We start from the raw sequence: 288,358 nt of genomic DNA, 5'->3' as shown, positions 1-288,358 counted from the left end.
ACAATCCTGAATGAAATTTAATTTAAAAAGAAGGAATGTAATTTTAGGAGGCTTAAGTGTGTTTTGTTGTTCTTGCCATTTTTGTTGTGATTGTTTACCATTATACCTCTTAATACTGGTCTCTAGAGCTCTGTATACGCTTGACAAGTGCTCTACAGATGTTCAACAATGTCATTTCAATAATTCAAGGAATTTTTAACAAAATATTCCCCTATCATTTATACCATCCTGTTCCAATACACAGCAGTCATATTTTTCATAACTTCAGTTGACAGATTAGATTAATATTTGTTTGAAACAACAGTTCAATTGTTTCATATCAGGCTTTACAAAAGTAGCACAACTTTCTGATGCTCTCATCCTGAGATAAGTTTTGAAATAGAGTAATATGATTATCTTCCTTTCCTGAAGTAGTATTGTATTTTGTAGATTCACATGTTCCCATATAAATTTCTTTGTTAATTTGTCAATCATTCCTAACATTATTGCCAAATATCATCAGGGATTTCCTTTCCTTGTGTCATAACATGGAAGCTTTATGCAGTGACTGCATCTACCGTCCTCTATGACAGGAGCTGGCCTTTCACACTGAGGATAGACACTATGTCATGAATCTTCTGTGACATGTGATTTATTGTCATGGGAATATATTCCTCATCACATTAAAAGTAACAATGAGACAATGAAATAAACTTGGCCTTGAGACTTGGAGTGAGCAAAACAACTGATTCTTACTCCAATCTTCACTTCTCAAACCAGAATCTGTAACTGCTTGTTTAGAAAGTGTAATTTTATAACATTCTTACCCTTCCAGGCTAACACTTCACTTGTTGAGAAAATACTAGCTTATGTTAAATCTTTTGATTCTGCATAAAATGAAGCTATAGTGATTGAAAATGAACTAGGTAATTCTGGTAGAACTTCAGGCCTCTCCCCCATTTCAGAATTCCATGGACACTTAAAATCAAGGTTTCAGTGACTCCTGTGCTCACAGTTCCACCTACCATCCAACAAAATAAAAGAGCTTAGGGAAAGGTCATTTAAAATTATGAAAAAAATATGCTGTCTAAGGAAAAATTACTGTGTTCAGTAGAGAAGAAGTTTTCAATTTTTATTTCAGTATTAAATATAATAGGTAATTGCTAGAGTAGAGGGATCCTATTCAGGCTTCCTTATAAAGAAAGAAGGTATACTTGACAATGTCATCTTTTCCTGCCATTCCTACACATACCGTGAATGCTAAACCTCAAATGAATAAGTCTGATCAAGGATACGCTATGTTTCGATAAATTTCATTTATCTCTTCAGTTGCTCTATGGTCCACAAGACTAAGAGAAATCTGTTATGTTAAAGCTTTCATGGATTTTCTAATGTGATGGATGTCACAGAGTGGTCTGAATATTCAGTGACGTCTCCTGGCCACTGATACCCTTTTTAAATCTGCACTAGATAACTGCAGAGGCAGGAAGCATCATTTTCAATGTTTACACTGTCCAGGTAGAAAACTGAAGGTTCTGGGAAGTGGTGGGGAGGAGGTGAAGATGGACAGAAGGTTCAATCTTTGTTTTTCCACTGTGAGGCATGATGAGAAGAGTAATGGTGACCCTCTCCATCTGATTTCCTTTGGCTCATCTTGAGTCTATTTAAACAAGCATCTGGAAAATTCCCACAGGTCTCAAACATACTTACAAGTCTTTCAACATGCAACCCACTGTGAAAGTGTTCACAACTTTTTCTTCCTGGAAGTTTCAATCTTTTGTTACTTAATATTTTCTGAATTTCATATTGGTAACATATTTTCCCCTGAAAAGAAAATACAGTATTTGGTGGGTAAAGCACTACTAATTTCTGTAGAATTATAACATAATAAGGTAATTTTCTATCCTACTTCTTCAATATTGAAGATTTTCAACTATGTATATTGTAGTAATCTAAAAACTTTAAACATCTTGGATAATATTGATGTTTTTTTTAGATGCTGTATTGTGGTTCTTTTTCTTAAGAATTTTTTTATTTCTTTTACATACCAACCAAGGTCCCTGTCTTGTCTCTCCCTTCTTCTGCCTCCTAGCCTTCCCCCACCCCAACCCACGCAGTATTGTGCTTTGTTATTCTTCTTTTGTTTATCAACTGTATATTTTTATTTGTAACTTTCCAACAAACTAGTTCAATATGAGATTTTTTCATTCAATGTCAAACATTCCCATTGTCTCAAACACTCGGTATAAAACAACATTTAAAAATTATCCTAGTTTTAAAGAACTTTCTCCCTTTTTGGAAACAATTATTGAAGGAACACAGCTGCATATCCTGATTTAATGTAGTCTATCCCTTTGAAATTTTTCTGAATCTTGGTCCCTAATTAGCTCTTTCATTTTCCAATTCAATTGCAATAAATGGTTTGAATTTTTTCTTGTCTTAGAAATGTACGAAATAAACATCATCATTTGAAGTTCAACATGTTTTTAGTTACAAATTGTCACCTGGTAAGTAGTTAAATCATGTGGGACATCAGTCTTTGTGAGGTAGATGAGGAAAACAATGATAGATAACAGCTAAATGGAGCAGTCACAGAAAGGCTGAATGATTCCCCTTTAAAGTGTCATTTACCAATATAGGCATTGAAGACAGAAGTTAATACTTAATCTTGCTGAAACACAAACATAGAAAACAAATGGTAGAATATATAACCACAAAGTAATGGCTGTTGTAATATTTTTAAGAGCTTTTATTTTACCTCAAATCTCTGATTTAGGAAGGAAATGTTACAGTATTGGAGAAGGCAAGATAAAAGATCAGAAGTTAAGAAATGAATCATTAATACCTACTAACCTGATTATCTGATCTATCATTTATCTATAAATTTTTAAATGTTTATCCATGTAAACTATCCTTTCATAGGAGAAAAATGAGCTAATGATGACTGAAAAGAGAGATAGGCAGAAAGACAGTAATAGAAACCCTCTCTGTGTCTATGATTCTTAACATTCAACAGCTAGTGCATTTCTCACAAAAGATTTCTGCTGGTTTCTATTCATAAGCATGTTAGTATTATGGTGTACCATTGTGTTTTGTTCTATGAGTGCTATATTTTTCTACTTTATTAAAATTCTGGGTTTATTTACTTGGATATTTGTCAGTATTTCCATATCTGACCACAGTTATTACTGTGTGCTGAATAGCATTCTAAATAAATATGTAAATAAGGAAAGGTAAAGGGTAGAGCTCCACTTTTAAAAACAAAGCAGGAATTTTAGAGACCACATTCATGGAAATGAATATAAACAGATTTACCAAACACAGATTGGGAAGACTACACTCATAAGACAAAAAAAAATAATCAGAATAAGATTTTAGATAAGAAAATTCGTGAAGTAAAAATACTTTGTCTTCCTTCATTTCTTCAACAGTGGGTAATTAGTTGTTCTTTCTATAATACAAAATGCCCACAGCAAGAAAGTCTAAATGGAGCAGAAAGATAGAAGATTCTCACAGTTTCTGGAGTCAGTTTACTCAAGGAATAATTTCCTTTCATTCCACTTACCTGATTTTAAATTTCTTCTTGGTGAAACAGAAAATGAGTGTTTGGATTTTTTTCAAATCTTCTGGTGTCTTACTTAGGGTTTCTATTGCTATGAAAAGACACCATGACCATAGTACCTTTTTTGAGGAAAGGATTTAATTGCAGTGGCTTACTGAACACCAACTGCACAAACTCCAAACTCTGCTTCTCCATGTCTGATCTGAAAACCCTCTTCAGATCTGCAACTCCATTCAGCTTTGTTTATTACAACACATTTCATTCTCTTGGGCTGGTTCCATTCCCTTTTATCAGTGTTTCTCACTTGGTATCCATGACTCTGGTATCTCTAACACCTTGGGTTTTCCAAGGCATTATAGGCTTCAACTTCACAGCTTCACCAAATGCTCCTTCTTGGCCTTCATTCAGGGACACCCACTGCCTGGCCTCAGTATTTTCTTATGTGAGCAGGCAAACTCCATAACCACTTTCATCTAGGCTTAATGCTAAACCCAGGACCACATTGCCAAAGCTGCCAACTTATGCTGTTAGTTGATGATGGAACATGGTCTTTTTGCGCAATTACATCTTCACTAGCTCTCTGTTTTCCATAGTTTTCTTTACTGCCTAAGCTTGGATGTACTGTAACATGCTCTACAGACCAGGGAGGCCTCAGACTAAGCAATCCACCAGCCACTGCATTCCAGGTGCTAGGATAAAAGGTGTAAACTTATTGACCTGGCTCTAAGCTTTTCTTATTTCCTTTTTAAAACTAGGAAAGTTAGATGGGCAGGACCTTGCCTGGAGGTCATCACTACCTGTATTCCATTTCTTTTTATTCTTTTTCCCATATTAAGAAATTTTTTATTCATTTTACATGACAACCATAAATCTCCCTCACTTCCCACCTCCTGCTTCATCCCCCTCTTCTCCCAACCCACCTCCATCCCCTCCTCCAAAAAGGGTAGGGTCTCCCATGGGGAGTCAGCAAAGCCTGGTACATTCAGTGGAGGTAGGTTCAAAACCCTCCCCCTGCATCAAAGCTGTGCAAGGTGTCCCACCAGACATAATGAGCTCCAAATAGCCAGCTCATGCATCAGAGATAGATTCTGATCTTACTGCCAGAGGCCCCTTAAGCACACCAAGCTATATAATTGTCTCAATTTCTCAGAGGGCCTAGTACAGTCCCATGCAGACTTCACAGCTGTTGGTCTAAAGTTCATGAGTTCTCAATAGATTGATTCAGTTGTCTCTGTAGATATCCACATCATGCTCTGTGCTCATAGAACCGTTCTCCACTCTCTTTGACTGGACTCCTGGAGCTGGGCCTGGTACTTGGCTGTAGTTTTCTACATTTTCTTCTATCAGTTACTGGATAAAGGATCTATGATGACAGTGTATTTACCAATCTGATTACCATGGTCAGCCACCTCAGCCATCCTCTCCACTGTTGCTAGTAATCTAAGATGGAATATATCTAAAAGGTATATTTCATTTCTTAATCCATTTATCTCCTTGACACAGGATTTAGCTCCATTCCACTTCCTGGTACTCTTTTTCACCTCAAAATTTACAGTTTGTAATTTACCTTCCTCAGCTTGCTCGTTTTCATTATAAAACCTCATTAGAGTTACAACTAACAACCACACTATAGTGTCTATATTAGGCTGTTTTGAGATTTCCTCTGCCAACAGAATTAATCCAAAACCCTTTACTTTAGCCTCAGGCAGAGTCTTTAAACAAGGGAAAAGCAGACACTTCTTTCTCCAAAATATCACAAGACCAGTCTCTAAGACATACTAACATTCTTCCCTTCCAAAACCTCTTGGTCCTTCGAGTTCATCAAAGCAAGTTCCGTACCACTGTCTTCCCTGATCATACTAGGACAGTCCATTATGCAGCACTGAAATCATTCCACTGCTTTCCTAACCCAAACTTCCAAAGTGCACATTACCCTAAAACAAAGCATGGTTAGGATTTCTACAGCAATACTCCAGTCCCGGGTAGCAACATTTATCATAGTAGGTTTTCTATTGCTGTGAAGAGACACTATAACCACAGCAACTCTTTTAAGAAAAACACTTACTTGTGGAGGCTAGCTTATAGTATCAGAGGTTCAATCCATTATCATCATGCTGGGGACCATGGTGGCATGCTGGCAAAGTAGGTGAAAGTTATATTTCTTGTAGGCAACAGGAAGTCAACTGACACACTGGGCAGTAACTTGAGCATAGGAAACCGCACAGCCCACCCCCACAATGACACATACTTTCTCTAACAAGGCTATAGCCACTCCAATAAAGCTACACCTCCTAATAGTGCAACACCCTAGGAGATTATTCAGGCCAATTACATTCAAACAACCACATCTAAGAAATGTGACTATTGATAATTGTACCTCTCAGCCTTCAAAATCTTCTTTATACACCAAACAGAGGCTATCACAGTTTTCCATAGTTCTTCAAAATGAAAAGATGTGCCCAAACCTAATCAGTGCATTAAGAATATGATGGCTATACAAAATACTCAAGGCTCTGCTGCAAGATTTCATGATTTCTAAGCATATCAGGAAAGGTGCACCCATTAAATCTCAACAATACTTTTTCCTAAATAAGGTCTCTACTCTGACTCTACCATTAGACATGTCAAGATGGATGGGGTAATTTCACAAGGCCTATTTCATATGTTGCTATGGGAATACAATGACTGCAAAGACAGCGTAAATGAGTTTGCACCAGGGCTAAGGCCCTGGTCATTAGCCATAAACACAAAAATATATTATTCTATATATTATGTTACATGACATTATATTATATATACACATTACATTATAATTTAAAAATTGAATTTAAAATTTTAAATGTCAATTATAAAATAACAACATGTTAAACATTCACAACTTCATTAATTTATATATATTTCATGAAATTAAAGGGAAACTTGTTGGAAATATGGGTTTCAAGAGTAAAAGTTATAAAGATTCAAGTGAGTAATGGTGATGTAAGTGACTAAAATGGATTATGTGCATGCATGAAAGTGTAAAAGAATAAAAAATATAGACTAATGAAATGGCTCAGCAGATAAAGTTATTGGTGTTAAACCTTGACAATTTGAATGTGATCCTTGGAACACATATAAAAGTGGATGTAGGGGCTAGAGAGAGGGTTCAGACGTTAAGAGCACTGACTGCTCTTCCAGAGGTCCTGAGTTTAATTCCCAGCAACCACATGGTGGCTAACAGCCATCTGTAATGAGATCTGGTTCCCTCTTCTGGCCTGCAGTCATACATGCTGTATACATAATAAATGAATAAATATTTTCAAAATGTGGATGTAGAAAACTAAGTCTACAAAATTCTCCTCTGAACTTTATATATGTTCAAAATATGAACACACACACATTCACACAGTATAAAAATTAACTCTTAACTGTGTCAAATTCACTGGTGGATGGCAAACACACAGGAGCTCTATCATTGAAGAGAGCAGACTCTCCAGTACAAATAAACCTGCAAAGATCATAGTTGACATAGATAACTAATGAGGTCTTGTGGTAAACTGGTTTTTATTTATGGAGAAACTGACACACTAACTTCCAAAGTGGTTGTACAAATCTTTCACTCCAACCAGCAGTGGAGGATTGTTTCCCTTACCCCACATCCTCTCCACTGTGAGATGTTGCTTGTGTTTTGATCTAGCCATTCTGACAGGTATAAGATGGATGTCAGAGTCATTATGATTTGCATTTCACTAATGGCTAAGGATGTTGAACATCTTCTTAAGTGTTTCTCAGCTATTTGAGATTCTTGATTGTTGAGAATTATCTGCTTAGATGCGTGCCCCATTTTTAGTTTGTTTGTTGATCTAGTTTGCTGAATTCTTTATAAACGTTAGAAATCAGAGCTCTGTCAGATGTAGAGTTGGTGAGGATCTTCCCCCTTTCCCTAGGCTTCTGTTTGATTCTATTAGTGGTGATCTTTGACTTACAGAAAATTTTCAATTTCATGAAAATTTATTAATTGTCCATTATAGTGCCAGTGCTATTAATGTTCTGTTCAGCAAGTTGTCTTCTATGCAAATGTGTTCCTAAAAGAAATGGAGAGGGAGGAGTGGATTGGTGTGTAGAAACAGAGGGGGATGGGGGAAACAATAGCAGGGGAAGAGTGATGGGAAACTGCAGCCTGGATGGAAAAAATTAATTTATTTAAGTACTATATTCAATAAATATGGGGAGAATGGATGGTCTTGTCTTGTTCCTGATTTTAGTGGAATGACTTTGAGTTTCTCCCTATTTAATTTGATGTTGGCTGTGGTTTCTATGGACAGGGCAGTGATGGCACACGCCTTTAATTCTAGCACTCAGGAGGCAGAAGCAGGTGGAACTCTGTGAGTTCGAGGCCAGCTTGGGCTACAGAGTAAATCCCAGGAAAAGGCGCAAAGCTACACGGTGAAACCCTGTCTCAAAAAACAAAGCAAACAAACAAAATAGTCCTTCCACTCTGTCTTTGGTAAAGGGCCCTGAAACTTGAGGGAGTAAGTATGCTAAAGATATCTCCTTTAGAATGTAACATTCAGTAATGTCTTAATCTCTGCTAATAGACCCGGTGTGGGCATCTTTGTTAAGCACTTTGTGTGTCAAAAGGACCTGCTCTGATGAGGATTGATAGACACACTAATCTATGGGTATAACAATGAGACATTGGAGCTTATATAACACTCTGCCCACTTACTAGGGTAATAACAGTACACTGTCCTTTAGAGGCTATTATCTCTCTATTAATGTATATCTTCAAGAAATGATACTGGTAAAACTGAATATTCACATGTCACATGCTGGAAAAGGATATTAGATATTCGTCTATCAGGATGTACAAAAATAAATTCCCGATTGATTACTGATTTAAAAGTGGGACCTGAAACACTGAAATATCTACCAGACAACATAGTTATTGCCATGTATTTTATACTTGGGGGAAATAATTTTCTGGATAAGATTCCATTTTCCAAGTATCAAGTCCAATAATTGACATGTGGGATTACATAAAACTAAAAAGCTTCTGTACAATTAAAAAAAAACAATCAGCCAGGTGAAGCACAGGGTCACAGAATAGGAAAGTGCCATGGCCATCTATATATATGATAAACAATTAATATCCAGAGTATATAAAGCATTCAGAAATTTAATGAATCAAAAAAAGAACAATTTTTAAAAAATGGGGCTGAGGCTTAAACAAAGAAGACAGTTCTCAAGAGAAGAAAACACGGGATAAGAATTATCTGGAAAATATCCATTGTCAGTAGTAAGTAAAGAAATGCAAATCAAAACATCTCTGAGACTTCTTACCCCAGACACTATGGAAAATATCACCAAAAATGGGACAACAAACCCTGTTAGGGGATGGAGAAAAGTGAATTCCATTGGTGTACAGTGGAACTGAGAGCTCATGTTACCACTACAGAAGTCAGCGTGGAGAATTTGAAAAATCTAGGAATAAATCTACCTTATGACCTGTGATCCAGCTATAACATTTCTTTGTATATGCCCAAATCTTTCACCATACTACTTCACAGACAAATGCTCACACATTTTCATTACTGATCTATTCACTATACCCAGGATTGGAAATAAACTAAACATATTTCAACTGATGAATGCAAGATGAAAATATGGACTGCATACATTATAAAATAATACTCAGATATAAGTGCAGAAACCATGGAAGTAAAATAGAGACATTGTTATGGATGGGGGTGTGGAGAAAGAAGAACAGTAGGGTCTGAGGGATATGAATGGGGACGTTGGAGAGGGGATCCATAAGTAGGATATGGAAGGGAGACAAATACAGAAAAAGAAGCTAAGAGAGTAAAAGATAAGGAAGGGTGTCTAGAAAAATATGAGGAAAGATATTATTAACTAGATTCCCAATTATAAATAACTATACTCCCTGTATTAATGGGTAGTGATATGCATATATAGTTTAAATGAAATTTTGTTATTTGCCCTGGCAATGTTCCTTTCAATAGCCAAATATCACCTAGTGGAAATTCCAACAGTCAAGAGGAGATCTATTTTGAATTGGTGTTCAAGGTTGCCCAGTTGACTCACAAAACAAACTGCCCAGGGCTAGTGAAGTCATGATTCTGAGGAGAACCCACAAATACCCTCTAATAGGCCTGCATAATCCCTTACTACATTGTATATATTTGTCTTTCTACCTGCTGAAAAGTGTAGTACTTACCCTCTTCAAGGAAAATTTCTTTGTAAAAGACAGAGACAGTTACAGAAAACCACAAGCAGGCAATGACTGGTTGCAGACAAGATCCAGGATAGGCATCAAAACTACACAGAGAAACACTGTCTTGAAAACAAAACAAACAAACAATAAAAAAATACCAGCTGTGATTAACAAGCAATCCAAACTACAAAAGTGAACCCTTTGCTTTGCTGGATAATGGATGCTGGCCACCTGGGCTTAAACAAACCAGCAGTTTTAATGAATGAGTAATCTGCAGCACCATGGAGGTGAAGACTTCTGAGAAGTATTTCCTCCTGGTCAGCAAACAGAAATGTCCTTTAGGAATAGACAAGTTTGAACCTCCTGTTGGCTATTGATTTTACTAATTTAAGAGTCACCCAAGTGGTTTTGAATGCCTGGAGGAGTCATGGAGAGCAGCTGAGGCTTGGCACTGTATGGTAGTGGTGCAGGCCTTGAAGAAAGCCCAGTTTTATAACAATGAACATGTGTTACCAGGCCAGTCATCATTGTAGCTTGAAGAGTTCATGGCTGTGATAGAGGGAAGATTGCTTTTCTCCTCTGGTTGCACACCTGCCATTTCTTAGGACTGTGATGGTCAGTCAGTAAGAACAAAGGTTCTATTAGATACCAGATTGTTTCTCCATGATCTCTGATGCAAGTATGTGGTATGTTAAGCACTATGGTCTGAAATCAACATTAAAGGATATTCTTAAACAATCAAAAAGCCATCTGTGGTTCTTTGGAATTAAATTTGCTGACAAAACCAAAAAGGTTCACCATTCCTTGAACAGGTTCTATTTGCTCTGCTTGGTATCTAAATGGGGTTTGGGGACCCATTATGTCAAAAAAAAACATTTAAACTATTGTCTTATTTTAATTCAATATTTTTGTTTAAATTTTTTTTTAGTTTTCAGTACACACCCATTCCAATTTCCCCTCCATCCACACCTCCCAGGCTCCCCTCAATTTGCCCATATCCACTCCTCCTTTGTTTCACTTCAGGAAAAAGAAGGCCTCACAGGTACATGAAGAGAATGCTGTACTACAAGATACAGTAAGACTAAGCACAAACCATCAACCATCTTATGAAGGTTCTGTGAGGACATTCAGTAGGACCAACATAGTAAAAATGTTCATCCTACAAAAAGCAATCTAAAGATTCACTGTATTTCCAATCAAAATTTTAACACAATTCTTTACAGACAGTAAAAGGAAAATATTTAACTTCAATGAAAAACAAAATGGAGGATACCTGAAACAATGCTAAACAATGAAAGAACTGCCATAGGTATCACTATACATGATTTCAGGCTGTGCTACAGAGTCATAGTAATTAAAACTGCATTGTTTTGGCATTGAAAACAGACATGTTGATCAATTTAAACTCTTTATATTTGTGTGTGTGTATATATATATATATATATATATATATATATATATATATATATATATATATATATATATGGAAGCTCTGCTAGAGTAGTTTTTTTAAAGATTTTTCAAAAGGTCTTTATGACTATTTATCACCCCATATATTTCTTCCTGTAACATGTTCCCCCATCCACCACCACATGTAATAATTTCTTATCCATGATTCTTCTTTCTTTCTTCACTATTCTGATCCCTATGTTCTTTCTTCCTTCCCTTGGAAGTTATCCATGGTCTGTTATTTAAGATCTGTCTTTATATAATACAGACTTTCAGGGACTCATCTTTATTAATTGTTTTCCTGATTTCATTGGAGGTAGCTTTACCATGCTTTCTTCAGAAAACTTGGTTCTCAAATATAATGAAATTAAAGTATCTTTATTATTTCCTTGGTTATAGCTGACATTTATAGGGCAAAACCTTTATGCATCATTGATCTTTCAAAAAGTTCATGATATTTCAAGTTAGCTCTCTCTGCTTCCTCTCTGCGGTTAGAAACATAGCTTCCTGGTCTAGCCACCTGCCATTCCCACTCATACAATGGAAAAAGCAGAAATTATATTTTGATTCTATTATTTCAATTTTATTTATTATTTATTTACTTTTGTTTTTGTTGAGACAGGGTCTCAATATGTAATCCTAGATGGGCTGGAGTGTACTATGTAGATATGTCTGGTGTTAAACTCCAAATGAACTATCTGCTTCCACCTCTAAAGTGTTGGAATTAAATGCATGTGCCACCATGCCTGGAATTTGATAAGAAAATTTTAATTGTGAAAATAATTCATGATAAAAGTGAAAAGTACATTTAAAATGCACACATGTAGTTCTATCATTAAAGAGAGAGAAGCCAAAGATTACTACAAGTTGGAAGATACCCTAGGGTACAGAATAAGACACTTTATGTCTGTTTGAAGTAGTCAACATTACTGATGATAAATATAAATTTCCTTTCAAAGCCACATTTTTATTTTTACAAATCTTTCTCTTCCATGATTTCATAGTGCACAGTCGAGATTTTCCAATTTCAAAATTTGGAAAATTTTGCATTTCCTTATACAATACTTTTTCCCATGTAGTCTTTGATCATGTATTATTAGGTCAATATCATGTTACATTTATTTTTTAAAAAAATGAATGTATGCATATTTAACATTCAGGAGTTTATCTAAATTTTTTTTGTTTGTTTGCATTTTCAGTAGGGATCTAAATTACAGCCTTTCCTAAGCAGAACTAAAGTGGGATATAAATTAAAATTATGTAGTCTATATTTCCCACAAAAACATCTTGAATTTGATCCTGATCAATTTATACAGATGTTTATGAAGACCCTCCTTTTCCATAATAGCAAAAGGAAAGCTTAAAGCACATGGATGCCTGCCTTACGTCATTAGTTTCAGAAAAGATTATTGAGACCCTGCAGCCTGGCAAATATGCACACATGTGTGATTGCAGGGAGCTGCTGGCTCACTAGCACAGGCTGGGGTTGGGAATGTGATGAGTTAAGTCAGTGCAGCAGCTGGTCCTGCTCAGAGGAGAAGGAGCCAAAGGTGCCTGTCACATCCACCTGAGGAATGATCAGCAAGACAATGCAGCCACCAAGGTCATCTCTCTTGGTCCCTGTTGTGTGTTTCATAGACAGACATCCTTTTTGCCCATTAATTATTGCAAATCTGTATGGATTAGCACATTGTTATATGGGTCTACAGTCTTTGGCTCTGAGGAATCAGATCAGAAAGCTATCAGATCAAGCCCTTCCTTCCTTTGTTCTACCATATAGTGTCTGGGGCACACAGTGCCCCTCCCATTCATTGCTCCCTCAATCTGTCCTGTCACTTTATCTCTGTACTCTTCCAGGGTGAACATTAACACTTCAAATCCCAGGCAGAATTGTGGATTATTGGTGTGTGGGAGTATGGGTTATTGACAACACAAAAATGAGTATTTGTTCTGGTATATGGATGTTGCACAATGTCAGCATTCTGAAGAGGAATTAAATTTGGTGTCTGCCATGCAGTGAAGGATGTAAGGGATGAAAGTACATGAGTGTTACCATACACAATAGCAGCAGAGTGGCAACATCACTGACCATAGTGGTTTGAACCTGCAAGTTTCAACAGCCAGTGTGTGGAAAGGCAGTGTGTCTTTTGCATAACGAGCTAAAATCTACAGTGGTACCAAATAATACTTTTCTATGATCTTATCAGGTGAGCTACTTTAAACATTGTGAACATGCTTCGGTGTTAAGTATTTCTCGTTTGTTAGTATATTCAGTTTTGAAATGTTGTCCTTATATGATAATAGACTGATGGTTTGTGAAATATGTAGTTTTGATATTTCTTCTATTTTATGTTTATAAGATATGCAAATGGTATGGTGAATTTGTCTTTAGGTACCCTCTGACAGAGAAATCCACCTGAGTGTGTCACTTTTCTGTTTGTTTGTTGGGGGGTTGTGATTTTTTTTTTTTTTTTGGTTTTTTGAGACAGGGTTTCTCTGTGTAGCTTTGTGCCTTTCCTGGAACTCACTTGGTAGCCCAGGCTGGCCTCGAACACACAGAGATCCGCCTGCCTCTGCCTCCCTAGTGCTGGGATTAAAGGCATATGCCACCATCGCCAGGTGGGATATATTTTGCAATTATATTTTGTTTTTCATTTCTAATTGTGTTGGTGTTTATTTCTTTTCCTTTTATTGATAATTGATCCTTTTCTAATATAATATATCAGGATAACATTTTTCCTTCCGTTTACTCCTCCCAGTTCGTTCCCACCTCCTCATGTCTGGGTCCATGTTCATTCTGTAATTGGAGTCTGTGTTGACATCCATGGCCCCACTTTCCACAGGGCATCATAGGAACCATAGATGTTGAAACCTGAGGGCAATGCTGAGACAGCCCTACTATTCACTGGCCTGACATGGTGTGCCCATCACCTGACGAGGCTCTGCCGCAGAAGAACTGGCCCCATCCCTCATAGGAAAGCCTGACCCAACACTCAGGACATCTGTTCTCACTCCACATTATGGGCATGTGAGACCCTGCTCCAACACTCACCTGAGGGGGCAGTCCCAGTGGCAGTTTAAATACTACCCAGGCCTTGAGTTGTCCCACCCTAACATCTACCCCATCCACATCCCAGGCCTTGGGTTGGCCTACCCTAACATTTACCTCATCCACCTCCCAGGCTTTGGGTGGCCTACCCTAACTTCTACCTTGATTATGACCTGATAGAGCATATGAAGGGACTGGTCCTGCAGAATGATAGCTGCAGAGTCTCCATGGCACTGTGCAACAGCATATCCAAGAGGAGTTTTGGTGAGGAGGGTCCAGTGATGATTGTGTACCAGAGGCCAGAAGCCTTGAAGCAGACCAATGACTCATTGCAATGAAAAAGTGGATATTGTGTGATACACCACAGCTCCCAAAGTCGCTCAGATGAATGAAGAGGTTGTGGAGAGACAGGCAGTATAGAGTAGGAGGTGGGTTTCTTTCTTCTTTTTTTTTGTTTGTTTGTTTTTTAGTTTGTTTTTTAATGAATTATGGGGGATCTTTTGGGGAATATGCTTCAAGGATGAGGCACAGGTATGTAGGGACTGGGAAGTAAGTGGGATTGGGCTGCATGTTTTGAAATTCCCAAAGAATCAAGAATTTTGTTATATTCTTAAGAAAGAAAAAATCATTAACTTTTCTCTTCATATAGCCTTAATAGAATTTTCTAGCCCTCTGAAGGCTAGCCACCAAGGACAGTTTCCTGCTTAATTCAAGGTTGCTTTCTCCATATCCAGCAAATAAAATGTGTTATGTATTCAACAACTTGGAGTTACCATGAAGTTTTGAGGGGAAACCAAGAACATTTGCAATAATCAGTATAGTTGTAGATGATCTCTGAACTTCTCGACCAATAACTCCTGGGAAAGTATCACTGTCTCTCACTAAGATTTTCATTTAATAGCTCATGTCTTCTGAGAGTAACATTTTCACTAATGGTAGGTATTTCTGTTTAAACCCCATTAAAATATATATATATAGGCTATATATTACAGTTTCATAAGGATTCTTCATACATTCTTAGTTTTACTGAACAGCCAACTAGCTTTCAGGGAACCACATAGCCCCAATTCCTGCTTAAATATTTAGCTTCTAGTATTCCTTTCATATTCTTTTATATCATGTATGCTCTAATATTCTCACTATTGTTTGGACTAGTATATAACCAAGTATATAATTTCTCATGTGTCATCTTCATGGACACTTCATTTCAATTAAACATTGCTGTGCTTCCTCATTTTCCATACCCGATCACACTGCTATACACATAACCCTTCTGCCTCAGAAATTCCCTCTCTAATTAATTTCCCAAGTATTATACTACTGCTCCTCAGGAAACGCATCCCTCTATGACAATGACCAGCGTATAGTTTCCTATTATTCATTTGGGTTCCATATGAACATACATAACAAAAGACATTAAGAAGAACTCTGTTGTGAGATAAAACTTGGAGCATTAGTCTTTTGAGATTTGGGTTCCAACACTGTCTTTGTTTTTGTTTTTGTTTTTCACTACCATCCATTCACCTGCAAATTTCATGATTTATTTTTATTTTATTTTGCTACTGAATATTATTTCATTGTGTATTTACACCACATATCTTTAAAATTAATGTATGAAAAGCAATACTAGGTAGTGTGTGTGTGTGTGTGTGTGTGTGTGTGTGTGTGTGTGTGTGGTGACATGCACCCACAACACCCAGGTAAAGACAGTGGACAAACCTTCTCAAATCTATTTTCCCCTTTAACTGTTTGGGTTCAAAGGTTTTCACACTTATACTACACAGGCATCTTTCTGGAGAGAGAGGACAGAAAAGGAGATCTTATTTTTATATACAACTTATGCATATGTGTTGGAACCATATTGTGATCATACCTGTGTTTGATGAATTGTTATCTAGGCAGCATAGTGAGCAGTTATATTTTCTGTAACATTTGTATTATCTTTGTGTTGTTGAACCTCAGTCACTCCCCAGTCACAATGGCTGGTATATGACACTGAAATCTCAAATCTTCAAATACCATCAGGAAGAAGAGAGAACAGATGATAAAAAGTAAACATTGAGAAGAAATAAGGCTGCATAAGACTTTTCATCTTAAAACCCACCACCTGTGATGTACTTCCTCTAGTAATGCTACACCACCTAAACCTCACCAAACAGATCCACCACCTGGGAACCAAGTATTCAAACACCAGAATTTGAGGGGAGTATTTCCTTTTTTTAAAAAGATTTATTTCTTTATTATGTATACAGAAGAGGGTGCCAGATCTCATTAGAGATGGTTGTGAGCCACCATGTGGGTGCTGGGAATTGAAATCAGGACCTCTGGAAGAGCAGTCGGTGCTCTTAACCTCTGAGCCATCTATCCAGCCCAAATATTAATTCTTTTTTTGTTTGTTTGGGTTTTTTGTTGTTGTTGTTGCTTTTGAGACAGGGTTTGTGTAGCTTTGTGCCTTTCCTGGAACTCACTATGTACTGCTGCAACTGGGTGTGGTGATGCATGCCTTTTATCCCAGCACTGGGGAGGCAGAGGCAGGCAGATCTCTATGAGTTCCAGGCTGGCCTGGTCTACAGAGTGAGAAATCCTGTCTTGGGGGGGGGGAAGGAGGTGGGGATTGCGTGGGACTGTGAGAGAGGATGAGGGAAATTTTTCTTATACACACTTTCTCAACTCCTCCCTAACCTGCACCACCAGCCAATCCAGTTCAACCCCTCTAATAGGCTCCACGCAAAACAAATTTTTGCTCAATTTCAACAAATAATGTTCTCATTATGTAGTCATGACTGATCTGGGCTCAGTATATAGACCTGACTGGTCTTTACTTCATAGATACTCCTCTGTCTACCCTATTTTGGGATTAAAACCATATGCCCCACACTGAACCTCAAACTTTACCTTTATCATCTGCATCATTTAGCATTTATGTCTTCAATAAAATGCTGCTTAAGCTTAAAACTTTCCCAGAAGCTTAGTAGTACAGAATTTGGCTTTTTCATAACATTTTCCCAGGCATTCAATGTTCAGTACAAATCTCACTTTTATCTGTGCGTGAACCCAGAGAGACACTTTGTCTGCTTGGCCCTTTCCCTGGAGCCATATTGGTTGATTCGTCACTTTATGAACTGAATCCTCATGTTAGTCTAAACCCTTTGAACATACTCATATGTATCTACAGTACACTCAGTAATAATTGTTCTTCCTCCATTGTCTTATGTTCCCTCGATATTCATAGGGACATCTAATACCAACTTCCATATGCTCAGTTACTGCAGGAATACTTGTTTTGCTGTTGCATTCCACTAACGGATACTTATGGGTGTGGTGATATTGTGTTCCCCAATATATTGTGTATCCTAATCAACTTATCTGGGGTCAGAGGACAGAACCGCCACTAGATACAGGGGCCAGAAAAATGGTGGCATTCACACCATTAATATTAGCATTCCAGATGCAGAGATCCATCTGGATCTTTGTGAGTTCAAAGCCACACTGGAAACAGTCAGCCACGGTGACTGGTGCCTTTAATCCCAGAAAGTGATGGCAGAAAACAGAAAGGTATATAAGGTGTGAGGACCAGGAACTAGGCTGGTTAAGCTTTTAGGCTTTGAGCAACAGTTCAGCTGAGATCTGTTTGGATGAGGACTCAGAGGCTTCCAGTCTGAGGAAACAGGATCGGCTGAGGAATTGGTGAGGTGAGGAAGCTGTGGCTTGTTTTGCTTCTCTGATCCTTCAGCATTCACCTCAATACCTTTGTTTTTCTTAATAAGAACTTTTAAGATTTGTGCAACACATGGGGACTTTGTATTACAATAACTAAATGTATCTAATATTTCCTGTGATTGAGCAATTTATTTAAAATAAGTTGTATATCTTTTGTGTCAAAGAGGGATACTTAGTATATTACTTGGTTTCCTAATTTCCACAGAATTAAGAATGACTTTATCCAGTCCCATGACACCTAGCATCAGGAGGCCAGGTTTAAGAAACTCTTTCATTCAATATTTATAAGTTCCCGACATTTGGTGGTATGATCATTCAAACCTTTAATCATATCACTTGAGTAACAGAGTCAGGTGGCTCTCTGTGACTAAAATGCCACCCTGGTTTGCCTTGCAAGTTACAGACCAGCCAGATCTACACAATGACTTCCTGTCTAAAAACAGCAACAAAAACAGTATCAACACACACAAAAATATCTTCATCAATTTAAGCAATTCTGATGCAGAAAGTTCCCTAACTAACATAGTTTCCTCTACTGGGCATCTTTAGGGCCCCTGGATATGGAAAGAATCATATATTTTCCCTTTCTGTTTATTAACTGTTGAACCTGAGTAAAATATTTTATCATTTCTAACTCACTTTATCCCTTTTCACTGTATGATTCTTTGTATGGGTTGCAAGTCTTTGGCCCCAAGAAAGTGATCTTTAGTAAAATTAGAATGTTATTCTCTTTTCCCTGTACACTTAAGCCTATTAAAAATGACCCATTATGGTCAGATACACACCTTTATTCCCAGGATTCAAAGAGACAAGCAGGAAGATCTCTGCATTTGAGGCCAGCATAAACTACATACCTACACAGTGTCTACACTCAGAAAGGACTACATAGTAAGAACCTGTTAAAAAGGAAAACAAAACCAGGCAAGTCAACATCCCATCCCACCCTTCATTTTTACATGCTTTTGCCAAATCACAGGATGAATGCATATTCGTTTCTTTTCCTCACAGTAACTCATCTCTTGCAGAGCAAATGCTTTCTTTTCTTTCTTTCTCTCTCTCTCTCTCTCTCTCTCTCTCTCTCTCTCTCTCTCTCTCTCTCTCTTTCTTTTCTTTCCTTCCTTCCTTCCTTCCTTCCTTCCTTCCTTCCTTCCTTCCTTCCTTCCTTCCTTCCTTCTTTCCTCCCTCCCTCCCTCCCTCCCTCCCTCCCTCCCTCCCTCCCTCCCTCTCTCTCTCTCTCTCTCTCTCTCTCTCTCTTTCTTTCTTTCTTTCTTTCTTTCTTTCTTTCTTTCCTTCTTTTTTTTCAGGCCATGTGTCTCTGTGTAGCTTTGTGACTTTCCTGGAACTCACTCTGTAGCCCGGGCAGGCCGAAAACTCATAGATATCTGCTTGCCTCTGCCTCCTGAGTGCTGAGATTAAAGATGTACAACACAAGCCAGGCGGTGGTGGTGCACGCCTTTAATCCCAGCACTCGGGAGGCAGAGGCAGGCGGATCTTTGTGAGTTCGAGGCCAGCCTGGGCTACCAAGTGAGTTCCAGGAAAGGCACAAGCTACCCAGAGAACCCCAATCTCAAAAAACCAAAAAAAAAAGATGTACAGCTCAGCATAGCTAGATATCTTAATGTCCTAGAAAAAAGGCCACTCAACAGCTTACAAAACTTGAATATAATCATAAACAATATTCACTTTTATGGATGGTGTTATGAAATTTAGTTCATCAATAATTTTAGGGATATCTCCATCCTTACCAGGTGGATCCTATTCATTATGGAGGCATACCTTCCAATACAATATATGGGCAGATATCCACACTGGGATTGTCCCTAGGAACATTCCATTCTCAGATGTCTTAAACATAATGGCATGTCATGACACCCATGAGAAGGAACATACACTCGCCAATATAGCAAAAAGGCAAATCATCTCATGGCACTTGGGGGTAGGCATCTATCAGAAATTGTCCCATGGACATGCCATCCTCAATTATATCAGCACTGCTTGCATGTTTGGTTTCCCATATAGAGGATATGGAATCACTTATCTTTGATAACAGTCACTGTTCATGCTCCAATTTTGTTGCATGAATTGCTGTGTGCAATAATTTATGCCTGAATTTCCTCACTACATTCTCAATGAGTGTTATTTTATACATTTTAGATTTATTCATATTGTTGCAAATATCAGGGAATTTTTTCTTTTCTACTGTGAAAAGAGGGAGGAGAAACATGAAATTAGGTGGGTAGGAAGATGGAGAGGATCTAGAAGTTTTTGAGGAGGATAAAAATAATATCACAATATTTTGTATGACTTGAAAAATGTGCTGAACAAGGGTGATACCAGTGAATGTGCCAAATTGGATAGGCAACTATGGATACCTGGGCATAGGAGCAGTGATCTCCCCAGGAAAAACACATCAATTCATTGTGCAATGCCAAATGGTCAGCCATGAAATAATTCATACACGTAACATTATACAGACTGAGGAGGTTTTATATATATGAATATGTATGTTTATAAATATATGTATATATAAACATACATGCAGTAACTTATGTAGGGAATAAAGAGCTCATTAATTTGATGGAGAGAGTGGAGGGTTATGAAGGAGAATTTGGAGAAAAGGAATGAAAAAATGATTTTACTGCATGAACTAAAAATACTTAAAATATGTGTTTTTACAAAAAAATACTTATTCATCAAAAGAGTAATGAGTATTTAAGGCCTTGGGTCAGCTAGTAAAAGTTTTTGCTGCATATTTAGTCAACTTGAATTTAATACCAGGGATCCATGTGATGGAAGGAGAGAAATGCCTATTTTAATTAGCCCTTTGAACTCCACACATGAAACATAAAATGTGTGTGTTCATCTAACCCTCTCTCCCTCTGTCTCTCTCTCTGTCTCTGTCTCTGTGTGTGTGTGTGCTAATGTACACATAACAAATGTATAATTTTAAAATTAAATAATTTGATGTTTGTCAAATTGTGTTGCTGTGTGTGCATACAATATGCAATAAGTCTTTGACTGGTATATCAACATTGATTTTATTTAGTTGGGCGGTTTGATCTTTCAATCAGGGTTTCTTTGGGTTGGCCTGGCTGTCCTGAACCTCTCTCTTTCGACCAGGCTGGCCTCAAACTCATGTAGATCCACCTGACTCTGCCTCTCTGGTGCTGAGTATTAACAACATTTGTCACCACACTCAGCTGAAATTGATTTTAAGTCTGTTAAATATTTTGCTTTATTTCTTCTTCCTTCTTTTCTTTCTTTTTTATTTAAACAGAGACATATGACACAGGCTGGCCTGGAAATTATGTTGTACCAAGAATGGTCTTGTACTCCTGATCCGTGTGCTTCCACCACTTGAATGCTTGCATTAGAGGTGTGCATCACTCCTGTTTATGCAGTGTTAACATAAAACCCAGGGTTTTGTGCATGCTAAGCAAGAACTCTTCCAGCTATAATCTGGCATCCCACTGGGTATTTTAACCACATTTAAGTCTACAAACCATGCCTAGCAGTGGATGGAAAACACAAAGCAAACTCAATGTATTTCTGTAGATTTTTGTCTACTATTGCTTTGCCTGGGATTTTATTGGTATTGGTGGTCTTTTGCATGTGTATTATGGTGTTTTATTTTGTGTTTTCATGGGCTCTGTTGTTTTTGTGGTTCTCCTTTTTTTTAAATATTCATGTAATTTTATTCATTTGATTTTTTGTTTTTAGAATAGCTCCTCACTTCGGCAGCACATATACTAAAATTGGAATGATACAGAGAAGATTAGCATGGCCCCTGAGCAAGGAAGTCACGCAAATTTGTGAAGCATTCCATATTAAAAAAAAAGAATAGAAAAAAAATGGTATGAAGTTAGGTAGGAAGACATTTGGGGAAAATCTAGTAGGACTTTCAAAAGAGGAAATTCTGCTCTGAATATATTGGTGAAAGATTATTTTCAATAGTAAATTTATATACATATATACATATATATACAGATACACACACACACACACACACACACACACATATATATATATATATATATATATATATATACACACATATGTATGTATATGTAGTATCTGACTTCCTTCTTGCCTGGAATATAAAAGGTGCTTCTATCTGTCTGCTCTTATGACTCACAAGATCAAAGGAAAATATCTTTAGATTTATATTTTTATATTTCAATCTTTTATCACCTTCTGAGAACATACCCATTACTCAACATCAACTACAAATACAACTGAGTTGTCCTAGAAACAGCACACAGTACTCTGACAATGTTTCTAATACACATCACTTTTTGTAGCATTGTTTCTTTAATTTATATTGAGGTATTGTTCATTCTCAAAAATATTTTGAAATGAGCCTGTATACTTTTTTAAATAATAAAAATAATCCTAATCTACAAATAGGGGTATTATTGCCTCTCATTAAACATCTTTCTCTTCTGAATGCCTGCAGAGAAGATCTCCTAATTTACTTAGATGAACTCTTCATGTATTACAAGAGTCAAATTTATTCACTACCTTCATAAAAGTATAGTTTTTCAAATTATAAAAAGTTGCAGTTTTTTAAATCAGCAGAGACTCATTTATTATATTCCCAAAGAAATCCATTTGTCAGTACCTGCATTTTAAACCAAAACTTCAGGCAACAAAACAATAAAATATTTAAGAAATTAAAAGATTCAAAACATAAATAATTTACTGAGTTCAACAAATTATATAACTTGTTGCCATTGACAGTAATATGTTAAGATAGAATTTATTTTTTTGTGAATCTTTATGGTATACTCAAAATTGTGCATACTTTAGAGTAATATTGACACTCTTTAGAATTATTCATTTTATTCTGTGTGTATGAGTGTGTTGTTGGCATGTATCGTGTGTACCATATATATGCCAGGTTAACACCGAGTTCCTTTTTATCACTTTTTTTTTTAATTTTTCTTTTTGTCTTTCACTTCATGCATCCCAATCCCACAAATCTCCTATCTCCTCTCATCAGCCTTCTGCCATGCAACCTCTCCCCTCCAAAATAAGACAAGAAATAATTTAAGATAAAAAAAGAAAAAAAGGGAAGAAAGGGAAACTCCCATCGTGGAAGCTGCAGTGTGACACAGAGAGTGACACAGTAAACCCCTTTATCCATCTGTGTTTACATGCAATACTTCATCACAAAGAATCATTAGTTTAGATCAAGGCCCCTAGTCTCTGCTACTCTGTCAACACTGGGCTGTCACTGGGCATCCTGTTGCTATGCTGTGTGATGGTGATCTTTAGCCTTGGGTTGGCAGGACTATCCCACCAGCCAATCACCAATGGGACGCATGTTAGGGTGGCCCAACAATTAACCCTGAATCTGGGATTGGGTAGTTCAGGGTTGGTCAGGCTGCCAGCTCTCTCTTGTCTTCACCACCAAGGTGAGTTCTCCAGCATTGCACTGGCTAGTTCACTCCTTGCAGTGATGAGCAAGGGGTGGGTTCAGTTCTCCCACTTTCACATCCTCAGGTTAGGTTCTCCCACACCTACACATACCTTCAGCAACAGCTCTACTATGTTGCCCAGTCAAGGTGTAGGCACCACTCTCTGGAGTGCTGCAGCTGATTGGGGGCAGAAACCCCTCTCCTCTTCTGATGACCTTAGTGCCAGCTATTCCACCTGAGGCAGAAGATGGTGGTTTTTTTGGGGGGGCGGGGAATGAGTGGTACATCTCCCCCATCCATACCACCACACGACAGATGAGTAATGTGGACAGTTCTCCCATCTGCCTCACACATTGATTGGGGCAGGGGGTAGTGCGAGGTATCTTCCCTACCCATGCTGCCAAATGACAGATGAGTAATGGGGACAGTTCTTCATTATTCACAAGGTAAGGGCTGGCTCACCCACACCTCTGACCAACCGGATTGTCTCTGGTGTCACACACAGGGGTTTTTTTGTTTGTTTGTTTGTTTGTTTGTTTGTTTTTGTTGTTGTTGTTGTTTTGGTTTTTTGAGATAGGGTTTTTTTTATGTAATTCTGGTGCCTGTACTGGATCTCACTCTGTAGATCAGGCTGGCCTCAAACTCACAGAGCCCCACTTGGCTCTGTCTCCCAAGTGCTGGGATTAAATGCATGCACCACCATCTCCTGGTTGTCACACAGAGTTTTTAAGACGCATCAGGTCCTCTGGAACTGATGCACTGAAAACCTTTACCGAAGTGCTAAAAACCAAAGCTGGGACCTCTATAAGAGAAACAAATACTCCGAACTATCAAGCCATCTCTCCATACAGAGCAACCTATATATTCTTGATTCCTGCTGAAAATACACAAAATTTGCGGAATATACATATTACAACAAAATGATGCAAAAACAGACAGTAGAGCTCATACCAAAACTAAAATAATAATACATGATTTTGAATGCCCTGAACATCTATTATTTCATAAATACGAATTCCTATATAAAATGAAAAGACTATAGTAAGTTTGGCTAAGAAGTGTTATGTGACACAGCATGATAATTTTGATTGGTTAGGGTGTTTGTTTCTTCAACCAGCCATTTTTACTCCTCTAGTCCACACAAATTTCTTTTTTAAAATAACCCAGTGCCTGTTTCCCCTGTGTCCTCTCCTCTCAGTTCCTCACCAGAGTGTTCCCACTCCACAATCCACTCCTCCTTTTCTGTCCAGGAAAGGGCATGATGTTTCTCATCAATATCAACTAAACATGGCATATCAAATTGCAGTAAGACTAAGATTCTCCCCTGTATTAAGGCTGGACTAGATGACCCAGTGTGAGGAATAGGGTTCCAAAAGAAAACAAACAAACAAACAAAAAAAAAAAAACACCAGACAGGCTCCCACTGTTAGGAATCCCACAAGAGGACCACACTGCTCAACTCTAATGTATGTGCAGAGTACATAGCTTAGTCCCATGCAAGCTCCTTGGTTGTGGGATCAGTCTCTGTGAGCTACTATAAGCTTAGGTTAGTTGATACTGTGGGTTTTAATTGTGTTGTTCTTGACCCCTCTGCCTCCTACAATCCTTTCTCCCCTCTCTTCTGCAGGATTCCACAAGCTCTGCCTAGTATTTGACTATGAGTCTGTATCAGTTTCTATCAGTTAATGGATGAAGCCTCTCTGATGACTAATAGACTAGGCACCAATCTATGAGCATAGCAGAATATCGTTGGCATGATTACACTGACTTTTCTTTTCTTCCAGTCTTCTTTGATTCTATCCTAGGTCTCTGAGTCATCCTGTCTGTAGTTCCTGGTTCTCCTTGCAGTGTCAGGGGTGACCTTACTCTCCTAGTATGGGTTGTAGACCTGACCAGTCATTTGTTGGCCACTCCCTCAAACTCTAGGCCAGCCTTACCACAACACATCCCATAGACAGAACAGACTGTAGGTTAAAGGTTATGTGGATGGGTTGGAGTTCCACTCCCTCCACTGGCCTGGTCACAGGAGATGTCCCTTTCTTACTACCTATCTGTTATTGCTCAGAGTTTTAAATGGGTCATCCTTGTAGATTTATCGGAGATTCCCTTTCCAGGTTTTTTTTCTTTAATTATTGTGGGTGAATACTAGGATTTTAAAGGACTTTAAAAGTAGAGAATAATACCAAAGTCCTGAAAACCATTTGAATGCAGAGGCATGCAGCCCAGAGGCAGAGAACTTGCTAAATATATATGATGGCCTATGTTAAATCCCTTGGAGCAGGAAATAAAATAAAGACTCCTGAAATTTTTAGGAATAACCTACTAATACCATTCCTATTGTTATGTACACACACACACACACACACACACACAAATCCACATGCAAACACACAAAATTTATTTAATTCTGGTTGTCTTGAGTATACAGGCTAATTTTTCTGAAAAATAATTCATGAAAAATGCTTTCCAACATTTCTCATATGTGTATTTAATATGTAACCACGTACCCATTAGTGTCTTTTCATTCAAATTTAAACTTTAAAATGTACATGTTTTTGGAAGTATATTTCAGGAGCAGACCAATGGCCTCTCTTGAATGAAGACATGACTATACATTACACGACAAAGGAATTTTTTTCCTTTATAAAATTCATTTTATTTTCTGTATGAATTATGTAGAATGTGTAATTGTAAAGAATTAAATCATGCAGCCATGCAGCAGTATTCGTTAAAGGGGAAAGTATTAGAAAATATTGGAATAATTGTTTAGAATATTCATGGTCTCTGTTAAGTTGAAATATCAAAATTAGTAAACATTCTTTAAAACTTGTTACATTTTATATGTCAATTTTTTTTTTTTAATCCACCGGTGATTTTTAAAGAAATTTAAAATTCATTTTACATGCCAATCACACATCCCCTCTTCCCTCCTCTGGTGCCTGGCCTCCAGGATCCCTCTCGCCCCCCGCCCCAATTACACCACCCATTACCTCCTCCAAAAGGGTAAGACCTCTCTTGGGGAGTCAGCAGAGCATGGTACATTCTGTTGAGGTAGGTCCAAGCCCCTCCCCCTGTAATTTAATTGTTTCTGGATGAACTATTTCTTGAAAGGGTACTTGACGGTAGCTGGCATGTTTAACAATTATTTTTAAATTTCTGATGACTAGATTTAGAAATCCAGCAAATCGCAAAAGATTCTTCCTAGGCAATATCGACGGGGAAACACCAACTTTAAAGCGGAGCACAACCTGTTCCCTTCAGTTCTCTCTACTGTCCTTAAAAGCCTATCACGGTTTCAAGCTCCCTAGCAAAGATCGGCGACAGGAAATACGTCACTCATCCTGGCTGCAGACCAGCCTCTGATGTAAGGAAACCTAACAAAACTACAAGGACCAAAGTTCTTTTCGGTTGGCAACTTCCTCTAACGCCAAACACCGGCTTGCATTAAATTTCTCTATTTGCAGGAGAGTAACTTTGATCGCATTTCTTCTTTGTGTTTTCAAGGAATTCATTGTCTTAATCATGAATTTGCAGTTATACGGATTTTATGACCTCCTTGTTCTGTTAAGCGTGTTTTCTTTAGCTATAGATTGAAAATTCGTCCTAAAGTTATGATTTTTTAAGTAATGAAACGAAGCATTCAATGTTAATTCAGGGGTTAGAGAGCTCATCCTATATGTCAGTCGGCCTTCTAGCTTTAATATAAAATTGTTGCATGGAATTTTCAGCAATTTTGTGAACTTCTTCTTTCCTTCCTTCCCTCCTTCCCTCCTTCATTCCTTCATATCTTTCTTATTCTTTCTATTCTTAATTTTACATTAATTAAGATGTGATTCCTTAAATACAATGTGGATGTCTAACACACAAATTGATTTTAATTCTACTGTTCTGTAATAATTCTACCAGTATATCTCTAAATAAAAAAGTGTGAGACAGTTTTACAGGAGATATTTTCTTCAGTTTCACATTATTCATATTCACGTTTAACCCTTTGAGTGTGTGTGTGTGTGTGTGTGTGTGTGGGTGTGTGTGTGTAGTCTCAGTTACTTTAAGTAATTGTTTTATTTTTAAACAAATAATACTTTTTAAACTCTTTAAAAATGTTCATTGTGGTAGGAAAAGAAACTTCAACATAGTCTTCTAATTATGGAGACAGAGGTTATATCAGAGTACATCTGAAGTTTTTGAAATACATTTATAGCCAAAAAGCAGATCAAGGACCAGTGGATGGAAAAGTATTAAGTACTGAGGAAGACTCTGGCTCAGGAAGGATCAGAGTGATAAAACATCATCTTGAAATGGGGAGGGATGAGAAACTTACTAGGCTGTAGAGGCTGGTAGATTCTTGAGAATGAAAAATGTCTCTTGTTAAGATAGAATTTTTTGTGAAAGTGTACAGATATTCTAAAACAAGTTACTACAATCCTGAATGAAATTTAACTAAGGGAAGAAAGAATGCCTTTTTTAGGAGGCTGAAGTGGTTTGTTGTTGTTTTTGCAGGTTTTGTTGTGGTTGTTTCCCCTTATACTTTCAGGTACTGGTCTCCAGAGCTGTATACATGCCTGCCAAGTGCTCTACTGGTGTTTGACAATGTCATTCCAATAATTCAAGTAATTTTTATCAAAATGATCCCCTATCACCTATATGACCCTGTTCTAATAATCAGCAGTCATATTTTTCATAACTTCATTTGTCAAGTTTGATTAATATTTGTATGAAAAAAACATACTCAATTGTTTCATATCAGTCTTTACACAACTAGCACAACTTTGTGATGCTCTCATGCTGAGATAAATTTTGAAATCGAGTAATATGAATATCTTCCTTTACTCAAGATGGTTTTATGCCTTGTAGATTCACATATTCCCATATAAATTTATTTGTTAATTTGTGAATCACTCCTAACTTTATTACCGAATATCATCAGGGATTTCCTTTCCTTGTTTCATAAAATGGAAGCTTTATGCAGTGCCTACATCTACCATCCTCTATGACAGGAGATGGCCTTTCACACTGAGGATAAACACTATGTCATGAATCTTCTGTGACATGTGATTAGTGTAATGGGAATATATTTATCATCACATTAAAAGTAACAATGAGACAATGAAATAAGCTTGGTCTTGACACCTGGAGTGAGCAAAATAACTGATTCTTACTCCAATCTTCACTTCTCAAACAAGAATCTGTAAGTGTTTGTTTCGCATGTATAATTATATACCATTCTTACCCTTCCAGGCTAACACTTCACTTGTTGAGAAAATACTAGCTTATGTTAAATCTTTCAATTCTGCATAAAATAAAGCTATAGTGATTGAAAATGGACTAGGTAATTCTGGTAGAACTTCAGGCCTCTTCCACATTTCAGAATTCCATGGCCCATTAAATTCTTTCAGTGACACCTGTGCTCACATTTCCACCTAACATCCAAAGAAATGAAGAAGATTAGGGAAAGGCCATTTGAAAAGGTGAATAAGGAAAAAATTACTGTCTTCAGTAGAGAAGAAATTTTCAATTTTCATTTTAGTATGACATGTAATAGGTAATTGCTAGAGTAGAAGGATCCTATTCAGGCTTCCTTATAAAGAAAGAAGTAATACTTGACAATGTCATTTTTTCCTGTCTTTTCCTACACATACAGGAAGTGCTAAAACTCAAATGAATACTATTAGACTGTGTTTATTTTATTTACAAATATGGAGGAACAAAAGCACATATATGGTTCATAATTGTCAGTGAAATATATTCAGATGACCTTGCACTGTCATATTTATTCTTGATCAAGTATATGCTATGTTTCTATAAATATCATTTATCTCTTCAGTTGCTCTATGGTTCACAAGACTAAGAAAATCTCTTAAGTTAAAGCTTTCATGCATTTTCAAGTATGATGGATGTCACAGAGTGGTCTGAATATTCAGGGAAGTCTCCTGGCCCCTGTTCCCCTGTTGAAATCTGCACTGGATAGCTACAGAGGTGGAAAGCACCATTTTCAATGTTTCTGCCATCCTGCCAGAAAACTGAAGGTTTGGGGGCCTGGTGGTCAGGTGGTAAAGCTGGACAGAAAGTTCAATCTTTGGTTTTCCACTGTGAGGGCATGATGAGAAGAGTAGTGGTGACCTGCTCCATCTGATTTCCTTTGGCTCATCTTGAGTCTATTTAAACAAGCTTCTGGAAATTTCCTATAGGTCTCAAATATACTACCAAGTCTTTCAACATGTAACCCACAGTGAAAATGTTCACAGCTTTTTCTTCCTGGCAGTTTAAATCTTTTGTTTCTTAATTTATTCTCAATTTCATATTGGTTACATTTTTCCCTGAAAAAAATATGTAGTATTTGGTGGGTAAAGCACTACTAATTTCTGTAAAATTATAACATAATGAGGTAATTTCCTATCCTACATCTTCAATAATGAAGATTTTCATGTATCTATATTTTCTTAATCTGAAAACCCTAAACATTATAACATTGTGAGTAATATCAGTATTCTTTTCTTAGATACTATATTGTGCTTTTTAAAATTCTTTTATTTAGCAATTGTATCTTTTAATTGGTAATTTTTTAAAATTTATTTATTTTTGTTGCACATACATTGGTGTTTTACCAAGGGTGTTGGGGTGTCAGGAACTCAGGAACTGGAGTTACAGACAGTTGTGAGCTGCCATGTGGGTGCTGGGAATTGAAACAGGGTCCTCTGAAAGAGCATTCAGAGCTCTTAACCACTGAGCCATCTCTCCAGCCCCTTAATTAGTGATTTTTAAAGAAACTAATTCTATGTAAGATTTGTTTGTTCAACGTCAAACATTTCCATGGTCTCAATTATTCGTTATAAAACATTAGATGGTATCCTAGTTTTAATGGACTTTTTCCCTTTTTCTGAAGCAATTACTGAAGGATCAGAGGTTCATATCCTGACTTAATGTAGCCTATCCCTTTGAAATTTTTCTGTATCTTGACCCCTAATCAGTTATTTCATTTTCCAATTCTGTTAAAATAAATGCTCTGGAATTCTTTTCTTATCTTTTAAATGTACAAACTAAACATTATCATCTGGAGTTCAACGAGTTTTAGTTACAAAGGTCACTTAGTAAGTAGTTAAGTCAATGTGAGAAATCGGTCTTTATGAGCTAGATCAGGAAAACAATTGTGAGATAACTCCTGCCTGGAGCAGTCAGAGAAAGGCTGCATGATTCTGATTATACTGTTATTTACCAATGAAGGAATTGAAGACACAAGTTAATATTTAATCTTGCAGAACCTTTCACATAGAAAACAGATGGTAGAATATGTAACTACAAAGTAATCAATGATCTAATATTTTTAAGAGCTTTTATTTTACCTCAAATTCTGATTTAGGAAGGAAATGTTACAGTATTGGAGAAGCCAAGATAAAAGATCAGAAGTTAAGAAATGAATCATTAAGACCTGATACCCTGATTATCTGATCTATCATTTCTATATAAATTATTAAATGTTTATCCATGTAAACTATCCAATCTTTATAGGAGAAAAATGAGCTAATGATGACAGAAAGAAAGATAGGCAGAAAGACAGTAATAGAACTCTCTGTGTGTCTATGATTCTTAACATGGGAAAGCCAGTGCATTATTTCCCACATTAGATTCCTGCTGCTTTCTTCTCATAAGAATGTGTGTATTATGGTGTACCATTGTGTTTTGTTCTACTAGTGCTATATTTTTTTTACTTTATTAAAATTCTGAGTTTATTTACTTGGATATTTGTCAGTATTTCCATATCTGACCACAGTTACTACTATGTGCTGAATAGTATTCTATACATATGTAAAAAAAGAAAAAGAAAAAGGTAGAGCTCCACTTTTAAAAACAAAGCAGGGATTTTATGGACCACATTCTTGGTAATGAATGTAAACAGATTTACCAAACACAGATAGGGAAGATTACACTCATGAGACAAAGTAAATTAATCTGAATAAAATTTTAGATAAAATTGGTGAGGTAAAAATACTTTGTCTTCCTTCGTTTCTTCAACAGTGGGTAATTGGTTGTCCTTTCTATAATACAAGATGCCCACAGCAAGTAAGTCTAAATGGAGAGGAAAGATATAAAATTCTGCCAGCTGCTGGAGTCAGTTTACTCAAGGAACAATTTCCTTTCATTCCACTTACCTGATTTTAAATTTCTTCTTAGTGAAACAGAAAAGGAGTATTTGGATTTTTTTAAATCTTCTGGTGTCTTCGATAGGGTTTCTATTGCTATAAGAAGACATCATGAACATGGTAACTCTTATAAGGAAAATATTTAATTGAGGTGGCTCACTGAAAGTCATCTGAACAAATTCCAAACTCTGCTTCTCCATGTTTGATGTCAAAACCCTCTTCAGATCTGCACCTCCATTCAGCTTTGTTGACTGCAACACTCTTGTTCTTAGGGCAGGTTCCATTCCCAGTTATCAGTGTTTTTCAGCAGGTATCTTATAACTCTGACATTTCTAACATTATGTGTTTTCCAAGGCTTCTCCAAATGATATTTCTTGGCCTCCATTCAGGGACACCCCTGACACATGCCTGACCTCAGTATTTTCTTATGTGTGCAGGCACTCTCCATAACCACTTTCATCTATGCTTAACTCTAAACACAGAAACACATGCCCAAAGATGCCAAGTTATGCTGCTTGTTGAGGATAGAACATAGCCCTCTCATTCAATTACATCTTCACCAGATCTCTGTTTTCCATTGTTTTCTTCATCACCTAAGTTTGGCTGTCCTGAAACTTGCTCTGTAGACCTGGATGGCCTCAAACTCAGAGATCCACAAGCCTCTGCATTCGCTGTGCTAGGATAAAAGGTATGAATTTCCTCACCTGTCTCTAAGCTTTTCTTTAGTTCCTTTTCACAATTAGGAGACTTACCTCACTGAGATGTTGCTCTGAGGTCATCACTATCTATATTCCATTTCTTTTCTTTCTTTATTAAGAAATTTTTATTCATTTTACATATCAACCACAGATCTGTCACTCTTCACTCTTCTGGCCTCCCTCCACCAGCATTCCCCCTCCAACTTACCCTCCATCGCTCCTCCAAAAAGGTAAGGCCTCCCATGAGGAGTTAGCAAAGTTAGCTCAGTTGAGGCAGGTCCAAGCCTTCCCCCACCCCATATCAAAGCTATATAAGATATCCCATCATAGGTAATTGACTGCAAAAAGCGAGTTCATATATCAAGGGTAGATCCTGATCATACTGCCAGGGGCCCCTTAAGCACACCAAGCTACACAAATGTCTCACTTATGAAGAGGGCCTTGTCCAGTCTCATGCAGGCTCTACAGCTGTTGGTCTAAAGTTCATGAGTTCCCACTAGCTTGGTTTGGTTTCCTCTGTAGGTTTCTACATCATGACCTTGATGCCCCTTGCTTATAGAATTCCTCTTATCTAGCTTTGAATATACTACCTTTTGCTTGTCTATAGAACTCTACATCTGTTCCATTGGGTACTGGATGAAGGCTCTATGATGACAGTTAGGGTATTCACCAATCTGATTACCAGGGTATGCCAGCTCAGTCACCCTCTCCACTATTTTGAGTAGTCTAAGATCAAATATATCTAAGAGGCGTATTCCATTCCTTAATCCATTTATCTCCTAGGACATGGGATTTAAAACCATTTCACTTTCTGGTGCTCTTTTTCACCTCAAAATTTACTTTTTGTAATTTACCTTGCTCAGTTTGCTCCTTTTTGTTATAAATCTTCATTAAATTTATCAATAATAACCACACTATTGTGTCTATAGTAGGCTGTTTTGAGATTTACTCTGTCAACAGAGTTAATACAAAGAATTTTCCTTTAGCCTCAAGCACATTCTTTGAACAAGGGCAAAGACAGACACTTTCTTCACCAAAATATTACAAGACCAGTCTCTAAGACATACTAACATTCTTCTCCTCCAAAACCTCTTGGTCCTTGAAGTTCATCAAAGCACATTCAGCACCACTGTCTTCTATGCTCCTACAATGATGGCCCTTTATGCAGCACTGAAAGCATTCAACTGCTTTCCTTACCCAAATTCAAAGTCTATATTACCCTAAACAAAAGCATGGTCAGGCCTGTAGACAAAATTCTAAATGGTCTTATGAAATAAGAAACACAGAGCCAAATACAGAGTTAAAGCCTAGAGATCAGAGCAAGAGCCATTACTATCTTATCTGACCACCTTTTACCATAGCTTCCCCCAGACAGATAGACCTTCTTCCTGTGTGATTATCTTTTTCTGCCTTTCTGTTCTGCCTTCTCATTGGCGCTAACCCAGCCACATAACTTCCTCGTCACTGCCTGTCTATACAGACCTCCCGTTTTCACTGGGATTAAAAGTTCAGGTCACCTTGCTTTACTATGTCCTTGACCTCACAGAGACTCTGCCTGACAAGTGAGCTTGTTAACGGCCTGTCCTACCAATGCTGGACTTCTGCTTAATGGCTATGACCTCTGATCTCCAGGCAAGTTTATTAACATACAAATAAAATCACATTATCACCATACAGGCCTATTTTAACAATACGCCAGTCCCTGGTAGCAATGCTTATCCTAATTAGACTTTCTATTGCTATGAAGAGACACTACGACTACAGCAAATCTTCTAAGGAAAACACTTAAGTCTGTGAAGCTGGATATCTCAGCTTGTCTTCAGTATATGTATGAATCTCACAATAGTAGGCTCTAGTGCCAGTAAAGGAATAAACTTGCCATTAAGGGCAAGCAGGCAAAGAACAAGAGCTTCATTATTCCATGTCATTTAGGTAAGCTGCCACCAGCAGTTATTTCCTGTTCTTATTGTTGATACACCATCTCAAAAATTTTAGATTTAAGTTGGGTTTTCTGGCTTCAAATGACTCAAACAAGAAAATAAGCCTTCACAAGTGTGTCACACAATTAAGTTTTAGTTAATTGCAGACAGAGTCAAGTTTACACCCCAAATAGGTGATGCTTAAACTGAGTTCAAAAACCCCAATGGATCAAAGACCTCAATGAATGTCTTACCTGAAATGCCAAAGCTGTTTGTAGAAAATATACTTAATACTCTAAAAGACATAGCTGTTGAGATTAACTTTTTGAATAAGACTCCATTAGCTTAGGAGTAAAGACCAGCAATGAACAAATGGCACCACATATAATGTTCAACAGCAAAGAAACAAATATCTATTGAAGGGGAAGCACAAAGAGGAGAGAAAACCTTTGTCAACAAGACATTAAATCTGATAGAAAATTACATAGAGGAAAATGCTGGGTTCCAAGAAATGATTTCTGACTACCCTCTCAATCATTATCTTATCTATTGTAATTTTCAGAGCCAGATTGTCCTGGAACTCATAGAGTCAATTCTGCCCCTGCCTGTTGATTGCTAGGATTAAGACCTATCTTTGTGGACAGTAGGATGATCCAGTGTATAAAGTACTTCTTGTAGAAGCTTGACCACCTCAGTTTGGTTTCAGGACTTGTGTAGCTCATAAAAGAAAAACTAATTCCACAAGGTTTCCTCTGTCATCCATATTCACATTGTGACATGTGCATACCCACACTTGTACTGCACTACATCACGCATACAGAATAATCATAAAGAATTTTTTCCTTTGAAAGGGCTAATATGTATTTTTATCAAATTATTGAGAATTACATTCTTTGCTGGATAGACTCAGGTCAACATCACAAAACCTAAAGTCATCATGAGGAAAAAATCTGTATTTTAAAGAAATGTCACCATGATTGGGCTATAGGCTATAACCTAACTATGACAAGTTTGTACCAGGATAGTGTGCTAATGCTGTGACAGACCAGACCATGTTGTTTGGGGAAGCGTTTAGAAAGATTTTCTAACTTGGCTATAAAAGATATTGGTTTTAAGAGCTCAGTGAACTATTCTATTGGAGTTTGGGATATAAGAATAATGAGAGCAGTGAAGACAATGATGTCCTGGCTTGTAAAGTGTCAGATGGAAACAAAGATGATACCCAGTCATTTGCTTGAAGAATTAGTTGGGGATGAAGAATCAGCTGTGATTAATGAGATATCAGAAATACTAAAGTGAACCCTTTGCTTTGTTGGATAATGGATGCTGGCCACATGGGGCTAAACAAGAGGTTTTGATCAATGAGTGATCTGCAGCATCATAAAAGTGAAGTCTTCTGGAAAGTGTTTCCTCCTGTTCAGCAGACAAAAGCTGTGCTCCATTGAACACGTTTGAATCTCCTGTTGGCTACTGATCTTACTAATTTAAGAGTCACCTAAGTGGCACTGATTTTGGAGGCATGTAGGAGTCATGGGGAGTATCTGAGACTTGGCACTGTATGGCTGTGCTGGAGGCTCTGAAGAGAGCCCAGGAGAGGCTATTAGTGAAAGTGTAGCCCAGTTTCAGCAAGGCTCCCCAGTGTTTTTCAGATAGGAATACCAGGTGATGACCAACAAGGTCAGAAGCAGCAGTGGAGTAGACCCAGACAGAACCTAGAAGACAAACTGTGTGTACGTTACAGAGAGCAGAGCTGAAGAAGTGACCCAGACTCTAGGACCCCTGAAGATAGTGAGTTGATTCCAGACATCATATTTTGAGTTTTTACACATGGGAGTTTGGCTTTGCTTTTTTCAGATTGTTCCTTGACTCTTCCCTCTTGAAGAAAGAAATTTTTTTTTTTAATTTTACAGGATCCCACACTAGAGATATTTTATAATTTTTTTAAAAATGAAATTTGGGAGCCTCATAGAGAATTTTGATTTTAAAAGACACTGGATATTTTTTTAAATACTGAATTTATAAGGCATGGGCCTTTAAGGTTTTTAAATGATTTATATTTTGAAATGTTTATTAATGTGGGATTATGGGGAAGACCTAAAAAGAAAAAGTAGTGGCTTTCAAGTGATGTATTTATGTGTCAACTTGACAAGGGTTAAAATGTATGGGATAGTGTTCTGTCAACTTCACACAAACTGAAGATATCTAAGAGGAATAACCCCAATTTTAAAATAAATGCCTCCATAAATCAGGCTGTAGGCAAGCAGGTGAAGCATTTTCTTAATTGCTGATTGTTTGGGGAGGGAACATGCAATTGTGGGTGTTCCCATTCTAGGTCTAAGGTCCTAGGCTCTGTGAGAAAGCTGGCTGAGCAAAATAGCAGTGACAAACCAATAAACAACACTCATCCAGTATATTAAATCAGAAAGAGGCTTCTTATTCCCATTAAAGTTATGCCAATTTTACAACACTGAACATGTGTTACCAGGCCAGTCATCACTGTAGTTTGCAAAGTTCATAGCTGTGTTCGAGTGATGAACGCTTTTCTCCTCTGGTAGCATGCATAGCATCTTTTATCATTAAGAATGCCAGCCACTGAGGACAAAGGTCTCAATTAGGTACAAATTGTTTCTCCTGGATCTCTGACTCAGGTATGTGGTATTTTATGCACTGGGGTCAGTGACTAATATTAAAGGATAATCATAAACAATGAAAAAGCCATGTGTGGTTCTTTGGAATTTCATTAGCTGACAACACCAAAAAGGATCATCATTCCTTGAACTAAACTCTGTTTGCTCTACTGTGGTATGTAAATGAGACTTGGGGACCCATTATATGGAAATGTCATTTAAACTTTTTTCTTTTTTAAATTCAATTTTTTTTTTTTGGTTTTTTCGAGACAGGGTTTCTCTGTGTAGCTTTGCACCTTTCCTGGGACTCACTTGGTAGTCCAGGCTGGCCTTGAACTCACAGAGATCGGCCTACCTCTGCCTCCCAAGTGCTGGGATTAAAAGCGTGCACCACCACCGGCCGGCTAAATTCAATATTTTTTTTTGTATTTTTTTTTTTTGCTTTTAGTTTTCAATACACACTAACACAATTTCCCCTCCCTCCACTCCTCCCAGAGGAAAAAAAGCAGGCTTCCCCAGTATATTAGCTGAACACAGCATTACAAGATATAATAAGACTAGGTACAAATCATCATACTAAAATGCTTAGTGAGGACACCTAGTATGATCAACATAGTAAAATGGTCATCCTATCAAAAGCAATCTAAAGATTCACTGCATTTCCAATCAAAATTACAACACAATTCTTTTTTTTTTTTTTTTCGAGACAGGGTTTCTCTGTGTAGCTTTGCGCCTTTCCTGGGACTCACTTGGTAGCCCAGGCTGGCCTCGTACTCACAGAGATCCGCCTGGCTCTGCCTCCCGGGTGCTGGGATTAAAGGCGTGCGCCACCACCGCCCGGCCCAACACAATTCTTTAGAGACATTAAAAGGACAATACCTAACTTCAATGGAAAAAAATGGAGGATTGCTGAAACAATGCTAAACAATAAAAGAACTGCTGTACCTGATTTCAGGCTGTGCTACAGAGCTATAGTAATAAAAACTGCATGGTATTAGCATAAGAACTGACATGTTGATCCATTTAAACTCTTTACATTTGTGTGTGTGAATTTGTATATTATTATTATTATCATCATCATCATTATTATTATTATTATAATTATTATTAGGGAGCTCTGCAAAAGTACTTTTTCAGAAGCTTTTTATTACAATTAATCACTCCACATGTTTCCTCCTCTGACTTACTCTCCCATCCTCCTCAACAAGAAATAATTTCTGATCCACAATTCCTCTTTCACACTTCTTATCACCCTGTTCTTTCTCCCCTCCCTTGTAAGTTATCCATGGTTCCTTGTTTAAGATCTACCCTTATATTGTATAGACTTTTAAGGACTCATCTTTAGTAATCTTTTCTCTGATTTCATGGGATATAGTTTTACCAGGCTTTCTTTAGAAAACATTGTTCTCAAATACAATGACATTGAAGTTTCTTTATTATTTCCTTGGTTGTAGCTGACAATTATAAGGCAAAACCTTTATGTGTCATTGACCTTTCAAAAAGCTCATATTTCAAGTTAGCTCTCTCTGCTTTGTAGCTAGAGTTTCCTGCCTTGCCCACAGTCAGGACAAATCTTTGTCACCCGCCAGTCCCACAGCCGCTCAGACCCAACCAAGTAAACACAGAGACTTATATTGCTTACAAACTGTATGGCCGTGGCAGGCTTCTTGCTAACTGTCCTTATAGCTTAAATTAATCCATTTCCATAAATCTATACCTTGCCATGTGGCTGGTGGCTTACCGGCGTCTTCACATGCTGCTGGTCATGGCGGCAGCTGGCAGTGTCTCTCCGCCTCAGCCTTCTGCTTCCCAAAATTCTCCTCTCTCCTTGTCCCACCTACTTCCTGCCTGGCCACTGGCCAATCAGTGTTTTATTTATTGACCAATCAGAGCAATTTGACATACAGACCGTCCCAGAGCACTGCTTCTTTTCTGTAGTTTGAGATATAAGCTGCTGCACCAGGCACCTGCTGTTTCCACTCAATATGTTGAAAGACCAAAAATTATATTTTGATAATATTATTTTAATTTTGTTTATTTACTTTTGTTATTGTCAAGACAGCTCTCAATATGTAATCCTAGATGACCTGAAATGTATTACTTAGACCTGGCTGGAGTTAAACTAAAATTTTAATTGTAAAAGTAATCAATGATAAAAGCAAAAAGCACACTTAAAATGGGGGGTAATATTCTGGGCATATTAGCTCATACACGTAGTCCTGTCATTCAAGAGATAGAAGCCAAAGATTGATACAAGTTTAAGGACACCCTACATTACAGAATAAGACTCTTTCTCAAAGTTCCAAAATAAAGAAAGGATGGAGGACTGAAGAAATTATAAATAGGAGAAAATAAAGAATAGAAGGACTCCAATATTCAAAACCAAGGATAACACAAGAGGTATGCATAAAATAACTGTCACATGTAAACTATAATTATGTGCAATAAAACCAGGGATTTTGAAGAAAATGAGTGTAAAAAAACATGATTTCTATCAGGAATGACAAAAGCAATAACTATGCATTTCTTTATATTCCCAGATGTATACCGTGTATCCTTTGGTTGAATTATAAAATCTGTTAAGTCCATACTGCAAGGACTATTCTAAATATCTATGTTAACTAACAAATGAATTAGGTCAGCATAAACACTCTTCATTATACAGGTGTGATAAGCAATACACAGAAATTTAAGTAACTCACTGAGCTAAAACTATTGACAATGGTAGAACTGAAATCACAGGCACACATAAAAAGGCATGGTTTTTACAAATAGAGTTTCACATAATAGATTCATTTGCACACCTCATACAGTTAATTTTATTCTTTGATACTATTGACATGGTTATTCTCTATTTCCAACTTGATGAGATCTAGAATTACCTGGAAGACAAGCCTATGCCATGCTTGAGCAGGATTATCTGAATTAATTTAGTTGAGGTGGAAAGACCTATCCAAGACTCTGCAATAGTGGAAAATAGTAGCTGAGCTCTATCCTTCATTGTTTTCTGCTTCTTGATCAGGACTGACCACCAGCCTCAAGTTTCTGTCACTGTGACTTTTTCCCCAAATAGGATCTGTGAACCAAACTTAACCCTCCCTACCTAAAGGGTAGGGTATTTTATCATAGAACAGGAAATGTAACTAAGACAGATGTTTACTTACAAGATAAGAAAAATGTTCCCAGACATGTAGTGTTGGAAAATTCCTTCAATCCCAGCACTCCAGAGGCAAAGGCAGGTGGATCTTTCTGAGTTAAAGGCCAACCTGGTCTGTAGAGTTAGTACCAGGACAGCTGAGGCTACCCAGCGAAACCATGTTTCAAATAAAATACAACATCAAACAAAAAAGAATCATGTTTGGATTATATTTCATAGATATGTATAAAAACAAATTATTATACTTTGAAAAAATACTGTAAAATCAAGCTGCTATATTCTAGAACTTTTTTTTTTACCAAGATGGGGATCCTTACTAAAAGCCTTTACACTAAACAATTGACTTTCTTTGTCCTAGTCAGGAACTCTACAACAGAGTGCCTCCAAAATCGACATATTTACAATTTTACATTTATATCCACAATTAGTCATAACTTGTAGGATTGAAACTGTATTTTATTTTAAAATACAGGGATTTCATTAGGTGTTTTCAGAGTCCTAATGCCACCTTCACTTACAATATATAAGTAGATGCAAAGGAAAATTGTTCGGTTTTCTGTTTTGCTAGCTTCTAGCTAATCCTTGACTTTTGTGACTACTGTACAAAATCTGGAAATCAGATTAGTCATAATAGAACAACTTTTAATGTCAGTGGTAGGAGGCAGATGCAGGTGGAATGCTATAAATTCAAGGCTAGCCTATTCTACAAAGCCACTTCCTGGTCTGGTAGTGCTATTGAAGGCAACACTGTCTTTAGTGAAAACTTGCTGCCAGGCATCCTCTCAAATTTTAAAAAAAGAAAGCTCTACTGCATTGTAGTTTACCTGGATTTTCTCACGTTAGGAATCAATATTTGAAAGCTATATTGACAATGCAAGGTGACAGGAGTATCTTTTCAGCATACTTTAAATTTCTCAAATTTGGCACCAGCTGCAGAGTGACTGACTGTCCAGAGCATGGTGGTTTCAGTGTAGCCATCCCCTCCTCTCTGTAAAGATGCAAACATCCTTATCTGTTCATTACTATATTGCATCAAATTCAGCCACACCAGGAGAACTCCTGAAAGTGTTGCCATGGGACTGGATGCAGGGTATGTATGCACAGGAGTTGAGACAGCTGTTCTTCCTATTGTAAGAGTAGATGTAAGAGACTGTGCACCTCTGACCTAGGAGAATGACAGCTGTTCTTCACCTGCCTGCTGCAGCAGCTGCTCTTTGTCTATTTCCCCTATTTCCAAAGGCACAACTTAATTAGGTTCTTAAAGGCACTCTCCCTACAATGACTACGTGGAGGAGGGAGCTGAATAAGGCAAACACTAGGGCTCTGTTTACCCATGTATCAGCAATGAAAGATTCTCTAGAAGAATCCGTGTTCTTTTGTCTTCCTCTTCAAACTGGAGTGGAAAACCTTAACAGGGACAGTACTTCCAAAGGAGTACCTTATGTCTATTTGGAGTAGCCAAATTTACTGGTGGAAAACATAAATTTCCTTTCAAAGCCACATTTGTATTTTTTGCTGATCTTTCCCTTTCAATATTTAATAGTGCACAGTTCAGGTTTTCCAAGTTCAAAGGCCATTCAATATATCTCTATGATATATTTCTTTTTCCCATGTAGTCTTTGATCATGTAGTATTAGGTCAATATCACATTACATTTATTTAAAAATGGAATGTATACATATTTGTCTAGATTTTGTTCATTTTTTTGTTTGCATTTTCAGAAGGGATCTGGTTTACCAAGGCATAAAAGTGAATAGGAGAGCTGAAGAGATGATTCAGCTGTTAAAAGTAGCTCTTACTCTGAAAGAGGACTAGAGTACAGTCCCAGCCCCATGTCAGGAGCTTCATAATAACTCAAACTCTGGGAGCATACAGAGCCACTGCACTCCATTAACACCTCTACATGTGTGTTTCCTTCACAGAGAGAGACAGAGAGAGAGAGAGAGAGAGAGAGAGAGAGAGAGAGAGAGAGGGAGATACAGAGACAGAGAGAGACAGAGACAGAGAACACATATATAATTAAAAATAATACAATCCAGCTAATCCTGATGGCACATGTCTTTACTTTCAGGCCTCAAGAGGCAGAGGCTGGTCGATGTCTTTGAGTGTAACCGCAGCTTGGTCTACAAACTGAATCCCCGGACCAGCAAGCTCTAACCAGTGAGACTGCCTCAAAAAATAAATAATTAACATAAAAATCTACATCACAGCAAGGATTTTTTTAAAAGTGAGTAAAGAAATTTCATCATTGCATGGTAACTCAACAGTTTCATGAAAACAACAATTATTATGTCCATGGTAAGGATTTCACTTTACCTGAACAAATTAAAACCTTAAAAATTAAAAAAAAAAAGTTGAACCTGACTAATGCAGAATGTTTTAAATGTAGCATCTTTTAATTGTTAGTGATTTCTCCTGCCAGTGTGTCAAGTTTCTAGCATTTTGTACCTTCTCTAATTTGGGTTACATTTTGTCTAAGCACCATTTCCTAAGCAGATCTAAAGTGGGATATAAATTAAGATTATGTAGTCCATCTTGCCCAGAAAACATCTTGAATTTGATCCTGATCAATTTATACAGGTGTTTATGAAGACCCTCCTTTTCCATACTAGCAAAAGGAAAGCTTAAAACTCATGGATGCCTGCCTTACATCATTAGGGTCAGAAAATCTTATTGAGACCCTGCAGCCTGGCAAACGTGCACGCATGCGTGATTGCAGGGAGCTCTGGCTCACAAGCACAGGCTGGGGGTTGGGAATGTGATGAGTCAAGTCAGTGCAGCAGCAGGTCTTGCTCAGAGGAGAAGGAGCCAAAGATGCCTGTCACATCCACCTGAGGAATGGTCAGCAGGACAATGAAGCAACCAAGGTCAGCTCCCTCTGGGCCCTGTTGTGTGTTTCATAGACAGACACCATTTTTGCCCATTAATTATTGCAAATCTGTATGGATTAGAACATTGTTTTATAGATCTATAGTCGTTGGCTCTGAGAAATCAAATCAGAAAGCTATCAGAAAAGACCATCCTTTTTTTTTCTACTCTGTATTGTCCTGGCCACACAGTGCCTCTCCTTTGTTCCCTCAGTCTGTCCTGCCACTTTATCTCTGTACTCTTCCAGTGTGAACAATAGCACTTCAAAGCCCAGACCGTGTTGTGTATTGTTGCTGTGTGGGAGCACCGGTTATAGACAAAACAAAAATGAATATTTATTCTGGTACAGGGATATTGAACAAAGTCAGCATTCTGAAGAAGAATTAAATTTGGTGTCTGTCATGCAATGAAGGATGTGAAGGGATGAAATACTTGAGATTTAAAAATACACTTTAACAGCAGAGTGGCAACACCAGAGACCATGGTGATTTCCAACTGCAAGTTTCTGAATGGTTAGAAGGATGAAATAAGTAGGATTTCTGATGATCGCATGGTTATAATAAAGGAAAGGGGTTTCCAAAGTTATTGGAAATTAGAGTGGTGGACAGAGTGAATTGAGGTGTGTGCCCCGGTCTGTATGTCTGTCTGTCTGTGTGTTACACTTGAGGATCACAAGTGAGGTTTGGACATGTCAGCAAAATGGCCATTGTGAGAAAAAGAAGAGTGTCTTTTGCATACAGAGCTACAGTCTACAGTGGTACAAAATAATAATTTTCTCCATGATCTTGTCCGGTGATGTAGTTTAAACATTGGGAACATGCTTTGGTATATTTATGTATTTTTTTAATTATTGGTATATTCATTCTTTTGAAATGATGTCCTGATATGACAATAGACTGATGCTTTGAGAAATACATGGTTTTTATATGTCATCTATTTCATGTTTATAAGATATGCAAATGGTATGGAGAATTTGTCTTTAGGCACTCCCTGACAGAGAAGTCCACAGGGATATGTACCTTTTTTGTTTGTTTGTTGGAGGTTTGGGGTATTTTTTGGAATTGTGGAATTTTTTTTTTTTCATTTCAAAATGGTATTTGTATTTATTTTTTCCTTTTAATGATAATTGATTCTTTTCTAGTACAATATATCGTGATAACAATTTTCCTTCCTTCTACTCCTTCAAGTTCTTTCCCACCTCTCCATGTCTGGGTCCATGTTATTGCTGTAATTGCAATATCTGTTGATATCCATGGCCCAAATTACTACAGGGGCTCATAGGATTCATGGGTGTTGAAATCTGAGGGCTGTGCTGAGAGACAGGCCCATTATTCATTGACCCTGAGATATCTGGCCCTGCCCTTGACTAGGCTCTACAGCAGAAGAGTTGGCCCCATCTTTCATGGGAAAGCTGGCCCCCACAATCAGGAGATATGTTTCTACCCCTCACTTGTAGGGGGCAGTCCCAGTGTTCAAGGCTAACCAGCTCAGATATCACCCAGGCCTTGGGTTGTCCTACCCTAACATCTACCTCATCCACAACCCAGGCCTTGGGTTGGCCCACCCTAATATCTACCTCATCTATGACCTGATGGAGCATGTGAAGGTGTGGTGATATTCTAAGGGTACTGAAATGTGATTTTGATTGTATGTTAATAAATAAAGTTGCCTGGGTTCAGAGCTATTAGAGCCATAGACAGAGTGTGGCGGTGGTGGCACACACCTTTAATCCCATAGATCTCTGTGTGTTCAGGGATACAGCCAGCATTGGAGACAAATGCCTTTAAGACCTAGGGGGCTGTACATTCAGACAGTGAGGAGGCAGTCACATGTTTGGGTTTACAACCAATGAAAAGGCAAAATGACTGGAAAATCGACTTACACACAGGAAATAGCTCTCTTTTAGAGAAGCTGGGACACAGCAGGAAGAAGGGTGAGATTTTAGCTATGAGTTCTGAACTCTCGGCTTTCTCTTTTACATTGTTTCTGTGTTTCTTATTTAATAAGATGGTTGGTTACATCTACATGAAGGTCCTGCAGTATGATAGCCACAGAGTCTCCACGGCACTGTGCGACAGCATATCCAAGAGGAATTTTGGCAAAGTGGGTCCAGTGATGATGGTGTGCCAGAGGCCAGAAGCCTTAAAACCCGACCATTGATCTCCATGACTTTTAAGACACCCTGGTCTGCATTGAAAATTACAGACCAGCCAGATCTACATAATGATTTCCTGTCTCAAAACAACAATAAAAACAATATCAACAAAAAAATTGGCATTTTAAGCAATTCTGATGCAGAATGTTCACTAATTATTATACTTTCCTCTATTGGGCCATCATTAGGGTCCCTGACTGTGTAATGAATCCTATATTTTCCCTTTCTGTATATTAACAGTTAAACCTGAGTAAAATATTTTATCATTTCTAACTCACTGTATCCCTCTTAACTCTATGATTCTTTGTATAGGTTGTAAGCATTTGGCTCCAAGAAAGTTATCTTTAGTAAAATCAGAATGTTCTTCTCTTTTCCCTGTATACTTAAGGCTATTAAAAATGACCCATTGTGGTCGCATACACACCTTTATTCCCAGGATTCAAAGAGACAAGCAGGTTGATATCTCTGCATTTGAGGCCAGCCTGAAATCCATTCAAATAATGATTGCTTACCCCAACAACATTTGTGCCAGTTTTACAACAATGTATCATGTAGGCAAGACCATATTTTGCTTCAAAGGGTTGGGAGGTGGTTTGTTTTTTAAATGTCTCCTCAGACGCATTCATGATACCTTGCAGTATTAGAAACACATTTAGCAGCAGTGAAGAAACAAACACGAATTGTCCCTGTTCTGTGAGAAATATAGGTACTGGCCCTTAGAAATAGAACCTTACCACTTGTATAAAACAAGCAATAGCCTGGAAAATGGTATTCCTTGTTCAATGGATCCCATGTAACACATGATCAACAAATGTATTAAATATAATCCATACTGGCTCTGGAGGTTTCATTTTGTAGCAAGGGATATCTAGGTAGAGCTTTCTCCTCCTGTTATGGTGATTTCATTTACATTTCTTTTTTATTTAATATTTTTATTATATAAGTAACTTAATTTCACATATCAGCCATGGATTCTCCCAACCTCCCTCCTCCCATGCTCCAGCCCTCCCCCTCAATCCACCCCCCATTCCCAACTCCTCCAAGAAAGGTCTCCCCTGGGGAGTCAGCCCAGCCTGGTAGACTCAGACTAAGCAGGTCCAGTCTCCTCCTCCCTACACCAAGGCTGAGTAAAGTGTCCCAGCATAGGCCCCAAGCTCCAAAAACCCAGCCTGTGCACCAAGGACAGATCCCAGCTCCACTGCCTTGGGTGACTCCCAAACAGTTCAAGCTAATCAACATTTCTTTTATTGATATATTATACATTAAGAAGTCTACTGGTATAGGTTTCTGTAAGGCCTTGCATATGGTCCATAGTTTTAGCAATCTCTCTTTCAATGTTATACCTTCCACACTCTTCTCTCCCCATCTATATTTAATATTACATTCTAGTATCACTCCATTCTTTGTCTCCAGAATTACTTATACTATTTCCATTTCCTCGAGGAAACATTACCTAACTCCTAGTCTCTTACTCCACACCTTATCTCTGTGGATTTTAAGATTCTTACATAAACAGACATTTCCTGTCTGACCACTCAGTCCCAAATAATCATACAGAAAATTATATTAATTACAAATATTCAGTCAATAGCTCAGGCTTATTATTAACTAGCTCTTATATTTTAAATTAACCTATATTCCTTATTTATGCTCTGTCACATGTAATTACTTTTATTAGCATGGCACATTCATCTCCTGATCCCTCTGTATTTGGCTAGCAACCCCTCTGACTCCACCCTTCCTCATGCCATCATTTTCAAATGGCTTTCCCACCTAACTTTATTCTGTTCAGCTGTTGGCCAGTCAGCTTGTTTGTTAAGCCAATCATAGAGAAACATATTCACAGAGTGTACACAAGGATTATTACACAGCATTCTTATATGCTTTTATAAAACTCAAATGTTAAATTTGGATAAATTTAAGTGATTACATACTATATTTGTCTTTAGGGTACTGGTTTCCCCACTAAGCATCATGCTTTTCTAGTTCCATCTATTTAAATATGAGTTCCCCGACTTCATGTTCTTTTTAAAATCTGAGTTATTGTGTAAATATAGTACATGTTCATTACCCATTTTATGGACATATAGGTTATTTCATATTTCTGACTAATAGGAAACAGGTGTCTATGTAATAGAATATAGAATTTTTTTGGTATTTGTGCAAGAGTGGTACACCTAGATATTGAAGTAGATCTATTCCCAGCTACCTAGAGACCCCCAAAACTGATTTCTACACTGGTTATATGTTTGTATTCTACCAGCAATGCAAAAGTATTTCATTTACTCCATATACTCACCAGCATGTGTTGTCAATTTTCTTATTGCTCTTGGCCATCTTGATTGTGGAAAATGAAATCTCAATTTTTTTGATATGCATATACCTAATGACTAGGGATGTGAACTTTTCTTTAAATAAAACCAGCATTTCATGGCCACAAATGAGTCATTAGATGAAGCAAATTATTACTGAAAAACAAAGATACATAGGCGGAAACCATGGAAATTACTGGTAAGGAAGGCAATGGAAGGATTAGTATTCAGATAGAAAACATAACAAGTAGGGCAGCCAAAATATTTCAGTCATACATCACAAAGGGATACTAAAAAATTTACTTGCTGTCAGTATATAAATATAATACAATTTGGAGGTTTCATAATCAAAAATGAAGTCAAATAGCTTAAGAATTCACCTTTATTAGGAATCTAAAGAACCTCTATAATTGGGGGATGGGAATCCATGGAATTTAGGATCAGATTTTAGACTGGGAAAGTAAAAATGGAGGCAGGAAAGGCAAATTGCCTACAACAAAGGTAAAGATCAGTAAATCCATTAATCCTCATAGTCCTTAAAATAATATTGTAATGTGACAAGTCATCATAAACACATATTTCATTCTTGCCCTTAAAACTACGTGCCAAGCTATGCTTGAAAGAATAATTACCTCTGTGCTCACAGTACCATCTAACTTTTGACAAAATGGGAAGGTTGATAGAAACCACAAAAAAAGTTCTAAAAATATTGTAGAGGGACCCAAGAATATGTAATGATTGCTCATTTCAAAAGGATTTAAACAGTCATCTCAAAGCCAAAACCTATCTCCTGACTTCTACAGGAATATCTATTTTATGTTCCCCTTCAGGGACACAGGAAGGACTGCTTCAGGACCCTGTTAGCTGAAACATATTCCCTGACAAAAAAAAAATCTCTTGGAGAAAGATACTGAAATTTTCTCCTGGACACCATGTATTATGTTACTCAAAAATTCTATTCTGCACCAGGTGCCTATACCAGTTCTCTTGAACCCTCCCTTTTCCTCTCTTTTCTTTTGTGATATATATATAGTAAAATTTTATCTTCTTTAGGGATTGTTCCTTTAATGAGTATGCAATTAAATTCTTTGTCTTTTCTCATTAATTTTGGTCTGATATCTGTTTTGAACAGAAAGAATTGCTTGTTTCATTGGTCCATTTCCATTGGGTACCATTTTGCATTCCAGCATTTAAAGCAGTGTCTGGTTTGTGTGTGTGTGTGTGTGTGTGTGTGTGTGTGTGTGTGTGTGTGTGTGTGTGTGATTAGCTTCATTTCTTGGAGAAAAAAATGATTGATCCACTCCACTAGCTGATCATTTCCATTACTGTGGGTCTTACTATTGGCAAGTAAGATCATCAATATTTCCAGTTATTATTGAATGTGGGTATCAATTGATTCCTTTCATTTTGTTGACCTTGCAGTGTTACGGTTCTGGCTTTAGATTCATGGATAGAAAAAGCTGGTTATGGATTTTGCCTCCATGCCTAAGGAAAAATTGCCAGACATGTGTCAGGGTTGTCCCCGAATGGAGGCCTAGAGCAATCATTTTGTGAAGCTGTAAAGGTGAAGCCTGAATTTCCTTGCAGACCCCAAGATGTTAGAGATGGCAGATACGTGGAATACTGGCTTGGAGAGCTATTAACAGAGAGTGGAACAAGCCTAGGAAAAGAAGTGTGTTTTAGTCAACAAAGCTGCAAAGAGTTGGAGATCTGAAGACATTAACTTCAGACATGGAAATACAGAGTTTAGTGTTTGTTCAACTTGTTTTCCATTTTGCTTTTGTCCAGTATTTCCTCATTATGCTCTCTTTCCTAAATTTTGAAATGGTAATGTATATCCTCTGCCACTATATGCTGGATATATGTTATCTGTATGCTTATAGGGAATTACAGCTTAGAGATTGCATGAATATCAGAAGAGATTTTGAACTTTGGGCTTTAAACATTGGTAAGATTGTGGTCCAGGAAGTAGAATGTGTTACTTTGAAAGAAATGTCCTCCAAAGTGCATGGCACTATTATAAGGTGTGGCATTGTTGGAGTAGTTATGATCTTCTTAGAGAAAGAATGTCACTGTGGAGGAGGACTTTGGGGTCTCATATATGCTCAAGATATTGCCCAGTGTCTAAAACTAATTTCTGTTGCCTATAAGGTACAGGAATCTCAGGTAATCCTCCAGTACCATGTCTGCTTTCATACCTCCATGTCCTACCATGATGATAATGGACTGAAACTCTGAACTGCAAGCAATCCACCCTATTAAATATTTTCCTAATAAGAGTTGCTATGGTGATGGTATCTCTTCATGGCACAGAAACCCTATCTAAGAGAGTTACCATTGACTTAACTGCACATATATACATATAAGAAAATACATGTCATTTCTGTCTTTTGGCATCTGAGTTACTGAATTTAGTATGATTTTTTTCTAGTTATTTTCATTTACCTGTGATTTTTTTGTCTTTCATGATTTCTTTACTTTTAGGGTTGAATTTTTCAAACTAGGGAAGCTGAAGGAAGGTAACTTGGGGGCTCTTATCTATAAGATCACACTGGGAGAGCTGAACTGGGAAGACCAATGTATTAGATAGATAGAGGTAGACATTATGAGGTTAGAAAGAAATCTGGTCCTAGGGAAATTCCCAGGAACCTACAAGGACATCATGTAGATGTAACCAACCATGTTATTAAATAAGAAACACAGAACTAATGCAAAGAAGAAAGCCAAGAGATCAGAGCTAAGAGCCTTACCCATCTGCTGCAGCTAGTCTACTCAGCCAAGAGAGCTACTTCCTGTGTTTTTGTCTTTATATAGACTTATGTTCTGCCTTCTCATTGGTTGTAAATCCAACCACATTACTGCCTCATCACTGCCTCTCTGTACAGACCTCCAGGTCTTCCATGGTTGGTTTTGAGATTAAAGGCATGTGTCTCCAATGCTGCCTGTATCCTTGAACACACAGAGATCTACCTAGCTCTGCCTACCAAGTGCTGGGATTAAAGGCATGTACCACCACTGCCCAGCTTTTGCTATGGCTCTATTTTCTCTGACCCCCGGAGCAATTTTATTTATTAACATACAAATTACATTTTAAGTACAAATAAAATATCACTATCTTAACTGTCATCTTGGAGCCTTCATCCAGTAATGATGGAAATAGCACCAAGAATCAGAATTCCAGGCTAAGTAACAGGGAGTCCAGACAAAGAGAGGAAAGAGGTATTATATGAGAAAGTGGGGTCAAGATCACAGTGGGGAAATCTACAGAGACAACTGATCCAAGCTCATAGAAACTCACAAACCTTAGAGTAAAAGCTATCGAACCTACATGGGACCAGACTAGACACTGTGCATATGGGAGACAGTTGTGTAGCTGTGTCTGTTTAAAGGCCCCCTGGCAGCATGATTAGAATCTATCCCTGGTGCATGACTTGACTTTCTGGATCTCATTATCTCTGGTTGGAAACACTGCTCACCCTTGATGCAGGGGGGAGGGGTTTGGTCTTGCCTCAACTGAATATACCAGGCTTAGCTGTACCACCATGGGAGAACTCACACTGTTGGAGGAGGGAACTAGGGAGGGAAAGGAGGTAGAGTGGTGAGCGGGAGGAGGGATGAGAGGGAGATCTGTGGTTGATATGTTAAATGAATTAAAAAATTAAAAGTAACAAAGTGTTTATGTTCTCATAACAAATAATTTAATTAACTAATTAATTAATATAAATGCATAAATACATACATACATACATACATAAATACATAAATAAATTCTGGTGTTATATTTTATATCAATTTTATAATCCACAGGTGATTTTTTATTTAAGAAATTTTGTATTCATTTTACATAGCAATCACAGATGCCCCTCTGGTGAAAGAAAACATAACCTAACTACAAGGACTAAAGCTCTTTTCCATTTGCAACATCCTCTAACGTCAAACATGGAAGCAACACTGGCTTGAGTTAATTTTTTCTGTTTGCTGGAGAGTATCCTTGAGCATGTTGTACTGAGTCTCCCAAAGACAACCAAGAAACAACCCGAATGCAAACGCAAAGAGTCTTTTTATTTGTGAGTTTAAACCTGGATCTCTCCAGCAGGAGAGACCCTGTTTAGCAAACAAGCAGGGTTTTTATCAGCAGGTGTCTGGGTGAATTCCAATTCTATATAGTTACAAGCTTACTTTAGGTTAGAGATGCTTGGTTTGAACTGGTTAGAGAGTTGCAGTTGCAAGGAAATGACAATATCCTCCAGCAATCTATATCATCAGCAGACCCATTATCTCTGATAATAAGACATCCCATTTCTTATTTGCAGGAAACTTGTTACCTCTGACAGCTATGGTATATAATCTATCATATCCTTTTGTTTATGGCAGGAAATATCTGGAATTCATTTTTTATGTGACTCTTAATTGTCTGGAATTAGGGGGAGCACATCCTCTGGTGGGCTTCCCAGGGCCTGCTTCCCCCAGTCTAATCCTTTGGTGAGTTTCCCAGGGCTTGGGGTGGAGGAGAACCCCATCCTCTGGTGAGTTTCCAGGGCTTGGGGTAGAGGGGCGGTACATCCTCTGGTGGGTTTCCCAAAGCTTACGGTGGAGGGGCAGCCCATCCCCTGGTGGGTTTCCCAAAGTCTGCTGCCCCAGTCTGACCTTCCCTAAGATAGCTGCAACCCTCTCAAGTGCATTGCTTCTTCAGTTTCAAGTTTAGGAACTCATTTTCTTAATCATAAATTTGTAGTTACACAGAATTTACAAATCTCTCCCTGTTCTGTTAAGTGTGTTTTCTTTTTTTTTTTTTTTTTTTTTTTTTTTTGGTTTTTCGAGACAGCGTTTCTCTGTATTGCTTTGCGCCTTTCCTGGAGCTCACTTGGTAGCCCAGGCTGGCCTCGAACTCACAGAGATCCGCCTGGCTCTGCCTCCCGAGTGCTGGGATTAAAGGCGTGTGCCACCACCGCCCGGCTAAGTGTGTTTTCTTTAGCTATAGATTTACAAATATGTCCTAAAGAAAGTTTTTGTTTTATAAGTAATGACACAAAGCATTCAGTGTTAATTTCGGGTTAGAGAGGTCATCATATGTGTCAGTCGGCTTTCTAGTTTTAATATTTTTAGACCCCGAAGTTTAGGTTCTCAAGTAGGTGCCCCAAGAACCCAGACTCCAGTCCAGTTGATGCAAAAGCATGAGGTTTTTATTGAAGCAACTGTACAGACGGGCTACTCTTGTCCTGAGAGCAAGAGTCACACATTACTGCAGCCACATGGGGGCTTTTAAAGGAAAAACCTGCAAAAGCCGTAAGATTACAATTCCCATACAATTTCATTTCACAAGATCATGGTTTGATAACAGAGTGGGTACAGTCACGTCCACGTGTACATTCTTCCTGAAACCTCAAGGGGGGTATCAGGGTGGGAGTGGAGTTTACAAAAAGGTCACAGTGGTCCTTCCTGGAACACTTGCAATACCCAATCACAGATGAGCACATCTCTTAGCAGAAATCTTTTTACATTGTTACAGGGGTGGTTGAATAATGACTGAGTCAGTTTGCCCTTGGAACTAGATTTTTAGTTTCTCATTTCCTGGGGCTCGGGGGTGTAAGCCTGAAGGTTCAGGGTCTTTCAAATATGAAATGGTTACATGGAATTTTTAACAACTGTGTGGGCTTCTTCTTTTCCTTCCTTCCTTCCTTCCTTCCTTCCTTCCTTCCTTCCTTCTTTCTTTCCTTCTTTCCATCCTTTCTACCTTCCTTCTTTCCTTCCTTCCACTCTTCCGTCTTTCCTTCCTTCCTTTTTTTCTTTCTTTTCCATTAATTTACATGTGATTCCTTAAATACAATGTGGATATCTAACACATGAATTTGTAGCTGGAGTTTTCTCTCCAGTTCCCACCAAGCCCCGAGAGTCCAACAGCCCACTTATAAAATAAAAACACAGATGCTTATATTATTTAAACTGTTTGGCCTAATGGCTCAGGCTTCTTCCCAGCTGTTCTGATATCTTAAATTAACCCATTTCTATAAATCTATAAGTTGCCATGAGGCTCGTGGCTTACCAGTACCTTACATCTTGCTTGTCATGGCAGCAGTTGGCAGCGTCTCTCTGCCTCAGCCTTCCACTTCCCAGAATTCTCCTCTCTGCTTGTCCCTCCTACACTTCCTGCCTGGCTACTGGCCAACCAGCATTATATTTATACAGAGCGATATCCACAGCATGAATTGATTTTAATTCTACTGTTACATGATAATTCTATCAATATATCTCAAAATAGAAAAATAAGAGACAAAGTTTCATAGGAGATATATTCTTCAGTGCCACATAATTTATCTTCAAGAATCAAGACACTGTGTGTATCTGTGTGTGTGTGTGTGTGTGTGTGTGTGTGTGTGTGTGTGTGTAGTCTCAGTTATTTTGAGCAATTGTGCGTTAGTTTTTAAAAAAACAATATTAATTTTAAGCTGTCTGTAAAACTGTCCATTATGATAGGAAAAGAAACTTCAAAATTGTCTTCTTGTTAGGGAGATGGAGGCTATATCAGAGTATATTAGAGGTTCTTGGAAATTCATTATAGCCAAGAAACAGTTGATGGACCAACAGATGGAAAACTATTAAGTACTGAGGAAGACTCTGGCTGAAGAAAGATCAGAGTGATAAGACATCATTTTGAAAATGGGAAGGGATGAGAAGTATATTCCAATGTGCAGGCTGGTGCATTCTTGCATGATAAAAATATCTCCTGTTAAGATATAATTTTATGTGAAAGTGCACAGATATCCTAAAATAAGTATCTACAATCTTGAATGAAATCTAATTTAAAAAGAAGGAATGTAATTTTAGGAGGCTTAAGTGTGTTTTGTTGTTCTTGCCACTTTTGTTGTGATTGTTTTCTCTTATACATCTGGATACTGGTCTCTAGAGCTGTGTATACGTTTAACAAGTGCTCTACAGATGTTCAACAATGTCATTTCAATAATTCAAGGAGTTTTTAACAAAATATTTCCCTATCACCTATACCATCCTGTTCCAATAAACTGCAGTCATATTTTTCATAACTTCAGTTGACAGATTAGATTAATATTTGTTTGAAACAACAGTTCAATTGTTTCATATCAGTCTTTACACAAGTAGCACAACTTTCTGATGCTCTCATCCTGATATAAATTTTGAAATAGAGTAATATGAATATCTTCCTTTCCTCAAGATAGTTTTGTGTTTTGTAGATTCTCATATTCCCATATAAATTTCTTAGTTAATTTGTCAATCATTCCTAACTTTATTGCTAAATATCATCAGGGATTTCCTTTCCTTGTGTCATAACATGGAAGGTTTATGCAGTGACTACATCTACCGTCCTATATGACATGAGATGGCCTTTCACACTGAGGATAGACACTATGTCATGAATCTTCTGTGACATGTGATTTACTGTTATGGGAATATATTCCTCATCACAATAAAAGTAACAATGAGACAATGAAATAAGCTTGTTCTTGACACCTGGAGTGAGTAAAACAACTGATTCTTACTCCAATCTTCACTTCTCAAACCAGAATCTGTAACTGCTTGTTTAGCATGTGTAATTTTATACCATTCTTTCCGTTCCAGGCTAACACTTCACTTGTTGAGAAAATTCTAGCTTATGTTAAACCTTTTGATTCTGCATAAAATAAAGCTATAGTGATTGAAAATGAACTAGGTAATTCTGGTAGAACTACAGGCCTCTCCCCCATTTCAAAATTCCATGGACACTTAAAATCAAGGTTTCAGTGACTCCTTTGCTCACAGTTCCACCTACCATCCAACAAAATAAAAGAGCTTAGGGAAAGGTCATTTAAAAATTATGAAGAGAAATGTGCTGTCTAAGGAAAAATTACTGTGTTCAGTAGAGAAGAAGTTTTCAATTTTTATTTCAGTATTAAATATAATAGGTAATTGCTAGAGTAGAGGGATCCTATTCAGGTTTCCTTATAAAGAAAGAAGGTATACTTGACAATGTCATCTTTTCCTGCCATTCCTACACATACTGTGAATGCTAAACCTCAAATGAATAAGTCTGATCAAGGATATGCTATGTTTCTATACATATCATTTATCTCTTCAGTTGCTCTATGCTTCACAAGACTAAGAGAAATCTCTTATGTTAAAGCTTTCACGGATTTTCAAGTGTGATGGATGTCACAGAGTGACCTGAATATTCAGTGAAGTCTCCTGATCCCTGATACCCTGTTGAAATCTGCACTGGATAACTGTAGAGGCAGGAAGCACCATTTTCAAGGTTTACACTGTCCAGCTAGAAAACTGAAGGTTCTGGGAAGTGGTGGGGAGGAGGTAAAGCTGGACAGAAGTTTCAGTCTTTGGTTTTCCACTGTGAGGCATGATGAGAAGAGTAGTGGTGACCTGCTCCATCTGATTTCCTTTGGCTCATCTTCAGTCTATTTAAACAAGCTTCTGGAAAATTCCCACAGGTCTAAATATTACTACCAATTCTTTCAAAATGCAACCCACTGTGAAAGTGTTCACAACTTTTTCTTCCTTGAAGTTTCAATCTTTTGTTACTTAATATTTTCTGAATTTCATATTGGTAACATTTTTCCCCTGAAAAAAATATACAGTATTTGGTGGGTAAAGCACTACCAATTTCTGTAGAATTATAACATAATAAGGTAATTTTCTATCCTACTTCTTCAATATTGAAGATTTTCAACTATGTATATTGTAGTAATCTAAAAACTTGAAACGTTTTGGGTAATATTGATGTTCTTTTTTTTTTTGATGCTGTATTGTGGTTCTTTTTCTTAAGAAATTTTTTATTTCTTTTACATACCAACCACACGTCCCTGTCTTGTCTCTCCCTTCTTCTGCCTCCTAGCCTTCCCCCACCTCAAACCACCCAGTATTGTGCTTTGTTATTCTTCTTGTGTTTATCAACTGTATCTTTTTATTTGTAATTTTCAAACAAACTAGTTCAATATGAGATTTTTTTTTCATTCAAAGTCAAACATTCCCATTGTCTCAAACACTCGTTATAAAACAACATTTAAAAATTTTCCTAGTTTTAAAGAAATTTCTCCCTTTTTGGAAAAAAATTACTGAAGGAACACAGCTGCATGTCCTAATTTAATGTAGTCTATCCCTTTGAATTTTTTCTGAATCTTGGCCCCTTATTAGTTGTTTCATTTTCCAATTCAATTGCAATAAATGGTTTGAATTTTTTCTTGTCTTAGAAATGTATGAAATAAACATTATCATTTGAAGTTCAACATGTTTTTAGTTACAAATTGTCACCTGGTAAGTAGTTAAATCATGTGGAACATCAGTCTTTGTGAGCTACATCAGGAAAACAATGAGAGATAACAGCTAAGTGGAGCAGTCACAGAAAGGTTGAATGATTCCCCTTTAAAGTGTCATTTACCAATATAGGCATTGAAGACAGAAGTTAATACTTAATCTTCCTGAAACTCATACATAGAAAACAAATGGTAGAATATGTAACCACAAAGTAATGACTGTTGTAATATTTTTAAGAGCTTTTATTTTACCTCAAATCTCTGATTTAGGAAGGAAATGTTACAGTATTGGAGAAGGCAAGATAAAAGAGCAGAAGTTAAGAAATGAATCATTAAGAGCTACTACCCTGCTTATCTGATCTATCATTTATCTATAAATTTTTAAATGTTTATCCATGTAAACTATCCTATCTTCATAGGGGAAAAATGAGCTAATGATGACTGAAAAGAGAGATAGGCAGAAAGACAGTAATAGAAACCCTCTCTGTGTCTATGATTCTTAACATTCAACAGGCAGTGCATTTCTCACATAATATTTCTACAGCTTTGAAATCATAAGCATGTTTGCATTATGGTGTACCATTGTGTTTTGTTCTACTAGTGCTATATTTTTTTTACTTTATTAAAATTCTGGATTTATTAACTTGGATATTTGTCAGTATTTCCATATCTGACCACAGTTATTACTGTGTGCTGAATAGCATTCTAAATAAATATGTAAATAAGGAAAGGTAAAGGGTAGAGCTACACTTTTAAAAATAAAGCAGGAATTTTAGAGACCACCTTCATGGTAATGAATATAAACAGATTTACCAAACACTGATAGGGAAGACTACACTCATAAGACAAAAAAAAAATAATCAGAATAAGATTTTAGATAAGAAAATTTGTGAAGTAAAAATACTTTGTCTTCCTTCATTACCTCAATAATGGGTAATTAGTTGTTCTTTCTATAATACAAAATGCCCACAGCAAGAAAGTCTAAATGGAGCAGAAAGATAGAAGATTCTCACAGTTTCTGGGGTCAGTTTACTCAAGGAACAATTTCCTTTCATTCCACTTACCTGATTTTAAATTTCTTCTTGGTGAAACAGAAAATGAGTGTTTGGATTTTTTTCAAATCTTCTGGTGTCTTACTTAGGGTTTCTATTGCTCTGCAAAGACACCATGACCATGGTAACTTTTTTGAGGAAAGGATTTAATTGCAGTGGCTTACTGAAAACCAACTGCACAAACTCCAAACTCTGCTTCTCCATGTCTGATCTGAAAACCCTCTTCAGATCTGCAACTCCATTCAGCTTTGTTTATTACAACACATTTCATTCTCTTGGGCTGGTTCCATTCCCTTTTATCAGTGTTCCTCACTGGGTATCCATGACTCTGGTATCTCTAACATCTTGGGTTTTCCAAGGCATTACAGGCTTCAACTTCACAGCTTCGCCTAATGCTCTTTCTTGGCCTTCATTCACGGACACCCACTGCCTGGCCTCAGTATTTTCTTATGTGAGCAGGCAAACTCCATAACCACTTTCATCTAGGCTTAATGCTAAACCCAGAACCACATTCCCAAAGCTGCCAGGTTATGCTGCTTGTTGATGATGGAACATGGCCTTTTCGTTCAATTACATCTTCACTAGCTCTCTATTTTCCATAGTTTTCTTTACTGCCGAAGCTTGGCTGTCCTGAAACTTGCTTTGCAGACCAAGGAGGCCTCAGACTAAGCAATCCAACAGCCACTGCATTCCAGGTGCTAGGATAAAAGGTGTGAACTTACTGACCTGGCTCTAAGCTTTTCTTATTTCCTTTTCACAACTAGGAGAGTTAGCTGGGCAGGACCTTGCCTGGAGGTCATCACTACCTGTATTCCATTTCTTTTTATTCTTTTTCCCATATTAAGAAATTTTTATTCATTTTACTTGACAACCATAAATTTCCCTCACTTCCCACCTCCTACTTCGTCCCCCTCTCCCCCCAACCCACCTCCATTCCCTCCTCCAAAAAGGTAAGGTCTCCCATGGGGAGTCAGCAAAGCCTGGTACATTCAGTTGAGGTAGGTTCAAACCCCTACCCCTGCATCAAGGCTGTGCAAGGTGTCCCACCAGAGGTAATGAGCTCCAAATAGCCAGCTCATGCATCAGAGATAGATTCTGATCTTGCTGCCAGAGGCCCCTTAAGCACACCAAGCTATATAATTGTCTCAATTTCTCAGAGGGCCTAGTACAGTCCCATGCAGACTTCACAGCTGTTGGTCTAAAGTTCATGAGTTCTCACTAGATTGATTCAGTTGTCTCTTGTAGGTATCCACCTCATGCTCTGTGCTCATGGAACCCCTCTCCCCTCTCTTTGAATGGACACCTGGAGCTGGGCCTAATACTTTGCTGTAGTTTTCTACATCTTCTTCCATCAGTTACTGGATAAAGGCTCTATGATGACAGTGTATTTACCAATCTGATTACCAGGGTAAGCCAGCTCAGCCATCCTCTCCACTGTAGCTAGTACTCTAAGATGGAATATATCTAAAAGGTATATTTCATTTCTTAATCCATTTATCTCCTTGACACAGGATTTAGCTCCATTCCACGTCCTGGTACTCTTTTTCACCTCAAAATTTGCAGTTTGTAATTTACCTTTCTCAGCTTGCTCCTTTTCATTATAAATCCTCATTAGAGTTACCACTAACAACCACACTATAGTGTCTATATTAGGCTGTTTTGAGATTTCCTCTGCCTACAGAATTAATCCAAAACCCTTTACTTTAGCCTCAGGCAGAGTCTTTAAACAAGGGAAAAGCAGACACTTCTTTCTCCAAAATATCACAAGACCAGTCTCTAAGACATACTAACATTCTTCCCTTCCAAAACCTCTTGGTCCTCTGAGTTCATCAAACAAGTTCCGTACCACTGTCTTCACTGATAGTACTAGGACAGCCCATTATGCAGCACTGAAATCATTCCACTGCTTTCCTAACCCAAACATCCAAAGTGCACATTACCCTAAACCAAAGCATGGTTAGGATTACTACAGCAATACTCCAGTCCCAGGTAGCAACATTTATCATAATAGGTTTTCTATTGCTGTGAAGAGACACTATAACCACAGCAACTCTTTTAAGAAAAACACTTACTTGTGGGGGCTGGTTTACTGTATCAGAGGTTCAATCCATTATCATCATGGTGGGGACCATGGTGGCATGCTGGCAAAGTAGGTGAAAGTTATATTTCTTGTAGGCAACAGGAAGTCAACTGAGACACTGGGCAGTAACCTGAGCATAGGAAACCTCAAAGCCCACCCCCACAATGACACATACTTTCTCTAACAATGCTATAGCCACTCCAATAAAGCTACACCTCATAATAGTGCAACACCCTAGGAGATTATTCAGGCCAATTACATTCAAACAACCACATCTAGGAAATGTGACTATTGATAATTGTACCTCTCAGCCCTCAAACAGAGGCTATCACAGTTTTCCATAGTTGTTCAAAATGAAAAGATGTGCCCAAACCTAATCAGTGCATTAAGAATATGATGGCTATACAAAATGCTCAAGGCTCTGCTGCAAGATTTCATGATTTCTAAGCATAACAGGAAAAGTGCACCCATTAAATCTCAACAATACAGTTTCCTAAATAAACTCTCTACTCTGACTCTACCATTAGACATGTCAAGATGGATGGGGAAATTTCACAAGGCCTATTTCATATGTAGCTATGGGAAATCAATGACTGCTAAGACAGCATAAATGAGTTTGTACCAGGGCTGAGGCCCTGGTCATTAGCCATAAAAACAAAAATATATTATTCTATATATTATATTACATGATATTATATTATATACACACATTACATTATACTTTAAAAATTGAATTTAAAATTTTAAATGTCAATTATAAAATAACAACATGTTAAACATTCACAACTTAATGAATTTATATATATTTCATGAAATTAAAAGGGAAACTTGTTGGAAATAAGAGTTTCAAGAGTAAAAGTTATAAAGATTCAAGTGAGTAATGGTGATGTAAGTGACTAAAATGGATTATGTACATGCATGAAACTGTAAAAGAATAAAAAATAAAGACTAATGAAATGGCTCAGCAGATAAAGTTATTGGTGTTAAACCTTGACAATTTGAATGTGATCCCTGGAACACATATAAAAAAGTGGATGTAGGGGCTAGAGAGAGGGCTCAGAAGTTAAGAGCACTGACTGCTCTTCCAGAGGTCCTGAGTTCAATTCCCAGCAACCACATGGTGGCTCACAACCATCTGTAATGAGATCTGATTCCCTCTTCTGGCCTCCAGTCATTCATGCTGTATACATAATAAATAAATAAATATTTTCAAAATGTGAATGTAGAAAACTAAGTCTACAAAATTCTCCTCTGAACTTTATATATGTTCAAAGTATGAACACACACACATTAGCACAGTATAAAAATTAACTCTTAACTGTGTCAAATTCACTGGTGGATGGCAAACACACAGGAGCTCTATCATTGAAGAGAGCAGACTATTACAAATAAACCTGCAAAGAACATAGTTGAGATAGATAACTAATGAGGTCTTGTGGTAAACTGGTTTTTAGTTTTCTGAGAAACTGCCACACTAACTTCCAAAGTGGCTGTACAAATTTTTCACTCCCACCAGCAGTGGAGGAGTGTTTCCCTTACCCCAAATCCTCTCCACTGTGAGATGTTGCTTGTGTTTTGATCTAGCCATTCTGACAGGTATAAGATGGATGTCAGAGTCATTATGATTTGCATTTCACTAATGGCTAAGGATGTAAAACATCTTCTTAAGTGTTTCTCAGATATTTGAGATTCTTGATTGTTGAGAATTATCTGCTTAGATCTGTGCCCCATTTTTAGTTTGTGTGTTGATCTAGTTTGCTGAATTCTTTATAAACGTTAGAAATCAGAGCTCTGTCAGATGTAGAGTTGGTGAGGATCTTCCCCCTTTCCCTAGGCTTCTGTTTGATTCTATTAGTGGTAATCTTTGCCTTACAGAAAAATTTTCAATTTCATGAAAATTTATTAATTGTCCATTATAGTGCCAATGCTATTAATGTTCTGTTCAGCAAGTTGTCTTCTATACAAATGTGTTCCTAAAGGAAATGGAGAGGGAGTAGTGGATTGGTGTGTAGAAACAGTGGGGAATGGGCGAAGCAATAGCAGGGGAGGAGTGATGGGAAGCTGCAGCCTGGATGGAAAAAAATAAATTTATTTAAGTACTATATTGAATAAATATGGGGAGAATGGACGGCCTTGTCTTGTTCCTGATTTTAGTGGAATCACTCTGAGTTTCTCCCTATTTAATTTGATGTTGGCTGTGGTACCTATGGACCGGGCAGTGGTGGCACACGCCTTTAATTCTAGTACTCAGGAGGCAGAAGCAGGTGGAACTCTGTGAGTTCGAGGCCAGCTTGGGCTACAGAATAAATCCCAGGAAAAGGCACAAAGCTACACAGTGAAACCCTGTTTCGAAAAACAAAACAAACAAACAAAAAAATCCTTCCACTCTGTCTTTGGTAATGAGCCCTGAAACTTGAGGGAGTAAGTATGCTAAAGATATCTCCTTTAGAATGTAACATTCAGTAATGTCTTAATCTCTGATAATTTACCAGATGTGGGCATCTTTGTTAAGCACTTTGTGTGTCAAAAGGACCTGCTCTGATGAGGATTGATAGACACACTAATCTATGGGTATAGCAATGGGACATTGGAGTTTATATAACACTCTGCCCACTTACTAGGGTAATAACAGTACACTGTCCTTTAGAGTCTATTATCTCTCTATTAACATATATCTTCAACAAATGATACTGGAAAACTGAATATTCACATGTCACATACTGGAAAAGGATATTAGATATTCATCTATCAGGTTGTATAAAAATTAATTCCCGATTGATCACTGATTTAATAGTGGGACCTGAAACACTGAAATATCTATCAGACAACATAGTTATTGCATATATTATATAGTTGGGGGAAATAATTTTCTGGATAAGATTCCATTTTCCAAGTATCAAGTCCAATAATTGACATGTGGGATTTCATAAAACTAAAAAGCTTCCGTACAGTTAAAAAAACAATCAGCCAGGTGAAGCACAGGGTCACAGAATAGGAAAGCGCCATAGCCAACTATATATATGATAAACAATTAATATCCAGAGTATATAAAACATATAGAAATATAATGAATCAAAAAAAGAACAATTTTTAAAAAATGGGGCTGAGGCCTAAACAAAGAAGAGAGGAAGAGAGTTCTCAAGAGAAGAAAACAAGGGATAAGAATTATCTGGAAAATATTCCTTGTCAGTAGTAAGTAAAGAAATGCAAATCAAAACATCTCTGAGACTTCTTACCCTAGACACTATGGAAAATATCACCAAAATGGAACAACAAACCCTGTTAGGGGCTGGAGAAAAGTGAATTCACATAGGTGTACAGTGGAACTGGGAGCTCGTGTTACCACTACAGAAATCAGTGTGGAGAATTCGAAAAATCTTATAATAAATCTACCTTATGACCTGTAATCCAGCTATAACATTTCTTTGTATATGCCCAAATCATTCACTATACTACTTCACAGACAAATGCTCACACATTTTCATTACTGATCTATTCACTATACCCAGGATTGGAAATAAACTAAACATATTTCAACTGATGAATGCAAGGTGAAAATATGGACTGCATACATTATAAAATAATACTCAGATATAAGTGCAGAAACCATGGAAGTAAAATAGAGACATTGTTATGGATGGGGGTGTGAAGAAAGAAGAACAGTAAGGTCTGAGTGATATGAATGGGGAAATTGGAGAGGGGATCCATAAGTAGGATATGGAAGGGAGACAAATACAGAAAAAGAAGCTAAGAGAGTAAAAGATAAGGAAGGGTGTCTAGAAAAATATGAGGAAGCATACTATTAACTAGATTCCCAATTATAAATAACTATACTGCCTGTATTTATGGGTAGTGATATGCATATATAGTTTAAATGAAATTTGCCCTGGCAATGTTCCTTTCAATAGCCAAATATCACCTAGCGGAAATTCCAACAGTCAAGAGGAGATCTATTTTGAATTGGTGTTCAAGGTTGCCCAGTTGACTCACAAAACAAAACTGCCCAGGGCTAGCGAAGTCATGATTCTAAGGAGAACCCACAAATACCCCTCTAACAGGCTTGCATAATCCCTTAATACATTGTATATATTTGTCTTTCTACCTGCTGAAAAGTGTAGTACTTACCCTCTTCAAGGAAAATTTCTTTGTAAAAGACAGAGATAGTTACAGAAAACCACAAGCAGGCAATGACTGGTTGCAGACAAGATCCAGGATAGGCATCAAAACTACACAGAGAAAACAAAACAAAACAAACAAACAAGAAAAAAAGACCCACCTGTGATTAACAAGCAATCCAAACTACAAAAGTGAACCCTTTGCTTTGCTGGATAATGGATGCTGGTCACCTGGGGCTAAACAAATCAGCAGTTTTAATGAATGAGTAATCTGCAGCACCATGGAGGTGAAGACCTCTAAGAAGTATTTCCTCCTGGGCAGCAAACAGAAATGTCCTCTAGAAATAGACAAGTTTGAACCTCCTGTTGGCTATTGATTTTACTAATTTAAGAGTCACCCAAGTGGTTTTGAATGCCTGGAGGAGTCATGGAGAGCAGCTGAAGCTTGGCACTGTATGGTAGTGGTGCAGGCCTTGAAGAAAGCCCAGTTTTATAACAATGAACATGTGTTACCAGGCCAGTCATCATTGTAGCTTGAAGAGTTCATGGCTGTGATAGAGGGACGATTGCTTTTCTCCTTTGGTTGCATACCTGGCATTTCTTAGGACTGTGATGGTCAGCCAGTAAAGACAAAGTTTCTATTAGATACCAGATTGTTTCTCCATGATCTCTGATGCAAGTATGTGGTATGTTAAGCACTATGGTCTGAAATCAACATTAAAGGATATTCTTAATCAAAAAGCCATCTGTGGTTCTTTGGAATTTCATTTGCTAACAACACCAAAAAGGTTCACCATTCCTTGAACAGGCTCTATTTGTTCTGCTTTGTATCTAAATGGGGTTTGGGGACCCATTATGTCAAAAAAAACATTTAAACTATTGTCTTATTTTAATTCAATATTTTTGTTTAAAAAATTTTATTTTAGTTTTCAGTACACCCCCATTGCAATTTCCCCTCCTTCCACACCTCCTAGGCTCCCCTCAATTTGCCCATATCCACTCCTCCTTTGTTCCACTTCAGGAAAAAGCAGGCCTCACAGGTACATGAAGAGAATGCTGTACTACAAGATACAGTAAGACTAAGCACAAATCAACCATCTTATAAAGGTTCTGTGAGGACATTCAGTAGGACCAACATAGTAAAAATGGTCATCCTACCAAAAGCAATCTAAAGATTCACTGTATTTCCAATCAAAATTTTAACATAATTCTTTACAGACAGTAAAAGGAAAATATTTAACTTCAATGAAAAAAAAATGGAGGATACCTGAAACAATACTAAACAATAAAAGAACTGCCGTAGGTATCACTATACCTGATTTCAGGCTGTGCTACAGAGTCATAGTAATTAAAACTGCATGGTATTGGCATAAAAACAGACATGTTGATCAATTTAAACTCTTTATATTTGTGCGTGTGTGTATCAATCTACCTATCCATCCATATATATATGGAAGCTCTGCTAGAGTAGTTTTTTTTTAAGATTTTTCAAAAGTCTTTATGACTATTTATCCCCCCATATATTTCTTCTTGTAACATGTTCCCCCATCTACCACCACATGTAATAATTTCTTATCCATGATTCTTCTTTCACTATTCTGATCCCTATGTTCTTTCTCCCTTCCCTTGGAAGTTATCCATGGTCTGTTATTTAAGATCTGTCTTTATGTAGTACAGACTTTCAAGGACTCATCTGTATTAATTGTTTTCCTGATTTCATTGGAGGTAGCTTTACCATGCTTTCTTCAGAAAACTTGGTTCTCAAATATAATGAAATTAAAGTATCTTTATTATTTCCTTGGTTATAGCTGACATTTATAGGGCAAAACATTTATGCATCATTGATCTTTCAAAAAGCTCATGATATTTCAGGTTCTCTGTTTCCTCTCTGCAGTTAGAAACATAACTTCCTGGTCTAGCCACCTGCCATTCCCATTCATACAATGGAAAAAGCAGAAATTATATTTTGATTCTATTATTTCAGTTTTATTTATTATTTATTTACTTTTGTTTTTGTTGAGACAGGGTCTCAATATGTAATCCTAGATGGGCTGGAGTGTACTATGTAGATATGGCTGGAGTTAAACTCCAAATGAACTATCTGCTTCCACCACTAAAGTGTTGGAATTAAATGCATGTGCCACCATGCCTGGAATTTGATAAGAAAATTTTAATTGTGAAAATAATTCATGATAAAATCGAAAAGTACATTTAAAATGTACACATGTAGTTCTATCATTAAAGAGATAGAAGCCAAAGGATTACTACAAGTTGGAAGATATCCTAGGGTACAGAATAAGACACTTTATGTCTGTTTGAAGTAGTTAACATTACTGATGATAAATATAAATTTCCTTTCAAAGACATATTTTTATTTTTACAAATTTTTCTCTTCCATGATTTCATAGTGCACAGTCCAGATTTTCCAATTTCAAAATTTGGAAAATTTTGCAATTTCTTATAAAATACTTTTTCCCATGTAGTCTTTGATCATGTATTATTAGGTCAATATCATGTTACATGTATTTTTTAAAAAATTGAACATATTGCCGGGCGTTGGTGGCGCACGCCTTTAATCCCAGCACTCGGGAGGCAGAGGCAGGCGGATCTCTGTGAGTTCGAGGCCAGCCTGGGCTACCAAGTGAGCTCCAGGAAAGGCGCAAAGCTACACAGAGAAACCCTGTCTCGAAAAACCAAAAAAAAAAAAAAAAAAAAAAATTGAACATATGCATATTTAACATTCAGGAGCTTATCTAGATTTCTGTTTGTTTGTTTGCATTTTCAGCAGGGATCTAAATTACAGCCTTTCCTAAGCAGAACTAAAGTGGGATATAAATTAAAATTATGTAGTCTATATTTCCTACAAAAACATCTTGAATTTGATCCTGATCAATTTATATAGGTGTTTATGAAGACCCTCCTTGTCCATACTAGCAAAAGGAAAGCTTAAAGCTCATGGATGCCTGCCTTACGTCATTAGGTTCAGAAAAGATTATTGAGACCCTGCAGCCTGGCAAACATGCACGCATGCGTGATTGCAGCGAGCTGCTGGCTCACTAGCACAGGCTGGGGGTTGGGAATGTGATGAGTCAAGTCAGTGCAGCAGCAGGTCCTGCTCAGAGGAGAAGGAGCCAAAGATGCCTGTCACATCCACCTGAGGAATGGTCAGCAAGACAATGCAGCAACCAAGGTCAGCTTCCTCTGGGCCCTGTTGTGTGTTTCATAGACAGACATCATCTTTGCCCATTAATTATAGCAAATCTGTATGGATTAGCACATTGTTATATGGGTCTAAAGTCTTTGACTCTGAGGAATCAGATCAGAAAGCTATCAGATCAAGACCTTCCTTCCTTTGTTTTTGCTCCCTTAATCTGTCCTGTCACTTTATCTCTGTACTCTTCCAGGATGAACATTAACACTTCAAAGCCCAGGCAGTATTGTGGATTATTGGTGTGTGGGAGTACGGGTTACTGACAAAAGAGAAATGAGTATTTGTTCTGGTATATGGATGTTGCACAATGTCAGCATTCTGAAGAGGAATTAAATTTGGTGTCTGCCATGCAATGAAGGATGTAAGGGATGAAAGTACTTGAGAGTCAGCATACACATTAGCATCAGAGAGGCAACACCACAGACCGTGGTGGTTTGCACCTGCAAGTTTTTGAATGGTTAGAAGGATCAAGTAATTATGATTTCTGATGCTAGGATAGTTATAATAAAGGAAAAGGATTTCCAAAAAAGTGACTATAGAGTTGTGCACAGAGCGAATTGAGGTGTGTGTCTGTGTGTGTGTGTGTGTCTGTCTGATTGTCTGTCTGTCTCTGTCTGTCTGTCTGTTTGTGTGTTACACTTGAGAATCACAAGTGAGGAGTGGGCATGTCAGCAAAGTGTCCAGTGTGTGGAAAGGCAGAGTGTCTTTTGCATAAAGAGCTACAATGTACAGTGGTACAAAATAATACTTTTCTATGATCTTATCAGGTGATCTACTTTAAACATTGGGAACATGCTTCGGTGTTATGTATTTCTTGTTTATTAGTATATTTATTTTTGAAATGTTGTCCTTATATGATAATAGACTGATGGTTTGTGAAGTACGTAGTTTTGATATTTCATCAATTTTATGTTAATAAGATATGCAAATGGTATGGAGAATTTGTCTTTAGGTACACTCTGACAGAGAAATCCACCTGGGTGTGTTCCTTTTCTGTTTGTTTGTTGGGGGTTTGGGATATTTTTTGTAATTATATTTTGCTTTTCATTTCAAAATAGTGTTGGTACTTTTTTTCCCTTTTATTGATAATTAATCCTTTTCTAATATAATATATCAGGATAACATTTTTCCTTCCATTTACTCCTCCCAGTTCTTTCCCACCTCCCCATGTCTGGGTCCATGTTCATTCTGTAATTGGAGTCTGTGTTGACATCCATGGTCCCACTTTCCACAGGAGGTCATAGGACCTATAGATGTTGAAATCTGAAGGCTGTGCTGAGACAGCCCTACTATTCACTGGCCTTGAGATGGCCAGCCCTGCACCTGACTAGGCTCTGCAGCAGAAGAGCTGGCCCCATCCCTCATAGGAAAGCCTGACCCAACACTCAAGAGATATGTTTTCACTCCACACGATGCGCATGTGAGACCCGGCTCCATAACTCACCTGAGGGGGGCAGTCCCAGTGGCAGCTTAAATACCACCCAGGCCTTGAGTAGTCCCACCCTAACATCTACCCCATCCATATCCCAGGCCTTGGGTTGGCCCACCCTAAAATTTACCTTGTCTATGACCTGATGGAGCATGTGAAGGGACTGGTCCTACAGAATGATAGCCGCAGAGTCTCCATGGCACTGCAACAGCATCACCAAAAGAGTTTTGGCGATGTGGGTTCAGTGATGATTCTGTGCCAGGGGACAGAAGCCTTGAAGCAGACCAATGACTCACTGCAATGAAAAAGGGGATATTGTGTTACACACCACAGCTCCCAGTGTCACTCAGATGAACGAAGAGTTGTTGGAGAGACAGGCAGTATGGAGGAGGAGGTGGGGTTTTTTTTCTTTATTTTGTTTTTAATGAATTATGGGGGATCTTTTGGGGAACATGCTGCAAGGATAGGGCACAGATATGTAGGGACTGGGAAGTAAGTGGGATTGGGCTGCATGTTGTGAAATTCCCAAAGAATCAAGAATTTTGTTATATTTTTCAAAAAAGAAAAATCATTATCTTTTCACATAGCCTTAATAGAATTTTCTAGCACTCTGAAGGCTAGCCACCAAGGACAGTTTCCTGCTTAATTCAAGGTTGATTTCTCCATGGCTGGCAAGTAAAATGTGTTATGTATTCAACAACATGGACTTACCATGAAGTTTTGAGGGGAAACCAAGAACATTTGCAATAACCGGTATAGTTTTAGATGATTTGTGAACTTCTAGACCCATAACTGCTGGGAAAGTAGCCCTTGTTCTCACTAAGATTTTCATTTAATAACTCATGTCTTCTGAGAGTAACATTTTCACTAACAGTAGACATTTCTGTTTAAACCCAAAGAGTTTCATAAGGATTCTTCATACATTCTTAGTTTTACTGAACAGTCTACTAGCTTTCAGCGAACCACATGGCCCCCATTCTGATTAAACATTTAGCTTCTAGTATTCCTTTCATATTCTTTTATATCACATATGCTCTAATATTCTCACTATTGTTTGGACTAGTATATAACCAAGTATATAATTTCTCATGTGTACTCTTCATGGACACTTCATTTCAATTAAACATTGCTGTGGTCCCTCATTTCCATACCCGATCACACCACTATACCCATAACCCTTCTGCCTCAGAAATTCCCTTTCTAATTAATTTCCCAAGTATTATATTACTCCTCCTCAGGAAATGCATCCCTCTATGACAATGACCAGTGTATAGTTTCCTATTATTCATTTGGGTTCCATATGAACATACGTAACAAAAGACATTAAGAAGAACTCTGTTGTGAGATAAAACTTGGAGCATTAGTATTTGAGGTACGGGTTCCAACACTAACTGTCTTTGTTTTTGGTTTTGTTTTTCACTTCCATCCATTCACCTGCAAATTTCATGATTTATTTTGTTGCTACTGAATATTATTTCATTGTGTTGTACACCACATATCTTTTTTAAAATTAATACATGAAAAGCAATACTTGGTAGTGTGTGTGTGTGTGTGTGTGTGTGTGTGTGTGTGTGTGTGTGTGTGAGCGTGCATACACAGACACACACACACACACACACACACACACACACACACACACACGCATCCACAACACCCAGGTAAAGTGAGTGGACAAACCTTCACAAATCTATTTTCCCCTTTAACTGTTTGGATTCCAAGGTTTTAACACTTACACTACTCAGGCATCTTTCTGGAGAGAGAGGACAGAAAACGAGATATTATTTTCATATACAACTTATGCATATGTGTTGGAACCATATTGTGATCATACCTGTGTATGATGAATTCTTATCTAGACAGCATTGTGAGCAGGTATATTTTCTGAAGCATTTGTAATATCTTTGTGTTGTTGAACCTCAGTTACTCCCCAGTCACAATGGCTGGTATATGACACTGAAATCTCAAATCTTCAAATACAATCAGGCAGAAGAGAGAATAGATGATACACAGTAAACACTGAGAAGAAATAAGGTTGCATAAGACTTTTCATCTTAAAACCCACCGCCTGTGATGTACTTCCTCTAGCAAGGCTACACCACCTGAACCTCACCAAACAGGTCCACCACCTGGGAACCAAGTATTCAAACACCAGTCTCTGAGGGAAGTATTTATTTATTTTTTTAAGATTTCTTTATTTACAATGTATACAGAAGAGTGCCAGATCTTACTATGGATGGTTGTGAGTCACCATGTGGGTGCTGGGAATAGAAATCAGGACCTATGGAAAACCAGTCGGTGGTCTTAATCTCTGAAACATCTCTCCAGCCCAAATATTAATTCTTTTTTGTTTGTTTGATTTTGTTTTTTGTTTTTTGTTTTTGTTGTTGTTGTTGTTTGAGACAGGGTTGGTGTACTTTGTTCCTTTTCTGGAACTCACTCTGTAGCCCAGGCTGCCATGCTGGCCTTGAACTCACAGAGATTTGCCTGCCACTGCCTCCCGAGTGCTGGGATTAAAGGCATGCACCACTGCTCGGGCTGGGTGTAGTGATGCATGCCTTTAATCCCAGGACTCGGGAGGCAGAGTAAGGCAGATCTCTATGAGTACCAGGGTGGCCTGGTCTACAGAGTGAGAAACCCTGTCTGGTGGGGGGCAGGGATTGTTTGAGCCTGTGAGAGAGGATGAGGTAAATATTTCTTATACAAACTTTCTCAACTCCTCCCTATCCTGCCACACCTGCCAATCCAGTTCAACCCCTCTAATAGGTTCCAGGCAAAATCATGGTCCTTGCATTTCCATGGACCAAACTAACAGCTGAAAAGGCCTAGGACTGGGCAAATAATATTTGCCCTCAGCTTGACTTTTTACAAGTGATAAGTGAACATTGAACATTCTATGGGAGATAATTGACTACCCATAGAAAAACTTAAGTTTTAAAAACAAATTTTCAACAAATAATGTTCTCGTTATATAGTGATGACTGATCTGGGCTCAGTACATAGAACTAATGGGTCTTCACTTCATAGAGACTTTCCTCAGTCTTCTCTATGTTGGGATTGAAACCATATGCCCCCACACTGAACCTCAAACTTTACCTTGATCATCTGCATCATTTAGCATTTATGTCGTCTATAAAATGCTGCTTAAGCTTAAAAGTTTCCCAGAAGCTTAGTAGTACAGAATTTGGCTTTTTCATAACACACCTCAGGCATTCAATGTTCAGTGCAAATCTCACATTTACCTGTGCATAAACCCAGAGAGACCATTTGTCTGCTTGAGCCAGTCCCTGGTGCCATATTTGTTGATTCGTCATTTTATGAACTGAATGCCCATTGTAGTCTAAACCCTTTGAACATGCTCATATGTATCTACAGTCCACTCAGTAATACTTGTTCTTCCTCCATTGTCTTATATTCCCTCGGTATTCATAGAGACATCTAATACCACCTTCCATATGCTCAGTTACTGCAGGAATACTTGTTTTTCTGTTGCATTCCACTAACTGATACTCATGGGTGTGGTGATATTGTGTTCCCCAATATATTGTACATTCTAATAAACTTATCTGGGGTCAGAGAACAGACCAGCCACTAGATACAGGGGCCAGAAAATGGTGGCGTTCACACCCTTAATCTTAGCATTCCAGAGGCAGAGATCCATCTGAATCTCTGTGAGTTCAAAGCCATACTAGAAACAGCCAGGCACGGTGACTCATGCCTTTAATCCCAGAAAGTGATGGCAGAAAACAGAAAGGTATATAAGGTGTGAGGACTAGGAACTAGGCTTGTTAAGCTTTTAGGCTTTGAGCAACAGTTCAGCTGAGATCTGTTTGGATGAGGACTCAGAGGCTTCCAGTCTGAGGAAACAGGATCGGCTGAGGAATTGGTGAGGTGAGGAAGCTGTGACTTGTTCTGCTTCTCTGATCCTTCAGCATTCACCTCAATACCTTTGTTTTTATTAAAAAGAACTTTTAAGATTTGTGCAACACATGGGGACTTTGAATTGCAATAACTAACTGTATCTAATATTTCCTATGATGGAGCAATTGATTTAACATAAGTTGTATATCTTTTGTGTCAAAAAGGGATAGTTAGTATATTACTTTGTTTCCTAATTTCCACAGCATGAAGAATGAATTTATCCAATCCCATGACACTTAGCATCAGAAGGCAAGGTTTAAGAAACTCTTTCATTCAATATTTAAAAGTTCCCAACATTTGGTGGTGTGGTCATGCAAACCTTTAATCATATCACTTGAGTAACAGAACAGGTGACCCTCTGTGACTAAAATGTCACCCTGGTCTGCATTGCAAGTTACAGACCAGCCAGATCTATAAAATGACTTCCTGTCTAAAAACAGCAACAAAAACAGTATCAACACACACACATAAATCTTTATCAATTTAAGCAATTCTGATACAGAAAGTTCTCTAACTATCATAGTTTCCTCTACTGGGTATCTTTAGGGCCCCTGGCTATGTAAATAATCATGTATTTTTCCTTTCTGTTTATTAACTGTTGAACCTCAGTAAAATATCTTATCGTTTCTAACTCACTTTATCCCCCTTCACTGAATCATTCTTTGTATGGGTTGCAAGTCTTTGGCCCCAAGAAAGTAATCTTTAGTAAAATTAGAATGTTATTCTCTTTTCCCTGTACACTTAAGCCTATTAAAAATGACCCATTGTCACCGGGCGGTGGTGGTGCACGCCTTTAATCCCAGCACTCGGGAGGCAGAGCCAGGAGGATCTCTGTGAGTTCAAGGCCAGCCTGGGCTACCAAGTTAGTTCCAGGAAAGGCACAAATCTACACAGAGAAACCCTGTCTCGAAAAACCAAAAAAAAAAAAATGACCCATTGAGGTCAGATATACACCTTTATTCCCAGGATTCAAAGAGACAAGCAGGTAGATATCACCGCATTTGAGGCCAGCCTAAACTACATAACTACACAGTGTCCCCACTCAGAAAGGACTATATTGGTGAAATTATTAAGTCCACTCCACGTAGTTAAAAGGAAGATTTATTTAGTGGATGACTTACAAATGAACGGATAGGTAGATCACGGGGGTCTGGGGAAGGTGTATCGCAGTCTATTGGTGTTCTCTGGAGCTCTGCTCAGTCAACCTCCACCGTCTAGGGCCCAGGAACAGAGAGAGTGCTCGCCCATCCAGGTCTCGGTTCTCTAGACGCCTCCCTTGGCACCACCTCGTAGGCGTGACAGTTGCCAGAGTCTCAATGGGGGTTGGAACTTCCAGATGCAAGCTGGAATGGTTACCCACTACATCTCCCCCTTTTTGTCTAAATAGGAAGGTTCTAAACTAGTACAAGACTATATACAAAGGAATGGTTATCAAATATTGTCCAGGAATAATGAGGGATAATGACCTAGATAAGATGGAACTACAACCAATGCAAACAATATCAAGCAAGAAACACATACTAAAATCCAGAGAAGTATAGAGCATAGGTAAATGGCATGTTATAAAGATCATTCCAAAAGGTGTCCTATCCTAAAGAACCTGAATCTAATACTTAATATGTTCTATTTAAGATATTATATATACTAAGTTGTAACTATACCTGTTAGTCTTCAATCCCATCAAAGATCTGAGAAGGAACATAATGGTACCTGAGAAATGGAAGATGGATTCAAGCAACTTTCGGGAGTCTTGCAAGTGTAGAAAGAGACAGCTGGCAGCCTGGACAGTCACCTAATGTTTCTCAGCATTGTTGGTGCATTCAAATTGGCTACAGGCCTATTGTATCTGACAGACCATTTTTAGAAGCAGGAATTCTGAAAGACCATCTAAGCCTGTCTTGGCAGAGTACAGTGGTCACTTTTCTTGTGTTCTGCTTGTCCAGAAAGGACAGCATTGCATTCATACTGTCAGCCATCAAGGCAAGGGCAGTTCTTTGCCCAGTAGGCCATTTTGTGCCAAAAAGACAAACTTCCAAATGGAAATGTCTTAGAAGCCCAACATTCTCTTGGGATCAAATTGGCGCAGCCAGGCGCAATTGTGTCTCATGTCAACAGAATTCTAAGTTAATTAAATGCCATATTCTCTAGGTCTATGAAGTTTTGAAGATTACCTGTCCATCTGACCTATGTATCTGTAAATCTGGATAACCTAACTAATGTAACTATAGAGATGACAGGCATAGGTGACTATAAATCTATAAGTCTTATCTGCCAAAATAACCTAAGGACTAAGGCTTTATGGAAACAAGGTAAACAGTCTATAAGCAAATGTATGGTGAAGAACAATGACTTCAAAATTGTGACAATACACAAGATATTTATAACAGAGGTAGGAATATATAGTGTGATATGCAATATGACAATAATCTTAAATATATATCAATAATCCGAATATACTAAACAGAAGTAGAACATACATAAAATATGACAGATATAAATTTACATTTGTATCAATATAAAAATATTTCAAAGAAGAATAGAAATATATGTACATTATAACAAATATAGTTCTGTATTTGTATCAATATACAAATTATCTTAAACAGAAATATAAAAATAGTTTACATTTGTATCAACATATAGGAATCCATAACATTACAAGTTATAGTGTAAATTATCTAAGGTTGCTATTTTACTAAATTTGTTTACTAGTATATACAATGATCTACCATAATATCTTATACCTATCCATTCCATTTCTTCTTTTTCCTTTTTTTTAAGGAGAATACTGAGTTTAATATTTTCTTCCACGCCCAAACCTATAACCATCATCCATAACCCTGAGAAATATGAAACCTAAGGGAGAAGGGGCGTCTACATATTAAGAACCTGTTAAAAAGGAAAAACAAAAACGGGCAAGTCAACATCCCATCCCATCCTTCATTTTTACATGCTTTTGCCAAATCACAGGATGAATTCATATTCGTGTCTTTTCCTCACAGTAACTCATCTCTTGCAGAGCATATTATTTCTTTTCTTTCTTTCTTTCTTTCTTTTTTTCATTTTTCGAGACAGGGTTTCTCTGTGTAGCTTTGTGCCTTTCCTGGAACTCACTCTATAGCCCAGGCAGGCCTTGAACTCACAGAGATCTGCCTGCCTCTGCCTCCTGATTCTGGGATTAAATGTATGTACCACCACTGCCCGGCAGGGCAAATTATTTTTATGCAGACCACTCAGCATGGCTAGATATCTCACTGTCCAAGAAAAAAAAGCCACTCAACAGCTTCCATAACTTGAATATAATCATAATCATTATGCACTAATTTTATGGATGGTGTTAGGAAATTTAGTTCATCAATAATTTTAGGGATATCTCCACCCTTACCAGGTGGATCCTATTCATTATGGAGGCATGCCTTCCAATACAATATATGGGCAGATATCCACACTGGGATTGCCCTTAAGAACGTTCCATTCTCAGATGTCTTAAACATAATGGCATTTCATGACACCCATGAGAAGGAACATACACTCGCCAATATAGCAAAAAGGCAAATCATCTCATGGCACTTGGGGGTAGGCGGCTAACAGAAATTGTCCCACTGACATGCCATCCTCAATTATATCAGCACTGCTTGCATGCTTGGTTCCCCATATAGAGGCCATGGAATCACTTATCTTTGATATCAGTCACTGTTCATGCTCCAATTTTGTTGCATGAATTACTGTGTACAGTAATTTATGCCTGAATTTCCACACTACATTCTCAATGAGTGTTACTCTATACACTGTAGATTTATTCATATTGTTTCAAATATCAGGAATGTTTTCTTTTCTGCTGTGGAAAGAGGGAGGAGAAACATGAAATTAGGTGGGTAGGAAGATGGAGAGGATCTAAAACTTTTTGAGGAGGATAAGAATAATATCAAAATACATTGTATGACTAAAAAAAGTGCTGAAAAAGGATACCACTGGAAGTTCTAAACTGGATAGGCAGCTGTGGATACCTGGGATTAGGAACAGTGATCTCCCCAGGAAAAACACATCAATTCATGGTGTAATATCAAATAATCAGCCATGAAAACACACATACAAGTAACATTATACAGACTGAACAGGATATATATATATATGAATACGTATTTGTATAAATATATGTATATATAAACGTACATGCAGTAACTTATAGTAACTTATGTAGGGAAAAAAGCTCATTAATTTGATGGAGAGAGTGGAGGGTTATGAAGAAATTTGGAGGAAAGGAATGAAAAATATATCTACTGCATAAACTAAAAATATTTAAAATATGTGTTTTTACAAAAAAATACTTATTTATAAAAAGAGTAATCAGTGCTTAAGGCCATAAAAGATCGATCAGCTAGTAAAAGTTATTGTTGCTAACTTAGTCAACTTGAATTTATTACCAGGGGTCCATGTGATGGAAGGAGAGAAATGCCTATTTTAATAGCCCTTTGACCTCCACACATGAAACATAAAATGTGTGTGTTCATCTCTCCCTCTCTCCCTCTCCCTCTGTCTCTCTGTCTCTGTCTGTGTGTGCTAATGCACACATAACAAATAAATGTATATGTTTAAAATTAAATAATTTGATGCTTGTCAAATTGTGTTGCTGTGTGTGCATACAATATGCAATAAGTCTTTGGCTGGTATATTCACATTGATTTTATTTGGTTGGGCGGTTTGGTTTTTCAAGTAGGGTTTCTTTGTGTTGCCCTAGCTGTCCTGCACCTCTCTCTGTGGACCAGGCTGGCCTCAAACTCATGTAGATCCCCCTGACTCTGCCTCTCTGGTACTGGGGGTTATAAACATTTGCCATCACAATCAGCTGAAATTGATTTTAAGTCTGTTAAATATTTTGTTTTGTTTTTTCTTCCTTTCTTTCTCTTCTTTCTTTCTTTTTTTATTTAAACAGAGCCATATCTCACAGGCTGGCCTGGAAATTATGTTGTACCAAGAATGATCTTGTAACTCCTGATCCGTGTGCTTCTACCACTTGAATGCTTGCATTAGAGGTGTGCATCACTCCTGTTCATGCAGTGTTAACATAAAACCCAGGATTTTGTGCATGCTAAGCAAGAACTCTTCCAGATATACACTGGCATTTCACTGGGTATACCGACCACATTTAAGACAACAAAATATGCCCCCCACTGGATTGAATTGTAAACACAAAACATAATGGTATTTCTGTAGATTTTTGTCTGCTATTGCTTTGCCTGGGATTTTTTGGTATTGCTGGTCTTTTGCTTGTGTATTATGGGATTTGATTTGTGTTTTTATAGGCTCTGTTGTTTTTGTGATTCTCCTATTTTTTTTTAAATATTCATGTAATTTTATTCATTTGATTTTGGTTTTAAGCATAGAATTAAAAAAGGGTATGAAGTTAGGTAGGAAGACATTTGGGGAAAATCTAGTAGAACTTTGGAAAGAGGAAATTCTGATCCAAATATAATGGTGAACAATTTTTTTCAATAGTAAATTTATATATATATATATATATATATATATATATATATATATAGTATCTGACTTCCTTCTTGCCTGGAATACAACAGGACTTCTATCCATTTGCTCTTATGACTCACAAGATGAAAGGAAAAAAATCTTTAGATTTCTATTTTGATATCTCAGTCTTTTATCAACTTCTGAGAACATACCCATGACTCAACATCAACTACAAATACAACTAAGTTGTCCTAGGATGAGCACACAGTACTCTGACAATGTTTCTAATACATATCACGTTTTGTAGCATGTTTCTTTATTTTATATTGAGGTATATCTGGTTCTGAAAAATATTTTGAAATGACCCTGTATACTTTTTTAAATAATAAAAATAATCCTAATCTACAAATAGGGGTAATATAGTATCAAGGACAATGGGGGTCCAGCCCCTCGATAGTCCCCTCCCAGGGTCTGGGAAGAATCTACAACCAGCTGATAATTAATCTTTGTTGAGAAGAAATGAATCTATGTACATAAAACTCCTTAGTCCATATACTTTATTATTCTGCGACAGTTATAAGCTTATATTCTGCTCTCATATTTAGGTCATCTTTAGCCTGACTTCTCTCTACAATTGTCTGCGATCCCCTCTAGGTTCTATCTTAATTCCTTCATCTAGTTCTGCCCCTTCTAGGTTCTCATCCATCTTGTTCCTTCCCATATCATCTCCTCTCCCATCTCCTCTCACCCATCTCCTTCTTCCTCATCTTGTTCTTCCCCATCTGGCTCTTCCTCATTTTCCATCTCGTTCCTCTAGTACTCTCTTGGAGCCCTTCAATCTACTTCTTCCCCATCTCAGTTTGTTCCTCTCAAGTTCTTACTCATCTAGTTCTATTCTCTTTTCTCTTTTCTGTCCTCTGTGCCCTGGAAGTCCTGGTATATATACAGTTACAAGCAATATTCCCTTAGCAGTGCAAATCTAGGCTTCCAGGGTCAAATGGAGGGGTGATAAGAATCACATAGGGAGGCAATAACCGTTAATTGCCATTTGCAACCCCAAAAGGAAGTGAACAATGGGGAAATGGATTAACTAAAGGCTAAATTCAGGTAATATCTAAGAAGAAGGCTCTTATGTGCTCAACTATAATCTTAGAAAGTGTTAAGAATGTATAAGTTGCTAGGTCAATGGGAGAAAATAAAACTGTCTTCTTTTTTTCCTGTGGCTCCTATCTGTCCAGGCTATCAACCGTTTTTCTGCAGGGTGGGGGAAAGTGTGCTCAGTAGCTAGGCAACCTGTGTACAGGTAGATGCCTCTGGTGATAGTTAAAGGGAGAGCTGGAACTGGAGGTAAGATTTGAGAAAGGAGGAAGTAAGGCTTAATTGGCACATCCGCCAGGCCTTCTCAAACAGGTAGCCTGGATGCTTAAGTCTGTTCTTAGAGAGTACAGAGGTATCTCTGTTAGGGTACTTTCCTCCATCTGGTGATGGACCTGGCCGGATGCTACCAATAATGATAATTACAGGGAGGCTTTAACTGAGAGTTCTGGCTGAGCATAGCTGTCAGTGAAGAAGGTTATCTAAATATTCCTAGAAGTGGTTAGGTAAGGAGTTAGCGGTCTATAAAGTTGGTAAGGCTGTAAGAAAGTAGGGTCCGAGCTGAATTGTGTAAAGCTATTACTTAATGTAATGACCTAGGTGGTGTCTCCTTGTGGAATTTATCTTAAATCAGGAGACTTGCATGTGGACTGTTTTTACTGCTAGTACTTGAAAGTAGCCAAGGGAGATATCTGATTCCAGAGAAAGGCTTTCCTCAGGCTGTTCTCCAAATACCTGGAATGTGTATGTCCAGAGAGTGATCAGTCCACACTGTTAGCCTTTCTTAGGGAAAAGTCAATTGAGAAATCTATGAAGGCACACATGATTTTCATAACAGAATACAGCTGATATATAACAAGCCAAGTAACACCAAAAGCTCCTTGGGATTTGGCTTCCTCTGGAGGAATTCCCTGATTCCTCCAGGTAGTGACTTTGCCATAACCACCTGAGTTTTTATGATATTCCTGCAGCCCACAGCAATATAGCCTCTCATTAAACATCTTTCTCTTCTGAATGCCTGCAGAGAAGATCTCCTAATTTACTTAGATGAACTCTTCATGTATTACAAGAGTCAAATTTATTCACTACCTTCATAAAAGTATAGTTTTTCAAATTATGAAAAGTTGCAGTTTTTTAAATCAGCAGAAACACATTTATTTTATTCCCAAAGAAATCCATTTTGAGTGCCTGCATTTTAAACCAAAACTTCAGGCAATAAAATATTTAAGTATTAAGAGAATCAAAACAAACATAATTTACTGAGTTCAACTAATTATATTACTTGTTGCCATTGACAGTAATATGTTAAGATAAAATTTATTATTTTGTGAATCATTATGGTATACTCAAAATTGTGCATAATTTAGAGTAACATTGACAGTCTTTAGAATTATTCATTTTATTCTGTGTGTATGAGTGTGTTGTTGCTATGTATCTTGTGTACCACATATATGCCAGGTTAATGCCAAGTTCCTTTTTTTCACTCTTCTTTTTTAATTTATTCTTTTTGTCTTTCACATCATGCAACCCAGTCCCACAAATCTCCTATCTCCTCTCATCATCAGCCTTCTGCCATGCAACCTCTTCCCTCAAAAATAAGACCAGAAATAATTTAAGATAAAAAAGAAAAAATGGAAGAATCTGCAGGACTATCCCACCACTCCCTGTGCTCCAGCAGATCACAGATGGAATGGATGTGGGATGGGCCAACACTTAGCATTGATTTTGGCCTTGGGTAGTTAAGGGTTGGTCAGCCTGCCAGCTCTCCCTTGTCTTTACCACCATGGTGAGTTTTCCAACATTGCCCTGGCTAGTTCACCCCTTGCAGTGATGAGCAAGGGATGTGGTCAGTTCTCCCACTTTCAAATCCTCAGGTTAGGTTCTCCCACACCTACACCTTCAGCAATAGCTCTACTGTGTTGCCCAGTCGAGGTGTAGGGATCACACTCTGGAGTGCTGCAGCTGATGCAGGGCAGAACCACCTCTCCTGCTCTTATAACTTTAGTGCCAGCTAGTCCACCTGAAGCAGAAGATGGTGGTACTTGGGGGGGCGGGCAAGAGTGATACATCTCCCCCATCCCTACCACCACATGATAGATGAGTAATGGGGACAGTTTACCCATCTGCCTCACACATTGAATGGGGGCAGGAGGAGTGGGGAGGTCTCTTCCCTACCGATGCTGACAAATGACAGATGAGTAATGGGGACTGTTCTTCATTATTCACAAGGTTTGGGCTGGCTCAACCACAACTCTGACCAACTGGGTTGGCTCCATTGTCACACAGAGGTGTTTTTTTTGGGGGGGGGGATGGGTTGGTTAGTTTTGGTTTTTGAGATAGGGTTTCTTTATGTAAATTTGGTACCTGTCCTGGATCTCAAACTGTAGACCAGGCTGGCCTCAAACTCACAGAGCCCCACTTGGCTCTGCCTCCCAAGTGCTGGAATTAAAGGCATGCACCACCACCACCTGGGTGTCACACAGAAATTTTAAGAGGCATCAGATTCTCTGGAACTTATGCACTGAAAGCCTGTACCTAAGTGCTAAAAACCAAAGCTGGGACCCCTATTAGAGAAACAAATACTCCTAACTATCAAGTCATCTCTCCATACAGAGCAACCTATATATTCTTGATTTCTGCTGAAAATACACAAAATTTGGGGAATATACATATTACAACAAAATGATGCAAAAACAGACAGTAGAGCTCATACTAAAACTAAAATAATAATACATGATTTTGAATGCCCTGAATATCTACTATTTCATAAATACAAATTGCTATATAAAAAGGGAAGACTATAGTAAATTTGTCTAAGAAGTGTTATATGACACAGCATGATAATTTTGATTGGTTAGGGTGTTTGCTTCCTCAACCAGCCATTTTTGCTCCTCTAGTCCACACAAATTTCTTTTTTAAAATAACCCAGTGCCTGTTTCCCCTGTGTCCTCTCCTCTCAGTTCCTCACCAGACTGTTCCCACTCCACAATCCACTCCTCCTATTCTTTCCAGGAAAGGACATGATGTTTCTCATCAATATCAACAAAACATGGCATATTAAATTGCAGTAAGACTAAGCATCTTCCCATGTATTAAGGCTGGACTAGGTGACCCAGTGTGAGGAATAGGGTTCCAAAAGCCAATAAAACAGGCAGACTCCCACTGTTAGGAATCCCACAAGAGGATCACTCTACTCAACTGCAATGTATGTGCAGAGTGCATAGCTCAGTCCCATGCAGGCTCCCTGGTTGTGGGCTCAGTCTCTGTGAGCTACTATAAGCTTAGGTTAGTTTATTCTGTGGGTTTTCCTGTGGTGTTCTTGACCTCTCTGGCTCCTACAATCCTTTCTCCCCTCTCTTCTGCAGGATTCCCCAAGCTCTGCCTAATGTTCAGCTGTGAGTCTGCATCTGTTTCTATCAGTTGCTGGATGAAGCCTCTCTGATGACAAATAGACTAATCATCAATCTATGAGTATAGCAGAATATTGTTGGCATGATTACACTGACTTATCTTTTTCTTCCAGTCCTCTTTGATTCTATCCTAGGTCTCTGAGTCATCCTGTCCGTGCTGTCTGGTTCTCCTTGCAGTGACGGGGGTGAGCTTACTCTCCTGGTATAGGTTATAGGCCTGACCAGTCATTGGTTGGCCACTCTCTCAACCTCTAGGCCAGCCTTACCACAACACATCCCATAGACAGAACAGGCTGTAGGTTCAAGGTTATGTGGATTGGTTGGAGTTCCACTCCCTCCACTTAAGGCCTGGCCTGGTCACAGGAGATGTCCCTTGAAGACTACCTATCTGTTATTGCTAGGAATTTTAAATGGGTCATCCTTGTTGATTTATGGGAGATTCCCTTTGCCAGGTTTTTATGTGATACTAAATGTCTCCCCTTTCCAGTAATCCAATTGGGCAACCCAGATCTCCTTGAGAAGGGGAAACAGAAGAAATTTCCTGAGTGTACTGCTGGCAGGTGGGAATGGGAACATGAGCAATCAGCTTGAGGGGGGGAATAGAGAGTGAGAACACTGAAACTCACTACATTCTTGGGTCTTATGATGATTGTGTAGTATAATCCTGTTATGTTGCATATAAACATAATGTGAGATACATAAGAAGGGAGTCTTATAATCATGCCTGGATCATGAGAGTAATTAATATTAATATAATCCTGGTATTTCTTATTTAATGGATATAGCGTCTGTTTGCATTCTCTAAAGAGTCCTCTGGGGCCCAATCAGCCTCATATTTACCAGCTTCTAAGAAAGCTTGCCAAGAACCAGGGAGCATATAACAACATTAGTTTTCTGAATACACAATATTTCCTACTTGTTCAACATAAGGAAATGCAAACTGAAGCTCATAGACATACAAGGGGAAAAAATAACAAACCTCAACTAAAAGTATAGGAGGTTGGTTGACTCGTGAGAATATTGCAATTGTGGGTATTTAGAATGCAAAAAAGATTGAGAACCAAATTATCTTGGATTATTAATACCCTTATTAACCATTTATCGCTCATAGAGATAAATCTCACCTAACATCTTTTCAACCTGCAGGTAAAACTGTTGAAATTTATTAACAGACCACTAGCTAAAGGACAGATACCCAAAAGCTAAGATAGACTATCAACAAATATTGTCTAAACCCAATGGCAGAATTTTTTCCATTTTTGATACCCACTCACTTGACTATCCTCACATACATACTTGTAAAATGACATTTTATTCCTGAATATTGTTTGCAATGTGGCTGCACAGGTATATGTATCTAATTCCACAATGGAATAGATAATGGAAGACATCCTGAAACTCTGTTCACAGCTATAGTCATTCATATTCATTTCAGTCTAAATCTATTATTTCTGATCCAGTAAAACATATGTCACATCAATACATATGCACCCAAACACTTCTAAATGTCTACACTCATCTGTATTCATTGAACCTAAATTCTTACTATAATACTGCAAGCATGAATCTATTATTTCCTATTTTCTTGTATATAACTTCCCACTCTACTAGGAAGAAAATTAACACAATTTACTTTATTATCACATCACAAAATATATTTAAATTTGTTTTAAATTTTTAGTCACTTCCTATATGGTACATGCCTTCACTAACTATAGTGAAACCATCACATACAAAAAAAAGTGATCATGTGTGTGGGATTTCCATACTATCTGAATACTTTCATCCACTTTTTTCTATCTATTACCTTCAGTGAACTATCTCCATAATTTATTAAATTATTTTCTTTCTCCTGTATTTTTAACCCTGGAACCCAAATCTATCAAGCAAAATTATTTGTTTCAGTGTTAGGTTGCATTGCTTTTTTTTGTTTCCTTTTTCCTGGTTTTGGTATTGTTTTCATAGTGTCCCACTATGTAGCTCAGATTGGCCTTCATCTGTTGTCTGTCTGCCATAGAGACATAATTGTAATGATTAAATGCCTGTAGTAACATTTTTAAGTTTCTGTACATTTTCATTCACAGTACAAACAAAGAATGTGAGAATTAAAAGTGTATATAATAATAGACTCAATGATTGAGGATGTTTTAATTGAAAATAGATTTTTCTTATATAATATATCCTAATTACAGTTACTCTCTCTCTTCTGGTCTCAGTTCCTCCCCATGTTCTGTTTCTGTCTATCATTACAATGAAAAATAAAATAAATATAATAAATTATAATAAGGTAAAACAAAAACACTGGAAATGGAAAAAAAAACAAACCAACAGAAGGAAAAGAGTCAAAGAGAAAGCTCTAGAAACATAGACACACTTGTTTGCAAACTCAGGAATCCAACAAAAATGCTAAACTGTAAGCTATAATAAATATGTAGAGAACCAGGTGCATACCCATGCAGGCTCTTTGCATGCTGCCTCAGTCTCTTAGAGTTCTTTGACCTCAGGTCATATTGATTTATAAGGCCTTGTTTTCTGGGTTTCCTCCATGTGCTCTGACTTTTACACGTTTCTTCTTCCTCTTCTTCAGGGTTCCCTGAGACCTGAAGGGATTGTTTTAATGAATGCATAAAGTTTAGGATTGAATGTTCCACATTGTCTCTCACTCTCTGTACAATATCAGATTGCCTGTGGTTATCTGTGTTTGTTCCCATCTGATGAAGGACCATGCCTCTCTGATGATGGCAGAACAAACACTGATCTCTGCATATAGCAGAATGTCAATAGGAGTCATTTAATTGATAAGGATTGAGTGTGTGTGTGTGTGTGTGTGTGTGTGTGTGTGTGTGTGTGTGCATGTGTGCATGTGTGCATGTGTGTGTGTGTCTAAATTTGTTTAGAACAATACAATTTTGGTTTGCTCTATTTCCTTTGGAATCTACTCTCAGGTTCTCTGTCACTCTCCTCTCCCCACAAAATGTGTTATGTTTGAGTTCCACTTCATGGAATGAGCCTTAAGTCACCATTGATATTCTACCATTACAATAGCATGTGTTGCAGGCAGGACGCTATCGTCAATCAAAGGCTTTGAGGCTGAGTTGAACTTTGTTTTTCTCTTTTGGTAGTTTACAAAGTATGTCCCAGTATCAAAGTTGCTAGAATATAGGGGAGAAGGCTCTATGTAGGCACCAGCACAACTACTCCATTTTCACTGAGTTTTGTAAATGTAAGCCCATCTTGGTACTGGAAACATTTCATAACAGGAAATGTCAGGTTGGGGTTACATGTCCCTTATTATTTATCAATTTCATTTATATCTTATTCATATATGCATCTACTTTAGGAAGCTTTTTCTCTTTAAGTTTATATACTCATCCTCAAATGCTCCTTAATTTTACCTGTTTTTCCCTGTATTCATTTCTCTGCCCTACTTATTCTACCCTGACACTCCCGAGTTATTCTTTCCCCAACAACTCCTACATCATCCATCCATATGAAACTATTTTATTTCCCTTTCCTAGGGAGACCTACCTATCATTCTTGGTCATAAACCTAATTCTCTGTGATTGTAGCATGGTTATTATGGTAGTTTGAATGAAAATTGCCCTCCAAATGGAGTGGTACTAAAAGGAAGTATGGCCTTTTTCAAGTAAGTGTTATCTTCTTGTAGGAAGTGTCACTGTGGAAGGAGGCTTTGATGACTGGCATATGCTCAAGATAACATAAAATGTCACAAACCATTTCCTGTTGCCTGCAAGATATAGGACTCTCAGCTACTTCTCCAAAACCATGTTTGCCTGCATGCTTCCATGTCTGCCTGCACACTTCTGGTTCCCATGTAATGATAATGAACTGAAACTGTGGACTGTTAATGAGCCACCCCTAGTAAATGTTTTCCTTTCAGAAATTTCCATGGTTATGGTGTCTCTTCAAAGCAATAAAATCCCTAACTAAGACAGATATCATTGACTTAATTGTTGATATCCACATAAAGCAAATACACATCTTATTTGTCTTTTGGCATCTGAATTGCCACATTCAGTATGAATACTTTTCCTAGCTCCTTTCATTTCCCTGTTATATTCAAGATTTCTTTTCTTTTAAAGGCTGAATTTCTCAAAGAAGGAAAAGTGGAAGGCATTTAACATGGGGGGGAGTCTTATTTGCAAGTCCACGTTGGGAGAGATGAACTTTGAAGACCAGTGTATAAGGTCATTTTGGAATATGCAAGTTAGAAGCCAGCCTAGGCTGCATTTTGAGACTTGGTATCAAAACCAACAAAAGAATTTAGTTTAAATCATGAAGAAAAAGAAAATAAAAAATATTTTGTCTGAGATATCAGTGAGACACAAATGATAGAAATCAGTTCATATTATAGGACTGATGAAAGGACACTACAAATCAGAGCATGATTATTACTATTTTGAAAACCTTTAAAGCATATGGGTGTAGCTCAATGGTAGCATTTATGCAGTGTATGGTGGAGGTCCATGGTTCAAGCCCACATGAATTTTATACTTTTCAAAAGCTTTTCAGTATAGCAGAGTAGATAAATGGTAGTATTTATACACAATGTGTTGGAGTCCTTGAGTTCAAGCCTGACATTTCTGTGAAAAATTAATTTGGGCCACAAGTGAGATGGCTAACCATGTAAAATCACCTCCAGCCAAGCCTGACAACAAGAATTCCATCCAAGAAAGCCTCATGGCATAAGGAAAACTGACTTCCAAAATTTTCCTCTGACCAATGAAAATGACACATTGAATTTTAATGTATTAAGATGAATTAATGTAAAACCATCATATGTTTTTATTATTTATTTTTGAAGTAGATTTTTATCAGACAATATATTCTGATCATGGTTTCTTCCCTGATCCTCCCCACTTCCATAATCATCTAATACTTCACACTCTCTCTCAATATTTAGAAAACACACATGCAAATTAAAAAAAAACACTAACCAGAATAGAAAAAATCCAGCAAATGGACAAATAAGAAGAAAAAAGAAAACAAAAAAAACCCTAGAAGCACATACACACATAGAGAGACACAATCATTTAGAAAGCAAATAAAGACACAAAATAAAAAATCAGTATACTAATATATAAGTAAACTACAAGTGAGGTTAAAAAAACAGAGAGCATTGTGAATTAAAAAATAATTCCAAAATATCATTGTGTTTATATAATTGGCTCTCTACCTCTGGGAATGAGATCTTACCTTGTGTTTGGTCAATGTGCCCAGTGAGACTCCACTGAACTAAATTAGTTTTTTCCCCCTTAGGAGTTGAAAATTGTAGATATCTCCTTGATTAGAGGTGGGAGACAATGCCCACTTCCTTCTCCCAGTGCGGGGACCCCAATTAATTTGGATGTGTGCTGATCCTGTGGATGATGTCACAATCTATATGAGTTCATAGTTCACACATGTCAGTCCTGATATATATGAAAGGCATTGTATCCTTGATTACATTCCTGCCGGCATCACTGGCTGTAGAATCTTTCTACCTCTCTTCTACAAAGTGTGCTGAACCCTGAATGGAGACTTTTGATGGAGACATCACATTTAGGACTGGGTGATGCAAGGTGTCTCACTCTATACACATTGTCCAGATATGGGCCTCTGCATTTGTTCTCATTTACTGCAGGTAGTAGCTTCTCTGATCAGGAGTGATCAATATACTGATTAAGAGTTACAACAGAGTGTCATTAGGATTCATTGTATTGCTTCATTCTTTAGCAAAAAAATAGTGTTTCTTTTCTCCTAAGTCCATGTCCTACTTAATCCCATGTACTTGGCAACAAGAACAATCTCAAGCATCTGTTCTATGTCATGGAATGGGCTCAAATTCAATCAAGTAATGGTTGTTTACCACATCAACATTTGTGCCACTCTTAAGGCATGTAAGCAAGTACATATTGTACATTGAAGAGTTGAGAGCTAGGTAGGTGCTTAAATGTCTCCTTGGGAGCATTCATGATATCTTTGGTATCAGAAACACTATTTAGTAGCAGTGAAGAAACCACCCCGAATTCTCCATGTTCTGTGAGAAATATAGGTATTGGAACTTGGAAATAGGAGCTTAGCATTTGTTTGTATAAAACAACCAATAGCCTGAGAAATGGAGTTAGTTTTTTGGGAGATCCTTTGGTAAAGAAATATATTAAATATAGTGCCTACCTGGCACTGGAGGTTCCACTTGGTAGCAAGAGGCATCTAGAGAGAATTTCACTTCCCATTATATGGTGATTTCAGTGACATGCCTTTCATTTATATACTCTATATTCAAAAATCTACTGGAGTAGGTTCCTATAACAACTAGCAAATGGTCCATAGTTTTAGGTATCCCTTTTGGTTATTTATCCCTATCTCCTCTTCTCTCACATATTCATTTATTATTCTATTTCAGTACCAGGCCTGTGTCTCCACAATTACTTATGCTATTTTTCCTTTCTCAGGAAAATTTCCCTGCATCATAGTCTTACTCCACACTTACAACAGTGGATTTAAGGATTCTTACATGCCTTTATAATGATTATATTCTAAATTTGAATAAATTTAAATGATTACATACTATATTTGTCTTTGGGGTACTGTGTAACCCATTGGGGATGAAGTTTTTCTAGTTCCATTTATTTAAATGTGAGATTTATGCTATCATATTTTAATTTTTTTTCATAGATTTTATTTTATTTTACAATACAATTCAGTTCTACATATCAGCCACGGATTCCCTTGTTCTCCCCACCTCCCACCGCCCTCCCCTTCCCCCCAGCCCACCCCCCATTCTTATCCCCTCTAGGGCAAAGACTCCCCTGAGGATTGATATCAACCTGGTAGACTCAGTCCAGGAAAGTCCAGTCCCCTCCTCCCTGGCTGAGACAAGCATCCCTGCATAAGCCCCAGGTTTCAAACAGCCAGCTCATGCAATGAGCACAGGACCTGGTCCCACTGACTGAATGCCTCCTAAACAGAACAAGCCAATCAACTGTCTCACCCATTCAGAGGACCTGATCCAGTTGGAGGCCCTTCAGCCATTGGTTCATAGTTCAAGTGTTTCCATTCGTTTGGCTATTTGTACCTGTGCTTTATCCATCCTTGGTTTCAACAATTCAAGCTCATATAAACCCTCCTTTTTCTAGCTAACTGGAATCCTGGAGCTCCACCCGGGGCCTAGCTGTGGATCTCTGCATCCAGATCCCTCAGTCATTGGATAGGGTTTATAGCATGACAATTATGGTGTTTGGCCATCCCATCACCAGATTAGGTCAGTTTGGGCTGTCTCTCAACCATTGCCAGCAGTCTATTGTGGGAGTATCTTTGTGGATTTCTGTGGGCCTCTCTAGCACTTTGCTTTTTCCTATTCTCATGTGGTCTTCATTTACCATGGTCTCCTATTCCTTGTTCTCCCTCTCTGTTCTTGATCCATCTGTGATCTCCCGCTCAACCAAGCTCTCTTTCCCTTGACCCTTGCCCTTCATTACCCCCACTCATGTCCAGGCTGTTCATGTAGATCTCATCCATTTCTCCATCATTGGGCGATCCCCGTGTCTTTGTTGGGGACCTGTTTTCCAGGTAGCATCTCTGGTGATGTGAGTATCAGTCCCGTCATCCTTGTTCCACATCTAGTATTCTACTATGAGTGAGTACATACCATGTTTGTCTTTCTGAGTCTGGGTTACCTCACTCAGGATGATTTTTTTCTAGATCCATCCATTTGCCTGCAAACCTAATGATATGATTGTTTTTCTCTGCTGAGTAGTATTCCATTGTGTATATGTACCATATTTATTTAAATGTGAGTTTTATGCTATCACATTTTTAAAGCAGAGTTATATTCTATTGTGTAAGTGTAATACTACATGTAAATTACCCATTAATGTACATCTAGGCTGTTTTCTACCTCTGATTAAAATGAATGAAGTTGGTGTCTCTGTACTAGGATATAGAGTTTTCTGCAGCATTTTCCCAGGAGCAGTTCAACTAGATTTTGAAGTAGATCTATTCCCAATTTCCCAAGGATTCCCCACAATGATTTCAAGAGTGGCTCTAATGTTTGCATTTCTACAAGCAATAAAAAAGGATTCCTCTTAATCCACAACCTCACCGGCATGTGCTGTCAATTTCTGTTCTTGCCCATTTTGTTCTTGCCCATTCTGATTAGGGGAAGATGAAATCTCAGAGTGATTTTTCATATGCATATACCTGATGACTACGAATGGGATTTTTTCTTTAATATAAACCAGCATTTGAATGGTCACTAAAGATTCATTAGATGAAGCTATTTATATTTGAAACACAAAGATAAGTAGGGGGGTGCCAAGGAAATTAGAGGAAGGAAAGACAATGGAAGGATTAGTATTCAGAGGGAAACCATAACAAGCAGAGCAGCCAAAATATTTCAGACATACATCACAAAGGGATACTAAACAATGTACTTGCAGTCAGTACATATATGTAATACAATTTGGTACTTTCATCACCAAAATGAAGTCAAACTACTTAAGAATACACCTTCATTAAGAAATTTAAAGAATCTGTATAGTTGATAAGTGGAGGATATTAATCCATGAAGTTTATGATCATATTTTAGATACAGAAAGCAAAAAAATATGGCGGTGTGGAAGTGAAAGAGCCTACAGCAAAAGAAAATGGGCAGTAGTGCTTTTTAGTCCTCACAGATGCCCTAAAATAAAATTGGAATGTAACAATTCATCACAAACATAGATTTCATTCTTGTTCTTAAAACCACGTGCCAAGCTATGCTTGAAGGAGTAATTATCTTTGTGTTCACAGTGCCATCAAGCATTCAACAAAATGGAAAGGTTGCTGGAAACCTGCAAGAAGTTCTAAAAAATAGTGCAGAGGGAGCCAACAATATGAGATAGCTTTTCAAAGAGATTTAAACAGTCATCTAAAAGCCAAAAACTATTGCCTGATTTCTACAGGGCAAATCTGCTGTATGTTCCCCTTCAGAAACACAGGGAGGACTGGTGAAGGACCCTATTAGCTGTACAAATCAGTACAATGTTTAAAGAACAATGATAACCTCTCAAGGCTCACGGAATTAAAAAATGAATCAAGAGAAATATTTTGTGATGGCACACATACAGTACAAAGGAATGAGTAACTAACACCCCTGATTATTTTCTATGTGATATTTATTCTTGATCCTGTATGGGTGCATTTCCTTCCACATATTTTCACATCAGTTACACTACAATATATGTAGCAAACAGAATTTCATTAGCTGAAGCTTCGTAGCTCTTTGTTCATTAAAACATTCCTTCAAGTCGTGGTTCCCGCGGTGTGTGAGTGAGCCCGGCCCGGTCCCCTCTCCCGCCGCCGCCATGGGCTGCACGTTGAGCGCCGAGGACAAGGCGGCGGTGGAATGGAGCAAGATGATTGACAGCAACTTGCGGGAGGACGGGGAGAAAGCGGCCAAAGAAGTGAAGCTGCTGCTTCTCGGTGCTGGACAATCTGGTAAAAGTACCATTGTGAAACAGATGAAAATCATTCATGAGGATGGCTATTCAGAGGACGAATGTAAACAGTATAAAGTAGTTGTCTACAGCAATACTATTCAGTCCATCATTGCAATCATAAGAGCCATGGGACGGTTAAAGATTGATTTTGGGGAAGCTGCCAGAGCAGATGACGCCCGGCAGTTATTTGTCCTAGCTGGCAGTGCTGAAGAAGGGGTCATGACTTCAGAACTTGCAGGCGTGATTAAATGGCTCTGGCGAGATGGTGGGGTGCAGGCATGTTTCAGCAGGTCCAGGGAGTATCAGCTCAATGACTCTGCATCATATTACCTAAATGATTTGGATAGAATATCCCAGACCAACTACATTCCAACTCAACAAGATGTTCTTCGGACGAGAGTGAAGACTACAGGCATTGTGGAGACACACTTCACCTTCAAGGAGCTATACTTCAAAATGTTTGATGTAGGTGGCCAAAGATCAGAACGGAAAAACTGGATTCACTGTTTTGAGGGAGTGACAGCAATTATCTTCTGTGTGGCCCTCAGTGACTATGATCTTGTTCTGGCTGAGGATGAAGAAATGAACCAGATGCATGAAAGCATGAAATTGTTTGACAGCATTTGTAACAACAAATGGTTTACAGACACGTCAATCATCCTCTTTCTTAATAAGAAAGACCTTTTTGAGGAAAAAATAAAGAGGAGCCCATTAACAATCTGTTACCCAGAATACACAGGTTCCAATACATACGAAGAGGCAGCGGCTTACATTCAGTGCCAGTTTGAAGATCTGAACCGAAGAAAAGATACCAAGGAGATCTACACTCACTTCACCTGTGCCACAGACACAAAAAATGTGCAGTTTGTTTTTGATGCTGTTACAGATGTCATCATTAAAAACAACTTAAAGGAATGTGGACTTGATTGAGAAGACAGCATTAGTAAAAGCTACTACAATGAGGAGTGTTGAGACCAGACATCATCATCTGCTGTGTCTTGAGTCAGCTACAAGCATGACGGGGCCAGGGAATGGCAGCAGCATGCAGACTCTTTAGCACAATCTTCTGTATTAGGGAATGTTTAGTTGGCATGAGATCTTCAAGTCGGACATTGGAATTGGAACAACTGTAAAGTGTGCGTGACTCATCAAGGCATCACTTGGGTTTTATAATCTCAAATGTTTAGGGCATATTGAAGTTGAGGTGCTGCATTCCAGAACTTAAATATGTAGCTTACTTTTTTCTTCTTTTTAACAAATCACCAGTACTTAATTTCTAAGGTTTTTCTCACTAAGAGAAGAAAAACTAAAAAAAAAAAAAAACCTTACTTGTTTGCAAAAAAATCTTCTGAGAACTCAGTCTTAACTATGCACATGATGTGACCAGACATCTTGAAAATATTCCTCTTAGTAGGAACTGTTTGTTTTTAACTCTTGGTACAGTCAGGTGTAATATTTCCATAATTACAATTCTTCCTGGTTATTGGGACTACATTAATACAGCTTTTCTGAATGAAATCTATGTTCCTGTCATGTTTACAGTGCCATGGTGGCTTCTAAACAGCAGTTACTTTGGAGAGCTTGACAGTCTGCTTCTAGCTCTTGTTTCTTTAAGCTTATGGTGGAAGGTTAATCTTGTTATGCTGATTACCAAATTACTAGATGAGTACTGACGTAATAAGGCAAACTCCGCTTCTTGACAGACACACCCAGGATGACTGTCAATTAGAGATGCAAACTGCTAAATTGAGAACCAATGACTTGCTGCTACAGATCTACTAAACTGACCACTTTGATTCTTGCCTGTTTGTCTCAGTCTTGGGGAATTTTGTACAAGGTGCCCCTTGTTTTCCATCTTCGTGGCCTTTTTTGTTGGGAGACATCTAAAATGTATTAACAGCGCATGCTTTTCCTTTGTAAATGTGGTGCCAAATCCCTGTTCGCCATCGTTTTTACTGTAACCATGTTGTAGTAGTAATCCTTAGTCAGTGTGTTCTTCTTCTAAAACTTGCATTTTGGGACTTTTTTCCACTTTGTCATGTGTACAGATTTTAATCTGTTACAGTTGGCAGCAGTATTAAAATGGTGAGTAAAGAGTCCAGGATTGCTCCTGCTTGTAACTAGTCCTTTCTGGAAATCCTGTCTTCTGTTTCCTTTTCCTGTGCTGAGTATGCTTTGGCTTTTGTCTGAGAGTGGGTTTAATTAACTAGAAAGAGGTCTCTGAAAGTCTAGTTCTCGATGTAATAGTATTATCAAATCTAGGACTGAGGGCTTTATGTCCAGTCTGTGTACAAGGGATATGAGTCATAATCCAGCTTCCCGATTTACATTGTGCTTGTGTGAGAGCTACAGTCCTGCTGTACAGTCTATAGCAAATGTCATGAAACACTGAGCAGACCACTGAGGGATGGCAAACAGAGAAAATGCGTTTTGAGCATTTCAGATCAGTAGTTTGAGCAGTGCCTTTTGAGGTCTAGTCTTTTTAGGTTGGATCCACTTCATCTTTTGATGTTACCTCCTACTCATTTAAAAGGTTGGTCGTCAGAACTGCTTCAGAAAGCAAGCCACAATGACCAGTGCCCTTGCTGGCAGCTTTAAAAATTTTTAATTGTCGTGGGAAATCATTATTATGCAGACAGTATAACTATTATCTGACAAGCATTTCTTTAGGGCTAGGAATATATCATCTGTAAGAAAGAAAAGTCTTCTTGATTTCAATCAGCAATTGACTTAATTCCACAGTGTAAGGGGTTCATAAGTCTTACTCTGAATTTGTCTTTTCTTTATTGTATTCTGTAATATAAAAACATCCAGAAATGAGAACTAGTGAAATGATGTTTTCATAACTTTTCTATACTTTGGGTTTAATGAAATGGTGTTGATAATTAAAATAATAGATAATCCAAATTTAATTTTACTGTAGAATGCATTTTGTATTTTCATTTGAATCTGTCTATTTTTTAAACCTTTCTGTTAATTAAAAATAGAAATTCTCTAAAAAAAAAAACATTCCTTCAGTGTGAGAGTGCCTATGTTTATTTGCCTCAGACTCCAAGAAGAGGGCAGTATTCCTGATAGCACTTGATGCAGATGCCACCCTCAGTGATGGCCATTAGCACTTCCAAATGGCCAAGAAGAAATGTGCTGGGTTTCAGGAGGGATAGAGGCCTGTACCTGGGAGGACGCATGCAGGAAGAACAGTGTATAAATAATAAATAAATAAATCTTTAGAAAAAAGAAAAGAAAACTGGATCTGTACTGTGGGGATATTCTCTAAATGGTAGAAGAATAGTTGCCTCAACGGGTACATCCTGATAGTTTCTGAATGTGGGAAGGGCTGCGAAGTCAGCCTGAGGAGAGCTCCTCTCCCTAGGTTTCTTTTGTTCTGCACATTGGACAAGTCTCTTCCTCCTTAAGCAACCACTGAGGAGTACTCCAAGGTGGTTGCTTTGCAAATGTTTTAACATGTATTCCACCATAAAAATGGTCTGATTATCTTTTCTACTGCTGTTGAGCTTTTTGCTCTGTACCTTTGTATTAACTTCTTCTAGGGTGTGCCTTTCCTACAACACAGATAATTCTGTTTCTAAACTATCCTTTTGCCTGTCATATTTCTGTTATAAAGTGTAGCCTAAAACCATTAACTTTGAATTCTTGATCTTCAATATTAGTGTTTTTTACTTCTGTTATATTATATTTAAAATTTTGATAGATTTTTCATTTTGCTGTTTAATTAGACTATTTTATTATTCATTTTCTGTCCTTACATTTCTATAATGATTCTCTATTCTAACTGTGACAACTTTAATTTGCTAACTAAAACACACAAGGTTTACCTCAAAGAGATAAAAGATATTTTTTATGGAAACTCATATGTGTACCATGGCCTGGAAAAACCACAATTTCAAATGTGGAAGCTCTTACATTGACTTCATATCCTAACCAAACAAAAAAGTCATATATCAGTACACTTTTCAAATATCTTGGTTGTAATATCAAAGGAGGTATTTAGGGTAATAAAGATTATCCATGATAAATTGTAAATATGTTTGGGTTAACAGGCATTCCAACATCTGCACATCCCTAGAATTATAACCAGTCATCTTTTTAAGCCAAAACTTTTTAAAATTTTATTTATTTATGTATTTTTTTAGGTATGAGTACTCTGTCTGCATACATGTCAGACAGAGTTTCAGATCTCATTATAAATGGTTGTGAGCCACCAAGTGGTTGCTAGGAATTGAACTCAGGACCTTTGCAAAAAGAGCCAGTGCTCTTAACTCTCTCAATCCCAATCTCTCCAGCCACAGCAGCAACATTTTAGTATGAACTCTTGGGCACATATTTGTCAGGAGTTGTAGAGAATTCAAGATCAAATATTCATTGGATTCCTAATGGACCACAATAAAATACTACTTTTTAATAAAAAATAAATAAATACATATGGGTTACAAGGATAGTTATATGTGTTTCAAATTTCACAAATTCATAGAACTAGCCTGAAACTTAAAATTTATTTATTCACAAGACTGTTTTTTTTTAAATTAGTCAAATTCATTTTTCAAAACTGCTACTTTCAAAGTTTTGTTTTCCTTATGAAAACCATATTCCAAAACAATAACTCTGCTCTCAGAAGCAGTCACATTTCACAGGTTCATTAAGTGTCCAGAGCAGCACTGTTTATAAAATCCAAACTTGGATCATTTATAAGGTATTTTTAAAGTATTTATGTATTAAGACATTTTTTAAAAGTATCTTTACATGTCCAACATTTTCTTTCGTCAGCTCGATACAGTACAAATTCTTATTCTAATAGCAAAATGTTTTACTAAAGCTTGCCCAGTCATTGGGCAAAACCAAACTTATTATAAGCCACAGTCATCCTAGGGTCCCCCCTGCCAGGTAGCCTCCTATCAAAATCAGTAAACGTTCTTTAAAACTTCTCTTACATTTCATATGTCAATTTTTTTTTACTCCACCAGTGATTTTTAAAGAATTTTTTAATTCATTTTACATGCCAATCACAGATCCCCTTCTTTCTTCCTCTCGTGCCCGACCTCCAGGATCCCCCCCACCCCACCCCCCCGCCCCAAACATACCACCCATTCCCTCTTCCAAAAGGGTAAAACCTCTCATGGGGAGTCAGCAGAGCCTGGTTCATTCGGTTGAGGTAGGTCCAATCCCCTTCCCCTGTAATTTAATTGTTTTTGGATGAACTATTTGAAAGGGTGCTTTACGGTAGCTGGTATGTTTAACAATTATTTTTAAATTTCTGATGACTAGATTTAGAAATTCAGCAAATCGCAAAAGATTCTTCCTAGGCAATATCGACAGGGAAACACTGACATTAAAGCGGAGCACAACCTGTTCCGTTCAGTTCTCTCTACCATCCTTAAACGCCCTTCACTGTTTCAGGCTCCCTAGCAAACACTGGCGACAGGAAATACGTCACTCATCCTGGCTGCAGATCAGCCTCTAGTGTAAGGAAACATAACAAAACTACAAGGACCAAAGTTCTTTTCGGTTGGCAACTTCCTCTAACGCCAAACACTGGCTTGCATTAAATCTCTGTATTTGCAGGAGAGTAACGTTGATCGCATTTCTTCTTTATGTTTTCAAGGAATTCATTGTCTTAATAATGAATTCGCAGTTTTACGGATTTTACGACCTCCTTGTTCTGTTAAGTATGTTTTCTTTAGCTATAGATTGACAAATACGTCCTAAAGAAAGTTTTGGTTTTATAAGTAATGAAACGAAGTATTCAGTGTTAATTTTGGGGTTAGAGAGGTCATCCTATGTGTCAGTCGGCCTTCTAGTTTTAATATAAAATTGTTGCATGGAATTTCAGCAATGTTGTAAATTTCTTTCCTTCCTCCATCCCTCCTTCCATCCTTCGTATATTTCTTCCTTCTTTGTATTCTTAATTTTACATTAATTTAGATGTGATTCCTTAAATACAATGTGGATGTCTAACACACAAATTGATTTTAATTCTACTGTTTTGTAATAATTCTACCACTATATATCTAAATAAAAAAGTGAGAGACAAAGTTTTACAGGAGATATTTTCTTCAGTTTCACATTATTCATATTCACATTTAACCATTGAGTGTGTGTGTGTGTGTGTGTGTGGTGTCTCATTTACTTTCAGCAATTGTTTTATTTTTAAAAAATTAATACTTTTAAAACTCTTTAAAAATGTTCATTGTGGTAGGAAAAGAAACTTCAACATAGTCTTCTAATTATGGAGACGTAGGTTATATATATATATATATATATATATATATATATATATATATATATATATATGTATATATGTATATATCAGAGTACACTGAAGTTTTTGAAATTCATTTATAGCCAAAAAGCAAATCAAGGACCAGTGGATGGAAAAGTATTAAATACTGAGGAAGACTCTGGCTCAGGAAGGATCAGAGTGATAAGATATCATCTTGAATTGGGGAGGGATGAGAAACATACTAGGCTGTAGAGGCTAGTGGATTCTTGAGAATGAAAAATGTCTCTTAAGACAGAATTTTCTATGAAAGTGTACACATATTCTAAAATAAATTTCTACAATCCTGAATGAAATTTAACTAAGGAGAGAAAGAATGCCATTTTTAGGAGGCTTAAGTGGGTTGTTGTTGTTTTTGCAGGTTTTGTTGTGGTTGTTTTCTTTTATACTTTCAGGTACTGGTCTCCAGAGCTGTATACATGCTTGCTAAGTGCTCTCCTGGTGTTTGACAATGTCATTCCAATAATTCAAGTAATTTTTATCAAAATATTCCCCTATCACCTATACCATCCTGTTCCAATAATCAGCAGTCATATTTTCATAACTTCAATTGACAAGTTAGATTAATATTTGTTTGAAACAAGAGGTTCAATTGTTTCATATCAGTCTTTACACAAGTAGCACAACTTTCTGATGCTCTCATGCTGAGATGAACTTTTAAATAGAGTAATATGAATATCTTCCTTTTCTCAAGATATTTTTATGCTTTGTAGATTCACATGTTCCCATATAAATTTCTGTGTTAATTTGTCAATAATTCCTAACATTATTGCCAAATATCATCACGGATTTCCTTTCCTCATGTCATAACATAGAAGCTTTATGCAGTGACTGCATCTACTGTCCTCTATGACATGAGATGGCCTTTCACACTGAAGATAGACACTATGACATGAATCTTCTGTGACATGTGATTTTCTGTCATGGGAATATATTCCTCATCACATTAACAGTAACAATGAGACAATGAAATAAGCTTGGTCTTGACACTTGGAGTGAGCAAAACAACTGATTCTTACTCCAATATTCACTTCTCAAACCAGAATCTGTAACTGCTTGTTTAGAAAGTGTAATTTTATAACATTCTTACCCTTCCAGGCTAACACTTCACTTGTTGAGAAAATACTAGCTTATGTTAAATCTTTTGATTCTGCATAAAATAAAGCTATAGTGATTGAAAATGGACTATGTAATTATGGTAGAACTTCAGGCCTCTTCCACATTTCAGAATTCCATGGCCCATTAAACTCGAGGATTCAATGACTCCTGTGCTCACAGTTCCACCTACCATTCAAAAAAATGAAGAATGGGGAAAGGCCATTTAAGTTATGAAAAGAAGCCTAAGGAAAAATTACTGTGTTCAGTAGAGAAGAAGTTGTCAATTTTTATTTCAGTATGAAATGTAATAGATAATTGCTAGAGTAGAAGAATCCTACTCAGGCTTCCTTATAAAGAAAGAAGTAATACTTGATAATGTCATCTTTTCTTGCCTTTTCCTACACATACTGTGAATGCTAAAACTCAAATGAATACAATTAGACACTGTTTATTTTATTTTTCAAATATGGAGGACAAAAGATTATTAACAAAGGCACATATATAGTTCATAATTTTCAGTGAAATGTATTCAGATGACCTTGCACTATCATATTTTTTCTTGATCATGTATAAGCTATGTTGCTATAAATATCATTTATCTCTTCAGTTGCTCTATGGTTCACAAGACTAAGAAAATCTCTTATGTTAAAGCTTTCATGGGTTAAGTGTGATGGATGTCACACAGTGGTCTGAATATTCAGTGAAGTCTCCTGGCCCCTGTTACCCTGTTGAAGTCTGCACTGGATAGCTACAGAGATGGGAAGCACCATTTTCAATGTTTCTGCCATCCTGCTAGGAAACTGAAGGTTTGGGGGCCTGGTGGTCAGGTGGTAAAGCTGGACACAGGGTTCAATCTTTGTTTTTCCACTGTGAGGCATGATGAGAAGAGTAGTGGTGACCCTCTCCATCTGATTTCCTTTGGCTCATCTTGAGTCTATTTAAACAAGCTTCTGGAAATTTTCCACAGGTCTCAAACATACTACCAAATCTTTCAACATGTAACCCACAGTGAAAATATTCATAACTTTTTCTTCCTGGCAGTTTCAATCTTTTGTTACTTAATATTTTCTCAATTTCATATTGGTCTGAAAAAATATGTAGTATTTGGTGGGTAAAGCACTACTAATTTCTGTAGAATGATAACATAATAAGGTAATTTCCTATCCTACATCTTCAATATTGAAGATTTTCATGTATCTGTATTGTCTTAATCTGAAAACCCTAAACATTATAACATTATGAGTAATATCAGTGTTCTTTTTTTATATACTGTATTGTGCTTTATTTAATTCTTCTTTTATTTAGCAATTGTATCTTTTAATTCGTAACTTTTAAAAATACTAATTCTATATAAGATTTGTTTGTTTAACGTCAAACATTTCCATGGTCTCAAATATAAATTATAAAACAACATTTAGATAGTATCTTAGTTTTAAAGTACTTTTTTCCTTTTTCTGAAGCAATTACTGAAGGATCAGAGGTTCACATCCTGAATTAATGTAGTCTATCCCTTTGAAATTTTTCTGGATCTTGACCCCTGATTGGTTCTTTCATTTTCCAATTCTGTTACAATAAATGCTTTGGATTTATTTCTTATCTTTTAAATGTACAAACTAAACATTATCATCTGGAGTTCAACATGTGTTTAGTTACAAAGGATCACTTAATAAGTAGTTAAGTCAATGTGAGAAATTGGTCTTTGTGAGCTGATCAGGAAATCAATGTGAGATAACTCCTACATGGAGCACTCAGAGAAAGACTGAATAATTCTGATTATAGTGTTATTTACCAATGAAGGCATTGAAGACACAAGTTAATATTTAATCTTGCAGTATCGTTCACATAGAAAACAGATGATAGAATATGTAACCACAAAGTGTAGCTAGAGTTTTCCTGCCTTGCCCACAGTCAGGACAAATCTTTGTCACTTGCCAGTCCCACAGCCGCTCAGACCCACCCAAGTAAACACAGAGACTGATATTGCTTACAAACTGTATGGCCGTGGCAGGCTTCTTGCTAACTGTTCTTATATCTTAAATTAATCCATTTCTATAAATCAATACTTTTCCATGTAGCTCGTAGCTTACAGGTACTTTACATCTTCCTTGTCCTGGAAGCAGCTGGCAGTGACTCCTTCTGCCTTTCTCTTCTTTTATTTCTCCTCTTTGTTAGTCCCGCTTATACTTCCTGCCTAGCCATGGGCCAATCAGGTTTATTTATTGACCAATCAGAGCAATTTGACAAACAGACCATCCCCCAGCACAGCCAAGTGCAGACCATATCAGACACCTGCACTCAGGCCCATGGTCCTAACCATCCTCTATGTGGACCTGCTGGGTAAAGCCATGAGAAACCCAAGAAGGGGCTCTCAAAGGACCTAAATAACATCCCACAGCAACAAAGTAATGAATGATGTATTATTTTTAAGAGCTTTTACTTTACCTCAAATTCTGATTTAGGAAGGAAATGTTACAGTATTGGAGAAGGCAAGATAAAAGAGCAGAAGTTAAATGAATCATTAAGACCTGATTATCTGATCTATTATTTGTCTATAAATTTTTAAATGTTTATCCATGTAAGCTATCCTATCTTTATAGGAGAAAAATGAGCTAATGATGACAGAAAAGAAAGATAGGAGGAAAGACAGTAATTGAAACTCTCTCTTTGTCTATGATTCTTTTTTTTATGATTTTTTTTTTTTTGGTTTTTTGAGACAGGGTTTCTCTGTGTAGCTTTGCACCTTTCCTGGAACTCACTCTGTAGCCCAGGCTGGCCTCGAACTCACAGAGATCCGCCTGGCTCTGCCTCCCGAGTGCTGGGATTAAAGGCGTGCGCCACCACCGCCCGGCCTTGTCTATGATTCTTAACATGGGAAAGCCAGTGCATTATTACCCACATTAGATTTCTGCCTCTCTCTCCTCATAAGAACGCTCGTATTACTGTGAACCATTGTGTATTGTTCTATTGGTGCTACATTTTTATACTTTATTAAAATTCTGACTTAATTTACTTAGATATTTGTCAGTATTTCCATATTTGACTGCAGTTATTACTATGTGCTGAATAGCATTCTGTACATATGTGAAAAAGAAAAGGAAAAGGGTAGAGCTCCACTTTTAAAAATAAAGCAGGGATTTTAGGGACCACATTCTTGGTAATGGATATAAAACATTTACCAAACAATTATAGGGAAGAATACACTCATAAGACAAAATAAATTAATCTGAATAAGATTTTAGATAAGAAAATTAGTGAGGTAAAAATTCTTTGTCTTCCTTCATTTTTTTCAACAGTGAGTAATTGGTTGTCCTTTCTATAATACAAGATGCCCAAAGCAAATAAGCCTAAACGGAGCAGAAAGATAGAAGATTCTGCCAGCTGCTGGAGTCAGTTTACTCAAGGAACAATTTCCTTTCAATCCACTTACCTGATTTTAAATTTCTTCTTAGTGAAACAGAAAATGAGTGTTTGCATTTTGTTTAAATCTTCAGGTGTCTTAGTTAGGGATTCTATTGCTGTAAGAAGACACCATGATGATGGTACCTCTTATAAGGAAAACATTTAATTGAGGTGGCTCACTGAAAATCATCTGCACAAATTCCAAACTCTGCTTCTCCATGTCTGATGGAGAAAACCCTCTTCAGATCTGCAGCTCCATTAAGCTTTGTTGACTGCAACACACTTGTTCTATTGGGCTTCTTCTATTCCCAGTTATCAGTGCTCCTCAGCAGGTATCATATAACTCGGGCATTTCTAACAATCCCTTTATCTCCTAGAGCACGACATTTAAGTCCTTTTTACTTCATGGTGCTCTTTTGCACCTAAAAATTTACATTTTGTAATTTTCCTTGCTCAGCTTGCTCTTGTTCATTATAAATCTTCATTAGAGTTATCACTAATAACCACATTATAATGTCTGTAGTAGAGTATTTTGTGATTTCCTCTGTCAACAGGGTTAATACAAAGCATTTTCCTTTAGCCTCAGGATGATTCTTTGAACAAGGGCAAAAATAGATACTTCACCAAAATATTACAAGACCAGTATCTAAGACATACTAACATTCTTCTCCCAAACCTCTTGGTCCTTCGAGTTCATCAAAGCATATTCAGTACCACTGTCTTCCATGCTCCTGTTAGGATGGCCCTTTATGCAGCACTGAAAGCATTCAACTGCTTTCTTAACCCAAATTCAAAGTCTATATTACCCTAAACAAAAGCATGGTCAGGCCTGTAGGCGAAATTCTAAATGGTCTTATGAAATAAGAAACACAGAGCCAAATACAGAGTTAAAGCCTAGAGATCAGAGCAAGAGCCATTACTATCTTATCTGAACACCTTGTACCATAGCTTCCCCCAGACAGATAGACCTTCTTCCTGTGTGATTATCTTTTTCTGCCTTTCTGTTCTGCCTTCTCATTGGCACTAACGCAGCCACATAACTTCCTCATCACTGCCTGTCTATACAGACCTCCCGTTTTCTATGGGATTAAAAGTTCAGGTCACCTTGCTTTGCTATATCCTTGACCTCACAGAGACTCTGCCTGACATGTGAGTAGGTTAAGGGCCTGTGCTACCACTGCTGGACTTCTGCTCAATTGCTATGACCTCTGATCTCCAGGCAAGTTTATTAACATGCAAATAAAATCACAATATCACCATACAGGCCTATCTCAACAATATCCCAGTCCCTGTTAGCAATGCTTATCATAATTAGACTTCCTATTCTTATGAAGAGACACTATGACCACAGCAAATCTTCTAAGGAAAACACTTAAGTCTGTGAAGCAGGATACGTCAGCTTGTCTTCAGTACATGTGTGTATCATTACTGGCTCTAATGCCAGTAAAGGAATGAACTTGCCAGTAAGGGCAAGCAGGCAAAGAACAAGAACTTCATTATTCCATGTCATTTAGATATGCTGCTACCAGCAGTTATTACCTGTTCTTAAAGTGGATATGCCATCTCAAAAGTTTTAGATTTAAGTTGGTTCTTCTCACTTGAAATGACTCAAATAAGAAAAGAAGCCTTCACAAGTGTATCCCACCTTTAAGTTTTAGTTAATTTCCGACATAGTCAAGTTTACACCCCAAATAGGTGATGCTTATTCAATATTATTCAATAACAAGTAGTTGTACCACTAAACTGCTTATAAAAAAGACAGTATTACTCTAATTCCAAAACCAAGGAACCATAAAACAAAAAGAGAAATCTACAGGCAAACATTTCTGACATCTATAGAAGCAAAAAATCCTCAAAAAATAATTTCAAAGCAAATAAAAGTGTTTAAACAAATTATGTTGCTAATGGAAATGCAGCACTGGAATTCAAGCAATGATTGCTGTTTCAGTAGACCTGGGTTCAGTTTCCAGGACTCACGGGGAAAGTAATAACCCTTAAACTGAGTTCCAAAACCTCAATGGATCAAAGACCTCAATGTCTTACCTGAAATGCCAAACTGTTAGTAAAAAATATACTTAATGCTCTAGAAAATTAATGCTGTTGAGGTGAACTTTTTGAAAAGGACCCCATTAGCTTAGGAGTAAAGACCAGCAATGAACAAATGGCACCACATAGAATATTCAGTACAGCAAAGAAACAAATACCTATTGAAGAGGAAGCACAAAGAGTAGAGAAAACCTTTGTCAACAAGACATTGAATCTGACAGAGAATTACATAGAGGAAAATGCTGGGTTCCAAGAAATTATTTCTGACTACCCTCTTAATCATTATCTTGTATACTGTGATTTTCAGAGCCAGATTGGCCTGGAACTCACAAAGTCAATTCTGCCCCTTCCAGTTGATTGCTGGGATTAAGACCTATCTTTGTGGACAGTAACATGATCCAAGGTATAAAGTGCTTCTTGTAGAAGATTGACCACCTCAATTTGTTTCCAGGACTCATGTAGCTTTTGAAAGAAAAACTAATTCCACAAGGTTTCCTCTGTCATCCATATTCTCATTGTGACATGTGCATACCCACACTTGTACTCCACTACATCATGCATACACAATAATCATAAAGAATTTTTTTCTTTGCAAGAGCTAATATGTATTTTTATCAAATTATTGAGAAGTACACACTTTGCTGGATAGACTCAGGTCAACATCACAAAACCTAAAGTCATCATGAGGAAGAAATCTCTATTTAAGGAAATGTCACCATGATTGGGCTATAGGCAATAGCCTAATTATGACAAATTTGTACCAGGATAGTGTGCTAATGCTGTGACAGACCAGACCATGTTATTTGGGGGAGTGTTTAGAAGAATTTTCTAACTTGGCTATAAAAGATATTGGTTTTAAGAGCTCAGTGAACTATCATATTGGAGTTTGGGATATAAGAATATTGAGAGCAGTGAAGACAATGATGTCCTGGCTTGTGAAGTGTCAGATGGAAGCAAAGATGATACCCGGTCATTTGCTCTCAGAATTGGTAGTTCTGGTTAGCTGGGGATAAAGAATCAGCTGTTATTAATGAGATATCAGAACTACTAAAGTGAATCTTTTGCTTTGCTGGATAATGGATGCTGGCCACCTGGGGCTAAACAAGCAGTTTTGAAAAATGAGTGGCCTGAAACATCATAAAAGTGAAGTCTTCTTGGAAGTGTTTCCTCCTGGGCAGCAGACAAAAGTTGTGCTCCAGAATTGAACATGTTTGAACCTTCTGTTGGCTACTGATCTTACTAATTTAAGAGTCACCTAAGGGGCACTGATTTTGGAGGCATGGAGGAGTCATGGAGAGTAGCTGAGACATGGCACTGTATAGCTGTGGTGGAGGGTCTGAAGAGAGCCCAGGAGAGGCTATTAGTGAAAGTGTAGCCCACTTTTAGCAAGGCTCCCTATTGTTTTTAGGCTATGAATACCAGGTGATGACCACCAAGATCAGTAGCAGCACTGGAGCGGAGCCAGTCAGAACCTAGAAGACAAACTGTGTGTATGTTACAGAGAGCAGTGCTGAAGAAGTGACCCAGACTCTAGGGAGGACCCCTGAAGATAGTGAGTTGATTCCAGACATCATATTTTGAGTTTTTACACATGGAAGTTTGACTTTGCTTTGTTCAGATTGTTCCTTGTTTCTTCCCTCTTAAAGAAAGAAAATAATTTTTTTTTTAATTTTACAGGATCCCACAGTTGAGATATTTCAAACTTTTTTAAAAATGAAATTTGGGAGCCTCATAGAGAATTTTGATTTTAAAAGACACTGGATATTTTTTTAAAATACTGAATTTATAAGGCATGGGCCTTTAAGGTTTTTATGTGATTTATATTGTGAGATGTTTATTAATGTGGGCTTATGGGGAAGACCAAAAAAGAAAAAGTAGTAGCTTTCAAGTGATATATTTGTGTCAACTTGACAAGGGTTAAAATGTATGGGATAGTGTTCTGTCAGCTTCACACAAACTGAAGATATCTAAGAGGAAGGAACCCCAATTTTAAAATAAATGCCTCCATAAATCAGGCTGTAGGCAAGCATGTAGAGTATTTTCTTAATTGCTGATTGTTTGGGGAGGGAACATGCAATTGTGGGTGTTTCCATCCTAGGACTAAGGTCCTAGGCTCTGTGAGAAAGCTGGCTGAGCAAAATAGAGGTGGCAAACCAATTAACAACACTCTTTCAGTATTTTAAATCAGAAAGGGTGATGGGATGGCCAAACACCCTAATAGTTGTGCCAGAAACCCCATACAATGACTGAGGGATCTGGATGCAGAGATCCAAGTCTAGGCCCTGGGTGGAGCTCCGGGAGTCTAATCAGTGAAAAAGAGGAGGGTTTATATGAGCATGAATCGTTGAAACCAAGGATGGATAAAGCACAGGGACAAATAGCCAAATGAATGGAAACACATGAACTATGAACCAAAGGCTGAGGGGCTTCCAACTGGATCAGGCCCTCTGAATAGGTGAGACAGTTGATTGGCTTGATCTGTTAGGGAGGCATCCAGGCAGTGGTACTAGGTCCTGGGCTCATTGCATGAGCTGGCTGTTTAAAACCTGGGGCTTATGCAGGGATGCTTGGCTCAGTCAGGGAGGATGGGACTGGACCAGCCTGGACTGAGTCTCCCAGGTTGATCTCAGTCCTTGGGGCAGGCTTTGCCCTGGAGGAGGTGGAAATGGGGGGGGGGGGTTGGGGGGAAGGGGAGGGGGACAGGAGGGGGGAGAACAAGGGAATCCGTGGCTGATATGTAGAAATGAATGGTATTGTAAAATAAAATTAAAAATTTGTGCCACTTTTACAACACTGAACATGTGTTACCAGGCCAATCATCACTGTAGTTTGCAAAGTTCATAGCTGTGTTAGAGTGATGAATGCTTTTCTCCTCTGGTAGCATGCATAGCATCTTTTATCAGTAAGAAGGCCAGCCACTGAGGACAAAGGTCCCAATTAGGTACAAATTGCTTCTCCCTGGTCTCTGACTCAGGTATGTGGTATTTTATGCACTGGGGTCAGTGACTAATATTAAAGGATAATCATAAACAATGAAAAAGCCATGTGTGGTTCTTTGGAATTTCATTACCTGACAACACCAAAAAGGTTCACAATTCCTTGAACTGAACTCTATTTGCTCTACTGTGGTATCTAAATGGGGTTTGGGGACCCATTATATGGAAACTTCATTTAAACTTTTTTTCTTTTTTAAATTCAATATTTTTTTTAATTTAATTTTTTTTTTTTGCTTTTAGTTTTCAATACACCTTAACACAATTTCCCTTCCCTCCACTCCACCCAGTCTCCCCTCTATTTGCCCATATCTGTTCTTCCTCTGTTTCACTTCAGAAAAAAGCAGACCTCCCTGGTATATTAGCTGAACACAGCATTACAAGATATAATAAGACTAGGTACAAATCATCATGCTAAAATGCTTAGTGAGGACACTCAGTATGATCAACATAGTAAAATGGTCATCCTACCAAAAGCAATCTAAAGATTCACTGCATCCCCAATCAAAATTCCAACACAATTCTTTAGAGACATTAAAAAAATACCTAATTTCAATGGAAAAAATGGAGGATTCCTGAAACAATGCTAAACAATAAAAGAACTGCTGTAGCTATCACATACCTGACTTCAGGCTGTGCTTCAGTTATAGTAATAAAAACGTCATGGTATTGGCATAAGGACTGACATGTTGATCCATTTAAACTCTTTATATTTGTGTGTGTGAGTTTGTATATATTATTATTATAATCATTATCATTATTATTAGGAAGCTCTGTAAAAGTACTTTTTCAGCAGGTTTTTATCACTATTAATCCCTCCAGATGTTTCCTCCTCTGACCTATTCTCCATTCCTCCCCAACAAGTAATACTTTCTGATCCACAATTCCTCTTTCACACTTATCTCTCTGTTCATTCTCCCCTCACTTGGAAGTTATTAATTGTTTCCTTGTTTAAGATTTACCTTAATATAATGCAGACCTTTAAGGAATCATCTTAGTAATCTTTTCCCTGATTACATGGGATGTAGTTTTACCAGGCTTTCTTCAGAAAACATTGTTCTCAAATACAATGACGTTAAAGATTCTTTATTATTTCCTTGGTTGTAGCTGACAATTATAAGGCAAAACCTTTACGTGACATTGATTTTTCAAAGAGTTCATATTTCAAGTTAGCTGTCTCTGCTTATTTTCTGTGGTTCGAGATATAAGCTGCTACACCAGTCAGCTGTTGTTCCCACTCAATATGTAGAAAGATAAAAAATAATATTTTGATACTATTATTTTAATTTTGTTTATTTACTTTGTTATTGTTGAGACAGCTCTCAATATGCAATCCTAGATGACCTGGAATGTACTCTGTAGACCTGGCTGGAGTTAAACTCAAAATGAACTATGTGCCTCTGCATTTAAAGAGTTAGAATTAAATGCATATGTCACCATGCCTGGAATTTGATACTCAATTTTTAATTGTAAAAGTAATTAATGATAAAAGCAAAAAGCACATTTAAAATGGGGAGGGGGAATATTCTGGGCATATTAGCTCACACATATAATCCTATCATTCAAGAGATAAAACCAAAGGATTACTACAAGTTTGAGGACATCATACGTTACAGAATAAGACTCTTTCTCAAAGTTCCAAAATAAAGTAAGGATGGAGGACAGAATAAATTATATATAGGAGAAAAGAAAGAATGGGAGGACTCTAATATTCGAGGCCAAGGAAAAGGCAAGAGATATGCATAAAATAACTATCACATGTAAACTAGAATAATGTGCAATAAAAATAGGGATTTTGGAGAAAATGAGTCTAAACAAATAAGACTTATGTTAGGAATGACAAAAACAGTAACTATGCATTTCTTTATATTCCCAGATAGTGTACCCTGTATCATTTGGTAGAACTTAAGATCTGTTAATTCCATACTGCAAGGACTATTTTAAATATCCATGTTAACTAACAAATGAATTAGGTCAACATAAACACTATTCATTATACAGATGTGATAAGCAATGCACAGAAGAAAGTTAAGTAACTCACTGAGCTAAAACTATTGACAATGGTAGAACTGAAATCAAAGGCACACATTACAAAGGCATGGTTTTTACCAATAGAGTTTCATATTATAGATTAATTTGCATACCTCATACAGTTAATTTTATTCTTAGATACTATTGACATGGTTATTCTCTATTGCCAACTTGATGAGATCTAGAATTACCTGGAAGACAAGCCTATGCCATGCTTCAGCAGGATTATCTGAATTAATTTAATTGAGGTGGAAAGACCTGTCCAAGACTCTGCAATAATGGAAAATAGTAGCTGAGTTCTATCCTTCATTATTCTCTGCTTGACCAGGACAGACCCTCAACCTCAAGTTTCTGTCACTGTGACTGTTTTCCACAAGGATGCGATCTGTGAACCAAACTCAACCCTTCCTACCTAAAGGGTAGGGTATTTTATCATAGAACCAGAAAATGTAACTAAGACAGATGTTTACTTACAAGGTAAGAAAAATATTCCCAGAATACAGTGTTGAAAAATTCCTTAAATCCCAACACTCCAGAGGCAAAGGCAGGTGGATCCTTCTGAGTTAAAGGCCAGCCTGGTCTATAGAGCTACTACTAGAACAGCTGAGGCTACCCAGTGAAACAATGTCTCAAAGAATATACAACATCAAACAAAAAAGAATCATGTTTCGATTATACTTCATAGCTATGTGTGGAAACACATAATTATACTTTGAAAAAACACTGTAAAACCAAGCTGCTATATTCTAGAACTTTTTTTTGCCAAGAGGAGGATCCTTAGTAAAAAGCCTTTACACTAAACAATTGACTTTCTGTGTCCTAGTCAGGAACTCTACAACACAGTGCCTCCAAAATCAACATACTGACAATTTTACAAATATATCCACAATTAGTCATAACTTGTAGGATTGGAACTGTATTTTATTTTAAAATACAGGGATTTCATTAGGTGTTTTCAGAGCCTTAATGCCACCTTCACCTACAATATATAAGTACATGCAAAGGAAAATCATTTGGTTTTCTGTTTTGCTAGCTTCTAGCTAATCCTTGACTTTTGTGACTACTGTACAAAATCTGGAAATCAGATTAGTCATAATAGAACAGCTTTCAATGTCAGTGTTAGGAGGCAGATGCAGGTGGAATGCTCTAAATTCAAGGCCAGCCTAGTCTACAAAGCCACTTCCTGGTCAGAGAGTGCTATTGAAGGCAACACTGTCTTTAGTAATAACAGTGAAAACTTGCTGCCAGGCATCCTCTCAAATTTTAAAAAAGAAGGCTCTACTGCATTGTAGTTCATTCCTACATTGCATCAAATTCAGACACACCAGGAGAACTCCTGAAAGTGTTGCCATGAGACAGGAAGCAGGGTATGTATGCACAGGATTTGAGATTGCTGTCCTTCCTATTGTAAGAGTATATTGTAAGAGGCTGTGCACCTCTGACATAGGAGAATGGCAGCTGTTTTTCACTTGGCTGCTACAGCAGCTGCTCTTTGTCTCTTTCCCCTATTTCCACAGGCACAACTTAATGAGGTTCTTAAAGGCACTCTCCTTACAATGACTACATGGAGGAGGGAGCTGAATAAGGCAAACACTAGGGCTCTGTTTACCCATGTATCAGTAATGAAAGATTCTCTAGAAGAATCACTGTGTTCTTTTGTCTTCCTCTTCAAACTGGAGTGGAAAACATTAACAGGGACAGTACTTCCAAAGGAGTACCTTACGTCTATTTGGAGTAGCCAACATTACTGATAAAAAATATAAGTTTCCTTTCAAAGCCACATTTGTATTTTTTGCTGATCTTTCCCTTTCAATATTTAATAGTGCACAGTTCAGGTTTTCCAAGTTCAAAGGCCATTCAATATATCTCTATGAATTTCTTTTTCCCATGTAGTCTTTGATCATGTAGTATTAGGTCAATATCATGTTACAGTGATTTAAAAAATGGAATGTATACATATTTAAAATTCAGGAGTTTATCTAGATTTTGTTCATTTTTTGTTTACATTTTCAGAAGGGTTCTGACTTACCAAGGCATAAAAGTGAATAGGAGAGCTGAAGAGATGATTCAGCTGTTCAAAGCAACTCATACTCTGCATGAGGGCTAGAGTCCAGTCCCAGCCCCATGTCAGGAACCTCATAATAACTCGAGTTCTGGGAGCATACAGAGCCACTGAACTCCATTAACACCTCTACATTTGTGTTTACTTCACACACACACACACAGAGAGAGAGAGAGAGAGAGAGAGAGAGAGAGAGAGAGAGAGAGAGAGAGAGAAACACAGACACAGAGAGAGAGAGAGAATGAGAGAGAGAGAGAGACAGACACACACAGAGAGAATGAGAGAGAGAGAGAGAGAGAGAGAGAGAGAGAGAGAGAGAACACATACATTATTAAAAATAATAAAATCCAGCTAATCCTGATGGCACATAAGTTTACTTTCAGCCCTCAAGAGGCAGAAGCTGCTACATCTCTTGGAGTATAGCCCCAATTTGGTCTACAAACTGCATCCTCAGGCCAGCAAGCTCTAACCAGTGAGACTGTCTCAAAAAATAATTAACATAAAATCTACATCACAGCAAGGATTATTTTTAAAAAGTGAGTAAAGAAATTTCATCATTGAATGGTAACCCAACACTTTCATGAAAACAATTATTATATCCATGGTAAGGATTTCACTTTACCTGAACATTAAAACCTTAAAAATAAAAAAATAAAAAGTTAAACTTGACTAATCCAGAATGCTTTAAATACAGCATCTTTTAATTGTTAGTGATTTCTCCTGCCAGTGCTTCAAATATCTAGCATTTTGTACCTTCTCTAATTTGAGTTACATTTTTCCTAAGCAGCCTTTTCTATGCAGATCTAAAGTGGGATATAAATTAAGATTATGTAGTCCATATTGCCCACAAAACATCTTGAATTTGATCCTGATCAATTTTTACAGGTGTTTATGAAGACCCTCCTTTTTCCATAATAGCAAAAGGAAAGCTTAAAGCCCATGGATGCCTGCCTTACGTCATTAGGTTCAGAAAAGATTATTGAGACCCTGCAGCCTGGCAAACATGCACGCATGCGTGATTGCAGTGAGCTGCTGGCTCAATAGCACAGGCTGGGGGTTGGGAATGTGATGAGTCAAGTCAGTGCAGCAGCAGGTCTTGCTCAGAGGAGAAGGAGCCAAAGATGCCTGTCACATCCACCTGAGGAATGGTCGGCAGGACAATGCAGCAACCAAGGTCAGCTTCCTCTGGGCCCTGTTGTGTGTTTCATAGACAGACATCATCTTTGCCCATTATTTCTTGCAAATCTGTATGGATTAGACCATTGTTATATAGATCTATAGTCTTTGGCTCTGAGGAATCAGATCAGAAAGCTATCAGATCAAAACCATTCTTCCTTTGTTCTACCCTGTATTGTCCAGGCCACACAGTGCCCCTCCTCTTGTTTCCTCAATCTGTCCTGCCACTTTATCTCTGTACTCTTCCAGGGTGAACATTAACACTTCAAAGCCCAGGCAGTCTTGTTCATTGTTGCTGTTTGGGAGTACGGGTTATTGACCAAACAGAATTGAGTATTTGTTCTGGTATAGGGATATTGCACAAAGTTAGCATTCTGAAGAGGAATTAAATTTGGTGTCTACCATGCAATGAAGCATGTAAAGGGATGAAATACTTGAGAGTTAACAAACACATTAACAGCAGAGTGGCAACACCACAGACCGTGGTGGTTTCCAACTGCAAGTTTCTGAATGGTTAGAAGGATGAAATAAGTAGGATTTCTGATGATCGCATGGTTATAATAAAGGAAAGGGGTTTCCAAAGTTACTGCAAATTAGAGTGGTGGACAGAGTGAATTGAGGTGTGTGCCCCGGTCTGTATGTCTGTCTGTGTGTTACACTTGAGGATCACAAGTGAGGAGTCGGCATGTCAGCAGAATGGCCAGTGTGAAAAAAAGAAGTGTCTTTTGCATACAGAGCTACAGTATACAGTGGTACAAAATAATAATTTTCTCCATGATCTTGTCAGGTGATCTAGTTTGAACACTGGGAACATGCTCTGGTGTCTTTATGTATTTTTTTTTATTTTTTGGTAAAATAATTTTTTTGAAATGTTGTCCTAATATGATAATAAACTGATGCTTTGAGAAATACATAGTTTTGATATGTCATCTATTTTATGTTTATAAGACATGCAAACAGTATGGAGAATTTTTCTTTAGGCGCCCTTTCACAAAGAAATCCACAGGGATATGTACCTTTTTTGTTTGTTCGTTGGAGGTTTGGGGTATTTTTCATAACTGTATTTTTTTTTTCATTTCAAAATGGTCTTTGTATTTAATTTTTTTCCTTTTAATGATAATTTATTCTTTTCTAATACAATATATCATGATAACAATTGTCCTTCCTTCTACTCCTCCAAGTTCTTTCCCACTTCTCCATGTCTGGGTACATGTTCATGCTGTAATTGGAGTCTGTGTTGATATCCATGGCCCAAATTACTACAGGGGCTCATAGGATTTATGGGTGTTGAAATCTGAGGGCTGTGATGAGACATCCCCATTATTCATTGGCCCTGAGATATCTGGCCCTGCCCTTGACTAGGCTCTACAGCAGAAGAGTTGGCCCCACCTGTCATGGGAAAGCTGGCCCCCACACTCAGGAGATGTGTTTCCACCCTTCACCATGGGCATGTGAGAGCTGGGTCTACCCCTCACCTGTAGGGGGCAGTTCCAGTAGCCAAGGCTAACCAGCTCAGTTATCACCCAGGCCTTGTGTTGTCCCACCCTAAAGTCTACCTCATCCACATCCCAGGCCTTTGGTTGGCCCACCCTAACATGTACGTCATCTATGACCTGATGGAGCATGTGAAGGTCCTGCAGAATGATAACCGCAGAGTCTCCATGGCACTGTGCAACAGCATATCCGAGAGGAATTTTGGTGAGGTAGGCCCACTGATGATGGTGTGCTAGAGGTCAGAAGCCTTAAACCAGACCAGTTTATCTCTGTGACTTTTAGGCCACCCTGGTCTGCATTGCAAATTACAGACCAGCCAGATCTACATAATGATTTCCTGTCTCAAAACAACAATAAAAACAATATCAACACAAAAATTTTGGCAATTTAAGCAATTCTGATGCAGAATGTTCACTAATTATTATACTTTTCTCTATTGGGCCATCATTAGGGTCCCTGGCTGTGTAATGAATCCTATATTTTCCCTTTCTGTATAGTAACAGTTAAACCTGAGTAAAATATTTTATCATTTCTAACTCTCTGTATCCTCTTCACTGTATAATTCTTTGTATGGGTTGCAAGTCTTTGGCTCCAAGAAGTGTGATCTTTAGTAAAATTAGAATGTTATTCTCTTTTCCCAGTATACTTAAGATTATTAAAAATGACCCATTGTGGTCACATATACACCTTTATTCCCAGGATTCAAAGAGACAAGCAGGTAGATCTCTCTGCATTTGAGGCCAGCCTGAACTGCATAGTTACACAGTGTCCCCACTCAGACAGTACTATATAGTAAAACCCTGTTCAAAAACAAAAACAGAAAGAGGTATGTCAACACCACATCCCATCCTTCATTTTTAAATGCTTTTTCCAAATCACAAGATGAATGCATATTCATGTCTTTTCCTCACAGTAATTCATCTCTTGCAGAGCAAATTATTTCTATTCACCGGACGGTGGTGGCACACGCCTTTAATCCCAGCACCCGGGAGGCAGAGCCAGATGGATCTCTGTGAGTTCGAGGCCAGCCTGGTCTACAGAGTGAGTTCCAGGACAGGCACCAAAAACTACACAGAGAAACCCTGTCTCGAAAACACCAAAAAAAAAAAATATTTCTATACAGACAACTCCGCATGTCTAGAAATCTGTCTAAGAAAAAGGCCACTCAAGAGGTCTCACAACTTGAATATAATCATAGTCATTATGCACTACATTTATGGATGATGATATAAAGTTTAGTTCTTCAATAATTTTAAGGATATCTCCACACTTACAAGGTGGACCCTATTCATTACGGAGGCATGCCTTCCAATACAATATATAGGCAGATATCCACACTGGGATTGTCCCTAAGAACTTTCCATTCTCAGATGTCTTAAGCATAATGGCATGCCATGACACCCATGAGAAGGAACATACTCTCTCCAATATAACAAAAAAGCAAATCATCTCATGGCACTTGGGGGTAGGCGGCTATCAGAAATTTTCTCATGGACATGCCATCCTCAATTATATCAACACTGCTTGCATGCTTGGTTCCCCATATAGAGGCCATGGAATCACTTATCTTTGATATCAGCCACTGTTCATGCTCTAATTTTGTTGCATGAACTGCTGTGTGCAATAATTTATGCCTGAATTTTCCACACTATATTCTCAATGAGTATTATTCTACAAATTTTAGATTTATTTATATTGTTTCAAATATCAGGAATTCTTTCTTTTCTGCTGTGGAAAGAGGGAGAGAAACATGAAATTAGGTGGGTAGGGAGATGAAGAGGATCTAGAAGTTTTTGTGGAGGATAAGAATAATATCAAAATATATTGCATGACTAAAAAAAGTGCTGAACAAGGATGATACCACTGAATGTGCCAAATTGGATAGGCAGCTGTGGATACCTGGGATTAGGAACAGTGATCTCCCCAGGAAAAGCACATCAATTCATTGTGCAATGCCAAATGGTCATCCCTGAAGACATACATGCAAGTAACATTATACAGACTGCAGAGGTTATATATAGGAATAAGTATGTGTATAAATATATGTATGTATAAACATATACATACAGTAACTTGTGTAGGAAAAAAAGAACTCATTAAGTTAATGGAGAGAGTGGAGGATTATGTGGGATGATTAGGAGGAAAGGAATGAAAAAAGGGTATTTATTGCATGAACTAAAAAAATATTTAAAATGCATTTTTTTTTACAATAAAATAATTATTTATTTTAAAAAATCCGTGTTTAAGGCCATGAAAGACGGGTCAGCTAGCATAAGTTCTTGCTGCTAATTTAGTCAACTTGAATTTAATACCTGGGATCCATGTGATGGAAGGAGAAAAATGCCTATTTTAATTAGCCCTTTGACCTCCACACATGAAACATAAAATGTGTGTGTTCCTCTCTCTGTGTGTGTGTCTCTCTCTCTGTCTCTCTCTGTGTCTCTCTCTGTCTCTATCTCTGTGTGTGTGCTAATGCACACATAACAAATAAATGTATAATTTTAAAATTAAATAATTTGATGTTTGTCAAATTGTGTTGCTGTGTGTGCATACAACATGCAATAAGCCTTTGACTGGTATATTAACACTGATTTTATTTGGTTGGGCGGTTTGGTTTTTCAAGCACGGTTTCTTTGTGTTGCCCTGGCTGTCCTGCATCTCTCTCTGTGGACCAGGCTGGCCTCAAACTCATGTAGATCCCCCTGACTCTGCCTCTCTGGTGCTGAGGATTAAAAACATTTGCCACCACACTCAGCTGAAATTGATTTTAGTCTGTTAAATATTTTGTTTTGTTTTTTCTTCCTTTCTTTCTCTTCTTTCTTTCTTTTTTTTTTTATTTAAACAGAGTCAATGTCACAGGCTGGCCTGAAAATTATGTTGTACCAAGAATGATCTTGTACTCCTGATCCCTGTGCTCCCACCACTTGAATGCTTGCATTAGAGGTGTGCATCGCTCCTGTTTATGCAGTGTTAACATAAAACCCAGGGTTCTGTGCATGCTAAGCAAGAACTCTTCCCACTACACACTGGCGTTTCACTGGGTATTTTAACCACATTTAAGGCTACAAACCATGCCTAGCAGTGGATGGAAAACACAAAGTAAACTCAATGTATTGCTGTAGATTTTTGTCTGCTATTGCTTTGCCTGGGATTTTTTGGTATTGCTGGTCTTTTGCTTGTGTATTATGGTGTTGATTTTGTGTTTTTAATGGGCTCTGTGTTTGTGGTTCTTATTCTTTTTTAAATATTCATGTATTTTTTATTCATTTGATTTTGTTTTAAGAATAGAAAAAAAGAAAGGGTATGACGTTAGGTGGGCAGGCATTTGGGAAAAATCTAATAGGACTTTAAGAAGAGAAATTTCTTCTCAGGAGATATTGGATGAAAGATTATTTTCAATAATAAATTATATATATAGTATCTGACTTCCTCAGGTGCTTCTATGGTTCTTCTCTTATGACTCACAAGATCAAAGGAAAGATCTTTAGATTTCTATTTTTATATCTCAGTCTATTATCACCTTCTGAGAACATAGTTGTGATGACACTCAGCATCAACTACAAATACAACTGAGTTGTCTGAGTAACACCACATAGTATTCTGACAATGTTTCTAATACATATAACTTTTTAACCATGTTTCTTTAATTTGTATTGAGGTATTTTTAATTATCAAAAATATTTTTGAAATGACCCTATATATTTTTTAAATGATAAAAATAATTCTGATCTACAAATGGGGTATTATAGTCTCTTATTAAATGTCTTTCTCTTCTGAATGCTGGCATAGAAGATCTCCTAGTTTATTCAGATAAACTCTTCATGTATTACAAGATTCAAATTTATTCACTACCTTCATAAAAATATTGTTTTTTAATTATAAAAACTTGCAGTTTTTTAAATCAGCAGAAACTCATTTTTAATATTCCCAAAGAAATCCATTTTGGCAGTACCTGCATTTTAAACCAAAACTTCAAGCAACAAAACACTAAAATTTTTAAGTACTATGAAAATCAAAACAAAAATAATTTACTGAGTTCAACAAATTATATTACTTTGTTACCAGTGAGAGTAACATATTAAGATACAAGTGATTTATTTTGTGAATCTTTATGGTATACTCAAAACTGTGCATACTTTAGAGTAACATTGACACTCAAAACATATTTTAGAATTATTCATTTTATTTTATGTGTATGAGTGAGTTGTTTGCATGTATGTGTACCATATGTGTGCCTAGTTAACAGAGTTTTTTGGGTTTTTTTGGTTTTTTTTTTTTTTTTTTTTTTTGGTTTTTCGAGTTAGGGTTTCTCTGTGTAGCTTTGATGCCTTTTCTGGAACTAGCTCTGTAAACCGGGCTGGCCTCGAACTCACAGAGATCTGCCTGGCTCTGCCTCTCCAGTACTGGGATTAAAGGCATGTGACACCACCACCACCTGGCCACAGTTCCCTTTTTTTCCACTCTTTTTTTTTAAAAAAAAATTCTTTTTGTCTTTTACATCATGCACCCCAATCCCACCCATCTCCCATCTCCTCACACACACCTTCTGCCCTGCAACCTCCCCCCCCAAAATAAAACAAAATAAAATTTAAGATAAAAAGAAAATCTCATGGTGGAAGCTACAGTGTGACACAGTGAGTCATGGAGTAAACCCTTTATCCATTCATCTTTATATGCAGGCATTCATTGGTTTGGTCCCAGGCCCCAGGTCTTTGCTACACTATCCCATGGGCATCCTGTTGCTACCTTGTGTCATGGAGATTCTGTAGTCCTGGGTCTGTAAGACTGGACCCCACCACCTGTGCTCCAGTAGATCACAGATGGGATGCATGTTAGGGTGGCCCAACAATTAACCCTGGGTCTGGGCTTAGGAAGTTAAGGGTTGGTCAGCCTGCCAGCTCTCTCTTGTCTTCACCACCAAGGTGAGTTCTCCAGCATTGCCCTGACTAGTTCACTCCTTGCAGCAATGAGCAAGGGGTGGGGTCAGTTTTCCTACTTTCCCATCCTCAGGGTAGGTTCTCCCACACCTATACCTTCAGCAACAGCTCTACTGTGTTGCCCAGTTGAGGTGTAGGGGTCTCTCTCTGGAGTGCTTCAGCTGATGAGGGGCTCTCCTGATCTTAGGACCTCAGGGCCAGCTCTTCCATGTGAGGCAGGGGATGGAGGCAGGTGGTGGGGTAAAGCGGTGGGGGTTGGATAGGGTAGAGCGTGGGTGGAGGAATCGCTCCCTGGTCCACATCACCACATGACAAGTGAATAATAGGAACAGCTCCCCGATCTGCCTCAGACATTGATTGGAGGGTGGGGGGTCTCTTCCCTGCCCATGTCACCTCATGGGACAAGCTCTTTCTTGCTCACAAGTTAGGGGCTGGCTCAACCACTCCTTTGCCAACAGGGTTAGCTCTAATGTCAGAGTTAACAAGAGGTGTAAGATCCTCTGAAGCTGATGCACTGAAAACCTCTATAATAGAAACAAATCCTCTTAACTATCAAGCCATCTCTCTATACAGAGCAACCTTTACACTCTTGATTCTTATTGAAAATACACAAAATTTGGGGAATATACATAGTACAACCAAATGATGCCAAAACAGACAGTAGAATTCGTTGTTTTGTAAGGAAAGTTGGCCATTTCCTACAACCAGTAGTACTATAAGTATTGGATCACAATTTTTAGGACAAACAGGATCTGCTGAAAATAATAAAAGAACATATTTTTTAAAAGATTCATGTTTTAATACAGGACTTCAAATGTTATTTTTAAAAGTGAAACTAAATCAAAGAGATTATACCTTGTGACTCTATGTTCCCTCATTACATAAGATTAAAAATGGCCCACAGTGCAGTTAACTGAGATAGGAAATATTAAATGATAGTTGTTTTAACAAAATGAAGTATATGAATAATATTACAAGAGGATTCTATTTGGAGTCTCATTTCCTTTTGTCCCAAAAGCCAGTAAAAGAGACATCCCCTGCTCCTCCTGTTAGGAGTCCCACAAGAGGACCAAGCTACTCATCTGTAACATAAGTGAGAGTGCCTAATCAGTCCCATGCAGGCTTCCTGGTTGTTAGTTCAGTCTTGGTGAGCCAGTATGAGCCCAGGTCAGTTGATTCTGTGTATTTACTTGTGGTGTCCTTGACCACTCTGGCTCCTACAATCTTTTTCCCCTCTTCTGCAGGATTCCCCAAGCTCAACCTGATGCTTGGCTGTGGATTTGCATCTGTTTCCATCAGTTGCTGTATGACACTTCTCTGATGACAATTGGACTAGGCACCAATCTATGAGTATAGCAGAATATCATTAGGAATGATTACATTGACATTTGTTTTTCTTCCAGTTCTGCTTGGTTCTATCTTAGGTTTCTGGGTCATCCTGCCTGTGATTCCTGGTACTCTTAGCAGTGTCAGGTGTGAACTTACTCTCCTGGAATGGGTTTTAGGCTAGACTAGTCTTTGGTTGGCCACTCCTTCAATCTCTAGGCCACACTTACCCCAACACATCCCATAGGCAGGACAGTCTGTAGGTCAAAGATTATGTGTCTATGCTGGTGTTCCAATTATGTGCCTTGCGTGTGACTTATTAGTTTAATTCTTTTATTTGGAATCACTTTCAATATAATGGATGTTCATTTTTAATTCTATTTTTACTTATGTGGGATTAATTTTAAACACTGGCTGTTTATAAACAAACATACACACTAGGTGCATAATTTTGAGTTCTATAATTTAATTTTCAAAATCTTTATAATTACAGAGTGTACTGGTTAGTTTTGTTTGTCAACTTGACACAAGCTAGAATCATGAGAGAAGGAGCCTCAGTTGAGGAAATGCCTTGATGAGATCCAGCTGTAAGGCATTTTCTCTTTTAGTGATCAGTGGGGAGGGCCCAGCCCAAGTGGGTGGTGCCATCCCTGGGCTGCTGGCCTGGATTATGTAAGAAGATTGGCTAAACAAGCCATGGAGAGAAAGCAGTAAGCAGCTCTCCTCCTTGGCTTCTGTATCAGCTCTTGCCTCCAGGATCCTGCCCTGTTGAGTTCCTGTCCTGACTTCCTTCAGTGATGAGCAGCAATGCTGAAGGGTAAGCCTAATAAACTCTCTCCCCGACAACTTTTGCTTTTTGGGATTTTTTTTTTTGGTCACAGTGTTTTGTCACAGCAATAGAAACCCTGACTAAGACACAAAGGAAAGAGAAGAAGAGATTTCTACACTATCTGTAATATCATGTGCATAATCTTAAATGATCATGTGGTCTTCCCATAATGCACTACCAAAAAGCAATTAGTTTTGGTTTCTCAACTAAATGTATGGTTTTTTAAGTATTTCATGAAAATTTAAAAACCTGGTAGATCTGGACATCAGAATATGTATGATAAGCATTGTAAGAAGATAGATCTTGACATAATGTCTTAACTTTGTGAAGAATGTGAAGCCTCAGAAGATACTATAGGTATTTCATATCAAAACACTTTTAAGGATTTGTCTACTTCCAAATACCTCCTTCTGAGAACATTGAAAGTCAGTAGCAATGGCAGATCAGTAAAGATCATAACAACCAGGCTGTTCATATGGAGAGAGAGGTTAAGCTTAACAAGTCAAGAAATTACTAAGAGCAAGGACTAGGTTAGGAGTTTGGGTGAATGGAAAATTATTAACCAATAAGAAATTAGGTCTAGAAAAATTTCAGAGCAATCTGATAGCACTTGGGAAATGGTGAAGTATGAAAAAGTTACTATTATATCCATTTCAGGGGAGTTTTCCTAGATCAAGTTGCCAGGATGCTTACTAAAAGTATGGTTTATAAGAAAGTGTATGGGGAGATGGGTGACATTGCACCTTTGTTAAAGTTCTTGCCTAGCATACACAAAGATTTGAGTTTCACCCTTAGCATCACAGAAACAGGAGAGATGGTGCACACTAGTGACTGCAACATTTCAGTAGATAAGGGCAGAAGAATGTGAAGTTTATGGTCATCAGCAACATTGTTCAAGCTGAAGGTAATACATACTCTGTGCCATTGTAGCCATTGTATGTTGTAAATATCTAATCTGCTTTTGATTTTATAGGAGTTTACATTTAAGTTATTGCCTTGAGTCATAGAAGAGACTATGGGAATTTAAACAATATTGATTCTTTGAAATATTACAAAGACCTTTTTATGTTTGTTTGGTTTTTTTTTTGTTGTTGTTGTTGTTTTTGAGACAAGGTTTCTCTATGTAGTCCTGGCTTTCCTGGAATTTGCTCTGTGAACTAGGTTAGCCTGGAATTCATTGATCTGCATGTCTCTGCCTGGGATTAAAGAAATGTGCCACCACAGGCCTGCTTAAGCGGACTTTTGAAGTTGGATTAAACACATTTTATAGGTGGCTTGAATGAGATGCCTCTATTAATTTCAAGTATTCAAGCACTTGACTGAGTTGGTGGCTGTTTGGGGAAGATTAGGGATGTGGCATTGCTGGATAAAAATATCACTGGGGATAGGCTCTGAGCTTTCAAAAAAGCTCATGGTATTTCAAGTTTGCTCTCTCCTCTTGCTGTTTCTGGTTTGAGGTATAAGCTTTTAGCAGCTGCTCAAGCCATATCCTGCTTGCTACCGCCTCTCTTCCACAGATGCTATCTGGAAACACAAAAAGCCCCTAATAAATTGTTTCTCCTATAAGTTGCTCTGGTCATGGTGTTTTATCACAGTAATAGAAATGTAACTAATAACAATGAAAGAGAGAGTTTAAGGGGAAGAAAGGAAAGAAGGGAAGGGGAGAGGAGATGGGGAGGAACAAGAGGGGAGGAAAGGGGACATGACTGGTCTTGGAGAAATCCAGTTCTCTATTTTCACTTTATAGGTTCAGGTAATTAGATTTGCAAGCATGTTAACTAACCTCTGAGAAATCTCACTGGACCACAAATTCAAGATTTTGTGTAATATTTCCTTTCCGCTGTCTGTATGCCCTACATTCAAGGAACACAAGGAACTTTTCTTTCATGACTTTTAGGCTTATAAATTGCTGTTTTAAACAGTTAGGTATTCTCTTCTGTGACTCTGTTTATCCTGGAGGTGAGGGTCTGTGTAGCTCTGGCTGCCCTGGAACTTGATCTGTAGACCAGGCTGGCCTTGAACTGGAGATCCACCTGCCTCTGCCTACCCAGTGCTGGGGTTAAAGACATGTGCCACCATCGCCTAGCCTCTTCCGTGATTCTTAACAACAGAATATGTTAATAATTAGAAGTGAAAATTCCATGAATATGTTCAATCACAAGACTTTTCCTCCACAGGTTTTACTTTCAGTTACCAGAGGGTGACACGAATTTCTCCTGTGTGAAGAGAAATTTCACTTATTTCCACACTGTGCTGGCTAATTTTATGTAAACTTGATGCAAGCTAAAGCCATCCAATAGGAAGAAATTCAAATTGAGAAAATCCCTCATAAGATCTGGCTGTAGGCAAGTCTGTAGAGCATTTTCTTAATTAGTGATTGATGGGGGGAAAGTACATCCCATCTAGGGTGGTGTTTTCCCTGGGATGTTTATGCCAGCTTCTACATGAAAGCAGGCTGAGAAGAAAGCCATGAGGAGCAAACCAGTAAACAGAACTGTTCTATGCTCTCTTCTTCAGCTCCTGCCTCCAGGTTCCTGCCCTGCTTGAGTTCCTGCCCTGATTTCCTTTGATGATGAACTGATGTGGAAGTGTAAGCAAAACAAACCCTTTCCTCCAAGACTTGCTTTTAATCATAATGTTTATCACAGCACTAGAAACCCTGACTAAGATGTGGAGTTTTCTTTGTTAGCCTCTGATTATAGAACCACTATTTAACCTACCACTCCTTCTACCTGTTTGGGGGCCTAATATTTTTTTTTTCTTAATCAGATACATTTTCAATGTTCAAGAACTTGTACTTTATAATTTAATTCTGGGACTGGCAAGTTGACTCAGCAGTTATCCTACTTGCTGCCAATTTTGAGGAACTGAATCCAATTCCCATCACCTACAAACAGTTTAGTCCCACAAGTTGTCCTCAGCCCCACACACATGTACTTTGGCGCATGTAAATCACACCCACTCAAACAATCAATCAATAAATGGAAACTTACAATTATCTTTACCACTCTCCTTCAAGGATTCCTAGGAAGAGAAAGCAGTGCTTCAGCTGTTCAATATCTGGTGATCCTGCATACTGAATATAACCAGCTGTAAAACAGGCCTGAGTGTTCCTCAAACTATCTGACTAAGTTACTCAGGAAGACCTAGGTACATTGAGGTGAAAGGACAAGTGGGAGATACTGATCCCTTTTGCTACTTCCTTTTGTTACTTGATTGTATCTTCGGGGCCTATCCCAGCCTGATCTCCGATATGCAACAAGTCTGTTCAGCATCATAGGACTGCTGTACATGCCTTTCTTTATGAACCGAATCAAGTCAAGTGTTTATGGGTTCAGTATCATCCAGTTCAAAATGAACTTTTCAAGTCACATGGAAACTTGGTAGCCCAAAGTTAAGCATTTAATCTATACTTTTTACTTTATTTTATTCATGTGTGTGCCATGCATATATGTGGTGGTGGCCAGAGAGGCCAATAGGAAGTGCAGGAAGTGTTGAGTCTCGCAGAGCAGGAGTTAGGGATGTTCATGAACCTCTCAATATGGGATGAGGATGCTGGAATCTGAACTCTGATTGTTTGATGAATCAGCTAGTGCTCTTAATCTCTCTCCAGTCCTATGCATACCACCTGTTATTTTTGTTTTGTTTTGTTTGTTTGTTTGTTTGTTTTGAGACAGATTTCTCTCACTGAACCCAGCATTTGCTGATTTGACTAGCAAGTTTTAAGATAGTGCTGTTTTTCCTTTCCATTTCTGGAATTATAAGTGCATGTTGTCTCCAGCTGTCTCTCATGGATTCTGAGGAATCAAACTCAAGTCTGCACACTTGTCAGGAAAGAAATTTATTGAATGAGCTGTCTCCCCAGACCCTGTACTGTCAATATTGATGGAAACAGTCATTAATGTTTTTTTTAAAACTGATATAAAACAACTAAATTCAGAAAACCCAGTACTCATTTAGAGAATTTATCAATATTCCTGTAGAAACACTTTTTAAAATTTTGCCATTATTATTACTAGTACATATATGTGTAGCATTTGTGTTTGAATAGATGTCAGTATGCTTCAGCAAACATGCAGAGGCCAGAGGGCAACTTTGTGAAATTCATTATTTCTTCTACTTTCACATGTGTTTTGGTGATTAAACTCACTAGAAACATGCTTGTTGAGTTTTACTATTATTGTTATTATTATTAATTGTTATTATTGTTTTTATTATTGTATGTTTGTCTGGAGTTTGTGTGTGGACGAATGTGTGTATACCTCTGCACACATGTCTCTACATAGTTACCAGAGGTTAACTATGAAATTCCTTCTTCTCTCCAATGTTTTTGGGGAGTGAATGTAGGGTATCAGGCCTGTGCCACAGGTCTTCTTCTCCACTGAGACATCTAACTGTCCACTCCCTTAGAAACTCTAATTTTACATTTTATTTTTCTCTTTTAATTTGAAAATTATCATTTAATTACATCATTTCCCCCTTTGCTTTTTTTCCTCCAAAGCCCCTTATATACCCTCCCTTGCTTTCTTTCTAATCTGTGGCCTCCTTTTTCCATAATGAAAGAAGGACTAAATGAAAAACAGAACTAACATATGTGAATGTAATCAGAGTCTTTCTGTGGAGATCAGCGTTGTGACTGTCCATAAGTTACTCCATATTGTATGAAACCAAGTTTTTCACACTGTCCCTTCCTCTTAATGAGTACATTTTACAAAACTGTAGTATGTTCCATTTTGGTGTAAATACTGAGGCAGAATGTGCCTACATCATGCTTTCACATGTAAACATCCACTCCCTGTGCATCTTGACCCACAAGGCACAGACTGATAAATAACTTCTTCATATACACAAAAAAATGACCAGCAATAGGCTTAATGTAAATCAAAAGCACATGGAAGGTATATTGCAAACATCTGAAAAATGAAGGCTGTGAGAATCAGAATTTTCTCGTGCCTCTGAAGGAGTGACCCAAGACTGTGATATGGCAAACACACTGACCAGTCACAAGGTCACTCATCACAAACCATCTCCATGAAAATTGCCACAACTAAGGAATTGCATCTTGTATTGGCTAGGTATCTGTTGCTTTGATAACACATGGACCAAAACCAACGTGGGGAAGAAAGTGTTGGTTTGGTTTTTACTTCCTCATTATAGTCCATCTTGGAGGAACTCAAAGTAGGAACCTGGAAGCAGTACATAGAGCACAGACCATGAAAGAACACTTCTTGCCGGGCGGTGGTGGCGCACGCCTTTAATCCCAGCACTCGGGAGGCAGAGGCAGGCGGATCTCTGTGAGTTCGAGGCCAGCCTGGGCTACCAAGTGAGTTCCAGGAAAAGGCGCAAAGCTACACAGAGAAACCCTGTCTCAAAAAACCAAAAAAAAAAAAAGAACACTTCTTACTGGCTTGCTCATCACGGCTTGCTAGCTTGCTTTCTTATAGAACCCTGGAGGAACTGCCTGGACAAGGCACAGTGCCGAGTGGCCTGGTTCCTCCCACATCAATCAATCAAGAAAATACTTCCACAGACTTGCCAACAGGTTAATCTGATGGAGTTATTTTCTCAATTGAGGGTCCCTCTGCACAGATGATCCAGTTTGTGTTAAATTGGAAAAAAATAATCAGCACACTGCTGTTCCCTGGACTTCAACCCTCACCCTTTCTACTGTCTGTGGTATGCATCCCATTTAAAACTGGCTGATTGTTGAGCTTCCTATAGCACTTTTTAAATTGGTACCTTTCAACCTTAGAGCAATTTTATGTCTACCTTGCAGTTTATACAAGTAAACTTATCTGGTCCCCTGTAGGGCTTTTGCTTACATTTGTAGCAGCTCACAGCCTTCAGTGAAATCCTTCTGAACCCTGCTCCACACAGTTTTTTAACCCTTTCTTATTCATTTTGCAAGCACACTCTCTATGTGTATGTCACACACACATACACACACACACACACACACACACACGCATAATATAATACTGTGTTCAGTTTGATATGTAATCTAAGAGTTAATATTTATACTCATGATCAGAATAAAATTGCCTGTTATTGCTAGTGGCCACTATCATATGAAATTCAGATCATTTATATAAATATGTCCCTCTATATCCCTGATGTAGAATACTCATTACTTATGCAAATCTCAATCTCTTTTGATTTTTTTAAACTAACTCTTAAATACATAAATTTAAAAAGAAGTAAAGACAAAACTGGGTGTATTATCAAGACAACAGAAATGTAATACAATATGCAATTCCTTAGCTGCGGTAATTTTCATGGAGATAGTTTGGATAAAGGCTTATACATCGTCTTGATTTTCTTAGCAAACCAACTCTTTGTTTCATTGATTCTTTGTATTTTTTTCTTTGTTTCCATTTTATTGATTTCAACCCTCAGTTTGATTATTTCTCTGCTCCTCTTGAATGAACTTGCTTCTCTTTTGTTTTAAAGATTTTAGGTGCGTTGTTAAGTTGCTAGTATGAGGTCTCTCCAAGTTCTTTACGTAGGCACTTAATACTATGAACTTTCTTCTTAACACCATTTTCATCTATCCCATAAGTTTGGGTATGGTGTGCATTCATTTTCATTCACATTTCTTTGGGGGAATGTAACCATTTGTGTGGATGGTCCCAAACTCATATGTGCATGGGTCAGCATTAACTAGACACAAGGAGTTGATGAAAACAAAGATAATGATGTTATTGGTGATGATGTATACAAAGAACAGAGGGAGATTGGTTGGAAGGTCTTAGATGTGTTGGGGGGAGTTAATGAGGAATAGTATGATAAAAATATATTGTGTGTATGCACAAAAGTTTCAAAACATTAACAAAAATGTTATTTTGAACATTACAAAAATTTTAAGTAAACAGTTTGTAATACTTGATCATATAGTATTTTTTCATCATATAGAATATTGTTAGGTCAAGTTATATTTTCTTCTTTCTTAATATTGTTTGAAAATGTCCATTTTCCTCACTCCAGCTGCTATATATCACTAGCAAAAATTTGAGATTGTTTACTTAAATAGAAAAAAAAGCCCTGACTTAATGAATTACAAGGAGATACTGGGCTGACTTATCCAGCCCTAATAGAAGTCTCACTGCAACTTGATATAACATGGTTGGTTGGTATCCATGGGAGGCCTACCTTTTTCTGAAGAGAAACTGAGGAGAAGTATCACATGAGGAGAGGAAGAGGTGATATTTTATTTTCTAATGGCATTCTGCCCTATAATAAATTGGTGGTGGCAAAAAAAAATCTTGCTTTAGTTTTCTTGTTTAGCTAATACCCATATAATTTTTGACTTTGGAGGATAAAGTATAAAAATATGGAAGTCAGTCTAGCCATGAAGCAGCAAGCTTTCATCTCAGTGTTAGGAGTCAGAAGCAAAGGGAACTCTGAGTTCAAAATCAGCCTATTCTACAGAACAAGTTCCAGGCCAGGCCAATCTATTAAGGGAAACCCTGCCTTAAAAAACAAAACAAAACAAAACAAACAAAAACAGCAGTAAGTCATATGGAGAACTTGCTGCCAGGCATCCTGACAGTTGTGCCAGAGAAAGCCCAACTGTACTGTGGTTTCACTGATGTTCCTACAGTTAGAAATCAAGACTTGAAAGTCATCTTGAGATACAAGAGGACAAGTGTATCTTGTCAGCATATTTTAAAGTTCAGCAAAGCTGGCAGAAGGTGTACAAGGACTGATTGGCAGGAGCACAGCAGGCTTCATCATAGTTACCCTCCTCGCAGTATTGAATGATCTGAGACATGAGAATACTTAACTGCTCAGTCCTACATTGCATCACTTTCAGCCACACATGGCTAGCTTCTGAAAGTGCTGCCATAAAAAGGGAACAGGGTGAGTAAGCTCAGGGGTTAAGACAGCTGCCCTCCTGCTATGACATATAGGTAGTAGGGGCTGTGCACTTCTGACATGGTAGAATGGCAGTTGTTCTTCACTAGGCTGCCACAGAAGCTACTTTTTGTCTTCCCCTCCCCAGTTTCCACAGACACTACTTAATGTGTTTCTTAGAGCTACCTCCCAACAATGACTAAGTGGAGAATGGGAACTGAGTGAAGCAGAGACAAGGGTTTTGTTTCTCCTGTCTGTAAGCAATTGAAGATGCCCCATATAATTCTTTAATCTGCACCATCAAACTGCATTGGTAAACTTTGTGACAGGATACATCCAAACTAGGACTCTATGTACAGTTTGGAACAGCCACCATTGCTGATAGAAAATTTAAATATGCTTTCAAAGCCATCTTTTCATTTTTATAAATAATTCTCTTCCCTGATTGTATAGTGCATGGTACTGATTTTCCAATTTCAAAGCATATTCAGTAACTCCTTATACAGTTTTCCTTCCCATATAGTCTTTGATCTCCTTGCATAGATAATGTTAGGCCAATAATATATTTACATTTGTTAGAAAAATGGAATGTATGCATTCTTAACAGGCAGAAGCTGTTTTCGTTTGTTTGTTGTTTACATGTTCAGTATGGATCTAATTTGTGAAGGTTTTGAAGTGAATAGGAGAGCTAGAGAGATAGTTTGGCTGTTAAGAGCAGCTACTGCTCTGCCAGAGTGCTGGAGATTGGTTCTAAGCACCCATATCAGGCACCTTATAACTGCCTGTAACCCCAGCTCTTTGGAGTTATTCAATACCTCTGGGCTCCTTTGACACCGCTATACACATGTGTACAAACACAAATGCACACATGTACAGTAAAAGAAATACACACATACACAATTAAAACAATAAAATTAAACACAATTAAATTTAAAAACAATTAAATTAAAAACAATAAAATCTAGCCAATCGTAGTGGCACAGGCCTTTGATCCCAGCATTTGGCAGACAAAATCTGGTGAATTACTGTCAGTTCAAGTAAGCCTTGGTTGACAAAGTGAATTTCCAGGCCAGCCAGGGCTTCACTGAAAGACTGTTTCAATAATAGATAAATAAACAAAATCTATATCCTAGCAAGTATTTTTAAAAACATGAGTGTCTTAGTTTGGGTTACTATTGCCATGGTGAAGCATGATAACCAAAGCGACTTGGGGAAGAAAGGGTTTGTTTGGCTTATAATTTCATATTGCTGTTCATCACTGAAGGAAGTCAGGACAGGAACTCAAACAGGGCAGGAATCTGGATGTAGTAGCTAATGCAGATGTCATTGAGAAGTGCTGCTTACTCACTTGCCCCTTGTAGCTTTCTCATAGAACAAAGGAAAACAATCTTAGGGATGGCACCACCTACAATAGGCTGGGCCCATCAATCACTAATTTTAAAAAATTCCCTATAGGCTTTCAGGCAACTGGATCTTATGGAGGCATTTTTTCAATTGCGGTTCCCTCCTTTCAGGTGACTTTAGCTGGTGTCAAGTTGCCATAAAACTATCCATCACAGTGAGTAAAGACTTCTCCAATTGGAATGATCACTCAACACGTTTATTAAAACTGAAATTATTATTTTTATAGTAACATTTTCAATTTCCTGAACATATTTGAAATTAAACATATATATATATGTAACAAATTAAGTAAAATTTGATTAATGTAAAATGTTTTTAATGTATCTTTTAACCACCAAAGTGTCCTATTCTGCCAGTCTTTCATGTGTCTAGTGTTTTTGTACATTCTCCAGATTGGGTGACATTTTTTAAGCACGCTTTCTCTACTGTATGTAGAGAGATAAGTGTGAATATAATTATGATTATGCAGTACCTACAAAAACACCTTGAATTTGTTTCTGGCCAATTTATACAGAGGGTTACAAATACCCTCCATTACCATTTTAATGATAAGCAATCTTAAAGCTCATGGCTGCCTCAGAAATAACAGAATAATCAGAAAAAATTATTGAGTCCCTGCAGCCTGGCAAGCAAGCACGCATGCGTGATTGCAGGGTTCTGCAGGCTCACTAGCACAGGCTGGGGGTTGGGAATGTGATGAGTCAAATCAGTGCAGCAGCAGGTCCTGCTCAGAAGAGAGGGAGTCAAAGATGCCTGTCACATCCACCTGAGGAATGGTCAGCAAGACAATGCAGCAACCAAGGTCAGCTCCCTCTGGGCCCTGTTGTATGTTTCATAGATAGACATCATTTTGAACATTAATTATTGCAAATCTGTATGGATTAGAACATTGTTGTATAGATTTAAAATCTTTGGCTCTGAGGAATCAGATCAAAAAGTATCAGATCAGGACCTGGCTTCCTTTGTCCTGCCCTGTGTTGTATTAGCCATACAATGCACGTCCCCTTGCTCCCTCAATCTGACCGGTCCAGTTAGCTCAGGTCTCTTTGTGGGCACACATTTATATTTCAAGGATGAGGCAGTTATGGTAGATTATCAGTGTGTTGGAGTAAGAGCAGTAACAGAAAAAAAAGAATAATTGTTGTGGTATGGTGATGTTGCACAAATATAACAGTCCTAATAGAAGATAAATTAGGTGTCTGCCTGGCACTAAAGGATGTGAGAAGATGAAAGCAGGTGAAAGGAAGCATACAGATGAACAGGCAGTGTGTGGGGGAGAGGGAGGGAGTGTTGGTGTCTAGCAGACCATGGTAGTTTTTAACTGCCAGTTTCTGAATGGTTGGAGGATAAGGTAAATGTAAGTTCTGACACTATGGTAGTTAAAATAAAGGAGAGTGGTTTCCAAAGTGGCTATAAGAAAGAGTTTTGGACAGAGTGAATTGGAGAGTGTGTGTGTATGTTCCATGAGTATCAGAAGTGAGTGGATGCATCTGCCAAAGGCCATTGTGTGGAAATGAGAGGTATCTGTCACATATGGGCATACATTCTCCCCAGAAGTACAGAATGACAAGCATTTTTTCCTGTGATCTTGTAAGGTGGTCTACTTTGAACGTTGCAAACAAGCTTCCTTGTCTTCATTTCTTATTTTTATTTTTGTAATACTGTCGAGATATGATGAGTGTTGTATTGTTGATTGTTTGGGAAATATTTTGTTTGGATTCATCATCTACTTTCCTTTGCTCAGATCCCCTACCTTGGTTGGAGTCTATAAGATATGCAGATGGAATATAGAATTTTCTTTTAAGCGTCCTCTGAGAGTTAAGCCCATGGAGCATGTCTCCTTTCTTTTTGTCAATATATTTTGTTCTTCATTTCAAAATTGTATTTGCATTTAAGGCTTCAAAAGGTATTTTGAAAATTCAGGGGTGTTGTTCCCCATTCTGGCACCACTGTTTCCAGAAGTTGTCACTTCACCAGAGGTGTTAATTAACACAGATATAACAGAGTAGTGTTGATAGTCTGCTCACCACAGCCTGAGATGATAGATTTTCATGCCCCATATCACCCTACCCCAATGTACTAAAATAAGGTAGGGAACAGGGAACTATCTGCACCAATAAATATGCTAATGTGGCCTGGGAATGGTGGCTGCAATGCATTTGCTCTGGCTATAGCAGCTAATTCTTGTGCCTACTTCCTTGCCGTGTCTCAATGGAAAGCTAGTGGAATAATACCGGTTTGTACAAATTGTAACAGTGAGGTTAGCAGCAGACCCATTCCACTGTGCTACAGTGAAAAGAGGGGAGCTGAACTCAGGAAATATCAGGAATTTATATAGCCTCTGTTTGCATGGCATGGCAGATACTCCATGATACTGCTTTTTTGTATTCTAGTAAACTAGAGTAGTAGATGTCTGTAGCATCTTTGAAAGATGCTGCTTTAGCCAGAGAAGGATGGGTGCCATATACTTCCTCTGGTTGCCACAAGAGTTGCTCCTTGTGTCTAAAGAGGCAAGGACACTCAGGACCTGCTGTGCTGCCTTAGGCAGTCTTCATGACTGCTAGAGATTTTGATTTTCTTTTTCAAATATACCTGTTCATTTTTATAGCCATTCCTTTATTTTTTATACATAGTGTTTCTCAGTGGTCAATGAGAAATTAAGTAAAGGCTTATAAAATGTCCCTTATATCTTATGGATTCATTTCTATAGACACAATACTAGTAAGAAAAATATTTATCTATTCATAATTTAAGCACCTGCATATATCCAAATATGAAGACACCACTAAGTTTATTATGGATGCCTTTATTCAATGCCCTTGGTAAGCTAAACTAGGATGATCAAGACTTTGAAGCCTATCCAAGCTACACAGTATTTAAGCACCAACAGTACTACCTATTAAGACCTTATTTTAAATAAATAAATAAATAAATATTTTAAATGGGACTGACCAAATTCCCAGCATACATCAGGTAGATGAACTCCACCTTACTGAGGAACTACTGTCAAAAACACCTGGAATAGGAAGAATCATTATTTTTGGAGGATGTATAATTTTTTTTGCGGGGGGTGGGGGGTCCCTTGGGCCAGTGGATGTCACCACATCCATACACATATGTGCAGTAATCATCAGACTTATTGGCTTATCAAAATAAAAATAACATGTTGGAGGGGATACATGGGAATCATAGGGGGTATGAAGTTACATGAGATCATATTTCATTGCATGCGTGTACAATATTCTTTTAGAATATTGTTTCAATAAGAGTGATAACATTTTTGTTGATTAAAATTACTCTGAAAATAATAGTGTTGTCCAGCAAAACATAATTCAGATTTGGATGTAAAATATATGCACTACATTCAACAGTGGTGAGCACTATTGAAGAAATGAATTCAATGTGAAACCGGGAGCTGATTATTTTAGTCCTATCTTTGAAATTTTCTTAGAGTACTAATCATACTTTTACAAGGATGATCCTGTTAAGTTAAATTAGATTATAAAGGAAATGCAGCAATGTAATCTCAAAGGAGCAAAAATGTAACTGGAAAATTATGACTATGCTATTGGTGAAAAATCTGTGATAAGATTGAAATGCTCCAATTTCCTCTAATCAGCATTTTCAGTGCAATTGGCCACAATTAGTTGGGATATGTGAAGCCTTATGACAATTAGAAGGAAAACAAAAAGGTTATCAAAGCCTTTCATTATATATCTTATATATTTATGGATATAATCCAAATATTGATTCTGTTAACTGTAATAAGTAGTAATCATCATTAATTTATTTGGTTCTGATTAATTTAACAATAAAATCTTTACTTTCTTTTTCCTGTTTTACTGCTTTTTTTAACTTAGAGAAAATCTCCTGTAAAATTACTTCTAAGATAAAAATATTTCATGCATTATGACCCCATAGAATTGCCCTGTTCTTGTTGTCTGTAGGATTTGTATATCCAAAGGTATAGTTGAAAATTTCCATTTGTAAGTGCATAATAAAATATTCTGTTGCCAGGTAAGGACTTTCTTCCTTGTTTGTAGCTGGCTGTTTTCTCATTCTGATCCCATTTAACTGTCTTTTTCTCTTGAATAAAGGCTAAATCTTCCTCTTTGAGGACTTTACTATCAAGGCTTATTTATCTCTCAAAGCCTAGCTTCCTAATACCATGGTACTGTGGGTTAGTATTTTAACATTAAAGTGGAGGAGATGACACACTAAGCCTATGAAAGACATCAGTAAAGGACATTTCCTCTTATAGCTGTTATCACATTTCTCATGAAATATTTGCATAGTCTACTTTTCAGCTTTTCTAGAAAAATGGACAAATTCAGATCATTTTAAGGTAAGGGAACATCTACATTTTCCAGGGTTTTTTAATTATCCATCATCTATGCATCTATTTGCTCATCAATGTAGCTAGCTATCTACACATCTATTATCACTATGATAACATTTTTTCATTTGAGATTTATCCTAATAATAGTTTGAGATAGATATTCCAATTTTATTATTCATAAGGATAATTATTTTACCCAACTTTATGGTATTTTATTATTTTTTTGAGAATTTCATATGTAAGTACTTTATTTGCACCATGTCCCTTATTCTGCCTCTAACTCTAACTCCTCCCATGGTTCTTCCCATTCTCTCTCAAATCATCTCATTTATTTTTATTGTCACACATATATATGTTTATGAACACACACACATACAAACATAAATACAACTTGCTGAGTCCATACAATAGTTCTTATGTGCATAATATTTTAAGACTAACCACTTGGTTTTAAATATGCAACTAAGGCTTCATCACTGAGGAAGACTGGTTCTCCCTCTCTCAGAAGTCACAAGGTGCTTGCAGATATTCATCCAGGAGTTGGGTCCTGTGAGATTTCCCCCATAAATATTTATATATCAATTGGTGTTGTCATTATTCTAGTATTTTTAAGTGACCACACTGTTGAAATTTCATGGGTGAAAATTTCCTGTCATATATAAGATATATATATATATATATATATATATATATATATATATATATATATATAAAATCTTATAGCAGATGCCATGGTTTTGTGACTCAAATAAAATATAACATGAAAAGGAACTTAATAGTTACTTCAATTGCTAAAAATATTTGTCATGCAAACATGAGGCCCTGAGTTCAATCTCCAGAAACAATGTAAAACAGTAAGGTAAGGTAGGTTGAACCTGTAATCCAGTAGAGCACATTTAGACAGGCAGATCTTTGAAGCTCATTTCTAAACTGTCCTATCCTACTAGGTGAACTCTATGCTATCACATGACCCTAACACAAAAACAAGACAGATATTACCTGAGAAATGATACCTAATATTGCTTTCCATTCTCCAAAGGCAAATATAGATGGGCACTCAGGCACATAATATGTATACATTCTTACATACGTACAGACATACATACATAAATGGTATAATTTACTATTAAGGGACACACCTTTAGGAAAATTCTAGCAGAATGTAGGTGTTAATAACTGATAGTAAACAAGAAAATGAAATGAAGTCTATTCACCATTAATTTTTCCTTGGTAACTTGTCTTTTAATTTCATAACTTCCTTAATGTTACACAAATCCTAATTGGTCTTAATAAAAACCCAGAGCCAGTTATTAGGGTGAAAGTTGAAAGATCAGAGAAGCAGAGCTAGCCACCTCTTAACTCACCAACTCCTAAACCTGCAAGAGCCTGAAAAGATCTGAGTTCCTGTCTCTTCCCACTTTATATTCCTTTCTCTGCCCAGCCATAGTGTCACTTCCTGTCTCAACCTTCCTGGTTCTGGGATTAAAGTTGTGTGATCCAAAGGGCTGGAGTTAAAGGTATGTGTCATCATTGCCTGGCTGTTTCTCTTTTAGACTGGATTAATCTTGTGAGGCCCAGCATGGCCTGAACTCACAGAGATCCAGACAGATCTCTCCCTCTGCCTCCTCTCCTGAGTGCTAGGGTTAAAGGTGTATGCCACGACTGGCTGACCTCTATGGATAATTCTGTGGCTATCTCTGTCCTCTGATCTTCAGGCAAGCTTTTATCTCTTAGATTACAAGCAATATATCACCATACCTTAGTGAAATCTGTGTTGAAGACTTATTTCTTTAAAATTGTCAATATAATTTATTTTTGCTTTAATTTTTTAATTTATGGATAAAATGCATACTGATTTATTCCTGCCTTACAAATTCACCCTACATGATCAGGAACAAATATTCTACCTTCATGTTGTTAAATCATGTTTCTTTTTTGTTTATAGTTTTTATAACTGAGTTGATTAGAGGAATTCACATATACCTTTACTTTTGTATATCATTTGTCTGGTTTTCATATCAGAATGTTAGCCTCATAAATAAATTGTAATAGTATTCAATCCTCTTCATGTTTTGGGGGATTTGGGATATTGCTTATGTGAATGTCAATTTAATTGCTTACAAGTACCTATGAGAATAGTAAAGCAAACTTACATGTTTTGGTTGTATAAGAGAGTTCACATAGAGCATTAATAAGAAAAATTCACTCATCCTCGTCCCATTAAACCCTTCATGTACCATTATTCTCCTTTTACCATTTAGAGCACAGGAGTCTATCATTCCTCTCTTGAAATCCATTGCCCTTTAATAGTTTCCATAGCTTTGAATTTTCAAAATGGAAAACACATTTCAGAAAATGCACAGCCAGCACCCACAAGTAAGAGAAAACACAAAGTTTTCTTTTGGGGTCTCTATTTCCTCCTTCAGAATAATTGTTTTCAGCTCCATTTATTTACCTGTGAGATTCATATTTTCAATGACTCATGAGTTCAATAACACTACATTGTATAAATAAACCAAATGATTATTATCCATTACCCATTACTCAAATGGTGGATATCTAAGCTGTTTCCATTTCCCAGTTATTGTGGATATAAAATCAATGAACATGGATATCAGGTATCTCAGTAGTACGATATAGGTTCTTTTGGGCATATGACCAAGAATATTATAATTAGATCATATGGTAAACATATTTTGCTGGGAGCCATCCCAGCAGTGAATGGTTCCCTGCAGAGGAAGGAAGGAGTTGGTGAGGAAAGGAAGTGAGCCAGGCCATGGTAGTTGGGAGAATCTTGTAGCCTGATGGGCTAGCAGCCAGAGTACTTCTTTATTTATGTAAAATTTAGTAAGCAGAGATACATCCATGATGTTACAAAACAAAGATCATATCATTTTGGTTTTGGACAAATGTTTCACTTCCTTTTGCTCATCTTTCAGTCATCATCAATAAACTGTGATAGAACAGAGTTATCATTTCCAATCATTTTCCCTCAAGTTTTTTTTTCTTTTTCTGAGACAGGGTTTCTCTGTGTAGCTTTGCACTTTTCCTGGATCTCTCTCTGTAAACCAGGCTGGCCTCAAACTCACAAAGATCCACCTGCCTCTGCCTCCCGAGTGCTGAGATTAAAGGCATGCACCACCACCACCCAGTTCCTTCAAGTTTTGACATCATTAATGAACAGAGTTATCATTCTTACTCATTAACCCAATAACCCAATTTTTAAGAATCTAGAGACATATGACAGCCTGTTCTCAGGCTGGTAGCTTTGGTTGCTTCAAGGACACTAGACCAAAACAAAATCTTCAAACCACCCTGGGCATTTTGCCATGTCCCAAGCAGTGTATCATTAACTTTTTTGGTGGGGGTGGAGTTTGAAACAGGATTTCTCTGTGTAGCTTTGGAACTTGTCCTAGAACTCACTCTGTAGACCAGGCTGGCCTCAACCTCACAGAAATCCACCTTCCTCTGTCTCTGGAGTGCTGGAATTAAAGGCATGTGCCACCACCATCTGGCCATATCATTAACTCTTAATGGACAGAGTGCCCAAGAAAAATTCTCAGGCCAAACCTGCTGCAATTATTACTCAAATTCTGGCATAATACAATGTTTACATCTTTATAGAATTTGTCTATATATCTAATCCTGTCATTCTGTTGTTCCTTGGTCATATGACATTACCATGACTCTGCCATGTGCTAACTTTTCTAAGAAATGGAGGTCCTGACATCTCATACTTTTATGATCTTTCCACTCCATACTTTGCTTATCAATATGTGTCTATGTATGGCACAGTTGTATGCCACATAATTGTCTGAGTGTACAGTGGGAAAGGGCTTGTAATCTGAATTGTGGCCAACTCCTCTAGCCCACCAAATCTTGTTGACCTTTTGAAGATGTTTCAAGAATGTCTCATAGCCTTATGAAGAAACCTCTGGCTTCTTTATGTGTGTCACAACCTCCAAAGCATAAGGAATACTTTCATGTAGATAAGGATATCTCCAAAGAAATGGGGGGAATAAAATAATAATAATAATAATAATAATAATAATAATAATAATAATAAAATGGAGGGAATATCCTGGGAAAGCTTAGAAGTAGTGTTCCTAGGAGAAGTTGTAAATGATTCATAAGAAATATTCCATAAATCCAATACTGTACAAATACTGAAGTATGCAACAGATGGAGATGAAAAACAAAGGTGGCATGGAAACCATCATGCAGGTCAGCTTTGCTAGATCTTTGACAAGCAGCTGTGTTGGCTTTATGACTTCTGCCGTTCAGATATGGCTGTGCCACTTCCCCCTATTTTGTTTGTGAAAAAGATTACTGAAAGGACAAAAATCAAATAAGCACAACTCCAAGGATTACTTCCAAATTAATAATCATAGACAAAAGCTCTGTCCTGAAACAAAAGAAGTGAGCAATAGTAAAATCTATTTGTAAGCCCCAAATCCAAGGTGGACTCCAATTGAGCTGAATTAATGGCTATAATTGGTTGATACAAAGTTCACATGTTCATAGCTAGTTCAGGATTGTTCCATAGGTCATGGAGGTGGGAACTAACCTGTGTCCAAGTTATCTTAGAAGCAATTGTATAGAAGTGGAGTGGCATAAAACCATTTAAATTGTGACTGTCAAGAGATAATTAATCTAACCCTAATATTTTGAATTTGATTACCCACAAATAGAACTGTTCCTTTCAAAGTCTTCCCCCTCTCCTCTAAAATTTATTGTCTCTTTTCTAGTCATAACATTTTTTGAGAGCTGATTAACATGCACTATATTATGAACCTGTTGTACTAAGGCAGTTGTACATGCAACAACAGTTCTCATAGTAGTAATAAGTATAGTAATGCCCCAAAATTAAAGCAGTAGTAAATCTTTTAGGCCTATTAAGAACATTAGTAATTTCTTTGATAGCATATACTAAATAGGCTCCTTAGCCATATATCCCAGGTTAAGAAATGAATATTCCAGTCTTTTGTTTATAATAAATGAATGATAAGGGGGGATGTAATCTTCCCACTACTTCCTGCTGAAATTGGGGTATAGCTTGGGACCCAAAAAGCTGGAATATTGACCAAGTCCAGGAAGAGCAGACTGCTTCATTTGTTGTCCAGGCTCTGTAGAACCATCTGAGGCTAGGAACATTCAGGCAACAGTTGGAGTAGACTGTAACCTTTAATTGATTAGAAATCTGTTGAATCAAATATATATTAATGGGAAGAACATGAAGTTAAGAAATTTTGAGGGGGAAATTTTTCTCTTGGATGTATATTTGGAATTTTTAAGTGCACAGTTTTGGCAGAGGAGAAAAGGGAGTTCCAGCATTCAGAGAGAGAGAGAAAGATTGATGTGCCCCTAAAGGAAATAGGCAATTGAGGAAACAAACCATAGATTAATATTACTTTTTCAAGTCTGTCTTGGCCTGTTGGCATTGGTGGGTTTCGCTCCTTTCCAGCCTATAAGAACCTTCCTAAAGTGACAAAAATTTCAGATGATATTTTGTTAGAACAAAATTATGAACCCTTTGAGTTTCAATATAACAGCAGAATAGCAAGAGAAAGAAATCAGAACCATGCTTCATTTTTTATACATACCACAAATTATTTTCTTTTATCATTACTTAAGCCTTTTCATCCTCAGACTATTATCACTTGCATAAAACATTTTTCAAACTAAGCTTTCATGTATGCCAATACCTTAAGTCTACACATCTCACACCTTACAAAAACATTACCCATACTCAAACCTTCATGATTTATTTAAATTTTAGACCTATCTTACACCTGCATACCTTGTATCATTAATTTTCCTTGACCTATGTATCATCTTAAGTTTTTACATCTCAGACCTTACATAAACTTGTGCTTATATATCTTTTTTCTTTTTTCTTTCTTTCTTTCTTTTTTTTTTTTGGTTTTTCGAGACAGGGTTTCTCTGTGTAGCTTTGTGCCTTTCCTGGATCTCGCTCTGTAGACCAGGCTGGCCTTGAATTCACACAGATCTGCCTGCCTCTGCCTCCCGAGTGCTGGGATTAAAGGCATGAACCACCACCGCCCGGCGTGCTTATATATCTTAAGACACCTTTTTATACCTTAAAGTATTTTTTATCCTTATAGTTTCTTTAATTTTATATCTTTTTTCCAGTTATTTATCAGGATATATAGAGGATTGATTACTGAAGTAGTCATTGTAGATTCAGTTCCTTTAAACAAAGGAATAGTAAAAAGTTACTTTGAAATCTGTTTTGTGAGCTATTCTCTATTTGGAATTTAATAGTAAGACAAATTATTTTTAGATCTGGTGACTATAAATGTAATCTAAATGACCCAAAAGTGTAATTTGGACAAAGCCCTGGAAGTAAGAGGCATGCACAGTTTTATCTATAGTGGGAAACTTAAACATTTTATAGGCCAGGGGGCTAAAAAAGGAATTGGTTGTATTAATACTTAGCATGACTACTAAGTATAGATTTAAACATATTAAAGAGTTTGATCATTTTTAAGGTGAATAGTCATTAACTTATATTTTTTAATTATCATTAACTTTTACAATAAGTTAGTAGCTTTTGTAATACTAGGACCTCATGTTCCATCCCTGTTAGGTTACTCTTAAAATAAAGGTTTTGAATTGAAGTTATTTCAGTATTGAAAAAAACATTGTAATCATAAATACAATATATGGGGAGACTGGCAACTTTAATAACACTTTTATAGTGTGCCATGAATGAAAACAGGTACAATAAGGAAATCAAAATAGCTGTTTCATGGGTGAAAGGGGAAAAATTCATTCCAAACTGCCAAGGGGAAAGATTCTCAGGATTAAATGAGAATTGGAGAATGCAGGCAATTTTTAGGAAGAGGTAAGGAAATTAAAGGAGGGAGCTAAGAGGAATTATGAGGAAGCAGAGAGGGTAAGTGTCCTGGTAACAAGAGTTTCAATCAGGGACATCTTCAAATGGACTGAAAGACTTGTCAGATAGAAATATTCCAAATAACAAAGGAGAGGTGTCCCTCTCCATGTGATAGGGGCCAGGTAGAGCTAAAGGAAGCTTCCTGACATACCAGTGTTATTTTTCTAGTAGAAATAAACAGAACAGGGAGCTCCATAGTGACTCTTATCAAGAAGAAGAGAGAAAAATGCTCAGAACATGGAAGGGAGAAAACAGCTGGGGAAATGAGTAAGTAGAATTGTCCCAAGTGTTGGGATTAAGGTAAGGGTAGGGTCACCTTTTAGAATTTAACAGGGAAGCATCTTAAAAGCAGGTCTCCAGACAAAGCTGCTTCACAACCAGTGCTAGACATGCCTAAGAGTCCTGAACTATGATGTTTAAGTCTCTACCTTTTTTTTATTAAGAAGAGGAACAGATGGCATACTCTAAGGTGGAGGCCAATCTTTATTATGATGTTTTGCAGTTTCTTCTTCTAAATCAGAGGCATTATGAGGATCTAAAGACTCCTTAAGAGCATCCTCAGATGTTTCCAAGTCATCATTTAGCAGATCAATTAAATATCCATGCTTTAGTACAGGAGGCTTAGCAGGAGGTATTATAAGAACATAAGTCTTAATAGTTCCATACCTCTTAACAGGAGAAATTTCTTTAGAAGCATTTTCAGGGAGATCTGTCACTGCTTCTTCAGACAGAGTTACATATAAGTCCCCACAAAGTTACTGTTAAAATAGGTATCTTTTCAGGGCAATGTTTAGTGTATCAACAGCATATATCTTTTACAACTTTTTCCCAGACTTGTAAGTCTAAAGTTCCATGGTCTCAAAACCAAGGACTAGTCTTTTACATAAATTCTAAACATTCTGACAAACTGTATTCTTGAACTTTAATGCCTGTCTTTTTTTCTTTGCTTTTCTGTCTTTTTTAAGGGAATTTTTAGGGATAGCAATATACATTTGTCTTTTAGAGGAGTTAGTATGTCCCATTTTTATACTTCTTACTTATACATTTTACTTCTCACTATTCTCACCGAGCTTTTTCTTATACCAGGGGGTCTGTAGTGCCCTTATTGAGATCCTAGATGTGGCAATGATTAGGTGGTTGCCTCTTCTTATGAACAATCCCGAGGAGATGCCTCCATCTTGGACAATCTCCAAGAAGAGCTGCCATTCTACCCTGAACAGTCTTCTTGATATCTCTGTTCCTGACAGGAATTACTGTCTAGAGGGCCAGACTCCAGCAGCACAGAGCTTGAAAGAATCCACAGCATCAGCAGATATTAGACTTTTTTACCTGAGGAGAATAAAACAACTCTCTGGGGCCACAGGAAAAAAAATCTATATAACTTTTTTCTTTATCTTTTATTTTTTTAAATTTGTTCTGTAATGAATCTTTTTTATTTAGACTCATTATGGTCCATAGCTTTTTTAAAGTTCTGTTTTACATGTATAAAGAGTCTATTTTCTTAAACTCTCTATGGCCCATGATTTATTTATCATTCTTTTCTTTTCACCACATTCTAGTTCCTGGTCTATTTCTTATCCAAGGACTCTTGAAAGCCTTTGGGTGATGTCCAATCCTTACCCCACTTAGATTACCTCTGCATGCTCATGTTCCAGGTACCAGTTGCCTGGAGCAATCTCCAGCAGAGCAGAATCCTGCAAGAGGAAGTAAAAAGTTTGTGAGGGAAGAAAGTGAGCCAAGGCATGGCATTCAGAAGAATCTTGCAGTCTGACTGACTAGCAGCCAGAATGCTTCTTTATTTATACAGAATTTAGTAAACAGGAATACATCAGTGATGTTCCAAACATATACCATATCATTTTGCTTTTGGACATATGTTTCATTTCCTTTTGTTCATCTTTCAGTCATCATTAATAAACTGTGACTGAACAGAGTTATCATTTCAAATATTTTCCCTCAAGTTTTGACATCATTAATAAACAGAGTTATCATTCTTACTTATTAACCCCATAACCCAGATTTTAAGTATTTAGAGGCATATGACAGCCGGTTCTGAGGCTGATAGCTTTGGTTGCCTCAATAACACTAGACCAAAACAAAATCTTCAAGCTACCCTGGGCATTTTACCATGTCTCAAGCAGTGTATCATTAACACTTAATGGTCAGAGTGCCCAAGTCTAATCCTCAGGCCAAACCTGATGCAGTTATTATTCAAATTCTAGTATATATCTTTATAGAATTAGTCTATATGTTTAATCCTGGCATTCTCTTGTTCCTTGGTCATATGACTTTACCGTAACTCTGCATGTGCTAACTTTTCTAAGAAAGGAAGGTCCTGACATCTCATATTTTTATTATCTTTCCACTCCATACATTGGTCATCAGTATATCGCTATGTAGGTCTGAGATGTATGCCACAGAATTGTCTGAGTGCACAGTGGGTAGAGGCTTGTAATCTGAACTGTGGCTAACTCCTCTAGCCCACCAAATCTTGTTGACCTCTTTAAGTTTGCTTCCTTTTGAATATCTTGACCTGTGTAAGTACAGGGACAGATGTTTCAAGAATGTCTCATAACCTTATAAATAAACCTCTGGGTTCTTTATGTGTGTCACAACCTCCAAGTCATAGGGAAGACCTTCATGAAACTAAGGATATCTCCCTAGAAGCAGGAAGAACAGAATGTTCAGGACTATCCTGGGGAATCTTAAAAGCAGCATTCCTGGGAGAAGGTATAAATGATTCATAAAAATATTTTCATCAATCAAGTATTTCTAATATTGCACAGATATTAAAAGTCCTTCAAGTACACAACAGGTGGAGATGAAAAACAAAGGTGTCCTGGCAGTCATCATGTGGCTCAGCTTTCCTGGATCTTTTCCATGCGGCTGTGCTGGCTCTATGACTTCTGCCATTCCATTCAGCTGTGCCTGTACCACTAATTCTAGCTCATTCATAACCTCCAAACGGATTTCCATAGTTCCTCCTTCCCTGCACCTGTGCCTGCATTTGTTTAGCTTGTGTGTTTATCTCAGCCATTCTCATTGATGTTTTTAATGTTTATCCCAGAGAGCTAAGAATGTGGAATTTAAAACTTTTCTCTTATATTTATAAAAAATATATTTCTCAGCCATTTGTAATCTTTGAGTATTTACATTAATAGTCTACCATTAAAAATTCTATAATTTTTTGACATAATTTAATTATATTTCTTTTTCTCTCTCCTACTTCCAAACCCTCCCATATGCCTACCTCCCTGATCTCTTTCATTCCATGGCTTCTTTCACCACCAACTGTTATAGCATGGGTATATGTACATACTTAGGCATTCATGGCCGATTTTTTTTTTTTTTTGGTTTTTTGAGACAGGGTTTCTCTGTGTAGCTTTGAACCTTTCCTGGAACTCACTTGGTAGCCCAGGCTGGCCTTGAACTCACAGAGATCCACCTGGCTCTGCCTCCCGAGTGCTGGGATTAAAGGCGTGCGCTACCACCACCCGGCATGGCTGACTTTTTAATTGGATTATTTTATTGTTATTGTTTGGGTTTTTTTGTTTTTGTTTGTTAGCTTTGCTTTATTTTGTTATGTTTTCAAGATATGGTTTCTCTCTGTAGCCCTGTCTGTCTTGGAACTTACTCTGTAGACATGGCTGGCTTTGAACTCAGAGATCTGCATGCCTCTGCCAGCCCCCCCCCCCCCCCCGCAAGTGCTGGGTTTAAAGGCAAGCACTACCACTGGCAAGATGGTTTGTTTTCCTTAATGTTTAGTTTTAGGAGTGCTTTTTATATTTTACAAACTAACTGTCAGATGCATATCTGATAAAGTCTTTTTACAATCCAAAAGTTGTCAATTGAATAATGGTGTTCTTTGCTGTACAGAAACATCAGGTCATCAGGTCACATTTATTAATTGTAGAACATAATGCCTATGATATCATTGTCCTGTTCAGAAAGTCATTTTTACGTCAATGAGTTCAAGTATGTTTCCTGCTTTGTCTTCTTTCATATTCAGGGCATCAGGTCTTAAGTTGCAGTCCTCAATCCATTTACAGTTGAATTTGTGCAGGAAAAGAGGTAAAGATTTAATCTCATCCTTATAAAGGTAAATGTGCAGTTTAATCAGCACCATGTATTGAAAACTCTTTTACATTTTTGTGAACAATAAAATGATTATTTTAGTGTGGGTTATATGTGAATCCTCAACTCTATTTCATTGATCTGTGTTAGAGGTTTTTAATTGGTTAATTAAATAATCATTTTTCCCCAGCCTAATTACACTTTCCCCTTTCTAGCTCCTTTCTTTAAATTCCCTTCCTGAAACCTTCCCTACCCCACTATCTACTCTACTCCTCCTTTCTCTTCAGAAATAAGTAAGGCCTCCCATGTATATCATGCAGCCATGGCATAGCAAGTTGCAGTAAGACTAAACACTTCCTTTCATTTTAAACCTGGAGCAGAAAACCCAGTAAGAAGAAAGGATCCCAAAAGTGAGTAACACAGTCAGAGCTTGCTTCCTCTGTTAAGAATTTGAAAAGAAGACCAACCTACACAACTGTAGCATATGTGCAGGTCAGTCCCATACAAGTATTCTGGTTGTCAGTTCAGTCCCTGTGGGTCCCTATGAGCCCAGGTTAGTTGATTCTGTGGTTTTTCTTGTGGTATCCTTGGCCCCTCTATTTTCTATAATCCTTCCTCTCCCTCTTCCACAGGATTCCCCAATGTCTGCCTATTATTTGGCTGCAGGTCTCTGCATCTATTTCCAGCAGCTGCTGAAGGAAGCCTTCTAGTGTGAATCAATGGGTATATCAGATTATCATTAGGAATCATTTCATCTAGTTTTTTTTTTCTTTTTGACAGTCTTGTTGGATATCACAGACTGGGGGAGGACAGCTCCCATGAACTGCCCCAGGGTTTGTGAATAGAAAACCTCAGAGTAGCTAAGGATTAGGAAAAGTTTCTTATATATCTGAGGGCTAGACTTTTAATACCTGAGGGTATTTAAAATAAGTTTCTATCTATCTGACTGGTAAAATAAGGAAACACACATGCTTTCTGATAATAACTATTTACTTAAGCTTTAGAATGGTTTCTGACTCTTTCTGTCTCCACACAGCTACATATCTCACCACTGCTGTATACACCTACATATCTTTACATACATACATTTTTCACATGGCTACACATCTTTCTTTTACATATATTTCTCTTCTACATCTCTTCTCCATACAGCTTCATCTTTCTTGCCTCCACACAGTTACAAATCTCCACAGCCACAGCTAAACATCTCATTTACATAGCTCTGTCACCATACAGCATTTCACACAGTTCCTAGGCAAGGCTCCTCTATGTAGCAGCAGCTCTTTCACACAGCTTTCTCTCTCATACTCACTAAACACCTTCTTTTACATTACTCACTCACTCTTTTACACACTCCTCTCATGATGATTGATTCTTCATCTCTTACTCACACATACACGTCACTGACATTCTCCAGCAGCTCTCTCATAGCTCTCCACAGCCCTCTTTCTCCACACCTCCACTGCTGCCTCAAGACAAACTCTGGACAATCATAAGGTACATTCTCAGGACCTTACCTGTTTTCAAAACACAAGATAAGTCACGTAGTTTCTCTCAGGCTAGTAATGTCACATTGACTTATGCACGTAGCTCTAAGTTGGTGAGAGATCCCAGATAGTAATCAATTGGCTGAACCTTGAGCACAGTCAGAGTACATGCAAAAAGAGAGCTACTGCAAGGCGACAGATCTCAATGTAAACAGCCTGGTCTTGATTTAGCAGTATACAACACCTGAGAATTAGTTTCTGTATGTTTTCTACAGGGTCATTTTTTAGTCTATTTTGAATTTGTTCTGAACTCCAACATTAGCTGTCTTTGAGACTGAGACTATCGTTACTTTCCTGTGTCAGTAGAAGAATACTCTGGTATTATTCCTATACATCAGAATTATATAGCTTAAACAGAAATCAACTTCCTGACCATCCACAACTATAAGTGTACCCAAAGAGGAGTGTATTCCCCAGATAAACACCCAAGCAGTTGGAAAACACCCATATTAGTTCTTAGGGAAGCAATGTAGTGGCACATGAGAGAAATTACAGACAGAAAACAACTGGTTTCCACAGCCAGTGACCCGATGGCCTTGCCAGGTAGGGCTCCCCATCAGGTGGGTGTGGTGGGTCAACCTGTTAATCACTAGTTGTCACTGCTGTACATTCTCACAGCCCCCTGCAGTTGGTTCTATCCTAGTTCTCTTGGTTTTTATGCCAATACCATATTGTTTCTATTATTTAGTTCTGTAGTATAACATGAAATATTGGATGGTGGGTACTTCTTGCTCTTTATTGTTCAGGACTTTTTCTTCTACATTTAGTATTTTGCATTTCCACATGAATTTACAATTTATGCTTTCCAATTATGTGAAAGTTTTTGCTGGGATTTTGATGGTGATTACATTGAATCGGTTAGTTGCTTTCATTTAAGATGGCCATTTTCATAATAATAATACTGGCAATCTATAACCATGAAATACATATCAGTTTCTGGTTCTTCTTAATTTGACTTTTCCAGTTTCTTAAAGTTTATCTGTGGACATTGCATATGTGTGCATGTACTATTTGATGTTTGTGTGTTTGTGTGTGTGTGTGTGTGTGTGTGTGTGTGTGTGTGTGTGTGTGTGTGTGTGTATTATGGCCAGATTGCAGGGACTCCCAAAAAATGACCAGAGACCAAATCCCATATATAAATGCAAAGAGCCTTTATTTTCAAGATCAATGGCTTGGTCTCTCTGTCTGTCTGAGGAAGAGGTGAGAGCAGAGAGCCCTGAGCTCAGGTGGTATAGAGTTTTTATCATAGTAGTGCTTACAGTGAGGGAATTTCAGGGTTCAGGACCCTGATTGGCTGACATTTATATAGGGGTATCAGTAAAACAAAAATAGGTGTGTTCTAGACTCAGAGACATCTGGCCACTTTATCTAATTGTTGTAATGTTTCAGATGTCAGGTACTTCTCCTTAGATGAAGGCCTTCCCTGGGTGGGGCCAGGTTATGGATTTTCCTTGGTCTGGGTGTTGCCTGTCAGTAAGCCTGTCACAGAAGCTCTGTCTGGGCCTCAAAGCCTGTCATGGAAGCTGTGTGATCAAGCTGTTTCAGGGCCCATCCACATTACCCCCTTCACAAGTGCCAATGATAGGAGTCAATCATGAGTTCTATGTTGTTGGAGGGCTTCTCTCCAGGTTCCACCAAGCCCCACAGTCCCACAATCCAAGTATAAAATAATCACTCAGATGCTTATATTACTTACAAACTGTATGGCCATGGCAGGCTTCTTGCTAAATGTTCTTATATCTTAAATTAACCCATTTCTATAAATCTATACCTTACCACATGGCTCATGCCTTACCGGCATCTTTACATGTTGCTTGTCCTGGCTCTGGCTGCAGTGTCTCCTCCTCCTTCTTCCTGTTTCCCCAATTCTCCTCTCTCCTAGTCTGGCCTATACTTCCTGTCTGGTCACTGGCCATCAGTGTTTTATTTATATAGAACGATATCCACAGCAGTTCTACCTGTCCAGGGATTCAAGGATATTAGAACCTAAAAACCATTAGCCATTCTTAGACCCATACTTAAACATTTATGACTTTTTTTTTTTTTTTTTTTTGGTTTTTCAAGACAGGGTTTCTCTGTGTAGCTTTGCACCTTTCCTGGGACTCACTTGGTAGTCCAGGCTGGCCTCGAACTCACAGAGATCCGCCCGCCTCTGCCTCCCGAGTGCTGGGATTAAAGGCGTGCGCCACCACCGCCCGGCACGATTTATGACTTATTTTAACTTCTATATTTAAGAATATTTTCTTTAAAATGAGCTAAAATGCTGGCTACAGCCTTGTGGAAGGATCTGGTTGTCTGATGCTGCCAAGCTGACAAAGTTATAGCTAGCCTAGCCGTTAGTAATATCAGAGATCTGAGAAGGATAAATTATATCTGAGTGCAGGCCAAGCAGCTTTGGATTCTATAAATAACAGAAACCAGTCCATACCCAGGTCTCCATAGCATTAGAGGGCACAAGTATCAGAATAGCATCATCTTCTTTGGCGATCAGGCACATAAGGCAAAGTTTTTCCTTTGAAGAAGGACATGGGAAGAATGATCTTACTTTGTCCAGGCAAAAAAAGGGCTGCAATCAATTTCCTGATGTTCTGCTCTTATCCACAGTCAGGGATGGGTCCAGATGGCAGGCTTTGCATTGAGGGCATCTTGCCTTGTGGTCTGTGTAGCCATAATCCAGGGAGAGACATTATGGTGCCCCATATGTAATCTTTTTGGAGTCCTTTGGTCACTGATAGGATCTGGAAGTCTGTCTGATATGATAAGCTTTTAGATCAACATTTTAAATGCCATATTCTGCAGATCTCTGAAGTATAAGGTCTGTCCAGGAATATCTGATTAGACAAAATTTGTTTCTAGTTACTTGTTTCAAGCTTGACTCTGAAAACATATGAAAGAAACTGAATAAAGCTTATTCCTGTAATTAATTACATCAGTACTTAGCTTGACAACAATTAAAGAACTTGATTCTTTATGACTGACTATTTACCTATGTTCTCTAACAGTCTACAATAAGTGGCCTTAAAATTAATGTTTTTAAATTGAAGCTCTTCCAGTATCAAATACAAGTTCAGTAAAGAAACCAAAACAAGATATCAATATAAAACATTTATATGACTCAGTTTATACAAATATCTTAAGCTAACAAATTTAGCAAAGACAAGGAAGCTAGACAACATACTTAAGGCTAAACAGACCTTGAGTAAAGAGAAACATTCTCTAAGTCACTGGTTCTCAACTTTCTCAATGTTTTTCATAACTGCAGTTTTGTCATTGTTGAATATCAATGTAAACATCTGACATGCAGGTGGACCTTGCCTGACCCTGTAAAAAGGATTTTTTAACCTCCAAAGGGTCAAGACTCATGGAGTCAGAAGGTGTTCTAAGCCCTTTGCCTAGGTCATTGTCTTGCTGCATCACAAGAAATGAACATCCCAGTTTCTGGTTAGTATTTGGTGCTTATGGCTGGGACCCTAATTTTTAGCCTTTTATATTAAGTCAAAATATTAACAGTATAGAGCATTTTATAAACTTAAAATGTCCCAAAGCCTTATAAATTTAAATGTTTTGTAAACTTTTCTTAAAAATGTTAAAATCTCTCAAATGTCTTTCTGCAATGTCAACAATAAATTCTCTTATTTTAAGAGGGAGAAAACATGATATAACCACAATCTGTATAAAGTAAAACTAAGCTCCAGAGTGCAAACAATCCAAAAGTTTAATATTTGGGATTCATTCACAATCCTTTTGGTTCTTTTACTTAGAGGCTTGGATCATTTCTTGGGCCCTACCCTTGGCAATATATATATATATATATATATATATATATATATATATATATATATATATATCCTGCCTTCTAGACCTCAGCCTGCTACATTTCCCTGTGGCTGGTGCTTCTGGTGACTATCACCTAGATGACTCTAAAATTACAAAGTTTAGCTGCCAGAGCAAGGTACATTCGTGTATATAAAAGCATTGAGGTGCAGCTTTAATATTTATCAAAAACATTATTTATTGAACACATGTAGCCATCTATTTAAATTGGCTAGAAGCTTACTGTTGAACTCTTGGCAAAGACATAAGTACTTAAGTGTAAATATCTAAGTTAGCTTTTATTTTCTGAATAAATCTTTATAACCTTAGTAAAAGTTGGCTTCCAGCCACATGGCTGCCTATAACATGATCAGGTCACCAGCCAAGATGGAGGAACACCATGTGGTTGCTGTTTAAAACATGTTTTTCTAAACAATAATTGCATACACTTGTACATATATACATACTCACAGTTGGATCAAGTTTCATATACATACACACAATTAAATCTAGCATATATATATATATATATATATATATATATATATATATAGTTTGCAGTGAAGAATCATCAGCTCTTTTTAAAATGAAAACCAACCATAATTAACTTTTAAATTCAATATTTGCAGGTATAAGAAACCACAACAAACATAGTTCATATTTCATCTAACCTTTTATAACCTTCCATGTAAGAAACCATAACAAACATAGTTCACACATGCCCCCTCTGACTTTCTTAACATCCCATGTACCATCAGTCCATTCAGACATTTACTTCCCACAAATTTCTCTCTTCCTTTTTTAAACATAGAAACTCTTAAAGTCTTTCTTGGGATTTCTCTCAGTAGAATAGAATATATTGTAAAGTTGCAATATTTTAAACAGGAACAGAAATACATGCATATACCATAACAAGAATAACTAAATTTGCGTCAATATTGTATCAACATGAAGCATCTTAAACTAGCACTAGTTTTTTTTTGTTTTTGTTTTTGTTTTGAGATAGGTTTTCTCTGTGTAGTTTTGGTGCCTGTCCCAGATTTCATTCACTCTATAGAGCAGGCTAGTCTCAAACTCACAGAGATTTGCCTGGCTCTGCCTCCTGAGTACTGGGATTAAAGGTGTGTCAGCAAATCACAGTCCTGAACCATGGAAATCCCCTCACCCCAACCTCTGCTATGATAAAAGCCCTACACTGCCTGGGCTCAGGGCTCTCTTCTCACCACTACATCTGAGAGACATAGGGATCAAGGCCTGGAGCTTGAAACAAAAGCTCTTTGCTTTTAAATACAGGATTTGATCTTCATGGTGGTCTTTTGGGGGTCCCCAAAATCTGGACATAACAATGGTTTTCTTCACTGCCTGTGCTTGATTGCATTAGCATAACACAGCCAGTAAACCAGGCTGCCATTGAACTCAGATTTTTACTTGCTTCTATCTCTGAGTGCTGGGATTAAAGGTGTGTAACACCACATCTGGACCTAACCTTTTCATTCCTTTTCACTGATAGGAAGCTTAGTTGGGCAGGGACTTGCCCTAAGTTACTATTCCCCTTATTCTGCTTAGCACCAGCCTTTCTTACTATTGATTTTGAGGCAGGGTTTTTCTGTGTAGCCTTTGGAGCCTGTCCTGGAACTCACTCTGTAGACCAGGCTGGCCTCTAATTCACAGAAGTCTACCTGCCTCTGGCTCCCAAGCGCTGGGATTAAAGATATGCAACAACACTAGCTAGCCAGGCTTTTCTTTAAACCATTTCCTTATGTTCCTTTTTTCCACAAACTATACATTTTGTGTTTTTTCTTACTCAGCTTGCTTCTTTTCATTATAGATCTGCATAATACTGGCCAATAATAATTAAGCAACACAATACACATACATATAAAATTATAACATTTAAAGTCCAGTAATAAATAAGAAAATCTTTATCATTTCAATCATTATCATTAATCAAACCATAAACCTCTTGCATGCCCCTCCCCAGTCTCCATTCTTGTTTAAACCTCACTTATTATAGTTTGAAATTAATTGCAAGTTTACAAGTTCCCAAGGAGCTTCTTCATGAACAATTAATTACTGGTAACCCTTCCCTTGGTACCTTATTTCTCCATCCCCATCACTATACTACTTTCTGTCTCAGAATTCCTCTATGTTCATTTCACAAGTATTTTATGACCATTTCTCTCTAAATACATCAATAACTACCAGTGACTAATTTCTAGTTTCCTATTTTCCTCATAGTAAGCACAATTACCATAATGTTTCTAGCTAGGACTCTCATGCAAGAGAAATCATACAGTATTTGTTTTTTATTGGGGGCTGGAAGGAGAGTTACCTCACATAGAGATATTTTGTTCTGTTTTCATGCATTATCCTGTTAATTTCATGATTTTATTTTCTTTGTAGCTGATATAGTCTCTTGAGTAAATATAACGGTCTTGGTATCTATTCCTGTTAAGAGACACAATGACCAAGGCAACTCATATAAAGGAAGCCATTTAATTCAGACTGGCTTACAGGTCAGAGATTTACTCCACTATCATGGTAGGAATCATGGCAATACACACGCAGGTAGGTTCTGGAGAGGTAGCTGAGAGTTCTACATCCAGATCAGCAGGCAGCAGGAAGTAAAAGTAACACTGATCCTGGCTTGAGCATCTGAAACCTCAAACTCCACCCATAGGGACACACTTCTTCCAATAAGTGAAATCCTCACATACTCCAAGGACACACCTCCTAATAGTGCCACTCCCTATGAGCCTATGTGGGCCATTTCCATTCAAAACCCCACATTACATTTCCTGGTTCCCATAGGCTTTGTAACCATATCATAATTTAAAACTGCATCCCAGAAATCCCCATAGTCAGCCAGGTAGTGGTAATGCCCAGCTTTAACCCAGCACTTGGGAGGCAGAAGCAGATGAATCTCAAAGTTTGTGGCCATCCTGGGCTATAGAATTAGTTCCAGGATAGTCAGAGCTATACAGAGAAATCCTGTCTCAAAAAGCAAACAAACAAACAAACAAAAAAGTCCCCATAGTCTATCAAAGTCTCAACAATGACTAAAAGCTTAGTTGCTTTTGAGATTCATTGCACTCTCTTAACTGTAGGTTTCTATGAAATCAAAATTTCAAAGCAGATTGCATACTTCCCCCACACAATGCCACAGGATATACATTACTGTTCCAAAAGGGAGAATTGTGAGGAAATACTAGACCAAAACAAGACTGAAAACCAGTTAGGAAAACTCTAAACTCCACATCTCCATGTCTGAGTCAAGTTTAATACTGCTGGATCTGGAGCATAGCCCCCTAATTCAATTACATCTTCACCATATTGCTGTTTTTGATGTTTCCTTCACTACCTATTCTCAGCTGTATTGGAAACTGCTCTATAGACCAGGCTGGCATTGAACTCAGAGATCCACTTGCTTCTGTCTCTTAGTGCTGGGATTAAAGATGTGTGCCACCATGTCTGGACCTAACCTCTTAGTTCCTTTTCACTGGTTGGAAGCTTAGCTGAGGGGGGCAGGTCTTACCCTGAGGTCACTACTCCCTTTATTCTATTTAGCACCAGGTTTTTCTTTAAAGGAATTCCTGGTGCTGCTTTTCTCTTCAAACTGTATATTTTATTACTCAGCTTGCTTCCTTTCATTATAGATTTTCATAACACTGGTCAGTAATAACTAAGTAGCATAATCAATGCTGGGTAATTTTGAAATGTCCTCTGACAAAGCTGTTCATCCAAACTCTCCAATTTAACCTTACACAGATTTTATTTTGGTAAGGCCAGAAAGTATCTACATTCTTCATGAAAATACAACAAGAATGGTCTATAGAGCATGTATTAATATTCTACTCTGAGACATCTTGATCTGGGCCCTCACAGTTGGAATCACCCTCAGTGCCATGGTCTTCCATGCTCCTATAAATATGGCCCATTAAACTATGCTTAAAGCATTCGACTACTTTCCTAACTCAAAGAGCCAAAGTATACATTCCTCCAAGGAAAAAGAAAAATCATGGTCAGGCCTATTACAGCAGTACCCCCCAGTCTCTGGTACCAACTTCTGACCTAGTTAGGATTTTATTTCTGAGAATACATGTCATAACTCTAGCAACTCTTATACAGGAAAACATTTAATTGGGGCTGACTTATAGTTCAGACGATTAGTCATTTATCATCATGGAAGCATGGTGACACACAGGCAGACACAGTGCTGGAATGGGAGCTGAGAGTTCAATATCTGGATCAGCAGGCAGCAGGAAGAGAAAGGGCCACTGGCCTGGCTTGAGCATCTGAAACCTCAAAGCCCACCCCCAGAGACATGCCGTTTTCATCAAGGCCACACCTACTCTAACAATGCCACACCTCCTAATAATGGAACTCCCTATGAGCCTATGACTGTCATTTTCTTTCATACCACCACAACACCATAAACACTTCTTTTTCAGAAGCATAAATATTTACTTGTAACAAAGAACTTTGTATATAGTGTTGAAAATCTATAACTTCTTCTTATATTCACATTTGCATTTCACCTTATTAAATAAATATTTATAATCATTATTTAATCACATATAGATATGTAAATACAACATTGAGTTCAGTGGCCCTTCAGTATTTTCCACTGTTGGAAACATTCCACTAAATGTTTTTTTGTTTGTTTTTATTTTTGTTTTTTTTTAATATAAAAAGGTTATAATTCCAAGGTCCAGAGTTGTTTCAAACAAATACACATTTTTTAAATAAACACATAAAAAATAATTATAGCTAGTGTGTGTATAATAATTATGTGTGTGTACACACGAGCATGCAAGCATGTGTTCATGTGCATACTCTGCGCATTGGTAGGCCCCGAGTACCCATGTGAAGTAACAGGGCAATATGCAGGTTTTTTCTCTTTCTACTATTCTCAAGATTGCAATTAGCCCTATTTAACCATCTTTATGAGAAGAGAAAGTGAGAAGGAGAGGAAGAGAGATAAAAACAGAGAGACCTAGATCAAGAGAGACATCTTATTTTATATATAAATTATGCATATTTGTTGAGCACAATGTGATGTAGTATATTTGCCTAATTGATTGCTTTCTTAGCAGTTTTGTTACCATATTATCTTCTGAAATAATCATCTCCTTGTGTTGATTAACTTCACAGTTCTCCCCAATTATGGTGGCTGGTGTAGGAAGCTGAAAGCTATCTCTTTAAATACAGGTATAAAGCAGAGCGTGTAGAGGACAAGCAGTAAGCAGGGAGAGCAAACTGGAATTTGCACAACTCTTTTAATGGCAAAGCTCACTCTTTGTCATATAATTCCTCCAGCAAGGCTACACTACCGAAACCTCACTAAACAGAGCCACCACCTGGGAATCGGGTGTTCAAATATCAGAATCTCTAGGGAAATTTTCTCATTCAAACCATTATGCCTGCTCTCATGTTTGCCAAGCCATTTCCACAGTTCTCATATGCTCTAGGACAGTACTATGAACCTTGCTGCTCCATTAAACAAATTGACTGCTAAAAGTCCTAGGGCTGGACAAACAACATCTGGCACCAGTTTGTCTTGTTGCAAGACAGAAATATACACTGCATACTTCGGGTGAGATAAACTGAATAGGACAAACTTAATCTTTAAAAAAATATTTTAAAGGGTCTCATTATATAGTCCTTGCTGACCAGGAACTCACTATGTAGAGCAAGCTATATTTTAAATCACAGAAAGCCTCCTCTGCACCTAGCACTTGGGATTAAAAGCATGTGCTACCACCACAAGCCTCAAACTTAAATTTTATCATCTCTATTATTTAGCATTTATGTTCTCTGTAAACTACTGCCTGGGATTAAAAATCTTCCAGAACCTCACTAGTACAGCCTGTGGCTTTTTTGGTCACATTTTCTCTAGGCATTCAGTGCTCAGTACTAATCTCACCTCATTTGCCTATGAGTGAACCCAGACAGGTACTTTGTCAGCTTGGGACAGTCCATGATACCCCATTGTTAGCTTTGGCACTTTAGGAACCTAGTTTCCATGCTAATCTAAAGCTTTTAAACATAATCACAGATAATAATTTTTGTTCTACTAATTTATACGTACCTTATTCTCATGAAGTTTACATATGCTATCATCCTTAAATCTCTTTTAGGACCCTGAACTAGTTTACATTTTAAACAACTCAAACAGAGACAAGAGACTGCAAGTCTGGTACCAACCACAGTTTACCCTCCCTTCTCTCCTTCTGTTCCTGCCCACCACCTCTTTTGTGCTCCTGTCCCCACACATTCCTCAGAAAATGTTAGGCCTCCCATGGGAGTCAACAAAGCTTGGCATATCAAGTCAAACCAGGACTAAGTTCCTTCCTGCTGCATCAAGTATGAGGGAGATATCCCACAACAGAGAATAGGTTCCAAAAAGTCAGCTCATGTGCCAGGGACAGATACTGTACCCACTGCTCGGTGACCCACAAACAGAACAAGCTACACAACTGTCACCCACATGCAGAGGTTTTAGGTCGGTCCCATGCAGGCTCCCTAGCTGTGGATCTAGAGTCTTTGAGCTCCCATGAGCTCCAGTTAGCTGTCTCTATGTATTTCCCATTGTGATCTTAACCACCAGCCCCCTTGCTTATATAATCCTTCCTCTCTCTATTCAACTGGACTCCTGGCTCTCGGCCCAGTACCTGGCCTTGGACATCTACATCTACTTCCATCACTCACTGGAAAAAGGTTATATGATGACAATTAGGGTAGTCACCAATCTGACTACAGGAGAAGGCCAACTCAGGCACCCTCTCCACATTACCAGGAGTCCTACATGAGGTCATTCCTGTGGGCCTCCAGGAGTATCCCTGATACCAGATGACACTGTCTCTCATGGAAGTTGCTCTATAGATCTGGCTGACCTCAACTCAGGAATTTGCCAGTCTCTGCCTCCTGAGGGCTATTTCTGTTTTGCTTTCAGCATATTGCTGTTTATTTAATTTTATTTATTTATTTTTATTTTACATTCCAACCCCAGTTCCCCCTCCATCTCCTCCTCATGTTACCCTGCCATCTCCCACTTTTAAATATGGCTGTAGTATAACTTGAGATCAAGTATGAGGCTATTTATAGCATTGTTATCAGTGTTCAGCTTTGCTCTTGTTGTCCAGGATCTTTTGTGCTTCTGTAGGAATTATAGGATTTAATTTCAACTTCTGTGAAGAATATCATTGAAATTTTGATGGGAATTGCACTAAATCTATAGATTGCCTATTTCTGTGGTTTAGCTCTTTTTATAATAGTAGTTACTCTAATGCATAACACGAGGATATATCCATCAATTTCATTCTTCAAGATTTAAAATTTTTCATAACAGAGGAACTTCATTTCTATAGTTATGTTTATTCCCAGATTAATTTAAGCAAGTGTTTCTCAAACTGTTGGTCACCACCATTTTGGGCATCAACAATCCTTTCACAGTGGTCAATAAGACTATCATAAAAACACAGGTATTTATACTACGATTCATAACAGTAGCAAAATTGCAAATATAAAGTAGAAACAAAAATAATTTTGTGGTTAGGGATCAGCACAACATGAGGAAGGATATTATAGGGTCATAGCAATAGGAAGGTTGGGAAACGATGATTTAGTTATTACGATTAGGATTACTTTATTATTTTATTTTTCCATTTCTCATCTCTAAATTTCTGTTCCAATTTTTATCATTAATTTCCATCTATTTATGTTGCTTTTGACTGGTTCTTGTGTTTCTACAGGTTTAAGATACATTGTCAAGATGCTGAATATTGTCCTGTACTACAATGCATTTAGTATCCTCCCCTGTTGTCTCCACAACCAAACTCTATTTGTTTTGATGCTTATTTCATTTCTTCACAGAACTCCACATTGAGGAGAACCTTAAGCTGCAGTGCTCATCATCTCTTTTCTTAGATTTCCTCTATAGAGTGTTGACTACTTAGAGGTAATCCTAGTACTATGCTGATGTTCCAATTTATGCCTTCCTATAGATTACACCAAATACATTAGGATATTATGTATATTTTCCACATTTGACTCTTCATCTTTCTCTTTTCCTATATCTCTTGTTTTCTTCTTTCTTGTCTTTCTTAGTTTTCCTGTTTTTGCTGTATGTTGAATGTTAGCTGCAACTATCACAGGTCTCACCCCTATCTTTGTCAAAGCCTAGTCCATACCATATGAAGGATACACAGCCAAGAAATGAAATGAAGAGCCTAGTAGAGCAGTCCTTATGGAGTTTATGCACATGTTAGCATGAAAGTGTTATTTTTGGATCCTAGAAGTAGCTGTCTAGATGACCACCCCAATTATGAACTCATACAACATTTCACTCTTGTTTTTTGAGATACAGCATTCCTGAACGGATGTTCAGGACCCCTACAGGATTAGGATGATCCTGTCTGTGGAGTGAATAATTACCTATAGTAAAAGCTATGCAGGAAATTGCCTGATGGAAAGGCTGCTGCGACACAAGTGACCTTCCGACTTCATCTTCATATATAATCATTCTGCCCTAGAGTCTTTCTGGACAAGAGGTAAGAACGTTTTTTATTCTGCCTACAGCTACTAACCATATTAGGTGACACACTGAGAATCCATTCACATGAGACATAATTTGTTTGCACAGGGTGAATCTCCTAGCATAACTTCCTTGTGGGTTTTAATGAATGCATGTGAGAGGGCGAGGACTTGGGTGTTCCCCTCTGGTTTTCAGTGAATCGGAATATCTCACTTTTGTGGACTCCTTGGACTCCCTCCACACATTGCCAAGAATTATATCCAGTGTTTTATACAAAGTAGTTTAAAAAGTTCTACCACTAAGCTACAAACACAGTTATCATTAACCTAATTTATAACATCTAGATCAAGGGACTTGAAGTGGCATAAACAGAGACATTGTGTGTTTTCTTTCCATAAAATTCAGCATAGTATGTTTAGCCAAGTATCCTTTCACTTTACCTTCACTGTGTAAATGAAACTTTTGAAAAGAATCCCTGTATGCAGAGACTGGTTGGCTGATTAGAATTTCAGTACTGTGGAGACATTGAAATGTTGCAGGTCCAGAGACTAGTTATCTTATCTTGGGCTAAGATCAGCTTTTCAGAACAGGCATTTCTTGACCAAGTTTTGTTATAACTAACAGATTGTCACTAACAAATTAAAAGCAAAACAAAACATAAAATCTTTTAGAATCTGTTAAATTATCAGTCAACTAGCTTCTACCAACCCAAAAATTAATAATGTCATCAGACAGCATGTTAGACATACAGAAAAGGTTCCCCATTTTGATGTATCTGTCTCTCTGATATAACTCCCAAGGTATTTTAAATTTGCCTTGATTTATGACCTTGTTTTGTATAAAATACCTAAAAAAACTCCTTGAAACTGCTTCCATGTTGGAAATGGAATGTGAAATAAACCAAAATCTATGTTTATAAATCATGGTTGGTCATTCAGAATGGATCCAGAATAAACTTCATTTACTCTTTTTGAAGAGAGCTATGGGTTTTGCATTGATACTTGTCAGTAATCAAGATAGTGCCATTGAAAATCATCTGTAATTCTACTTTTAATTTATTCTCTATCATTAATAGCTTTCCTTCCACTGTCACCTTACTTCTATAGGAGGTAGACTGATTACCATGGAGTCCACCATGTTGTTCCATGTCCCACACCACTGCTTAGATCTTAGTTTACATGCTGTACTTTTAAAATACGAGATCATTTATAAGGACAATCCAAGATGCAGGAGGTTTTTGACATCTTTGTAATCAGGAGCAGGATTCAGCCATCAAGCAGACTGACAGTCATACCCTACAGTCATCTTTGCAGCCATCCTCTTTCCCCCTAAATTTCCATGATAACTTGTTTCTAAGTTCTATAAAACCAAACTCTCAACTAGAGTTACCTCAAAACTGCTACTGCTCCAAAGCCTCCTAATTATAGAACCTTAACCCAACATTACCCTTAACCCAACATTTACCCCAACACTGGTTACAAGCATTCAATTCTCTGCTTTGTAGAATTCAGTTTTATACCTCAATCCATGTAAATGAGATCATATAATATTTCAGTATTTATCTCTATCTGAAATATATCAAAACTGCATATGTTTTACATGTGTCTTTAAATTGGTGAAAGGCACAATTATTTTTGAGTGAGAGAACTTGATTTGTAGAAATGGTATCATCATGTTTTATAACTTGGAGTTTTCCTTTCATGAATCCATAAATATAAATTGCAATCTTTCAGATAGTAGTATTTACTGATAGTGTTACTCATATGCCCAGTGATATATTGCTGTGGAATGTTCTGTATGGCAAACGTGTTGCTCTGATTGGTCAATAAATAAAATACTGATTGGCCAGTGGCTAGGCAGGAAGTATAGGTGGGACTAACAGAGAGGAGAAAAGAAAGAACAGGAAGGCAGAAGGAGTCACTGCCAGCAGCCGCCAGGACAAGTAGAATGTGAAAATGCCAGTAAGCCACGAGCCACATGGCAAGGTATAGATTTATGGAAACGGATTAATTTAAGCTATAAGAACAGTTAGCAAGAAGCCTGCCATGGCCATACAGTTTGTAAGCAATATAAGTCTCTGTGTTTACTTGGTTGGGTCTGAGCAACTGTGGGATGGGTGGGTGACAAAGATTTGTCCTGACTGTGGGCAAGGCAGGAAAACTCTAGCTACAATATATTGCCATATATCTGCTGTTTATCTTTTTTCTCTCTTTTTGTTTGGGGGGGGGTGCGGTTTCATGGATCCCAAGTTAACCACCAGATTGCTATGGTAGAGTCTTGAAAATTATTAGGGTATTGCCTTAACAATCTTCTTCCCAGGGGCCCAGAAGAGAAGCTACAAAGAGCATGAATTATTTTGAGAAAAAAATCTAAGTACACCTAGCTCATTTGCCCATCTACTTTATTCCTCTATGATAACATTCTATCTACACAGCTTCAGTTCTGTTCTTATGCCTAGCTCCTATTTGCCTGATTTCACTCTACATGTATCTGCCTTCCCTCTAAGTTCTATCTTAATTTTCTCACCTTAGTTCTGCCCCATCTAGGTTCTCATCTATCTAGTTCTTTCCCTTCTTGTCTCCTCTCCCATCTCCTTCATTCTCATCTTGTTTTTCCTCATCTTGTTCTTCCCTATCTGCTTCTTCCTCATCTTCCATCTTGTTCTCTGGTACTCTCTTGTAGCCCTTCAATCTAGTTCTTCCCCATCTCAGTTCGTTCCTCTCCAGTTCTTTCCTATCTAGTTCTTCCATTCTTCTTTCCTTTCTCTGTCTCACCCTCCCAAATCTTTGAGGTTTACAGTTACATACCCATGTAATAGCAATGCTCTGGGTAAAGCAAGGTCACCAGGATTGAATTCCCTCAAGGTCAAAAGGAGGGTCAATGAAATCCACACAAAAGAGTAGTAATTGCCAGACATCATCTGCAACCCCAAAAAGAAGTGACAAATGAGGAATAGAGTCAACTAAGGGCTGAATTTGGTTTATTTCTGAGCAAGGGGGATTTTAGGTGCTCAACTATATATTCTTAGAAGTGGGTAATTAAAGTGTTAGGAGACTATCAGTGACAAGGGGAAATAAAGCTGCTTTATTTTCCTTTGACCCCTTACCTGTCCATACTATCATGGTGACTGCAGTTTTTTGGCAGGGCGGGGGAGTGCTCTGGATGACTGGGTTTCCTGAGTCTGCTTGATGTACCTGTAAGTAGAATTTAGGTTCTGACTAAATAGTTAAAGGAGGATCTAAAACTGAGATAAGACTTTGGAAAGCACATCATCCAGGCCTTCTCAAACAGATAGTCTGGATGCTTAAGTCTGTTATTAAAGAGTACAGAGGTATCTGTGATAAGATACTTTCTTCCATCCAGGGATGATCCTGGCCAGATGCTGCTAATGATGATTATGACAGAAGGCCTGAAATTAGGGATCCTGGCTGTATTACTGCACAGGAGGTTATCTAAATATTCGATTAGTAGAGGGGAAACACTAGCCAATAAATGATGGAAAAGCTACATAGCACACAAGAAATTCATAATAGGAAATAGCTAATAATCAAATGCCAATATCACCAAGACTCCTTGAGCCTCAGCTTGACCTACAAATGGCCCTGAATTTCTTCCAGGTATTAGCTTGTCATATGAGTTGAAATCCTACTTTCTATTATTGCGGCTTGCAGCAGTGGAGAATAATCTGGATTTTCTGATCCTCCTTCCTCCATGACCTGGATGCTGTTATTACAGGTGTGCGCCTCCATACTCTGTATTATAATATACTGGGAATGGAGCCAGGAAAATACTAGTCAAGCACTTGACAGAGTTTTTTAACAGTCCATTGTTACAGTGTCAGACTTTGAATATCAGTCCTTGTCTTAGACTCTGCAGCACCCACTGTCCCAATCAGAGCCCATTTTGAAAACCATTATTCCTGCAGAAAACTGCAGCCTATGTTCTGCATATACTCTGGGACTTAAGAAGGGAGGCCTCAGTGGGTTTGGTGGTGCATGCCTTCAATCCCAGCACTGAAGGAGACAGTAGCATGTGGAGGGCCCCAGTTTTCTCTGCTCTGAAGTGCTGGAAAAGGCAGGCTACATCCTATCCTGGTTTTCATTTCTGTGTCATTGGAAAGGGACTTATTATATTTTCTAAATTTTTTACTTACCTTCAAAATTTAAGCATTTATTTGTTAGTTTTTTGGGGGAGCTTAGTAGTTTCTTTTTTCTTTGGTAGTTTGAAACCAAGTCTTACACTTTAGTTTAGGCTAACCTCATACACAATACTCCTGCCATATTCAACACTCTGTTTTGGTATCACCTATATGTACTGCATTGATAGTCAGTATTACTGTTTTAATACATGGACTTATATTTACCCTCACTAGAATGTACACATGTGCAATGCAAATTTGAAAATATCCAAAGTCAGGCAATTGGGGCCCACACCTATTATCATGCTTCTGGGAAGTGTAGTTAAGAGTATCTGGAGGTCAGAGCCAGCTACTGAGACTCTGTCTTACATAAGTGTTCCAGGTGTAGCATGTCTTTAATCCCAGTACTTCAGAAGCAGAGGCAGGTAGATATCTATGAGTTTCAGGCCAGGCTGGTTTACAGATTAAGTTCCAGGCTAACAAGTCCTTGTCTCAAAACACAAATATAAATACAAATAATAAAATATCAACCTTTTATATTTAGTCTTTTACTTGTTTCATTGGATATAGACTTAGAAATGTCTTGACAAAGCTTTTGCTTTTATAACAAATGAAAATACTTTTGCAGTTATGCTATGATTACAGAAGCTGTCAATTTATATGCCATTCTCAGTATATTTTTGTGTTGTTTTAATACATTTGTCAAAATTTCTTGAAATAGTTGTTGGTGCTTTTGATGGCACAGCGTATTCCTTTTCTGTTTCAGTGAGATTCATTTTAAGCACAATTTCCATTCAATTAACTATCATATAGTTCTATAACCATGGCTGTTATGACTGAGGCCAAAGAAAGGGGTTTTTAGTTGCCTATTTTCTGCAATAACACACACCCCCACACACATACCCACAGAGAGAGAGAGAGAGAGAGAGACAGACAGACAGACAGACAGACAGAGGGAGAGAGAGAGAGGCAGACCCTTTAAAGTTTCACATGAATTTTGCATAATATATCAATATTATGATGTCTGTTTGTGTGTATGTGTGTATAATATTTGACATGTATTCAGTAATAATTTGGGGGAGGATAGTGGGTTTGTTGAAACAGGATCTTCTTATCTAGAACTAGCTGGACTGGACCAAACTGGCCTTAAATTTGTGTCAGTAGTCCTTCCTCTGACTTCCATGTGCTAGATTAATAGATGTATACCTCCATGTCTAGAACTCAATGATAACTTATTAAAGCATGTGGAAAGTAAGCCTTGATGTATAGAAAGAGACCACTAACACAGAGTTTTCATGTGTAAAGAGAGATTGGCTTGACACAAAGTAAAACATAGGAAAGTGTGAATTTATGATCCAGGGAAAATTAGGGAGGCCAGAAGATTAATGACTATTGAGCATTACTTGGAATTCTGGCTGAAGTTAATTCAGTGTGACAAGATACCATGGATGGGTGGTTGTAGATGTAACCAACCATTTTATTAAATAAGAAACACAGAACCAATGTAAAAGAGAAAGCCAAGAGGTCAGAGCTCAGCGCTAAAATCTTACCCTTCCTCCTGTGGTGCTCCTAGCTCCCCGAAAAAGAGACCTATTTCCTGTGTGTATGTCTTTAAATAATCTTTCTGTTCTGCCTTCTCATTGGTTGTAAACCCAAACACATAACTGCCTCGTCACTGCCTGTAAGTACATCCCTCTAGGTCTTAAAGGCATATGTCTCCAATGCTGGCTATATCCCTGAATACACAGAGATTGATGGGATTAAAGGCATGCGCCACCACCGCCATGCTCTTTCTATGGCTCTAATAGCTCTGACCCCCGGGCAACTTTATTAACATACAATTAAAATCACATTTCAGTACAAATAGAATACCACCATAGGTGGTGACAGATGAAAAACATTACTACATATCTACTATGGAATACTCTTGTTAATCTATGATAGCAGTATCTTTGATAAAATTGGAAACTGCCAAGACAGCCCTAATCAGAGGTAGGAAATCTGACTAAAGTTGTATTAAGCAGAGAAATTCAACATTTTATGTAATACCTTCTCTTTTCCATGTATAGGCATCCCCCCCAAAGGAATAAGAATGATATTTTGCACGATGTCTATATTTATATACTTGTATTGATTTTTAATCTTAGCATATGAGAGTAGTCATCTGAAGTCTAAATTCTCCTTTACCAGCTCTACTCCTTTAAGACTCCATTTCCCATCACCACCAGGTAGGCCTGCTGATTCCTAGTCAATAAGCTCATAAAGGCCTTTAGAGACTTCCCTAATCAGACAGACAGCTATTCTGTTCATTCCCACCCCAAACACATCCTTAGCTCTTTAGCCACTTGCTTACCTGATCCTCCAACTAGATCCACATCTCAAAATTCTGTGAGACCTCCCTTATCTGCCTCACAATTAGGATCTGCTCCTTACCACCCTATTACCTTCCAGTTCACTGTAATGTATCTCTCAACTGTTACTCCCCACTCCTCAGACTAGACTTGCTCTATCTCATCCTAAAATAAAATAAATCTTGTAACATATTCCTTCTACATAAAATTGATTCCACAGGTTTCTCTGACCTCCTCATTAATTCCAGAAGACACTTTGTCTTGTATAAATACAATTATTACAATCTCCTGTCTATTCCTCTTTAATTTCCACTAGCATGTACACTGTTTAAATCCTTCCTCTACCTGCTATATGATATTTCCCTTTAATCAGAAACATGCCTCTTATTGATCAAGCAGGGTAATTTAATTATAGGTACAGAATTCAGTCTTTTCTTCAGTACTGGATATTTGCTTTTCTCTCCAGCAGTTCTCCCTAATTCTGATATTCCTCTAGGGCTACTAATTGTTCCTCAAATTTAATGGGCATTTGCTTCACCTGGGAGTTGTTAAAATACAAGGTATAACATCCACCTAGGCATTAAAATTCACAAGGTCTAGCTGGGGTCTTTGAATTTCTATTTTATCAAGTGTCAGTCGTGCTCTAAGGACCAAACTAAAATAAATACCTACTGGTGAGGTTGTAGTTCTCTAACTTTGGTCTCATACTTTTATTGTCTTTCTACTCCATACTTTGCTCATCAATATGTCTTTGGGTAGGGCAGAGTTGTGTGCCACATAATTGTCTGAATGCACAGTGGATAAAGGCTTGTACTCTGAACTTTTCCCAACTCCTCTAGCCCACCAAATCTTGTTGACCTTTTTACATTTACTTTGTTTTGAATGTCTTGTTTCTGTGTAAGTACAGGGACAGATGTTTAAAGAATGTCTCATAACCATATGAGCATTCCTCTGGCTTCTTTATGTGTGTCACAACCTCCAAGGCATAGGAAATACCTTCACATAGATAAGGATATCTCTCTAGAAGCAAGGGGAATAGTATGTTCACGACTGTTCTGGGGAAGCTTATGTTCTCCCATTCCTGGGAGAAGGTGTAAAATGATTCATAAGAAAATTTCCATCAACCTAGTTTTTCTAATATTGCACAGATATTAAAAGTCCTGCAAGTACTCAACAGGTGAAGATGAAAAAAAAAAGGTGTCCTGGCAGTCATCATGTGGCTCAGCTTTCCTGGATCTTTGTCAAGCGGCTGTGCTGGCTCTATGACTTCTGCCATTCCATTCAGCTGTGCCTGTACCACTAATTCTAGCTCATTCATAACCTCCACACTGATTTCCATAGTGGATGCATCAGTGTGCATTTCTACCAGGGTTCCTCCTTCCCTGCACCTGTGCCTGCATTTGTTTAGCTTGTGTGTTTATCTCAGCCATTCTCATTGGTGTGACTTGAAATCTCAGAGTATTTTTAAATTTAATACCTCAGAGTTAAGAATGTTGAATTATAAAATATTTCTCAGCCATTTGAACTTAATCTTTTGAGAATTAAGTTTAATGGCCTCACTATTAAAATTCTATTAATTTTGAGATTATAATTTAATTATAGTACTTATTCTCCCTCCTCCTTCTAAACACTCCCATAATCCTGGCTCTCTGATCTCTTTCAATCCATGGCCTCTTTCACCACCAACTGTAATAGCATGGGTATATGAATATACTTATGCATTCATGGCCCAGTTTTTAATTGGATTATTTTGTTGTTGTTTGTTTGCTTTTCTTTGTTTTGTATTGATTTCAAGACAAGGTTTCTGTGTAGCACTGTCTATCCTGGAACTCACTTTGTAGACATGGCTGGCTTCAAACTTAGAGATCTGCCTGCCTCTGCTCCCGAGTGCTAGCCTTAGAGGCATGAACTACCACCAGGCAGAAGGTTTGTTTTCTTTAGTGTTTAGTTTTAGGAGTGCTTCTTATATTCCACAAACTATCAGATGAATATCTGATAAAGACCTTTTTCCCAATCCAAATGCTGTCCCTTCAATTGAATGATGGTATCTTTTGTTGTAAAAAAACTTTTTTAATTTCATGAGGTCACAAGTATGAATTGTGGAACACAGTGCCTGTGATATCATTGTCCTGTTCAAAAAGTCATTTTCTCGTCGATGAGTTCAAGTATGTTTCCTGCTTTCTCTTCTATCATATTCAGGGCATCAGGTCTTAAGTTGCAATCCTCAATCAATTTGCAGTTGAATTTGTGCAGGGTAAGAAGTAAAGATTTAGTCTCATCCTTATAAATGTAGTTGTGTGGTTTAATCAGCACCATTCATTGAAAATTTTTACATTGTTGTGAACAATAAGATGATTATTATAGTGTGAGTTTATATGTGAGTCCTCAACTCTATTCTGTCAATCTATGTGTTGGGGGGGGGGGTTAATTGGTTAATTAATTAATGAATTTTCCCCAGCCTAATTATAGTTTCCCCTTCTTCCCACTTCTCTTCTGATTCCATCCATGAAACCTTCCCTACCCACTATCCACTCCTCCTTTCTCTTCAGAAAAAGTTAAGGTCTCCCATGTGTATCAGCCAGCCATGGCATAGCAAGTTGCAGTAAGACTAGACACTTTCTCTCATTTTAAACCTTGAGCAGAAAACCCAGTAAGAAGAAAGGATTCCAAAAGCAGGTAAAAGAGTCAGAGCTTGTTCCCTCTCTTAGGAGTCCCCAAAAAAGACCAACCTACACAACTGTAGCATATGTGCACATCAATCCCATACAACATTTTTCTGATTGTCAAGTCAGTCTCTGTGGGTCATTATGAGCCCAGATTAGTTGATTCTGTGGTTTTTTTCTTGTGGTGTACTTGGCCTTCTACCTTCTATAATCCTTCCAACTCCTCTTACACACAGTTCCCCAAGGTCTACCTAATGTTTGGCTGGGGTTATCTGCATCTATTTCCATCAGCTGCTGAGTGAAGTCCTTCTGGTGACAATCTATGAGTATATCAGAATATGATTAGGAATCACTTCAACAATTTTTTTCTTTTGACAGTCATGTCGGTTATCACAAACTGTTGGAGGCGAGCTCCTCTAGACTGCCCCAGGGTTGTGAATAGAAAACCTCAGAGTAGCTAAAGATTAGGAGAAATTTCTCATATATCTGAGTGCTTGGCATTTTCTATCTGAGTCTATTTAAAATAATTTCTATCTGACTGGTAAAATAAGGAAATTCACATGCTTTCTGATAATAACTTTCTATTTACTTTAGCTTTAGAATGGTTTCTGACTCTTTCTGTCTCCACACAGCTACAAATGTAACAACTGCTACATACAGCTACATATCTTTACATACATACATTTTTCACATGACTACACATTTTTTTATACATATTTCTGTTCTTTTTTTTTTTCAGGACAGGGTTTCTCTGTGTAGCTTTGTGCTTTACCTGGATCTCGCTCTGTAGACCAGGCTGGCTTCAAACTCACAAAGATCTGCCTGCCTCTGCCTCCCAAGTGCTGGGATTAAAGGCGTGTACCACCACCGCCCAGATCATATATTTCTCTTCTACAAATCTTTTCCATACAGCTTCATCTTCCTTGCCTCCACACAGCTACAAATCTCCACACCAGCTTCATCTTCCTTGCCTCCACACAGCTACAAATCTCCACAGCCACAGCTAAACATCTCATTTACATAGCTCTGTCACCATACAGCATTTCACACAGTTCCTAGGCAAGGCTCCTCTATGTAGCAGCAGCTCTTTCACACAGCTTTCTCTCTCACCCTCACTAAACACCTTCTTTTACATTATTCTTTACTCTTTTCTCACTCTTTCACCTACTCACTCCTTCACACTTTTCTCATGATGATTCTTCTTCATCTCTTACACACACACATACACTTCACTGATATTCTCCAGAAGCTCTCCATAGCCCTCTCTCTCTCCACACGTTCACTGCTGCCTCATGCCAAACTTTGGAAAAAGTTACCTTTTCAGAGCCTTACCTATTTTAAAAATGTAAGATGAGTCACGTAGTTTCTCTCTGGCTAGTAATGTCACATTGACTTATGCATGTAGCTCTAAGTTGGTGAGAGATCCCAGATAGTAAACAATTGGCTGAACTTTGAGCACAGTCAGAGTACGTGCAAAAAGAGAGCTACTGCAAGGAGCCAGATCTCAATGTAAACAGCCTGGCTTTGATTTAGCAGTATACAACACCTGGGAATTAGTCTCTGTGTGTTTTCTACAGGGGTCATTTTTAGTCTATTTTGAATTTGTTCTGAACTCCAACATTAGCTGTCTTTGAGACTGAGACTATCGTTACTTTCCTGTGTCAGTAGAAGAATACTCTGGTATTATTCCTATACATCAGGATTATACAGCTTAAACAGAAATCAACTTCCTGACCATCCACAACTATAAGTGTACCCAAAGAGGAGTATATTCTTCAGATGAACACTTAAGCAGTGGGGAAACACCCATATCAGTTCTTAGGGAAGCAATGTAGTGGCACATGAGAGAAACTGCAGACAGAAAACAACTGGTTTCCACAGTCAGTGACCCGATTGCCTTGCCAGGTAGGGCTCCCCATCAGGTGGGTGTGGTGGGTCAACCTGTTAATCACTAGTTGTCACTGCTGTACATTCTCACAGCCCCCTGCAGTTGGTTCTATCCTAGATCTCTTGGTTTTTATGCCAATACTATATTGTTTTTATTGTTTTAGCTCTACAGTATAACATGAAATATAGGAAGGTGGATATTTCTTGCACTTTATTGTTCAGGGAATTTTTTTTTTTGCTACAGTGAGTCTTTTGTATTTCCACATGAATTTTCAATTATTTATGTGTTTTTGCTGGGATTTTGATGGGGATTACATTGAATCTGTTAGTTACTTTTATTTAAGATGGCCATTTTCTTAATATTCACCCTGACCATCTATAATGATGAAATGCAATCAGGTTCTGGTTCTTCTTTAATTGACTTTTCCAGTTTTCTAAAGTTTTACTGTACACTTTGCATATGTGTGCATATACAATATGATATTGTATATACATGTGTGTGTGTGTGTTATGGCCAGATCACAGAGATACCCAAAAGACCACCAGAGACCAAATCCCATGCCATGTGTAAAAGCAAAGAACCTTTATTTTCAAGCTCAAGGGGTTAGTCTCTCTGTCTGTCTGAGGCAGAGGTGAGAGCAGAAAGCCCTGAGCCAGGGGAGATAGAGTTTTTATTATCATAGTAGTATTTAGGGTGAGGGGATTTCCAGGCTACAGTAGCCTGATTGGCTGACATTTGTATAGGGGTATCTTTAAAACAAAAATAGGTATGTGCTAAACTCAGGGATATCTGGCCACCTTATCTAATGATTGGAATGTTTGGGATGTCAGGTACTTCTCCTTAGATGGAGGCCCTCCCTGGGTGGGGTCAGGCTATGGCTTTTTCTGGGTCTGGGTGTTGTCTGCCAGTAAGCCTGTCAGAGAAGCTGTGTCTGGATCTCTAAGCCTGTCATGAAAGCTGTGTGGTCAAGTTGTTTTGGGGCCCATGCGCATTTCCTGCTTCACAAGTACCAATTATAGGAGTCAATCATGAATCCTACCAGTGCAGGGGTCCAGGGGTATTGGAACCTAAGAACTATTAGCTAACAGATTTTTCCAGGGCAGTGACATCTGTATCTATTGCCATTCTTAAGGCCCTATAGTTCTCATTTAATGAGTAATATCTCCTTGGTTCTGCACAAAGAGGGTCAAATGTCCTATCCTATTGCAGAACCATTTCAGTTAATAAATTTATCAATTGATAATTCTGAAGCTATTTTTCTGGTATGTCAATGGGCATTATAGTTGGCTGTCTTGCCTCTATGCCAGGAAGTTTCTTTTTGAACCAGCATTTCAGCCTTATTCTGGACAGGGAATTTGGGATGATGTATTCTCTTCTGGAACTTCTTCAAGCTGGCATTGGGGCATTGTTGTTAGGGTACCCCACCCACAAATAAAAGGATGAAAGACTGGTCAAAGGCTGGGCAATGGGGCATTTGTCAAAAGCATGTAGCTATCTAACCCAGCTGTAAAGAATAGGAACAATCCCTTGGCTCAGCAGGTCCATTTAGAAATTAGTGAGTCTAGAGCTCATAGTCAACGAGATCAGTGTAGTCAGTAACTGAAGCTCAAGAGAAAATCCACTGATACAAATTGAAACTAGGAACAGAAGTTAAAATTTATGAACTTGTTTGGAACCCTTAGGATCACATCTTTGATAACTTGGAAGAGCAGGGATTCCAAGACCAGGAGAGAGAGAAAAAAAAAATCTTTAGGAATAAGCTGTAATTTCCAGCCTCTGTGAAGTGGATCAACGTTTTATGACTCTTTTAATTCTCTGAGTCCTACACAAACTTTCTTCCAAAATGACATAAAATATTTAGACACATTAATATCACCAATCTGTACTGAAATCCATATCATAGATAAAGCAGGTGATGAGTATATGTAAAACAGCAGAAGTGTACTCATATCTTTGAGTCCCAACAAGAACTACAGATTTGGGATAAAAACATGTGCATTTTCTTTCTGTCCTGAGAACCAGGTATAAATTAGACAGAGATTTTTGGCTGAAGAGAAGTACCTTTAGGTTTATATTTAGATGAAAACTAAAATAAATGTAAAATGTTGAGCTTGTGACTGAACAGTAAGTAGTCATTGCTCTACAAGCTTATCAGAACTCTATTAAATGTTAAGCTCTGAACTGTTATATTGTATAATGGGAGGGCAATCTGAAATATTTCTTACTATTTAAATCAGTTCTTTATCTCTTTATAACTTGCATTTATATCTTAAATCTTTTTCTGAGATCCTAAAAGCTTACAAGCTTTCATATCATCAGACTTTTCTTATACCCATATTTAAACCTTTATAACTTATCTAAACTTCTATATTTTAGAATATTTTCTTTAAAATGAGCTAAAATCTGGCTATAGCCTTGTGGAAGGATCTGGTTGTCTGATGCTGTCAAGCTGACAAAGTTATAGCTAGCCTAGATTTCAGTATTAGCAGAGTTCTGAGAAGGATAAATTATATGTGAGTGCAGGCCAAGCAGCTTTGGATTCTATAAATAACAGGAACCACTCCATACCCAGGTCTCCATAGCATTAAAGGCACAAGTATCAGAATAGCATAATCTTCTTTAATGATCAGGCACATAAGGCAGAGTTTTTTCTTTGAAGAGGGACATGGGCAGACTGATTTTACTTTGTCCAGGCAAAAGGGGCTGAAATCAATTTCCTGATGTTCTGCTCCTTTTCCACAGTCAGGGATGGGTCCAGGTGGCAGGCTTTGCATTGAGGGCATCTTGCCTTGTGTGCTATGTAGCCTTAATCCAGGGAGAGACGTTATGGTGTCCCATATGTAATCTTCTTTGGAGACCTTTCGTCACTGATAGAATCTGGAAGTCTGTCTAATATAATAAGCTTTCATATCAACATTTTAAATGCCATATTCTACAAATCTTTGAAGTATGATATCTGTCCAATTATATCTGATTAGAAAAATATTGTTTCTAGTTACTTGTTTTAACCTCAACCCTGAAAACATATGGAAGGAACTGAGTAAAGCTTATCCCTGTAATTAATTACATTAGTACTTAGCATGACAACAATTAAAGAACTTGATTCTTTATGACTATTTACATATGTTCTCTAACAGTCTACAATAAGTAGCCTTTAAAAACAATGATTTTAAATTGAAGCTCTTCTTGTATCAAATACAGGTTCAGTAAAGAAATCAAAACAAAATATCAATATAAAACATTTATATGATTCAGTTTATCCAAATAGTTTAAGCTTAACAAATTTAGCAAAGACAAGGAAGCTAGACAACATTTTTAAGCCTGAACAGACCTTAAGCAAAAGGAAATATTCTCTAAGTCACTTGTTCTCAATGTTTTTCATAACTTCAGTTTTGTCATTGTTGAATATCAATGCAAACATCTGACATGCTGGTGGACCTTGGCTTACCCTATAAAAAGGTTTTTTAACCCCCACAGGGTCAAGACTCATGTAGTCAGAAGGTGTTCTAAGCCCTTTGCCTAGGTCATTGTCTTGCTGCATCACAAGAAATGAACATCCCAGTTTCTGGTTAGTATTTGGTGCTTGTGGCTGGGACCCTAATTTTTAGCCTTTTATTTTAAGTCAAAATATTAACAATATGGAACATTTTATAGACTTAAAATGTCCCATAGCCTTATAAATTTAAATATTTTAAAAATTCTTCTTAAAAAAGTTAAAAACTTTCAAATGTCTTTCTGCTATACCAACAACAAAGTCTCTTCTTCTACTCTAAGAGGGAGAAAACATGATATAACCACAATCTGTATAAAGGAAAACTATGCTCCAGAGTGCAAATAATCTGGGATTCATTCACCATCCTTTTTGTTCTTTTACTTAGAGGCTTGGATCATTTCTTGGGCCCTATGCTTGGGAGCATATACATAGCCTACTTCTAGATCTCAGTCTGCTACATTTGATTGTGGCTGGTGCTTCTGGTGACCATCACTTGGGTGTCTCCTAAATTACAAAGTTTAGCTGCCTGAGCAAGATACATTCTTGTATATAAAAGTGTTGAGGTGCAGCTTTAATATTTATCAAATACCTTATTTATTAAACAACGTAGCCATCTATTTAAATTGGCTAGAAGCTTGCTGTTGAACACTTGGCAAAGACATAAATACTTAAGTGTAAATATCTAAGTTAACTTTTATTTTCTGAATATATCTTTATAACCTTAGTAAAAAATGGTTGCCAGCCACATGGTTGCCTACATCATGATCAGGTTACCAGCCAGGATAGAGGAAAGCCATGTGTTTGCTGTTTGAAACATGTTTTTTCTAAACAATGATTGCATGCACTCATATATACATACTCACAGTTGGATCGGAGTTATGTGAAATATATATATATATATAAAAGAGCCACCACCAGGTATTTACTAAAAAGAGCCACACACCAGGTGTTCAAATACCAAAATCTCTAGGGAAACTTTCTCATTCAAACCATTATGCCTGCTCTCATGTTTGCCAAGCCATTTCCACAGTTCTCATATGCTCCAGGACAGTACCATGACCCTTGCTGCTCCATTAATCAAATTGACTGCTAAAAGTACTATTGCTGGACAAATAACATCTGGCACCAGTTTGTCTTGTTGCAGGACAGAAATATACACTGCATACTTTGGGTGAGATAAACTGAATAGGACAAACTTAATCTTTAAAAAAAGATTTTAAAGGGTCTCATTATATAGTCCTTGCTGACCAGGAACTCACTATGTAGAACAAGCTATACTTTGAATAACAGAAAGCTTCCTCTGCTTCCACTTGGGATAAAAGCATGTGCTACCACACCCAGCCTCAAACTTTATATATATATTCACATAAACAGTTTGCAGTGAAGAATCATCAGCTATTTTTCAAATGAAAATCAACCATAATTAACTTTTAAATTCAGTATTTGCAGGTATAGGACACCACAACAAATGTATTTCACATTCCTTCCAACCTTCTACAACCTTCCATGTAAGAAACCATAACAAACATAGCTCACACCATACCCTCTCTGACTTTCTTAACCTCCCATGTACCCTCAGTCCATTCAGACATTTACTTCAGACAAATTTCTCTCTTCCTTTTTCTTTCAAAACATTTCTCTGAAAAACTTGACAAATGAGGCTCATAATCAGCCATCCCTTGTGGCTTCAGGACCCATATCCATCCACTACCAGAGAGCTGTGCCTTTTGTATGTTCTATTCCATGTGGTTTTGAATAGTTTTTGTGCATAAATAGAGAGTTTGGTGTCTCTGGTAGAATGGTATTAAGTAGCATCAATTAAACTTATAGACAGACTTCTTTAAGCCCCTTCTCCATATACTTGTTACATAACAAGTCATTCTATAACTTAATGCCTCAAAATATTCACTTAATTTATCCATGGCATGACTTTATGGCTAACATTCAATGAGAACACAATGGGTTTGAGTCCTCTCTGTTTCACACTGTTTTTAAGGTGGATTTATCTCAACACAGTGGTCTCAGTCTTCATAAGGGGATGTTCCAGGTACAATTTCCCTTCCAACAGTTAAAAGCTGCCTCATCAAATGACTCGGGCTCTGAACTCACAAAGTGATCTGTTAGCTAGAGATTATAAATATGCTTGTATTCAGTAAATAGAATTGTACCAAAATCCATTTTCTCATCTTTGATTCAAGACTTTGACCAACATACTCAATAAACACAACTACTGATTAATTTTTGAATGAGTTGTATTAATGTATGTATAACTAGAGCCCTGAGTTTGCTGCTATCTTCCTCAACTGATCTTTATCTTTTTTATTTTATAATTTGACTTAATTTTACATATCAGCCACTGACTCCCCTGGCCTCCATATTCACCCCCCAGCCCTCCCCCCCAGCTCCCCTCCCTATTCCCATCTCCTCCAGGGCAAGGACTCCACTGGGGATTCAGCTCTACCTGGTAGATTCAGTCAGGCAGGTCCAGTCCCTTCCTCCCAGGCTGAGCAAAGTGTCCCTTCTTGGGCCCCAGGTTCCAAACAGGGAGCTCATGCACTAAGGACAGGTCCTGGTCCAACTTCCTGGGTGCCTCCCAAACAGTTCAAGCTAATCAACTGTCTCACACATCCAGAGGGCCTGATTCAGTTGGAGGCTCCTCAGCTATTGGTTTATAGTTCATGTGTTTCCACTAGTTTGGCTATTTGTCCCTATCCTTTTTTCAATCTTGGTCTCAACAATTCTTGCTTATAAACATAGAAACCCTTACCAAAGTCTTTCTTGTGTTTTATCTCAGTAGACTAGAGTTTATTGTAAAGCTGCGATATTTTAAACAAGAACAGAAATACATGCATTTACCATAACAAGAATAACCAAATTTGCATCAACATTCTATCAACATGAAGCATTTAGTGTTTTTTGTTTGTTTGTTTGAGTTCTGTTTTGTTTTGTTTGGTTTGGTTTGGTTTTTCGAGATAGGGTTTTTCTGTGTACTTTTGGTGCTTGTCCTGGAGCTCACTCTGTAGACCAGGCTGGCCTAAAACTTACAGAGATCCACCTGGTTCTGCCTCCTGACCCTTGGGATTATAGGTGTGCTCTACAGCCGCCTGGTTAGCAATAGCTTTTTTTTTAAACCAATAATGATTTATAACCAACCCTTCTAAATGATGACAAATATTTATAATCTATTGAATCTGAATGATCGAAGCAGCCCTGGCTACAGCATCATAACATAGCCACCACAGCTTAACAACCATAGACAGTGATGCACCACACTGCCCTACAAGCCAGTCCTCTCTCAGGATTGGTGGACATCCCCCAGGGCTGGTTATGTGAGCCCCACCCATTAGCAAGGGAGAGGAAGGGAATAGTGCTTAGCATGGGGACAAAAGATTTTGCCAACCCCAGATTCTCAAGTGTGCTAGAACAGCAGACTAGAAGTGACTCCATGACCCTGCTGGGCCCCTGGACCTGTAGACCACTCCTAGGCTGTGACCCTAGAGGGGCAGTCCTCTACCAGCCCCAACACAGCTCAGGCATGCTCTGAGCTCCTCAAGGACCTCCCATTGGCTCCCTCAAGCACTGCACCACAAGGCTCCATGAGGCTCTCTGTGTGGGGGCCCAACCTTGAACCTGTTGTGCCCAATCCCATAGTGCTCATGACCCACCCCAGTGCCCAGCCACTTGGTCCAGTGGCTGCTCATTCCATGGGCAGCATCACAATAGTTCACTCAGGCACCAACTGCTGTGTCCTCAGAAAGCAAGGAAGCAATTGGCAGGAGTACTCTCAGTCTGTCCCAGTTCAATGAGAGGGACCCTCCATCCCTTCCAGTGGCCATCTGGCCCTAAAAGCTGGCACAGCTTCTATCAGGAGTCACAATGTCCACACAAGCTCAGGCATAAAACATGCATACCTGTGCCCCCTTTCTCACACATTCACACATTCATATAGGTAGGACATTCCAACAGAAAGGCAAACAAAACTTTTTACAGGACACAAGAGTACAAAAGAGCTCTCTTTGTGCCTGGAAACAAAACCAAAAAAGAAAGATGTCAGCTTCATGCTGGTGCATGGGAACAACCCATATCATCCATACAAATCAAAGTCAAATACAAATAAATCAAAGAGATTCAAACCTGTCCAAAAGACCTTCTGCAGGAACTTACAAATTTTAGGCTCACTTACAAAAGGATATCCAAGTAGCCAAAAGGCCCACTTACAAAAGGATGTTTCAAAAGCCCATTTACATAAGGATATCCAAATGAAAATAAACACAGAACATACAAAAGTAAACATAGACACACAGAAAACATGCCAGCCAACTTCAGGCTCTATGGTGCTGGTTGGCTTGGGGAATCTGGGACGAGCCCCCAAATGTTCTGTCCAGGCCATGGGGACATCCAAAAGGCCACCAAGGAAACTGATTGCCATATGTAAAAGCAAGGAGCCTTTATTGTCAAGCTCTGAGGCCAGGTCTCTCTGTCTGTCCAACACAACAGTGAGAACAGAGAGCCCTAAGCCCAGGTGGGATAGAGATTTTCATTATAGCAGTGCTTGAGGTGAGGGGATTTCCAGGGGTTAGGACCCTGATTGGCTAGTATTTGTCTAATGGTGTCTGTAAAACAAAAACAGGTGTGTGCAAGACTCAGGGCCATCTGGCCAACTTATCTAATGGTTGGAATGTTTGGGATGTCAGGTACTTCTCCTAGATAGAGACCCTTCCTGGATGGGGTCAGGTTATGGCTTTTCTTGGTGTTGCCTGCCAGTAAAAACTGTTACAGAGGCTGTGTCTGGGCCTCTAAGCCTGTCATGTCAATTGTGAGGACATGTGGTTTTGGGGCCCCTCCATAATATATAATATATATAGATGTGTGTGTGTGTGTGTGTGTGTGTGTGTGTGTGTAATATATATATATATATATATATATATATATATATATATATATATATATATATATATATATTATGAATGGTATTGTTTGTGTGTGTTTGTGTTTGTATTATATATATTATAAATGGTATTGTTTGTGTTTGTATTATATATATTATGAATGGTATTGTTTTTATGAGTTCTTTCTCAGCATGGTTGTTGTAGGAAACCTACTGATTTTTGTGTGTTAATTTCTGATCCTTCCACTTTGCTGAATGTACTTATCAGAAGTAAGAGGGTTTTGGTAGTATATTCAGAAACTTCTATGTATATAATTAAATATTATAATTAAGAGGACTTCCTCCTTTCCTATTTTATTGCCTTTGTCTCCTTCACTTCTCATATTGCCCTAGCTAAGACATATTATTATATTGAATAGAAAGGAGAAGAATGAACATCCTTGTCTTGTTTCTGGTTTTAATAAAAATGCTTTCTAAGAAAACTGACTCTTGTTCTTGCATCAGTCAATGACAATCACTCCTCAGCTATGGATATAGCCTTGAGAGCTCCTACTCCATGCTTGAATACATGCTTGCTCTTGTGATTAAGGAGTATGTATGTAACCACAACTGCTGTTACATCATGCTTGAAATAACCATGTCATGTAGAGGACAATATTTCCCAGCATTCTTCCCCATCTTTCAGCTCTTATTTTCTTTATATACCATTTTCAGGATATTTCTTGATTCCTGACAAGGATTATTATAGACAACCTCTCTATAGCTGAGTTATCACAGTTGCCATTCTTAGTGCTTTTAGTAGTTATTCAAACAGAATTAATCAACACAAACTGCAATAAGGATCATATCTAACCAAAGATGAGACCAGCACACATTTCTGGACATAAACATATATATTTAGAATGTAGCATTACAATATGACTGTTTTTGAAAACATCAATGGATTTTCCTCTAAGATTTCCCTAGCCTTGTTTTTGTTTCTGTTTTATTTTATTTGTTTGTTTTGTTTGATTTTTAACATATTTACAGGACCATACCTAAATTTCCTCTTGTGGATCAGGCCTCAATTCCAATCAATAAAATGGATAGTTACTCCCATAAACAGAATTGCCACTATTGCACCAGAGGGTATTTCTTGCCTAGTATGTCATTATTGTAGCATGAAAGATCTAGCAATGGATTAAAAAATGACTATCGTTTCTCCTCTACATAAGTACCCTGCATAATACTTTCTAATGCTATGGATCCTAGCCAGCATGAAGACTTTTCTGGTTAGTTCAAGGTCAATTTCTCTGTATCCTGCAAACAAAATGTGCTGTGTCTTGAACAATAGGTTCTTACCATTACATTCTAATGGGCAGCCAAGAATAATGGTAACCTCACATAGTACTTTTTTGTTCTATTACAATGCATTATCCTATAAATTTCATGATTTTATTTTCTTTTAGCTGATATATTCTAATATATATATATATATATATATATATATATATATATATATATATATATATACCTGTCTTGGGGTTTCTATTGCTGTTAAGAGACACAATGAACATGGCAGCTCTTATAAGAGAAAGCATTTAATTCAGACTGGCTTACAGGTCAGAAATTTAGTCAATTATCATGGTAGAAAGCATAGCAACACACACTAATATAGGTGCTGAAAAGGTAGCTGAGAGTTGTACATCCAAATCAGCAAGCAGCAGGAAGTAAAAATGACACTGAGCCTGGTTTGAGCCTCTGAAACCTCAAACCACACACAGGGACACACTCCTTCCATAAGCAACAAGGCCTCACCTACTCCAAGGCCATACTTCCTAATAGTGCCATTCCCTATGAGCCTATGTGGGCCTATTCATTCAAAGCACCACCTTACACTCCCTGGTTCCCATAGGCTTCATAACCATATCATAATTCAAAACCGTGTGTAGTCCAATTCAGAAGTCCTCATAGTCAGCCACGCAAGAGTAATGTATAGCTTTAATCCAAGCATTTAGAAAGCAGAGGCAGATGGATCCCAAAGTTTGAGGCCATCCTGGGCTGCAGAGTGAGTTCCAGGATAGTTGGATCTATATGGAGAAATCCTGTGTAGCACTTCCCCTTTCTTTTTAAAAGGAAAGTTTTAACTTTTACACATCTCCAAAGTCAGCTTGGTATATTTGGGAATTTGGGCGTAGCTTCTCTTACTACTTCCTGCTGGAGGGGGGCGCTGTCTCTTATGGGGACACAAAGAAAATTTTAGGATCATGGAATAGTCCGTAAGACTGTATCGTCTGAGCCAGTTGCCTTGAAACAATTCTGGATGTTGGATCATCTGGGCCATGGTGTCATCGGAGACCTTTCAGGGGGTCTTGGCTGGTCAAACCTGATGTATCTTAATCTGGAACAAATCCATAGCCTCTGGCTTTCTGTAGAAACAAAAGCAGAACCTCCTTTCCAAAGCAACATATCCTTATATCTAAATTTTGAAGTCAAGGTACCTTTAAAATATACATTTTGGCATAACTCAACAGCTTTTGCAATCAAATGTTTCTCTTCAGTTACGAATATCAAAGAGAACATAATCCAGATTCTCTGTGTGGTAGCCATTTTTATGTGGCTTATGTTTTATATTACCTTGAGCCTATTGCTTTAAACTGCAGCCTTTTAAGCCTGAAATGGTGCTGTGGCTGCTGGTTCCACCCACTTCAGCTTCCCAACATGGCGGTGGTACGTTTTCCGCCAGCTCTGGGAGCCATTGTGGGTCTGTGCTTTTATCCAAGCAGCATGTAGCCCAGAAACCTCTTTTTTTGTTTTGTACTAGCAAAGGCTAAATCCACCACGCAGCTTAATGTGCCACTTGCAGAGGCCTCATTCCCGCCATACTGCAGACCGAGCTCTCATGCTAGGAACCTGACAGTAGCTCAAACCGGCAGCTGCTGCTCATTTGAGAGAGACAATTAGGAAGCTGTTTTTAGCTCCGTTTTAGAATCTTTTCTCAGGTTTTAGGTAGAAAAGGTAGAAACTTTTGCCAACACGTTGGGTGCCATTTGTAGCTGGAGTTTTCCTGCCTTGCCCACAGTCAGGACAAATCTTTGTCACCTGCCAGTCCCACAGCCGCTAAGACCCAACCAAGTAAACACAGAGACTTATATTGCATACAAACTGTATAGCCGTGGCAGGCTTCTTGCTAACTGTTCTTATAGCTTAAATTAATCCATTTCCATAAATCTATACCTTGGCACGTGGCTGGTGGCTTACCGGCATCTTCACATGCTGCTGGTCATGGCGGCGGCTGCAGTGTCTCTCCGCCTCAGCCTTCTGCTTCCCACAATTCTCCTCTCTCCTTGTCCCACCTACTTCCTGCCTGGCCACTGGCCAATCAGTGTTTTATTTATTAACCAATCAGAGCAGTTTGACATATAGACCATCCCACAGCAATCCTGTCTCAAAAAGCAAACAAACAAACAAAAAAGTCCCCATAGTCTATCAAAGTCTCAACAATGTCTAAAAGCTCAGTTTCTTTTGATATTCCTTGGGATCTCTTAACTGTAAATAGCTATAAAATCAAAACTTAAAACCAGATTGCATACTTCCCACATACAAGGCCACAGGAGATAGATAGATAGATAGATAGATAGATAGATAGATAGATAGATAGATAGATAGATAGATAGATTACTTTTCAAAAAGGGAGGAAAGGGAGAGTTGTGAGGAAATACTGGGCCAAAACAAGAATGAAAAACAGCTAGGAAACTCTAAACTCCACATCTCCATGTCTGATGTCAAAGTGCTCTTCAGATCTTCAACTCCTTTCAGTTTTCTTGGGCTGGTTCTCTCTTACGGTGGTTCCATTCCCTGTCTGACATTCTCGTTAGCAGTTATCCCATGACTCTGGCATCTCCAACATTTTGAGGTCTCTAAGGCAATCCAGGCTTTACCATCACAGCTTCACACAATACCCACTCTAGGCCTCCATGCAGGGACACCCCTGACACACACTTGGCATCAGTGGTTTTCCTTAGCCATGAAGTGAGATTCCATAACTGCTTTCTTTTGCCCTTGATTCTAAAGCTGCCAAGTTTTACTGCTTGCTGGGTCTGGAACATAGCCCCTTAATTCAATTACATCTTCACCATATTTCTGTTTTTGATGACTTCCTTTACTATCTAAGCTTGCCCGTGTTGTGATTTGTTCTATAGACCAGGCTGGCATTGAACTCAGAGATCCACTTGCTTCTTTTCTTAGTGCTGGGATTGAAGGTGTGTACTACCATTTCTGGACCTAACCTCTTAGTTCCTTTTCACTGGTTTGAACCTTAGCTGAGTGTAGCTGAAGTTTTCCTGTGTCCTCCTGGCTTCTGCAGCCACTCAGACCCAAGTAAACGCACCGAGAATAATATTACTTATAAACTGTATGGCTGTGGCAGGCTTCTTGCAATCTAGTTTTTATATCTTAAATGAACTGTGATATAGTATATTTGTCTAATGGATTGCTATCTTAGCAGCGTTGTTAGTATATCTTCTGAATCAGACATCACTTTGTTTTCATTAACTTCATTGTTCTTCCCAATTATGGTGACTGGTGTAGGACACTGAAAGCTATCTCTTTAAATACAAGTAGAGAACAGAGAGTGTAGAGAAGAAGCAGTAAGTAGGGAGAGAAAACAGGAACTCACACAAGTCTTTTAATGGCAAAGCTCACTCCTTGTCATATACTTCCTCCAGCAAGGCTACACTACCCAAACCTTACTAAAAAGAGCCACCACCAGGTATTTACTAAAAAGAGCCACACACCAGGTGTTCAAATACCAAAATCTCTAGGGAAATTTTCTCATTCAAACCATTATGCCTGCTCTCATGTTTGCCAAGCCATTTCCACAGTTCTCATATGCTCCAGGACAGTACCATGACCCTTGCTGCTCCATTAATCAAATTGACTGCTAAAAGTACTATTGCTGGACAAATAACATCTGGCACCAGTTTGTCTTGTTGCAGGACAGAAATATACACTGCATACTTTGGGTGAGATAAACTGAATAGGACAAACTTAATCTTTAAAAAAAGATTTTAAAGGGTCTCATTATATAGTCCTTTCTGACCAGGAACTCACTATGTAGAGCAAGCTATACTTTGAATAACAGAAAGCTTCCTCTGCTTCCACTTGGGATAAAAGCATGTGCTACCACATCCAGCCTCAAACTTAATTTTTATCATCTCTATTATTTAGCATTCATATTCTCTGTAAATTACTGCCTGGGATTTAAAATCCTCCAGAAGCTCACTAGTACAGCATATGGTGTTTTGGTCACATTTTCTCTAGGCATTCAGTGCTCAGTACTAATCTTACCACATTGGCCTATGAGTGAACCCAGACAGGTACTTTGTCTGCTTGGGACAGTCCATGATGCCCCATTGTTAGCTTTGGCACTTTAGGAACCTAGTTTCCATGCTAGTCTAAAGCCTTTAAACATAATCACAGATAACTTAATAATTTTTGTTCTTCCTCCATTGTTTTGTAATCTCTGCTATTCATAGTGACATCTATTGCCACCTTCATATGCTTAGTTCTTGAGGTAATAACTGAACTTTTTGTTTGTACTCCAACAGCTGATGCTCATGGGCTCCCCATACTGCAAAACCCAAGTGCATCCCATGGCTCCTATGAGGGACAGACTCATTTGCCATGGATTATGGAACTTGTGTGTCAAAGAGGGATGGTTAGTGTGTCACTTAGTTCCCTCATTTCCACAGCACTCTGACCATATCCATACTGCATCACCTGGCAGGCTTTAGGGAAGCCTTTCATTCTATTTTTAGATGTCTAGAATTCCTCTCCTTTAAAGCATGGTAGTAAACACCTTTAATCCCATCACTTCAAAGGCAGAGGCAGATGGATATCAGAGTTAAAGTTCAGCCTGTTCTACATAGAAAATTCCAGATCGACCAGACCTATATAGTAACTCCTGTCTTAAAAGAGCAACAACCAAAGCAGCAGAGGCAGCAGCAGCAGCAGCAGCAGGAAAAACAAATCTTCCCCTACAAAAGCAATTCTGATGCAGAATTTTCACTAATTACTTTAGTTTCCTATAATGGGCCACTATTAATGCCCCTGGTTTCATAATAAATAATACATTTTTCATATATGTATATAGACAGTTGAATCTGAGTAGAACCTTTTATCATTTCTAACTTACTTTCTCCTTCACTGATTCATTGTATCATGTACAAGGAAAGGAAAAGTATATATTCAGAAAAAAGGAAGTCTAATAAAGTCCAAAAAAGTAACAATAGTCACTACTTTGGAGAAAACCAGTTTCCTTTGCAAGTGGATGTAGATGCAGATAGATTCTTGGTGAGATGTTGGAGACACTTTCTACTTCCCATTCTAAGCACTGGGACTCCATGAGGCTTGGACCTGTGCAGTCTGGTGGATACATTAACCACAGTTCAGGTTATGCCTCTTGCTCAGGAATGGGTGGTCAACACAAAAGACAATCACTGGTATTTTTGTAGACATTTTGTCTCATACTGTTTGTTTGCACATTTTTTGTATTACCGGTCTTTCCTTGTCTATTTTGCTTATAATTTTGTATTTTTTTATTGTGTGTCTGTTTCTTGTGCCATTTTTCATTGTCTTTTTATTTTGCTTGTCTGTTTGAGAGAGAGAAGAGAGAAGAAATGGCACACTGCAGGTGAAGTGAGGAGGATCTGAGATGAATTGGGAGACAAGAATGTGTGATCAGAATATACTGTAAGAAAACAATTTTTTCATTAAAAAAAGAACAGAGCAGTGGCTGAGTTGTTAAGAATAGTGACTTCTCTTCCAGAGGACCTAGGGTCACTTTACAGCAACCACATGAAAGCTCACAACTGTCTCTAATTCAAGTCATGGCATCTCACATCACCTAAAGCCTCTAAAGCATCAGTCATGTCCCTTATGTGACAACAAACACACATTATACAACAAAATAAGCTTTAATGAAAGAGAGACCCAGAAAATGTTATCTGGAAAGAAATTCCTTTTGATCAAATGTGAAGATATTTAGTCAGGCTATCAAAATATCCTCTAGGAAGGAGACAATTGAACTCTAAGCTCATGATTATTAAATCCCAAACAAGAGATAGAGAAAAGCAAGCCCTGAATTTGAAAGAGAGGAGGTACATAGGAGATCTTGGAAGGAGGAAATGTAAAATGATGCAGTTCCATTTTAATCTCAATAAAGAAAAAAAGGGGGAATAAGTAAATACCTCACTATACTTTGGGAAACCTTTATTCACTATAACCACAGAGACACCTAGTATCCAACAAAACTGGCTTACATTGCATTAGAGTGTTGATAAGATTGAAAACAAGCTTAGTACGTTTGAAAAAGGATGGAGTCCATCAAAAACTATAGCAGGATTCATTACAATATTTATATCAAAGCAAAAACATAATGCAGAATTGCTGGAGAAGTTCAGTTCATGATTCTCTGTAAATAAACAGGAAGAGAATCCCAAGTCTGCTTTTACAGTCAGGTCTAATTTATTGAGGTGTTGAAATATGTGAATGTAGAGGGGCCCCAAAACAGCTTGACCACACAGCTGCCATGACAGGCTTAGAATCCCAGACACAGCTTCTGTGACAGGTTTTCTGGCAGGCAACAGCAACACCCAGGAAAAGCCATAACCTGACCCCACCCAGGGAAGACCTCCATCTAACTCAAAATACCTGACATCCCAAATATTCCAACCATTAGATAAGGTGGCCAAATGTCCCTGAGCCTAGCACACACCTATTTCTGTTTTACAGATACCCCTAGACAAATGTCAGCCAATCAGGGTCCTGAACCCTGGAAATGCCCTCACCCAACCTCTGCTATGATAAAAACTCTACCCTGCTTGAATTCATGGCTCTTTGCTCTCTCACAGCTGCATTGAACAGACAAAGCTCAGAGCTTGAAAATAAAGGCTCTTTACTTTTACATATGGGATTCTGTCTCCGTGGTGGCCTTATGTGGGCCGTGGAGATCTGTGCATAACAGTGAACTCTATTAAGCTGAATCATTTCACATACATGCATGGATATACAAGCATATGGACAAATAAACATTTCATGTTTGACTGCAAAACTGGTTTAACTGACATGTACGACATTTATCGTTTACTACTTGTTAGGGTTTATGTTTCCTGAATAAGCAGTTTTTCTCTTTGGTAACACTTTATCTTGTGTGTTAAAAGAAATAATCTTCTAAGCTTAAAAGCTTATAAGAGGAACTTTCAGAAAAAATATTTTATAGTCTGATAATCTTACCTACATTCACCTCTCTTCTTTCTGACCTCCAGAGGCTACCCCTTTCAGAGCTCACTTCTTAAAAAAAAAAAAAGAAAGAAAGAAAAATAGCCTCAAATGAATTGGATTTGAATTTTCAACTTTGCAATTTCACAGTAAACCAGGTGTGCAGAGTGTTAAACACAGTTTGTCTTTTTCTTTTCAGAGAACTTCAGTGTATAGGATGATAATAATGTTGTTTCCCTGAAACAATATTGTCTCCTTTTGTACCCCAATATGGTCTGGAACTCAGCACCTCAGCTTCAGCTCTGAGTAGTATTTTCATGGTCTGCATTTCCTAGGTGTGCTGCCATGCCTGCTGCTTCTGCTTACTTATAATATCATTCTACATGTTTGTTTTACAAAAAAAAAATATTTACATGATACTCAGTATGTCCAGTAAATGCTGACTTATTTAAAAAAGTAGAAATAGTTTCTTCTTCCTAATTCCACAAAGCTTTTTACAAATAGTCAATTGAGGTATTTTCCATAACTTTGTTTCTTGTCCTTAAACATGTCTGTGTAACTTTGTCATGAGTCTTCCCAAAATCTCTTTCCCTTTTCTGGTTTTTCATGACAGGGTTTTTCTGTGTAGCTTTTTACCTTTCATGGAACTCACTTTGTAGACCAGGCTGGCCTGGAACTCACAGAGATCAACCTTCCTCTGCCTCCCAAGTGCTGGGATTAAAGGCATGGACACCACCCCCTAGCAAAAAATTCACTTTTTTTAGACAGTATTTCTCTGTAATTATTACACAGACATTTTTCACAAGTATATAATTTGTTTGTATATTGAATATATCCCTCCTCCATACCTTCTATAGTCTCCTTTTTCCTTCCACCTCCAATTCTTCTTCTACACTTCTAGAAATAATATACCTTCCAGTGAGAAATCACCCTGCATATTTAAGGATTAGAAGAGGAAAGGCTCATTATTGAAATGGGGAAAAAAGCATGTTGCTGGTCGTAGCTAATGCCCAAGGAAGACCTGAACTCCAATGGAAGATTTTGTTAACCTATACATACCTTATGCTTATGCAGTTTATATATGGTGCCATCCTTAAATCTCTTTTAGGTCCTGACCCAGATTATGTTTCAAACAATTCAAACAGAAATAAGTCACTGCCTGTTTGGGAAATTGGGAAAGTGGGAGAATCACACAGTAAAGATATTGCTACAATTATTTATTTTGTTTTATTTTATTTACCTATTTTTACTTATTCTGCATATTAACCAAGTTTTCCCACACTCCTCTTCTACTATTCCCTCTCACCACCAACACCAACCCCACGATCCGTTTTCTATCCCCCTTCCCCATCCACTCCTTAGAAAATGCAAAGCCTCCCAAGGGAGTCAACAAAGCTTGTCATATCAAGGTGAGGCAGGACCAACCCCCTTCCTGTTATGTCAAGGCTAAGCAGGATATTTCACCAGAGGCAATAGGTTCCAAAAAGTCAGCTCATGTGCCAGGGACAAATCCTGTATCCACATGCTATGTGACCCACAAACAGAACAAGCTATACAACTGTCACCCACATATAGAGGACCTTGTTCAGTCCCAAGGATGCTCCCTAGCTTAGCTCTAGAGCCTGTGAGCTCCCACGAGCTTGGGTCAGTTGTCTTTGTGTGTTTCCCATGATATTGACCACCCGCCTTGCTTATAGAATCCCTCCTCTCTTCACCTGGACTCCTGGAGTCAGCCTAGTACCTCATCTTGGACATCCATATCTGCTTGCATCAGTAACTGGTTGGAGGTTCTATGATAACAATTAGGGTAGTCTCCAATCTGACCACAGGAGAAGGCCAGTTCTGGCACCCTCTTCACCACTGCCAGGAGTCCTAGCTGGGGTCATTGCTGTGGACCTCCAGGAGCCTCCCTGATACCAGGTCTTTCCCCAATCCCATACTGGCTCTTGAGTTGGGGGCCAGCCTGGTCTACAGAGTCTGATCCAGGAAAGACTCCCACAGCTACACAGAAAAACCCTGTCCCCAAAACCAAAAAAGGGAAGATTTCTCCCTAGTTACTTCCCCTCTCTGCCCCTCCCCTAACTAGACCATCATATTCCCACCTCCATCGTCTACCCTATACACCTCCCTCCCCACCATTCCATTGTGCATATATCCCATACACCACACACAATCCATTGTACATTTTCTCCACATTTTATTATACAATGTGGTTTTTGATTATTTTAAGCATGTATGTGATACGTACTGGACATACCATTCCCTTCTTATCCTCCACCATAGTCACTACCCTTCTCAAAATACCCATTTCACTCTCATGTCTTTATGTTTCATTTTCATTTGTGACCCACATGGTGCATCCTGTAACACTCATGTACATCATGTTGTCTTTAATGATTGCTTTGCTGAAGGACATTATATTGATTCTAGAAATTAGTCATTATGAATAGTCGTACAAGAAACTGCAATGTGAAAGTTTCATTGTAACAGATTGACCTGGGGTTTTTTGAGTAAAAATGCAGCAGTAGTGTAGCTGGGTCACATATTAGAGTGTTTTTAGATTTGGGGGAACCATGATGCAGATTTCAATAATGGCTGGACTAATTTACATTTCCATTAAAAATGTTTAAGTCTCTACCTTACAACTGCATCAGCATTTGCTATTACTTGTTTTCTTAAAGATTTCCATTCTGACAAGGGTGAGATGGAATCTCAATGATGTTTTAATTTTAATTTACCTCGAGGGCTATTTTGATTGAACATTTTTCTCATGCATATAGACTATTCTTTGTCTTTTAAGAAAGGTGTGTTTATTAAATTAACTCATTTGTTGATTTGGTTCATTGAATTCTTGACATTTAGGATTTTTAAAATCTTTACATATGCTTTTCCTCCGGTGCACCACCGATGGATGACCTAGGGCACCACCAATGATCCTGTCCTCATGGGTATTGTAAGAACAAGCTGACCCCAAAGTCTCCTTTCTGCTAAGGTGTCCCAGTCGCCAAAATCTGCATCACTGCCTTAGAACTGAAGAAGGCAAAAGTTGATGAATTCCCACTTTGATGCCACATGGTGTCAGAGGATAATGAGCAAATCTTTTTTGAAACTCTGGGGGCTGCCCGTATTTGTGCCAATAAACACATGGGAAAGAGTGGTGGCAAGGATGGCTTTCATATTCGAGTGAGACTCCACCCTTTCCATGTCATCCAAATCAACATTGTCCTGTGCTGGGACTGACAAGCTCCAGACAGGTATGCATGGTCCCTTGGGAAGCTTCAGGGCACAGTGGCCAGGGTTTACCTTGGCCAGGTCATCATGTCCATCTGCAGCAAGCTGCAGAATAAGAAAAATGTGATTGAGGTTCTTTGTAGACCCAAATTCTAGTTCCCTGGCCACCAGCAGATCCACACCTTAAACAATGGGTCTTCACCATGTTTAAAGCAGATGGATTTGAAGACAAGGTTGCTGAGAAGTGGCTCATTCCTGATGGCTGTGGGGTCAAATACATACCCAGTAATGGTCCCTTGAACAAATGGTGAGCCCTGCATTCCTGAGGGCTTCCACAGAGAAGCAAAAAACTCAGTAAGAAAAAAGGATCCCCAAAGCAGGTAACACAGTCAGAGCTTGCTTCCTATGTTAGGAGTCCCCCCAAAAGACCAAGCTTTACAAATGTAGCAATGTGCATGTCAGTCCCATGCAAGTTCTCTGATTGTTGGTTCAGTCTTTCTGAATCGCTATGAGCCCAGGTTAGTTGATTCTGTGGTTTTTCGTTTGGGGTTCTTGGCCCTTCTACCCCCTATAATCCTTCCAACCCCTCTTCCCCACAGTTCCCCAAGGTCTGCCTAATGTTCAGCTGTGGTCATCTGCATCTGTTTCCATCAACTGCTGAGTGAAGTCCTTCTGGTGACAATCTATGAGTATTTCATAATATCATTAGGAATCACTTCAAAATTTTTTTTCTCTTTGACAGTCATGTCGGTTATCACAAACTGGGGGAAGCAGTTCCCCCAAACAGCCCCAGGTTTGTGAATAGAAAACCTCAGAGTAGCTAGGGATTAGGAAAAAATTCTCATGTATCTGAGGGCTAGACTTTTTCTATCTGAGGTTATATAAAATAAATTTCTATCTGACTGGTAAAATAAGGAAACACACATGCTTTCTGATAATAACTTTCTATTTAACTTTAGAATGGTTTCTGACTCTTTCTGTCTCCACACAGCTACTTATCTCACCACTACTGCATACAGCTACATATGTTTACATACATACATTTTTCACATGACTACACATCTTTCTTTTACATATATTTCTTTCTTTTTGTTTTTTTTTTTCCTGAGGGACAGGGTTTTTTTGTGTAGCTTTGCGCCTTTCCTGGATCTCGCTCTGTAGACCAGGCTGGCCTCGAACTCACAAAGATCTGGCTGCCTCAGCCTCCCGAGTGCTGGGATTAAAGGTGTGCACCACCACCGCCCAGATCATATATTTCTCTTCTACAACTCTCTTCCATACAGCTTCATATTCCTTGCCTCCACATAGTTACAAATCTCCACACAGCCACAGCTAAACATCTCATTTACATAGCTCTGTCACCATACAGCATTTCACACAGTTCCTAGGCACAGCTTTTCTGTGTAGCAGCAGCTCTTTCACACAGCTTTCTCTCTCACCCTCACTAAACACCTTCTTTTACATTACTCACTCACTCTTTACTCACACTCTTTCACCTACTCACTCCTTCACACTTTCCTCATTATGATTCTTCATCTCTTACTCACACACACACACATACACTTCACTGACATTCTCCAGCAACTCTCTCATAGCTCTCCACAGCCCTCTCTTTCCACACCTCCACTGCAGCTTCAAGCCAAACTCTGGAAAATCATAAGTTACCTTTTCAGGGCCTTACCTATTTTCAAAACACAAGGTAAGTCATGTAGTTTCTCTCTGGCTAGTAATGTCCCATTGACTTATGCACGTAGCTTTAAGTTGCTGAGAGATCCCAGATAGTAAACAATTGGCTGAACCTTGAGCATAGTCAGAGTACGTGCAAAAAGAGAGCTACTGCAAAGAGCCAGATCTCAATGTAAACAGCCTGGCCTTGATGTAGCAGTATACAACAGCTGGGAATTAGTCTCTGTGTGTTTTCTACAGGGGCCATTTTTAGTCTATTTTGAGTTTGTTCAGAAGTCCAACATTAGCTGTCTTTGAAACTGAGACTATTGTACTTTCCTGTGTCAGTAAAGAAGAGTATTCTGGTATTATTCCTATATATCAGAATAATACAACTTAAACAGAAATCAACTTCCTGACCATCCACAACTATAAGTGTAGACAAAGATGAAGTATTTTCTCCAGATAAACACGCAAGCAGTGGGAAAACACTCATAGCAGTTCTTAGCATAGAAGTATAGTAGCACAAGAGAAAAATTACAGACAGAAAACAACTGGTTTCCATAGCCAGTGACCCGATGGCCTTGCTAGGTAGGACTCCCCATCAGGTAGTTCTGGCGGCTCAACCTTTTAATCACTAGTTGTCACTGCTGTACATTCTCGCATCCCCCACAGGCCTCCACCCCAGCAACTGGGTAGACCCAGGATCTATCATGGTCTCTTGGTATTTATGGCAATACCATATTGTTTTTATCATTTTAGCTGTATAGTGTAACATGAAATATGGGATGGTGGATACTTCTTGCTCTTTATTTTTCAGGATTTTTTATTTTTGCTACAGTAAGTCTTTTGTATTTCCACATTAATTTTCAATTTCTATTTTCCAATGTATGTGAAGGTTTTTGCTGGGATTTTGATTGGGTTACATTGAATCTCTTAGTTGATTTTAGTTGTATGATCATTTTCATAATAATAATCCTGGCAATCTATAAACATGGAAGGCATATAAGGCTCTGGTTTGGTTTTTTCCCATTTCTCAAAGTTTCACTGTAGCCTTTAGAAATGTGTATAACATATGACATATATATATATGTATATATGTATATACATATATATATATAAAATGAATGATATTTTTATGAGTTCTTTCTCAGCATGGTTGTTGTAGGAAACCTACTGATTTTAGTGTGTTAATTTTTCATCCTGCAACTTTGCTGAATGGTGGTGTATTTAGAAACTTCTGTGTATATAATTAATTATATCATATTCAAACAATGATACTTTGCCTTTTTCCTTTCCTATTTCTATTGCCTTTGTCTCCTTCACTTCTCTTATTGCCCTAGCTAAGACATATGATTATACTGAGTAGGAAGAAGAAGAATGAATATCCTTGTCTTTTAATGTTTTGAACAAAAATGCTTTTGAGTTTCTTTTCATTAAGCATGATGCTAGCTCTAGGATTATTTTATATTGTCTTTATTATGTTTCAACATATCCTGTTTATCCTTACCAGAAGCCATTTTTTTCTACAGAAAATTGACTCTTGCTCTTGCATCAGTCAATGGCAATCACTCCTCAGCTATGGTTACAGCCTTGAGAACCCCTTCTCCATGCTTGGATACATGCTTCCTCTTGTGCTTAAGGAGTATGTATGTAACCACAACTGTTACATCATGTGTGAAATAGCCTTATCGTGTATAGAGGACAGCATTTCACAGCATTCCTCATCATCCCCAGCTCTTATTTTCTTTATATACCCTTTTCAGGATATTTCTTGATTCCTGACAAGGATTATTATATACAATCCCTCTATAGCTGAGTTATTACAGTTTCCATTCTCAGTGCTTTTAGTAGTTATTCAAATAAGAATTAATCAATACCAACTGCAATAAGGATCATATCTAACCAAAGATGAGACCAGCACACATCTCTGGATGTAAACATATATATATTTAGAATGTAGCATTGCAATATGACTATTTTTGAAAACATCAATGGATTTTCCTCTAAGACTTCCCTAGCCTTTTTTTGTTTTTGTTTTCATTTTTGGTTTTTTAACATATTTACAGAACCATGCCTATATTTCCTCTTGTGGATCTGGCCTCAATTCCAATCAGTAAAATGGATAGTTACTCCCATAAACAGAATTGCCACTATTGCACCAGTGGGTACTTCTTGCCTAGAATGTCCTTACTGTAGCATGTACGCTCCAGTACTAGGTTAAAAAATTACTGTCTTTTCTCCCCTAGGCAAGCACCCTGCACAACACTTTCTAATACTATGGATCCTAGCCAGCATGAAGAGATTTCTGGTTAGTTCAAGGTCAATTTCTCTGTATCCTGCAAACAAATTATTCTGTGTCTTGAACAATAGGGTCTTACCATCAAGTTCTAATGGGTAACCAAGAATAATGGTAATTGCCTCTATAGCTGTATATGATTCGTTGACTTCTCTGACCAATAACTCATAGAATATTAACCCTTGTCTGGTACTGAGATCTTCCCTTATTAAACTGTGTCTTGAAGGAATAGCATTGTTCACTATTGTCACATATCTTCAACTTTCTGTTTTTGATGGTTTCCTTTACTGCCTATGCTTGAATAATTTACAACTTGCTCTATGGACCAGGCTGGCATTGAACTCAGATTTTACTTGCTTCTGTCTCTGTGTGATGGGATTAAAGAACACCACATCTAGACCTAACCTTTAATTCTTTTTCACTGGTTGGAAACTTAGCTGGGCAGGGTCTTGCCCAGAGTTCACCACTCCCTTTGTTCTATTAGGCATCATGCTGCTTTTGTTGTTGTCACTGTTTTCTTTTTGAGACAGGGTTTCTCTGTGTAGCTTTTGGAACCTGTCCTAGAACTTGCTCTGTAGACCAGACTGGTCTCTAACTCACAGAAATCCACCTGCCTCTGCCTCCTGAGTACTGAGATTAAAGTTGTGTGCCATCAACACCATGGCCATGTTTTTCTTTGAACCATTTCCTGGTACTCCTTTTCTCCACAAACTGTAAAGTTTGTATTTTTTTTCTTACTCAGCTTGCTTCTTTTCATTATAGATCTGTAAATACAAGCCAAGAATAACTAAGTAACAAAATACACATCCATATAAAATTTTAACATGTAAGGTCCAGTAATAAATAAGAAAATCAATATCATTTCTTTCCAAGCAAGCAGCTGCACAATACTTCCTAGCACTATGAAACAAAGGCAGCATTTAGAGTTTATAAATATATATTATTCTTAGTTTAAACCTCAATTATTATTATTCCTGTTTAAACCTCACTTATTATAGTTTGAACTTAATTGCAAGTTTACAAGTTCCCAATTACCTTCTTCATGAACAATTAATTACTGGTAACCCTTCCCTCAGTACCTTATTTCTCCATCCCCAACATTATACTACTTCCTTGAATTATTCTGCCTTCATGATTCCTTTCTCTATGTTCATTTCACAAGCATTTTATGACCACTTCTCTCTAAATGCCCCAATGTCTGCAGTGACTAATTTCTAGTTTCCTATTTTCCTCATAGTAAGCACAAATACCATTAATGTCTCTAGCTAGGACTATCATGCAAGAGAAATCATACAATATTTGCTTTTTATTGAGGGCTGGAAGGAGAGTAACCTCACAAGGAGATTTTTTGTTCTGTTTCCATGCATTATCCTGTTAATTTCATGATTTTATTTTCTTTGTAGCTGATATATTCTCTTGAGTAAAGATACCTGTCTTAGGGTATCTATTGCTGTTAAGAGACACAATGGGCCGGCCGGTGGTGGCACACGCCTTTAATCCCAGCACTCCTCGGGAGGCAGAGCCAGGTGGATCTCTGTGAGTTCGAGACCAGCCTGGGCTACCAAGTGAGTTCCAGGAAAGGCGCAAAGCTACACAGAGAAACCCTGTCTCGAAAAAACAAAAAAAAAAAGAGAGAGAGAGAGAGAGAGAGACAGACAGACAATGACCAGGGCAACTCATATAAAGGAAACCATTTAATTCAGACTGGCTTACAGGTCAGAGATTTAGTCCATTATCATGGTAGGAAGCATGGCAATACACATGCAGGTAGGTTCTGGAGAGGTAGCTGAGAGTTCTACATCCAGATCAGCAGGCCCCAGGAAGTAAAAGTGAAGCTGGTCCTCACTTGAGCATCTGAAACCTCAAACCCCACCCATAGGGACACACTTCTTCCAATAAGCAAAAGGCCTTACCTACTCCAAGGACACACCTCCTAATAGTGCCACTCCCTATGAGCCTATGTGGGCCATTTCCATTCAAAACACCACATTACACTCCCTGGTCCCCATAGGCTTTGTAACCATATCATAATTTAAACCTGCATCACAGAAATCCCCATAGTGAGCCAGGTAGTGGTAATGCCCAGCTTTAACCCAGCACTTGGGAGGCAGAGGCAGATGAATCTCAAAGTTTGTGGCCATCCTGGGCTACAGATAGAGTTCCAGGATAGCCAGAGCTATACAGAGAAATCCTGTCTCAAAAAGCAAACAAACAAACAAACAAAAAAGTCCCCATAGTCTATCAAAGTCTCAACAATGTCTAAAAGCTCAGTTTCTTTTGAGACTTGTTGCACTCTCCTAACTGTAAGTTACTCTAAAATCAAAATTTTAAGGCAGATTGCATACTTCCCCCACACAATGCCACAGGATATACATTACTGTTTCAAAAGGGAGAATTGTGAGGAAATACTAGACCAAAACAAGACTGAAAATCAGCCAGGAAAACTCTAAACTCCACATCTCCATGTCTGAGTGAAGTTTAATGTGTTCTGGATCTGGAACATAGCCCCCTAATTCAATTACATCTTCACCATATTGCTGTTTTTGACGGATTCCTTCACTACCTAATCTCAGCTGTATTGGAAACTGCTCTATAGACCAGGCTGGCATTGAACTCAGAGATCCACTTGCTTCTGTCTCTTAGTGCTGGGATTCAAGATGTGTGCCACCATGTCTGGACCTAACCTCTTAGCTCATTTTCACTCCTTGGAAGCTTAGCTGAGGGGAGCAGGTCTTGCCCTGAGGTCACTACTCCCTTTATTCTATTTAGCACCAGGTTTTTCTTTAAAGGAATTCCTGGTGCTGCTTTTCTCTTCAAACTTATATTTTGTATATTTTCTTATGCAGCTTTCTTCCTTTCATTATAGATCTTCATAACACTGGTCAATAATAACTACGTAGCATAATCAATGCTAGGTAGTTTTGAAATGTCCTCTGCCAAAGCTGCTCATCCAAAACTCTTCAGTTTAATCTTAGGCAGATGTTTTTAATAAGGTCAGAAAGTATGTACATTCTTCACCAAAATACAACAAGAATGGTCTCTAGAACATGTATTAATAGTCTACTCTGAGACATCTTGATCGGGGCCCTCACAGTTGGAAACACCCTCAGTACTATGGTCTTTCATGCTCCTATAAATATGGCCCATTAAGCTATGCTTAAAGCATTTAACTACTTTCCTAACTCAAAGAACCAAAGTACACATTCCTCCACGGAAAAAGAAAAATCATGGTCAGGCCTATTACAGCAGTACCCCCCAGTCTCTGGTACCAACTTCTGTCTTAGTTAGGGTTTTATTTCTGTGAATACATGCCATGACTCTAGCAAATCTTATACAGGAAAACATTTAATTGGGGCTGAGGGTTAGTCATTTATCATCATGGTGGGAAGCATGGCAACACACAGGCAGACATAGTGCTGGAATGGGAGCTGAGAGTTCAATATCTGGATCAGCAGGCAGCAGGAAGTGAAAGGGCCACTGGGCTTGGCTTGAGCCTCTGAACCCTCAAAGCCCACCCCCAGAGACATGCCGTTTTCATCAAGGCCACACCTACTCTAACAATGCCACACCTCCTAAGAATGGAACTCCCTATGAGCCTATGAGTGTCATTTTCGTTCATACCACCACAACACCATAAACACTTCTTTTTCAGAAGCATAAAATTTATTTGTAACAAAGACTTTGTGTATAGTGTTAAATATCTACAACTTCTTGTGTATTCACATATGCATTTCACCTTATTAAACAAACATTTATAATCATTATTTTATACAGATATAGATATGTAAATACAACATTGAGTTCAGTGGTCCTTCAGCATTTTTCACTATTGGAAACATTCCACTAAATGTTATTTTTTTGTTTTTATTTTTTTTAATATAAAAAGTTTATAATTCCAAAGTCCAGAGTTATTTGAAAGATATACACATTTTTTAAATAAACACATCAAAATAAGTATAGTGTTAATTATTAGTGTGCATATGCATGCTCTGTGCATTTGTAGGCCCCGAGTACCCATGTGAAGTCATAGGACAATATTCAGTTTTTTCTCTCTTTCTACTATTCTCAAGGTTGCACAGTAGCCCTATTTAGCCATCTTTATGAGAAGAGAGCGAGAGGGAGAGAAAGAGAGAGATAGAAACAGAGAGACATAGATCAAGTAAAACATCTTATTTTTTATATAAATTATGCATATTTGTTGAGCACACTGTGATGTAGTATATTTGCCTAATGGATTGCTATCTTAGCAGTGTTGTTAACATAATATCTTCTGAAATAGTCATCTCTTTGTTTTGATTAACTTCAGTGTTCACCTAATTAAGGTGCCTGGTGTAGGAAGCTGAAAGCTATCTCTTTAAATACAAGTAGAGAACAGAGAGTGTAGAGGACAAACAGTAAGCAGGGAGAGAAAACTGGAAGCCATACAAGTGTTTTAATGGCAAAGCTCACTCTTTGTCATATACTTCCTCCAGCAAGGCTACACTACCGAAACCTCACTAAAAAGAGCCACCACCTGGGATTCAGGTGTTCAAATACCAGAATCTCTAGGGAAATTTTCTCATTCAAACCATTATGCCTGCTTTCATGTTTGCCAAGCCATTTCCACAGTTCTCATATGCTCCAGGACAGTACTATGGCCCTTGCTGCTCCATTAAAAAAATTGACTGCTAAAAGTCCTAGGGCTGGACAAACAACATCTGGCCCTAGTTTGTCTTGTTGCAAGACAGAAATATACACTGCATACTTTGGATGAGATAAACTGAATAGGACAAACTTAATCTTTAAAAAAAGATTGGGATTGCCCAATGATGGACAAATGGCCGAGATCTACATAAACAACCTGGACATGAGTGGGAGCAATGAAGGCGAGGGTCGAGGGAAAGAGAATGGGAGATCTCAGCTGGATCAAGTACAGAGAGGGAGAACAAAGGAGACCATGGTAAATGAAGACCACACGAGAAAAGGAAAAAACAAAGTGCTAAGAGGCCCACAGAAATCCACAAAGATACCCCCACAAAAGACTGCTGGCAATGGCCGAGAGACAGCCGGGACTGACCTACTCTGGTGATGGGATGGCCAAACACCCTAATAGTTGTGCCAGAAACCCCAAGCAAGGACTGAGGAATCTGGATGCAGAGATCCATGGCTAGGCCCCAGGTGGAGCACCGGGAGTCTAATTAGCGAGAAAGAGGAAAGTTTATATGAGTGAGAAAGAGGAAGGTTTATATGAGCGAGAATGGTTGAAACCAAGGTTGGATAAAGCACAGGGACAAATAGCCAAATGAATGGAAACACATGAACTATGAACCAAAGGCTGAGGGGCCCCCAACTGGATCAAGCCCTCTGAATAGGTGAGACAGTTGATTGGCTTGATCTGTTTGGGAGGCATCTAGGCAGTGCTACCAGGTCCTGGGCTCATTGCATGAGTTAGCTGTTTGAAACCGGGATTTATGCAGGGACACTTGGCTCAATCTGGGAGGAGGGGACTGGACCTGCCTGGATTGAGTCTCTCAGGTCTATCTCAGTCCTCAGGGGAGGCCTTGCTCTGGAGGACGTGGGAATGGGTGGTGGGCTGGGGGGAAGGAGATGGGGGCAGGAAGAGGGAGAACAAGGGAATCTGTGGCTGTTATGTAGAACTGAATAGTATTGTAAAATAAAATAAAATAATAAAAAAACGTTTTAAAAGGGTCTCATTATATAGTCCTTGCTGACAAGAAACTCACAATGTAGAGAAAGCTAAACTTTAAATCACAGAAATCCTCCTCTGCCTCCACTTGAGATAAAAGCATGTGCTACCACATCGAGCCTCAAACTTAATTTTTATCATCTCTCTTATTTATCATTCATATTCTCTGTAAACTACTGCCTGGGATTTAAAATCTTCCAGAACCTCACTAGTACAGCATATGGTGTTTTGGTCACATTTTCTCTAGGCATTCAGTGCTCAGTACTAATCTCACCACATTTGCCTATGAGTGAACCCAGACAGGTACTTTGTCTGCTTGGGACAGTCCATGATGCCCCATTGTTAGCTTTGGTACTTTACGAACCTAGTTTCCATGCTAGTCTAAAGCCTTTAAACATAATCACAGATAACTTAATAATTTTGGTTCTTCCTCCATTGTTTTGTAATCTCTGCTATTCATAGTGACATCTATTGCCACCTTCATATGCTTAGTTCCTGAGGTAATAACTGACCTTTTTGTTTGTGCTCCAACAGCTGATGCTCATGGGCTCCCCATACTGCAATACCCAAGTGCATCCCATGGCTCCTATGAGGGACAGACTCATTTGCCATGGATTATGGAACTTGTGTGTCAAAGAGGGAAAAGAGGGATGGTTAGTGTGTCACTTAGTTCCCTCATTTCCACAGCACTCTGACCATATCCATACTGCATCACCTGACAGGCTTTAGGGAAGCCTTTCATTCCATTTCTAGATGTCTAGAATTCCTCTCCTTTAAAGCATGGTAATAAACACTTTTAATCCCATCACTTCAAAGGCAGAGGCAGGTGGATCTCAGAGTTAAGTTCAGCCTGTTCTACATAGAAAATTCCAGAACAACCAGAGCTATATAGTAACTCCTGTCTCAAAACAGCAACAACCAAAGCAGCAACTGCAACAACAACAACAACAACAAATTTTTCTCTACAAAAGCAACTCTGATGCAGAATTTTTACTAATTATTTTTGTTTCCTATAATGGGCCACAATTAAGACCCCTGGATTTATAATAAATAAATAATATATTTTCCATATATGTATATAGACAGTTGAATCTGAGTTGAAAGTACCTTTTATCATTTCTAACTTACTTTCTCCTTCAGTGATTCATTGTATTATGTACAAAGAAAGGAAATGTAGGGTATTTGGAAAAAGGAAGTCTAATAAAGTCCAAAAAAGTAACAATAGTCGCCACATTGTAGAATACCAGTTTCCTTTGCAAGTGGATGTACATGCAGATAGATTCTTGATGAGATGTTGGAGACACTTTCCACTTCCCCTTCTAAGCACTGGGACTCCATCTTGGTTGGACCTGTGCAGGCTGGTGGATACATTAACCACAGTTCAGGTTATGCCTCTTGCTGAAGAATGGGTGGTCAACACAAAAGACAATCACTGGTATTTTTGTAGACATTTTGTCTCATACTATTTGTTTGGACATTTTTTGTCTTACTGGTATTTCCTTGTCTATTTTGATTGCAATTTTGTATTTTTTTATGGTGTGCATGTTTCTTGTAGCTTTTTGTCATTGTCTTTTTATTTTGTTTGTCTGAGAGAGAAGAGAGAAGAAATGGCATAGAGTAGGTTAGATGAGGAGAATCTGGTATGAATTGGAAACAAGAATGTGTGATCAGAATATACTGTAAGAAAAAAATTTCAGTTAAAAAAAAAGATTGGAGCAGTGACTGAACAGTTAGAAGTACTGACTTCTCTTCCAGAGGACCTAGAGTCACTGTACAGCAACCACATGCAAGCTTACAACATTCTGTAATTCAAGTCATGGCATCTCATATCTCCTAAAGCCTCTAAGGGCATCAGGCATATACCTCATGCAACAGCAAAAATTCATGAAGGAAGAAAATAAACTTTAACGAGAGAGAGACCCCAGAAAATGTTATCTGGAAAGAAATTTGTTTTGATCTAATGTGAAGATGCTGAGACAGGCTATCAAATTATCCTCTAGGAGGAGACAATTGAACTCTAAGCTCAGGATCCTTAAATCCCAAACAACAGATGGAGAAAAGCAAGCCCTGAATTTGAAAGAGAGCAGGAGGTACATGGGAGGTCTTGGAAGGAGGAAATGTGAAATGATGCAGTTCCATTATATATTTTTCTCAGTAAGGAAAAAAAATGGCTGGGATAAGTGAATGCCTCACAATATTAGGGTGAACATTTGGTTAGTGTAACCACAGAGAACCCTAGCATTCAACCAATCTCCGCCTGACTTTGCATGACAGTGTTAGTAGATTGAAAGCAAGCTTACTAAGTTTTGAAAAAGGATGGAGTCTATGAATAAACTACAACAGGATTCTTTAAAATATTTATTTCAAAGCAAAACATAATGCAAAATTGCTGGAGAAGTTCAGTTCATGATTCTCTGTAAAGAAATAGGAAGAATGTCCCAAGTCTGCTTTTCCTATCAGGTCTCATTTATTGAGGTGTTAAAGGGGTATGTGAAGCCTATTACTCTGAATTATTTCACATATATACACAGATATACAAGCATATGGACAAGTACACAGTTCATATTTGCTGCAAAATGGTTTAACTGACATGTTGTGACATCATTCATTGACTACTTGTTAGGGTTTATGTTCCATGAATATGCACTTTTCCTCTTTGGTAGCACTCGATCTTGTGATTTAATGAAATGATTCTTTATGCTAAAAGCTTAAAAGAGGGACTATTCTTTTAGAAAAAAATATTTTATGGTCTGATAATCTTAGCTACATTCACCTCTCTTCCTTCTGACTTCCAGAAGCTATCAGTTTCAGGGCTCACCTAGTTTAAAAAAATAATCTGAGATAAATTGGATTTGAATTTTCAACTTTGCAGTTTCACAGTAAACCAGGTTTGTAGAGTATTAAACACAGGTTGTCTTTTTCTTTTCAGAGAACTTCAGTGTGTAGGATGATAATAATGTTGTTTCCCTGAAACAATATTGTCTCCTTTTGTACCCCAATATGGTCTGGAACTCAGCACCTCAGCTTCAGCTCTGAGTAGTTTTTTCATGGTCTGCATTTCCTAGGTGTGCTGCCATGCCTGCTGCTTCTGCTTACTTATAATATCATACTGCATGTTTGCTTTACAAAAAATATTTACATAGTACTCGTTATGTCCAATAAATGCTGACTTATTTAAAAAAGTAGAAAGAGTTTGTACTTCCAAATTCCCCAAAGCTTTTTACAAATAGTTAATTGAGGTATTTTCCATAACTTTGTTTCTTGTCCTTAAACATGTCTATGTAACTTTGTCATGAGTTCTCTCAAAATCTCTTTCCCTTTTCTTATTATATATGTTTATGTTGGAATTTCTTTAAACTGATAAACAAAAACATAAAATGTACATTACTATTAACTAATGACAATGAGAAATTTTAGGAGGATAGAAAACAATGGAAGAAACTCTGAATTCAGCAGGAAACATGGGAATTTCAGCCTAGAATTAATAGAAATCAATATTATAAGAAGTTGGGAATTCTAGCTAAACTGACTTAGGATTCTTGTGGAAGCTTCCTAAGCATTAAAGCCAAGCATTCATGTTACTATAGTATTTAGGTTAAAACCCTAGCCCTGGCAGCCCGTACAAGCCAGACTAGGCCACCAGTCCCTAAAATTCTAATTTAAGATACAAACAACACTTAAAACATGGAAAGATTTGTTCAGTTTGGTCACATGGGAAGAAGAACAAATAAAAGAATTTAGTTACCCTTCCATCCTGTCTTCGGGGTCCTGACATGAGGTTTAGTTTGAGCAGAAGAAGTACACAGAATTCAGAAGTTCTGATCAAAGTGTGATCTCATCATCACTGAGCCATCATCTTCTGGTCCAGGTATGTCCTGCAAGGAATTCCAATAAGATGTCTGAACTGTGAAATTTATCATTGGGAAACAAATTCTCCCTCCAGCTGGCACCAGGTCAGCATTGTTTCCTTTACCCCATTATAGGATTCTTGGGGAGATTTTAATTATTTGGATATCATGGTTTGAATAATCAAATAGCCATACACACACACACACACACACACACACACACACACACACACACACATATATATATATTTTCTAGACAGGGTTTCTCTATGTAGCATTGGAGTCCATGCTGGAACTTGCCCTCTAGACCAGACTGTCCTAAAACTCACAGAGTTCCACCTGCCTATGCCTCCAAAGTACTAGGATTAAAGGTATATACAACCCTCTAGGAAAGAAATTCACTTTCTTTTCTTTCGTTTTCTTTCTTTCTTTCCCTCTTTCTCTCTTTCTTTCCTTCTTTCTTTCTTCCTCCCTCCCTCCCTTCCTTCCTCCCTCCCTCCCTCCCTCCCTTCCTTCCTTCCTTCCTTCCTTCCTTCCTTCCTTCCTTCCTTTCTTTCTTTCTTTTTTTTTTTAGACAGTGTTTCTCTGTGAAGCCCTGGATGTCCTGGAACTCACTGTGTAGACCACTTTGGACTTGAACTCATAGAGATCCACCTGCCTCTGTCTCCCAAGTGCTCAGATTAAAGAAGTAAGCCACACACATGCCTTTAATCCCAGCACTTGGGAGGCAGAGGCAGGCGGATCTCTGTGAGTTTGAGGCCAGCCTGGACTATCAAGTGAGTTCCAGGAAAGGCGCAAAGCTACACAGAGAAACCCTGTCTCAAAAAACCAAACCAAAACAAACGAAAAAAAAAGTAAGCCACCACTACACTGCCAGCCTTGTATATTTTTAGGCTCCCTCCTCTCCTAATAGTGTAATGCAATACATGACCCAAATCCAGGCACAGGGAGCAAGCAGAGGGACCTGATAGTTGAAATGTGGATGGAGGAGGATGAGGAAGTAACAAGGATGGGGATTCCTGGTATTTATTTACAGGGATTTATTCCTGGTATTTATTAGTAATAATATTTTTTCATAAAGAAATATATGTGTCAGCCTAGAGAAAGTTAAAGAAACAGAGAAAAAAATACTTTGGCAGTGTATGTTTCAAATACAGTGTAAATGGATATAATAACATCAAAGTACCTAGGCACTATTTCATGTCATATATAGTTCTGAAAGAGAAAATATATGTTATGTTTTATTAATTAAATATATTCACAATTTTTAAGTCAACAGTTTCTGTTGGGGTGTAAACACAATACTCCTTGCCTTCATGAGGCCAGTTCCTTACCTTCCTATTGGGATAAACAGTATTTTACCTATTCTCTTAGTTTAATAATAACCAATGGAACAAGTCCTGTCTACCTCATGACTTTTTGTTTCTTTTTTTTTTTCAAGACAGGGTTTCTCTGTGTAGCTTTGCGCCTTTCCTGGGACTCACTTGGTAGACCAGGCTGGCCTCGAACTCACAGTGATCTGCCTGGCTCTGCCTCCCGAGTGCTGGGATTAAAGGCGTGCGCCACCATCGCCCGGCTAATTTTTGTTTCTTAATAACACTCTGTTAAACACAGCCACGACCATCCATTCATCTACTGTCTAAAGCTGCCTTTATGCTACATTGGCACAGTCCAATCAACTGTGGCCAGGGAATAGGACTACCAACAAAGTCAGAATTAAATGTTCTCTGGCGTTCATAACTATGCATTGTGCAATCTTGGGATAAAGCTTTAGTATGCTATCTAGAATACCATCAAGCTTTGAAAAGAGATGTGGAACATTTGTGTATATAAACAGTTGTACTGGACTCTTAGCAAAGATTCAGTATTTTGTATGCTTTTGTGTCACTTTGTATTCATATAGCAAAGATGATGTTTATATCAAGAGTGATTGGATAGAGGATAGACAGACAAAAAGAAAAGATAAAAAACACAATGATGGGTGGGAATAAAAGTTGCAGCATAAAATACATGTTTCCTGGGGTACAGAGCAGATGGGTTATACCAGCAATTGTAACACCAAAAGTGAGGAGAATTGTTCCGCTGTACAGGAGCTCCAAGTGTTGAAAGTTCCTACTTGTGTGTTGATGACTTTTCCATTTCTATTTTTACAGGAGTCACTGTTCCCATGGCAACTGGGTGGCCAGAGGGTTGTGACTTGAAAGATTGGAGAAGATAAAGGAAAGAGAGTAGAGGGGAAATATGCACTAGCTCTTCTTTCAGACCTCAGACTAGAACTGCAGGACTTCCTGTGGTGCCCTCTCTGCACTTTATTGGGTTCCTAGCCTTTCACAACAAAAGAAAATTAATCACCAGCTCAGTAATACTTAAAAACACAGCATTCTTATTTGTTTTCATTTCTACTTTCTTTTTTGAGTCTTCAAATACCCCATATATTTGATTCATGTTACATAACAATATGGAACAACAGAGCTAGTACATATGTTCTACCTTTCCCACAAATTGAGACCTGGTAAATACTTGATTACTTTCAACTTTAGAAAAGAAAAAAAAAAGAACTAAATTTGTACTGGACAAATGCACATTTTTATTCTCAAACTATAAATTCAACCTGAGAGAAGCATTTCATATTTACAACTTTCACTTATTTTAGTGTACTCCGATTAGTATTGTGAATATAAATTTAACTATAATAATTCTGATTTCCCCTTATTTCTCTGAACAATGCTGCTTTTAATCTGAAATACTATCCAGTTGTAAAGTAATATTGCCTAGTTCACTATTTCTAATAAATTCACTGTAACACATTTACTAGCTGTGAAGATAGAGAACTGGCCTCTGGGATTATTGTTATATTTTCAATCTCTACAAAGTGTACACACTATCAATTTCTCTTTTAAATTGGTATATATTCACTGTTTATAGTAATGGGTATTACACAAATATTTTCATGCAAATATGTAATGTGTTTGTATATTCATCGTATCCTTCCTCCATACCTTCTATAGTCCCCTTTCTCCTTCCACTTCCAATTCGTTTCTACACTTCTAGAAGTAATATGCCTTCCAGTGAGAAATCACCCTGCATACTTAAGGATTAATAGAGGAAAAGCTCATTATTAAAAGGGGGAAAACATGTGACTAGCAGTAGCTAATGCCCAAGGAAGAGCTGAACTCCAATAGAAGATTTTACTAATTTATACATACCTTATTCTCATGCAGTTTACATATGCTATCATCCTTAAATCTCTTTTAGGATCCTGACCCAGTTTATATTTTAAACAATTCAAACAGAGACAAGAGACTGCAAGTCTGGTACCAACCACAGTTTACCCTCCCTTCTCTCCTTCTGCTCCTGCCCCCCACCTCTTTTGCACTCTCATCCCCACACATTCCTCAGAAAATGTAAGGCCTCCCATGGGAGTCAACAAAGCTTGGCATATCAAGTAAAGCCAGGACTAAGCTCCTTCCTGCTGCATTAAGTACGTGGGAGATAACCCACCACAGGGAACAGGTTCCAAACAGTCAGCTCATGTGCCAGAGACAGATCCTGTATCCACTGCTCGGTGACCCACAAACAGAACAAGCTACACAACTGTCACCCACATGCAGAGGGCTTAGGTTGGTCCCATGCATGCTCGCTAGCTGTGGGTCTAGAGTCTTTGAGCTCCCATGAGCTCCAATCAGCTGTCTCTATGTATTTCCCATTGTGATCTTAACCACCACTCCCCTTGCTTGTATAATCCCTCTTCTCTCTATTCAACTGGACTCCTGGAGCTTAGCACAGTACCTGGCCTTGGACATCTACATCTGCTTCCATTACTCACTGGACAAAGGTTCTGTGATGACAATTAGAGTAGTCATCCATCTGACCACAGGAGAAGGCCAATTCAGGCACCCTCTCCAAAACTACCAGGAGTTCTACATGAGGTCATTCCTGTGGACCTCCAGGAGTCTCCCTGATATGAGATGATTCTGTCTATCATGGATCTTGCTCTGTAGATCTGGCTGACCTCAACTCAGGAATTTGCCGATCTCTGCCTCCTGAGCGCTCTTTCTGTTTTGCTGTCAGCATAATGCTGTTTATTTCATTTTTAATTTTTTTTTAAATTTTACATTTCAACCACAATTCCCCCTCCCTCTCCTCATGTTACCCTGCCATCTCCCACTTTTAAATATGGCTGTATTATAACTTGAGATCAATCATGAGGATATTTATAGCATTGTTATTAAAGTTCAGGATTGCTCTGGTTGTTAAGGGTCTTGTGTGCTTCTGTAGGAATTATAGCATTTAATTTCAACTTCTGTGAAGAATATCGTTTAAATTTTGATGGAAATTGCACTGTCTATAGATTGCCTTTTTTGTGGTTTAGCTCTTTTTATAATATTAGTTATTCTAATGAATGAACACGAGGATATATCCATCAATTTCGTTCTTTGAGATTTAAAGTTTTTAATAACAGCAGTACTTAATTTCCTTAGTTATGTGTATTCCCAGATTAATTTAAGCAAGTGTTTCTCAACCCATTGTTCACAACCATTTTGGGCATTAAACAATCCTTTCACAGTGGTCAATAAGACTATCAGAATACACAGGTATGTATACTATGATTCATAACAGTAGCAAAATTGCGAATGTGAAGTGGCAACAAAAATAATTTTATTGTTGGTGGTCACCACAACAAGAGGAAGTGTATTAAAGGGTCAGAGCAATAGGAGATGGGGAAACTTTGATTTAGTTATTATGATTGGGATTACTTTATTAATTATTTTATTTTTTCCATTTCTCTTCTCTTAATTTCTGCTCCAATTTTTATCATTAATTTCCATCTATTTATGTTGCTTTTTCTGGTTCTTGTGTTTCTACAGGTATAACATACATTGTCAAGATGCTGAATATTGTCCTGTACTACAATGCATTTAGTATCCTCCCCTGTTGTCTCCACAACCAAACTCTATTTGTTTTGAGGCTTATTTCCTTTCTTCACAGAACCCCACATTGAGGAGAACCTTAAGCTTCAGTGCTCATCATCTCTTTTCTCAGATTTCTTCTATAGAGTGTTGACTACTTAGAGGTAATCCTAGTACTATGCTGATGCTCCAATTGATGGCTTCCTATAGATTATACCAAATACATTAGGATATTATGTGTATTTTCCACATTTGACTCTTCATCTTTCTCATTTCCTATATCTCTTATTTTCCTCTTTCCTTGTCTTTCTTGGTTTTCCTCTCTTTGCTGCATGCTGCGTCTTAAACTACAAAGATCACAGGTCTCAACACTATCTGCGTAAAGGCCTAGTCCATACCTTACAAAGAGTCCACAGCCAAGAAATGAAATGAAGAGCCTAGTAGAGCAGTCCTTAAGGAGTTTATGCCCATACTAGCATGAAAGTATTATTTTTGGACCCTAGCAGTGGCTGTCTAGATGGCTACCTCAATTACCAACTCATACAACATTTCAATCTCCTGTTTTTTGAGGTATAGCATTCAAGAACATCCTCTGACATTCAGAATCCCTGTAGGACTAGGATGATCCTGTCTGTGGAGTGAATAATTACCTATAGTAAAAGCTATGCAGGAAATGGCCTGATGGAAAGGCTGTTGTGACACAACTGACCTTTTGACTTCATCTTCATATATAATCATTCTGCCCTAGAATCTTTCTGGACAAGAGGTAAGAACGTTTTCTGTAATCTGCCTAAAGCTACTAACCATATTAGGTGACACACTGAGAATGCATTCACATGAGACATAATTTGTTTGCACAGGGTGAATCTCCTAGCATGACTTCCTTATGGGTTTTAATGAATGTATGTGAGAGGTCAAGGGCTTGGGTATCCCCTCTGGTCTTCAGTGAATCTGAATATCTCACTTTTGTGGACTCCTTGGACTCCCTCCACACAATGTCAGGAATTATACCCAGTATAAAGAGTACGGAAAAAAATTCTACCACTAAGCTACAAAAATAGTCATCATTAACCTAATTTATAACATATAGATCAGGGTACTTGAAAATGGCATAAACAGAGACATTGTGTGTTTTCTTTCCATAAAATTCAGCAAAATTTAGCCAAGTATCCTTTCACTTTACCTTCACTGTGCAAATGAAGGCTTTTGAAAAGAATCCCTGTATGCAGAGACTGGTTGGTTGATTAGAATTTCAGTACTGTGGAGACATTGAAATGTTGCAGGTCCAGGGACTAGTTATCTTATCTTAGGCTAATATCAGCCTTCCAGAACAGGCATTTCTTGACCAAGTTGTGTTAGAACTAATAGATTGCCACTAACAAATTAAAAACAAAACAAAACATAAAATCTTTCAGAGTCTGTTAAATTGTCAGTCAACTAAATTCTACCAGTCCAAAAATTAATAATGTCATCAGATAGCATGTTACACCTACAGAAAAATCTTCCCCATTTTGATGTATCTGTCTCTCTGATGTAACTCCCATTGTATTTTAAATTTGCCTTGATTTATGACCTTTTTCTGTATGAAATATATAAAAAAACCTTCTTGGAACTGCTTCCATTTTGGAAATGGAATGTGAAATAAACCTAAATTTATGTTTATAAATCATGGTTGGTCGTTCAGAATGGATCCAGAATAAACTACATTTACTCTTTAAGAAAAGAGCTATGGGTTTTGCATTCACACTTGTCAGTAATTAAGATAGTACTAATGAAACTCATCTGCAATTCTACTTTTAATTTATCCTCTGTCATTAATAACTTTGATTCCACTGTCACCTTACTTCTGTAGGAGGCAGACTGCTCATCATGGAGTCCACCATGTTGTTCCTTGTGCCACACTACTGCATAGTTCTTAGTTTACTTGCTGAACTTTTAAGCTACAAGGGCAGGGGAGTACATTGGGTGATTGTGTTTCCTAAGTCTGAGTGATGTATCTATAAGTAGAATTTAGGTTCTCAGTTAATAGTTAAAAGGTGGATCTAAAACAAGTGATAAGACTTTGGAAAGCACATCTTCCAGGCCTTCTCAAACAGATAGTCTGGATGCTTAAGTCTGTTATGAGAGAGTACAGAGGTATCTCTGATAAGATACTTTCTTCCATCCAGGGTTGGTCCTGGCCAAAATGCTGATGATGATGATTATGACAAAAAGGCCTGAAATTAGGGATCCTGGCTGCATTACTGCACAGGAGGTTATCTAAATATTTCATTAGAAGAAGGGACAGACTAACCAATGAACTATTGAAAAGCTATATAACACACAAGAAATTCATAGTAGGAAATGGCTAATAATCAAAAGCTATTATCACCAAGACTCCTTGAGCCTCAGCTTACCACTTGAAGACCCTTGGCTTCTTCCAGGTATTAGCTTGTCATAATTAGCTGAAATCTTACTGCTGTAGCTTGCAGCAGTAGAAAATAATCTGGAAATTTGGATCCTTCTGCCTCCATAACCTGGGTGCTGTTATTACAGGTATGCACCTCCATACTCTGTATTATAAGATGCTGAGAATGGAACCTGGAATATCTTAGTTGAGTACTTGGCTGAGTTTCTTCACAAGTCCTTTGTAACAGTGTCATATATTGAACATCAGTCCTTGACTTAGACTCTGCAGCACCCACTGTCCCAATCAGAGCCCATTTTGAAAACCATTATTCCTGCAGAAAACTGCAGCCTATGTTCTGCATGTACTCTGGGACATAAGAAATGAGGCCTCAGTGGGTTTGGTGGTGCATGCCTTTAATCCCAGCACTGAGGGAGACAGTAGCATGTGGAGGGCCCCAGTTTTCTCTGCTCTGAAGTGCTGGAAAAGGCAGGCTACATCCTATCCTGGTTTTCATTTCTGTGTCACTGGAAAGGGACTTATTATATTTTCTAAATTTTTTACTTACCTTCAAAATTTCAGCATTTATTTGTTAGTTTTTTTGGGGAGCTTGGTAGTTTCTTTTTTCTTTGGTAGTTTGAAACCAAGTCTTACACTTTAGTTTAGGCTAGCCTCATACACAATACTCCTGCCATATTCAACACTCTGTTTTGGTATCACCTATATGTACCGCATTGATAGTCAGTATTACTGTTTTAATACATGGACTTATATTTACCCTCACTAGAATGTACACATGTGCAATGCAAATTTGAAAATATTCAAAGTCAGGCAATTGGGGCCCACACCTATTATCATGCTTCTGGGAAGTGTAGTTAAGAGTATCTGGAGGTCAGAGCCAGCTACTGAGACTCTGTCTTATATAACTGTTCCAGGTGTAGCATGTCTTTAATCCCAGTACTTCAGAAGCAGAGACAGGTAGATATCTATGAGTTTCAAGCCAGGCTGGATTACAGATTAAGTTCCAGGCTAACAAGACTATTGATGTAACCAACCGTCTTATTAAATAAGAAACACAGAAACAATGTAAAGGAGAAAGCCGAGAGGTCAGAGCTCAGAGCTATAATCTCACCCTTCTGCCTGCGGTGTCCCAGCTTCCTGAAAAAGACCTACTTCCTGTCTGTTCGTTTTGTTTTTTTTTTTTTTATAGTGTGTTGTTCTGCCTTCTCATTGGTTGTAAACCCAAACACATGACTGCCTCGTCACTGTCTGAATGTACAGCCCCCTAGGTCTTAAAGGCATATGTCTCCAATGCTGGCTATATCCCTGAACACACAGAGATCTATGGGATTAAAGGCGTGTGCCACCACCACCACCACCACACTCTTGCTATGGCTCTAATAGCTCTGACCCCCGGACAACTTCATTTATTAACATACAATCAAAATCACATTTCAGTACAATTAGATTACCACCACACAAGACCGTGTCTCAAAACAAAAATATAAATACAAATAATAAAATATCAACCTTTTATATTTAAGCTTTTACTTGTTTCATTGGATCTAGCCTTAGAAATGTCTTGAAAAAACTTTAGCTTGTATAACAAATGAAAATACTTTCACAGTTTTGTTATGATTACAAGAGATGTCGATTTATATGCCACTCTCAATATATTTTGTATTGCTATAATATATTTGTCAAAATTTCTTGAAATAGTTGTTGGTGCTTTTGATGGCACAGTGTATTACTTTTCTGTTTCAGTGAGATTCATTTTAACTACAATTTCCAAATCAATTTACTACCATATATTTCTATAACTATGGCTGTTATGGCTGAGACCAATAAAAGGACTTTTGATTGCCTATTTTCTGCAATCACACACACACACAGAGAGAGAGAGAGAGAGAGAGAGAGAGAGAGAGAGAGAGAGAGAGAGAGAGAGAGAGAGAGAGACCCTTTAAAGTTTCACATGAATTTTGCATAATATGTCAGTATTCTGATATCTGTTTGTGTGTGTGTGTGTGTGTGCATATGTGTGTAATATTTGAAACATATTCAGTAATAATTTGGGGTGGACAGTGGGTTTGTTGAAATAGGATCTTCTTATCTAGAACTGGCTGGACTGGACCAAACTGGCCTTAAATTTGTGCCAATACTCCTTCCTCTGTCTTCCATGTGCTAGATTATTAGATGTATACTACCATGTCTAGAACTCAATGGTAACTTATTAAAGCATGGAGAAATTAAGCCTTGTATAGAAAGAGACCACTAACACAGAGTTTTCATGTGTAGAGAGAGATTGGTTTAACACAAAGTAAAATATAGGAAAGTGTGGATTTATGATCCAGGAAAAGTTAGGGAGGCCAGAAGATTGATGATTATTGAGCATTACTTGGGATTCTGGCTGAAGTTAATTCAGTGTGACAGGATACCATGGATGGGTGGTGGCAGATGAAAAACATTATTCCATATCTACTATGGGATACTCGTCTTAATCTAGGATAGCATGGTCTTTGCTAAAATTGAAAACTGCTAAAACAGTCCTAATCAAAGGTGGGAAATCTGACTAAAGTTGTATTAAGCAGAGAATTTTTATGAAGAAATTAATTTTCTTGTTGTCTGTGGTTATGAAATTTACACGAAATATTTTGTTTACAGCATTCAAGATTTACCACTACAAATCAACCTCAACTCGGAAATTCAACTATTTATGTAATACCTTCTCTTTTCCATGTATAGACATCATCACCAAGGAATAAGAATGATATTTTGTACGGTGTCTATGTTTGTATACTTGTATTGATTTTTAATCTTAGCATATGAGAATAGTCATCTGAAGTCTAAATTCTCCTTTATCAGCTCTACTCCTTTAAGACTCCATTTCCCATCACCACCAGGTAGGCCTGCTGCTTCCTAGTCAATAAGCTCATAAAGGCCTTTAGAGACTTCCCTAATCAGACAGACAGCTATTCTGTTCATTCCCACCCCAAACACATCCTTAGCTCTTTAGCCACTTGCTTACCTGATCCTCCAACTAGATCCGCATCTCAGAATTCTGTGAGACCTCCCTTATCTGCCTCACAATTAGGATCTGCTCCTTACCACCCTATTACCTTCCAGTTCACTGTAATGTATCTCTCAACTGTTACTCCCCACTCCTCAGACTAGACTTGCTCTATCTCATCCTAAAATAAAATAAATCTTGTAACATATTCCTTCTACATAAAATTGATTCCACAGGTTTCTCTGGCCTCCTCATTAATTCCAGAAGACACTTTGTCTTGTATAAATACAATTATTACAATCTCTTGTCTATTCCTCTTTAATTTCCACTAGCATGTACACTGTTTAACTCCTTCCTCTACCTGCTATATGATATTTCCCTTTAATCAGAAACATGCCTCCTATTGATCAAGCAGGGTAATTTAATTATAGGTACAGAATTCAGTCTTTTCTTCAGTACTGGATATTTGCTTTTCTCTCCAGCAGTTCTCCCTAATTCTGATATTCCTCTAGGGCTACTAATTGTTCCTCAAATTTAATGGGCATTTGCTTCACCTGGGAGTTGTTAAAATACAAGGTATAACATCCACCTAGGCATTAAAATTCACAAAGTCTAGCTGGGGTCTTTGAATTTCTATTTTATCAAGTGTCAGTCATGCTCTAAGGACCAAACTAAAATAAATACCTACTGGTGAGGTTGTAGTTCTCTAACTTTGGTCTCATACTTTTATTGTCTTTCTACTCCATACTTTGCTCATCAATATGTCTTTGGGTAGGGCAGAGTTGTGTGCCACATAATTGTCTGAATGCACAGTGGATAAAGGCTTGTACTCTGAACTGTGCCCAACTCCTCTAGCCCACCAAATCTTGTTGACCTTTTTACATTTACTTTGTTTTGAATGTCTTGTTTCTGTGTAAGTACAGGGACAGATGTTTAAAGAATGTCTCATAACCATATGAGCATTCCTCTGGCTTCTTTATGTGTGTCACAACCTCCAAGGCATAGGAAATACCTTCACATAGATAAGGATATCTCTCTAGAAGCAAGGGGAATAGTATGTTCACGACTGTTCTGGGGAAGCTTATGTTCTCCCATTCCTGGGAGAAGGTGTAAAATGATTCATAAGAAAATTTCCATCAATCTAGTTTTTCTAATATTGCACAGATATTAAAAGTCCTGCAAGTACTCAACAGGTGAAGATGAAAAAGAAAAGGTGTCCTGGCAGTCATCATGTGGCTCAGCTTTCCTGGATCTTTGTCAAGCGGCTGTGCTGGCCCTATGACTTCTGCCATTCTATTCAGCTGTGCCTGTACCACTAATTCTAGCTCATTCATAATTTCCATAGTGGATGCATCAGTGTGCATTTCTACCAGGGTTCCTCCTTCCCTGCACCTGTGCCTGCATTTGTTTAGCTTGTGTGTTTATCTCAGCCATTCTCATTGGTGTGACTTGAAATCTCAGAGTATTTTTAAATTTAATACCTCAGAGTTAAGAATGTTGAATTATAAAATATTTCTCAGCCATTTGAACTTAATCTTTTGAGAATTAAGTTTAATGGCCTCACTATTAAAATTCTATTAATTTTGAGATTATAATTTAATTATAGTACTTATTCTCCCTCCTCCTTCTAAACACTCCCATATGCCTTCCTCCCTGATCTCTTTCAATCCATGGCCTCTTTCACCACCAACTGTAATAGCATAAGTATTTTTATATACTTATACATTAATGGCCCACTTCTTAATTGGATTATTTTGTTGTTATTGTTTGTTGTTTTTTGTTGTTTATTTGCTTTACTTTGTTTTATGTTGTTTTTAAGACAGGGTTTCTCTGTGTAGCACTGTCTATCCTGGAACTCACTTTGTAGACATGGCTGGCTTCAAACTTAGAGATCTGCCTGCCTCTGTTCCTGAGTGCTAGCATTAGAGGCATGAACTACCACCAGCCAGAAGGTTTGTTTTCTTTGGTGTTTAGTTTTAGGAGTGCTTTTTTATTCCACAAACTATCAGATGCATATCTGATAAAGACCTTTTTCCCAATCCAAATGCTGTCCCTTCAATTAAATGATGGAATCTTTTGTTATACAAACCCTTAATTTCATGAGGTCACATGTATTAATTGTGGAACATAATGCCTGTGAAATCATTGTCTTTTTCAGAAAGTCATTTCCCATGTCAATGAGTTCAAGTAGGTTTCCTGCTTTCTCCTCTATCATATTCAAGGCATCAGGTCTTAAGTTGCAGTCCTCAATCAATTTGCAATTGAATTTGTGCATGGTAAGAGGTAAAGATTTAATCTTATCCTTGTAAATGTAGCTGTGCGGTTTAATCAGCACCATTCATTGAAAAATTTTTACATTTTTTGTGAACAATATGATGATCATTTTTGTGTGGGTTTATATGTGAGTCCTCAACTCTATTCTGTCGGTCTATGTGTTGGGGGGGGTTAATTGGTTAATTAATTAGTGAATTTTTCCCCAACCTAATTACAGTTTCCCCTTCCTCCCACTTCTCTTCCGAATCCATCCAGGAAACCTCCCCTACCCACTATCCACTCCTCCTTTCTCTTCAGAAAAAGTTAAGGTCTCCCATGTATATCAGCCAGCCATGGCATAGCAAGTTGCAGTAAGACTAGACTCTTCCTCTCATTTTAATCCTTGAGCAGAAAACCCAGTAAGAAGAAAGGATCCTCAAAGCAGGTAACACTGTCAGAGCTTGCTTCCTCTGTTAGGGGTCCCCAAAAAGACCAAGATTTACAAATGTAGCATATGTGCATGTCACTCCCATGCAAGTTCTCTGATTGTTGGTTCAGTCTCTCTGAATCGCTATGAGCCCAGGTTAGTTGATCTATTCTGTGGTTTTTCGTTTGGGGTTCTTGGCCCTTCTACCACCTATAATCCTTCCAACCCCTCTTCAACACAGTTCCCAAAGGTCTGCCTAATGTTTGCCTGTGGGTCTCTCCATCTGTTTCCATCAACTGCTGAGTGAAGTCCTGGTGACAGTCTATGAGTATTTCAGAATATCATTAGGAATCACTTCAACAATTTTTTTTCTCTTTTGACAGACATTTCGGTTATCACAAACTGGGGGAGGCCAGATCACCAAAACTGCCCCAGGTTTGTGAATAGAAAACCTCAGAGTAGCTAGGATTAAGAAAAAATTCTCATATAGCTGAGGGCTAGACTTTTTCTATCTGAGGTTATTTAAAATAAATTTCTATCTCACTGGTAAAATAAGGAAATTCACAAGGATACACACATGCTTTCTTTTTCTTTTCTCAGACAGGTTTTCTCTGTGTAGCTTTGTGCCTTTCCTGGAACTCACTTGGTAGTCCAGGCTGGCCTCGAACTCACAGATATCTGCCTGGCTCTGCCTCCTGAGTGCTGAGATTAAAGGCATGCACTACCTCTGCCTGGCAAGATGATTTTCCATTTTTTATTTATTTATTTTTATTTTTTTGAGACAGTGTTTCTCTGTGTAGCTTTGCACCTTTCTTGGAACTGACTTGGTAGCCCAGGCTGACCTCGAACTCACAGAGATCTGCTTGCCTCTGCCTCCTGAGTGCTGGGATTAAAGGCACAACCACCCTGACCCCACACATGCTTTCTGATAATAACTTTCTATTTACTTTAGCTTTAAAATGGTTTCTGACTCTTTCTGTCTCCACACAGCTACATATCTCACCACTACTGCATACAGCTACATATCTTTACATACATACATTTTTCACATGGCTACACATTTTTCTTGTTCCTCTCTCTCTCTCTCTCTCTCTCTCTCTCTCTTTTCTCAAGACAAAATTTCTCTGTGTAGCTTTGCACCTTTCCTGGATCTCGCTCTGTACAACAGGCTGTCTCTGCCTCCTGAGTGCTGGGATTAAAGGCGTGTGCCAAGACAGCCCAGCTCATATTTCTCTTTTACATACAGCTCCATTTTCCTTGCCTCCACATAGTTACAAATCTCCACACAGCCACAGCTAAACATCTTATTTACATAGCTCTGTCACCATACAGCATTTCACACAGTTCCTAGGCAAGGATCCTCTATAGAGCAGCAGCTCTTTCACACAGCTTTCTCTCTCACACCCACTAAACACCTTCTTTTACATTACTCACTCATGCTTTACTCACTCTTTCATACACTCACTCCTTCACACTTTTCTCATTATGACTCTTCTTCATCTCTTACTCACACACACACATACACTTCACTGACCTTCTCCAGCTGCTCTCTCATAGCTCTCCATAGCCCTTTCTCTCCACACCTCCACTGCTGCCCCAAGCCAAACTCTGGACAACCATAAGTTACCTTTTCAGGGCCTTACCTATTTTCAAAACACGAGCTAAGTCACGTAGTTTCTCTCAGGCTAGTAATGTCACATTGACTTATGCACGTAGCTCAAAGTTGGTGAGAGATCCCAGATAGTAAACAATTGGCTGAACCTTGAGCACAGTCAGAGTACGTGCAAAAAGAGAGCTACTGCAAGGGGCCAGATCTCAATGTAAACAGCCTGGCCTTGATTTAGCAATATACAACACCTGGGAATTAGTCTCTGTGTGATTTCTACAGGGGCCATTTTTTAGTCTATTTTGAATTTGTTCTGAAGTCCAACATTAGCTGTCTTTGAGACTGAGACTATCGTTACTTTCCTATGTCAGTAGAAGAATACTCTGGTATTATTCCTATACATTAGAATTATACACCTTAAACAGAAATCAACTTCCTGACCATCCACAACTATAAGTATGCCCAAAGAGGAGTGTATTCCCCAGATAAACACCCAAGCAGTTGGAAAACACCCATATCAGTTCTTAGGGAAGCAATGTAGTGGCACATGAGAGAAATTGCAGACAGAAAACAACTGGTTTCCACAGGCAGTGACCCAATGGCCTTGCCGGGTAGGGCTCCCCATCAGATGGGTATGGTGGTTTGACCTGTTAATCACTAGTTGTCACTGCTGTACATTCTCACAAACCCCTGCAGTTGGTTCTATCCTAGATCTCTTGGTTTTTATGTGAATACTATATTATTTTTATTGTTTTAGCTCTATAGTATAACATGAAATATGGGATGGTGGATATTTCTTGCTCTTTATTGTTCAGGGATTTTTTTTTTTTGCTACAGTGAATCTTTTGTATTTCCACATGAATTTACAATTATTTAGAAGTTTTTGCTGGGATTTTGATGGTGATTACATTGAATCTGTTAGTTGCTTTTATTTAAGATGGCCATTTTCATAATATTAACCCTGACCGTCTATAACCATGAAATGCCTATCAGGTTCTGGTTCTTCTTTAATTGACTTTTCCAGTTTTCTAAAGTTTCACTGTAGACTTTGCTTATGTGTGGGTGTACTATATGATACTGTATATACATGTATGTGTGTTTTGGCCAGATCGCAATGATACCCAAAAGACCACCAGAGACTGAATCCCATGTGTAAAAGCAAAGAACCTTTATTTTCAAGCTCAAGGGGTTGGTCTCTCTGTCTGTCTGCAGCAGAGGTGAGTGTAGAAAGCCCTGCGCCAGGGAGGCATAGAGTTTTCATCATAGTAGTGCTTACAGTCAGGGGGTTTCCAGGCTACAGTAGCCTGACTGGCTGACATTTGTATAGGGGTATGTGTAAAACAAAAATAGGTGTGTGCTAAACTCAGGGACATCTGGCCACCTTATCTAATGATTTGGAATGTTTGGAAGGTTAGGTACTTCTCCTTAGATAGAGGCCCACCCTGGGTGGGGTCAGGTTATGGCTTTTTCTGGGTCTGGGTGTTGTCTGCCAGTAACCCTGTCAGAAGAGCTATGTCTGGGTCTCTAAGCCTGTCATGAAAGCTGTGTGGTCAAGCTGTTTTGGAGCCCATCCACATTTTCTGCTTCACAAGTACCAATTATAGGAGTCAATCATGAATCCTACCAGTGCAGGGGGCCAGGGGTATTGGAACCTAAGAACTATTAGCTAACAGATTTTTGCAGGGCAGTGACATCTGTATCTATTGCCATTCTTAAGGCCCTATACTTCTCATTTATGAGTAATATCTCCTTGGTTCTGCACAAAAAAAAGTTCAAATGTCTTATCCTATTGCAGAACCATTTCAGTTAATAAATTTATCAATTGATAATTCTGAAGCTATTTTTCTGGTATGTCAATGGGCATTATAGTTGGCTGTCTTGCCTCTATGCCAGGGAGTTTCTTTTTGACCCAGCATTTCAGCCTTATTCTGGACAGGGAATTTGGGATGATGTAGTCTCTTCTGGAACTTCTTCAAGCTGGCATTGGGGCATTGTTGTTAGGGCACCCCACCCCCAAATAAAAGGCTGAAAGATTGGTCAAAAGCTGGGCAATGGGGCATTTGTCAAAAGCATGTAGCTATCTTACCCAGATGTAAAGAATAGGAACAATCCCTTGGCTGGGCAGGTCCATTTCAGCTATTAGTGAGTACAGAGCTCATAGTCCTCGAGAGCAGTGTAGTCAGTAACTGAAGCTCAAGTGGAAATCCATTGATACAAATTGAAACTAGGAACAGAAGTTAAAATTTATGAACTTGTTTGGAACCCTTAGGATCACATCTTTGATAACTGGGAAGAGCAGGGATTCCAAGACCAGGAGAGAGAAAAAAATACCATCTTTAGGAATAAGCTGTAATTTCCAGCCTCTGTGAAGTGGATCAAAATTTTATGACTCTTTTAATTCTCTGAGTCATACACAAACTATCTTACAAAATGACATAAAACATTTAGACATATTAATATCACCAATCTGTTCAAAATCCATATCATAGATAAAACAGGTGACAGGTATCTGTAAAACAGCAGAAGTGTACTCATATCTTTGAGTCCCAACAAGAACTACAGATTTGGGATAAAAACATGTGCATTTTCCTTCTGTTCTGAGAACCAGGTATAAATTAGACATAGATTTTTGGCTGATGAGAAGCACTTCTAAGTTTATATTTAGATATATTTAGACGAAAACTAAAATATATCTAAAATGTTGAGCTTGTGACCGAATAGTAAGTAGTTATTCCTCTACAAGCTTATCAGAACTCTATTAAATGATAAGCTCTGAACTGTTATATCATATAATGGGAGGGCAATCAGAAACATTATAATCTAAATCTGTTATTTATCTCTTTACAACTTGCATTTATATCTTAAATCTTTTTCTGAGATCATAAAAGCTTATAAGCTTTCATATTCTCATATATTTCTTAGACGCATATTTAAACCTTTAGGACTTATTTAAACTTGTATATTTTAGAATATTTTCTTTAAAATGAGCTAAAATGCTGGCTATAGCCTTGTGAAAGTATCTGGTTGTCTGATGCTGCCAAGCTGACAAAGTTATAGCTAATCTAGCTGTTAGTATTATCAGAGATCTGAGAAGGATAAATTATATCTGAGTGAATGCTAAGGAGCTTTGGATTCTATAAATACAGGAACCAGTCCATACTCAGGTCTCCATAGCATTAGAGGGCACAAGTATCAGAATAGCGTCATCTTCTTTGGCGATCAGGCCCATACGGCAGATTTTTTTCCTTTGAAGAGGGACGTGGGCAGACTGATCTTACATTGTCCAGCCAAAAAAGGCTGCAATGAATTTTCTGATGTCCTCCTCTTTGTCCACAGTCTGGGTTTGGTCCAGGTGGCAGGCTTTGCATTGAGGCATCCTCTCTTGTGGTCAGTGTAGCCATAATCCAGGCAGAGAAATTGTGATGCCCCATATGTAAACTTCTTTGGAGACCTTTCGTCACTGATAGAATCTGGAAGTCTGTCTGATATAATAAGCTTTTAGATCAACATTTTAAATGCCATATTCTGCAAAACTCTGAAGTATGAGTTCTGTCCAAGTATATCTGATTAGAAAAACTTTGTTCCTAGTTATTTGTTTTAAGCTCAACCCTGAAAACATATGGAAGGAACTGAGTAAAGCTTATCCCTGTAATTAATTACATCAGTACTTAGCATGACAACAATTAAAGAACTTGATTCTTTATGACTGACTATTTACCTATGTTCTCTAACAGTCTACAATAAGTGGCCTTAAAAAACAATGATTTTAGCCGGGCGGTGGTGGCGCACGCCTTTAATCCCAGCACTTGGGAGGCAGAGGCAGGCGGATCTCTGTGAGTTTGAGGCCAGCCTGGTCTTCAAAGCAAGTTCCAGGAAAGGCGCAAAGCTACACAGAGAAACCCTGTCTTGAAAAAACCAAAAAAAAAAAAAAAAAAAAAAACAATGATTTTAAATTGAACCTCTTCTAGTATCAAATACAGGTTGAGTAAAGAAACCAAAATAATATATCATTATAAAACATTTATATGACTCAGTTTATCCAAATAGCTTAAGCTTAACAAATTTAGCAAAGACAAGGGAGCTAGACAACATTCTTAAGCCTGAATAGACCTTGAGTAAGGAGAAACATTCTCTAAGTGACTGTTTCTCAACTTTCTCAATGCTATTACATAACTGTAGTTTTGCCGTTGTTGAATCTGAATGCAAACACCTGACATGCAGGTGGATCTTGGTTTCCCCTGTAAAAAGGATTTTTTAACAACCAAAGGGTCAAGACTCATGGAGTAGAAAGTGTTCTAAGCCCTTTGCCTAGGTCATTGTCTTGCTGCATCACAAGAAATGAACATCCCAGTTTTTGGTTAGTATTTGGTGCTTATTGCTGGGACCCTAATTTTTAGCCTTTTAAGTCAAAATATTAACAATATAGAGCATTTTATAGACTTAAAATGTCCTATAGCCTTATAAATTTAAATATTTTAAAACTTCTTCTTAAAAAGCTTAAAAAGTGTCTAATGTCTTTCTGCTATACCAACAATAACTCTCTTTTTTACTTTAAGAGGGAAAAAATATAGCATAACCACAATCTGTATAAAGTAAAACTAAGCTCCAGAGTGCAAACAATTCCAAAGTTCAATAACTGGGATTTATTCACAATCCTTTTGTTTCTTTTACTTAGAGGCTTGGATCATTTCTTGGGCCTTATGCTTAGCAGCGTATACATTGCCTACCTTCTAAATCTCAGCCTGCTGATTTCATTGTCAGTGTTGCTTCTGGTGACCATCACCTGGATGACTCCTGAATTACAAAGTTTAGCTGCCAGAGCAAGGTACATTCTTGTGTATAAAAGCATTGAGGTCTAGCTTTAATATTTATCAAATACCTTATTTATTAAACACATGTATCCATCTATTTAAATTGGCTAGAAGCTTGCTGTTGAACACTTGGCAAAGACAGTAAGTACTTAAGTGTAAATATCTAAGTTAGCTTTTATTTTCTGAATATATCTTTATAACCTTAGTAAAAGATGGTTGCCAGCCACGTGGCTGCCTATATCATGATCAGGTTACCAGCCAGGATGGAGGAAAGCCATGTGGTTGCTGTTGGAAACATGTTTTTTCTAAACAATGATTGCATGCACTCATTCATACATACTCAGAGTTAGATCTGAGTTACATACATATACATACAGTTAAAGCTAGCATATATTTTTTTCACATAAACAGTTTGTAGTGAAGAGTCGTCAGCTATTTTTCAAATGAAAACCAACCATAATTAACTTTTAAATTCAGTATTTGCAGGTATAGGACACCACAACAAACGCATTTCACATTCCTTCCAACCTTCTACAACCTTCCATGTAAGAAACCATAACAAACATAGTTCACACCATACCCCCTCTGACTTTCTTACCCTCCCATGTACCCTCAGTCTATTCAGACATTTACTTCATACAAATTTCTCTCTTCATTTTTAAACATTGAAACTCTTACCAAAGTCTTTTTTGTGATTTCTGTCAGTAGACTAGAGTTTATTGTAAAGCTGCGATATTTTAAACAAGAACAGAAATACATACATTTACCATAACAAGAATAACTAAATTTGCATCAACATTGTATCAACATGAAGCATTTAGGGGTTTTGTTTGTTTGTTTGTGGTTTTTGGTTGTTTTTTTTTTTTTTTTGAGATAGGGTTTCTCAGTGTAGTTTTGGTGCTTGTCCTGGAGCTTACTCTGTAGACCAGGCTGGCCTCATACTCACAGAGATCCACCTGGTTCTACCTCCTGATTGGTGGGATTTTAGGTGTGCCCCACTGCTGCCTCGTTAGCAATAGCTATTTTTTAAAACCAATAATGATTTATAACCAACCCTTCTAAGTGATGACAAATATTTATAATCTATTGAATCTGAATGATCAAAGCAGCCCTGGCTACAGCATCATAACATAGCCACCACAGCTTAACAAACATAGACAGTGATGCACCACTCTGACCTACGAGCCAGTCCTCTCTCAGGATTGGTGGACATCCCCCAGGGCCTGTCATGTGAGCCCCACCCATTAGCAAGGGAGAGGAAGGGAATAGTACTTAGCATGGGGACAAAAGATTTTGCCAGCCCCAGATTCTCAAGTGTGCTAGAACAGCAGACTAGGAGTGACTCCATGACCCTGCTGGGCCCCTGGACCCGTCGACCATTCCTGGGCTGTGACCCTAGAGGGGCAGTTCTCCACCAGCCCCAACACAGCTCAGGCATGCTCTCCAAGTTTCAGGCCATACTGGGCTGCAGAGTGAGTTCCAGGATAGCCAGATTTATACAGAGAAATCCTGTCTCAAAAAGCAAGCAAACAAACAAACCAAAAAAGTCCCCATAGTCTATGAAAGTCTCAAACATATCTAAAAGCTCAGTTTCTTTTGAGACTCGTTGGGCTCTCTTAACTATAAGTTGCTACAAAATCAAAACTTATAAGCAGATTGCACACTTCCCACATACAAAGCCACAGGATATATATTACTGTTCAAAAAGGGAGGAAAGGGAGAGTTGTGAGGAAATACTGGACCAAAACAAGAATGAAAAACAGCTAGGAAACTCTAAACTCCACATCTCCATGTCTGATGTCAAAGCGCCCTTCAGATATTCAACTCCTTTCAGTTTTGTTGGGCTGGTTCTCTCTTGGGGTGGTTCCGTTCCCTGTCTGACATTCTCGTTAGCAGTTATCCCATGGCTCTGGCATCTCCAACATTTTGAGGTCTCTAAGGCAATCCAGGCTTCACCATCACAGCTTCACACAACAGCCACTCTAGGCCTCCATGCAGGGACACCCCTGACACACACCTGGCATTAGTGGTTTTCCTTAGCCATGAAGGGAGATTCCATAACTGGTTTCTTTTGCCCTTGATTCTAAAGCTGCCAAGTTTTACTGCTTGCTGGGTCTGGAACATAGCCCCCTAATTCAATTACATCTTCACCAAATTTGTTTTTGATGATTTCCTTTACTATATAAGCTTGCCTATGTTGCAGTTTATTCTGTAGACCAGGTTGGCATTGAACTCAGACATCCACTTGCTTCTTTCTCTTAGTGCTGGAATTGAAGGCGTGTACTACCTTGCCTGGACCTAACCTCTTAGTTCCTTTTCATTGGTTCAAACCTTAGCTGAGTGTAGCTGAAGTTTTCCTGTGTCCACCTAGCTTCTGCAGCCACTCAGACCCAAGTAAACACACAGAGAATAATATTATTTATAAACTGTATGGCTGTGGCAGGCTTCTTGCTCTCTAGTTTTTAATCCCTAAATTAACCCATTTTTATTCATCTATACATGGCCATGTGGCTTGTGGCTAACCAGTAACTTTACATCTTGCTGCCTCTGTGTCTGGCTGGTGACTCATGACCCAGCCTTCTTGTTCCCAGAATTCTCTTCTCTCTTTGCCTACACTTCCTGCCTGGCTACTAGCCAATCAGTACTGTATTTATTAACCAATCAGAAAAAACTTTCACAGCATACAGAGCTCTAGCCACAGCACTTCCACTTTCCTTTTTTTTGAAAGGAAGGTTTAAGCTTTAACATAGTAAAATTACATATATCAAAACAATTATCAAGCAAGAATTACGGTTACAATATCTAGTCTATAAGATCTAGTCTATTTGTATTTGGCAAAATTAAAGAAGGTTCCTATCATTCCTATACAGGTTGATTATAAATGTGATCTCTTTCTAAAGAACAAAATTGGGTAGTGTAAATATGATAGGTTGAAAGTGTAGATTAATAAACCTACTTTTAAAGAGCAACAACTTGTTTAGAAATATTTTGGATTTTAGTTTATTGATACAAGTTTAAACTTAATTTTGTTATACTATATATATATACATATATATATATATATATATTTCTATTCTTGTTTGGAGTATTATGTTTATGTAACTCATTTAGATTGTAATGGATAATTAAGAAATACAAAGTGATAATTGGCCTTATATGATAGTCAAATTTATACTCACATTGAGTTTTCTAGGTATACATAGATATAATTTAATTACATAGGTAATCTTCAAACACTTGAAATACCTACAGAATATGGCTTTTAAAATGTTTTAAAAATTTAGACTTAGCCGGGCAGTGGTGGCACATGCTTTTAATCCCAGCACTCGGGAGTTAGAGCCAGGCGGATCTCTGTGAGTTTGAAGCCAGCTGAGGCTACCAAGTGAGTTCTAGGAAAGGCACAAAGCTAAACAGAGAAACCCTGTCTCAAAAAAAAATTTAGACTTTCTGGACAGTGAGACATGTCTGATCCTGGCAGCACTGATTTATTTTAGAGAGGAGAATGGGCATCAAAGACACTCTATATGGAGTTTATTTTCTTCTTGACAAAAATACCCATTTGGGCAAGAAACTGTTCTTTCCTGTGGTGCTTGACAAAATGTTGTATCCACTGGACATGCAGGACCCATAGGAAGGTGACCACTGAACTTTGCTTGGCAAAATGGTCCTTCGGGTTCCTGCTTCTCAGAGGAAACTGCCAGACATTCTACAGGACACAGAGAGAAGTGATTGAGATACTCTAGGCCTGTAGTCAATTTGAATGCACCAACAATACTGAGAAACATTAGGTGACTGTCCAGGCTGCCAGCTGTCTCTGTCTACTCTTGCAAAACTCCCGAAAGTTGCTTGCATCCTTCTCCCATTTCTCAGGTATTATTATTTTCCTTCTCAGGTCTATGACGGGATGGAAGACTTGACAGTTACAGTCACAATCTTCTATCTTAGCTAGAACATATTAAGTATTAGATTCAGGTTCTTCAGGATAGGAATGATCTTTTGGAATGATCTCTGTAACATGCCATTTACCTATGTTCCAGACTTCTCTGGATTTTAGTATGTGTCTCTTGTTTGATATTGTTCCTGTTGGTGGTAGTTTCATCTTGTCTAGGTCATTATCTCTTATTCCTCTTGGACAATATGTGATAATCATTCCTAATGTATATAGTTTTGTATTAGGTTACAACTTTCTGATTTAGATAAAAGGGGGAGGTGTAGTGGGCAGCTGTTCCAGCTTTGACATGGAAGTACTACCCCCATTGAGGCTTCCTGTAATTATCACACCTATAAGGTGGAGCCAAGACAGGGGCCCTTAAGACCTGAGATCCAGATGTGCTGGCTCTCTTGGTTCCTGGATTCTGGACTCTAGAAGTAGACCAAGCAGAGTTCTCCAGAGAACAGTGCTGGACTGCAATACACCTTTTCCAGGCTCGGTAACCTAACCCTTTACTTGTAAGTTACCCCACAAAATAAACCTCCCTTTTAGCTATGTAGAGTTGCCTTAATACTTCCACCAGTAGCTGAGGGGGCAGTGGTCTTGCCCTGAGGTTACCACTTCCTTTATTCTATTTAGCATCAGGTTTTTCTTTAAATGAATTCCTAGTGCTTCCTCAAACTGTATATTTTGTAGATTTTCTTACTCGGCTTGCTCCTTTTCATTATAGATCTTTGTAACACTAGTCAAAAATAACAAAGTTAGGGCGGTGGTGGCGCACGCCTTTAATCCCAGCACTCGGGAGGCAGAGGCAGGCGGATCTCTGTGAGTTCGAGGCCAGCCTGGGCTACCAAGTGAGTTCCAGGAAAGGCACAAAGCTACACAAGAGAAACCCTGTCTCAAAAAAACCAAAAAAAAAAAAAAAAAAAAATTATTAGCCGGGCGGTGGTGGCGCACGCCTTTAATCCCAGCACTCGGGAGGCAGAGGCAGGCGGATCTCTGTGAGTTCGAGGCCAGCCTGGGCTACCAAGTGAGTTCCAGGAAAGGCGCAAAGCTACACAAGAGAAACCCTGTCTCGAAAAACCAAAAAAAAATAAATAAATAAATAAATAAATAAATAAAAATAACAAAGTTAGCACAATCAATGGTAGGTAGTTTTGAAATGTCCTCTGACAAAGCTGTTCATCCTAACTCTTCAATTTAACCTAACAGATTTTTTTCTGATAAGGCCAGAAAATATCTACATTCTTGACCAAAATACCACAAGAATAGACTCTAGGACGTATATTAATATTCTCCTCTGAGACATCATGATCTGGGACCTCACTGTTGAAATCACCCTTTGCACCATGGTCTTCTATGCTTCTATTAGTATGGCCCATTAAACTTCACTTAAAGCCTTTGACTTCTTTTATAACTCAAAGAGCCAAGTCTACATTCTTCAAAGGGAAAAAAAAAGAAAAATACATGCTCTTACCAATCACAGCAGTACCCCAGTCCCTGGTACCAACTTCTGTCTTAGTTAGGGTTTTATTGCTGTGAATAAGTGCCATGACCCTAGCAACTCTTATACAGGAAAACATTTATTGGGGCTGACTTATAGTTCAGAAGTTTAGTCATTTATCATCATGATAATAAGCATGGCTACACACAGGCAGACACAGTGCTGGAATAGGAGCTGAGAATTCTATATCTGGATCAGCAGGCAGCAGGAAGAGAAAGGGCCACTAGGTGTGGCTTGAGCATCTGAACCCTCAAAGCCTACCCTCAGGGACACTATTTTACTACACTATACCTATTTGAAGAAGTCCACACTTCCTAATAATGGAACTCCCTGTGAGCCTGTAGGTGCCTTTTTCAATCAGACCACCACGATGCCATATACACGGTTTTAAATAAATAATTCAAATATTATTATTGTGTTAATTATTTTGTATATATGTGTGCAGGTGTGTCTGAATGTGCATGCACATGATCTTTGTGTGCCTTTGCAGGCACTGAGTAACAATGTGAAGTCATAGGACAATATTTCGTTTGTTCTCTCTTTCTCCTAGGTATTCTCAAGATTTCCCATTAAGACTATTTAGCCATCATTCTGGAAAGAGGGAGAGAGGGAGAGAGACAGAAACAGAAAGACCTAGACCAAGTGGAATATCTTATTTTTATATACAAATTATGCATATTTGTTGAGCACACTGTGATATAGCATATTTGTGCAATGGATTGCTATCTTATCAGTGTTGTTATTATATCTTCTGAATCAGTCATCACTTTGTTTTCATTAACTTCAGTGTTCTTCGCAATTATGGTGGCTGGTGTAGGAAGCTGAAAGCTATCTCTTTAAATACAAGTAGAGAACAGAGAGTGTAGAGGACAAGCAGTAAGCAGAGAGAGAAAACAGGAACTCACACAAGTCTTTTAATGGCAAAGGACACTTCCTCCAGCAAGGCTACACTACCCAAACCACACTAAACAGAGCCACCACCTGGGATTCAGGTGTTCAAATACCAGAATCTCTAGGGAAATTTTCTCATTCAAACCATTATCCCTGCTTTCATGTTTGCCAAGCCATTTCCACAGTTCTCATATGCTCCAGGACAGTACTATGACCCTTGCTGCTCCATTAATCAAATTGACTGCTAAAAGTCCTAGGGCTGGACAAATAACATCTGGCCCTAGTTTGTCTTGTTGCAAGACAGAAATATACACTGCATACTTGGGTGAGATAAACTGAATAGGACAAATTTAATGTTTAAAAAAAGTTTTTAAAGGGTTTCATTATATAGTCCTTGCTGACCAGGAACTCACTGTGTAGAGCAAGCTATACTTTAAATCACAGAAAGCTTCCTCTGCCTCCTCTTGGGAAAAAAAGCATGTACTACCACACCCATCTCTATTTTTATCATCTCTATTATTTAGCATTTATGTTCTCTGTAAATTACTGCCTGGGATTTAAAATCTTCCAGAAGCTCACTAGTACAGCATATGGTGTTTTGGTCACATTCTCTCTAGTCATTCAGTGCTCAGTACTAATCTCACCACATTTGCCTATGAGTGAACCCAGACAAGTACTTTGTCTGCTTGGGACAGTCCATGATACCCCATTGTTAGCTTTGGTACTTTACGAACCTAGTTTCCATGCTAGTCTAAAGCCTTTAAACATAATCACAGATAATTTAATAATTTTTGTTCTTCCTCCATTGTTTTGTAATCTCTGATATTCATAGTGACATCTATTACCACCTTCATTTGCTTCGTTCCTGAGGTAATAACTGAACTTTTTGTTTGTGCTCCAACAGCTGATGTTCATGGGCTCCCCATACTACAATAACCAAGTGCATCCCATGGCTCCTATGAGGGAGAGAGTCATTTGCTCTGGGTTATGAAGCTGTGTCTCAAAGAGGGATGGTTAGTGTATCACTTAGTTCCCTCATTTCCACAGCACTGTGACCATATCCATACTGCATCACCTGGCAGGCTTTAGGGAAGCCTTTCATTCCATTTCTAGATGTCTAGAATTCCTCTCCTTTAAAGGATGGTAGTAAACAACTTTAATCCCATCACTTCAAAGGCAGAGGCAGATGGATATCAGAGTTAAAGTTCAGCCTGTTCTACATAGAAAATTCCATAACAACCAGAGCTATATAGTAACTCCTGTCTCAAAAGAGCAACAACCAAAGCAGCAGAGGCAGCAGCAGCAGGGGCTGCACCAACAAAAACAAATCTTCCCCTACAAAAGTAATTCTGATGCAGAATTTTTACTCATTACTTGAGTTTCCTATAATGGGCCACTATTAAGGCCCCTGGATTTATAATAAATAATACATTTTCCATATATGTATATACACAGTTGTATCTGAGTAGAACCTTTTATCTTTTCTAACTTACTTTCTCCTTCACTGATTCATTGTATCATGTACAAGGAAAGGAAAAGTATATATTCAGAAAAAGGGAAGTCTAATAAAGTCCAAAAAAGTAACAACAGTCACTACTTTGGGGAAACCCAGTTTCCTTTGCAAGTGGATGTAGATGCAGATAGATTCTTGGTGAGATGAGGGAGACACTTTCCACTTCCCCTTCTAAGCACTAGGACTCCATGAGGCTTGGACCTGTGCAGGCTGGTGGATACATTAACCACAGTTCAGGTTATGCCTCTTGCTCAGGAATGGGTGGTCAACACAAAAGACAATCACTGGTATTTTTGTAGACATTTTGTCTCATACTGTTTGTTTGCACATTTTTTGTATTACCGGTCTTTCCTTGTCTATTTTGCTACAATTTTTTTTGTCTTTTATGGTGTACATGTTTCTTGTGCCTTTTTTCATTGTCATTTTATTTTGCTTGTCTGTCTGAAAGAGAGAAAAGAGAAGAAATGGCACACTGCAGGTGAAGTGAGGAGGATCTGAGATGAATTGGAAGACAAGAATGTGTGATCAGAATATACTGTAAGAAAACAATTTTTTCAATAAAAAAGAACAGAGCAGTGGCTGAGTTGTTAAGAATAGTGACTTCTCTTCCAGAGGACCTAGGGTCACTTTACAGCAACCACATGGAAGCTCACAACTGTCTCTAATTCAAGTCAAGACATCTCACATCACCTAAAGCCTCTAAGGGCATCAGTCATGTACCTCATGTGACAACAAACATACGTGAAATAACAAAATAAACTTTAATGAGCAAGAGACCCAGAAAATATTATCTGGAAAGAAATTCCTTTTGATCAAATGTGAAGACACTGAGTCAGGCTATCAAAATGTCCTCTAGGAAAGAGACAATTGAACTCTAAGCTCAGGATCCTTAAATCCCAAACAACAGAGAAAAGCAAGCCCTGAATTTGAAAGAGAGCAGGAGGTACATGGGAGGTCATGGAAGGAGGATATGTAAAATGATACAGTTCCATTATAATCTCAATAAAGAAAAAAAGGGGGAATAAGTAAATACCTAACTATACTTTGGAAACCTTTGGTCACTATAAAAACAGTGACACCTAGCATCTAACAAAACTGGCTGACATTGCATTAGAGTGTTGTTAAGATTGAAAACAAGCTTAGTAAGTTTGAAAAAGGATGGAGTCCATGAAAAACTACAGCAGGATTCTTTACCGTATTTATATCAAAGCAAAAACATAATGCAGAATTGCTAGAGGAGAAGTTCAGTTCATGATTCTCTGTAAAGAAACAGGAAGAGTATCCCAAGTCTGCTTTTACAGTCAGGTCAAATTAATTGAGGTATTGAAGAGATATATGAATGTAGATGGGCCCCAAAACAGCTTGACCACACAGCTGCCATAACAGCCTTAGAGGTCCAGACACATCTTCTATGACAGTTTTCCTGGCAGACAACAGCAAGACCCAGGAAAAGCCATAACCTGACCCCACCCAGAGAAGACCTCCATCTAACTCAAAATACCCGACATTCCAAATATTCCAACCATTAGATAAGGTGGCCAGATGTCCCTGAGCCTAGTACACACCTATTTCTGTTTTACAGATACCCCTAGACAAATGGTAGCCAATCAGGGTCCTGAACCCTGGAAATACCCCCACCTCAACCTCTGCTATGAGAAAAACTCTACCCTGACTGAGCTCAGCGCTCTTTGCTCTCACAGCTGCATTGGACAGACAGACAGACCAAGCTCAATGCTTGAAAATAAAGGTTCTTTGCTTTTACATATGGGATTCAGTCTCCATGGTGGTCTAATGGAGGTTCTGGATATCTGCGCATAACAGGGAATTCTATTAAGCTGAAGGATTTCACATTCATAAGTGGATTTACAAGCATATGGACAAATACAAAGTTTATGTTTGACTGCAAAACTGGTTTAACTGACATGTATGACATTTATCATTTACTACTTGTTAGGGTTTATGTTTTCTGTATAAGCAGTTTTTCTCTTTGATAACACTTTATATTGTGAGTTAAATGAAATAATCTTTTAAGCGTAAACGCTTATAAGAGGGACTATCTTTTTAGAAAAATTGTTTTACAGTCTGATAATCTTCGCTACATTCACCTTCCCTCCTTCTGACACTCCAGAAGCTACGTGTTACAGAGCTCACTTCTTAAAATAATTTGATAGCCCAAAATAAATTGGATTTGAATTTTCAACTTTGCAGTTTCACAGTAAACCAGGTTTGTAGAGTATTAACCACAGGTTTTTTCTTTTCAGAGCACTTCAGTATGTAGGGTTATAATAATGTTGTTTCCCAAAAATATTATCTCTTTTCATACCCCAATATGGTCTGGAACTCAGCACCTCAGCTTCAGCTCTGAGTAGTTTTTTCATGCATTTCCTAGGTGTGCTGCCATGCCTGCTGCTCCTGCTTACTTATAATATCATACTGCATATTTGTTTTACAAAACAAATGTTTACATGGTACTCAGTATATCCAATAATTGCTTCCTTATTAAATAAAGTAGAAATAGTTTGTTCTTCCAAATTCCCCAAAGGTTTTTAATTAGCCGGTTGAGGTATTTTCCGTAACAAAAAAATGTCCAAACAAGGACAATTGTTTCTTGTCCTTAAACATGTCTGTGTAACTTTGTCATGAGTCCTCCCACAATCTTTCCCTTTTTTTATTTTGTATGTTTATGTTCGAATTTCTTTAAACTGGTAAACAAAAACATAAAATGTACATTACTAGTAAGTAATGACAATGAGAAATTTTAGGAGAATAGAAAACAATGGAAAAAAACTCTGAATTCAGCTTGGAATGTGGGAATTTCAGCCAAGAACTCATAGAAATCAATATTATAAGAAGATGGGAATTCTAGCTAAACTGACTTAGGATTCTTGTGGAAGCCTCCTAAGCATTAAAGCCAAGCATTCATGTTACTATAGTATTTAGGTTAAAACCCTAGCCCTGGCAGCCCCTACTAGCTAGACTAGGCCACCAGTCCCTAAAAATCTCATTTAAGAGACAAGTAACACTTAAAACAGGGAAAGATTTGTTCAGTTTGGTCACATGGGAAGAAGAACAAATAAAAGAATTTAGTTACCCTTCCCTCCTGTCTTCAGGGTCCTGACATGAGGTTTAGTTTTAAACAGAGAGGAAGAAGTACACAGAATTCAGAAGTTCTGATCAAGGTGTGTTCTCCTTCATCACTGAGCCATCATCTTCTGGCCCAGGACTGTCCTGCAAGGCATTCCAATAAGATGTCTGAACTGTGAAATATATTATTGGGAAACAAGTTTTCCCTCCAGCTAGTACCAGGGCTGCATTGTTTCTCTTACTCCAGCACAGGATTCTTTTTTTTTTTTTTTTTTGGTTTTTCGAGACAGGGTTTCTCTGTGTAGCTTTGAGCCTTTCCTGGAACTCACTTTGGAGACCAGGCTGGCCTCGAACTCACAGGGATCCTCCTGGCTCTGCCTCCTGAGTGCTGGGATTAAAGGTGTGCGCCACCACCGCCCGGCTAGCACAGGATTCTTAGGGAGGTTTAACTTATTTAAAATTAAATAATTTTAAATAAGATAGTCATGTATATTTTCAGGCCCTCTATTCTCCTAATAGTATGAAACAATATATGACCCAAATCCAGGCATAGAGAATAAGCAGAAGGACCTGATAGTTGAACTGGGGATGGAGGAGGATGAGGAAGTAACAAGGATGGGGATTCCTGATATTTATTCACAGAGCACTTATTAATAGTATATTTTCATAAAGAAATATATGTGTCAGCCTTGAAGACTGTTCAAGAAACACATAAAACATACATTGGCAGTATATTTTTCAAATAGAGTGTAAAGGGATGTAATAACATCAGAGTACTTAGGCACTATTTCATGTCAGTTATAATTCTGAAATAGAAAATATGTGTTATGTTTTATAAATAAAACATATTCACATTTTTTGTTTGTTTTTTTCTCTGTGTTTTTTTGATGACTGTCCTGGATCTTGCTCTGTAGACCAGGCTGGCACCAAACTCACAGAGATCCACTTAGTTCTGCCTCCAGAATGCTAGGATTAAAGGTGTGTGCCACCACCGCCTGGCCATATTCACAATTTTTAAGTCAACAGTTTCTGTTGGGGTATAAACACAATACTCCTTGCCTACAGGAGCCCAATTCTTCACCTTCCTACTTGGATAAACAGTGTTTTACCTATTCTCTTTGTTTACTAATGACCAATGGAACAAGTCCTATCCACCTCATGACTTTTTGTTTCCTAATAAAACTCTATTGAAACACAGCCACAACTATCCATTCATCTACTGTCTAAAGCTGCCTTTATGCTATATTGGCACAGTCCAATCAATTGTGGCCAGAGAGTAGGACCTCCAACAAAGTCAGAATTAAATGTTCTCTGGCGTTCATACTATGCATTGTGCAATCTTGAGATAAAGCTTTAGTATGCTATCTAGAATACCATCAAACTTTGAAAAGAGGTGTGGAATATTTGTGTATATAAACAGTTGTGGTCACCAGGCAGACTCTGAGGAAGCACGACGTGCAAGAGGAGAGGTAACAGCCACGAGCCCTGTGGCAGGATGTAGATGAATAGAAATGGGTTCATTAAAGTTATAAGAACTAGTTAGGAATAAGCCTAAGCTATAGGCTGAGCTCTCATAATTAAAACAACAACAACAAAAAAAAAAAACAGGTGTACTGGTCTCTTCGCAAAGATTATTCTTTCCACAACTTTCCAGTATTCTGTATGCTTTTGGCTTCCCTTTGTGTTCATATAGCAAAGAAGATATTTATATCAAGAGTGATTGGACAGAGGATAGACAGACAAAAAGAAAAGATATAACAATGATAAGTGGGAATAAAAGTTGCGGCATAAAATACATATTTCCTGGGGTACAGAGCAGACTTGGGTTATACCAGCAATAGTTACAATAAAAAGTGAGGAGTTACAATAAAAAGTGGCCCACTGTGCAGGAGCTCCAAGTGCTCCAAGTGGTGAAAGGTTCCTACTTATGTGTTGATGACTTTTCCATTTCTATTGTTACAAGAGTCACTGTTCCCACGGCAAATGGGTGGCCAGAGGGTTGTGACTTGAAAGATTGGAGAAGATAAAGGAAAGGGAGGAGAGGGGAAATATACACTGAGCTCTTCTTTTAGACCTCAGACTAGAACTGCAGGACTTCCTGTGGAGCCCTCTCTGCACTTTATTGGGTTCCTAGCCTTTTACAAGAAAAGAAAATTAATCACCAGCTCAGTAATACTTAAAAACACAGCATTCTTATTTGCTTTCATTTCCTTTTTTTTTTTTTGAGTCTGCAAATACCCCATATATTTGATCCATGTTACATAACAATATGGAACAACAAATCTAGTACATATGTTCTATTTTTTTCTGCAAATTGAGACCTGGTGACTGCTTGATTGCTTTCAATTTCAGAGAGGAAAAAGAAAAGAACTGAGTAATTTGACTCAAAAGATGCACATTTTTATTCTTAAACTGTAAATTCAACCTGAGAAACATTTCAGTAATTTACAACTTTCACTTATTTTAGTGTACTCCTATTAGTATTTTGAATAAAAGTTTAACTATAATGTTGCTGTTGGCTACTTATTTCTGTGAACAATGCTGCTTTTAATCTGAAATACTTTACAGTTGTTAAGCAATGTAGCACCTCTACTAGCTGTCAAGTTAGAGAACTGGCTTCTGGCCTCTGTGATTCCATATATATATGGTTTTTCATTATATTGTCTAATTTTTTTTTCAGAACTGAATGACCAAACCAGAGCCTTACCCTTGCTAGGCAAGCCTCTACCACTGAGCCAAGTCCTAACCCCGTTTTTTGTTTTTTTGTTTTTATTTTTGAGACTGCATTTACGCTGTAGCTTTGGAGACTGTCCTAGAACTCACTCAGTAGACCTGCCTGGCTCAGTCTCCTGAGGGGAAATAGAATGTGGCTGGTTGTAGCTAATGCCCAAGGAAGACCTGAACTCCAATGGAAGATTTTGTTAGCTTATAAATACCTTATGCTTATGCAGTTTACACATGCTGCCATCCTTAAATCTCTTTTAGGTCCTGACCCAGGTTACATTTCAAACAATTCAAACAGAAACAAGATAATGCAAGTCTGGCTAATTGGGAAAATGGGATAATCACACAGTAAAGATATTGCTACAATTATTTGTTTTATTTTATTTTATTTACCTAATTTTATTTATTCTACATATCAACCAGAGTTTCCCCACACTCATCTTCTACTATTCCCTCCCCTGACCTCTTTTCTACTTCCACTCCCCATCCACTCCTTAAAGCCTCCCATGGGAGTCAACAAAGCTTGGCATGTCAAGTTGAGGCAGGATCAAGTTCCTTCCTGCTATGTCAAGACTGAGCAGGATATCCCACCAGAGGCAATAGGTTCCAAAAAGTCAGCTCATGTGCCAGGAACAGATCCTGTACCCACTGCTAGGTGACCGACAAACAGAACAATCTACACAACTGTCACCCACATGCAGAGGCCGTAGTTCAGTCCCATACATGCTCTCCAGATTTAGCTCTAGAGCCTGTAAGCTCCCATGATCTTGGATCAGCTGTCTCTGTGTGTTTCCCATCATGATCTTGACCATGCTTATAGAATCCCTCCTTTCTTCACCTGGACTCCTGGAGCTTGGCCCAGTAATTGGTCTTGGACTTTCACATCTGCTTCCATCAGTCATTGGATGAAGGTTCTATGATAACAATTAGGGTACTCACCAATCTGACCACAGGAGAAGGCCAGTTCAGGCACCCTCTCCACCACTGCCAGGAGTCCTAGCTGGGGTCATTGTTGTGGACCTCCAGGAGCCTCCCTGATACCAGGTCTTTCCCCAATCCCATACTGGCTCTTGAGTTGGGGGCTAGCCTGGGCTACAGAGTGTATTCCAGGAAGGACTCCCAAAACTACACAGAGAAACCCTATCTCAAAAACAAACAAACAAAAAGATTTCTCCCTAGTTACTTCCCCTCTCTGCTGCTCCCCTAACTAGACCATCCTAACCCCTCATATTCCTACCTCCCATCGTCTGCCCTATGCACCTCCCTCCCCACGATTCCATTGTGTATATTATCCCATACACCATACACAATCCATTGTACATATTCTCCACATTTTATTATACAATGTGGTTTTTGATCATTTTAAGCATGTATGTGATATGTACTGGACATATCATTCCCTTCTTATCCTCCACCACAGTCACCACCCTTCTCAAAATACCCACTTCACTTTCATGTCTTTATGTTTTGTTTTAATTTGTGACCCACATGGAGTATCCTGGGACACTCATGTACATCATGTTGTCTTTAATGATTGCTTTGCTGATGGACATTTATATTGATTCTAGAAATTAGTCATTATGAATAGTCTTACAAGAAACAGCATTGTGAAAGTTCCATTGTGATGGATTGACCTAGGGTTTTTTTTTTTGAGTAAATATGCAGGAGTAGTGTAGCTGGATCACATATTAGAGTTTTTTTTAGATTTGGAGGAACCATGATGCAGATTTCAATAATGGCTGGACTATTTTACATTTCCATTAAAAATGTTTAAGCTTCTGCCTTACAACTGCATTAGCATTTGCTATTACCTGTTTTCTTAAAGTTTTCCATTCTGACAAAATTGAGATGAATTCTCAATGTAGTTTTAATTTTAATTTTTCTCAAGGGCTATTTTGATTGAACATTTTATGAATATGAATTATACATATTCTCATGTATATAGACTATTCTTTTTCTTTTTTTCTCGTTTTTCGAGACAGGGTTTCACTGTGTACCTTTGCGCCTTTCCTGGATCTCGCTCTGTAGACCAGGCTGGCCTTGAACTCACAAAGATCTGCCTGCCTCTGTTTCTCAAGTGCTGGAATTAAAAACGTGTCCTAGTCGTTAGAATCCGCATCATTGCCTTAGAACTGAAGAAGGCAAAAGTTGATGAATTCCCACTTTGATGCCACATGGTGTCAGAGGATAATGAGCAAATCTCTTCTGAAACTGTGGGGGCTGCTCGTATTTGTGCCAACAAACACATGGGAAAGAGTGGTGGCAAGGATGGCTTGCATATTTCAGTGAGACTCAACCCTTTCCATGTCACCCAAATCAACAAGATGTTGTCCTGTGCTGGGACTGACAAGCTCCAGACAGGTATGCATGGTCCCTTGGGAAGCATCAGGGCACAGTGGCCAGGGTTCACCTTGGCCAGGTCATCATGTCCATCTGCAGCAAGTTGCAGAATAAGGAAAATGTGATTGAGGCTCATTGTAGACCCAAATTCAAGTTCCCTGGCCACCAGCAGATCCACATCTCAAAGAAATGGGACTTCACCAGGTTTAATGCAGACAGATTTGAAGACAAGGTTGCTGAGAAGTGGCTCATTCCTGATGGCTGTGGGGTCAAATACATCCCCAGTTATGGTCCCTTAAAAAAATGGCAAGCCCTGCACTCCTGAGGACTTCTACAGTGCTCTCTTGGACCCAACCAAATCATGTTCAGTAATAAATCCCACACCCAGTATGCTTAAATAATTTTTTACATATTATAGATATTATTCTGTTAGCAGATGTTTGCTTAGCAAAAATTTACACCCATTCTGTAGACTGTCTCTTTACTCAGTGGTTTTCTTTGCTGTGGAAACCTTTGTAATTTCACCTAATCTCATTTGGAAATTCTTAGCATTATTAGTTGAGTTAGGGGAGGCTTCTTCAGATAATCTTTGTCCTGCTCCAAAGTCATGAAGTACTTATTTACTCTATTTTTCTTCTAACAGTTGCTTTAACAGAGCTTTGGGTGTTCGATTGCAACACTCTTTGATTTACTTGAAGTAGATTTTTTACAGAGACAGAGACAGTTTCAATTTCTTTTATTTTTTTTAACCGAGACAGGGTTTCTTTGTGTAGTTTTGTGCCTTTACTGGAATTCACTTTGTAGACCAGGCTGGCCTTGAACTCACAGAGATCTGCATGTCTCTGCCTCCCGAGTGTTGGGATTAAAGGTGTGTGCCACCACCTTTAATTTTATTTCTAAACATGGTTGTCCTTGGGGTGTCTATTTTTGTCATCCCTCTCAAAATCAAGGCACTAAGGATAAAGGAATTATACTCAAGTCCTATATTCTGTTATACTGGACTTTGGGTCTTTTGGTTTTGTTTTTTGAGACAGGGCTTCTCTATGCCACTCTGTCTATCCTGGAACTTGCTCTGTAGATCAAGCTGGCTTCAACTCAGGAATTTGAGGTATCTGTCTCCTGAGGGCTGTTTCTGTTTTGCTGCCAGTATAATGCTATTTATTTATTTATTTATGTACTTATTTGTTTATTTATTTATTTAATTTTACATACCTACCACAGTTCCCTCTTCTTCTCCTCTCCATGCTAGCCCCAACATCTCACCCTTTTTAATACAATTGTTGTATAACTTGAGATCTAGTATGAGGATATTTATAGCACTGTTCTTTGTGCTCAGGATTACTCTGGTTTTCCAGGATATTTTGTGTTCCTGTAGGAATTACAGGATTTATTTTTTACTTCTATGAAGAATATCATTGAAATTTTGATGGGAATTGCACTAAATCTATAGATTGCCTTTTTTGTCATTTAGCTCTTTTTAACAATATTAATTACTTTCATGCATGAACACAAGGATCTTTCCATCAATTTCATTCTTCAGGATGTTAAGTTTCTCATAACAGAGGTGCTTCACTTCCTTAGTTATGTTTATTCCCAGATTTATTTAAGTGAGTATTTCTCAACTCGTTGGTCACAACCACTTTGGGCATCAACAATCCTTTCACAGGGGTCAAAAAACACTGTCAGAAAACACAGGTACTTATATTATGATTCATAACAGTAGAAAAATTACAGATATGAAGTAGCAACAAAAATATTATTACTATTATTAATTATTATTATTATTTTGGTTTTTTGAGACAGGGTTTCTCTGTGTAGATTTGGCGCCTTTCCTAGATCTTGCACTGTAGTCCAGGCTGGCCTCGAACTCACAGAGTTCTGCCTGGATCTGCCTCCCCAGTGCTGGTATTAAGGGCATGCGCCACCACCACCCAGCAACAAAAATAATTTTATGGTTGGCGGTCACCACAATATGAGGAAATGTATTAAAGAGTCATAGCAATAGGAGGTTGGGAACCATTAATTTAGTTATTATGCTTTGGATTGCTTTATTTATTACTTTATATTTTTCATTGCCCTTCTGTTGATTTTTTTCTCTAATTTTTACCATTTATTTCCATGTAATTCTGTTGCTTTTGACTGGTTCTTGTGTTTCTACATGTTTAAGATACATTGTCAAGATGCTGAATATTGTCCTGTACTACAATGCATTTGGTATCCTCCCTTGTTGTCTCCACAGCCAAACTCTATTTGTTTTGATGCTTATTTCCTTTCTTCACAGAACCCCACACTGAGGAGAACCTTAAGCTGCAGTGCTCATCATTTCTTTTCTCAGATTTCCCTTATAGAGTGTTGGCTACTTAGAGGTAATCCTAGTACTATGCTGATGCTCCAATTTATGGCTTCCTATAGATTACACCAAATACATTAGGATATTATGTGTATTTTCCACATTTGACTCTTCATCTTTCTCTTTCCCTATATCTCTTGTTTTCCTCTTTCCTTGTTTTTCTTGATTTCCCTCTTTTTGTTGCATGCTGAATGTTAGCTACAAAGATCACAGGTCTCAACCCTATCTTCATCAAGGCCTAGTCCATACCATATGAAGAGTACACAGCCAAGAAATGAAATGAACAGCCTAGGAGAGCAGTCCTTATGGAGTTTATGCACGTGCTAGCATGAAAGTATTATTTTGGTGCCCTAGAAATGGCTGTCCAGATGACCACCCCAATTACCCACTCATACAACATTTCAATCTCCTGTTTTTGGAGGTACAGCATTCACGAACATCCTCTGACATTCAGAATCCCTACAGGACTAGGATGATCCTGTCTGTGGAGTGAATAATTACCTATAGTAAAAGCTATGCAGGAAATTGCCTGATGGAAAGGCTGTTGTGACACAACTGACCTTTCGACTTCATCTTCGTAAATGATCATTCTGCCCTAGAGTCTTTCTGGACAAGAGGTAAGAACGTTTTTGTAATCTGCCTAAAGTAACACAGTGAGAATCCATTCCCATGAGACATAATTTGTTTGCACAGGGTGAATCTCCTAACATGACTTCCTTGTGGGTTTTAATGAATGTATGTGAGAGGGCAAGGGCTTGGGTGTCCCCCTCTGGTCTTCAGTGAATCGGAATATCTCACTTTTTTGGACTCCTTGGACTCCCTCCACACATTGCCAAGAATTATATCCAGTGTTTTATACAAAGTAGTTTAAAAAGTTCTACCACTAAGCAACAAAAACAGTTATCGTTAACCTAATTTATATCATTTAGATCAGGGGACTTGAAAATGGCACAGAGACCTTGTGTGTTTTACCTCCATAAAATTCAGCATAGTATGTTTACCCAAGTCTCCTTTCACTTTACCTCCATTGTGCAAATGAAAAGAGGCCCTGTGTGCATAGATTGGTTGTCACATTAGAATTTCAGTACTGTGGTGACAGAGGCAGATGAATCTCCAAATTCGAGGCCATCTTGGGCTACAGAATGAGTTCTAGGATAGCCAGATCTATACAGAGAAATCCTGTCTCAAAAAGCAAACAAACAAACAAACAAAAAGTCCCTGTAGCTAGAGTTTTCCTGCCTTTCCCACAGTCAGGACAAATCTCTCTCACCGGCCAGTCCCACAGCCACTCAGACCCAACCAAGTAAACACAGAGACTTATATTGCTTACCAACTGTATGACCGTGGCAGGCTTCTTGCTAACTGTTCTTATATCTTAAATTAGTCCATTTCTATAAATCTATACCTTGCCACACGGCTCGTGGCTTACCAGCACTTTACATCTTTCTTGTCTTGGTGGCTGCTGTAGGCAGTGACTCCTTCTGCCTTCTTGTTCTTTTATTTCTCCTCTCTGTTAATCCTGCCTATACTTCCTCCCTAGCCATGGGCCAATCAGGTTTTATTTATTTACCAATCAGAGCAACTTGACATACAGATCCTCACCCAGCACAGCCAAGTGCAGACCATCTGAGACACCTGCACTCAGACTTGTGGTCCTAATCATCCTCTATGCAGACCTGCTGGGTAAAGCCACAGGGAACCCAAGAACGGGTTCCCACAGGACATACAGAACATCCCACAGCAAGTCCCCATTGTTTATCAAAGTCTCAACAATGTCTAAAGGCTCAGTTTCTTTTGAGACTCATTGCACTCTCTTAATTGTAAGTTCCTTTAAAATCAAAATTTTAAGGCAGATTGCATACTTCCCCTACACAATGCAACAGGATACACATTTCTATTCCAAAAGGGAGAACTGTGAGGAATTACTAGAACAAAACAAGAATGAAAATCAGCCAGGAAAACTCCAAAATCCACATCTCCATGTCTGATTTCAAAGTGCTTTTCAGATCTTCAACTCCTTTAAGCTTTGTTGGGCTGGTTCTCTCTTGGGCTAGTTCCATTTTCTGTTTGCCACTCTCCTTAGCAGTTATCCCACAGCTCTGGCTTCTCCAACATTTTACAGTCCCTGAGGCATCCAGGCTTCACCATCACAGATTCAAACAATGGCCACTCTAGGCCTCTATGCAGGGACACCCCTGACACACACCTGGCATTAGTGGCTTTCCTCAGCCATGAAGGGAGAGTCCATAACTACTTTCTTTTTGCCCTTGACTCTAAAGCTGCCAAGTTTAATGCTGCATCTGGAACATAGCCCCCTAATTCAATTACATCTTCACTATATTTCTGTTTTTGATGGTTTCCTTCACTGTCTAAGTTTGGCTGTGTTAGAACTTCATCAGTAGACCAGGCTGGCATTGAACTCAGAGATCCACTTGCTTCTGTCTCTTAGTGCTGGGATTAAAGGTGTGTGCCACTGTGCCTGAACCTAACCTGTTAGTTCCTTTTCACTCGTCGGAAGTTTAGCTGTGGGTGATCTTGCCCTGAGGTCACTACTCCCTTTATTCTATTTAGCATCAGGCTTTTCTTTAAAGGAATTTCTGGTGCTGCTTTTCTCTTCAAACTGCATATTTTGTATATTTTCTTACTCAGCTTGCTTCTTGTCATTATAGATCTTCATAACATTGGTCAATAATAACCAAGTAGCATATTCAATGCTTGCTAGGTAGTTTTGAAATGTCCTCTGCCAAAGCAAAACTGTTCATCCAAAACTCTTCTGTTTAACCTTAGGTTGGTTTTTTTTTTTTTTTTGATAAGGCCAGAAAGCATCTACATTCTTCACCAAAATACAACAAGAATGATCTGTAGACTATATATTAATAGTCTCCTCTGAGACATCTTTTTTTAATTATTTATTTTTATTTCATGTGCTTTGTTGTTTTGATTGCATGAATATCTGAGTGAGGGTTTTAGAGTAACTGTTACTGGAGTTACAGACAGTTGTGTGCTGCTATGTGGGTGTTGGGAAGTGTACCCAGGTCTTCTGGAAGAGCAGTCAGTGCTCTTAACCACTGAGCCATCTATCCAGCCGCCTCTGAGACATCTTGATCTGGGCCCTCACAGTTGGAATCACCCTCAGTACCATGGTCTTCCATGCTCCTATAAAGATGGCCCATTTAGCTATGCTTAAAGAATTCGACTACTTTCCTAACTCAAAGAGCCAAAGTCCACATTCCTCCAAGGAAAAAGAAAAATCATGGTCAGGCCTATCACAGCAGTACCCAACTCCCTGGTACCAACTTCTGTCTTATTTAAGGTTTTATTTCTGTGAATAGGTGCCATGACCCTAGAACTCTTATAAAGGAAAACATTTATTGGGGCTGACTTATATTTCAGAGGGTTAGTCATTTATCTTCATGGTGGGAAGCATGGCGACACACAGGCAGACATAGTGCTGGAATGGGAGTTGAGAGGTCTATATCTGGATAAGCAGGCAGCAGGAAGAGAAAGGGCCACTGGCCTGGCTTGACCATATGAAACCTCAAAGCCCAACCACAGAGACACATGGTTTTCATCAAGGCCATACCTACTCTTACAAGGCCACACCTCCTAATAATGAAACTCCCTATGAGCCTATGAGTGTCATTTTCTTTCAAACTACCACAACACCATATACACTTTTTTTCAGAAGTATAAATATTTATTTGTAACAAAGGACTTTGTGTACAGTGTTGAAAATCTACCACTTCTTGTGTATTCACATTTGCACTTCACCTTTTTAAACAAACATTTATAATTATTATTTTATACAGATATAGATATGTAAATACAACATTGAGTTCAGTGGTCCTTCAGCATTTTCCACTTAAATATTTTTTAATTTTTTTAAACATAAAAACAGGTTATGATTCCAAATTTCAATGTTATTTGAAACATATACACATTTTTTAAATAAACACATCAAAAATAAGTATAGTGTTAATTATTTGTGTGCATGTGCGTGCTCTGTGTGTTTGTAGGCCTTGAGTACCCATGTGAAGTCATAAGACAATATTTCGTTTGTTTTCTCTTTCTACTATGTACTCTCAAGATTGCACATTAACACTATTTAGCCATCTTTATAAGAAGAGAGAGAGGAAGAAAGAGATAGAAACAGAGAGACCTAGACCAAGTGAGATATCTTTTTTTATATAAAAATTACGCGTATTTGTTGAACACAATGTCATGTAGTAATTTGTGCAATGGATTGCTATCTTAGCAGTGTTTTTAGCATAATATCTTCTGAAATAGTCATCTCTTTGTTTTGATAAACTTCAGAGTTCTCCCCAATTATGGTGGCTGGTGTAGGAAGCTGAAAGCTATCTCTTTAAATACAAGTAGAGAACAGAGAGTGTAGAGGACAAACAGTAAGCAGAGAGAGCAAACAGGAACTCACACAAGTCTTTTAATGGCAAAGCTCACTCTTTGTCATATAATTCCTCCAGCAAGGCTACACTACCCAAATCTCACTAAAAAAGCCAGCATCTATGAATTGTGTGTTCATTGTTCAAATACCAGAATCTTTGGGGAAATTTTCTCATTTAAAACATCACACCTGCTCTCATGTTCCATAGTTCTCAAATGCTCCAGGATAGTACCATGAACCTTGCTGCTCCATTAATCAAATTGACTGATTAAATTCCTAGGGCTGGACAAATAACATCTGCCCCAGGTTGTCTTTTATCAGGAGAAAAATATATACTGCATACTTGGGGTGAGATAAACTGAATAGGACAAACTTAATCTTTAAAAAAGGGGGTTTTTTTCTTACTCCATTTTTTTTTGTTTTGTTTTGTTTTTCGAGACAGAGTTTCTCTGTGTAAGCTTTGCGCCTGTCCTGGATCTCACTCTGTAGACCAGGATGGCCTTGAACTCACAGAGATCTGCCTGGCTCTGCCTCCCAAGTGCTAGTATTAAAGGCGTGAGCCGCCGCCGCCGCTGCCGCCGCCGCTGCCGCTGCCGCCGCCACCGCCACCACCACTACCACCACCACTACCCGGCTTCTTACTCCATTTTTTATTAGACTTTTCTTTTCTGGTAGACAGTACATTGGGAATGAAACTGTACCAGGCATAAGGTTTCTACCACAGGGACATTCTGTATTGAGAATCCAATATAAATATTTCTAGTCAGAAATTTCGATGGCTACAGATATTTGGTTGCTTGATGCATAGAAAGAAACAGTTGTCAAACTGTAGGAAGCAGTCTTTAACAAGTACCAACAGATGACTGGCCAGTTTTCCTTTAATATACTGCTGCCTATTGGTCCGGAAATGAGGTCACCCTACATGATATTCTGATTTTTTTCAAAGACATCATGAATACTCTGCTTAATCTTTCATTTAGCCTTCCATTTGAGTTAGGGACCACATTATCAGAAATTATTTTAGCACTGTTAAGAGTAGATTTTTTTACCATAATGATTTTGAGATATCTTTTCATCAAAAAAAATTTTTTTTTGGAGACTCTGAACAGGCATATGAATACTGGGAATAAAACAGCATAACAGGGAGAAGACTGCCCACACATGGAACTTCCTTCTGGTCCTCAATGCCTTCCAATAAATTCAGATTTTAAAAGGGGAGGGCACACTATGATTTAAAAAACAGTAACAGTCTCTTCCATGTCCCAGGAAAACATGAGCTTACAGGAAATTCTCCTGAGGGCTGGTGATCAGTCATTCATCTTCCAGGCCAGTCTACAGAAAGTCCAGTTGTGCTCTACCATGTTCTCATTGGCCCGCTCACTCATGTGATGCACCCAAGTATTTTGGGTCCTGAAACCTTGCTTTGTAATGTATTCCATCAGGTGGACCCAGAGAGAGACTTCCTGGTGATAATCGCATGGTCCAAAGGTGAAGGAAACCTGACAGTCTTTTGTGTCCATTATGTGCTTTTCCACTTGGTGAAATAATTTGAAATGCCTTCTAGTAGGGAACGGACATTGGTGGGGATGGTAAATTGAGTTATGATGACAGCCACTGGATTGGAATATTTAGAAAGCTTCTGAGTACTAGACAGCTCTACAACTTCTTCAAAAGTATGCATAGAATACAAAGGCTTAGGGTCATTGAGACACTGAATTAAGGGTTCAATCTGGTAGAAATCAGCTTCTTTCCAAAGCAGATCAAATTCCTTAAAATCCAAGGGGAGGGTCAATTCTGAAGTTTGTAAGAAGTTGAGGACATAGCAGAAAAGACATCCATCTTGATCAATGAAGTAATTGCCTTGAGGGTCTTGGGCTGTGGGAAAGTCCCCCCAAAACATAGCTCCAAGCATGAAATCTGAGTAATGCGTCAATATGGTAAAGGATGTGGTGTACAAGTGTCCACCTACATTCAATGTGACTGGTTCAGTTATCTTTAATTCTAAGAAGGAAGCTTCTCAAAATAACACACCTCCTGCTTTAGAAATCCATATAGCCCCAGTCTCCATTATCCATCTGCTCCTGCACTGCATCTTCTAGAGCCAAGGAGCCAGAAGACTCTTAACTTACCACCACACGGTAGCTTCCCAAGAATTAAAAAAAAAGTTTTTAGAGTTCATTACATAGTCCTTGCTGACCAGGAACTCACTATGTAGAGCAAGCTATACTTTAAATCACAAAAAGCCTCCTGTGCACTCAGCACCTGGCATTAAAGGCATGTGCTAACACACCCAGCCTCAAATTTAATTTTTATCATCTCTATTATTTAGCATTTATATTCTCTGTAGACTACTACCTGAGATTTAAAATCTCCCAGAACCTCACTAGTAGAGCATATGGTGTTTTGGTCACATTTTCTCTAGGCATTCAGTGCTTGGTACTAATCTCACCACATTTGCCTATGAGTGAACCCAAACAGGTACTTTGTCTGCTTGGGACAGTCCATGATACTCCATTGTTAGCTTTGGCACTTTAGGAACTTAGTTTCCGTGCTAATCTAAAGCCTTTAAACATAATCACGAATAACTTAATAATTTTTGTTCTTCCTCCATTGTTTTGTAATCTCTGATATTCATAGTGACATCTATTACCAACTTCATATGCTTAGTTACTACAGTAATAACTGATATTTTGTGTTGTGCTCCAATAGCTGATGCTCATGGGCTCTCCATACTGCAATAAGCAAGTGCATCCCCTAGCTCCTATGAGGGAGAGACTCATTTGGCCTGGTTTATGAAGCTGTATCTCAAAGAGGGATGGTTAGTGCATCACTTAGTTCTCTCATTTCCACAGCACTCTGACCATATCCATACTGCATCACCTGGCAGGCTTTAGGGAAGCCTTTCATTCCATTTCTAGATGTCTAGAATTCCTCTTCTTTAAAGCATGGTAGTAAACAACTTTAATCCCATCACTTCAAAGGCAGAGGCAGTGGATCTCTGAGTTGAACTTTAGCCTGTGCTACATAGAAAATTCCAGAACAACCAGAGCTACATAGTAACTCCCTGTCTCCAAATAGCAACAACCAAAGCAGCAACAAGAACAAATCTTGCCCAACAAAAGCAATTCTGATGCAGAATTTTCACTAATTATTTTAGTTTCCTATAATGGGCCACTATTAAGGCCCCTGGATTTATAATAAATAAATATTTTCCATATATGTATATACACAGTTGAATCTGAGTAGAAAGAACCTTTTATCATTTCTAACTTAGTTTCTCCTTCACTGATTTGTTGCATCATATACAAGGAAAGGAAAAAAGGATATTCAGCAAAAAGGAAGTCTAATAAAGTCCAAAAAAGTAACAACAGTCACTACTTTGGAGAAAACCAGTATCCTTTGCAAGTGGATGTAGATGCAGATAGCTTCTTGGTGAGGGGAGGAAGACACTTTCCACTTCCCCTTCTAAGCACTGGGACTCCATGAGGCTTGGCCCTGTGCAGGCTGGTGGATACATTAACCACAGTCCAGGTTATGTCTCTTGCTCAGGAATGGGTGGTCAACAGAAAAGACAATCACTGGTATTTTTGTAGATGGTTTGTTTTGTAGACGTTTTGTAGACTGCCTTGTTTGGTTTTTTTTGTTGTTTTTTTTTTGTCTTACTGGACTTTACTTGTCTATTTTGCTTACAATTTTTTGTTTTTTATGGTGTACATGTTTCTTGTGGCTTTTTTAATTGTCTTTTTATTTTGCTTGTTTGTTTGAGAGAGAGAAAAGAGAGAAGAAATGGCACACTGTAGGTGAAGTGAGGATCTGGGATAACTGGGAGACAAGAATGTGTGATCAGAATATACTGTAAGGAAACAATTTTTTTTTCATTAAAAAAAAAAGAACAGAGCAATGACTCAGTGGTTATAAGTACTGACTTCTCTTCCAGAGGACCTAGGGTCTCTTTACAGCAACCACATGGAAGCTCACAACATTCTGTAATTCAAGTCATGGCATCTCATTTATCCTAAAGCCTCTAAGGGTATCAGGCATATACCTCATGCAACAGCAAACACTCAAGAAGTAATAAAATAAACTTTAATGAGAGAAAGGCTCCAGAAACTGTTATCTGGGTAAAAATTCTTTTTGATCTAATATGATAATGCTGAGTCAGGCTATTCAATTGTCCTTCAGGAAGGAGACAATTGAACTCTAATCTCAGGACCCTTTAATTCCAAACAACAGATAGAGAAAAGAAAGCCATAAATTTGAAAGAGAGCAGCAGATACATGGGAAGTCTTGGAAGGAGGAAATGTAAAATGATGCAGTTCCATTATAATCTCAATAAAGAAAAAAAGGTGGAATAAGTGAATGCCTCACTATACTTTCGGGAACCTTTGGTCACTGTAACCACAGTGGCACTTAGCATCCAACAAATCTGTGGCTGAAATTGCAGGACAGTATTGATAAGATTGAAAATAAACTTAGTAAGTTTTGAAAAAGAGTGGAGGCCACAAAAAACTACAGGGTTTCTCTGTGTTATTTTGATGCCTGTCCTGGATCTCCCCCTATAGACCAGGCTGGCCTTGAACTCACAGAGCTCAACATAGCTTTGCCTCCTGGGTGCTGGGATTAAAGGTGTGTGCGCCATATTTACAAATTTTAAGTAAACAGTTTCTGTTGGGGTGTAAACACAATACTCCTTGCCTACAGGACCCAGTTCTTCACCTTCCTGCTAGGAAGTGTTTTTACCTATTCTTTTTGTTTACTAATGACCAATGGAACAAGTCCTATCCATCTCATGACTTTTTGTTGTTGTTGTTGTTTTCTGAGACAGAGTTTCTCTGTGTAGCTTTGCGCCTTTCCTGGAACTCACTTGGTAGCCCAGACTACCCTCGAACTCACAGAGATCTGCCTGTCTCTGCCTCCCCAGTGCCGGGATTAAAGGCGTGTGCCACCACTGCTTGACAGCTTTTTGTTTCTTAATAACACTCTTTTGAAACACAACCACAACCATCTACTGTCTAAAGCTGCCTTTATGCTACATTGGCACAATCCAATCAATTGTGGCCAGGGAGTAGGACGACCAACAATCAGAATTAAATGCTCTCTGGCCTTCATACTATGCATTGTGCAATCTTGGGCTCAAGCTTTAGTATGCTATCTAGAATACCATCAATCTTTGAAAAGAGGTGTGGAACATTTGTGTATATAAACAGTTGTACTGGTCTCTTAGCAAAGATTACTCTTTCCACAACTTCTCAGTATTTTGTATTATTTTGGCTCCCCTTTCTATTCATATAGCAAAGATGATGTTTATACCAAGAGAGATTGGACAGGGGATAGACAGACAAAAAGAAAAGATAAAAAAACCACAATGATACGTGGGAATAAAAGTTGCAGTACAAAATACATGTTTCCTGGGGGTACAGAGCAGACTTGGGTTATACCAGCAATAGTAACAACAAAAAGTCAGAATTGGCCCAGTGTGCAGGAGGTCCCAGTGCTCCAAGTGGTGAAAGGTTCCTACTTGTGTGTTGATAATTTTTCCATTTCTATTGTTACAGGAGTCATTGTTCCCATGGCAACTAGGTGGCCAGAGGGTTGTGACTTGAAAGATTGGAGAAGATAAAGGAAAGAGAGGAGAGGGGAGATATGCACTGAGCTCTTTTTTCAGACCTCAGACTAGAACTGCAGGACTTCCTGTGGAGCCCTCTCTGCACTTTATTGGGTTCCTAGCCTTTCACAACAAAAGAAAATTAATCACCAGCTCAGTATACTTAAAAACACAGCATTATTATTTGCTTTCATTTCTACTTCTTTTTGAGTCTGCAAATACCCCATATATTTGATCCATGTTCCATAACAATATGGAACAACAGAGCTAGTACATATATTCTACGTTTCCTACAAATTGAGACCTGGTGACTGCTTTCAATTTCAGAAAAGAAAAAGAAAAATACTAAAAATTAGTCTTCACAAATTCACATTTTTATTCTTAAACTATAAATTCAACCTGAGAGAAGCATTTAATTTACAACTTTCACTTATTTTAGTGTACTCCAATTAATATTGTGAATAAAAGTTTAACTATAATGTTGCAGTTTGCTACTTATGTCTTTGAACAATGCTGCTTTTAATCTGAAATACTTTACAGTTGTTAAACAATATATCCTAGTTCGTTATTTCTAATAAATTAAATGTAGAACCTCTACTAGCTGTCAAGATAGAGAACTGGCTTCTGGTCAAAAATATATATTTGGATTTTTTGTTTTTTGTCTTCTTTTTTATATTTGCTAAGCAAGCCTCTACCCTACCACTGAGCCAAATCCCCAACCCTATTTTTTTTTTTTTGATGTTTCAAGACAGGGTTTACTGTATAGCTTTCGAGACTGTCCTGGAACTCACTCAGTAAATCTGCCTGGCTCTGTGTCCTAAGTACTGGGATCACATGTGTGTGCCACCCCCACCCAGCATCCTGTTATATTTTCAATCTCTACAAAATATCCATAGTATCAATTTCTGTTTTTTAAATTGGTACATCTTCACTGTTTAGAGTAATGAGTATTACACAGACATTTTCATACAAGTATGTAATGTGTTTGTATATTGATCATATCCCTCCTCCATACCTTCTATAGTCCCCTTTCTCCTTCCACCTCCAATTCTTCTTCTTCACTTCTAGAAATAATATGCCTTCCAGTGAGAAATCACCCAGCATACTTGAAGATTAGAAGAGGAAAAACTCATTATTGAAAGGGAGAAAAAAGCATGTTGCTGGTTGTAGCTAATGCCCAAGGAAGACCTGAACTCCAATGGAAGATTTTGTTAATTTATACATACCTTATGCTTAATCAGTTTACATATGCTGCCATCCTTAAATCTCTTTTAGATCCTAACCCAGGTTACATTTCAAATGATTCAAACAGAAATAAGACACTGCAAGTCTGGCCAATTGGGAAAATAGGAGATTCACACAGTAAAGATATTGCTGCAATTATTTATTTTGTTTTATTTATTTATCTATTTTTAATTACTCTACATATCAACCAGAGTTTCCCCCACACTCCTCTTCTACTATTCCCTCCCACCACCACCACCACCACCAACCCCACATTTTTCCTTCTCCCCTTTCCCATCCACTCCTTAGAAAATGCAAAGCTTCCCAAGGGAGTCAATAAAGCTTGTCATATCAAGGTGAGGCAGGACCAACTCCTCCCTGCTGTGTCAAGGCTGAGCAGGATATCCGACCAGAGGCAATAGGTTCCAAAAAGTCAGCTCATGTGCCAGGGACAAATTCTGTACCCACTGCTAGGTGACCCACAAACAGAACAAGCTATACAACTGTCACCCACATGCAGAGGACCTTGTTCAGTCCCATGCATGCTCCCTAGCTGTAGGTCTAGAGCCTGTGAGCTCCCATGATCTTGGGTCAGTTGTCTCTGTGTGTTTCCCATAATGATCTTGACCACTCCCCTTGTTTATAGAATTCCTCCTCTCTCTCTTCACTTGGACTCCTGGAGCTCGGCACAGTACCTGGTCTTGGACATTCACATCTGCTTCCATCAGTCACTGGATGGAGGTTCTATGATAACAAATAGGGTAGTCTCCAATCTGACTACAGCAGAAGGCCAGTTCAGGCACCCTCCCTACCACTGCCAGGAGTCCTAGCTGAGGTCATTGCTGTGGACCTCTGGGAGCCTCCCTGATACCAGATCTTTCCTCAGTCCCATACTGGCTCTTGAGTTTGAGGCCAGCCTGGGCTATAGAGAGTGTTCCAGCAGAGACTCCCAAAGCTACAAAGAGGATCTCTGTCTCAAAAACCAAAATATAAAAAAAGAAAGGAAGGAAGAAAGAAAAAGAAAAAAGAAAAGATGTCTCTCTAGTCACTTTCCCTCTTTGCACTCCCCTAACTTGATCATTCCCTATCCTCAGTCCTAAACACCTCCCTCCTCATCATTCCATTGTGTATATATGCCATACACCATACAGTCCATTGTGTATATATGCCACATTTTATTGTATAATGTGGTTTTTGATCATTTTAAGCATGTATGTGATACATTCTGGACGTGTCATTCCCTTCTTATCCTCCACCACAGTCACCACCCTTCTCAAAATACCCACTTCACTCTCATGTTTTTATGTTTTGTTTTCATTTGTGACCCACATGGTGTATCCTGGAACACTCATGTACATCATGTTGTCTTTAATGATTGCTTTGCTGGTGGACATTTATATTGATTCTAGAAATTAGTCATTATGAATACTCTTACAAGAAACAGCAATGTAAAAATTTCATTGTGACAGATTTACCTGGGGTTTTTTGAGTAAATATGCAGGAGTAGTGTAGCTGGGTCACATATTAGAATGTTTTTGATTGGAGGAACCATGATGCAGATTTCAATAATGGCTGGACTAATTTACATTTCAATTAAAATGTAAGTCTCTACCTTACAACTGCATCAGCATTTGCTATTACCTGTTTTCTTAAAGATTTCTCTTCTGACAAGAGTAAGATGTAATCTCAATGTAGTTTTAATTTTAATTTTTCTCAAGGGCTATTTTGACTGAAAAATTTTCTCATGCATATAGACTATTCTTTGTTTTTTTAAGAAGTGTCTGTTTATTAAATTAACTCATTTGTTGATTTGGTTCATTGAATTCTTGACATTTAGGATTCTTAAAATCTTTACATATGCTTCTCCCCCAGTGCACAACCAATGATCTAAGGTACCACCAATGATCCTGTCCTCACGGGAATTGTAAGAACAAGCTGACCCCAAAGTCTCCTTTCTGCCAAGGTTTCCCAGTCACTAAAATCTGCATCTTTGACTTAGGACTGAAGAAGGCAAAAACTGATGAATTCCCACTTTGGGGCCACATAGTGTCAGATAATGAGTAATTCTCTTCTGAAACTCTCGGGTCTTCTGTATTTGTGCCAATAAACACATGGGAAAGAGTGGTGGCAAGGATGGCTTTCATATTCGAGTGAGACTCCACCCTTTCCATGTCATCCAAATCAACATTGTCTTGTGCTGGAACTGACAAGCTCCAGACAGGTATGTGTGGTGCCTTTGGGAAGCCCCAGGTCACAGTGGCTAGGGTTCACCTTGACCAGGTCATCATGTCCATCTGCAGCAAGTTGCAGAATAAAGAAAATGTGATTGAGGCTCTTTGTAGACCCAAATTCAAGTTCTCTGGCTGCCAGCAGATCCACATCTCAAAGAAATGGGGTTTCACCAAGTTTAATGCAGATGGATTTGAAGACAAGGTTGCTGAGAAGTGGCTCATTCCTGATGGCTGTGGGGTCAAATACATCCCCAGCAATGGTCCCCTGACAAATGGCGAGCCCTGCACTCCTGAGGGCTTCTACAGTGCTCTCTTGGACCCAACCAAATCATATTCAGTAATAAATCCCACATCTAGTATGCTTAAAAAATTGTTTACATATTATAGATATTATTCTGTTAAAAGATATTTGCTTAGCAAAAATTTACACCCATTCTGTAGACTGTCTCTTTACTCAGTGGTTTTCTTTGCTGTGGAAAACCTTTGTAATTTCACCTAATCTCATTTGGAAATTCCTGGCATTATTAGTTGAGTTAGGGGAGGCTTCTTCAGATAATCTTTGTCCTGCTCCAGAGTCATGAAGTACTTACTTTACTCTATTTTTCTTCTAACAGTTGCTTTAACAGAGCTTTGGGTATTCCATTTGCAATACTCTTTGATTTATTTGAAGTTGATTTTTTACAGAGACAGAAATAGTTTCAATTTCTAAACATGGTTGTCCTTGGGGTCTTTTCTTCAGTGTCTATTTTTGTCATCCCTCTCAAAACCAAGGCACTGAGGATAAAGGAATTATACTCAAGTCCTGTATACTGTTATATTGGACTTTGGGTCTTTTGGTTTTGTTTTGTTTTTTGAGACAGGGCTTCTCTATGCCACTCTGTCTATCCTGGAACTTGCGCTGTATATCAGGCTGGCCTCAACTCAGGAACTTGAGGTCTCTGTCTCCCGAGGGCTGTTTCTGTTTTGCTGTCAGCATAGTGCTGTGTATTTATTTATTTTTTTTTAATTTTAAATACCTACCACAGTTCCCCCTTCTTCTCCTCTTCATGCTAGCCCCAACATCTTACCCTTTTTAATACAATTGTAATATAACTTGAGATCTAGTATGAGGACATTTATAGCACTGTTCTTTGTGCTCAGGATTGCTCTGGTTGTCCAGGATCTTTTGTACTTCCGTAGTATTTACAGGGTTTATTATCTCTTTTCTCAGATTTCCCTTATAGAGTGTTGACTGCTTAGAGGTAATCCTAGTACTATGCTGATGCTATAATTTATGGCTTCCTATAGATTACAAAAAATATATTAGGATATTATGTGTATTTTTAACATGTACTCTTCATCTTTCTCTTTTTCTATACCTCTTGTTTTCCTCTTTCCTTGTCTTTCTTGGTTTCCCTGTTTTGGCTGCATGTTGCATCTTAACTTCAAAGATCACAGGTCTCAACCCTATCTTCATCAAGGCTTAGTCCATATCACATGAAGGATACACAGTCAAGAAATTAAATGAACAGCCTAGTAGAGCAGTCCTTATGGAGTTTATGCACACGATAGCATGAAAGTATTAATTTGGGGCCCTAGAAATGGCTGTCTAGATGGCCACCCCAATTACCAACACACACAACATTTCAATCTCTTGTTTTTTGAGGTACAGCATTCAAGAACATCCTCTGACATTCAGAATCCCTACAGGACTAGGATGATCCTGTCTGTGGAGTGAATAATTACCTATAGTAAAAGCTATGCAGGAAATTGCCTGATGGAAAGGCTGTTGTGACACAACTGACCTTTTGACTTCATCTTCGTAAATGATCATTCTGCCCTAGAGTCTTTCTGGACAAGAGGTAAGAACGTTTTTGTATTCTGCCTAAAGCTGACCATATTAGGCAACACACTGAGAATCCATTCCCATGAGACATAATTTGTTTGCACAGGGTGAATCTCCTACCATGACTTCCTTGTGGGTTTAATTGAATTTGAAAGGGCTTAGCTGTTCCCCTCTGGTCTTCAGTGAATCTGAATATCTCACTTTTTTGGACTCCTTGGACTCCCTCCACACAATGTCAGGAATTATACCCAGTGTTTTGTACAGAGTTGGTTAAAAATTTCTACCACTAAGCTACAAAAACAGTCATCATTAACCTAATTTATGACATCTAGATCAGGCAAATTGAAAATGGCACAAACAGAGACACTGTGTGTTTTACCTCCATAAATTTCAGCCTAGTATGTTTAGCCAAGTCTCCTTTCACTTTACCTACACTGTGCAAATGAAAGCTTTTGAAAGAAGCCCTGTGTGCATAGATTTGTTGACACATTACAATTTCAGTACTGTGGAGACAGTGAAATATTGCCAGTCTGCAGACTAGTTACCTTATCTTGGGCAAATACCAGCACTCCAGAAGAGGCATTTCTTGATCAAGTTGTGTTAAAACTAACAGATTGTCATTAACAAATTAAAAACAAAATAAAACATGAAATCTTTTAGAATCTGTTAAATTAGTAGTCAACTAGCTTCTACCAATTCCGAAATTAATAACATCATCAGATACCATATTAGACCAACAGAAAAGCTTCTCCATTTTGATGTATGTATCTCTCTGATATACCGCCCAATGTGTTTTAAATTTGCCTTGATTTATGACCTTGTTCTGTATAAAATATATAAAAAAAATTTCTTGAAACTGCTTCCATGTTTGAAAATGGAATGTGGGATAATCTAAACCTATGTTTGTAAGCCATGGTCACTCAGAATGGATCCAGAATAAACTATCTTTTATTCTCTTTATGAAGAGAGCTATGGATTTTGCATTGACACTTGTCAGTAATTAAGATAGTGCTATTGAAACTAATTTGTAATTCTACTTTTAATTTATCCTCTGTCATTAATAACTTTCATTCAACTGTTATCCTACTTAAATAGGCAGATAGACTGCTCACCATGGAGTCCACCATGTTGTTCCTTGTCCCACACCACTGCTTAGTTCTTAGTTTATTGGTGAACTTTTAAATACAAGATCATTTACCAGGATAATCCAAGAAGCAGGAGGTTTTTTGACATTTTTGTATTCAGGAACAGGATTCAGCCATCAAGCAGACTGACAGTCATACCCCACAGTCACCATTGCATCCTTCCCATTTCCCCCCAAAAATTTCCATGGGAGCTTGTTTTCTAAGTTCTGTAAAACCACTTGCAACTACAGTTACCTCAAAACTACTCCAAAGCCTCCTAATTATAGAACCTTAACCCAACATTTCCCTGAGCCATGTCCCAACACTGATGACCAGCATTCAACTTCAGCTTCTGTAGAATTCAGTTTTATGCCTCCTCCCAGAAAAGTGAGATCATATAATATTTCAGTATTTATCTATTTCTGATATATATCAAAATGTATATGTGTGTATGTGCATGTATTTAAATTGGTGATAGACACAATTACTTCTGAATCACAGAACTTGATTTGTAGAAATGGCGTTATCATGTTTTTAAACTTGGAGTTTTCCTTTTATGAATCTATAAATATATATTGTAATCTTTCAGATAGTAATATTTACTGATAGTGCTACTCATATGCCCTGTAATGTATAGCCATATTTTTGCTGTTTACCTTTTATCATTTTTTTGAAAGGAGGTTTCATGTATCCCAAGTTAGACACGAGACTGCTATGTGGTGGAGTCTTGAAAATTGTAGGGTCTTGCCTTAATAATCTTTCCAGGGGCCCAGAAGAGAAACTTCAAAGAGCATGAATTATTTTCGGGGAAAGAATCTAAATACACCAAGCTCTTTATTCTATCTACTCTATTCCTGTATGATAAAATTCTATCTACACAGCTTCAGTTCTCTTCTCATGTCTAGCTGCTTTTTTGCCTGATTTCACTCTACATGTATCTGCCTTCCCTCTAAGTTCTATCTTAATTTTCTCAGCTTAGTTCTGCCCCATCTAGGTTCTCATCTATCTAATTATTTCCCATCTTAGCTCCTCTCCCATCTCCTTCATTCTCATCTTGTTCTTCCTCATCTTGTTCTTCCCCATCTTCCTCATCTTCCAACTTGTTCCTCTGGTACTCTCTTCTAGCCCTTCATCTAGTTCTTTATCTCAGTTCATTCTTCTCCATTTCTTACCCATCTAGTTCTTTGATTCTCTTTTCTTTTCTCTGTCTCACCCTCCCAAGTCTCTGAGGTTTATAGTTGCATACACATGCAATAGCAATGCTCTGGTTAAAGTAAGGTCACCAGGCTTGAATTCCCTCAGGGTCAAAAGGACGGGCAATAAAATCAACACAAAAGAGCACTAATTGCCAGCCATTATCTGCAACTCAAAAGGGAAGTGACCATTGGGGAATAAAATCAACTCAGGGCTAAATTTGGTTAATTTCTGAGCAAGGGGGATTTTAGGTGCTCAACTATATATATATGCTTAGAAGTGGGTAGTTAAAGTGTTAGGAGTCTATCAGTGACAGGTGGAAATAAAACTGACTTATTTTTCTTTGGCCACTTATCTGTCCAAGCCATCTTGATGACTCCAGTTTTCTGGCAGGGCAAGGGAGTGCATTGGGTGACTGGGTTTCCTGAGTCAGCTTGATGTACCTGTAAGTAGTAATTAGGTTCTGACTTAATAGTTAAAGGTGGATCTAAAACTAGAGATAAGACTTTGGAAAGGGGAAAGGTAAGCTCAATTAGCACATCTGCCAGGCCTTCTCAAACAGATAGTCTGGATGCTTGAGTCTGTTCTTAGAGTGTACAGAGGTATCTCTCTGATAAGACACTTTATCCACCTGGGGATGGTCCTGGCCAGGTCCCACTAATTACCATAATGACAGAGGCCTGAAATTAGGGATCCTGGATGCATTACTGCTCAGGAAGTTATCTAAATATTCCATTAGTAGAGGGGGAATAGTGGCCATTGAATGATGGAAAAGTTACAATAGCACACAAGAAATTTATAGTAGGAAATAATAATAAGCAAAAGCGAATATCACCAAGATTCTTTGAGCCTCAGCTTGATCTCTGAAAGGCCCTAAATTTCTTCCAGGTATTAGCTTGTCATATCAACTGAAATCCTACTTCCTATTATTGCAACTTGTAGCAGTGGAGAATAATCTGGATTTTCTGATCCTTCTGCCCCCACATCCTGCATGCTGTTATTACAGGTGTGCACCTCCATACTCTGTATTAGAATGTACTGGGAATGGAGCCTGGAAAATACTAGTCAAGCACTTGACTGAGCTTCTTTACCAGTCCATTGTAATAGTGTCAGACTTTGAACATCAGACTCTGCAGCACCCACTTCCCAATCAGAGCCCATTTTGAAAACCATTATTCCTGCAAAAAATGACAGCTTATGTTCTGCATGTACACTGGGCCTTAAGAAGTGAGGCCTCACTGGCTTTTGGTGGTACAGGCCTTTCATCCCAGCACTTAGGGCAACAGAGCAGGTGGATCTCTGAGAATTCAAGGTCACCTGGTCTACAGAGTTAGTTCTAGGACAGCCAGAGCTACATCCCTGTCTGGAAAAAAATAACAATACATCAACTACAACAAAAAATAAACAAAATGAATGTGAGGCCAAGCTTTGACTACCCAGAACCCCTTCATGTTAGGAATAAAAAATCCAGAGTAATCTGTTGGGAATACCTGCTTAAATTTGCAGGACACCCTTCAATAGAAGTAAATTTATTACAAAGGATCAACCATAGAGTGCTTGTGTCGCTTTTGCTGAGCCACAACCCAGAAATTCATCATCATTCAGTGCATCGATTGTTGTGCCCAGATCGTAACCCCCAGAGAGACCACCAAGGACGAGCATACCAGAATGCAAAAGCAAGGTTTATGTGTTACAAGTCATGACAGGGAACTCATCTCAAGCCATCTCAAGTGAGACAGGGAAGAGTTACTCTTTCTTGGGGAAGTTAGTTTTTATAGGCAAAACTCATAAAATTTCTTAGAGGGAAGGGTATTAGTACGGGTCCATTCTTGATTGGTCCAGTTTTTCCAGGGCCTGGACGTTATCTTATTCTAGTTTATCTGTTTGCCCTGTCAGGAGTTTTACAACTCATCTCCGGGGTCTGGTCATGTTATCTCCAGAGAGGGGCATTTTGTAGTTAATTGGTTACCATCAGACATTCTGACTTTGTTCTTTTGAGTTCCTGGGGCTGGCGCCATCATTTCTGGTGACTTGAAACTGGCCTTGGTCTATCTATATAGAGATATCTTTGTCTAAGGCCCCCTTTTTGAGACAATAGAGTGAGGGTCTTGTTGTGCCTAGATCGCGTCCCCAAAGCCGCCACTGGAGACTTTCTGGTACAGAATGCAAAAGTAAGGTGTATTCTAAGTTTACAAGCCTCCAGGGAGGCTCTTCCAAATCTCTCACTCACAGCAGGGAGATTGGAAGGAGCGCTCCTCTTTCTTTGTGAGGCTAGTTCCTAAAGGCACAGACCATATAATTTATTTTAACCCACCTCTCTTTTTTTTAGTCTTTTGGTTGAATATCCTGACTCTGTGTTTTCCAAAGTCCCTGTAGCAGATACAACCACCTGGGGAAAAGGGGTCTAAGTTCTTATCTACACTTAGGAATCCTGGTTTAAGCTTCTCTTTGTCTGTAGGGAATAGAGTGGGGGGGTTTACTGAGGTATCACATAGATAGTTTCCCCAACTCTTGTAATGTGTAGGCAAGGAACCAATCTTGCAGAAAAGTTGGGTCTTAAGGGCCATAATTTTCTCTGCTCTGAAGTGCTGTTAAGGCAGGCTACATCCTATTTTGGTTTTCATTTCTGTGTTCATTGCAAATGGACTTGTTACACTTTCTATATTTTATCCTTATTTTCAAATTATTTTTCTTAGTTTTTTTTTGAATGTGTTTGCTTGTTTCTTTTTTTGTTCAGTGCTTTCAAACCAGGTCTCACACTGTAGCTTAGGCTAGCCTCATACACAATTGTCCTGCCATATCCAACACTCTGTTTTGGTATCACCTGTATGCACCACCTTGCTAGTCAGTATTACTGTTTTAATACATGGATTTATATCTACCATCGCTAGAATGTACACATATGCAATTCAAATTTGAAAATATCTAATGTTGGGCAATTGGGGCCCACACTTATTATCATGATGCTGGGAAGTATAGTTAAGAGTATCTGGAGGTCAGAGCCAGCTACTGATTCTCTGTCTTATATAGCTGTGCCAGGTGGAGCATGCCTTTAATCCCAGTACTTCAGAAGCAGAGGCAGGTAGATGTTTATGATTTGCAGCCCAGGCTTGTTTACAGATGATTAAGTTCCAGGCTAACAAGACCTTGTCTCAAAACACTAAAATAAATCCAAATAATAAAATATCAACCTTCTCTGTTTAGGCTTTTAATTATTTCATTTGGATCTGACATTACAAATGTCTTGACAAACCTTTTGTTTATATGACAAATGAAAATACTTCTGCAATTATGCTATGGTTACAGAAGTTGTCAATTTATATGCCATTCTCAATATATTTTTGTGTTGTTTTAATACCTTTGTCAAAATTTCTTAAAATAGTTCTTGATACTTTTAATGGCACAGTGTATTCCTTTCTGGTTTAGTGAGATTCATTTTAACCACAATTTCCATTCAATTAACTACCTTATATTTCTATAACCATAGCTGTTTTGACAGATGCCAAAGAAAAGGGCTCATGGTTATCCATTTTCTGCAATGATACACATGTCCTCCTAAAGGATAACATGAATTTTGCATAACATATCAATATTCTGATGTGTTTGTGTGTGTGTATATATGTGTAATATCTGAAATGTATTCAGCAATAATATTAAAGCATGGCGAAACTAACCCTTGATGTATATAGAGAGACCACTAAAACAGAGTCTTCATGTGGAGAGAAAGATTGGCTTAACACAAAGTAAAACATGGAAAAGTATGAATTTATGATCCAGGAAAAGTTAGGGAGGCCAGAAGATTGATGATTGTTGAGCATTACTAGGGATTCTGGCTGAAGTTAATTCAGTGTGACAAGATACCATGGATGGGTGTTGGCAGATGAAAAACATTATTCCATATCTACTATAGGATACTCTTGTTAATCTAGGATAACAGGGTCTTTGCAAAAATTGGAAACTGCTGAGACAGTCCTAATCAAAGGTGGGAAATCTAACTGAAGTTGTATTAAGCAGAGAATTTTTATGAAGAAATTAATTTTCTTGTCGTCTGTGGTTATGATATTTAAACCAACATTTTTTTTCATAGGAGGCAAGAGTTAAATACCATGATATATACCTCAACCCAGAAATTTAACATTTTATGTAATACCTTCTCTTTTCCATGTATAGACATCCTTACCATGAATAAGAATGATATTTTGCATAGTATCTATTTTTGTATACTTGTATTGATTTTTAATCTTAGCATATGAGAGTAGTCATCTGAAGTTCAAATTCTCATTTGGTGGCTCTGTTCCTTTAAGTTTCGATTTCCCATCACCACCAACCAGGTAAACCTGCTGCTTCCTGGTCAATAAGCTCTTCAAGCCCTTTAGAGACTTCCCTAATGAGACAGACAGCTAGTCTGCTCATACCCTCCCCAAACACTTCCTTAGCTCTTTAGACACTTGCTTGCCTGGAACCTCTATCTAGATCCACATCTCAGGATCCTATGAGACCTCCCTTATCTGCCTCCCAGGTAGGATCTGCTCCTTACCATCCCATTACCTTTCAGTTCACTGTAATACATCTCTGAAATGTTACTCCCCACTCCTCAGACTAGCCCTGTTCTACCTTATTGTAAACTAAAATAAAACCTGTAACATATTCCTTCTGTAGAATTGATTCCAAGGTTTTTCTGGCCTCCTCACTAGATGCATAAGACACTTTGTCTTGCATAAATAGAATTATTACAATCTCTCTCTCCTTTTTTTTTTTTTTTGGTTTTTCAAGACAGGGTTTTCTCTGTGTAATTTTGGTACCTGTCTTGGATCTTGCACTGTAGACTAGGCTGAACTCACAGGGATCTGCCTGGCTCTGTTTCCCAAGTGCTGGGATTAAAGGCGTGCGGCACCACCGCCTGGCCTGCAATCTCTTGTCTATTCCTCCTTAACTTCCACTAGCATGTATACTGTTTAACTCCTTCCTCTACCTGCTATTGGGTATTTCCCTTTAATCAGAAGCATGCCTCCTATTGATCAAGCAGTGTAATTTTATTTATAGGTACAGAACTCAGTCTTTTCTTCAGTACTAGATATTAGCTTTTCTCTCCAGCAGTTCTCCCTAATTCTAATATTCCTCTAGTACTACCAATTGTTCCTCAAATTTAATGGGCATTTGCTTCACATGGGAGTTTTTAAAACACTAGGTATAACTTTCACCTAGGCATTAAAATTCACAAAGTCTAGCTGGGGTCTTTGAATTTCTATTTTATCAAGTGTCAGTTGTGCTGTAAAGACAAAACTAAAATAAATTACTACTGGCAAGATTGTAGTTCTCTAACTTTGGACCAACAAAAGTCCATGAAATACATCAAATATGATGAGGTGTCACAGCTGAATATCATATTGAATATGTGAGTGTTAATAGACTCCACAGAGGCTGAGGGGAGCATCAAAAGGAGAGATAGAGTCATAAGCTCAAACTCAATCCTACTAAATTCATATTCATATTAATTCACATGTTTTGTAATGTTTAGTAATGACTGTCCTAGATTGCCTCCTAAATGTCAATTGACAGGAGCAAAGCATGTCTCAGATTTGGTAGCTGGGTTCCTTTTTTTGTCATTATTTATTTTATAATTTCAAATATGAATATTATATTCATATCATTTTGACTCCCTCCCTTCTCCCTCAAACTTCTCCTGTTCCCCCCAACTCCTTCTCAAATCCATGACCTCTTCTTTAGCTATTATTGTTATATACAGCTTGTGAAATCCATTTAGTGTTGCTTGTATTTATTTGTGTTTAGGGATGATTCTTTTCTCTTCTCCTCCATGCTCCCTTTTTACTCTCCTGGTATCTCTGGTTAACTCTAGGTTAACTCAGGTTGCTCACATCTGAAGATTCTGAAATAGCATCCACAGATAAAAGAAAACTAGTGGTGTTTGCCTTTCTGAGTATGGGTTACATCCCTCAGTAGAACATTATCTAGATCTACCTTTTACAGGCAAATTTCATGAATTCATTTTTCTCGAAAGTTGAATAGACTTCCATTGTACATTTGAATCACCTTGCATTATCCATTCATCAGTTTCAAGACATTTAGGTTGTTTGAATTTCTTGGACATTGTGAATAGAACAGAAAAACAATACTGAAAAAGTTTCTGTGGAGTTGATGTCAAGGTCTTTGAGCATATGGCAAAAAAAGATATAACTGGGGTTATAGGATAGATTTCCATTTAGCTTTTGGAGAATTCTCTACACTGATTTCTATGAGGACCCCACCAGAGTGTAATCCTAGCCATCAGTAAATGAAAACTCCCTTTCCCTATAGCCTCACCAGCATGGTTTTTTGGTTCTGTTTATTTTGTTTCTGTTTTTGTTTGCTTGTTTGTTTTGTTTTGTTTCTTAGCCATTCTGATTGAGGATAAATGAAATTTCAACGCAATTTTCATTTTCCCATTTCCTAAGGATGTTGAACACTTTGAAAGATATTTTTGCAATTTTCATTTATTTTATTAATTTTTTTTCATTTACTTGACATCCCAAACTTAGTTTCCCCTCCTGCCATTCCTCTCTTCCCCATTCCCCCCCACACACCACAGCTACCCTTCCCCCATTGACTCCTCTTCTTCTCCACTAAGAAAGAGTCAGGCATCCCATGAGGGTCAACAAAGCCAGACACATCAAGTTGAGGCAGGGCCAAGCTCCTCCCCCTGCATCCAACGGGGGAATAGTTCATGAAAGTTAGCTCAAGTGCCAGGGACAGGTCCTGATCCCACTGCTAGGAGCCTCACAAACAGTCCAAGTTACAAAACTATCACACACATGCAGAGGGTCTAGGTCAGTCTCATTCAGGCTCCCTAGCTGTTGGTCCAGAATCCCTGAGCTCCCAGGAGCTCAGGCCACCTGTTTCTGTGGGTTCCCCATTATGATCTTGACCCATCCCCACCCTCCCACCCTGCCTCTTACAATCCCTCCCCCCTCTTTTCAACAGGACTCTTGGAGCTCAGCCCAGTGCTTAGTGCTTGGCCTTGGATCTGCAGCATCTGCTTCCATCAGTTACTAGATGAAGGCTCTCTAATGACAGGGTATTCTCCAATCTGATTATAAGAAATGGTCAGTTCAGGCACCTTCTCCACTATTGCTAGGAGTCTTAGCTAGGGTCATCCTTGTAGATTACTGGGAGTTTGTCTGGCACCAGGTTTCTTCCAAATCCTGAACTGTCCCCTTCTATCAAGGCATCTCTTTCATTACTCTTTTCTTCTGTCCTGCCCCCACCCTGCCCAATCCCATCCATCATATCCCCATACTCTCCCACCCCTCCCCTTTACTCAGGAGATCTCTTCTATTTCCCCTTCCCAGGGAAATCCTAGCCTCTCTGGGGCTGTGGATTATAGCATGATTATCCTTTACTTACACCTATGAGTGAATAAATACCATGCTTGTCTTTCTGGGTCTGGGTTACCTCACTCAGGATGATTTTTTCTAGTTCCATCCATTTTCCTGTAAATTTCATAATATCATTTTTTTTAACCGCTGAGTAATACTCCATTGTGTAAATGTATCACATTTTCTCTATCCATTCTTTCGTTGAGGGGCATCTAGGTTATTTCCACATTCTGGCTATTATAAATAATGCTGCTATAAATATAGTTGAGCAAGTGTCCTTGTGGTATGATTGAGCATCCCTTGGGTGCCTCAGCTGATCCTGTTTCCTCAGACTGTAAACCTCTGAGTCCTCATCCAGTATGAATCTCAGCTGAACTGCTGCTCAAAAAGCCTGAAAGCTTAACCAGCCAAATGCTGCTAGTTTCTGGTCTTCACGCCTTATATAACTTTTTGCCTTCTGCCATCACTCCCTGGGATTAAAAGCTTACTTCTTGGGATTAAAGGTATGTGTCACCATGCCTGGCTATTTCCAGTGTGGCTGAACTCACAGAGATCCAGAGGGTTTTCTGCCTCTGGAATGCTAGGATTAAAAGTGTGTGCTACAACTACCTATCCTCTATGTTTAATATTGTAGCTGTCCTTTTCTCTGACCCCAGATAAGTTTATTAGCATGCATAATATTTTGGGGAACATAATACCACCACAAGATAGTACAGATATTAAAGTAGACAGCAAGCTGAATGTGTTTCTCTCTGTGTCATTCTGTGTTTAAAGAGTTATTGAATACCAAGAAAAGTTAAATCACATTTGGCCTGGGCTGGGCCCATTTCTTGCTCTGCATTTTTCCTGTCAACTGGCTCATGCTGAAGGAGAGCAAAACTATGCAGGTCAATTGTGGTTGATTTTCTTTAATTAACTCGCTAAGCCATCTTACTAGCCCATATTTAAAACTGTATAGCAACACTATTTGTAATAGTCAAAGTATATAATTGATTCAATAAATGAAAGCACATGAATTTAATAATCTATACATGTAAAAACCTGGTAGAATTTCATAAACATAATGGTGAGTACAGTCCATGTGAATCAGGCCTAGTAATGCACACCTGTAATCCTGTCACTGGAAATAGATATAAGAGGATCTGGAATTTATAATCATTCTCAATTATATAGTGGCATGGAGCTCAGCCTAGAATACATGAGAACTTAATTCAACACCCACCCTCAAAAAAAAAATCCATGCAAAACAAACTTGTTTAGGCCTATCTGTGTAACTTTGAAAAGAAAGGGATCTAAAACATCAGAATAGGCATTAAGTGGAGCAAGAAACTGCTCCTTGGTAATATTCATTGGAATCCTATTCTTATTTGGGAGGATTTGCTGTGATGGATGTAAGATTGGTATTTTTTTATGTAAGTGCTTTTATAATTATACAAGAGCAAGGAGCATCAACAAAGACACAGCAACAAAGTGTGGGGGTGGGGCAGGTAGGGGCGCCTCCTGGAATCAAAGCATTAGGGGATATTTGACACCAGGCATGCTAGACCTTGGAGCCCTCTGCAGCCTCTGATCCAGTGATTCTGTTTGGATCACTCTACTCTCCTGGGTAAATGAAGGGTTGTAAAAATGTGTTTATCACAGCATTAGTCAGAACAGGAAGGATTTACCTTGTTGATAATGGGTTTGGTAAATCACAGCTACACTCTTTCTGTTTGTTTGTTTGGTTTTTTTTTTGGTTCTTCAAGACAGGGTTTCTCTGTATAACAGTCCCATAGTCCCGTCTATCCTGGAACTCACTCTGCAGACCAGGCCGCCTTGAACTCACTGAGATCTGCCTGCCTCTGCTTTCCAAGTGCTGGGATTAAAGGCATGCACCACCACTGCCAAGCTCATAGCTTAACTCTTGACAAAATACCTGTGTGCCATTACATGCTGCTCCCTGGATGGCAGGCTTGGCATCTCAAGATTGGTATTTTTGTTGTTGTTGCATTTTACATTACTGTTTCCAAAATTTCTGTATTAAGTGAGAAAAATGTCCTTATAAAACTACTGTCACTTGTCTTGGTTTCATATGCCTTTACTCCTACTACTTGGAAGGTAAAGAAAGGTAGATCAAAATCAGTTCAAGGCCAGCCCAGGCTACATGAGACCATGTGTCAAAAGCAGCCTGAAAATAAAATGACTTATACCTGATTTATGATACATAGTAGTGGTTATGCTTTATCAAAACTGTTTTAAATGATGTTGCTGTCAGATGTTTTCTTTCAAATATAATGATTAAGAAGCTAATAAGAAAAGTGATGCCAGGTATGACCACCTCCATCACTACCACAAGATCCCTAGTCAACATTTCTTTGAGACACCCATAACCCTGCTGCTGAGTGTTTTTCTTTGGTGCCTGAGCTCCTCTTTTGCTTTTAATACTTGTACTTAAAATCCATGTTAAAAAGAACTTCTAATAAACTCTAAATTTGCATTACAAAAAAAGGGAAGACTTGGGGCTGAGAAATGATTCAGCAATTAGGAGCACTGGCTGCTCTCCCAGAGACTCAGGTTTGATTTCTAGCACCTACATAACAGCTCACTCATTCCCAGAGAATCCAACTTCTTCTACCCTCTACAGTGGCAAGGCATGCATGCAGTGCACATGTATGCATGCAGGTAAAAAATACCCATACACATAAAAATTGAATTTTTAATAACAAAAACCCTGAAACACTGTCATCATCACTAGAGGTGTGTGGACTGAATGAAAAGGTAAAAATGGTTCCACAGACCCCAACTAATTCTTGGAATTATAGACATGTGACAACATGCCTCACTGCATCCTGTTCATTATGACTACAAATTCTCATTTGTCCAGTAAAAATGAAGTTGACCATATTGTTCTTGCATATTCACTAATTTTTCTTTCAGTGCTGTGTGATTTGAAGCTGGGCACAGGTTGCACTTCTATAATCCCAGTACTGTAAAATATATGACAATCAGTATTTAAAATTGCTCTGAGATGAAAAAGGAGAATTTCTTTTAAAAAATAATTTGGAATCATAAATCAGAGGTAGATGTTTTATTTACTGTGAGTAATACCCCAGGTACAATTTTAGTCAGTCAGTATCTTACACACACACACACACACACACACACACACACACACACACACACACACACACCACATATACACATACTACACACATTTTTGGCTACTGTATGGCTATCCATGGGAAAAATTTGTTTACATGTGATTTCACCAAATTTTTTTTGTTCAGTGGCTGTGTTTAGACACTTAGCTGTCGGTGTGCATGCTAGGGAAGGGTCACATGTTAAGAAGATATGATCATTTTCTTCTTTGGGGTTTCAATTTCTCAGAAGTTCAATGTTTGTTTAATGGGGTGATTTATTTGAAATAGATAGAAGGGTTGGTGAAATACATGTGCTTTGTATTAAGAGGTCTCTTTCTGTGAATACTTTCCAAGAGTTCTAAAAGGGTTCTTTTTTCCTGGTTAAGGAAAAAAGACAGACAGATGAAATGGTTCTAGCCTTGAGCAAGATACTGAACTGAGAATTCCCTACTGAGAAGGTAGGGAGTAGTAGACATCACTATCACTGAACATGTCATTTCTAGTATGTGTTGAAATTTGAAGAAAATACAATAAAGGGACTGTTAAGGAAGATATTTTGTAGTCTTATTTATTTATTTCTGGCTGTCAGTCCTAGTGCCAGATACATGTAAAGCACATATTCTACTTTGCTAAGCTCTAGCTCCAAGATAGCTTTAAAGTTTGTTGTTTGATATTTCTTCCTTTATTTTGTTTTTGGGGAAAGGAAGGTATGTGTGGAGGGCAACTTGGCAAGAACTGGTTCTTTTCTATCAAGTAGGTCCCAGGTATTGATTTCAGGCTGTCAATGTTGGCAGCAAGGGACTTTACCACTGAGATATCTCATGGTTCTTTCAAGAGACCTTTAAAAACAATGGAGATTAATCCAGCATGGTGGGTCAGTAGATAAAACATGTGTCATCCAGCTTCATGAATGGAGTTTAATTCTCTGGAACCCACATACTGGAAGCAGAGAACTGACTCCTGTAAGTTGTCCTCTGGCTTCCACAAGTCATCTGTGGCATAATTTCCAATGAAAATACATACCACCACCACCACCACCACCACCACCACCACCCCCACACACCAAATAAGCACATAAATACTGTAAAAACAAACAAACAAAAGACCAGGAAAATGGAGGATTAAAAAGTGACTTAAAAACCAGGCAGTGGTGGCACATGCCTTTAATCCCAGCACTTGGGAGGCAGAGGCAGGCAGATCTCTGTGAGTTCGAGGCCAGCCTGGGCTACCAAGAGAATTCCAGGAAAGGTACAAAGCTACACAGAGAAACCCTGTCTCAAAAATCCAAAAAAAAAAACTGACTTAAAATAAGTTTATACATTGGAATGATCTTGTTCCTGGAAAGTGTCAGCTAGAAGATTTAAGAATTTTGTTATGGCTAGGTACTGGTAGCATTTGCCTTTAATCCCAGTACTCATGTGGCAGAGGGGAGGCATATCTGTGAGTTTAAGGTCAGCCTGGTCTACAAAGCAAGTTGTAGGACAGTCAAGGTTATACAGAGAAATGCTGTCTTGAAAACCCAAAAAGAAACAAAATAATAATTTTGTTATGTAATTCCATCCTTTGGAAATAATATCTCACTGAAGATTATCCTGAAGCTCCAATGATTGGACAGTTAATGAATTTTCTGTCAAAGGGTACTTAATTTATTTTTTACTATAAAATTTTTGTAAGGTAAGGGAAGTCCCAGTGTTCTTCTGACATTTAGAGTTGGGATCTAAGTCTAGCCCTTTCTTAACTTTCAAAACACCTAGATTACTGAAGTGTGGTAAAGATATTTGTCTCCAACAGTAAAGTGGTTGTGAATGAGAATCTTTTGTTGTTGTTGCTTTTCATTTTTTGTTATTTATTTATTTATTTTACATCCCTGCTGCAGTTTCCCCTCCCCCTTCTCCTCTCAGTCCCTTCCCCCCATTCCCCATCTGTTCCCATTTCCCAATCCACTCCTCCTCTGAAGGGGCAGGTCTCCCATGAATATCAACAAAATATCAGGAAGAGAATGAGATTAGAACACTGTACCAATTTGGATCCCTGAACAAGTAATAGCAGTGGCCAGGGAAGTGGTAACCAAACAAAGGGATGACTTTTCTATTTCTATTAAATATTTTTGTGAGAACTTCACATATGAGCACTGCATCTATATCATTCTGCCCCTCCCTGATACACTCCTCCAAAATTCATGACCTCTTCATTTTTTTTGAATTATATAGTTACTATTAATTATATATATTTTTAAAAAAATTTATTTATTTTATTTTACAATACCATTCAGTCCTACATATGAGCCATGGGTTCCCCTATTCTCCCCCCTCCCACCCTCTTCATTTTCATTTGCTTATTTTATTGATACAGGGTCTCTCTGATGGAGGCCATCTTTCATTGTGCAACAGCCCTGCTATCTCAACTCCAAGGGCTGGCATTCCAGTGTATGCCATAATACCTGCATTGTGTTGGGAATGGGAGTATGCTCCTCTGAGTTAGGTCACCAAGCGTCTGTCTATCTATCTATCTATCTATCTATCTATCTATCTATCTATCTATCTATCTATCTATCTATCTATCTACCTATCTACCTATCTATCTATCTACCTATCTATCCTCTAATTTGAGACTAGATCCACTTGTGATCCCAGACTAGTCTATAATCTTTCTGCCTTATGTCCATCCCACTACAAGTAAGTGCTGTTTTTACAGGTATGTATTGCCACCATGTCTAGATCATCAATACGTAATTATTCACAGAATTTGTTGTAGCTAAAAGATTATACCAGAGGAGATAGTGCATACCTGTCATTCCAGCATTTCCCAAGTGCTGGAGTTAAAGGTAGGCACCACCATGACCAGCTCTTTGATTTTATTTTTATCATAGTCAAAATAGTATCATAGGTAAAAATTTCCATCTTGATAATTTTAAGCATTCAGCACAATAGCATGAAGTACATAGACATTTTTGTGCAACTATCACTACCATCTATCTTCAGAAACTGATACTGTTTTTAAAATTGATTTTGGAGAGTTTTAATTGTTGTGGAGACAGAATATCCTTATGGCCTGGAACTTATTGTTGGTTACAAACTTGAACGACATTCCTGCTTTCTCCTCCAAAGTGCTGGGATTACAGGTACATACCACCATGCACATCTGGAAAACTGAATTTCTTTTTCTTTTGGTTTTTGGACACAGGGTTTCTCTGTGTAGCTTTGTGCCTTTCTTGGAACTCACTTTGGAGACCAGGCTGGCCTTGAACTCACAGAGATCCGCCTGCCTCTGCCTCCCAAGTGCTGGGATTAAAGGTATGTGCCACCATCGCCTGCAAAACTAAATTTCTATACCAGCTAAGTAATCACAGGACTCAACAAGCAGAGGCAAGTGGATCTCAATGAGTCTGAGGTCAGCCAGGGCTATGCCCTATCTCAAAAAAAATATATATTAGGATCACATATTATTTGTCATTTTATATTTGAACTTTTTCACTTTGGATAGTTTGCTTATTATTTGTCAGTATTGTAGAATTTTTTAGATTTTTTTTCTGTATAAATTTGAGCAATGTTCTGATGTATGTATATACCACTTTGTTTATCAATTTGTCTATAAATACTTGGGTAACTTCTAGTTTTGCTGATTGACATTAATGTTACTGAGAGTGTAGGTGGACAGACAGAATTGTATACAATTCCCTGCTTTCAGTGATGACAGGTACATACTCAGAAAAGAAATCACTGACTCATATGGTGTTCAGGCCTCACTTCTTAAAAAAGAAACGGAGTGATTATTACATAGACAATCCATTGTCATGGAAATAAAATTATTAATACTTGACATTTTCCCACAGTTCTCATGCTATGACATGACAAAGCATTATGTAACAGCACATGATGTGATGAACACTTGGTTTTGGAATGGGAAGAAAATGTAGGCCAAAACCTTTTAGATATCTTTAACATTCTGTGGGAAAGGACGGCAAGACAGAATAAACTACCTGGGATTGACTAACCTGATTTTCAGAAGCTGCTCTTAGATGATGTTTAGTTTAGGATATTTTAGCTCTGACCTGTATCATTCCCCTTTCTCCACAAATCAGGTGAAATTCTTCTAGTGAGTCACTCAGCATTTGTACCTGTTCAATGGAGCTGTGGTTCTTTCCAGTAACTTTAGTTATATATTTACCCAAATTCTGTACATGTGTATTGACATATTTCATTTTTCTTTGTATGAGATCAGTTAATAAAAACCCAGGCTAGAAACAGAGTAATTGCTCTCTTGCTTGGCAAATCTATACTTTAAAACTGACAAGGAGATAGCAGATTGCATCACTTCCAGCATCTGCTTCTCTTTAAATTCCTCTCAATTGCAGACCAGAATACAAAACCAGGTGTGGTAGTGCACATCATTCATCCCAACATTTTGAAGGCAGAGGGAGACAGATCTATAGACCTGGTTTCAGGAAAGCCAGGGTCACAGCAGGGAAATCCTGTCTCAAAAACACAAACAAACAAAGAATACTTATCTTGCTAGGTGTGGGAGTATACAACTTTAATCCCAGCAGTTGAGAGGCAGAACAGGCAGGTGTTTATGAGTTCAAGGCCAGCATGGTCTACATCGTGAATTCCAGACCAGCCAGTGCTACATGAAGAACTGTCTCAAAAACAAACAAATTATCTTGAATCTATTTAACCCCTTAGGAATAATTTGGTGAATGTTTCTTTATCTCTCTTTGGAACTGAGTTTGCTAATTAGGAAAAGGAATGGATATAACACAGCACACTCAGGGTTATTATAGGGACTGTTAATAATGTATCCAGTTATTATAGGGACTGTTAATAATGTATCCAGATGAATACCTAGTGTTTCTGTATCAAGAATGGCATGTGGTTATGAGGAAAGTTCAGATTTCACATCACACAGAAGGCATATTTCAATTAATTTAGTTTTTTTTTCTTTTTTTGCTTATAGATATCTCATGTGTCCCATGTTGACCCCAGATTCCCTGTGTAGCAAGGATAACCTAGACTTTTTGATCCACCTGTCTATAACTTCTAACTGCTAGGATCACATTCATGTCCTACCTTTTATGGTTTATGTGGTGCTCAACATCAAATAGTAGACTTTGTACAAGCCTGGGCCTCATAGTAAAACTCTACCAAATGATTTTGCTTTTTAGATGGAGATTTGCTTTGTAACTCTCACTGCCTGGAACATGCTATGTAGACCAGGCTAGCCTCAAACTCACAGATGTCCAACAACCTCTGCCACCTAAGTCCTGGCATTGAAGGTGTATGGCACAATTGGTCCTTTATTTAATTTATTTATTGATTTGCTTACTCTCTGAGACAAGGTATATAACACTGATTTTCAGGGAACTTACTATATGGACAAGATGCCCTTGAACTGATGCCTGTCTCTAATTCTTAAGAACTGGGATTATAGGGTTACAATTCAACCTGAGCATTGTTGCTCACATCTGTAATCTTAGCTCTTATAACTTTAACCTTTTATCATTTGATTGACTTTGAGTTATTTTTATTTGTGACTACCATGAAGTGTTTGCTAAAAATTGATAAATATTTATTTTTCATGGACATATATTTGTATTTCAATTGGAGATTTAAGTAGGCAGACAAGTGTACAGTTCTTTTGATTGTTCAACATGTGCATTCATAGTCTTCAAATTACTAAAGGCCAACATAATCTCTCCCTCACAGTCCTCCACTGACATATTTCTTGGTACTAGGATTATAGGTGTGTACCATGCCTTCCCCCTTGCTGAACTTTATTTCTTTTTTTCTTCAGAGTCTTACTGTGTAGTTCAGGCTTGGCTGGTACTCATAGAAATTTACCTGCATAGAAATTTACCCAAGAACTAGCATTGTAGGGTGAATCACCATGCCTAGTTTGAAATGCAGGTCTTTTGGCAACTTAACGGTTAGTTTTTTCAGGATTGACGAAGTCAGTGCCAAAGTCATTCAATTTTGTTTTGTTGTGACTTTGAAAACAGCCTCACTCTGTTGTTCAGTTTAAGCTAGAACATGGTGTTTACTTCAGGGACATCTTAATTGATGGTAAACTTCCTGCCTCCCATTTCCTGAGATAACAGGAATGAACCGCTGTGTTTTTAGTCTAAGGTGGCTGCATTAGTTTACATTCTTTTCAGCTTGTAGTAAATTTTCAGGTCCTTTCTCTTAGTCATACACAAGTGCACTAAATATCCACCCAGCTGCCCGGGGCCTTGTGTTAGCATATCTATAATGATAGGACTGGAAGCACAGTAGGAGTTTGAGGCCAGCTTGGTCACACAACAAGTTACAGACCAGTAAGAGCCACATAGTGAGACCCTATCTAAAAAACAATAAAAAACAACAGATGGGGTTTTGCTTTGAAGCCAAAGGCTTGTAAAGTTCTCTGACTTCCAGCACCACATAATTCCTAATTCAATTTGGCATAGTATACATGGTGAATTCCAACCTAGGACATTCCCTGTCTCAAGATCTCCCCCAAGTGGAAAAATTTAACAATCCCCCGTTAGAGCTATAGAGGATTTTCTAAGTACACCTGGGATAGATTAAGAACCTGCCTGAGAAAAACAACAACAAAATTTACCCCCAACCAGCTCCATTCCTACATTCCTAGCCCTTCTCTATTGTCTTTTTGATTTTCCCTAAGTAGTCTCTATTTGTGGTTTTCATTAGCATTTCCACAATGACTGACAACAGTATCTATTCATGTGTTTATCTGAGTGACAATTTTTAAATCTTGTGTGTGAGAACTTCCATTTAAATACTTTCCCTCTGAAAAAAACAGGGATGTTTGAGTTTATTACTTCACTGAATATTCTGAATATTATACATTAATCAGTTTGTTTTTTGGCACATGATTTCTTTTGGCCTGCATTGTTTTTTCACTTTTTGAAGACTGTCCTTTGAAAGAAAATCTCTTATGTAACTAATGGAATCTAGTTTACCTGTTATTTTTTATTGTTTTCGTTTTAGCTGTCATATCTAATAATCTAAGTTAGCAGAAATGTGCACTGATTTTCTTCTAAGTTATTCATATTTTAAATTCTGTAGGTATTACCCATTTTAACGTTTGTATTTAATGTGCTGTAGGAGTCTTGATCAGATTCTACAAGTTCTCTATTGTCAATACTGTTAAAAATATTTTTAAGTCAGGTTTGGTGTCCTAAAAGCTCATAACCATATCCCTAACAGTCTGGCTTGAGGGTTAAGTGTTTATGTTTGAAATGATCAAATGATTAAAGATACAGTAGAATCTAGTAATCTATTCAGATAAATTTTACTGACAAAATCTTGCTGTTTTGTCTTTAAAGAACATGCTAATTCAAACCTATAATTAATGTTATTATTTTTGAGGCGATAAGTGAGCTAAACATCATGATTTTTTTGTGCTGTTTGGAAAGCTTATTAGGCATTTTCTAGAATCTTAAATCCTCTTTTTTTATGTCCTTTATAAAATAAAAGCCCACCTTGATCTCCTTTCTGATCCTCCAGCTTCCATCTCTATCACACCAGTTACAAAGCTCACTTTGTAATGTAGGTATTTATAAGTAGTACAATTAGAATTCCAAAAGATCAATAAATGTTAAAATAAGGATCAAAAGTTACACAATCAATATTTAAGCTGAATTTAAATATGCCTTAATCCTTATATTTTCATTGGTAAAGCAGCTTGTGAGTATTGAAAACCATAGAAAGTACAGTTAAAAACAACAACATTCAAATTGTCATATCCATGTGAAAATCCAAGAAAAATGATTAATGGTTATTCAATATAATATGTGATGTTGTACATATTCTGATTAAGACATAAGACAAAAATAACAACAAATGTTTAAAGAACCCTTGCTCCCAGATGAGGTTCCACTGAAATGCATTGTAGTGCTAATAGTCTATGTTAGGATTGGTTTTAAATGTTTATGTTAAGTCTTCTAATATTCAGACCACTCTGTAAATATTTAAGAACTTTGCCAGAACACATTGACCAAGTATCACAGATATATTTTAAATCAAAAGAGACTGAATTCAAAGGCATGAATTTCAACACTATGTATATACACTTTCTTAATTTTAAGGCAGTAGGTAAACAAATTTTCATGGTATATATTGTTAGTTACTTTTACATTTTATTTTGTAAGTTGTTCCTAATGTAGTCAACTTTCAAAACCATTTTATATACAAATAGTTAGAAATTAATAAAAGTGGTAGATTAAAAATTATTGAATATTGTTTAGAATTGCTTTGATATATCTGAGGCCTCATCCTTGGTAGGCAAATGATTTCCATATCTAACTATACATATTGACAGTTTTGTATCACTCAATCAAGTAGGTTATCATTTGTACCAGGAATATTTAATTTTTTTGCTTTTATGTCAATAAATTTTTTTACCTGTTTTCAAAAGTTCAGGTTATTGTTAAACATAAAACTGACTGTCATTCAAGATGAATATAGGATGTTTGGGAACTGAACTATAGTTCACTGGGAAGAAAACAGGGAGATAACCTTTGCTACATAATATCCATTAGAATAGCTCACCAACAGTTCTTGAAGATGGTCAACAAGAAAGTGTAAAGGTATGTTAAACATTATGTAATGTAGCTTCTTTTATTTTCTGTACTTGATGTTTTCTTTTCCTGCATAACAACAAAATACCTGCATATTGGAGTTAACAGCACAACAATGCATTTACAGTTGTAGACAGGGTATTATTAGGTACAAAATTACTGACATATATACAGATATATATATCTACAATTTACATGAGGTTTTCTGATAATGTCTCCCATGCTGGGTTTGTGCCCATAAAAAACAACACCAAAAAAAAAAAAAACCAAAAAAACAAAAACAAAAACAAAACAAAACAAAAAAAAAAACCCCAAAAAAACCCCTGCTACACAAGTCTCCATTGATCTGTAATTACAGGGTTTACAGAGTTTCATCACTATCAGGGCCTGAGGTCATATATTTGTTTCTTAGTAATACTCTGAATGTATCAAAATTTAGCAGGCAAGGGAATTTCTCACTTGTGATTTTTACTTGGAGTCTTCTTTTAGAAGCACATAGAGCTGGGTTGTGATAGTGGTAGCCTATGCCTTTAATTCCAGCACTGAGGGGACACGAGCAGTTTGATGCAACCCTGGTCTACAGAGCCAATTTAAGAGCTATACAGGCTATACAGAGAACACTGTTTCCAAAAGCCCTAACCAAAAACAAAACAAAACAAAAAAAATACACCCCACCCCCCCAAAAAAACCCTGATAGGGTTCATAACTAAATGCCCCTGCTCCTATTAAATGCACTATGATTTGGAGGAAGTATTTTCACAGTTGTCCCCAAGAAAACAGAAAGAACAAAATCAAATACTACATTTAAAAATGTAGAATTAAGAGTCAGGGTAATTTTCTTCTCTAAAGGGTTTCATTTCTAAATCATCATTCTAAAGAATGTGTCTCAATATGTAGGACATTATAGCCTGGGAATCACAATCCCTTGAATACTGATAATGAAAACTCCTTTTTAAAAATCACGTGTAGTAAAAACCTTGATGTTTTTAAATCATGATCTATTAAACAGTGATGCTTGCTTGCAACAACTAGGAAACTAAAAATTATTTTTATTTTAAAAGTATTTAAAAATAGGTAATTGTGTCCATGAGTCCATGTTGATGGCTATTTTCTAAAATACTCGCTCAAGTTACTGTAGCAGGAATGCTGGGGGCCCGATAGCCATCTCTTAACAGGTCATTCCGGTCAGAGGGACAGTGAGATCCCTGCATTGCGGCAAAAAATGTGCGCATGTGCGTCATTGGGTGGGACGCATGCGTAGGGAGCTGTGAGATAAACCTGAGCCACTGCGGCAAGTCTGGCGTAGAGAGGAGAGGGAGCTGGAGATGTCTGACGCTTGGTTCTGAGGAGCGATTTCAACGCGATGGAGCGAGCAAGGTCAGTTGGGCCGATGGCTTTTGTTTAGCTGTCAAGGAGTTTGCGTTTTTGTTTTGACCAAAACAGTATAGATTTGGGGATTTTTAAAAATCAGCCAGATACGTCTATTTTTGAGAATCAGCGAGGAATCCTTTGGAGCCGTTTGACGGACTCATTTAGGGAGGGGTCTACTTTAGCATTTGTGCTGTAAGCTACTACCAGTGCTGTGATAGTGGTAACTGGATTCCAGGATGAGGGAGCTGGGCTGCCGCGCCCTGCCACTGCGGCACTGAGGAGGCCGAGCTTGATCCGCGGCCGCTGCTGAGGGAGGGCAAGCAAGATCCGCGGCCGCGGCGCTGAGGGAGGGCGAGAAAGATCCGCGGCCGCGGCGCTGAGGGAGGGCGAGAAAGATCCGCGGCCGCGGCGCTGAGGGAGGGCGAGCAGGGTTCGTGGCCGCGGCACTGAAGGAGTGCAAGCAGGGTCCTCGGCTGCGACCCTGAGAGAGGGCGACCAAGATCAGTGCCCTCAGCACTGAGGGAGGGCGAGCAGGGTCGGCGGCCACGACACTGAGGGCGAGCGATCAGCGACCTCAGCACTGAGGGAGGGTGAGGAGGGTCCGTGGCCGCGCCACTGAGGGAGGGCGAGAATGATCAGCGCCCACAGGACTTAGGGAGGGACAGAAGGATCTGCTGCCGCGGCACTGAGGGAGGATGAGGAGGGTCCGGCCGCGGCACTGAGGGAGGGAGAGGAGGGTCCGGCCGCGGCACTGAGAAAGGGTGAGCAAGGTCCGCGGCTGCGGCACGGAGGGAGGGCGAGAACGATCCCCAACCCTTGGCACGGTACACAGCCGTCACTGAGGGAAGTTGAGCCGCGGCACAGAGGAAAGGTGAGCACGATCCCAGGTCAGCATTGAGCGAAGCTGAGTAGGCTAGGTGGCTGTGGTCCTGAGGGAAGATGACCACGATCCACTGCCGCTCAGCACGTGGGGAAGGCTAGCACTGTCCGCAGCCGCGCCACTGATGGAAGGCCAGCATCGTTTGCGGCCGGAGTGGCGGCACTGATGGAAAGCGAGCACACTCCGAGGCCGGCACTGAGGAGAGATGGGCAGGGTAGGTAGGCGGCTGTGGCACTGAGGGCAGGTGAGAACAGTCTGCGGCCAGCAGGTGGTTCGCCCTGTGACCGCTGCGACTGTTTCCATGGGCGTGTGGTTTTGCGGCAAGAAGATACTTGTGGATCAGAGAAATGATGGGATGGCCAGGTTGTGGGTGGCCTCAGAAATCTGACGCGTGGGTAGAGGGGGTTGCAGAGCCATGTCTGGTAGAACTGAGGTAGCTGGGTGTGTGAAGAAACCCCGCAGTGCAGAGGCAGCGCTGTTCCAGGCTCTGCCAGGGTGGGGCTCGCAGGGGGAGGGGAGGTAGGGGTGGATCTGGAATGCAGCTGTATTAGAGGGGGAGGGGTGGGAACAGACCTTTCTGGATGGCCGGACCTCAGCTTAAAGGATTTTTTTCTTGAAATCTTCTTTGGCAATTGGGCTGCATATCGTTCTGTAGAATTGTTCCCTGCATACAAGATAGTGGTGAGAGCCGCAGTGTTCTGTTTTCTTGTTTATTTTGACATAGTCAACCATTCCTCACTGCAGTGGTTAATGTGTGAAATGTATGCAAAACTTGCTTTTACCCACGCCCTGAATTGTAGCGGTAACATGACAATGTGAATTTTGGTTTTATCCTTTTTCCTGGTGTTCGGGATTTAATCTCTGAAAGTCTTGGTATTACCAAGGGGTCGTGTCCTGTGTCAAACGCCATTGTGAGGTTCCCTAAAGATGGCCGCTGCTGCAGAGGTGCTGGTGTGCGCAGGCGCAGCATGGTGCATGGGGGGGCAGTAGACCCCTCCCCACTTCGCTGATAGTCACTGCGGTCACCCGTTGAACCACCTGCTCATCAGTTCTGCAGTGTTGGAATTTCAGCCACACCCTCTCCTCAGGACTGCGAGTACTGTTGTCTACTTCGGGTGACTATCCCCTCCCCCCACCCAAAGTACTACAGTGGGCACAGGAAACCAGATGCCTTATGGAGGACACCCACCTCTGCCTGCATTGAGGCTAGAAGGGAGTTAGCTGAGGATTGCGCAGTATTGGCGTGGAGGACATGGCAGCCATATCCTTAAGCTAGTGCTTTAGCAGCTCCTCTCTGCCCCTCCTTTCCTGCAGTGTCGCAATGGGGAGGGGAGGGAGGAAGGAGACTGGTTTGCGCAGGCTCCTTCTCACACGCTTGGTCCTATGTTTTCCATTACCTTTGGTAATAGAAGGCGTGAGGGGTGGGGGATTGGAATCATGAATAGAGGCTAAAGGTTCGTATGACCTGTTCCTGTGTGTCAGTGTCTTCCTTATCTTTTTGTTTTTCAGTAGAATAGGTGGGTGAGAGTTTAGAACAGTACAGACAGCCCAGGACCTACTGGTGGTGCTTAAAACAGCTTTTCCTGCTGGGTATGGAATTTGTATTTGTGTTTAATGCTCATATATTTTTAATATCTGTCTACTGTTTCGTATGTAGTCAGATTTGTTATTTTTAAGGCAATAATTCATTAAACAGTTCTCAGCCCCGTGTATTCCCTTTGATTTCTATTGTCCAGATTTAATAATTAACAGTTGCCTCAATGTTAGTATTATGTCATCCATTCTTAATGTTTTGATAGTCCATTCTCGCTCACAGTGATATTTTTGACTGAGAGATAGGAGCATCATCCCAACAAAGATGAGGGACATGCCATCAAGGGACCTACCTACTCAAATCCATAACAGCTAATACTATAAATTGTATTTTTTTCAAGAGAAGAAAATAATTAGGAAATCAGGGGTGTGCATGGTATAAGAATTATTCCTCATGAATAATTCTTATGATGTATTAAGTTAATGATATTTTTCATGACTTGAAATTGAAACTACTCTGAAAATTTGAAAGAATAATGAACCAAATTACTGCATTTTTATATTTTATTAAACATGTTTTTAAAATTTGAGACTGGATTCTGGCATAATCTACATTAATTTCAGACATGGTAAGTATCCTAGACTGCTGGAGCTGGTGATCCACCCCTCTCTTTCCTTCTCTAGTACTTTGAAACACAGATGTGAGCAACTATGCATGGATTTAAGTTTTTACTTTCAAAATAAACTTCTTATATGATTATATATGTTAGATTTAGAAAATTGAAATAATAATATTTTTGTATTGATGACTTAACTGAGCCTTTTTCACACTGAGGAACTCATAGGAAATGATAAGAAACTATAGATTTTTTGACAATGTTCTTTCCAATTGCAGAATTTGGGGTTCATATTTGGTTGGTAGGTTATATTCTATTCATCAATTATAAAATGGACCTGCTGGCACTCACCTGTAACCCTAGCAATAGTTAAACCACTGCAATTCTACCACTAAGATTTATGCAACAGAACAGAATCAGGAGTTCAATGCCTTCTTTGGCTTTATAGTAAATTTAAAGACAGCTTAGAGTACGTGAGAGACCCTGTCTCAGAATATTAAATTATCAAATATATTTCTGAGTCTACTGTTACAGCTTGGATCAGTTCTACATTTCTGTTTGTAAATGAATGTATTCTACTATATAATATCACATCTGGTTTTATTCATCTTTAGTGGACATTTAAAATGTTAACACTTTTTGGCAGTTACTGATAATACTGCTGGTGAACATATATGATACAAGGTTGGTGTTTTACTATTCCATCACTGCAGTGGTATTGCAGGGTCATTATTCGATTGTCATTGGTACTACTTTCATTAATTACTCTAGGCTTAGTACAGCTTTACATTTCCATTACCTTTCTCTGCGCCATGTACTCTGTCATTATCAAATGATATCAATATATTTAAAAATTTTAATGTCTCTGATTAATAATATAACATTTATTTCATATGCTGATATGTTATTAGGAAAACTGCTTACCCAATTTAAAAGCAGGTTTTGTATTTTTTATCTATTTTGTATACAAGATGTAAAATGATTTTGTTTTGAGGTATGCCTGTCATATGAAATGCCATGTATATTTATCCATCATTTCTAAAAGTTTCAGCTCTTATTTTTTCTGATTATGTTTTGTTTTGCTCTAAAACTGGACTTCAATCAATTATAATATACCAGTCTTTTCTCTCTTTGTTTTGGGACTGTCCAGCTTTTCATAATACCTGTGGCAATCCTGCCTTAGTACTAGTATCATAAGTGTGTGCCATGTTACTATGCAATGTTTTTAAAAAATAGGTAGGATTCAGAAAGTTGACGTTTGGATTCTGCTTTTGAGAGTCTTTCTTAACTTTTCAAAAGCCTTCTCATTTATCTTTTCTGGTTTTGTATATCTAATTTCAGTCTTATGAATGATTCCCGCAGTTCCTAACATGGCCACCATGAGGCTGTCAATTTTTCAATTTGACAGAACAGCCATTTTGTAAAGTGTTTCCAGATCTTAACATGGTAGTGTTTTTTTTTTTTTGATAGCATTTTGCTTAAGCAACCCTCTTATTTCTTTGTGAATCCCCAAGACTGCAACATTTGCATACAATTAATTTTAATTAATTTCACAATGCTTCATTAATTAATTTTTTATGCTTCATTAGTCTGCTATACAAAAGAATTATGATCTAAAAATATTTTCCCTATTATTTGGAGTCAGCTTTGCTATTTTTGGCTAGTGCGTATTTGTATATGTCTGTGTATTTATATGTGATTGTGTGTGCATACACGCACGTGTTTGTGTATATGTGTGTGTTTTACATCTGCATATATGTTTGAGAATATAGTAGGAGCTGAATAGATTTTACTTCATTTCCTGATCTTTAAATCCAGATTTTCTGATGCTAAATTAGAGATTCTAATACTTTTAAATATAAAGTAATTCTAACATTTTACATTTTTCCTTGTTTTGATCACTCCATTGTTGGAGAAATGACCTCATATTAGCCCTGGCTTGTTGGAAACGCAATATGTAGAACAGACTAGTTTTGAACTTAGAGGGCTCTTCCTGCCTTTGCCTCCCAAGACTTTATATAAAGGTACACCTTGCCATAATTTTAATTGTTTCAATTAAATTATGAATATGTCTTAATACTCAGTATACTAAAGATAAAAGGTTCTAAATGAAGCCCTTTTTTCATTCAAACTTTTTATATTTAATTTTATTATTAGTGTGTGTGTGTAGAGAAGGGCAACATGCATTCTATGGCACATGTAGATTCTATCCTTCCACCTTTTCAAGGGTTCAGGGATCAGTCATTGATTATCTGGTTTGTATTAGTGGCTGCCAGTCACCTTTACCTACTAAGCTATTTTATCAATCCTATATTTATTTTTTTAATATGAGGACTCATGTAGCCTAGACTGACCCAAAATTTTCTAGGTAGCTGAGGATGTCCTTGAACTTCAAATTTATGGTACCCCTCTCTTCATCTCCTTAGTACTGAGATTACAGGCATGTGCCGCCACCCCTGATTATGCAATGGTGGGAATGGAGCACAGGGCTTCCTGTCTCCTAGGCAAGAAATCTGAGACCCAGTCCCAAAGTCTCAATCCTAAAAAAAAACCATTTCAATAAAATTTTGTTTCATAAACTAATGCATTTATTAAATCTTTCTTTTCCTATTTCAGGGATCGCTTACACCTGAGAAGAACTACTGAACAGCACGTACCAGAGGTAGAAGTCCAGGTCAAACGTAGAAGGACTGCCTCCCTGAGCAACCAAGAGTATGTAAAGTCTGGGTTTTGACCCAAATCACAGAAAAGTGTCATACAAAGGAGAGATTATAATGACATTAATTGAGTACCCAGTACAACTGAAGATGTAAACACAATAATTAAATTCTTAATTATATTGTCCTAACTTAAATCAACTTCTATCATTTCTTTACTAATTTTTGATACAGGGTCTCACTGTGCAGCCTTGGCTGGCTTGAACTCATAGAAATACACCTGCTCTCCACCTCAGGAGTGCTGGAATTAAAGGCATGCACCACTGCACATGGCTCTTTAACTCTGTTCTTCATTGTAACATGACCTTTTCTCTGATATTTCAATTATAGAAGTGTTGCTTCTTTTTCTTCTGTTTTTTTTTGTGATATAGGAATTAAACTTAGGGCTTCATACATTCTATGAAAATGCTCTCATTATTTTTGCATGTGTAAGGGAGTTTTACCTTTAGAATTTTATATTGTTCACCATATAAATATCTTATTTTTTAAAGGGATAATATTAAAAATTTATTTTTACTTTATGTACATTAGTGTTTTGCCTGCAAATATGTCTGTGTGAGGGTGTTGGATCCCCTGGGATCCATTACAGACAGTTGTGAGCTGCCATGTGGGTGCTGGGAATTGAACACAGGTACTGGATATTGAACCCAGGTCCTCTTAACCCCTGAGCCGTCTCTCTAGCCCCTTATCTAAGTTATTTTATGTTGTTCATTTTGTATTGTAAATGCTTTTTTTCTGCATTGATGGGACAATAATTTACACATTTTCTCTTCCTTTATAATATTTTAAACATTCTTGTTTGCTTTTGTTTTGAGATGGATAGTCTGTGCTGCCCTTGATTTCATCACAAAGCAGAATATGATCTTGACTCTTGAGCCTTCTCCACATCCAAAGTGCTGGTGCATTTGTACAATACCATGCCTGGCTATATTTAGATTCTTTGATTAGTAGATCTTAGCCAGCTAAACTTTTAAAAATATTTTAATGGATGTTTTGTATTTCGAGACAGAGTTTCTCTGTAGCTTTGTGCCTTTCCTGGATCTCACTCTGTAGACCAGGCTGGCCTCAAACTCACAAAGATCTGCCTGGCTCTGCCTCCCGAGTGCTGGGATCAAAGGCATGTGCCACTACTGCCCAGCTTTAATGAATTTTTGATGCATATTCACACATAAATTGTATATATATATATAAATATTGAAATTTAAGTCTTTAGATAGTCTAAATCTCTTTAATATACACAGAATATTGATATATTAACTCAAAATTGAGTCTCAAAGTTATTACCAGTTCAGTCTTCTGTTTTCTATAGAGATAATCACTAATTGGTATCATTTCAGGGCGTTATCTTGAAATTCACATGTGTGCTTGTGTGGCTGTGTAAGAGGAAAGTTTAGATTTTTGGTTCTTAACAGTATACATTTGCTATCTTTCCATATTGGCTTTATTTTATTGAATGCAGGGTATAAATAGTATAGTAACATTTCTTTTTTTTTTTTTTTGATTTGAGACAAGGTTTCTCTGGGTAGTCCTGACTGCCCTAAAACTTGTTCTGTGGACCAGGTTGACCTCAGACTCTGATATCCCTCTGCTTCCCAAGTGCTAGGATTAAAGGTGTATGCCACCATTGCCTGGTGTAACAGTTATTTCTTATTAGACTACTTGATATTTGTTTTGTTTGCATTTGTGGGCAGTTACCACAAATATGATTTGTTAATGCTTTTTTCACATCCTTTATATTACAGGATTTATTTTTAATTGTAGATAGTAGGCAACATGGTAACATTTTGTGTCTTATTTTTATTTGTTCATACATATGTAAATAGTTGTTGAAAGGTTACACACTTTAAACAACTGATGGGAGCCAAGGTTTTCTTATTTTCTCTCTCTTTTTTTTTTTTCTCGAGATAGGGGTTATCTGTGTAGTTTTGGTACCTGTCCTGGAGCTCACTCTGTAGACTAGGCTGGCCTCAAACTCTCAGAGATCCACCTGGCTTTGCCTCCCAAGTGATGGGATTAAAGGCGTGCGCCATCACTGCCCAGGTTCTCTCTCTTTTTTTTGTTTGCTTGTATGTTTGTTTGTTTTCTCAAGGCAAGGTTTCACTGTATAGCCCTGACTATCCTGGACCTCACTCTAAAGACCAGGCTGGCCTCAAACTAAGAGATCTGCCTGCCTCTGCCTCCTGAGTGCTGGGATTAAAGGAATGGACCACCACTGCCTGCATGGCTATTTCCTCCTTTTTAAAAATCATTCTTATTATGCTTTTAAATTAGATTTTCATTTTGCAGATTGCTTTGGAAGGATTATTTTGTAAACATTAATATTTATATTTCTGAGCCGGGCACTAGTAGCACATGTGTTTAATCCTAGCACTCAGGAGGCAGAGCCAGGCAGATCTCTGAGTTTGAGGCCAGCCTGGTCTACAGAGCAAGATCCAGGACAGGCACCA

The 288,358-nt window shown here is 38.2% G+C and overlaps 1 protein-coding gene, 1 long non-coding RNA gene, 1 other non-coding gene and 5 pseudogenes across 8 annotated transcripts in view; 7 read left to right on the top strand and 1 right to left on the bottom strand.

Annotated features, from left to right (window-relative positions):
- The first annotated feature begins 21,697 nt into the window (after positions 1 to 21,697).
- On the top strand, positions 21,698 to 21,805 carry LOC121826938 (U6 spliceosomal RNA). The gene has a single exon (XR_006069099.1). It is a non-coding gene; the product is annotated as a U6 spliceosomal RNA (small nuclear RNA).
- A 45,065-nt stretch (positions 21,806 to 66,870) lies between these two features.
- Positions 66,871 to 252,920, top strand: LOC107399731 (uncharacterized). Of its 5 annotated transcripts, XR_013042045.1 has the most exons (9): positions 66,871 to 66,979; positions 124,004 to 124,076; positions 159,312 to 159,396; positions 159,805 to 159,988; positions 209,371 to 209,455; positions 209,862 to 210,057; positions 242,050 to 242,134; positions 242,540 to 242,735; positions 252,076 to 252,920. It is a non-coding gene; the product is annotated as an uncharacterized LOC107399731 (long non-coding RNA). The 5 variants fall into 5 exon arrangements; XR_013042041.1 differs by lacking the exons at positions 66,871 to 66,979; positions 209,862 to 210,057 and adding an exon at positions 112,790 to 112,898 and having other exon boundaries at positions 252,076 to 252,917; XR_013042042.1 differs by lacking the exons at positions 66,871 to 66,979; positions 209,371 to 209,455; positions 209,862 to 210,057 and adding an exon at positions 112,790 to 112,898 and having other exon boundaries at positions 252,076 to 252,918.
- On the top strand, positions 91,651 to 94,712 carry LOC102912205 (guanine nucleotide-binding protein G(i) subunit alpha-3 pseudogene; annotated as a pseudogene).
- LOC102910951 (large ribosomal subunit protein uL16-like) lies at positions 185,777 to 191,209 on the top strand (annotated as a pseudogene).
- On the top strand, positions 225,059 to 240,093 carry LOC102911881 (large ribosomal subunit protein uL16-like; annotated as a pseudogene).
- On the bottom strand, positions 247,828 to 248,595 carry LOC102911548 (BTB/POZ domain-containing protein KCTD6-like; annotated as a pseudogene).
- Positions 252,921 to 255,254: 2,334 nt separating the features above from the next.
- LOC102911253 (large ribosomal subunit protein uL16-like) lies at positions 255,255 to 255,874 on the top strand (annotated as a pseudogene).
- Positions 255,875 to 280,016: 24,142 nt separating this feature from the next.
- Positions 280,017 to 288,358, top strand: part of Snurf (SNRPN upstream open reading frame) — a 15,295-nt gene continuing 6,953 nt past the window's right edge. The window contains exons 1-2 of one of the 2 annotated variants that reach the window (XM_076544025.1): positions 280,017 to 280,170; positions 285,811 to 285,906. In XM_076544025.1, coding sequence (XP_076400140.1) covers positions 280,157 to 280,170; positions 285,811 to 285,906 — 110 coding nt within the window. In that variant the 5' untranslated portion in view covers positions 280,017 to 280,156. The remainder of the gene's footprint in view (positions 280,171 to 285,810; positions 285,907 to 288,358) is intronic. The other variant, XM_015988598.3, reaches the window with a different exon arrangement.

The sequence above is a fragment of the Peromyscus maniculatus genome, chromosome 1 (genome assembly GCF_049852395.1).
Source record: "Peromyscus maniculatus bairdii isolate BWxNUB_F1_BW_parent chromosome 1, HU_Pman_BW_mat_3.1, whole genome shotgun sequence".
Taxonomy (NCBI): domain Eukaryota; kingdom Metazoa; phylum Chordata; class Mammalia; order Rodentia; family Cricetidae; genus Peromyscus; species Peromyscus maniculatus.
This window is presented reverse-complemented; position numbering and strand designations above follow the sequence as displayed.